Raw genomic sequence first — 288,358 nt, 5'->3', positions numbered from 1 at the left:
ATAAAATGATAATGCTTGGACTGAGAGAAAATGTGGGTAAGTAACTGGCTCAGTGATAGAAAACAGAGGGTGGTTATTAACGGTACACTATCAGATTGGGTCACTGTCAATTCAAAAATATTTATTACTAATCTTGTAGAATGCTTACACAGTAAAATATAAATTTTTGCAGATGACACTAAACTGTGTAAAGTAATTAACACGGAAGAGGACAGTATACTAATACAGCTGGATCTGGATAGATTAGAGGCTTGGACAGATACGTGGCAGATGAGGTTTAACACTGACAAATGTAAGGTTTTGCACATGGGAAGGAATAATGCAAATCACCCGTACATACTAAATGGTAAACACTGGGAAACACTGACATGGAAAAGGACCTAGGAATTTTAGTGAACAGCGAACTAAGCTGTAAAAACCAGTGTTAGGCAGCTGCTGCCAAGGCCAATAAGATAATGGGTTGCATCAAAAGGGGCATAAATGCCCGTAATGAGAAAGAACATAATCCTACCACTTTATAAATCACTAGTCAGACCACACATGGAGTACTGCGTACAGTTCTGGGCTCCTGTGATCAAGGCAGACATAGCAAAGCTGGAGAGGGTCCAGAGAAGGGCAACTAAAGTAATAACTGGAATGGGGGAGTACAGTTCCCTGAAAGATTATCAACATTAAGGTTATTCACTTTCGAAAAAAGATAACTGAGGGGAGATCCAATTAATATGTATAAATATATCAGGGGTTAGTACAGAGATCTCTCCCCTCATCTATTTATCCCCAGGACTGTGACTGTGACAAGGGGACATCCTCTGCGTCTGGAGGAAAGAAGGTTTGTACACAAACATAGAAAAGGATTCTTTACGGTAAGAGCAGTGAGACTATGGAACTCTCTGCCTGAGGAGGTGGTGATGGTGAGTTCACTAAAAGAGTTCAAGAGGGGCCTGGATGTATTTCTGCAGTATAATAATATTACAGGCTATAGCTACTAGAGAGGGGTCGTTGGTCCAGGGAGTTATTCTGATTGCCTCATTGGAGTCGGGAAAGAATTTTTTTCCCCTTAAGTGAGGAAAATTGGTTTCTACCTCACAGGTGTTTTTTTGCCTTCCTCTGGATCAACTTTCAGGATAACAGGCCAAACTGGATAGACAAATGTCTTTTTTTCAGCCTTATATACTATTATATACTATGTTACTATGTCAGGGTCAATTGTAACTATGACATCTGAGAGACTTTTTTTCCTGGAGCACTTAGCTCCCAGGTCCTGAACGACCTTCCCACATGGAGATCAGAGAAGACAATCATTTGCCATGGTAGCTTTGAGCCTTAGGAAGGATCCATTTGGAAGATAATAAGGCTCCCATAGGCTGCAATGGTAATTTATGGCAGTCTATGGGAGGAGTCGAATGCATGTTCAAGACCCCTAGACAGACTTTAAAAAATATAACAAATTAAAAAATTACAATCATCCCCTCTCCCTATGAGCCCTCAAACAACTCTGTAGATGTAATTATAAAAAAAAGTTATGGTGTAAATAAGGTAATGAAAAGAAAAAAAAGTCTAAGTTTATATTTTTTATGCATTAAAAAGCAACTATATTGTAATGGGGTGCTGAAGGCGCACTCTATCTCCCATCAGCCGCAGACCTGCTGCTTAGCTACGGGAGCGAAGATCTTTGCTAGCTGGGAGGCTCCCTGCTCCTAGGTCTGCCTTGAGCGCCGAGCTGATCACTCGGTGCTCGACTGGTCGGTCTGTCGGTCATGTGACGCTGGCCACGTCACGTGACCCTCACTCCCCACTATAAATACAGGCAGCCTGCTGGCCACAGGTTGCCTGTTAATTTAGGTTCCTGGCAGTTGTTGGATACCTGTGTACTTACCTGATCCTGTTCCCTGACGATCCTTTGTCTGCTCCTCCTGTACTGTGCATCCTTCCTGGTATATTGACCTCGGCTTCCACCTGACTATTCTTTGCAGACTCCTTTGGTACTTCTCGACTCTCCTGGTATTTATGACTGCGGCTTCTCCTGACCTTTCTTTGCTTATCCCTCTGTACTGCGTTATCCTCTTGGTTTTGACCCGGTCCGTTCACTATCCGTTATTGGTCTTGTCTGTTCTTCCCGCACGTATCCTAAGTTAGGGACTGCCGTCCAGTTGTCCCCTGTCATCAGGACTTGTGAGGCAAGTAGGTAGGGCCAGGGGTGAGGGTGGAGCGCAGTGGTCACTATCTTCCCCCCTGTGTGTGTGTGTACGTGACCGTTACATATATAAGGGTACATTCACATGACCGTGGTGCCACAAAAGATGTGACAAAAGATAGGACATGTCCTATCATTTGAGGTGCAGAGGAAGGGTTTCTGTGTGTTTCTGTGGGCTTCAGGGTCCATGCCTCCACTCTGCAAAAGATAGGACAAGTCCAATCTTTTGCTGCATGTTGCAAAAATGTTGACCTATTGAAGTCATGCGGTGCCCGGCCGTATGAACATGGTCACAGCCACAACATGGTTGTGTGAATGTACCCTTAATGTGGTGTCACTGTAATCATACTAACCCGGAAAATAAAGGTAACAGGTCAAAAAGTTAAGGTTTCAGGAAATTTGTTTCACGTGTAATATTGATTTCTTCCGAAAAATGTATTTAATTCCATTAATGTACTTTTCCTACAGCATGAGTTTCACACAAAGCATGAGGCAGAGAGACTATAATGCAGTTCTTCATCCTCCCTTCTCCCCTCTCTCGCACAGAATTTTAGGGAAAGATACTGTTTTTGTTTTTCCTTCCCATTCTCTCCTAGTATTTCCTGTTTTACATTAGATGTTTTTTTATGGGGTGAGCATGGAGATTTCTGAATATATGCAAGGAGTCTGCTGGCAGGAAAAGTCTTCTGGAGAGTGAGGAAGTTGTAATTTTCCCCTAAATAGATTTATAAAATATCTGTATATTCATGTGTAATATTGACATGACATTTAAATGGGTAAGTCAGGTTAAGAAAATCAATGCTAAAATTCCAAGAATTTCAACAAACACATACGTAGCTTAAATAGAACATAAAAAGAATTTAACCTTTAGTTTGAACTGTATATTAAATATTCCAAAGGTGCCCAGATTAAAAGAAATGCATCAATTGTGTTTTACATTCGAGCTTTTAAAGTACTTAGAACAGCAAGAAATAAGGCTTGTGCTGATTGTAAAATATATTTGGCTCAATAGGTTACATAATTAATATTGCCGATATGTAGAGTTACACAGAACTATACGTGCTTAGTCATTATAAGTAGAGATGAGCGAATTTCATGTTATGAAATTCGTTCACGCTTCATTTGGTGGTAAAAGCAGAATTGTGTTATGGATTCCGTTACCACGGACCATAATGCAATTCTATAACGGAATGTATAACAAAATGCCTTTAGCGGCATCACGTTATTCATTCCGTCATAATAGAAGTCTATGGCTGCAAAACGGATCCGTCCCATTTCCGTTATGCAGGGGAGTCCTTCCCTGCATAACGGAAACGGTACGGATCTGTTATGCAGGCCATAGACTACTATTATGATGGAATGAATAACGTGATGCCGCTAAAGGCATTCCATTATGCATTCCGTTATAGAATTGCGTTATGTGTCCTCAACAGGGAGAAGCAGATGAGCCATTGATGGACAACTCTTGTGGCAATTGAGAGAAAATAAGGATGGCCTATGTTGAAACCCAGCATGCCCAAACTTTCTTTCCCCTGATATCTGCCTTCTGAGGAGAGTGGGGACACTCCCATACACATTAGGTGGATGGCCAGTTACGTTAAAATCAATCAGTTTGGCTGCCATTTGTCTAAAGTGTATAGCCACCTTAAAGGGGTTGTCTCACATCAGCAAGTTACATTTATCACATAGAGAAAGTTAATACAAGCCACTTACTAATATATTGTTATTATCCAAATTGATTCTTTTGCTGGCTGGATTCACATTATAAACTGCTCATTTCCATGCTTACTGAAATCCATCAGTGGTGTCCGTGCGTGCACACTATAGGAAAAAGCGCCACCCTCTCCGGTGGCCGGGACTGTAGGAGCTCACATAGGTTAGTGCTTTTTCCTATAGTGTGCACGCACGGCCACCGATGATGGATTGCAGTGTGGTCGTAACCATGGAAACAAGCAGTGTATATAGTGATGAAAAAAATGAATCCACCCTGCAAAGGAAGCAATATGGATAACAACAATACATTAGTAAGTGGCTTGTATTAACGTTATCTGAAAAATAAAATCTAGATGCTGAAGTGAGACAACCCCTTTAAGAATACACAGCTCTGCTCCTCCATCACAGTCTCTGATACATACACAGTCTGTATCCTAAAGGAGTATATATATATATATATATATATATATATATGACGGGAGTTCAGGGCAGCACACCTTGCAGCAAGTAATGGGTGCCAGCGATGTCGACACTCGACCTCAGTGTCAAACAATTAGAAAAATAAGCACACCGCAGCACATCCAATAGTGAATAATTTGTGGGATCCTTTATTCACCCAAGCAGCGACGTTTCGGTCCGCTTGCTGGGACCATTCTCAAGCAATGCATTAAATACAACTGTGGGTTTTTATATGGTCGTGTCAATTAACATACATAAGTGATACTTAATAAAAATAGTGAAAAATAAGGTACAAAACAATTCATGTGGATGTATCCGGACATCATATCAGAGAGAAAATGCAATCAGGTACATAAATACATATAACTCAAATATACGAGGCCATCAGTACATAAAATATAAACTTATTACAGACAAGTGATAACTAACAGTGAATAATTATCACCTGTGTGTGTGACATGGTAGGAGGGCCAAACGTGGAGTCAGGCATGCTCAAGTTGCAGGTGGATGCAGGAATTCGTGCTGTGTCTCGTGGATACGGCGTCCCGGAACTAGAATTGCGCATGTCCATGACGTCACTGAAGGAGCGGTCACGTGTTATTACATCACATGACCCTCTCGTCATAGACAACTTGGAGAAAGCATTTGAATACAAGTATAATATGTACGGCCAAACATGATTTAAGGTAGTCTGCCCAGGGTGCACTATCGGGTGATGTGCCATCGTATGAAGCACTACCATCCGAAATGTGCAAACGGAGGAGGAGGGGGTCAGCAATAGCTGTTGCCCTAGCACTCCTAACATTAACTCTTACCGGGCAGAGAACCACAGTTAGCCAAATTGAATGAAAAAACGCGTACAAAAGCGCATCAATGTGAATACACAAGTAAATATAATATAATCGGGGGTGAACTGCACGTGTCCCCAGCATCTAACCTCCTGCTGAGCTAAGCCTTTCCATCCGTAGGTCCTATATGTGAAATAAAATTGTGAATTAAAAAAATATATTATCCAAATATATTTAGAATAAAAACATAACAAATTTTTCGTCACTGATATCGACAGGGACACAAGATACATGGAATCATATGAATAGCCATGGTTTATATTCCACATTTAAACCACTTGGTTTGATGGTTTGTAGTTTAAAGATCCACTCGGATTCGCGTTTCTTGAGCATCTTTATGCGATTACCTCCTGTGCGCGGCAATGGGATATGGTCTATGATCATAAACTTAAGATCACCTTCTCCATGGCCCATGTCCGCAAAGTGGTGTGAAACCGGCAAATCCTTACGTTTTTTTCCGTATTGAAAAACGGTGTTGGTTAAAACGGGATTTGAAATCACATGTAGTTTCACCCACATACAGGAGTTTGCACTGGCACCATAAAACATATATAACATAGCAGGAATCGCAAGTTAAGTAAAATTTATGTACAACCCCAGTTTTTGGATGAGTGAAATCACGTCCCTTCACCATGTGTTTGCAATTCACACAGTGAAGGCACGGATAGCTGCCGCACTTCCTAGGGGCCAAAAACGACTGATGTGTACCCTTTTGTGAGCCAATGTCATTTTTAACTAATTTATCCTTAAGATTATTAGCTCTCTTGTATGATATTATAGGTCTATTACAAAACTCAGGAATATTTTTGTGTTCTGTGCCTAAAATGGGCCAATGTTTATTAATGATTCTACTTATTTGAACACTGGCTTCACAAAAGGTGGATACGAAGGGTATTTTTTTAGATTGATTCCTCTTAGTGCCATGGAATAAATCCCTTCTCTCTCTCTGTTTGATGCGACTCAATTGTTGTTGTAAGACAGGTGCTGGATAACGTCTTTGTTTAAAAGATTGTATCATTTTTTCAAAAGTAATATCAAGTGTAGATGTGTCACTCACTATCCTCTTAGCTCGAGTAAATTGGCTATGCGGCAGTGACCGCACCATCGTCCGGGGATGAGCACTGTCATACCTCAGGACGGTGTTGCGGTCAGTGGGCTTCGTATACACCTCAGTTTTTAACAATGTACCGATACGTTGGACGCTGACATCCAGAAAATGCAACTCACTAGTGGAAAATTCCAAAGTGAATTGTATATCCGGAATTAAGCTATTTAAAAATATATGAAACATCTGCAGCTCGGCAACTGTACCTGTCCAAATCACAAAGATATCGTCTATGTATCTCCACCACCTCAGCACATGGCTGAAGTGGTGGGACACATAGACGTGTTGTTCTCCAAATGAGAGACGACCATGTTGGCGTACGTGGGGGCCACATTCGTCCCCATGGCCATCCCCCCAATTTGCATATAATAGTCATCACCAAAAAGGAAATAATTATTATATAGAATTAGTCGTAGTAATGCTAGGAAAAAGGTTTGTGCCTCCATAGAATAATTAGAATTCGCCAAGGCCGATTCTACAACTGTTAAGCCAATGTTGTGCTGTATTGAGGTATACAGACTGACGATGTCGAAGGAGGCCAAGATGGCGTCCTCCGGCATTGTCACGTCTGCTAACCTTCCCAAAAAATCGGTAGTGTCCTTTATGTATGATTTAGATTTAACTACATAGTCTTGGAGAATTTTATCCAAAAAGATGGATGCATTACTTAAAAGAGAACCACGGCCAGAAACAATAGGTCTGCCGGGTGGACACTGTAAATTTTTGTGAATTTTTGGTAGCAAATAAAATAAAGGAGTAACTGGAAAATCTATCAACAAAAACTCACTCAGTTGTTCATCTATCAGGCCCATTTGTGTATATGTGTTTATCAATAACTTTAATTCCCGTTGAATGTCAAATTTGGGGTCCCTTTGGAGTTTGACATATACTGCAGAATCGGACAATTGACGAGCTGCTTCAGCCATGTACATGGAAGTATCCATGACCACTACCGCACCACCCTTATCGGCTGATTTGATGGTGAGGGAGTGGTCATGGATCAACTGGTTTAATGCTTGCATTTCTTGTCTAGTCATATTCGGATGCTGGATGCGATCACAGAGCCCAGATTGTTTAAGCTCCTGTATATCTTGCAACACTGCATCCGAAAATACATCAAAAGCTTTAGAAGATATTTGGGGGGAAAAATCCTTTTTTAGTCTCAGCCCCCAATCAGATAGACGTAACTCATGCATAGGTGTAACACCAGAGCTATGTGCATCCTGAAAATGAATCTTAAGTTTTATCAACCTAAAAAAGTATAATAAGTCCGCCTCCAACTCGAACCAGTTGATGGCACTGGCAGGACAAAAACTTAAGCCCTTCTCCAACAGTTGTAATTGTACAGGTGTCAAAATGTGTGAAGAAATATTTACCACAGTCTGTTCGGTCAGGCATTGGTCTTTCGCAGAGATTTCTGTCTCCTTGTTTTTACGGTGTCGGTGTCTGTTCCGACCGCCCCTTCTTGTGGCTTTTTTGCAGTAGTCGTTGGAGGTCCTAAAAAAGTGGCAGCGGTACTGGTGTTAGAGTCGTCCTTTTTCTTTGGTCTTTTGGGACCTTGGTTCTGATTAAATCGATTCCCGTCAGTCCAGTTATATACATGTCCCGTGGAATAGTCCATTGCATCCCGTTGCCATTTTGCTCTTTTAGTATCCTGGATCTCATTTTTTTATTTATTCAGGTGAGGTTGGAAATTCTTGATGTATTCATCAAAATCCTGTGTGGGCAAAATGGCTTTCAATGTGGTCTCCTCCTCCGTCTTGTTGATTATTGTGGACAGCAAATCTTTGCGCATAAATTCTATGTTGAGTAACATTAGATCTAGCGAATATTTGTTTGAAATGTGCTCATATTTAGAGCGAAACTCTAAGTCATGTGAATGCATGGATGATCTTGGCTGTGTACGCATCCCTCTGGGTATGCAATTGGTTTTGACATATTCTACCAAAGTTGTGGAATGTAATTCTAAAGTTAAGCATTTTTTTGCATCTCGTTCATACCTCTTTTTTATGTCCAATATTGAGGGAACCGAGAGGAAATCCACATTGCCCCCGCATGATTCCACAATCCTGTCCCTGTCGGCCTCAGTATACGAAAAAATAGAGGGTGAAGACTGATTTGACAGCGGATCCATCTTGCTTAGTAGCGTAGAAGAAATAGAAACACTGTGGTAGTCAATGGTTGCCAGCTCCTGTGGTCGACTTGATATGACGGGAGTTCAGGGCAGCACACCTTGCAGCAAGTAATGGGTGCCAGCGATGTCGACACTCGACCTCAGTGTCAAACAATTAGAAAAATAAGCACACCGCAGCACATCCAATAGTGAATAATTCGTGGGATCCTTTATTCACCCAAGCAACGACGTTTCGGTCCGCTTGCTGGGACCATTCTTAAGCAATGCATCAAATACAACTGTGGTATATATATATATATATATATATATATATATATATACATAAACTGTATGTTGACTATTCAGATGCATACATAAAAGTTCAGAACTACATAACAGATACTGTGAACCAACTATCTGGTGAACTGTGTGATTGATGTCATTTTATATTAAGAGTCTGTTCCCTGATTCTCTTACAGTGTGACACCTATTTCTAATATGACAGAAGTTTGTCATACTTTGCAGTACATTGTGAGATTTGAAAGCCTTCAGTTGCCAGATGGCTTGCTTTTTAAACGTATGTGCTGAATTCCTTAAAAAAAAGTGTTATTTTAAGCTCACATATAAAGCAAGTTCTTGTTTTCATAATGATGTTTTTATGTTACTAACCTCATCATTTCCTCTAACACTGGGACTAATGGCACAGATGGTTGACTATAGCTATATCAGCACTAAAGGCTATCAGAGATAAAGTGGCAAGACTTTATTTTAACCAAAAAAAAGTATTCCAAGTTTAGATTTTTTTTAAAAAGAATATATGATGTGTAGAGATGAGCAAATTGATTTGTTTTCATGAAAATTCATCTGCCAAAGAAATACAACAATTTGTTTCATATAACTCGCTTAAAAAATAGTGCCAAGCACCATTTACTGTGATGATTGGTGGGGAAAACAGAAGGGAAGAATAGGATGAAGGATTACATAACACTGGGAAAAAGTGTTGGGGGAGTGGCTTGTCTGACAGACAGCCTGATTAGCCAATCAGGGGTCAGTATGCAGGCAGGTCCTTCTGTTCCCAGCTAGGTTTGTGAAAGTATGTGTTATGGCAGTATCTCTTAAAAAAACAATTGTAGACACAAGCCAGTTACTAGGGACACTATAGGGATACTATAGGGGCATTATAGGGAGAGAATTGGAGAGATAATTGGGTTTTATCAGAAAAATATTAGCATAGGGATTGAGGGACTGGTCACTGTCCCAAATGTTTAATACAGCTTGATAGCAAGTTCAAAATCCTGCAAGAAACTTGTCTTTATTTGCATGAATGCAACAATGTAGAGTACTTCTATGAGTGCCGCATGTTCATTTTGTTACCTTCTCTACATTGTTGCATCTGATTTTGCTTCCTCTCTTAATGCTGAGCACCAGACAAGAAGATTTAATTACCGCATTGTTGGCGCTGAGCCAGAAGACCGGGCTGAGTTTGTTCACCTGATGCAGTAGCAGTGCCGCCATATTCCGCTATTTAGTATTTATTTGTATGAACACCAGGCAATCTTTTTTTTTTCTTTTTTTTTTCTTTTTTTTTTTTCTGTAAAATGATTCTACAGTTCATAGATGTATTTCCAGCACTCCAAACTGGTAGTCTCGATGGATGGATGCCATATGGCATCGGTCACCATAGAGTTCCATTGTAATAAAACCTAATACATTAAAATATATGTTTTTGCTAGAATCTGCAGGATGGAATAGTGTAGTGTAGTATGTTTTTGAATATTTTTTTCCCAACGTATATGTTAAATGTAAGGTAAAAACAGTATGTGGAACAGGATGTGTTTCTCGACAATATATAGGCATTGTCTAAGGAGTACTGCAGTGCCCCTAGTATGCAGAGTATATGTGTGCAGTACTGTAGGTCAGGCGATAGCTCTCTGGGTGTCTGGCTCTCCATGAGAATGAGTACCCCCAAACAACACATATATTTTCAAGAAACACAGAGTAGCATACTGAATCTTGAACTGAATCTTGAAAGGTTTGCTTACCTCTAATCAGGACCCCAGTGTATACTTTTCCATAATTGACTACATGAAGATTGCAGAACATAGAATTCTTATACTGTAAATAATCTATTAAGTAAATAATCTAAAGGTTGTATCTCTCTTTTTCTATTGTTCCTTCAGTAAAATAAAATTCTATAAAAACAAACTGATGTTGACATGAGAACGGGTAAATGAGTAATAATAGAACAGAAGGTGGTTCTAGAAATGATGTCGTCATCACTCAAAGTAAATAAAGAAGCCATATTCATATTTGTTGCTAGGGGTGTACACCTATCAATAAGCTTCTGCACAGGAATATTAGAACTGTTAGAGTACAAACACATAAAATGAGGTTGCAATTGCTAGAAATTTTCTGCCCTTTTACCTTTTATGGACAAGCTACTTACACCGAATGACTCTTTCCCAGTCATACTGGTTGACATGCAGGAGTAGAACCTATTATTTATTTTGTCAAATATGTTTTCATTGATGTAAAAAAGAAAAATTTGATTGGTGTGTAGTATACACACATATATTATTCCATACATTGCCACATAGGTGTTTGTGCAAAAAAAAATAAAAGATCATGGCAGGATCAAGCTTAGCAGGTCTCTGTCCAATATATATTATGCATATATTAAAAAGGAAGAAATTGTGGCTCAAAATGTCCAGATGGCAGTGCTATACATTGACTAAATAGTATAACAACAGGTCTCATGTTATAAGTTAATGATGAAATGCTTAGTTGCTTTAGGGGAAAAAAACATTATGCAGAACAGTAATGGTGAAGGCTATATTGTTCAAGATCTATAATTCTGTTCTCCATTGTTATAAAACATTAAGGATGGGCCAATCCTTCGGTCAACCACTATTATGTGTCTGTGGGCAACCTTAGCCATACATTCTGTAATCCAGTTACCAAGATTATAGTATTATAGATGGATGACACATGTGTGCACATTCTAGGTCTTTTGTATTCCTAGTGTGCCGCTGTTCTGGTGGCTTATTTTACTTTAAACAACACATGCGGGTCCTGTAATTTAGCTGTAATTTCTTTTCTAGCCTTTTTTTTATTAAGTCATGTAACAAAAGCTGTCATCTTACACAAGCTACACCATAAATATTTATGACCCCTGCCTTTATTAGAACCCTTTTTGACAGATGCTTCATTTGTTGACAGAATATTATTTATACCTGTTAACAACACCTGCTTTTACATCAGAGTGTGATATTGAGGCTTGTCTGAAAAGATGAAATGTTTTCTGCATACATCCTTTTCAACACCTCTTCCTCAATTTTAACATTTTATGAACATGAACCGTCTCAATAGGATCTCTGCAAGATCATTTTGGACTGTAGATGTAGAAGCAACTAAATGTCACCATGAAGTTTAAAACTAAGCTTTAGTTTTTTATATATATATATATTTGTGAAATGTCTTCCCTCCTAGATATTCCACCATCAACTGCGAGTAGTAGTATTGCGTGGAAGTGTTTAGAAACTACAGCATCTCAGTCACAAAGTGGCAAACCACATACAGTTACAGAGTGGGGTCACCTAGTGTTGAAGCACATAGGCCCTGATTTATCATGCCTTCACTGCAGAATTCTGGTGACAAAAAGTCACAAAATAGGGCTTTTGGGACTTTTTTGCACTTGCTTGTGCAAAATGTAAGCGATTGCGCTAAAGTTTGCATAGTTTAACACTCACTTGCGTAAAATTTTGCGACTTTTTGCATTTTTACACCACTCACTCCAGTTTTGTAATATGGGTGGGAAACTGGGTGTGGTTAGCTATGTTAATGACTATCATTCCAGAGTTATCATTGCGACTTTTTTAAAAAGTCGCTAATAAGTCACAATCTCACTCCAGGAGGAGGGTGGAGTAGGAAAACTGGAGCAGCTTCTCTAGACAGAAGTGTTAGGTTTAAGGACAAGCCAAATTTATCAAACAACCTGTGACACTTGATAAATGTGGAATAAAGTCCGCCAACACAGATTTAAGCAAAACTGACTTCAAATATTCTCCCCATTATAAATTGCCCCCCTAGTATATAAAAGTCACCAATGCTCTGCCAACTAAGTACCTGCAGATTGCCAAACATCTACTGACATTAACATCAGCTCAAAAACTGTGCACCGGGAACGTCACGGCATGGGTTTCCATGGCCGAGCAGCTGTTGTTTATCAAGATTCTGGCCAGGTCCCTTGGTTTTAGTGAAAGGAAATCTCAATGCTTCAGCATGCCAAGACATTTCGGAGAATTCTATGTTTCCAACTTTGTGGGAAGAGTTTGGGGAAGGCCCTTTTCTGTTTCAGCATGCCTGTATGCCAGTGCATAAAGCACTAAAGCAAGGTCATAAACCGAAAGTTGTTATAGTTGCAAAAGGAGACCAACTTCATATCAATGCCTATATAACAGCTGATGAAAGAAGGCACATGTTTTGGTGGGTATACAAGACTATACGCACAAATATCCCAAGTTGCTGTCATGGATAGAAGGGTTAATTTATCATAGTTAGATTTTAGGCCAAGGGTGGAAGTATTTCTGAAACTGCACAGTTTGTGAACTGCTCCCATGCAGCTGTGATGATAGCTTATTGTGAGTGCACAAATGGCACCATTTCAAATAAGTGACGTGGAAACTGCTGAGCACCACGTGCCATTAATGTAAGAGGTCAATGTTGGCTACAAAGGGTGGACTGACACACTACAGTGAAGCAGCTCACTGTCTAAGTGAACCAGGGTGTCCAGGGGATGTGTCTCTAAAACAACAGTTTAATAACCAAGCATGGCCAAGACTTCCAAATACTACCCTGGCTTCTTAATTCCCCAGACTTGAACCCAATTGAGCTTCTGTGGACCACCCCATTTGCTGCAATTGCTCTACAGATCCTTATCCGTGCACCCTCCAGTATCTGTAAGAGGTACTGCAGTCAGCATGGCTCCAGATACCTGTAACAACCTTCCAGGACCTTATTAACCACTTCAACCCCGCTAGCTGAAACCCCCTTAATGACCAGGCCACTTTTTACACTTCTGCACTATGCTACGTTTATCGCTCGGTCATGCAACTTACCACCCAAATTAATTTTACCTCCTTTTCTTCTCACTAATAGAGCTTTAATTTGGTGGTATTTCATTGCTGCTGACATTTTTACTTTTTTTGTTATTATTCGAAATTTAACGATTTTTTTGCAAAAAAATGAAATTTTTCACTTTCAGCTGTAAAATTTTGCAAAAAAACCAACATCCATATATAAATTTTTCGCTAAATTTATTGTTCTACATGTCTTTGATAAAAAAAAAAATGGGAAAAAAAAATGGTTTCGGTAAAAGTTGTAGCGTTTACAAACTATGGTACAAAAATGTGAATTTCTGCTTTTTGAAGCAGCTCTGACTTTATGAGCACCTGTCATGTTTCCTGAGGTTCTACAATGCCCAAACAGTAGAAAACCCCCACAAATGACCCCATTTCGGAAAGTAGACACCCTAAGGTATTCGCTGATGGGCATAGTGAGTTCATAGAACTTTTTATTTTTTGTCACAAGTTAGCGGAAAATGATGATTTTTTCTTTTTTCTTTTTTTTCTTACAAAGTCTCATATTCCACTAACTTGCGACAAAAAATAAAAAATTCTAGGAACTCGCCATGCCCCTCACGGAGTACCTTGGGGTGTCTTCTTTCCAAAATGGGGTCACTTGTGGGGTAGTTATACTGCCCTGGCAATTTAGGGGCCCAAATGTGTGAGAAGTACTTTGCAATCAAAATGTGTAAAAAATGGCCTGCGAAATCTGAAAGGTGCACTTTGGAATATGTGCCCCTTTGCCCACCTTGGCTGCAAAAAAGTGTCACACATCTGGTATCGCCGTACTCAGGAGAAGTTGGGGAATGTGTTTTGGGGTGTAATTTTACATATAACCATGCTGGGTGAGAGAAATATCTTAGCAAAAGACAACTTTTCCAATTTTTTTATACAAAGTTGGCATTTGACCAAAATATTTTTTTCACCCAGCATGGGTATATGTAAAATGACACCCCAAAACACATTCCCCAACTTCTCCTGAGTACGACGATACCAGATGTGTGACACTTTTTTGCAGCCAAGGTGGGCAAAGGGGCACATATTCCAAAGTGCACCTTTCGGATTTCGCAGGCCATTTTTTACACATTTTGATTGCAAAGTACTTCTCACACATTAGGGCCCCTAGAATGCCAGGGTAGTATAACTACGCCACAAGTGACCCCATTTTGGAAAGAAGACACCCCAAGGTATTCCATGAGGGGCACGGCGAGTTCCTAGAATTATTATTTTTTTGTCACAAGTTAGCGGAAAATGATGATTTTTTTTTTTTTACCCTTACAAAGTCTCATATTCCACTAACTTGCGACAAAAAATAAAAAATTCTAGGAACTCGCCATGCCCATCACGGAATACCTTTGGGTGTCTTCTTTCCAAAATGGGGTCACTTGTGACGTAGTTATACTGCCCTGGCAATTTAGGGGCCCATATGTGTGAGAAGTAGTTTGCAATCAAAATCTGTAAAAAATGACCGGTGAAATCCGAAAGGTGCACTTTGGAATGTGGGTCCCTTTGCCCACCTAGGCTGCAAAAAAGTGTCACACATCTGGTATCGCCGTATTCAGGAGAAGTTGGGGAGTGTGTTTTGGGGTGTCATTTTACATATAACCATGCTGGGTGGGAGAAATATCTTGGCAAAAGACAACTTTTCCAATTTTTTTTATACAAAGTTGGCATTTGACCAAGATATTTATCTCACCCAGCATGGGTATATGTAAAATGACACCCCAAAACACATTCCCCAACTTCTCCTGAGTATGGTGATACCACATGTGTGACACTTTTTTGCAGCCAAGGTGGGCAAAGGGGCACATATTCCAAAGTGCACCTTTCGGATTTCGCAGGCCATTTTTTACACATTTTGATTGCAAAGTACTTCTCACACATTTGGGCCCCTAAATTGCCAGGGCAGTATAACTACCCCACAAGTGACCCCATTTTAGAAAGAAGACACCCCAAGGTATTCCGTGAGGGGCACGGTGAGTTCCTAGAATTTTTTTTTTTTTGGTCACAAGTTAGCGGAAAATGATTTTTATTTAATTTTTTTTCCTTACAAAGTCTCATATTCCACTAACTTGCAACAAAAATTAAAAAATTCTAGGAACTCGCCATGCCCCTCACGGATTTCTTCATTGGCATCGATCAATGTGGATGAAAAAATCTCTGCCCAAAAAAAAAAAAAGGAGGGGAAAGGCGTCTGCCAGGACATAGGAGCTCTGCCCAACATCCATACCCACTTAGCTCGTATGCCCTGGCAAACCAGATTTCTCCATTCACATCAATCGATGTGGATGAATAAATCATTGCCGGGATTTTTATTTTATTTTTTATATACAAAGTGTTTGCCAAAGCATAGGAACTCTGCCTCCTCCTCAGCTCGTATGCCTTGGCAATTGTATCTTTTACTGCAGTGAAATCTCGTCTTGCAGCACCGCATACACCGACTTGCGTGTAATCTGACAGCAGCGCAATGCTTCTGTCAGAATGCACATCAGTGCTGCAGCTAGTCGATCGGTTGGTCCACCTGGAAGGTAAAAAAAAAAAAAAAACAGGCTGCTACGCAATAATTTTATTAACTTTCGAACAGAATATATAAACTGTAACTTTTTGAACTAAACATTAACCTTTTTGCTTACTGGTGTTTTTATTTTTTTATTTTTTTTTACCTTTATAGAACAAACCTCTCCTTCCCCATGGGTCAATGTGCAAAGCGCAAATCGCCCAAAGATGTGGCGAAGTGCGTTATGCACTTTGTCCCAGGTGAAAGGAGACGTTTGCAGCAGCTGTGAGTGAATGGGCCCTAATAGCCCTGTGTGCCTGTCCTGGTGAGATGTGATCCCTATGCTAGGTGTACCTGTGTGTGGTACTTCCGGAAACACTCTCCAATACATAGGGCAGGGTGGTCAGGACAGTCAGGACAGAAATAGCGGGTGTCACGCCTTATTCCACTCCTGCTACAGACACAACATCTTTTTCGGGGTGACGGTTGGGTTGAGGTACCAGGAACGACATTGGGGAAATGTCGCTCATGTAGACGGCTAACTACACTGGTGGATGGGGCCACGGAACCTCCTGGGTACAGGAGGTTCTCGATGATCTCTTCCTGAAATTTGAGGAAGAATCCAGTTCTCCCAGCCTTACTGTAGAGAACAAAACTATTATACAGAGCCAATTGAATTAAATATACAGACACCTTCTTATACCAGCGTCTGGTTCTGCGGGAAACTAAATACGGAGACAACATCTGGTCATTGAAGTCCACCCCTCCCATGTGAAGGTTATAGTCGTGGACTGAGAGGGGCTTTTCAATGACACGGGTTGCTCGCTCAATTTGTATTGTCGTGTCTGCGTGAATGGAGGAGAGCATGTAAACGTCACGTTTGTCTCTCCATTTCACCGCGAGCAGTTCTTCGTTACACAGTGCGGCCCTCTGCCCCCTTGCAAGACGGGTGGTAACGAGCCGTTGGGGGAAGCCCGCGTGACTAGTTCGCGCGGTGCCACAGGAGCCAATCCGTTCTAGAAACAAATGCCTAAAGAGGGCCACACTTGTGTAGAAATTGTCCACATAAAGATGGTACCCCTTGCCGAATAAGGGTGACACCAAGTCCCAGACTGTCTTCCCACTGCTCCCCAGGTAGTCAGGGCAACTGACCGGCTCCAGGGTCTGATCTTTTCCCTCATAGATCCGAAATTTGTGGGTATAGCCTGTGGTCCTTTCACAGAGCTTATACAATTTGACCCCATACCGAGCGCGCTTGCTTGGGATGTATTGTTTAAAGCCAAGGCGCCCGGTAAAATGTATCAGGGACTCAGGGGTATACAAATCTGCAAATTTCAGGTTGAAATGGTCTATGAGGGGCCGAAATTTGTGGAGCCGGTCAAAAGCAGGGTGGCCTCTTGGACCGGAGGCGGTGTTGTCGCTAAAGTGCAGGAAACGCAGGATGGCCTCAAAACGTGCCCTGGACATAGCAGCAGAGAACATGGGCATGTGATGAATTGGGTTCGTGGACCAATATGACCGCAATTCATGCTTTTTAGTTAGACCCATGTTGAGGAGAAGGCCCAGAAAAGTTTTAATTTCGGAAACTTGGACTGGTTTCCACCGGAAAGGCTGGGCATAATAGCTTCCCGGGTTGGCGGTTATAAATTGTGTGGCATACCTGTTTGTTTCAGCCACGACTATGTCTAAGAGCTTCGCAGTCAAGAGCAGCTCAAAAAATCCCAGGGCCGAACCGATCTGAGCTGTCTCAACCCGAACTCCAGACTGGGCAGTGAAAGGGGGAACTACAGGTGCGGCTGAAGTTGGGGACTGCCAATCATGGTTTGCCAGCACCTCTGGGATTCTAGGGGCTCTACGGGCCCGTCTTTTTGGTGGCTGCGATGGGGTCACTACTGCACGTGCCACCGTACCAGCTTCAACTGCCCTTCTGGTGCTCGCCACTTCACCAGGCTGTACGGCAGTGCTGGTACTAGGTCCAGGGAGGGCTGCGCTGCTGGTGTATGCCTCACCACGTAATCCGACAGCGCCAGCCCCACTCTGCTGCTCTTGAAGCGGATCCTGCGCAACCTGTGGTCTAACTACACGGGGCCGGGTACGCCTGGTGCTATCAGGGACCTCAGCCTCCTCGTCCGAACTTTGGGTCAGAGAGCCACTGCTTTCTACAGGTTCGTATTCTGACCCGCTAGATTCATCAGATGAGCGTTCCCATTCCTCATCCGACTGGGTCAGAAGCCTGTAGGCCTCTTCAGAAGAATACCCCCTGTTTGACATTTGGGCAACTAAATTTAGGGGTATTCCCTGAGACTACCCAAGAAAAAAAAGCAAGCCTGTCTTACAAAGGGGAGGCTAGCGAAGTACCGGAGGCCGCTGCGGTTGATAAAAAATATCAAAACAGATTTGTTTATCGCCACAGCGCGTGTAAAGTGAATATATTTTTTGTCAATGCGGTGGGGCGGGTGTGGGCGAACGCACGTGTGGGCGACCGATCAGGCAAACACTGCGTTTTGGATGGAGGGCGAACTAAAGTGACACTAATACTATTATAGATCTGACCGTGATCAGTTTTGATCACTTCCAGATACTATAAAAGTACAAATGCTGATTAGCGATACGCTAATCAGCGAATCAGTGACTGCGGTGCAGTGGGCTGGGCGCTAACCGATCCCTAAACTACCTAACCAAGGGGCCTAAACTATACTAAAACCTAACGGTCAATACCAGTGAAAAAAAAAAGTGACAGTTTGCCCTGATCACTTTTTTCCTTTCACTAGTGATTGACAGGGGCGATCAAAGGGGTGATCAAAAGGTTAATTAGGGTGCAGGGGGTGATCTGGGGCTAAGTGTGTACTGTTGGTGCTACTCACTGGGAACCCTGCTCCTCTGCTAGATCCAACCGACGAAAAGGACCAGCAGAGGAGCAGGGCAGTCATATAACAGATCATATTTACTAATATGATCTGTTATCTGGCACTTGATTGTTTTTTTTAAAAATCATCAGCTTGCCAGCCGCGATCATTGGCTGGCAAGCTGATGACGCGACCCCCCTTGACGAAATGCCGGCCCGAACTGCGCATGCGCGGGCCGGCAAAGCGCGTCATCTCGCGTCTCGCGAGATGACGCGTATATGCGTGACTCTGCGCAGCGCTGCCGCCTCCGGACCGCACATCTGCGTTAGGCGGTCCGGAGGCGGTTAAGTCACTCCCAGCCCGTCTAGCTGCTGTTCGTGCTGCACATGGCAGTTTTTCTGGATATTAGCTTGTAGTCATACTAATATGACTCGTGTGTATGACTCGTGTGTATATATATTCTTCAACCTTTAATATGGGAGACATATATAATGCAGACCAGGAAAGGACATGTTCTATAATTTGTGGAACAGACGTATGGACGAGGAGAGGAGAAGGATGAACTTGTCAATCAGTGTGGTGCAATTTGTTTCCGTCTTTTTTTTTTTTTTTAACCCTAATGTTTTTTGTTTTTTTTAACCCTAATGTTTAGCATTTCAGCTACAATTCATTCAAAACACCACTGACCACAAGTTTTTATTTTGGGGTGTTAGGCCAGGTTTACATATAGTTTTTTATGCAGTGTTTGCTGTGTTTTTCTACATGCCCTTTTGATGCATTTTTTTTCCTCTGAAGGGTGTTGTAGCAATAGCATTTTTTCAGGTGTTTATCCATACCCTTCTCTGAAAAAAAACAAAAAAAAATAAGCAGAGCAAAACATAAAACATGTATGTGACAGAAAAGAATGCTTGCACTTTTATGTAAAAAAAAAAATATATGCCATACCAAATATATGTGTGTAGGAGCCCTTAGAGTGCAGTATGTACATTATAAAACTGCATGCAGAAAAGGAAAAAAAAAAAGATAAGGCAAGACCTGTAAAACATACTTTACATTTTGTGACGCCATCATCACTTGAACTGAAGTGTTTTGCCTGAGGTTATGAGAAGAGCCAACAGTGCTTCAGTGAAAGATCAGCTGCTTCGCACACCTCCTATGTTATTCCACAGTATGCAGCTGCACAGTTTGTGATTTATCATTTCACTATTATATGACAAGCTACTTGTTTAATTAGTGTGTGTTAACTTCTGATCAAGATTCTTTTTTAAGTAATGCATGGATCTCTCACCTTTAATGTTGGTTCAATTCTACTAGATATGAGCGAATTTCTAAAAAATTTGATTCAATCAGTTCGTTGAATTTTCCAAAAAGATTCGATTCGATCTGAATTTATTTGTGACAAATCATGTTAAAAAAAACTGCTATTTCCTGGCTGCTGAGATCCTGCATAGTAGTGTAGAACACTGTGCATTACAGAAACATACAAAGGGAGCCTGCTGCACTAGTGAAACAGTACTGTAAGTCAGTATGAAACGCAGATGAACGCATTGCACCCGCACTGAATCTGGACCTAATCACTTCAATGGGGCTGTGCAGATGAGCGGTGATTTTCACGCATCACTTGCATGAAAATTGCAGCATGTTCTATATTCAGCATTTTTCACGCAACGCAGGCCCCATAGAAATGAATGTGACTGCGTGAAAATCGCAAGCATCCGCAAGCAAGTGCAGATGCAATGCGATTTTCACGCATGGTTGCTAGGAGATGATGTTAGTAAATTGATTAAAGTAAAAATTGTCTTTATTTTTTTCGATTATAACATGGTTATAAAGGAAAATAATAGCATTCTTAATACAGAATGCTTACTAAAATGTTGCTCGAGGGGCAAAAAAATAACTCACCTCATCCACTTGATCGCGCAGCCTTCATTCTCTGCTTTCTTATTCTTTGAGGACCTGCAAAAGGACCTTCTATCTTCATCCAGCAGGACCTGCGCTGACGTCATTGCGCTCACCACGTGGTTAGCGCGATTACGTCATCAAAGGTCCTTTTGTAGGTCCTCAATGAAGAAGAAAAATGATTATGCCAGCTGCGCGATCAAGTGAGTTAATAAAAATAAAAAAAATTAACCCCCTCAAGCAACATTTTACTAAGCATGTTATAAGGGAAAATAATATCCACAAAACACCGAACCCAAACCTGAACTTCAGTAAAGCAGTTCGAGTCTGGGTACCAGAGTGCAAAACGCATTGCATCCACGCAATAAAAACTGAACAACGCAATCACAGTCAAAAATTACTAAAATTGTGTACTCGCGCGGGTTTCACGTAATGCACCCGGCACGCATCCGGAGCAAATCCGGGACGCCCATCTGAAATAGGTCTTAGAATCACTTCACACTTCACTTATTTGGTCAGTTATTGGGCCAAAACTGAGCAAATAACTCAAGTGTGAACTTAGCCTTACAGGTCAGTGTTAGCTTTAAGAAGAAGCTGATTCCACATAGATTTCCACAGAACCTGTCCTGTTACACGCTAAAACAAGTGGAGCCACCATGACCGAGTGGTGAGGTGGTAACGGCATGAGGAGTCAACACAGTGTCTCAGTCGCAGAGTGGTGAGGGTGGGAATCGCATGAGGAATGGCATGAGTCATCAACACAGTGCCCCAGTCACAGTGTGCTGAGGGTGGGAATCGCATGAGGAATCGCATGAGTCATCAACACAGCGGCCCAGTCAAAGTGGGGAGGGCAGGAATCGCATGAGGAATTGCATGAGTCGTCAATACAGTGGCCCAGTGATAGAGTGGTAATGTGGCAGAGCATGAGGAGACCACAGAATGGTGAGTTGGCAGCAGCAAGAGGAGACCACTGAGTGGTGATGTTGACAGCAACATGAGGAGACCACAGAGTGGTGAGGTGGTTGGTAGCAGTAGGAGCACCAGGCAGCAGGTGTGTGGCATCAGGCGGGTGTGTGTGGCATCAGTATAGTAGCTGAAGCAGATAGCCAGAAGAAACAGGTCTCTTTTCACAAAGTGTAGGTGTGGCACCATGGATGATCTAGTCTGATGCATTAGGCACTGGTGTGTGGAAATCCTGGCTGATTCACGCCTGATTCATCTTCACAAAGGTCAGTTTCTCCACATTTTGTAGAAAAACCATCCATTTCTCTACACATTGCTTGTGCTCTAATTTCCTCCTCCTCATCCTCTAGTTATACCCCCACAGGGCTAATGTGGCCATGAGATATAGTCGCCACATCCCCTGGCCAGCCAGATTTAGCAGCATCCATTCCAGGACATGAATCAGTGGAATAACGTTGCTCATCCCGTAGTCCTGGCGACTGAAAAATAAAGTGACCCACTCAAAGGGCCCGAGCAAACAGCAGGTGTCACACATGAGCTGCCACTGGCTAACATCACAAGGGAGTACCTCTGTCTGCCTGTATCATCAAGAAACCGTTTATGGCCTTTCTCTGTTCATATAGTAGGTCCAACATATGGAGGGTGGAGTTACAATGGGTGGAAACATTGCATATCAAACAATGTTGGGGAACACTATATTGCCTTTGCAGCTCAAGGAGAGTGTGCTTTGCAGTGTGAGAGCGCCTGAAGTGTATGCACAGTTTCCTGGCCATTTTCAGGATGTCTTGCAGATGGGTGGAAGACTTCAAAAACCACTTTACAATCAGATTGAACACATGCGCAATGCAGGGCGCATGGCTCAGACCTACTTGATGCAGCGCCGACACCATGTTCTTCCCGTTGCTGGTCACCGTGGTTCTAAAGGAGAAAGCCAGGATTTGCCAAGGTCGCAGAACAGTTTCTCCCCTGTGTGTCTCCGTTCGCCCAGGAAAACTAGGTGCAGAACAGCATGTCACCACCGTGCCCTGCACATGCGGTATGCTGGTAAAGCGCTGTGAATTTTCCCTGCAGTGGGAGCTGAGGACACGGTGGAGGATGAGGAGGCAGAGGCGGACTTGTCACAGGACCAATGGTGTGAGAAGGTGGAGGCGTCAGCGGCGTCACATGACCAAGTTGCTGGTGTGGCTGGGCAGGAACCACATTTAACCAGTGGGCTGTAAAGGACATATATTGTCCTTGACCGTAGTTACAGCTCCACACATCGGCACTGCCGTTCATTTTGGCAGACACCAACAGGTTCAAGGACTGGCCCACTTTCTGTTCAACAGGTGTGCATGGTGTTACTGCCTTTTTCACAAAGAAATGATGGCTACTGTCTGCACGTCACTAATGTCCTCATCAACAGTCTCAAGGCCAGGAGCCTGACCACTCGCAACTCCAGCTCCTATGCGGTGGATGACCGTAGGAAGCGGTGGATGTCTCCTCCAGATCTTGGCTTGGCAGTAGCTGCTGATTGTCCTCTTGTAGCTTGTCTTCGCTGAAAAGTGGAGCCGAGCCTATGGCATATAAAACGTCTCGCGCTGAGGGAACAGAAAATGACAGTGGCAGGTTGAGGACAGTTGGGGCAAATGGCCTGCTCCCGGGCCATGCCAACTAAGCATCATGTCAGAAGAACCCACCAACTCTTGGCTGGGGGTGTCTGATGTCCCTTGCACCGAAGTTGAAGACAGAGTCAACCATTCAAGCACTGCTGGGTTCCAGGTCAAGACACGACCTCTAGATGACACTGGGAGCTCAGGCCTCTCACTGTGACTTCTGTTACTACCCCCCTTCTTCTGCTGCTACTTCTGCCTGCGGCAGTTACATTTTGGCCACTGTCTGTTCCCTTTGATGGGCCTGTAACTTGTCTGTATGACATACTGTAAAATAAAATAATTAAAATAACTTAAAAGTAAATGAATACACCCCAAAAATGTCTATAAAACAATGTACGTTAACCGCAAAACGGCTAATAACAAGCCCTTTTTTTTCTCTTATTAATACACCACAAAAATGTCTATAAAAAATGTACGTTCATCGCAAAACGGCTAATAACAAGGCCTTTTTTGTTATTAATGCACCACAAAAATGTCTATGAAACAATGTACATTCACCACAAAATGGCTAATAACAAGCCCTTTTTTTCTTTTTAATATACAACAAAAATGTCTATGAAACAATGTATGTTCACCGCTGAACAGCTAATTAGACATGCTTTTTTTTTCTTACTAATACACCACAAAAATGTCTATAAAACAATGTACATTCACCACTGAACGGCTAATTGGACATACTTTTTTTTTTCTTATTACTACACCACAAAAATGTCTATAAAAAAATTTACTTTCACCACTGAACGGCTAATAACCCACACTTTTTTTTAGCTGAACTTCTAATTAGACACTTATTTTTTCTTAATACACCACAAAAAGGTCTATAAAGAAATGCACGTTCACAACAAAAATGGCTTATACGACGTACGTATAGTTCCGGTTAAGCAGGATTTACTGAGCTATCATATAGTGCAAACCTAAAAGCAGCAGTATAACAGCAATTTGGATCCCCAATTAGTACAGCAAGGTGTAATAGAATTGCTCCTATTACCCAGGCTTTACACTCCCCTATTGGTCCCTGCTCTCTCCCTATAGTGTGGATAATGCCTCTCTATCCTTTCCCTACATTTTGAATGATCTTTCCCTGAACTTCTAAATATTTTTTATTTTTTTTTGCAGAATAAAGTCTTTACTAACACTATCCCAAGCGCCTTTCATGTCTCTCCCTGCACAAGTACATTGGAAAATGGCAGCATCCAAGATGGCTGAGGCTATTTATAGGGCTCTGACATAACAGGGACTGTCTGGCTGCAGATTGGCTGCATGCATGGCATTCTGGGTGATCCATCCTTCCCAGAGTTCTTTGCTTGATGTCCTTACATGTGCAGCAGCCATTTTAGGAAAAATTTGATTCGTTACCAGGAAGTGTGAGGAAATTCGACTTGGTGCGAATCATATTTTTCCTGAAATTCAGATCGAATTCCACTTCGTCAACTTCGATTCTCTCATCGCTAGTCTCTACCAATATTTATCCATCAGGCCAATTTCACACAAGCTTATATATTGCGAGAAATATGCTCCATGTGTCACAGGTATAACCCGTCCTGAATGCTGCTCTTATGACATGGACCCACAGCAAGATAATGAGTTGTACTAGTGCGTGTTCCTGCCTGACCTGACTGTAATGATTTGTACTCACATAATGCCATCGGTGAAAAACATGAGAATTGAGATCGGGCAGGAACATACAGCATTATAAATCATTATGATGCTGTGGGTCCATGTCATAGGAGCAGCATTCAATCCTGGAAATACCTCTGACACACAGAGTATGTTTCTCACACTGAATATGCTCACATTAAATTGGCCTTACAGCATCTTTTAGGACATTTTTTACTCTCTTTTACTAAGAGTGAAAAGCTTTAATTCATGATGTGTGTGAACATGCTCATAATTAACAGCATCAGCAGATGGATATATTGTGTGGGTCTTTTTCTTTAGAAAGGGCAGTCATGACTAAAAGCTATTAATGGTGAGATGACTTTTCAACACAGTGAAAACATCTGCGACTGGATAATAGAATATAATAAAATATATGAAAGTCGATGAAAGCTGCAGGATCTAAACAGAATCAATGTGGAATGGCACCTAATATGAATGCAGTATTTCAGATGCTTTATAAATGTATATTATAGTAAAACGTCATATTGAACTAACACCTGTGCATCTGGTACTATGTACTAGGTGAGTGATAACTATCAACAATACAGCATGGTTTCACATGAGAGTAAAACAGACATATTTTCCTTCCGTATTTCTCCTGTGTATTATGGCCCAACCTCTGGTTTAGATGACTCAAACCTTCAACATTATAGGGATCTACTCTGGGTAGTAATATGTACAGAAAATAGGTCTGTATTAGGATTGTGTCAATTCAGTCAAACAGGGCCAAAAGTTCAAATGACCATAGTAAATCATATAAACAAAACATCATACCATAAAATGCCTTGTTATGTGCTGGTACAAAATTGACCCTGTATAGGTGCTCCATGGCATAAAGTAACGGTACGACCACACTGTAGTCCACACTGTTAGGTTACTGCATGTAGTTCTGGAAGCCAAAACCTGGAGTGAATTCAAAAAAGAGAAGTATCTGTCCTGTATACTTTCTCTCCTTCTATAATCTACTCCTGATATTGGCTTCCAAAACTGCATGCAAAAACCTGACCATGCGGCCATGCCCTAAAGAGAAAAAAAGTTACAGAATATATATATATATATATATATATATATATATAAACAGAAGTCCAGAGCAGCACTCCTAATAGTGTATAATCGGGTGCCAGCGATGGAAACACCTGACCAAGGTGTACAATACAAGAAATGAAGACACCGCAGCACATCCGTTGGTGAAAAATTGTGGATCTTTATTCACCCATGCAACGTTTCAGTCCACTTGCTGGGACCTTTCTCAAGCTCAATTTTTCACAAACGGATGTGCTGCGGTATCTTCATTTCTTGTATTGTACACCTTGGTCAAGTGTTTCCATCGCTGGCACCCGATTATCCACTACTAGGAGTGCTATGTATATATTGAAAATTAGCTTTTCATTCATCACATTTTTCAAAATATTAGATTAATTGCCAAATGAATTCTACACAAATCAAATATGCTCAATGGGCCTGAAAGTTGGTATACAAGACTCTGAGAGCTCCTTTTATATTCTGTTGTCGTTATCCCCCCTCCTTTTAAGCTCTTGAATGCAATGACAGCAATAGTAAACAATGTCAGAGTGACACTGAAATATATATGGGTTAACCCATGATTGATGGTATTAACAAACATAAAAACATACTGCTCTGGTGCATGTGTTATGCTTTACATATTAAAAATCTCCCAAACATTGGCCCTTACTGGGGCAGAAGGTGCTTAAATACTAATAGTGTAATGGATAAAACAGTGACTTGTTGGGACCAAGCATCCAAAAATAATGCCTTAACGAGGACAGATCCCATTCCCTACCCCTGTTTGTACACACACAAATGTTAATTGTCAGAAGAAATGGTGGTTTGTTCTGAAAGAGCCTGGAACATTTCTTTCTTTTAATTGGAAGAACCAGCAGTACAGTGTGGATGTGAAAAGAGTATGGTAATAGCAGCGTTTGACCACAATAGTAGCAGCAATAGCAGTGCAGCATGAAACAGACAAGGTAGTAGATATTTGTGCAACTGTTTTGATAATAGTAGTAGTTGGGGTGGCTGTGTAATGATAATGGCAGTAGCAGTAGGGGTAAATGGAAGTGGCAGTAGACGGAGTGGTAACTGCGATGGTGACGGCAACAGTAGCAACCATATGGTACCAAACATGATGGTAGGCAGGCAAACAGCAGCAATGGCAATTTTATTTGTGAGTCTCAGCCGGAGGAGTGTGAAATCCTCACAGATCCATGCCTGATTCATTTTGACAAAAGTGATGTTTTGTAGACTGGAGGAGGACAAGTTTGTCCTTTTCAGTGTGACAATTCCTCTCTGAGATGACAATGGAAGCTGGACAAGACAGTACAGAGAGAGTAAACTGGGCCAGTTCTAGCCACTGTTCCAATTCGCCTCCTCAGATAGTCCATGGGGTCAGAGAACAAGGTATGGGCCAGGGAAAAGCCAGAGACATTTAGAAAAAAAGACAATTATAAACATTTTTTTTAAATATAAAATGGACAGCTAGGCAGAATATTATACAAAATTTCATTTGAGGTGAAGGCGTGGAACTGTGCCACTACAGACACATGGCCAAAGTCAGGCTGCCTCTATATGAAAAAAACTGTGGCTGATTACATAGAGAATAATTACATTTTAGAAAAGGATTACATTTTAATGAAGGCACATAACGGCTCCACTACATCTGACCAAAGGTCCAGCTGATGGAATATGTGTGAATAACTGTGGCTGATGGCATAGAGAATAATTATTGTGGGAAAGTGCATAACTGTGCCACATTGACCACATCTAAGTGGTACTGCAGCAACTTAGCCAGAGACTTAGCCACGGAGTTTAGCTTGTACACTATATGCTGGTCGTGAATACTTTTCTCATGGCCACACATTCTGTTATGGATGTCTCAGAATGGAGCGGTGGACTAAGTGGAGGTGGAGTCTGAGCAGGAGAAGAAGCAGCTGATGAAGATAATGACAAGGACACTGTACTGCTTTGATATGTGCACTGGCTGTCACAAAGAAGACCAGGATAAGTAGTACAGACTTGTTCTGATTCAGAATGCTGGCCAGTTCTAATTTTCCACAGGATCCATTGATGCCTCCTTGTGTGTTGCAGTACAGCCCTGGTACCTATCTTTGTGTTTCAATATCTACAGATCCTGCACATGGCTATGTTTTTTGTGCTGGCTTATGGAATGAAAATGTCATATGGGAGTTGATCTAACAGAGCTAGAGGCAGCCAAGTTTGTCCTAGGTCTGGAAGATTTTTGAGCCTGCGCCCACAGTCTTAGCGGCATCACCAGTTCCTAAGCTGACCAAATAGAAGCAGATCTGGCGCTGACATTTTTTAGGGAGGTTTTGGACATATGTTGTCTCTGCTTTTAATTGCCGCCCTCCTTCTCTGAATATATCTCCTCCTCAGTAGCCCGATTTGGAGTCCAGTCCAACATACAGTCATCATCATAAACCACACTGTTATGTAATTGTGGGCTCCTTGGCCACCTTCCCAATTTCCTGCTCTGTATTTGTGGCCATGTTGCTACCACTGCACCACCATCGTAGCTACAAGTGGCACTACTACTACTGGCTGGATGGATGGTGCTGCTACTGCTGCTACTACCCACATTTTGACTCTTGGATAATGAGACTGTGTTTTTCACTTTTCCATTTTCCAGACATTTGAGTATGAGCCTATAAATAAAAAGTCACAGGTTTTATAAACAAATTATTAAATGGTACTAGCAAAAGTGCTCTTTCTGTAATTTAAAGACAGAGGTGTAATTAAATATCCCTCCCCTTCTACAAGCACACTGTAAATTGATATTTGCAATTTACTTTGGTAATAATGCAAATTTTGCAGTAAATATAATAAATATATATTTTAGAATCCTTGTTTATTTTCTATTTTTTGCACCATGCAGCGATTTTAGTCCATCTGATTATCGCCATATTTGTTAATGGGGCTGGACGGCAGTTATGTAGTTTCTGGCAATGCCAGATCCAGAGGTACACGCCAGGCTGTTTCCTGCCGGAACAGCCTAATGGATCTCACTTACACTAGTGTGAAACTAGCCTTCTGTTAGTTCAGTCAAAATTGTCTTACACTAGCTGCAACGGTTGACTCTATTGCCATATTAGAAGGAATAACAGACTGTATATCACTATGGCAGGACATGCATATTTTTCAATAGGTGTCACGGTGGGGAGTGGGGGAACCCCCCCACTGTGCAATGTCTTCAAGAGGACGGAGCAACTAGGCCTGCAATCAGGTATACAGGAGCAGGTCACCTCCTAAAGCGTGCGTCCCTATTCCTCACCCTAACTCCTTACCGTATGAGCGGACCTGGATGGTAGAACGGCTCATACCCAGGATACCTAGGACCCTGAGTCGCCCTGATAATTCCTCACATAGGAGCATAGGAGAGACAACCTTTTCTTCCAAGACACGGAAGAGCAGGAGTCTCTGCAGGCCTAACAGCAAAGGGAATGATGGCAGCTAGTGGCAGACGACACAACAGGTAAGTGTCCAGAAGCAGCAAACACAACTGCCAACTGGACAAACAGGGACACTTACCTGACACAGCTACAACCAGGAACTATAGCCGTCCACACCACAATCACTGTATACTAGTAATGCGCCTAGGCCCAAACACACACCAGGAAGGACCCAGCACCAACACCCAAAAACAGAATCCAGTAGTCACTACCTAGACCACCATGCAGAATGATGCATGGCAGCCCCAGACAGCGATTCTTATAGTTCCCCCTTTCGGAGGAAACTTCCAGGGACCCCCTTTCGGAGGAAAAGACGATAAGGGGAAATGTCTAGTAGAAATGCTGGACACAACATCAACAAACCAGACATGTAGCAACGCACTAGACATAACAACCAAACCCCAAATCAAACCCACACCAAACATAGACACATAAGGAATGGTGGAGACAAGGAGAAGACATAGGGAAGACATTACTAAAAGACCTTGATATCCAACAAGGTGGTCCTCAATGACTGGGCAGATGGAATTGCTCAAGAATAGAGCATAGCTTCCAGCCTACAGCAATGCTAGAGCACAACTAACCTCCATGTTACAAGCCTAGGCTAAATAGCACCAAGAGACAACACCCTGATCCACACCTAGTCAGGATATTAACCCCACACTCACCAAACAGCAGGAAGACTCACCTTGAAGGGAAAGTGCACGTGCAAATCGAAAACTACATGTTGTCACCAGCAACCAGTCTGCACGGCAACCGTGTCACGGTCAAAATAGCATAGGCTGTGACAATAGGCAATGAAATTCTATTTTCTTAATCTTCTTTGATATTTTATTTAATGTTAACAGTTTTTTTTTTTACATTTTATGTGCTGCCTTTTTATACTAATTCATGCTCAGCTGTTTAAAGTGGCTAACCCCCCAAATGAGAAAACAATATTTTCATAAGCATATTAAAAACTGAAGAATTGGTGGCCTATAAATGTTCTTGCCTGCATTTAAGTCACAGGAGACTTCCCACAGCATAAGAATGACTGGTGGTCAAGTCAGAGTAATTTAGAAGTGAATAAGGAGTGACAATCAGATTCTATGAGCTCTCAGGCATGAATGTGACCATATCCTCCCTTCAGACCCACACATAATTGTTCATTAATTTTAACAGAACTATGATGAATTAGATGTCTATCTATACATAGTAGGTTCATTCCTTGAGTTACAGTTCTGCTGCTGGTAGAAGTCTCAGGAAGAATACCTGACTATAGTGTATGACTATGGTATATTGCTTTACAGAGTCTATCACTTTAATCTATTTTGTTAATTAAAAAAGTCTAATTCACACAACCATATGTAAATATGGTTAAAAACAGTTCTGAATATTAACATGAATATTGATCTGTCGTATCATTAATGAATTTTAAAAATTGCAGTGGCAGATTATTAAGAGTGCCATTTTCTACACCAGGCTTAAATCCCTGTGAGCTAAAGTGAGATGTGCCTTATTTATTTAAGAGGCATGTCTCTAATAAATTAGATGCATATCTGGCCATCCATGCTCGAGCTGACGTAGAGTTGAGCTGTAATTTACACCAGTTTCTGGTGTCAATTATAGTAAAATGAATGCCTGCTGAGGCTCTGCCCCTCCCACTAAATCCAGCTTCCTTTCTTGCCACTTTAGATAAGTGGTGAGTAGTGTTGAGCGAGCACCAAAGTGCTCTGGTGCTCGAGTAGAACACTTTGTAATGCTCGGGTGCTCTACAGAGCACTTGAGCACAATGTAAGTCAATGGGAGAACCCGAGCATTAAACCAGGCACCCCCTGCTCTGTAGAGGGGAGGGTGTCTGGTTCACAGAAAAAGGTCAGAAATTGATGAAAACACCACTGAAATAGTTTGAGAAAAGTGAGAATAGTAATAAGTGCAAATATTCTCAAATTTTTAATTTATCTATCATTAATAAACTTTTATTATATATATTTTACGTACCATTAATAATTTATTTTTATAGATGCTACATTATTACCTATAACCAACAATAGACAACATATAATCACACAAAGGCTGTATGCCAAAAGCTGGGTATGTGCAAACCAACAATCTATCAATAAAACAGATTGTCAGCATACCTTACAAAGGCAGCCTTGTGTGCAATAAGACTATCACACCCATCTCTCATCTGACTGAGAGCTGGTAAGCCTCAAAGTTGCCTGGTCTGAGTTGGATAGCTTGGGGGACCTGCACACCTAGAACATTGTGATTATGGTGACAATTTTTTTTTTTGGGATGCCAGCTAACTCATCTCTCGCTGCTTAGGAGGGCTGCATAACAATATGAGAATTCTATATGAGTTTACATGACAAAACAGTATAGAACGTTTATTGAATATAAATGTTATGACAATTAGAAAACTGAGAATTTTTATGCAGCTCTCCTAAGCAGTGAGAGAAGAGTTAACTGGCATCATAATATTTGTTTTTCAATTTTTTTCACCATAATCATAATGGTCTAGGTGTGCAGGTCCCCCAAGCCATCCAACTCGGATCAGGCAACTTTGAGGCTTGCCAGCTCTCAGTCAGATGAGAGATAGGCTTGCACATACCCAGCTTTGGCATACAGCCTTTGTGTGATTATATGTTGTCTATTGTATGTTATATAGCATCTTTAAAAATACATTATTAATGATAGGTAAAATAATATGCATAAGAAGTTTACTAATGATAGGTAAAATAAAAACTATTAAAAAAAAGTACTGAAGATAGATAGCATAATAAGGATTTGAGATTTTGAAAATTATCTTGCTCAACAATAATGGCTATGGCATTACAGTATTTCCCTGCACATTTATTGGCATAGCAGCCAACAAATGTGTGGGGAAAGGAGACTCGAACATTGCGCTCGAGCACACAATGTGCCGATCATGCCGATGCTCCAGTCAAAATGGTGTTCGGTCGAGCATGCTCTCTAAACACTAGTGGCGAGCACAAACAAAAATTGCCAATTATGGCAAAAATATGACATTTGCACATAATTTGTGACTTTTTAACACAACTTTTGTGGTAGTGATGTCCTAATAAATCTGCTACCTAATGGCACTAGTTTATCTGCCCACAACTCTCCTTATCACATACTGTTCTGATTTACTCCCATGCTAACCAAGAGGTTTCACTTGCTACAGCTGAAGAAATGTTTTGTTTGAGAAGGGTTTTTGACAGTTTTAAAAATGGCATTGATATTTTGAGATTCTATGCTTCTGATGTATTTGAAGACATTGGTTGGGTCTGCACAGGTAATCTCTGTACCGTAGAAAGGACCTATAGAAATTTTAAAGAGAATGAGAGAACTATTCCATATAAAATGTTGTTTCTGTTTATTTTTACCCTTACTCATAACTCACTTAGCCACATAAATTCACTGAATTTTACTGAAGGTTCATCCAGATATTTGACAAGCTGCCTGCGCTGACTCGACAACACGCTAACCTGAGGTGAAATGAAGCAGAAGTTTATTTTACAACTTTTAAATCGGGTTTTGCAGCATTAATAAAATTGGTAGCAGTGGACTCATAGTGGCTTACAGCATTAGGAAAACCAATACTCACTTCAATGTACCCTCACCCCATTGTTTCCATTAATCTTGCTACCATCTTAACACACAGAACATGTTTGCTCTGTCAATCATTGGCTAAGGCAGTTCCCTCCTGTTGCCAGTGATTGATTGAGAGGGCATTTCCAGACATTTTCTGCATGTTGGTAGTGATTAGGGAGGACCTGGGCAGTACCAGGATGGCAGTGGTGTGAGATTGATTAAGTAAGTATAGTTTTCTTATGTTTTTTAAGCTACTCTGAGCATGCTGCCATGATTATGTTTACCCTATAAACTTTTAGTATGATATCTGCAGTGCTGCCTGGACTAAACATTTTTCTTTTTAACAGTCATCACAACTTGAAAAACAACTCAATTTTATGTGACATATCACATGGTTTTATAATTTCAGCACTGCAAAGTAAACTCAATCAGTATTATGTTACCTTGAAACATGTGCATGTCATTGTCCTACCCGTCTCTGAATAGTCTCACCCAAAGAATTTGTGTAAACTAATTCAGATACAAAAGGGTATATTTACTAATTGAAATGAGTCAGAATTCTGACGCACAAGCCATCAGCCACTTTTCTTGTCTTAGAAACTTAGGCCTCTTTCACACGGGCGTCATGTTTTTGGACCGGCTAAGATGCGGGTGCGTCGCGGGAAAATGCAAATTTTTTCCACGAGAGTGCAAAACATTTTAATCCATGGTGATGGATCATGTGTCGGACCATGTGATGAATACAGTGACATCACCACAGGACCTTTTCCTACTGCACAGAAAAAGATAAAGAAAAAAGAGAAGCCAGGCTGCGCTAACAAGTGGATTAAGGTTAATTTTTATTTTATTTTTTTAACCCCTCCAGCCCTATTGTACTATGCATTCTGTATTAAGAATGATATTATTTTCTCTCATAACCATGTTATAAGGGAAAATAATAATGATCGGGTCCCCATCCCGATCGTCTCCTAGCAACCGTGGGTGAAAATGGCACCGCATCCGCACTTATTTGCGGATGCTTGCAATTTTTACGCAGCCCCATTCAAATCTATGGGGCCTAGGTTGCGTGAAAAATGCATAAAGTAGAGCATGCTGCGATGTTCACGCAACGCACAAGTGATGCGTGAAAATCACCGCTCATGTGCACAGCCCCATAGAAATGAATAGGTCTGTATTCAGGGGTGGTGCAATGCGTTCACCTCACGCATTGCACCCGCACGGAAATCTCACCCGTGTGAAAGAGGCATTATTGTGATGTGCTTGACAAGGGGTGTTGCTTTAATGGAAAAGGATGTGACATAAGATGCAACATTGTGGGCCTACTTTGCAACAGAATTTTGGCACACAATTCTGGACTAAAGAAAGTCAACTAATAGGTGGATCAAACTTAGACTAAGCAGTCTAAAGCTGTACCAGATTTATCAACAAGCATCTGCCACTGTATTAAATCTGATGCACTTTTTTGTCATTTCAGTGTACAAGAAGCACAACAAATGAAATTCCAAGCATACAATTTAAATTGAAAGATAAAAAATCAAATGTGCTGCACCAGAAAAATTTGGTTATTTAGCCAGTCTGTATAGTACCCATTTGCACAACATTTATGAAGTGTTTGTGACATTTTATCATGGTTTTAACATGCTAGCAGTTTACATTTACTAAGGTACAGCTAGAATTTTTGTGGGCGTAGGTATAGTTTTAGCCAGATTTTTTGCAAAAAGTCACAAAAAGGTTGCAAGTGTGCTCCTGTCCCCTGGTCAAGTACAAACTGACAGAAGCTTTGTAATATATGATTTAAGACTTACATTGAAAAGTTAATAGTTAACTTAAGACTTAAAAATTGTCATATAATTCATACAGCAAATTTAATAACTGGCATGTAGCAGTGGTGGTGGCTGCTTGTGCTTGGTTTGATACCATTTTAAAAAATTTGCTTTAGATTTACAAAATGTGAAATGCCACATATCACCACTTGTTAATCTTGTCTCATAAATTACATGGTGACATGTCTAAAATCAAATCTTATTTATTACAAATGTTCTGTCACTTTGTACACACTAGGGATGGAAGTACACTTGTGTCCTATTTATGACTTTTTGCAAAAAGCTGCAAAAATACATATGGGTAAATATAAAAAAATACCCACAAAATTCCTGGCCACCCCTTAACAAATTTACATTGTCGGGCATGGAGCAAACCACAATAAACACTTTAGAAATGTGTCTAAAAAAAAGGCAAAAACACTTTCTGGCGGAATGCACCTTGATACATTACCCCCTATGTATTAGACATTTTCTTACTCTGTTTTAATTAGAATTTTTGAATGATCTCAGTTTTTTTGTTATTTATGTGAAGCAATATTATTTGCTGTTCTTAAAGTGATACCATGAGGTTGCTGTGAAGCTGATATTGCCATGTGTCTGTTTATCTACTTTCTAGTAGTGAATGGAATCTTCTTACCATTGACTGTATTTGTAAGTTATAACCTCCTTTTTGATCCTTCGCTGTGTCATGTAACCAGCACTCTGATCTCCTACTGAAATTGGCTTCCTGTTCACACATAATATGCTGTGTTATTTGTGAAATCAAAATGCTGGTCACATGACATACAACACACAAATACAGTCACTGGTAAGAAAATTACCTTCACTATAGTTTACATCATGTACCTTTCTAACAGGCCAGAGAATGCACATTTTTGTGGAAGTGCTTTTTTAAGTACACCTGCAGATCTTGCAAACACAACCAATGTGTGACCTAAAGAAATGCACAAGAAACTTTACAATACTATTTGATTATGTGAGAAACATTTTGGAGGTATATTAACAAACTAAGAATTTTTTTTACACAGTTCCAAAATATCTCAGATTATTTCTCCACCATGTGGACAAAGCCTGGGGAGGTTTTTAGACTGAGTCTAACAAGATCAAGTTATCATAACATCACAAAAGAGTCTTGAGAAAAAGTAGGCCATGGTTTAGATTGAACAATACAAATTATACAGTGATACATACATTCAGTGGTACTGCAAATAACGTAAGTGTTAATTATAGTAATTATTGCTAAAGTTTTGAAGAAAGGAATATATATATATATATATATATATATATATATAGTCAACAACAAATTTGAGAAAGTAGCACAGTGGCACTGAAAGATCAAGCTACAAACTGAAATGAAGTATTGATTCACACACCATGAGAACAAACTCATTCTGTCGTATTTTGATTAAGAAATATCATCCGGTGGAGAAGAGTTTTCTTAGGTAGAAGATCACTGGTGGAGGATTCACATGGCATGGAGGGAAACCATTGCCGCCAACTGTGACTGCAAGATGATTATCTCTGATAAGAATACAGCAATTTTAAACCCTGTGTTTCCAAATATGGCCTTTACAGATTCACTTGTCTGTTTCTACTAGAAAAGATGACTGCCGGAGATGCAATTTGTTTTCTTTTACATAAACTAGTTAATATTAATAAAGTAGTAGGTATGATTTTTATTATTTCCAATAGTACATTAGTAAATTATGCAATATGTTTGTTCATAATTACTAATTGATATAAAACAATTAAAACAAGTATTGGGAAAGAACATAAAATAAGTTAACCACCGGCGCTAAATACACAAAGCAAGCAGCAGTGTCTACACAGCCCCGTAATAGCTGCCACAGAAAACTTAACAAATCACTTGCATAAAAATAGAATGACACCGCGCTCACCCAATCACTGCTAGCCCCTTACTGTCAGATATTAAGACATTGTAGTACCATTCCACATCAGCCTTAACGTCAAGATTACCTTGTTTCTGATGTATGGATTTGCTGTATGACTTTGTCCAGGGTATCGATAATATGCAGATTCTTGTGTGCAGGGGGTTTTGCAGGTAAAAAGCTGTTCGGAGTTTGCCCCGGCCGGTAGCGAAACTCCGCTGATACTCACGCTCGCAAAGGGAGCCGGTGACGTCACCACTATGAGCTACGGGCTGCTGTAAGCACCAAAAGACAGCCAACGCGTTTCTAGCAGTATGCTGCTCTTCATCAGGGAATCATTTGGGTGCTATCGATAGCCTTCTTTTATTATCCCCACTTTCAATGTTAATTATCTCCAATGTCAAAAATCCGATAGTTTGTTATTATTCAAAACCGAATATCTCGATTTCTGTGTTTAAACACTTTGGGACCAATGTGTCCGTATTGAAAATCCATTGTGCTTCATTTTTCGACATATTTTTAATGTAATCTCCTCCCCGTGTATCCCTTTTAACTATTCCTAGCCCAAGAAATGAAGATTCTCTAAACTTAGTATTATGCTTTTCTCTAAAATGCCCTTCAGATTTTTTGTTAATATTATACAAATGTTTGCTCAATCTTTTTTTTAAACTGTCTCTTTGTGCGTCCAATATACAGTTTTTCACACGGGCACTTTATTGCATAAATAACTCTTTTTGTACTGCATGTTATATACAGGGAGTGTAGAATTATTAGGCAAGTTGTATTTTTGAGGATTAATTTTATTATTGAACAACCATGTTCTCAATGAACCCAAAGAACTCATTAATATCAAAGCTGAATATTTTTGGAAGTAGTTTTTAGTTTGTTTTTAGTTTTAGATATTTTAGGGGTATATCTGTGTGTGCAGGTGACTATTACTGTGCATAATTATTAGGCAACTTAACAAAAAACAAATATATACCCATTTCAATTATTTATTTTTACCAGTGAAACCAATATAACATCTCAACATTCACAAATATACATTTCTGACATTCAAAAACAAAACAAAAACAAATCAGTGACCAATATAGCCACCTTTCTTTGCAAGGACACTCAAAAGCCTGCCATCCATGGATTCTGTCAGTGTTTTGATCTGTTCACCATCAACATTGCGTGCAGCAGCAACCACAGCCTCCCAGACACTGTTCAGAGAGGTGTACTGTTTTCCCTCCTTGTAAATCTCACATTTGATGATGGACCACAGGTTCTCAATGGGGTTCAGATCAGGTGAACAAGGAGGCCATGTCATTAGATTTTCTTCATTTATACCCTTTCTTGCCAGCCACGCTGTGGAGTACTTGGACGCGTGTGATGGAGCATTGTCCTGCATGAAAATCATGTTTTTCTTGAAGGATGCAGACTTCTTCCTGTACCACTGCTTGAAGAAGGTGTCTTCCATAAACTGGCAGTAGGACTGGGAGTTGAGCTTGACTCCATCCTCAACCCAAAAAGGCCCCACAAGCTCATCTTTGATGATACCAGCCCAAACCAGTACTCCACCTCCACCTTGCTGGCGTCTGAGTCGGACTGGAGCTTTCTGCCCTTTACCAATCCAGCCACGGGCCCATCCATCTGGCCCATCAAGACTCACTCTCATTTCATCAGTCCATAAAACCTTAGAAAAATCAGTCTTGAGATATTTCTTGGCCCAGTCTTGAAATTTCAGCTTGTGTGTCTTGTTCAGTGGTGGTCGTCTTTCAGCCTTTCTTACCTTGGCCATGTCTCTGAGTATTGCACACCTTGTGCTTTTGGGCACTCCAGTGATGTTGCAGCTCTGAAATATGGCCAAACTGGTGGCAAGTGGCATCTTGGTAGCTGCACGCTTGACTTTTCTCAGTTCATGGGCAGTCATTTTGCGCCTTGGTTTTTCCACACGCTTCTTGCGACCCTGTTGACTATTTTGAATGAAACGCTTGATTGTTTGATGATCACGCTTCAGAAGCTTTGCAATTTTAAGAGTGCTGCATCCCTCTGCAAGATATCTCACTATTTTTGACTTTTCTGAGCCTGTCAAGTCCTTCTTTTGACCCATTTTGCCAAAGGAAAGGAAGTTGCCTAATAATTATGCACACCTGATATAGGGTGTTGATGTCATTAGACCACACCCCTTCTCATTACAGAGATGCACATCACCTAATATGCTTAATTGGTAGTAGGCTTTCAAGCCTATACAGCTTGGAGTAAGACAACATGCATAAAGAGGATGATGTGGTCAAAATACAAATTTGCCTAATAATTCTGCACTCCCTGTAATCTCTGATGTTATCATATGTGCCGTCCCCATTTTTTATCTGGGTCTGTTTAGTATGATTTTTCTGCAATTTTTTGCAGGCCATGCATTTTTTGCATAGGAAAAAACCTTTTAGTACATATTTATCATTTTCTTTTTTGTAAACATTTCATTTTATTTTTTATATCTGTAAAATTTATAAATGCTAACATATTACATCTTAATAAGAAGACTGTTTACATGTACAGTTGCAATTATTAGAGAAAATGATAAGCATTGACCATACACATTATACAGATATTTTTAGGTAGTTCAAATATTTGAATAACAAACTCAGGAACACAAGGGTAGAGAGTATACAGTACTACTTAAATTGTCTATAATATTTCCACAATGACCAGGTAAGGAGGAAAGTGTTTCTGGATTTAAGTTCCCAATGGGAGAGTTCCTCTAATCGATAAAATTAATCAACCTTGTTAATCCATTGATCAACAGGAGGTGTTTCTGGTGAGCGCCAGAATGTAGGGATAATGAGTCGGGCTACCCCCTGGATGCCAAAAGATAATAGAGCAATTTCAGGAGAACAAGGGAAGCTGGTTCTACAAATATTTATTGCTTATACTGAAAATGGTTTTCCACCAGTAGAGTATTGAAGGGCACTCCCACCATATATGAAAGTACGAACCTCTACTCTTTTCACATCTCCAACATTGATATGAAACATTGGGCTAGTACAGTCGTGGCCAAAAGTTTTGAGAATGACACAAATATTAGTTTTCACAAAGTTTGCTGCTAAACTGCTTTTAGATCTTTGTTTCAGTTGTTTCTGTGATGTAGTGAAATATAATTTCACACACTTCATACGCTTCAAAGGCTTTTATCGACAATTACATGACATTTATGCAGAGTCAGTATTTGCAGTGTTGGCCCTTCTTTTTCAGGACCTCTGCAATTCGAATGGGCATGCTCTCAATCATCTTCTGTGCCAATTCCTGACTGATAGCAACCCCTTATTTCATAATCACTTCTTGGAGTTTGTCAGAATTAGTGGGTTTTTGTTTGTCCACCCACCTCTTAAAGATTGACCACAAGTTCTCAATAGGATTAAGATCTGAGGAGTTTCCAGGCCATTCACCCAAAATTTTAACGTTTTGGTCCCCGAGCCACTTAGTTATCACTTTTGCCTTATGGCACGGTGCTCCATCGTGCTGGAAAATGCATTGTTCTTCACCAAACTGTTGTTGCATTGTTGGAAGAAGTTGCTGTTGGAGGGTGTTTTGGTACCATTTATTCATGGCTGTGTTTTTGGGCAAAATTTTGAGTGAGCCCACTCCCTTGGATGAGAAGCAACCCCACACATGAATGGTCTCAGGATGCTTTACTGTTGGCATGACACAGGACTGATGGTAGCGCTCACCTTTTCTTCTCCGGACAAGCCTGTTTCCTGATGCCCCAAACAATCGGAAAGAGGCCTCATCAGAGAATATGACTTTGCCCCAGTCCTCACCAGTCCATTCATCATATTTTCTGCAGAAGATCAATCTGTCCCTGATTTTTTTTTTTTGCAGCGAAGTGGCTTCTTTGCTGCCCTTCTTGACACCAGGCCATCTTCCAAAAGTCTTCGCCTCACTGTGCGTGCAGATGCGCTCACACCTGCCTGCTGCCATTCATGAGCAAGCTCTGCACTGGTGGCACTCCGATCCCGCAGCTGAATCCTCTTCAGGAGACGATCCTGGCACTTGCTGGACTTTCTTGAACGCCCTGAAGCCTTCTTAACAAAAATGTAACCTCTTTCCTTGAAGTTCTTGATGATCCTATAAATTGTTGATTGCGGTGCAATCTTAGTAGCCACAATATCCTTGCCTGTGAAGCCATTTTTATGCAACACAATGATTACTGCGCGCGTTTCTTTGCAGGTCACCATGGTTAACAATGGAAGAACAATGATTTCAAGCATCACCCTCCTTTTAACAGGTCAAGTCTGCCATTTTAACCCAATCAGACTGACATAATGATCTCCAGCCTTGTGCTCATCAACATTCTCACCTGAGTTAACAAGACGATTACTGAAATTATCTCAGCAGGTCCTTTAATGACAGCACTGAAATGCAGTGGAAAGATTTTTGGGGGATTAAATTAATTTACATGGCAAAGAAGGACTATGAAATTCATCTGATCACTCTTCATAACATTCTGGAGTATATGCAAATTGTTATTATAAAAACTTAAGCAGCAACTTTTCCAATTTCCAATATTTATCAAATTCTCAAAACTTTTGGCCACGACTGTATAGGGAAATATTGTCCAGAGTTCTGTACCATCTAGATAATACTTTATACCCATTTTCTTGTACTCTGACATAGTGTGAGAGTTTATGTGGGATGTTGAAGAGTTTGATAATCTCTGTATGTGAAAAATGTCTACCCAAGTCTCTCTCCCATAAGCCAATTACTGGAGGTTTGGCATCCAAAGGGGAGAGGATAAGTTTTTTTTGTACAGAGTGGATATCAGTTTAGAAGGGGATTTGTTGATAGTCAGCAAATTTTCAAACCACTCTGGAGATTTCTGTGTGTTCAGAGACTTAGCTCTGAAGGGGATTTAATTTTTTAAAGGGGTATGCCCATCACAATGATCACTGTTAAATCTGTAAATGATTTGATAGTGATCATTTTTGTAAATACATTTAATTACCCAATTCCCACCCTTTTTGAGAAAATAAGTCCCCTCTTACCTGATCGTTGTCTTTCGTCTCCCCTGGTCGCGGCCACCTCTGCTGTCGAATCCCGCCGGGCCGTGCATGCGCCATGATGACTTCTTCCTGGCTAGTATAGTTCAGAACCGCGAACGCACATGCCGGCTCTGTACTATACAGATAAGTCATCATGGTGCATGCGTGGCAGCATGCACATTCAGGACATTGCGCAGCCCGGCTGGGAGAAAATCTTCAGTCTTCTGCGCAAGCGCGGCCCGGCCGGGAGAAGAATCAAGGAAGTGAACGTCACGCTCAACAAGGCTAAGTATAAAAAATGAAGATGCAAATATCCCTTTAAGGACATTTAGAAATAGAATATGTGAGGCTGAAATGTCAAGACTCTCTTTAAGAGAGGTTTCTGAGGGAACACAACCATCTTTGTCCAGAAGGTCAATTATTAGCTTGGGAGATGATCTGATCTCAAGAGGGCAGGAATCCCTCAGTTCTCTTGGGGCTAAAAAAATTATATCTCTGACCTGAAGGAGAGGTGAAGGTAGAGACAGGGCACGAATACTGGAGGAGAACCATTCCCACACCTTAATAGTGGTGCGGATTATGGGATTCGGGATAGAATAAATAGCGGGGAATGTCCTGTCCGCCAGCAAAAGGGCCCTGAGAGTGGAAGGGAAAAATACATTTTCCAGAGATAGCCAATGTTTATGATGAGAGGGTCTATGCCAATCAATTACTCTATATAAGTGTATAGCTTTCATGTATAATTCAGGATCAGGAAGACCTATTCCGCCAAGGTGTCTAGGTTTTGTTAGGGTAGAAAATGATATTCTAGACCTCTTACCCTGCCAAATAAATTGACGAATATGGGAGTTCAAGGACCTAAAGAAAGACCTTGGAATAGCAATTGGGAGAACTTGCAGGAGGTAAGTGAGTCTTGGAATCACCAAGGACATCACCAAATAATTTTTTACCAAACCAGGACTGGTAAGGGTAGTCTAAAGAGCCCAGCTGAGCAACAATGGCCACTAGGATGGGAGTATAATTGAGGTGGAATAAGTCTGGGAGATGGGAGGTTAGTTTAATACCCAAATAAGTTAGGTGTCAGGAAGTCCAGTTGAATGGTAAGTTTAGATACAGAATTTAGGCTAGGGGAGAGGCCTATATGTAGAATTTGGGATTTTGGGGGATTTATCCTAAAATTTGAAAAAAGGCTGAATCTTTTTAAAAGGGAAATTATTAAGGGCATAGACCAAATGAGGTTTGTTGTAAGGATAAGGAGGTCATCAGCAAAAGCAGCTAATTTGAATTCTTGTGGACCAATTTTTAGACCATTGATGCCCTCCTCCTGTCTCAAGGCTTGTAATAAGGTTCCCATTACCATAACAAATATGAGGGGAGAAAGGGGACATCCTTGTCTTGTTCCATTTTTAATAGAAAAACAGTCAGATACAAGGTTATTAAATAAGACTGAAGCAGAGGATTTTGCATACATCACAAACACAGCATTAATGTAGGGAGTGGGAAAGTGGAATTTGTGCAGAGTGTGTTTAATATAGGACCAGTCTATTTGATCAAATGCTTTTTCGGCAACAGTGCCGAGTAACACCAGAGGTAATTTCTTATGTAGAAAAGGACATCAAGGACTTTAGTGGTGTTATCTTTTCCTACACAACCTTTTACAAATCCCACCTGATCAGGGTGGATCAGATTAGGAAGGAAGGGTTTCAATCTAGTGGGCAACATTTTTGCAAGGATTTTAAAGTCTGTATTAAGTAGGGATATAGGGCGGTAATTTGCGCAAGAGGTAGGGTCTTTGCCTTCTTTGGGTATTATTGTGATTAGAGCACTGGTCATATCAACTGATAAGGGTTGGTTATGAAGAGTGAGATTACAAATGGGAAGTAAATAAGGTAGTAGTGAGTCTTGAAAAGAGGTGTAGTAAACAGCTGGGAATCCGTCTTGACGAGGGCATTTGTCTTTTGGGGTGGTCCTAATGCCTGTAGTAAGTTTGGCAAGTGAAAATAGTTTTTCTAGGGCTTCTCGTTGGTTAGGGGATAATGTTGGGAGTTTTAATGTATCTAAGAAAGTGTTGACAGATGATTCTCTATATAGAGTGTTTTGATCTCCACTAAGGTGTGGTAGGTTATATAAAGCTTCATAGAAAAGCCTGAACTGTTCGGCGATAGCCTCTGAGTAATAAAGTTGCTGCCCCAGGGGAGATTTAATTGAGGGAACGTGTTTTGCTAATTTTATACGCTTAATGCGTTGCATCATGAATTTTGAGGCCTTGTTGCCGTGAGCAAAGAACTTGTGTTCGGGAGGATAAGTAGTATTTAGCTGCTTTTGTGTTTAGAAGGTTCTTGAGCTCTGTCCTAAGAGCGATAAGGTCCGCCAAGTGGTGTACAGCAAGGGATCCTTTATGGAGTGATTCTAAAACATGAATCTTATCTAGAAGTGAGGAGAGATGTTTATCTGCTTGTTTCTTTAAAAAGGAACATTTGCTTATAAAGTGACCCCTCATAAATACTTTGTGGGCATCCCATAGGACTTGGGGGGAAATGTCAGGGTTGTTATTAATAGAAAAGTATTCATCTATAAGGGATTTGAAATATTTTTTATGGCCATCGTTGCTTAGCACTGACTCGTTGAGTCTCCAGATGGGAGTCCTGCCTAATTCAGATGATGGACGTAAGGTACAGAAGACAGGGGAGTGATCCGAGATGGTGATATTACCAATCTTTGCGTCCGCAAAAGGGAGATTTGGTCCCTAGGAACAAAAATGTAGTCAATCCTGCTGTAGGAATGTCCTGAAGCAGAATAATAGGAGTAATCAGTACATGTCGGGTTAAAACACATCCATATATTTATGAGACCCATATCATATAATCTGGAATTAAATTTTTTTGGCAGAGAAGGAAGATCTCTTGGAGGATGTGTCAACAAGGGGTTGTAATGCCACATTGAAGTCACCTGCCAAGACAAGGGTTCCCTCCCGCATGTTCTCCACCAAGGTCATAACAGACAGTAGCCATGTGATCTGATCAAAATTCGGAGCATAAATGTTGACAAAGGTATACATCTTATGGCCAATAAGGCCTTTTAGAATATATACCTGCCATCGGGTCTTGTGTGTACGTATGTGAAGGGAACAACCTTTCTAAATCCTATACTTACTCCCCTAGAGGCTGCACCATCTGCCCCACAATGATACCAATTCGGGAATTTAGAGAAGGAAAGGTCTGGGAAATTACCTAGTTTATAGTGGGTTTCCTGAAAGAATATAACATAACATTTTTCTTTCCATAGGAGGGAGAACATTTGGGATCTTTTAGATGGGGATCTGAGTCCCTTTACATTGAAGGACACTAATTTGAGGTCACTCATGGCTAGAATGGTGGGGTTTCTTGGCAGTCTCCAGAAGAGCAAATACCCTTTCTGCTATTGACCTATATGTGTAGGAGTAAAACCCATGTGTTCCACATAAAAGAAAATATAAAGTTAAACATAACCGTAAACAAAACACTAATGCAGCAGTAATGTAGCATATAGCAGCATTATTAACATTGTGAAGCTTGAGGGCTTCTTCAGAGAGGGGGGGGGGGGGGGGGATGGGGTTAACCCAAATTAGAGATCTTGCTGTTTTTGGGACTAAGTAAGTTGGGAGAGGGGTGAGAGGGTGAGAGGGTGATTAAGATGAATGTAGAGACATTAGCATTGCATGAAAGATCCTGACAATACTAGTAAGAGGTAGATCCAGGTATCCTCCTGGGGGTCAGGTTACCGCTGCTGTGCTTCATGCATTGCTTCTTGGGTGTTGATGATTTCTCCCAGGGGGTCATCTTCGGGAGATCTGGTAGTAAGGTGATTTCAGACACCGCATCCCAATTTGTAATGTCTAATGGAGAAATGTCCATGGTAGAGAATGCATCTTGCAAATCAATATAAGTGGCAATCTTGATCTGTCTTCCTGAGTACTTGAATGTCAGGCCAAAGGGAAAGATCCATCTATAAGGGATATGCTTGCTATGGAGATTGTAGGTAAGGGGCTTAGGGTTTTCCTCTTTCTTAGGGTAACAGGAGAAAGGTCCTGATATATTGCAATGGTTGAATCACCGAAAGAGATGTTGTTAGAGGCTCTAGCAGCATTGAGAATTTTTTCTTTGTCTATATAGTTTAGGAATCTGCAAATAATGTCTCTGGGTGGTTCAGAGTCTTTTGGCTTTTGTCTAAGAGCTCTGTGAGCCCTTTCCATGGTCATACAGGAGGAGTTGCCATTTCCCAAGAGTGCCTCAGCAATTTGTTTAATGGTGGATATAAGTTCCTCATTAGGCACCATTTCAGGTATGCCTCTGAACCAGAGGTTTTTTCCTTCGGCCTCAGTTTTCTTGATCCTCCATAGCTGCATGTAAGTAATTTATGTGATGTTGGCAGGAGGAGAGGGATTGAGAGACAGCAGAGCTGTGTTCCAGTGTGGCCTGTTGGATGGTTTCCAGGGACTCAACCCTGTGGCCTATATGCTGAATCTAATGGGTTAATACCGAGATCTTTTGTTTGAGAGGGGTCAGCGCTTCTGCCAGGGCTTGTTTTATGAAACGCCTGGACACAGATAAGGTGCGGGAGCATACAGACTTACCCCCGTCGCTGTCTCCCTCAGACAGGCCTCCTTCAGTGTCTGCTTGAGAGCGCTCGTCTGCCAGCGCCATTTTGGATTCTTTAGGTGCAGGCGGTGCGGCCTGTTTCTTTAGGAATTTTGCCATTCCCGCTCACGGATTTGATCCCTTCGGGATTACAGCAGGATCTGTAGGCTTTTGTCCTCTGATCTTAACCATTATGAAGTCTGTCAGCTAATGTAAGCGGGTCCCGTAGCAAGAAGATAAGCGGAGCTCAGCAAAGCATGTCTTCACAGCTCAGACGTTGGCTCCGCCCCCCTATCATTTTCCTTTTTTTTTTTTTAAATGTATATACAAATGATGGGGCCTTAGGAAATAGATTCCCCATCATCTTATCTTCTTTTAAAATATACCAGTGTCGCCTCACAATATTTCAGAAAATTTTTGTTTGTGCATTATACGGGATAATTATGGGTGGAATTTATTCTCCATTTTCTTTCTGTTTCCTTAACATTGTTTTTCCACTATTACACTTTTCAAAAGTTGTTCCCTCTCAATTTGTTTAATTTCATCTTTTTGTTCTACAAGCTTGTTCACATTATATCCCTTTGACTCAAATTTATTTTGTAAATTTTCTGCTTGTCTTTCATACTCTATACTCTGTCATCTCCGTGCAATTCCTCCTACTGAGCAGGAATTGACTCCTGGGTACATATATTATTCAACCATCGGGGTAAACGACAGCTGCCCCTTGAAATATAACTATTGGAGTCTGTTGGTTTCTCATATGTTTTTGTGCATATTTTTTCCCCCATTGTAAAAATAGTAAGATCTAAAAAATGTATTTCTTTCTTTTGAGCTGTAAATAGCAGTAAAATCCAAATAAAACAAATTTTTATTCATTTCAATTAAAAATTCTTTTAGACCACACTCTCCCCCTTACCAAATAAAAATAACATCATCTATAAAGCGCCGCCAGAGGACAAGGCCCGCCCGGAGCTCGTTGTTCGGGTGTATGGCTTCTTGTTCCAACCGACCAATGTATTAATTTGCAAACCCTGGTGCGAACCTTTTTTGATCTTTTTGATGTTTTTATTTTTCTAATGTCCCCCGTTACCAGGTTCATAAAGGTATTGAGTGCCATGGAATAACTATTTGTTGGATCAAATCGGGACTTAGGTTTAATATCAGTATGTATAAATGGGTCACTATTGATTACTATTTCCTCTCTAAATACCTTATTCACGCTCTTTTTCATATGATATTTCTTCAATGCTATCGTCTCATAAATTTTTGAAACCCTATAAAAGCCTATTTTTGAAACCCTATAAAAGCCTATTAAAATAGGTTGTTGGGGCAAATTTCAGGCCTTTCATTAAAATTTATTGTTCTTCCTTACTTAACATTTAATTACTCAGATTATACATTTCTTGCCCAAGATTCTGATTTGTTGTTACATCTTTTGCTCCCTCTTTCTCTGTATACTTCATTATTTTTTGTAATTTCTTCTTTTTAGCAAATTTCCTCCTCTGCATCCACTTTTGAGTTTCCTTTTCTGTGGGGCTTGAAAAAATCCTGTTTTACAGTTTTCTTCATACTAACTTTATTGTTGACCAGATCTCTTTTCTCTTTAGGTCTAACCACTCTCTCTGTAGTATACCCTATTATATTAATGCTGTTTTCATTCCCATTTTCCTCATGTCCTCCCCTTCTACCTAAGCTTTCTCTCTATTTTTATACAAGTGATTTTTAAGTATTGGGAAAGAGCATTTGTCTTGAGACATCTACTATTGTGTTATGCTAAAATCTATGTCATACAGTAAGTTTGTACATACAACTCTCACGAATTTTGAAAAGACACATACAAGTTTATATGGTTTGAAATGTTAATTCGTTTCAGGATAGAATTTTTTATCTCTCCTGTAGGGGGTAAAATAGGAAATATGTAGTACAGTAACATTTCTAGACAGCTTAAAGATAATTTACCAAACATTGTATAACCTTAAATAAATTTGCTGCTCCAAAGTCAAAGCAAAACTGATCGTAGCCGATTTGTATTTTTCATGAAGGGGTTCAAATACTTTATAAAATATATCTTAAAATGAAGATCCAACAAAAATTTCATAAAGTTTTACTTTTATAGTTTTGTCTATCTTTTTTAAGAGTTCCAATAAGAAAAATCTGTATATTAAAGGTTATCACTATACATAATAGTCATAGTAGCTAGGTCTAACATACTTGTATCTACCTGTGGTTATAGATTTGGTTTAAGACAATATATTTTGTCATTGGTTTATATAATATGAAGATAAGGTGATTGTGTTTTAGAGTCCTTTTTCTGCAAGTGGCATGCTTCCGACTGCTGACTCATTCACAATTCAATTTCTTTTCCTTGTAGAGCTGCTTCTAATAGGTGTTGGTTGTGTTTACTGATTTAATGGTAACCATTCCCTATGGAGTACTTTTAAAATAGGGATTGTTGTACAGAAGTCTGCTGCTGAGTGATTCAGAGGTTTCCACTGGGGGAACCACCATGAGATCAGTCAGTCCCTTTGAAAACATTGAGTCACTGAGGATAGCACTTGTAATATTCAAGTTGTTTGTTACACAAACAGCTCTATCTGCTAATTAATACCGTTAAGCACAATGGCTTACATAGAAAAAGCACTTCTACTCTTAGTAGGAAATGGCTAACCATACTGTAGGCTGGAATTTAAGTAACAGATATATTTTTAGAAATATATTTGAAAATAAAACAAATATAGAATATGGACATTTTGCTTGACCATTGTAGGCTAAGTAACCTCAAGGGTACCCTAATTATTTCACATGGGCCCAACTTTTTTAGGATAGTTACTGTGCCTAGTCCACAATAATGTGCAAAAAAGAATGCACAAATCAGCCCAAATTGGCAAACAAATTCTACATAGACAACACCAATTTTTTTTGAAAAAAGCAAAACACAGAAATTGTGAAATAGCCAGTTCTCATTCCCTAATCTGATATATTATATATTATAGAAACTTAACAAATGTATTCAGTGTTTAAAATATAACATGTCATCATAAAGGTACCCATTGTTTAAATCAGGTTTTTATGTTAAATATTTTTTATTTTTTGGGGGATTATTATTTTTTTACTTTTCCATGCCACCATTTATATTATAATATGGATTTTAAAATGGTAAAATAATGTAATTTATGCCAATATGCCTAAAGTAGGTCAAGACTTCCTGTTCTTTGAGAGCAGCCACATTGGTTATAGACACAATAGACTGGAATTGACCTTGCTTACTGTTACATGTCTGTTCACTTTTCACCACTGTGGGCTGGTTGCTGAATATTGTGGTTGCATCTCTAAGACCAGGTCTGCCATTGTACTCTCAATGCCTCTGTTCTATGCATACTTGCCTTGGATATTTGTGGGTTTCAACTGTACCCCAGGGACTTGTATCTCTTCCTTGTCTGTGTCTGTATGGAGGAGTACTGTTACAATGCATTTTCACTGTGCTCCATTGTATTCCATGTGGTATGGTTCCCTTACATTGTGAATGTGCATCTAGGGCCATGTCTTGATATGGCAGTACACAGTCTCTGCCTTTCTTGTTTGTGTACTGGCCATAGATTGCTTGTGGGAGTAAATTGCTCTATTGTGATGTGCGCCTCTCCAATTTAATTCCATAGGGGTTAATGCCCCCAATTTGCACTTGCTATCTATATACTCATTTAGCTCCTCTATTTAGTTCCTGAATTCTGTTTGTGGCTAGCATGGCTGTGCAACAATATTTGCAAAACCTGTTCCTGAAGCCTAATCCTTGTGTCTACCTGTTTATGCCAAGATTGTCTGGGTTCCAGAAGTCATTGCTATGTCTGCTTGTTATTTCTGGTATATTTGGGTTCCAGAAGTTACTGTCATGTGTGCACTGTCCCTTTAGTTGTTACTGTTTGGACTGGACTGCTGTATGTCTGGGTTCCAGAACAAGTTCCAAGTCCATATCTCTGTTTGTCCTGCGTTGTAGGTTAGCAACCTTCAATCAGTATTCCAACCTTGCAGTGTTTTCCAGTGTGAGATACAGTAGTGCCACAAAATCAGTAACATTGACTTCTACGGGAAAGTGTTCTAGTCATGCTCTGTGACCTGTGCAGAGGTAAGGGAGGAATAGATAAGCTTTTATATTACATGTTGTGAATGGTGGATCCTGTGTTATCTATACAGAAAATATATCTGTATACCGGTGGTGATAATACAATGGCTAATGAAAAGTTATCTGTACTTAACACTCTAAAGGTGGATTTAGATTCAGCTGATTGTCGGGAAGGAAGCTGTCAAGAACCAATGGGTGTGAACCCACTGTGCCACGTGTCCCACTTCCTCTAAGGGCGTTATCTAAGTGTACCCCTTGATTCTTCACAGTACCCCTGATGGCGGGGGAAGACTTTCCCAAGGGGAACACCAGGTCGCTACCTCTTTAGGAGGGTAAGCACACCAGGCAGCTGGTCCAGGTGGACCAGGAGGTACCTGAGTAGGTACCAGAAGTACAAGGGTAGTCAGGCAGGCGGGGTTGTTACCAGGAGCAACAGTGCAGGACTGAAGGATGAGGCAGAGGCATAGTCAGACAGCCAAAAGGTCAGGGCAGGTGGCACAGGAATAGTTCAGGAAATCTGGATCGGCAACAGGAGAGTCAAGGCAAGCAGGCAGGGATCAGGCGAGTAGCAGAATCCAGGAACAAGATATAAGTCAGTGCATGTGAATATCAGGCTCTAAGCAAATGCAAGGACCTTGACACTGAGGCATCTGGGAAAGGGGTTGAGCCACTTTAGTACCTGCAGGAGATCCTGGGTTGGTTAGCAAGGTAACATACAGCCCAGGGAGGCACTGTAACAAGAAACCAGCAGCAAGCATGCTGTGCGCAGGGCTGAGTGGAACCTGTGGAGTGTTATACTCAGCACCACAGTACATACAGCCCCAGAGCCCAGGAATGCAGCTGTGAACGTAAAGATCACCACTGTGAACGGTGCCCAGGACCACCGCGGTAAGTGGAGGAACATCGGCGTACAGCCACCGCTGTTACAGTACCCCCCTTACACCCCCTCTTCTCGAGTCCACGACGGGACAAAAACCTTTTTTATCAAGTCCGGTGCATGAATATTCTCCTCTGGCTCCCAACACATCTCCGCAGTAGCAAAGCCTTTCCAGTCCACGAGATAGTAGGTCTTCTTGCCATGCTTCTTGAAGTCCAAGATGTCCTTGACCTTCAGATATCGTAGGAGTAGATGGAGCTGTCGAGAAGAGGTTAAAGACTACAGGTTTAAGCAAGAACACGTGGAAGGTATTGGGGATATGTAGAGAGAGAGGTAGCCGTAACTTATAAGTCACTTCATTGATCCTCCTTGAAACTACGAAGGGTCCAAGGAACCTAGGGGCAACTTGAAACTAGGAACCCTTAAACTGATGTTTTTGGAGGATAGCCATACCTTGTCTCCAGATGAGAAGCGGTTTTCTTCTTTTCTTGTCTGCATTCATTTTCAAGCGGGTCACCGCTTTACTGATGCTGACCTTGGTATCATGCCAAATCTTCAAAAAATCCCTAAAAGAAGAATCCGCTGCTGGTACCCCAGAAGATATAGGGACAGGGAGAGGCATACGAGGATGTTGTCCAAAAACAACAAAGAATGGAGAGGATCCAGTAGACTCACTAGTGTGGTTATTATAAGAGAACTCTGCCCAAGGTAGCAATTGCACCTAGTTGTCGCGTTGAGCTGAAACAAAATGAGAGAGATAGTTCTCCAATGCTAGTTTAGCAAGTTCCGCAGTTGAGGGCAATCCAGTCAAAGGAACGAAGTGTGCCATCTTGGAGAAGCAGTCCACGACCACCCAAATAGCTGTACATCCAGCAGAAGAGAGCAATACGAAAATCCTAATTGAGCACATCACTATGTCAAATCTGGCTGGTGTGGGTGCTTGTCAGGGGTTTGTTCCTGGCTCCACCTTCTGGAACTCAATTAGTGTCAAGCAATTTCAGACAGCAATCCAATTTTTGTAATGCTCAATTGGTTTTTATTGGCTGGACATGGTGGTACACAAAGCAACGTTTTGGGCACATAGGATGCCCTTCGTCAGGGAGAAACGTGTCCACTGGACTGAGGGAAGAGCCGGCAGCAGAAGAGGGCTGATCTGTAAAAAAAGTCCATGTGTTGTCATGGAGCATCAGGAACAGGTAGAGGTAACAACATCCCAGGTAGTTTGATCCTGGAGACTTTATTTTGAGCACAGACTGTGCAGGCAGAGACATAATCACGCACATCCTTGGACAATGTGGGCCAACAGTAGTGGTGAGACGTTTCCTCTTGGCAGATGGCATGAATGTCTTTCCGGGAGGGATATCTTTATCAAGACAGGAGCCACTGTGATCAATCAGGCAGGATCTACAATGTACTGAGGCTCCTCCTGCTGGTCGGAGAAGTCAAGGTACCTAGACAGCACTTCCCCCCTCGATTTTCTTCTCAGCCAAGCAAAAGTACAGCTCAAAATCAAAACAGAAGAAGAAGAGAGCCCACCTGGCTTGACGAGGGTTTTGACGCTGGGCGGTCTGCAGATATGTGAGGTTCTTGTGCTCGATGAAGATTATCACTAGATGTTGGGTCCCATCTAATAGATAATGCTACTTTTATAAGGCAAGTTTTATGGCCAGAAGTTCTCTGTCTCGTATACAGTAATTTCATCAGATGAGAAGAGCTTGGAGGAAAACCCACATGTAAGCATCTTGCCCATGGAACCTTTCTGTAGTAAAACAGCACCGTCTCCTATGGAGAAGGCGTCCACTTCTAAAATGAATTGGCAGGATACATTGGGATGATGCAGAACAGGTGCAGAAGCAAAGGACCTCTTTAATTGGATGAAGGTGGCCTCTGCCCCATGAGTCCAGTCTTTGGAATTCAATTCTTTCTCAGTAAGATGGAGATCAGATATGTAAGGGATGGAAAATTTGGGTTGAACTGACAATAGAAATTAGAAAATCCAAGGTAGTGCTGTATAGCACAAAGACCCTGTGGTCAGGGCCAGTCCATTACTGCGTTCAATAGAATCCATCTGCAACCCGGCATCCGAGATGATGTATCCAATAAACGGTACAGTAGATATTTCAAAGATGCATTTCTCGAGTTTTGCATAAAGTCAATTCTCTCTCAACTGCTGTAAAACCAAACGTACGTGATTCCGGTGAGTGGTCAGATCTGGAGAGTAGATCAGTATATCGTCCAGGTAAACTATCACGCAGACATAGAGCAGATCCCGGAAAATATTGTTTGCCAACTCCTGGAACACCATGGGAGTATTGCACAGGCCGAAAGGCATGAGGAGATACTAGTAGTGTCCATCACGAGTGTTGAAAGCAGTCTTCCATTCATCGCCCTTTTCGGATGCGGATAAGGTTGTATGCGCCTCGCAGGTCAAGTTTAGTGAAGACCTTAGCCCCCTGGATCCCTTCAAAGAGTTCAAAAATTATTAATTCTTGACTGTGACTTTACTCAGACCTTGATAGTCGATACAAGGCTGCAAGGATCCATATTTTTTCTGCACAAAGAAGAACCCGGCACCAGATGGAAAAGTAGATTTCCAGATAAACCTGCTCTCGAGATTCTTCTTGATGTACTCAGACATCGCTTGGGTTTCTGGAAGTGAGAGTCGGTAGACTCGGCCACGAGGAGGAGTGTCACCAGGCAGAATGTTGATCGGACAATCATACGAACGATGAGGAGGTAGGGTATCGGCCTCTTTCTTACTGAAGACATCTGCAAAACTGGCATACTGCTGCGGGAGTCCAGGCAGATCTAAAGGTACAGTAGGCGAAGCAGTAGTAGGGAAGCAGGTCGGACTTCTGATAAGCAGGAGACAGGATGATCCCCAACGCAGAATCTGACTGGAGTGACAGTCCACAACTGGAGTGTGCTGACGCAGCCAGGGGAGACCAAGGATAACTGAATTCACGCTGTTACAGAAGCTTTCCTTCCAAACAGTCAGCTGTTCATTTAGTGAAGGAGACCTGCATTTATGCATTTAAATGCAATAGTGATCCCCTATCCTCATAAAGATTCATGTTTTCTGAGCAGCAGATTGCTGTAGACCCCACAATCTGCTGCCCAGAAACTATAATCCTTAGTGCCTGCATGAACGACAGGATCATTCAATGAGCGAGCATTTCACTTTGATCAGGTATCAGCAGCACAATTACATGGGCAGATTGTCTGGAATGTTCCCGGTAATCTGGCTGATTATTGCCTTGTGTAAATGCAGCTCAAGGGCTTGTTCACATGGATCCGCAATACACGGGCACTGTTCACAGATGTGGACCCATTCCTTTCAATGGGTCCGCAAATCCAGAGATGTGGAACGGAACACTATGGAAGCATAGAACTTGCTCCATCTTTGTGCGGAACTGAATGATTGCGGACCGATTCAAGTCAATGGACAGTGCCCGTGCATTGCGTACTGCAATTTGTGGTCCACAGCACGGGCATGGGCTTCACACGTTTGTGTGAACGAGCCCTAACTCTAGACTAACTAGATTGAGCTAGGGGAGGATATAGGATCCACACCCAACTTCTTGCAAGGGCTGAGCCAGGGTAGTTAACCCTGAAATTTGTACGTAAAGCAATGATAAAAAATAACACATCTATTATTTACTCTGTAAAGAAATCTAATGGCTATGAAATGCAAAGAATTATGTTTCTAAAAAAAATTGATACTCCTTTTTTGATTTATACAGGTGAATTTAGATTTTCTTATGTAACTCTTTGCTAAAAATGTTTAAGGAACCTGAAACCGTTATTGCCCCTTCCAGATATGATATTTATTATCGATTTGATAACATTTGCATAAAAGGATAACATGTGAGCTATAGAGCCATCACACTTACCTGTTGAGAGGCTAAAGATATATTCAGGCTGTAAAGGCATAAAACTCGCTTTCCAAATCTGCCTCTAAAATCAGTGCATTTTCCTTATTGATTTTGGATGTGGATCTCAAAATAAATAGAATTTTTTTATATTTAGGTGTTTATTTTAGCCTAGCCCACAGGACTAGGAAAACTTCACCAATCCCCCTTCAAGTCACACTTTTTTTGCAGAGATTTGTTAATAGTAGACTTTGGTATATATTGGCTCACCTCTGTTATCACTGTGGCAATGGTTCTCTGCTATGAGTGGTTCACCTAAATCCTTTTGTAATGTACTAGTATAAATTGTGTACTAGTATAAATAATTAGCAGTCACTCACCATCTGCATTTCATACACGTAACAAATTTATTTTTAAAGGTAGTAGTAGTAATAAAATCTGTTATACATTTCTAAAAACAAATGATAAGAACAAATTGTAAAACCATACAACATCAAATAAAAGCTTGCAATAAATATATAGGTTGTGTAAAAAAATACATGATATATTAAAATGGATAACAGTGAAGTCCTTCCGGTGACACTAATTGAGAGTCCAGTATTGATAGTATGCACATAGACGGTATTGTTAAGGAAATTATCCAGCTTTTACTGTGCATATAAAAGTGATTTTCATTTTATCTGTATACATGATATAATTTGCTGACATTTGAAAAGAAAACTATAGAAGTGAACTGTGTGTGTTAAGATAAGATAACATTTGTACTACTCCTTGTAATTTTGCCTCTTTTGCTTAAAATTCTAAACCCATTAGTTAACACATTTTTGTAAAGTGAAACTTGAAAAATAACTAACCAATCAATAGATGGATTCAAAAGCCATTATTGAAATGTCTGTAAACCAATCATGTTTTACTTTGAGGGGTTACACCCTGTGAACTGTGTATAAATAAAGGGTGCAGGACACTTTCACTTTAGGGTCCTGACAAGGTTTTGAACTATACTCAGACTTCTGTCATTTTCCTCCGTCGACGTCATTCACCTGAACACGAGGTAACGATCATCAAGTGGCTGACCCTTGGCCTGCCGCAACAGTATAAAAGGTGCCTTAATGGTCACACATAGATTTGGTGATACAGTATTCAAATCTTGTTCCAAGCAATGGTATATATAGCCATCCGGGTATATTGTGATTTATTTGACAATATCCTATGAATCAGTCCACTGTCGTCATGGTATCTTTATGTGTTTTTGTAGTTAATAGACACTGTGTTATTGGATGGAGCACCTGAACAGAGCAATGCAGATGACCAATTTTAGGTCGATGTTACATGCAGACAAATAGTATAACTCTATATAGATAGTTGGTATCACTCTAATTATTAATGCAAATTTGTGAGATGTTCGATTGTCTCTATTCACAAGAGACTGGGTTTCGCTTACTGCAGGGGCGTCCCACCTGTGGTACAGCAACTCACCAGAGCCAGGAGATTTTCCTCCGTTGTATACTGTTATTGCGCTCAAAATTGGCGTCCCACGTGGTATTTTGTGTAGTCACGTGACTTAACTTTGATTATATGGCGGAGGAAGCAAAGTTCTTCTTTTATTTTCTCGATTTTTCGAGTGCGCTTTTTAATCCTGCAGGTTAAGTGTTCGGTAGTTTGGATTCGTATCAAGCCAGACGCATTTCAAGGTGACCTCACCGCTTCATCAGTGGCTTAAATGAAATCCGACCTACTTCCTTTTTATATATTATCGGTGGTTCCATTGAAAACCTGGTATTTCAGAGCATTGGAAACTCTGGTAAGGATTTTTAGATATCTCTTATCTTCGTAATAAAAACTATATATTTTATATATTTCAGATACATAATGTAGGTTATAAATACAACATATAAATTGTTTCTTCCGAACATAGTTTAAAATGACATTACAAGATGTATATTCAGTAAATAAGTAGAGAAAAACTAAAAACTCATATGCGTCTTTGATATGGATTATAGGAATAGCTCACTCCTGTGTGATCAGGGAATAGGTGCTCTAGTCCAATTAACTGCTTCACCCTTACAGAGAAAAGTATTAGGAAATAGATTGGACTAAACGGACTGGCACTCTGCATGTGTGGATAAAAGCACAATATACGATATATATATGGTGATCACACTATTTTAATCCCAATAGAAATTATAAACACAATAAAATATCACATTAAAAATCACAATAAAATTACAATAAAAATAAAAATACAGAACCATGTACTGGTAAATATATAACGGTCTGGATGAAAAGACACTCAAATCAGCATGTGTATAAAGCTCCTTGAAGAAATGTATAAACAGTCCTTTTGAAAAAACTTATATGAGTTCCTGTATTATTTTCATAGGAAGATATGCAATGCAATTACTATGAGTGACTGGACACTGTTGGTAATAGAATTGTGGACGGATCCTAGGTATATGGTCCCTGTTTTGTTGATATTAAATGTCCAGACCCAATTTCCACATATGGTTGTGAATAAAGTGCTAGTTTGCACTCGATATAGAAGTGGATGGGTCTTACCTTCTCCTGGCAGATTGTAGTTTGATATATCCGATGGTTCGGCTTACATAGCCGGTATTCAAGTCGCTGCTATATTTGTTATCCCTACACAATCGTGCAGACGCCGGCGTCTGTGAGACACAGTTTGTAATTCCGTTACAGACCACGTGATACGCCGGCGTCTGCACGATTGTGCGGGGATAACAAAAACTGCTCCAGAATGTGTTCAAAACATTAAAGCACATTTTTTCTTCTTCTGATTAATTTATATCAGAATTTCAGATTACACCCCAAGGTAGGGTATAACACTTTATATCAATAACCTGAGATAAACGTGCCATACAAATTATGATGTAGATTCTCTTTGAAATCACTTGAAAAAAGATTTGATGATTTTTATACATTTTCACCTTGATTCTGGCACAGAAAATTCTTTAGAATCAGTGGGAAAATACCCTAAGGAGGATAGGAATCAACATTTAGACAATGACAAAACAAAATTTTGTCTGACGAATACAACAATAAGACCTTCTACCAGATAACTACCAAAAGACTAGCTTATCATAGTATGTTTACCTAAAAGGGCATTAAAAGGATTTCTTATTGCAAAACCACTCCTTGAAACACCACACATAAAATATATATATATATATATATATATATATATATATATATATTCCTTGTGCCCCTGAGACCTAGCAAAATTAATCCATATCATCTGTTTCTTTGGTTCTGCCTTCAGCCCTGAATGAATAAAGTTTGTTATCACAAGATATTTATAACATCTGACTGGAGGTCTATATGTCTGATGACCATTCCTTTCCAGATCTGGAGTTAAGAGTCAGTCAATAAGGGCCAGAAGGTAACTTTTTGTAGCTGAGATTGTTTGTTTGTTCGTTCCATTTGTCTTGCCTATGACAAGTTAAATTTCAGCTTAGGGATCTATAGTTTGTGTATGTCTTTCAGCTCTATACTGTGTACAAAAAGGAATCTTCTTGTAAGGAAAATAATTCACAAACATCAACGCAACTCCAAAAAGTGCCAAGAGCCAGAGAAACAGACTCATGGACACAACTCATGTCACAGTCCATCAACATTGTCTATTTCACTGGTTTGTCCTCTGTTGCCTACCTAACTAACCACAAAGCATGATTTTCCTCTAAAAAGTGTTTTCTTTGATAGAAGAAAAATAATCTCTTTTTTCCCCTTGTAGGTTTGTGCCTTTTCACTGCATGAATGCAATTTATTGCTAATTAAGCTTATTATTCTGCTGCTTCATACTGAAAAATAGAGTTTTGCAAAAAGATGTATTCATTGAAATGTAAAAAATATATGAGATGCACCTAAAAATGACAAAATGACAAAAGAGTTCCTGTTTAATATATTGATTAACCAATGTAGCAGCTGTGGTCCATTGCTTAAACATTAATTTTATCTTAAATACGCCTGTGAAAATCAAATAAAACAGTGGTCTAATATACTTTCTTATATTTATATATACACAGTATATACAGATTTCTATTTTTATGTTCCTGGCATCCATTTAAATAAGAAAAGGGATTTTTTTATAATAAAATATTTAATTATTCATGTGCCTTTGGAAAAAAATTGAAAGGCTAAACCTACAATTTTATATCATAATAGCATTGTAAAGACATTATTCAATAGCCTCCCCAGCTACATCCATACGATTGCATAGGTCTGTTATCCCCAACTAATTAGCATGAGGAATATCTAAATAATATTTTCACTCATGTGAAACCCCCACTCCCATTGCAACTTTAAAATACTTGTTTTAGGAGTTTGTAAAGCATACTATGATTCTAGCCAAATGTTTTCCCCTTTCATCTAGTACTGTGGGAGAAACTATAAAGCTATGATATTTTTGGTGTTAACGGGGTACAAGATGAAGGGATATATTAGTCCCATTTTACTACTGATCTACAAAATGGGAAATACCAGTCTTAGACATATAGAATGGAATGGGTCAAGCTTGGGAACCAGAAAAGAAGTAACATAATTTGGATGTTTTGCACCAAAATTTGCAATGTTTTGCCATTTACACCATCCTAGCTAATTTTTAAAGGTGGGTGGGAAAGTGGCCTTGGTTATGTATGTTAATCAGTTTCTGTCATGGATCCCCTGGCCGGCCCTGGCTTGATATGGCAACATTGTGATGCAACCCTCTCAGCCTGGTGCTAATGAAGGAGGACATCAGAGCATTAGGGCGAGAGCTAGTTCAGCTCACAGTTCCGCTCGACGTGTAAGGAATCCAGCGGGAGATCATCCCCAGCTCTCTATATAAGGGCTTTGGGGACTGCATTGAAGACTGCAAGTTGCAGTGAAATGGTACGCACACGACCAGTGCCCGTATATTGCGGACCCCTAGTTTGTGGGTGCAATGCGGACATGGCCAGCACACCTTCATGTGCTTAAGCCCTAAGTCTGGCTCCTATGGGTGCAGTTGCCAGTGAAATTCTCTTCCTCTGGCTCCTCTGCTGTTCCTTGGTGGTATTGTGCTTACTTTGGCTGTGACTTTTGGATCTGGTATTGTAACTACGTTATCTGGCTTCTGGTGATTTGGTCTTGAATTGCTCTCCTGGTTTTTGACTTCTGGTGTGTCTGGCTCTCTCATTTCCTGCTGTCTTTCTTGGCACTTCATTGACCGACGGGCTTTTAACTCTGGTACTGTATGACTACTCTTATTGTGTCTGTTTGTTTATTCCCTGTTTGGGTGTTGGCCCCTCACATATGTAGTAGAGGCTCCGATGATGGATCACTGTGAAAGTAGGCAGGAATAGTAGGTCTGGGGAGTTTTAGGGTTACACTGTGTGTGCATGCTACATTGCTGTCATATTCTTTCACTCCTAATTTATCACTGTGGTCTTCTCAAAAAGTTGCAGAAAAGTCTCAAAATCACTCCGGTGGAGGGAAATGATGTATGAAAACTGTGGCATTTCTAGACAAAAGTGTTAGATTTAAAGATGCTCCAAATTTATCAAGCAGGTGACTTTGCATAAATATGGCACACCTTTCATCAATGGAAACTCAAAGCAAAACTGACTTCAGAAGGTCCCATCATAATACGCTCCTCCTATAGATGTAAAAAAAAAACATTGAATATTTTGGAAGCTATGCCAAAAGACTTCTTAGGGTACTTTCACACTTGCATTGTGAAGATCCGGCAGATAGTTCCATCGCAGGAACTGCCTGCTGGATCTGGAAATCCATGTGCAAACAGATGGCAATTGTAGATGGATCCGAATGCGTCTCTCCGGTTTCATCCGGAAAAACGGATCTAGTATTTATTTTACTTGCATTTATAAAGGTCTGCGCATGCGCAGATCGGAAAACCAGATCCGTTTTGCCGGAACACTTGGTGCCGGATCCAGCATTGATGTATTTCAATGGAAAATAATGCCGGATCCGGCATTCCGGCAAGTGTTCTGGAATTTTCTCCGACCAAATACCGTAAGAGGGACTGAACTTAAGACATCCTGATGCATAGTGAACGGATTGCACTCCATTCAGAATGCATTAGGATAAAACTGATCAGCTTTTTTCCAGTATTGAGCCCCTATGACAGAACTCAATACTGGAAAAGAATAACGCTAGTCTGAAAGTACCCTTAACTGGCATTGAGAAACCACAAAAACATGAATTAGATACTACAGAGCATAGATCAAGTTCTGCATTAACAATGAATGGCAACCGGTGGACACCAGGCTTTGGCTATGAAGCAATAAATAAAGGGAATAATTGAGGGATTAAGGAAGAACTTGAGTCCAGACCTTGAGATGAAGTTCAATGGCAGCTTTACTTGAGTAAACATTTTTCCAAAACAGATTTCCGGCTTTATCTTGGTTCCAGCAGGTTGTAGCATTAAAATGGCAGGCAAACCCAACACTGCTATATCTGACTCTGATGTCCTGATTAATTAGTGTCTTTGTTTTCTTATATATAGGTCTGCCTTGTTTGCTGCCACCTGCTTGTGAACCAGGCACATTACATGAACAGTTACATAACATTAGAAATGCACAGTGTGGAGGACCTGGAATAAATGCATAAGATGACATGAGATTAAATCAATAAGGAAAGTAGCAGAGTGTAGGAGTGGCAACATCACTCTGGGGTGTTACAATATTAGGGAAGGAAAGTTTTTATTGCTACAACACCCAGGATGGACTGTGTTATATATTTTTTTTCTTATGGCCATTCATGAATAATGCATTGGTACCAGCAGTTGTATAATTAGAAGACCAGACACTTTTTAGAGAATGATCAATGTGCTTCATTCTTATCTTGGGAAATGCCAAATATGTTCTTTCTTTTACATCAGGAGCTGTTCACTTTTGCATCCTTATAACCAAAGTGATGAAGAAATTTGTAAGAATCCAACTTTGACTTTAGTTTTTTTTACTTAGGTTCCTAATTTACATATATAGAAGGTCCTTTATCACTGTCCACCTATTGAAAACATATAACTCACCATTGTGAGCTATATTACATGCAGACTTTTGGGAACATTTGTCATTATATTTAAACCAACCTTTTGCAATAAAAAAAGGGGGAAAAAAATACATGGGAAAAACCACTGTAATTATGAAGCTCTTGTGCTGCTTTTTCTGCCATATATGAAAGTGAGGGATAATGCCCAAAATTACGGAAATTATGTAACATCTGCTATGAAGTACATTTTAATACATTCCTCAGGTTTAACCATCAAAATAAACATTACATTTTGAGGTTCAGGTGTAAATTCTTGGACCATCTATCTGGCAGAACTGTGTTATTTCTGGTTACAAAGCCGAATTGTGTTGAAACAACTCATCTTTTCTCACTGGCTGTATTGGTGACACGTCAGCATCACTGATGTCAATGATATAGCTAGTGATTAATCCCTTAGTGTCTGTGACTTAAGTATCAGCACCATACATGTATGGCACGGGGATAGGCGGGTGCAGGATGATGATAGTCAATGATAGTTAGACCCCTGCTGCATGCGCTGGCATAGGTGAAAACACCAATGTCGTCGTATTAACCCTTGATGTGCTGCGGTCAGTGCTGACTGCAGTACGTGCGATGTCCCTGCAGTGAGGAATCAGCCATCGGGTCCCCGCGCTGCTGTGATGGGGACTCGATGGCAGAGAAGGTAGCCCGATGCCTTCCTTAGGCATTGTGTCTGCCTTCCATGACAGCCTGTAAGATCCAGCCCACTGGATTTCACAGACAGGAAGCTGTAAGTGTATTACAGCCTGTAATACACTTATAGCCAATGCAGCTGTAATGGAAAGCCAGCAACGCGCTTTCTCCTTGCAGCGCTGCCGGCATCCCGCATCTGTGCAGGAGCGAGGATGCGCCCTATGTCCTCATCTCCATGGGGACCAGGGGGCCGGGAGGACCTCCTCAGCCCGCCAGGCATCCTCCTAGCTGAAAGAGGTACTGAGCGCCTATCACACTTTATCGGCACTTAGATGGTTTGGGCTGGACTTTGGTCACGTGACACTGGCCACGTCATGTGACCCACTTGTTTTGCTATTTAAATAGGCAGCCTGCTGGCCACAAGTTACCTGTGAATGGTCTTGATACCCATACCAGCAATTTTGTATTGTGCCTTTTCGTATTGTACCTGTGTTTTTGACCTCGGCTCTGTTTTTGACCTCGACCTTGTGACCTCTCTGGTATTGACGTGGCCTCTTGGCTTCAGACTCCGACTTGGCTCGACTTCAGACTCTGGCTTGGCTTCAGATTTCCGGATTGTGTTTTGACTTTTTTATTGGATTGCTCACTGTGTACCTCCGTGACCTCCTGACTTTGACTTTGGCTTGTCTGACTCTGTTACAGTACTTATGTTATCTTATTAGGCCCCTGCACATACCTAAGCGAGGGACTTCCGCTAAGTTGTGTTCCGTCGGTTTGGCTGGGCCGTGCAAGTAGACAGGGACAGAGGTGGAGTGGAGATTAGGGCTGCACTTATCCCTACTCTCTGTCGTGACAGCATCGCAATATAGAAGTATTGTAAAGCATTGTAAAGGGGATCAGACCCCCAAAAGTTGAAGTCCCAGACAGGGACAAAAAATAACGTTAAAGAAAAGTTAAAAAATACATTTTTACAAAAAAATAAAAGTTTCAAGTAAAAATAAAAGTTTCAAGTAAAAAAAAGGCCTTTTCCCAAAATAAAGTAAAAAAAATTGTACAAAATTGGGAAAAAAAGAAAATTTTGCCATGTCTTTATCGACTGACTCTCTAAAAATTTCACATGAACTAACCCCTCAGATAAACAATTAAAATAAAAACTGTGCTAAAAAAAACTTTTTTTGCCACCTTACATCACTAAAAGTGCAACATCAAAGAATTAAAAAGGCGTATGCCCCCAAATTAGTAACAATCTAACCGTCAACTCATCTTGCAAAAAATGAGAACCCACCTAAGACAATCGCCCAAAAAATAAAAAAACTATGGCTCTCAGAATATGGAGACACTAAAACATTTTTCTTTTGTTTTTGTTTATTTGCTTTGTTATGTAAAACTGAAACAAACAACCGAAAAATGTAGTCACATTTGGTATTGTCACGTCCATTGCAACCTGCTCTATAAAAATAGCATATGATATAACCTGTCAGATGAACGTTGTAAATAACAAAAAAATAAAAACTGTGCCAAAACAGCTATTTCTTGCTACCTTGCCTCACGAAAAGTGTAATATTGAGCAACCAAAGATCATACAGTCCTGATCAAAAGTTTAAGACCACTTGAAAAATGACAAAAAATCATATTTAGCATGGCTGGATCTTAACAAGGTTCCAAGTAAAGCCTCAACATGCAACAAGAAGAAATGGGAGTGAGACAAAACATTTTTTGAGCATTTAATTCAATGAAAACAATGAATAAACTGAAACAGGCTGTTTTTCAGCTGATCAAAAGTTTAGGACAACACCACCCAAAAAATAACTAAACCCACACAAAACAGAAATCCAACTTCCAAACATGAACTCAGTAATGAGTAGCTCTGCCGTTATTGTTTATCACTTCGGAAATTTGTTTCAGCATGCTTGATGCAAGCGTTTCCATGAGGTGAGTAGAAACATTTCTCCAAGTGGTGAAGACGGCCATCTACTGTCTGGAACTGTTGTCCATTTTTGTAAACTTCCCTTGCCATCCATCCCCAAAGGTTCTCAATTGGATTCAGATCAGGGGAACAAGCAGGATGGGTCAAAAGAGTGATGTTATTCACCTGGAAGAATTACCTTGTCCTGCGGCCATTGTGTACTGTAGCGTTGTCCTGTTGAAAAACCCAGTCGTTACCACACAGACGAGGGCTCTCAGTCATGAGGAATGCTCTCTGCAACATCTGGACATAGCCAGCGGCCGTTTGACGCCCCTGCACTTCCTGAAGCTTCATTGTTCCACTGAAGAAAAAAGCACCCCAGACCATTATGGCGCCCCCTCCACTGTGGCGCGTAGAAAACATCTCAGGTGGGATCTGCTTGTCATGCCAGTAACGGAAACCATCAGGACTATCAAGGTTAAATTTTTTCTCATCAGAGAATAAAACTTTCTTCCACCTTTGAATATCCCATGTTTGGTGCTCTCTTGCAAAGTCTAAACGAGCAGTTCTGTGGCATTCAAGGAGACGAGGTCTTTGAAGACGTTTTTAGTTTTTGAAGCCCTTCAGTCTCAGATGCCATCTGATGGTTATGGGGCTGCAGTCAGCACCAGTAAAGGCCTTAATTCGGGTTGAGGATCGTCCAGTGTCTTGACGGACAGCCAATTAGATCCTCCGGCTCAGTTCTGATGAATTTTTTTGTGGTTTTCCACTTGACTTTTTTGTTCCATAACCCTCAGGATCATTTAAGAAATTACAAATGACTGTCTTACTGCAGCCCAGCTGTGAGAGACCCTGCTTATGCAGTTCAACAACCCGACCACGTTCAAAAAGAGAGAGTTTTTTTGCCTTTGCCATCGCAACGTGTGACTACCTGACAGAAAATGACAATGAATCCACATCTTTTCACAGATTTGGCCTTTTAAAGGCATGTGGTCCTAAAATTTGGATCAGCTGAAAAATAGCCTGTTTCAGTTTAATCGTTATTTTCAATTGATTGAATGCTCAAAAAATGTTTTGTCTCACTCTCATTTCTTCTTGTTGCATGTTGAAGCTCGACTTGGAACCTTGTTAAGATCCAACAATGTAAAATATGTTTTTTCGCCATTTTTCAAGTGGTCTTAAACTTTGATCAGGACTGTATGTACCCTAAAATAATACCAACAAAACTGCCACCTTATCCCGTAGTTTCCAAAATGGGGTAACTTTTTTGGAGTTTATACTCTAGGGATGCATTAGGGGGCTTCAAATGGGACATAATGTAAAAAAACTAGTCCAGCAGAATTGCTTTCCAAAAATCATATGGCGTTCCTTTTCTTCTGTGCAATGCAGTGTGCCCGTACAGCAGTTTACAACCACATATAGGGTGTTTCTGTAAACTACAGAATCAGGGCAATAAATATTACATTTTTTGGGCTGTTAACCCTTGCTTTGTTAGTGGCAAAAAAAATATTAAAATTGAAAATCTGCCAAATAAGTGAAATTCTGAAATTTCATCTTAATTCTTGTGAAACACCTAAAGGGTTAACAAAGTTTGTAAAATAAGTTTTGAATACCTTTAGGGGTGTAGTTTCTAAAATGGGGTCATTTTTGGGTGGGTTCTATTATGTAAGCCTCACAAAGTGACTTCAGACCTGAGCTGGTCCTTAAAAAGTGGGTTTTGGAAATTTTCAAAAAAAATCTCAAGATTTTCTTCTAAACTTCTAAGCCTTATAACATCCCCATAAAATAAAATGGCATTCACAGAATGATCCAAACATGAAGTAGACATATGGGGAATGTAAAGTAATAACTATTTTGGAGGTATTACTATCTATTATGAAAGTAGAGAAATAGAAATTTTGAAATTTGCTAATTTAAAAAATAAATAAATTAAATTTGGTATTTTTTTTATAAATAAAAATTAAATGTTTGACTCAATTTTAACCCTGTCATAAATTACAATATGTGACAATCTCAGAATGGCCTGGATAAGTAAAAGAGTTCTAAAGTTATCACCACATAAAGTGACACATGTCAGATTTGCAAAAAATGGCATGGTCCTTAAGGGGTTAACTGGTGTGGAGATGACATTAAATCACAGGAGCTAGGCAAACAAAGATTGTCTGGCTACCAGGAAAACATTGGTGAGGGAGTGGTAGGGGATTGATAAGGTGAGATTTTATGCTTTATTAATTTATTGCTTTCCAGTTGTTTGAAAAAAATACGACTAAAAAAAAAACATACAAATGAAAACAAGTCTCTAACTGCTTCTGGATCGGGCCAGCCTTCCCAGAGCCATTAATTTTTATTTTTCTATTCCCATAGCTGTATAAGGGCTTTTTTTTGTGGGACAAGTTAACAAGTTATGCTTTCTTGAGGCATCATTAACTGTTGCATATGATGTAGTGGAAAGCTGGAAAAAATTTGAATGGGGTGGAATTATAAATTCTAAAAACAAAACAAAAAAAAAAACAATTTCACCACATCTTTTAGGGTTTTATTTTTACAGCGTTCACTATGTGGTAAAACTGTTACCTTTATTATCTGGGTCAGTACTATTACAACAATACCACATTTATAATTTTTTTCTTATTTTTTAATACTGAAAAAAAATATTTACTTTAGGAAATTGTTTCTTTGTATTGCCATTTTCAGACCCCATAACTTTTTTTTTCATTGTTATGCCTATGGAGTTTTTGAGAACTCATTTTTAAGGGACAATCTATACTATACGGTCCGAAAAGATCAGGGCCTTGAGGACTGCCTCATAGAACTGGAGGAATGTCCCTGTGCTGCCAGCGCTTCGGGATAGTACAAAAGAGTTGCACATGGCAACCTGTACCAAGTAGACCGTAACTTTTTTGTACCATGCCCAGGTTTTGTGCATGGCGTTATATGGCTTGAGGACTTGATCCGAGAGATCAACTCCTCCCATATACCGATTGTAGTCGACGATACACAGATCGGGGTGCTGGCAGCGATGGCAGACACACGTGCAAGCAGTTCCTCTCTCCTCCGGCTCCGGAACACAAAAGGAGGAAGAGAGGAGCGCCTGCCTCTTTTGAATCTGCCGCCGGACCACCCACAGACCAATCAGAAAGCGATCCTGAGTGGTGATGTCACCATCACCACTCAGGATCGCTGGATGGTGATTGGTGGGGTGAAATCACACCACCATCACCATCCTTTTCTGGGTTATTTGGTCTTGAGAGACCCGAATAACCCGGAAACGCAGAAAACCGCAGGTCTGAATTGACCTGCGGTTTTCTGCAATCGGATACATGGAGGGGTCACCGGACCCCCCGGCGCATTTGCCCCAAGTGCCTGCTCAATGATTTGAGCAGGCATGGGGTTCCGATCACCGCCCGCCGTGCGGCGGTGATCGAAAATACACAGGGCATACATGTACGCCCTGTGTCCTTAAGTACCAAGGCACAAGGGCTTACCTATACGTCCTGTGTCCTTAAGGGGTTAAACGCATGATAACTCTCTATTTTTTCAATTACCTCCCTCCAGAATAGATGATGACCAAAGTATATGGACATCATCTATTCCCACTTCTCCACATTTTTTGCAGTTAAATTGTTTATTTTTTTTACATTTCATTAATATCTTGGGAGAGTAGTATAAGCGATATAGTATATTAAATTGCGTGATTCTATATGAAAAGTTGCTTGACACACTATTTTTAGACCATATAGCCTTCTCTCAGAATTCTTCCTGTTGCAGGCTAAGTGCCTCTTGCCATCTATAATTTAAAGTAGTGACAGCTCTTTTTTTTGTCTTCTGGTGGAGTAGGCATCCATATATCCTAGAAACCAATTTCTTTCCTACAGCTAGCTTAGTGATATTAGCTAAGGGTGTTGGGAGGGGGACAATTTGTGTTCCCTTTCTTATCTCTGTTCGTACCGCTAATTTTAATTGGTTATAAAAAAAACCTCAAATCTCTATTTCAGAATAAGTATTTGTTTTTGAGATCTTGATAAGTAATTATGTCTCCCTCTTTCCATATCTGGCCCAGTCTAAAAATTCTGTATTTCCACCAAGCGTTTTGTTCAATTAATCTTAATTAGAAGTTCCCTTCCAATGTATCTGATTGTAGACCCTTCTGGGACCACAATTCCTTTACCCTGTTACCCTGTTCCAGGATTTAATCCAGAACTCAATTAAAGGTAATCTCTTAACCTGTTGTTGTGAGAAAATATCTGCTTCTAATAATTGAAAAATACTGCAATTTGCCAAATTTTTATTAAGCTCCACTATCATACTCTTACAGCTATGAGATTTACTCCACTTTATCATATTTTACTCTTACAGCTATGAGATTTACTCCACTTTATCATATTTTTCCCTCTTTCTCATGAATACACAAAATCTGTGTTCTTATTCTTTTTTATTTTTTTTCCCTCTCCATATCAAATCAGTTATTAAGGTAGCTATTGTTTTAATGATTCTCTTAGGAATTGTTACTGGTGCATTCCAGAATATATAGTTCAGGGAAGGCAACATACACATTTTCAATAGCGAGATGTGACCCGCCATCGAAATGAGCATGTTTTTCCATACCCCTATCCGTTTACGCATCTCATGTATTTTTGGGAGTACATTCAACTGTACGTAATCCCCATGATTAGATGTTATCTGAATACCTAAATACTTAACCGGTTCCTGCCTCTCTCTAATTTTGAGCGGGATCGGTGAAAAAACGTTCAATCGGGATACAGGCTGATTTCAACCAGTTTATATTCAGTCCCGCATAGCTGCCATAATCCTCAAATACATGAAAAATCCTCCCCAGTGAACCATGCGATTCCACAAACAGCATGATGTCTGCATATAAAGAATTTTTTTCTTCATGGGTCCCAAACCTAAACCCCTCAATTTCTTTATCTCGTCTAATCAAATCAGCCAAGGGTTCCATAGCTATAGCGAATAGAAGGGGGGATAGGGGGCAGCCCTGCCAATGCTTATTTTACCTGAGTACTAGCCATTCAGCATCACCCTTGCGGAGGCCTCAGTATACAGCAGCCTGACCTAGTCTATAAAGTTATCTCCAAATCCCATTCTCGTCAGTGTAGCAAATAGAAAGGGCCACTCTATCGTGTCGAAAGCCTTGGAGGAGTCTATAGTTATAATCATACGTTCTCCAACATTTGAGGGCTCCAGTTGGGTACCCATATATCATTATATTATCAGTTGTGGTTTTACCTGGCATAAAGCCCTATTGATCCTCATGGACAATCCCCGGAGCCACTCTTCCGAGTCTATTTGCTAAAATCTTTGCTAGTATTTTATTATTGGTGTTTATTAATGAGATGGACGGTATGAATCTGTTAGTGTTGAATTTTTCCCTGGTTTTAGAATCAGTGTTCAAAATCAAATCAAAACCTTTCTTGCAGAGTCTGGAAGTATCCCAATCTCCTGCGAGGCGGCCCACATTGTAAGAAGTTTCGGAATCAATAACTCTTTATATTGTACATAAATCTGAGATGGAATCCCATCTATTCCTGGGGTCTTATTCTTAGTTATCTTTGACAATATTGCCTCTACCTCTACCGAATTTATAGGAGTCTCTAGACTTTCTCTTTGATCAACTGTCAACATAGAGATAGAGATTTTACCCAGAAACTGTTGTAGTCCCCCCCCCCCCACTCTTGGTTGTCTTGCTACTAATTTTATGACCAAATTTGTCTGTCAAGCTATGAATATATTTATTTTTAATAGGAGTTGCTACCAGGGCTGCCAGTTTTTTACCGGGTATATGTGCATATATTAAATTATCCCTTACATGATTCTCTTTCTGTTGTTCGGCCATTAAAAGCAGCTCCATTTCAAGTTTAGCTACTTTATCTGTCCACTCTTGATAATTTTGAACTGTAGGGTCATCTATATATATTTTTTTCAAGTTTTTCCACCTCACTTTCTAAGTCAATAATCTTTTTATTTATACTCTTCCTATATATCATAGTATATTTAGTGACAATCCCTCTCATAACAGCCTTCGCCGCGTCCCAAACTATATTATTTTCAGTTGATCCCTCATTAATCTCAAAGTATTCCCTAATCTATTTTATTATGCTATTGTGAACACCCATTATGTTAATCCAACCTATACTTATCCTCATCCCTCTATTTTTTTTGTGTTTTTATCTTTAAAATAATTGAATTGTGATCTGAAATTCCTCTTCTTCCATACTTAACCTATTAAACCTCCTGATAACCTTTATTATCAGTAAAAAGTAAATCAATCCGTGATAAGCTCCTATATGTCTTAGAAAAAACATGAGTATCTTTTTAACTTAGGGTTCAACTCCCTCCAAATATCAATCCACCCCAGTTCTATTGTGATGTCTCTTAATTTTGACCCGGTATTTCTTAGTTGAGTGTTATTTATTCTGCATCTATCCATTTGGGCGTCCATTACATTATTAAAATCTCCCATAACTAAAAATGGCTTATCTCCCACTCTGTGTACAAATTTGTTTATTTTTAATAAGACATCTAATCTGATAGGGGGGATATATATACATTTGCTATAATCCATGGTCTGCCTTCCAAAATACAGTTGATAGAAACATATCGACCCTCTTCGTCTATAGCTGTATTTAGTATTTTGATATCTATATTTCGATGGCTCAATATGCTCACTCCTCTTATGTAGGATGGAAAAAACGAATGGAATGCATATTGTACCCATGGTTTATTGAGCCCTGCTAACGTCTCACCTGTGTATGTTCCTATGGAGCTTACCACAGCCAGGGTTTACATTGAAACATATCTATGGCAGTCTCAGATCATTTAGGAAGACTGATGTTGCTGCACACACTATCCGACTCCTCCCATCCCTGCTCGAGAGAGTTATTTTTGAGCTCCTGGATGCTATGGCCACCTTTGACCATGGCATCTGAGGGGTTAAATGTATGCGATTGATGTTATCATCGATTGTTAACATTAGCCCTGAGTGTCTGCTCTGTAAATATTTAAATACCCAACTTCTGCTATAAATTTACAGTTGGCGGTTAGAAAGGGGTTAATATCTGTTGGATTTGGTGGCCCATCATTTATTCATGATTCCCTTCATCATCCCTTGATTGACTATAATCTGTTAAGTTTTTGTTTTGTTTTTCTTATCAGAATTTATAGTGAAGCATTTTAATGACTACAATCGTAGTGTGGGATTTGTAGGATTACACCACAGCAGAGCTGAACAAGTCATAAGCCAATGTATCTAAGCTGCCTTTTTTCATGGTACAAGCTAAAGTTATTTGTCAGACACTTAGGAAACAATAGCGGTTATCCAGTTGGGTAAAATCATGAAGCTATACTGAAGTAATTCCATTCAATAGCCATGCCTGTAGATTGGCATGACTCCAGGATACGTAAATTGCTTTTGTGTATAAAATACTCCAATGGGTTCTTCTTACCAGGAGAGAGAAGAAGAGAGAAAGGATAAAAATAGCTTTATCATATTTCCTCTATCCCTCTCTCTGTATATGCGTAGAGACGTAGATGAGAACACGCATACATAAGTCACCATAAAGTATATTTTTACGACAGTTAGAAAAGATTTTCTTTTTCTTAAATTACCTTACAAGAGACGTGATCTCATCTTGTATATACAGAATAGAGAATTCCCTTTTGCCTATATGTAGTTCACAGTAGGGAAAGCAGAACCAATCTTTTGCAGAGAAACAGTTTTTATAAATTGTATGTTTACCCCATACTGCAGCAATCAAACAGTTCTAAGAAACATCAGAAAGGTGTTATCTTCAGATGGCGATCAAAGATTGCAACTCTTATGAACCTGATTTACACTCCCAAGGATAAACTGCTAGGTGAAGATGAATTGGTTTCTCTTCTTGGCAGGACCCTCATTCCAATTAGCTTTGCAGACAGAACCAACAGTCATCATTTTCTTAACACCTTGAGAGCATGAGAGCTTGGTAAATTGTAGCCCAGAACTGTAGCGTTTTGAAAAGTCCCCACATTTTATGAGTTAAAAGACTTAGTAATGTTTATGAAAAAATTCAGCTTAAAAATAATAATGGATTCTTTTTCCAAAGCTACATGACCACTACAGATATGACTCCTGCAAATGCCAAATGTTTATGCCTAAAACTCAATTATAATAGTGGCCAACATATTCTGCAAAACTGTACAGAGATTGACATTGCTCACATCAGTCCCTTTACCCCAATGTAGCTCTGAATCAAATTTTCCCTATCTTATACATGCACACTAGGGCCAGATTCAAAGAAAAAAATTAGTTCAAATTTCAAAAAAGTAAAATGATATTGCTACTAGAGATGAGCGAATCGAATCCTACAAAGTAGAATTTGATCTGAATTTCAGGATAAATTCAATTCGCCTTGAAGCTGAATTTCTTCGTGCTTCATGGTAGCAAATTAATATAACCTGAAATAGTGTAAACAACAAAAAAAATCATACTTACCTTCTCCATTTGCACGCGACGGGCCACCAGCCGCAATCTTGATTTAATATATTGGCCAAAATCCCATATGTGGTGATGCATAACATCACCATGCCGGCCGGCTTGATGACGTTATCTTGCGGCGAGCGAGATTTTGCGTCAAATCTTCAAGCAAGATGGCGGTGGCCGGTTGTCGCGAGCAAATGGAGGCAATAAGTTTGATCGAATTTTTTTTTTATGTTAATGTTACACTGTTTTTACACTCAGAATGCTGCGATCATGTATGAACATGGCATCTGAGCTGTACAATGATAGGGGCAGTGTTATCCTTGTCATTGCATCCGCTACTTACAAAAAAGAATTGCACATTTTTGGGTAAAATTCGGCAAATCTGCCGAATCAAACTTTTCAATAATTCACTCATTTCTAATTGCTACAGTCATAATTTTATTTTCTAGGTCATAATTATGCTAGGTCATAATTTTATTTTCATAAATGCTAAAATACTTTCTTTACAGTCAAAATTAAAAGCTAATATTGAAAGTTTATACAGTGCAGACTGTACACGCCTTCTCAATCTAAGAGTTTTCTTTATTTTCATGACTATGAAAATTGTAGATTCACACTGAAGCCATCAAAACTATGAATTAACACATGTGGAATTATATACATCACAAAAAAGTGTGAAACAACTGAAAATATGTCATATTCTAGGTTCTTCAAAGTAGCCACCTTTTGCTTTGATTACTGCTTTGCACACTCTTGGCATTCTCTTGATGAGCTTCAAGAGGTAGTCACCTGAAATGGTCTTCCAACAGTCTTGAAGGAGTTCCCAGAGATGCTTAGCACTTGTTTGCCCTTTTTCCCTTCACTCTGCGGTCCAGCTCACCCTAAACCATCTCGATTGGGTTCAGGTCCGGTGCCTGTGGAGGCCAGGTCATCTGGTGCAGCACCCCATCACTCTCCTTCATGGTCAAATAGCCCTTACACAGCCTGGAGGTGAGTTTGGGGTCATTGTCCTGTTGAAAAATAAATGATGGTCCAACTAAACGCAAACCGGATGGAATAGCATGCCGCTGCAAGATGCTGTGGTAGCCATGCTTGTTCAGTATGCCTTCAATTTTGAATAAATTGCCAACAGTGTCACCACCAAAGCACCCCCACACCAACGCACCGCCTCCTCCCTGCTTCACGGTGGGAACCAGGCATGTAGAGTCCATCCGTTCACCTTTTCTGCGTCGCACAAAGATACGGTGGTTGGAACCAAAGATCTCAAATTTGGACTCATCAGACCAAAGCACAGATTTCCACTGGGCTAATGTCCATTCCTTGTGTTCTTTAGCCCAAACAAATCTCTTCTGCTTGTTGCCTGTTCTTAGCAGTGGTTTCCTAGCAGATATTCTACCAGGAAGGCCTGATTCACACAGTCTCCTCTTAACAGTTGTTCTAGAGATGTGTCTGCTGCTAGAACTTTGTGTGGCATTGACCTGGTCTCTATTCTGAGCTGCTGTTAACCTGCGATTTCTGAGGCTGGTGACTCGGATTAACTTATCCTCCGCAGCAAAGGTGACTCTTGGTCTTCCTTTCCTGGGGCGGTCCGCATGTGAGCCAGTTTCTTTGTAGCGCTTCATGGATTTTGTGACTGCACTTAGGGACATTTTCAAAGTTTTCCCAATTTTTCGGACTGACTGACCTTCATTTCTTAAAGTAATGATGGCCATTAGTTTTTCTTTACTTAGATGCTTTTTCTTGCCAGAATACAAATTTTAACAGTCTATTCAGTAGGACTATCAGCTGTGTATCCACCTGACTTCTCCACAACGCAACTGATGGTCCCAACCCCATTTATAAGGCAAGAAATCCCACTTATTAAACCTGACAGGGCACACCTGTGAAGTGAAAACCATTTCAGGTGACTACCTCTTGAAGTTCATCAAGAGAATGCCAAGAGTGTGCAAAGCAGTTATAAAAGCAAAAGGTGGCTACTTTGAAGAACCTAGAATATGATATATTTTCAGTTGTTTCACACTTTTTTGTTATGTATATAATTCCACATGTGTTAATTCATAGTTTTGATGCCTTCAGTGTGAATCTACAATTTTCATAGTCATGAAAATAAAGAAAACTCTTTGAATGAGAAGGTGTGTCCAAACTTTTGGTCTGTACTGTATATGAATGCATAATATGTGGGAAACTGCTACTGATGTTTTTAGCCATAATATATTTACATATATTATAATATATTATATATTCTAAATATATAATAATATATTATGTCTAAAAACTTATATATATATATATATATATATATATATAGGCTAGGATTCAAACTCCCAACCTTAAACATGAGAGGCAAGGACATTAACCACTATACTATAGAGCAACATGATAACCTGCACAGAAATATAAAATAAGTCTTCTACTGAATAGGAATACTCACTACATCATAAACTTCTATGAGGTTTTTCTGATACAGTTTAGCATTCAGCTTTATAGCTGGGTGGATAGTGTCTTTGCCTCTAATATTCAATGTTGGAGTTCAAATCCTGGCAAAAACTTTTTAGAAATTAAATTTAAATACGCTGGTGTGTCCCCAAGCACTGACTCCATATATGGATATAGCTATATATTGAGTAAGAGCAGGGACTCCTAAGCTGAACTAGAGCCCCAACACCATCCCCTCTTCAGAGCAGTGGGTGTGTGGGGTTCTCCTATTGACTTCCATTGTGCTCGGGTGCTCGGGAGAGCACCTGAGCATTGCAAAGTGTTCTACTCGAGCACACAAGCACTTTAGTGCTCGATCAACACTAGTGATGACTCATGCAGAGTACCAGTCATCCCCTATGCTGTGCTAGGAATGTGGTTGTCAAGGGTTTTTCATATTGCACTATTTAATGCATTTCTCCTCTGCATTTTTATCAAGATAACAATATAGCTTTCATTCTGGCATTCCAGTCCTCCTCCTACTATGCTAATGAGAATTACCTTAAAGATAAACCCTTCCCTATGTAGTAGGTTACTTGCCCCCCCCCCCCCATCCCCATTAAAAACATGTTTATTTAGGTTACTGCTACAGAAGGACAATATTTTGTATTTCATTTTCATTGGCACAGTAATGAGAAAATTAAGAATTGTCATGAATATTGAGTTTAAAAATACCACTTGTTGATGGAAGCGTATCTTTAAATGAATGGAATCACTAGTTTCTAGTCGGGCAACATGGAACAAGTGTATGTTAAAGTTTCTAATATGTAATATATTGTGAGGCATAGTTTGCTCAGTCTTTTCATATGCAATACTTATATAAAGTGAAAGGTCATGCACTATGGATTTAAACGAATGATGCTGCCAATTATAATTTCCATTATTTTATTTTTCTAAAATACGGAGAACTTGTTCACATCACCATTATGGATTCCGTTATTGTTTTCTGTTATAACATGGTTATAATGGAAAATAACGGAATCCATAAGGCTTCTTGCACACGAACGCATTGATGCGTTTTTCACGCTCGTGATAGCAAACTGAATGTTTACAAACAACATCTCTTAGCAACCATCAGTGAAAAACACGTCGCATCCACACTTGCTTGCAGATGCAATGCATTTTTCACGCAGCCCCATACACTTCTACGGGGCCAGTGTTGAGTGAAAAACACAGAATATAGAACATGCTGCAATTTTCACGCAAAGCACAAGTGATGCATGAAAAACAACGCTCATGTACACAGACCCATTGAAATTAATGTGTCCAGATTCAGTGCGAGCGCAATGCTTTTGCATCACGCATTGCACCCGTGCGGAAAACTCGCTCATCTGAAAGGGGCTTAAGATGGAACGCAAAATGAAAGTCTTTAAAAGGCATTCTGTTTTTATCCGTCATAATAGAAGTCTATGGGCAATCATAACGGATCCGTCTGGTTCCTGTTATGCAAGACGGAAAACAAAGTCCTGTCGACAGGACTTTTTTTCCATTCTGCATAACGGAAACCAGACGGATCCGTTATAATCGCCCATAGACTTCTATTATGACAGAAAGCAAAATGGAATGCCTTTTAAAGGCTTCCATTTTGCATTCCGTCGTAATAGAAGTCTATGGAACTAGACTCTTTTATAATGGAAACCAGGACGGATCCGTTATGCCGCCGATAGACTTGTATTATGAAGAATCAAAATGGTATGCCTCTTACAGACTTCCGTTTTGACTTCCGTCTTATGGATTCTGTTATTTTATGTTATAACTAAGTTATACCGGAAAACAATAACGGAATCCATAACGGTGATGTATTCTGATTTAGCCAGAATGAGGGTTTAGTCTATATGTAATTTTTGCATCTTGTGTTTTGTGAGTGTTGTTATTTTCAGTTTTTTTTTCCCCTAAGCAGACAACCCCATTTAATGAGCAAAGGTATCTTTTATCCATATTCTTTATTCTCTTATTGCCCATCCACTCTTTTTTTATTGTAATACTAAAGTCTGCTAAGAAACAGAATGGCAGCACTTATCTCAAGGTAATCATACCTGATGTACTTTAAGGCAAGGCTTACTTCACATTTCACCGGCTCAGCACTAGCAAAGAATGTAGCCCATTGAGCTGATGAAGGTGCCCTTCAAAATTTTACTGTCTCTGTACAATGCATTTAAGTCAAAACTTCTCTAAAATAATACAGGGCCTTGACAAAATGCTGCATATGGACAGACTGTGTCAATAAAAATGCCACTATCTCTTTACAATGCTAGCTTGTTTTTACTTGCTTGTTGTATTATAGAGTATCCATTGCACTAACTTGTTTTTATTACATGTATAAAGCATACAGTACTCAGCCTTTTTAGCTCTGCTTTATTTTGTTCTTGGTCTTTCACTATTTTATTCACCTTGTATTTCTATGGGCAAATTATTAATAATATTTTTAAGACTATTGCAAAGGCTAGAGTATAAAAAGTTGAATATATCACAATACTAAGGATGCCATGCCGCTAATTGCATTCTTTAGGCCTTCAATAAGAACAACATAGTTAAGCCTCTTTATCAAATTCCATTTTCTCAGCAGTTTCATGCTCCAGTCCTCATGGTTTCTACCAGCTCCTCTATCACTTTTATTACTCCTCTTTTTACTTTATCAGTTCTTGCACACAAAACACCTAATTATTGACTTAAGTACACCTCCTAAATGTTTTAAAGTTGCAAAACCCTACCTCAAGTGCTCTTTAAGCTTAGGTGCTTGAGCAGCATCCCCCTTGCATTTCAAGCCTTCTTTATAAATAGCTTAAAGTAGTACAGTTGTAACACCATCTGAAGTATAGAAAAGGTCAAAACAAGTGTATTCTTACCATTTTATAGGATTTTGGGATCAATACCAGCTTATGCCACACTATTGCTTTTGGAAACCTGAAAATGCTAATTGTTATTTAAATGAAGATGTTTTTCTTGGCTTCATATATGATGCACTGCTGTGCAGTAGTACAATCTGTCTAATGCTAGGGGATATTCATCACACAGAAAAACAAGCTTAGGCATGTCTTCTAGTAGATTCTACTTAATTCTATCTACAGTATGCTATGCATTTTGCCTGAAAGCTTCAGGATGGTTAGAACAAAAAAAAAAATCTAAAATTTAATTCTACAAATTATGACAAAAAAAAAGTTTTGTTCTTTTTTTCCATCTCACTGCCTGGTTTTTCTATAGTCCTTAAACTTTTTTGCAAATTATATGAAACACTTGACTTCTATTCATCAGAGAGGGATGGTTTTGGCTATTCATTTCTGAAACCCCTAATATTTTGCTGCTCAGTATAATGTCTAATTTATTCATTTAAATTCGTTTTAATGCTAAGCTTTAAAGTCAAGCAAACAGTCCTATCAGTGATTGACAGCCTTACCTCTATATTTTTTGTGACACAGCGAGAGGTTTGGACTGGGAAAACAGGTATTTTCCTCCCAGTATGTGCTGCTGGGCTGATTTAAAGCCAGGTGAGGTCAAATACCAACCGGATTTTAAATGCCGGTCCGGGTTTTGGCAGCTCCTGGCTGTCCTTAAATAGGCAGCTGGGCTTAGAAGCCAGGTCTCTATGTTAGGATCTGGGAGCCTTGTGTCTGGATGAAGGCTTGCTACCGATTTGGCGTAAATACAGGTTAGTGCTGCTATCTGCAAGGACTCTTTGAGGCAGAATTGCTGCATGGTGTGAATTACCACCAACACTGCAAGGTGACTTTTTGTTTGAATATGACTGCTTGTTTTGTCACTTGCTTAAAGTATGAATAAAACATTGAACTCTTTCATCCAAATAACTTGTTGTTGCCTCTATACTGAGTCCGCTAATCCTGTCTACCAGAGCGAGTTCCCACAATTGGTGGAGAATGCGTGCAGGTGCAGTGAGGCTGGCGTAAAGGCCAAAATATTTCAGTTTTTCCAGGCACGCTTGTATGTCGTACATCAAACCAGCAAGATTACAACCAGTGTCTCTCGACACAATGGAAGCTGTTGTGAAAGCCCTTGTGTAGTCTAATTTGCAGCAGCGGGATGCTAATAATCAGCAGCAGGAAGCCAACCAGCTGCTATTGCAACATGTGATGGCTTTACAAGCGGCAGGAGCATCCCAGAGTGTCCACGATACCCGAAAAGCGGTCCGTGCGGCGATCTCTAAGATGACCCCCTCAGACAACATCAAGACCTATCTGGCGGTTTCGAGAAGGTGGCCGTGAGGGAGAGACTACCCCAAGATCAGTGGGCTGAGTTCGTCGCTCCGTTCTTGGCATCTGGACCCAAGCAGGTATTTTTCGACTTACCAGGATGATTAAGCGGCCGATTAAACGACAGTAAAGGGTGAGATTCTGGCAAGACTCAAGGTGATTGTGTTGGTTCGGGCCCAGCGCGTGCATCAGTGGGAGTTTAACCTGGCTGAACCCGCGAGACCTCAGTATTATGATCTGTTACGCCGGTTGCCAAAATGGCTGCAGCCTGAGTTCCACTGCTATGCTGGACCGTCTGTTGGCTGATGTATTCTGGAGGACTTTGGCGCACCCTCTCCAGCACCGGATTGGCCAGGTGTCTCCTAGTAATGCCCTTGAGATAGTCGACCTGGCGGAGCGCTATGAGGCTACCAGGACTCTACAGGGGGGTTATTTTGGGAGGGGGCAGTCAAACACTAGAAATCTCCACCCCAGACCCGGCGACTGGTGCCAGCAAAATCCACCCGAGATATAGCCCCTACAGACCTGTTAGTCTGCTGGCGGTGTTAGGAGCCTGGCCACATAAGGGTGAACCCATGGATACTAACTATGGCTATCGCCACTCCTTGTATGCCAGGAAGCTGTGTGCAACAGGTACCCCAGAGACTATAGACAATAGCCACCTGTGCCAGGTGAAAGTGGGAGACACTCTAGCGGTAGCTCTGATGGACTCAGGGAGTCTGGTGTCCCTGGTAAGAGCTTCCCTGGTGCAGCCCGCCGAGTATACTGGCTGAAAAGTGGGGGTCGTGTGCATCCATGGAGACTTAAAGGACTATCCCACAGCCCTGGTGTCTCTGTCCACGGTGACTGGCAGGTGGACCCATGAATTGGCCGTTGCCATGAATTTACATTATAAACTCATAATAGGGAGAGACTTCCTGGGATTCCCGTCACTGTGGCCTGATATGAGAGTGACTGATACCCATGAGACAGGGGTAACCCTAGCAGAGTGGCACAGCTCAGAGGGGAGACGAGAGCGGTAGGGGTGACCGCCTTTCGGTGGAAGAGGGGGAAACAACCCCGGTAAGTGTGATGGTGGGAGACGTGGAAGACTTGCCGCCGGGTCCTGAATTTGCAGAAATCAATGTCTCCAGGGATAATTTTGGTACTGCCAAATGTCAGGACTCAACCCTATCCCGCTCCTGGGAAAATGTGTTATTTGATGGTGAACCACAACAACCTGGGGCAGAGTCAGTGTTTCCCCGTTTTGTGGTTCATCGAGATATGTTGTATCGGGGAAACCAACTACAGGGGTGAACCTATTGAACAGTTGGTTGGCCTCAACGCTTATCGCAAGCCTGTGTTAGATCTAGCCCACCAACACGTTCTGGACCTCTATGGACCTCATAGGCTCAGTACCGAAGTCTGTCAGAGCTCATCAACACATTTAAGTCATTCTAGACTACGCCACTCAGTACACTGTGACATACCTCAGCCAAACTCATAGCTAAGAAGGTAATGGAGATATTTTACAGAGTAGGACTACCTCTAGAGATTCTGATCGAACAAGGGACCCCTTTTATGTCCAAGGTGATGAAGGAACTCTGTAAGATTCTACACATAAAACAACTACGGACGTCCGTTTACCATCTGCAAATGGACGGTCTGGTAGAACAGTTTAACCAAACATAAAAAAATATGTTGAAAAAGGTAGTGTCTAAAGATGGGAAGGACTGGGACCTCCTTCTGCCCTATCTCATGTTTGCAGTGCGCGAGGTACCCCAGGCCTCTACTGGGCTCTAGCCCTTCGAACTGCTATATGGCAGACACCCTTGCGGTCTCTTGGACGTGGCCAAAGAGGCGTGGGAACAACAACCCACTCCACATAAAAGTGTAATTGAATACATTACCCAGATGCAAGATCAGATAGAGACAGTGTTGCCTCTTGTTAGGGAGCATATAGAGGCACCTCAGCGAGCCCAGAGTCGGGTCTATAATCGGCAGGCTCGGGTCCTGATCTTCAACCAGGTGATCGGGTTTTGTTTCTTGTGCCGACCATGGACAGTAAGTTCCTGGCTAGGTGGCAGAGGCCCTACCAGTTACTCGAGAAAATTGGAGATGTAAACTACAAGGTACACCAGCAAGAGTGGTGAAATCTGGAGCAAGTTTACCATGTGAATTTACTCAAACCGTGGAAAGATAGGGAAACCTGTACAGAAGTCAGTCCGTGGCTGAGTTTTCTAGGAGAAGAGGTACTGGCTCCTCTGATGCAAGAGAGGCGGCTGCCACAGGAAAAATTTCTGACAGCCTCTCCTCTAAACAGACTCAGGAGGCCAGGGAGTTCGTTAGTCGGAATACGGATGTGTTCTCGGACCTCCGTAGACGCACTTTCATATTCCAGCATGACATTGTCACTGAGCCTCAGTCAAAAGTCTGATTAAAACCATACCGGATGCCCGAGGCTTGATGACAAGCCATATCGGAGGAGGTGCAGCTAATGTTGCAACTAGACATCATTGAGGAGTCAAAAAAAAGAGTGGGCCAGTCCTATAGTATTAAAACCCAAGCTGGACAGGATGTTGCGGTTTTGTAACGACTTTCGAAAACTTAACGAGGTTTCCAAATTCGATGCCCCGAGTGGATGAGCTCATCGAGAGGTTAGGACAAGACCTCACAAAAGGGTACTGGCAGGCTGCCAAAGAGAAAACTGCCTTCATCATGCCTGAGAACTATATCAATTTAAGGTTTTAACCTTTGGTCTGCGAGGCGCCCCGCCACTTTTCAGCGACTAATGGACATTGTGCTTTGTCCACATTGTCGGTAGGCTTCGGCTTACCTGAACGATATTGTCATCCACAGTACCGACTGGAAAAGACACCTACCCAAAATGCAGACTGTAGTAGACTCCCTTCGGAAAGCTGGCCTAACCGCTAACCACAAAAAATGTGCGATAGGGTTAGAAGAGACTAAGTACCTGGGGTATGTCATCAAACCCCAAGTGAACAAAGTAGAGGCGATATGGAATTGGCCCCGACCTGTCACCGACCAAGTCTAATGTATAAGCCCCCAGCCTCATGTATCAGCCCCCCAGCCTCATGTATCTTCCCCCCAGCCTCATGTATCAGTCCCCAGCCTGATTTATCAGCCCCTAGCCGCATCTATTAGCCCCCAGCCTCATGAAACAGCCCCCCAGCCATCAGCACCAAAAAAAAACTTACCTCTCCTGCTCCTGGACGCTGACACTCCTCACCACCAGCGCTCTCTCTCCTTCCTGGTCCTTACGCTGTGCGCAGCCACTGCACAGCCAACAGCCGAGGACCTAGAAGTGGTGAGTACAGAGCTTTCACCACTTCCCGGTCCTCTGGTACTAATCAGTGCTTCCATAATCGAAGTGCTGATTAGTATTCACCCCATAAGATGCAGGGGCGATTTTCCCCCACTTTTAGGGGAAAAGGTATGTCTTATGGGATGAAAAATATATAATTTTGGGCAGTGGCCAGCGGGGCTTAAGAGACAGCTGCCAGGAGCAACTGGGCCCAGAGGCAGTGGAACACAGGGAAGGCCGGTTACAAAGAAATGCGTATGCCCTGTCCCGGGTACTCTGTCTGGTGTGTTTTCACCCCCTCAGTGTTTAACAAAGTGTGTGTGTGGGGGGGGGGGAGGGTATGTGACACAGTGAGAGGTTTTGTCATGCTGGACAGGATACAAGATACACAGAATACCACCAAACAAGTGTCTAGGCAAGAAGCTGGGGATAAAGGTCACCTCCTGACAAATCCTTACCAGCTCTCCCTAGACTTCTATGCCCACATTCAGACCCTTAAGGTGGGAATAAACGTGTCCCCGTGCCTAGGCTGAAGATTCCCTAAAATCCCTAAGATGGTGAAAGGGGGAAAGAGGCAGCCTGCTCCTTCAGGACCTGGAGGGGGCAGGCGTCTCTCTAACAGCCTAGACAGACGACCACAAGAAAAACAAAAACAACTTATCTTGTTACTGAGCAGGAACAGCAAATCCTTCCTTCCTTCCTCTGAGCAAGACAGAAGCTATAACCCGCACAGGACACAGGGAGTGGGCGTAATTTAAACTCATGCCAATGACCCCACCCAGTGCACCTGAAGAGAGGCGGATACAGCTCAACTCCAAAACAAAAGGCTACACACGTGCTGCTAACCTACCAGACCTCCGCACATAACCTGAGCAGGGCATGACAGGTTTGGTCTGGGAAAACAGGTATTTTCCTCCCAGCATGTGCTGCTGAGCTGATTTACAGCCAGGTGAGGTCAAATACCGACCGGATTTCAAATGCCGTTCCGGATTTTGACAGCACCTGGCTGTCCTTAAATAGGCAGCTGGGCTCAGAAGCCATGTCTCAGTGTTGGGATCTGGGAGCCTTGTGTCTGGATGAAGGCTTGCTACCTGTTTGGCATGAAAACAGGTTGGTGCTGCTATCAGCAAGGACTCTTTGAGGCAGATTTTCCGCATGGTGTGAATTACCCCCAACACCGCAAGGTGACTTTTTGTTTGAATATGACTGCTTGCTTTGTCACTTGCCTAAAGTCTGAATAAAACACTGAACTGTTTGATCCAAAGAACTTGTTGTTGCCTCTATACTGCGTCCGCTAATCCTGTCTACCAGAGCGAGTACCCACAATATGTATACAGAGATCACCTTCTTTTAATGCATGAAAAACACAAAATTTTCTTATAAAAACTATATATCAATCTGCTCTGCTCCTCCTGCTCTATGACATGGTGCTGGCAGATTATACTGCATTTTCATGGTGACAGGGTACATTTAAAGAAAAATTTGTGTGAAACCACATTGTCCCATGTGAATACATATCTGCTACTACCAGAGGCGTATCTATCACAAGGCAAACAAGGCATTTGCCTAGGGCGGCACTTGCCAATGGGGCGGCAAAATGCCTTGTTTGCTTAGTGATAGTTAAACAATACCCTGGCAGAGCCCCACAAGCTCTTCTGTCTCCATTAGTATACATCCAGCCATGGAGCCTTCTCCCCGGTACAGGACAGCAGCCATGTGTGCCCGGCAGCCGCCCCGGGGAGGGGTGAGCGCAGGTTGTCATGGAGAGTGGGAGGGGAGAGGAAGTGTGCGGCACAAACACCCCCTCCCCCGCCAGTCCCAGCACTGACACCGGGGCTGCCCGCACGTGATGGCTCCTCTCTAGCTCCAGCCGCCTCTACAAGGAGACACCAGAGACAGGTGACAGGATGAGCTGACCATGGACGCCATATCCACCGGTGAGTGGGGCCACCAGGGGACCTGTCACATGTGATTTCCTCACCCCAGGGTGATGCGTGTTGACAAACAGCCCTGCAGCTCATCATGGACACACGTGGGTCCCCAGTGTAAGCCCTGGAGATGACATTGTGCAGGCATCCTGTGCCCCGTCCATGGTGGCCTGCCCAGGACTGTGGGGTTACTTTGCTGCTGCTGCCTCCTCTTCCATCTGCAGCCTAAACTATGGAGCCTCTGAAGGTCACACACAGGGGGGCACATGAGGGGAGATGCCCCCAGGAAGAGCCCTAACCTTCTACCCTGGCATGTAGACGCTGGGCTGCATGGTAGAGTCTGATGCTAGAAAGTCTGGCTGTGCCCACCTGCAGTAATATGGGAGAGCAATGAAATCAGTGCCCATCCCCGGGCACCTCAGGAAGTGCCCAGCGCCCATCACTTTACACAAAGCTCCTGGTCTGGCCTCTGGTCCGGCTAGGAGACACCATTGCTGAGTCCTCATTGCTATCTTCTGATGGGACGTGGTCATTGGGCATGGTAAATGTAGAACTGGATGGCTTTTTAGGTATCTTGGAAAGTAGGGCGATCAGTCTTTTTAGCGAAGGACCACAATTATCCTCAAAATGCTTATTGAGGAACGGAAGTGACAATCGTGTGTCGTCTGGTTATCAGGACCAGGTAAGTGTAGACTTGGGGGAGAGGGGGGGCAGTATTACACAATCTTTATATATTTTTTTATACATATACAGATTGTGTAATACTGCCCCTCACCCCCATCCAACCAACACAGAAATTAGCACCAATGTATTAAATAAAATGGCTGCCTGTATCATTATTCTAAAAATTAAAAAAAAGCTTAACTTCTGACACACATACTTAGTATTTTACAATTTTTATATATGATTTTTATGGCCTTAACAGGAAGGGGTGGGTCAAATTTATATTAGGGGGTGCCCGAGTTTAGTCTTGCCTAGGGCAGCATAAAACCAAGATACACCACTGGCTACTACTACTGTTGCTCAGACACTTCTCAGTAATGCAGAATCAGCGCATCATAGCAGTAAAACAAGAATGCAGTAGGTGACAGCCATACATTTTCTTAGTCCTGTGTAATCTGTTGTTGTCACATTCTCCTTTAGGTAGCTTCCTGAAGATTATATAGGTTGACTTCTACCTCGCCCGCAGTGGGCTGTTCACAGCCTGCGACGTGATTACTGCTGCATATAGGACATTGCAGCCTTCCCATTGTCTTTTCCTGTGCCTTAGACCTGACTGTTCCCATTCAGGAGCTTCCTAAAATGTTAGACTCATTTCTTTAACTACAGCATATGTTAAGTGTTGTCTGGCTACACCTGTCTTTATGATTCCTGAGCAAAGCATTACGGGACATATAGGTTCTACTGGTGCTGCCTGTAGACATTCATTGCTGCAATCAAGATGGTAAACAGAAGAAGGATTATTATCTCCTGAAAAACCAAGTTAGCAGTGACATAGTGGAAAATAGATGGTCACTAAACCTAAATAAAAAAAATCCAATATCACTGTAATTAAATAAGACAAAATTTGTAAACTTTGTCTGCTACTCTTGATTTACCATTGTAACTTTTGGTGGATAACCTCTAATGGATTCCTCCCACATTTAATAATTCCATAGAAATATTGCCTTTATGCAGTGACCTAAGACAGTGTATTGGTTCAAATCCAGAGCTTTACTTCAGTAACACACAGTAACGCTTGACAACATAAGTCTCACCACAGAAACAATATGTTATTTTGTACTGTAAACTCATTTCCTGAGTCCTCAGTTGTCAGCTTCAACCATTTCCAGCTAGGGAAAATTGCTGTAAAAAAAAAAATAAAGAAATGAAAAAAGTAAACATTGGTAGACTGAAAACTGATATTATGTCCTTAGCTGTCCCAAAGGCAGTCCATAAGTGCAATACAAGTGAGATGAAAAAAAGACAATATGGTTGATAAAAGAAAACTGTTTGTCTCTGCCATCATCTGACAATGTGGAAACACACTCAAATTGGTTAAAGACATAAAATGTTTTCCATATTTGTTTCAATACTGTCCAATTCTGCCGAGTAGATAGTTTCAGCATTAAAAGAGTCAGTCATACCTGTCAATGTCAATGTACCTACAGAGAAAAATCCAGCTAGTAAACCGTATTTATTTAATCAAGTCATATACTACCAAGACAGTCGTAGGACAGAAAAATCCTCCTTGGAGTCCATTTAAGAACCACTCTGTGCTTACTGTCTGTTGCTTGAGGAAGGAGTTTAGAGGAGGATTGTGTGGCCTGTTACTTAAAGACTGTCCATGCAGTAAGGCTGGACTCACACCTATCCCACCACAGATACTGTGCATTAACCTCAGTGAGACAAAGTCCAAATGGTTAATCTTAGGATTATGGCCTATTGTGAAGGTGGAAAAAAATGAAAATCAAGTCAAACAGAATACAAAGGTGAATCCATGCCCAACGAAGGAGCTCAGAGGAGGATTTTCTGGCCTGTTATCGAAAGACTGTCCACACGGTAAGGCAGGACTCACACGTATCCCACTATGGATAGTCATTTCAGGGAGGCAATGTCCAAAGGATTAATCTTAGGACTCCATTTGACCTGCTTACCACCATAGTTTGTTCTGAAGATGGAAACAAATGGCAAGCAGGTCAAACAGAATCTAGAGATGAATCCTTTAGACTGTGTGAAAGCATCTATCACAATATACATATTTGAATAGCATTTTATGGTATTAAAAAGTACACCATCGTTGGAAAGCCTAGGGAAGGCTAAAACAGACTCTAACATGTATATGACTTGAATATTTTACGTCTTACTCATACTTATCTGCACCAGTAGGTAGAGAGGTGTGCATAGTTGTCACTATTTTGCATATGCTTTTGTATATTTATTTGGATGTATAATAGAGATTAATGAAGCTATGATATTTAAGTCCACCAGGGATTTATCAAGAAACTAATTTCCTATTATAAAGCCATGTATGCAGCATAAAAAGTCATGATCCATGAAATATGGATCAATATTTCAGTCTCTGTTGTTTTATAGGTGGCAAATAATAGGAATTTCTCAAGTCTCCATTAGGTTAAGGCCTGACATGGCCTTAATAGAAGTGCTGCCCAGAATGTATTTAAAAAATTAAATAACAATTATTAAAATCCTGGGCAAACCCTTTATATTTAAATGAGTGGTGCTGTTTCTGGAAAATAAAGGAGACACTTCTATAATTGTGTATGACCCATTTAATTGTAATTTAAGGTAAATTATTTTTTATCATTTTAAATGATGCAATTGTCTATTCTTTAAATTGTGGCAAACCATACCAACAGGCTCCCTGGTTACAAACAACAATGTTGTACTGGCATGGCATGGTTGACAAATTGCTCCCTTTTTTATAGATAGGGAAAGATCTGTCAACCTATCTGAGCCAGAAAGGGAGAAGCTGGCTGGGAGTAGCCAAGAAGGCTCTTCACCCTGTTCCTGGCTTATTTTTACTCTATGGGACACTGCACCATTTCAGAGTAAAACATGGTTTGTAACCAAGCCGCCTGTAGGCATGTCATGCTGCCGATGAACCTCTGGACAGTTTCCCTATAAAGACGTTTTCCAGGAGTACAATGTTGATGTGTTCAGGATAGATCATCAATATCTGATTGGTGGGGGGCCGACATCCCACACAGCCACAGATCAGCTGTTTGGTGCTCTGGTGAGCTCTGCAGCCTTCTCACAACATACCAAACACAGTGCTCTACATTGTATTGTGGCTGTGTTTGGATTCGTCAGATTTATCAAAAAGGTGCACGTAGCTCATGTTGGTAGAAAAAATAACAGCACACGTCTGATAAATCTGGTGCACTTTACAGCTACCCATAGCAATGTCCTTTTTGGACACTGTTTTAAAACTGTCAAGGTAAGTGTAAAATGTGACTAAAACACAGAATTATTTTGTGTCAGTATTTGCTTTGTGTATGCACAGACCTGGTTCTCATGAAAGTACTAGGCTACCTCTCCAGTACCTCTGTAGGACCTATTTGTATGACCACTAATATATATGCAATGACAAATCCTGATAGTCTTTGAGACTGGGCATTAGATGGTATCATTAAATCCTCCTTTTCCTAACTACTCAGCAACTAATGTAAGGTGCAACCCTCTGTGCATATGACTTCAAACTTTAAATGCATAGATCTTGGCTTGCTATTTGCAAATGACAATGAAATCAAACAACCATAATCAAAGGGAACAGTAGGGCAAATTTGACATACTTACAGAGCATCTGAGCCAGATCTCCTAATAAATGAATAACCTTCCCCTTTTCCACTGAACTGATGATTGGGCTTAGTATGTTGAAGTACTCGTCGCACTTTCTCATCTCCCTTTACATCAGATCTTTACTTGTAGATTGTCTGTCCCTGTTTGATCTTTAGAAACAATTTGATGCCAGAATGATAATTGTCTGGATTTGCTAGGGAAGGCTTCTTACAGTATATTCAGAATAGAGGAAGAAATTAATATCTGGAGTTAAAATATATGTTCTAAGTCATCGAATAGTAGAAATCACATTTTATGAACAAGAAATCTAAGTGCCTCTGAGAAGAATCAAGCACCATGATGACCATCATGACATTACATATAAAACTACAATTAAATGGGTTATCCCTATTATTGCAAAAAAAAAAAAAATAGACAATCAGACATCATATTGTACATGACAACCTCTTTCTAACAAAGCTAGAACCAGCCCCGTACCTCACATGGATCCAGAGATCTCCTTATTCATTGCTCTGCTAGATTTATATCAAACTGGCAGCTCACACACTGGGGAGTATCTTTTCTGCTGCAGCTCAGGAGGCGTGTCTCAGCTCTCCCTATCACAGCTCAGGAGGCGTGTCCATGCTCTCCCTATCACAGCTCAGGATGCAGTTGAAGGATGAAACTGAGCATGTGTGGCCATCTAAGTGAGCAGGTCAAAGAAATAAGAGAAAGAACAAAGAGCAGGTGGTGCTATACTGATACAGTTTATTGAATAACTCAGCGGCTAGGCAAAATTTTTAATTGCATGCAATAACAAAAGTAGTCAGATCCAGGTGCTGGCTTGAAAATTGTAGAATATTTTTCATGGGACAGCACCTTTAACCATAACAAAATGGGATTACGATATCAGGAAAACTCAGGCTACCTCTAAAACACAGTCTCAGTTGTCCCTTTTTATTAGCCTCTTTCTGATGACTCCTATAAGATATAAGATGCAGCACTAAGTAGCAGCGTCTGATAGACTGCCTTTACTTATTTCATTTCTCACATTGGCAAAGAACAATTAGCCAAGTGATGGCCTATCCTCAGGATAGGTCATCAATATCTAATCGGCGGAGGTCCAACCCTCCTCACCTGCTGACCAGCCTTTCTGCAGTAGCTTTGACACAGGTAGTTAACATCAGAACTACAGAGCTCAAACCACTGAGTAGTGGATGGGGCTGGATACAGAAGTGCTGCCCCCAATTGGTGAATGGGAGCACTACTGTACTAACCAAGATGGTCCACTACACAACAGATGGATCTGTGTAGGTACAGCACTGGAGCTCCTCTAAGGAGCTGAACGGTGGTTGTGCAGGGTATCAGGTCCCTGATGATCAGACATTGATGGGCTATACTGAGGATAGGCCATCACGTGTAAAACCCAGGATAACCCATGACTATCCTCTTTTTTACATTTGTGACCCATGAATGAGATATGTGGGGGACTGTATCTGTATAGTTGGCTGAAGAAAAGGACAAAAGTGCAGCATCTTGTGAAAGGGGGAGAAGAACACCCAGCTATTTACGACACCGAGGTAAATTTTAGAATGCTGTGTCCCTCCACAATTCTGCTCACTGCAGTGTAAATCTGAGCAGAATCATCGAGATTCCATCCAGCTTCATGGATAGAGTGCCAAAACTACAGTAAAGACTGGCATAGCAATAGGGAAGAAGCAGCAGTGATGACTTTTATACTGCATAACATTGTGGATTTCTATTCCCTATAGGGATGACAATCCATAGTGGTAGTTATTCATGTGTTCACTTAAGAAACCTCAGTAACTTAGAAGCATTAGTGGATAATTCTGAGCCAGTATTTTCAGGTAATTGCTCTTTAAATCTTCCGGCGTAGCATCATGATAATCAAGCAAGTATTATGAGCTGAAGATTCAGTTTCAGCCACCAGTACATCAGTAATATTACTTTTATAGCATGCAAAATACGCATACCCTTAATTATTGATTTTCTTTTCTGTTTAGATGCACAGTGAAGATCAAATAGTTACCTTTTAGATGAAAAGCGAGTTCTTATGTTGGAATTCAGCATTTCAGCAATCAATATGCATTTGTATATGAAACTTGTATATGCACAGGAGGGCTTATGCAGAAACAGAACTTTGTTCTAGCACATCTGCCGGTTTATCCACCAGAGAGACTTGCTGTGTGTTTGTATGAATGTGATGTATATTTTAATGATGCTGTTATCTGGGATCGCTCATTGAATAAATGCATGTCCTGTGATCCCAGAGGTCAGTAATGGAGTACTGGCAATGCCGCTGAGAGGTTACACTCTCACTGTAATTAGGAGCAAGTGAATAACATAATTTTACTGGTCATACTTGGGAAATGTCACATTCTCGTGAGACATATTCAGTCTTGTTTATCAAGGTGCTTCCCATTATTCACAGTGACTATAGCACTCATACAAATCAATATTTCCCAGACTGCGCTTCATGGCATTCATCAGCCGATCAGCCCTACTGAAATCAAACACACACATCAGATATACTGACCTGTGGTGCTGCTCTGCTGGTGAAAGGTAACTGCCCTCTTCGAGACGTCCTCTTCTATTATATATTCAAATAGTCTTTGATAGCGTTTTAATAGCTTTAAAGGTTGCCTCCAATGTTAATGGCAGTCCCTGCACTGCTGCAGGATGAGGCGTAGGCCTTGTCATAAATTAGGCACATCCTCCTGCAATTTGTGCATCTAAACAGAGCTTCATTTGCACCAGAAAATTGGGGTAAATGAAGATAAATTTGTCTCCACTGTGGACCACACCCCTCTTTCACCCTTTTGTGACAGTGTAAAAAGAAACACTTGTGACTTTTTTATTTAAAAAAGTCACACTTAAAAAGTTGCAAACACTTGTGACTTTTTAAAGCCACTTTTCTGGCACATGGGTGAAGATAAATCTCCCTCAAAGACTGTTTCTGATCCGACCATAAAACAAGACCTCTTTGGTGTGACACAGTGAGAGGTTTGGTCTGGGAAAACAGGTATTTTTCTCCCAGCATGTGCTGCTGAGCTGATTTACAGCCAGGTAAGGTCAAATACCAGACTGGATTTTAAATGGCACTCTGGGTTTTGACAGCACCTGGCTGTCCTTAAATAGGCAGGTGGGCTCAGAAGCCATGTCTCTATGTTGGGATCTGGGAGCCTTGTGTCTGGGTGAAGGCTTGCTACCTGTTTGGCGTGAAAACAGGTTGGTGCTGCTATCAGCAAGGACTCTTTGAGGCAGAATTGCCGCATGGTGTGAATTACCACCAACAGCGCAAGGTGACTTTTTGTTTGAATATGACTGCTTGTTTTGTCAATTAAGTAAGACTAGTTTCACAACTGTGATAAGATTCTCCAGCAGACTGTTCCATTAGAGAACAGCCTGCTGGAGGTCTCTGGATCCGGCACTGCCAAATATTACCGCCTTCCTACTGAACCCCATTGACTATAACAGAGATTCAGCTGCTACCTGGCAAATATGATGAGAATCGGCCACAAAGAAATTGCTGTGTGTAGCACTTTCCGGCCAATTCCTGGCATTGTCTACCGAACCTACAAACCGGAACACCCACAAATGTGGAAGTAGCACATGAAGCAGCACAGTTTTTCTATATCAAGAATAAAGTTATCCAAAAACCATATAACCATATAAACAAGTGAATAACCCCATCACTTAGTGAAGTTTCCCATGGATGAATAATGAAGGAGTATTAATTACACCATTCAAGGATCTACAAAATTCAGCCATCACTTGGTTTTTATATGTGTTGTCTATTTTTATATTATTCAGGCTTTCTTCTTCTTTTATTTCTAATTACCACATATTTCCACACTGCAGCATTAAGTGGCTGCTATCTCCATGACTCTATGACTGAGTCAGCTGTATAGCGGTTATCTCTCAGTACATACGGTACATGTCAGTGGGCGGTACACACAACTAAGCCCCTCCCACAGCGGTGAGAATGTAAACTGTATGGAACCTGAGGAAATATTACATCTTTATCCAAGCCTCACCCTCACTGGTGTCCTGTTAATGTCCTGCAGGGGGACAATCATCGCTGCAACGTTATATCATAATGTCTGTATATATTTCTTATATTGTATCTGAAGTGACCCAGGACAGCACTGCTCTATAGTTATGGCAGCTCAAGCTTCAGCTATGGCGTAGTAGGGCACAGCAGGGGATATCTGTAATGGCAGCATTCAGGTAAGAAAAACTTGGGGAGCATGTACAGCATACTTACCAACTTTTCAATTGCTAAAATTGGGACATGTAAGCCCCGCCCCTGGTAATGCCCTTATCCCACCATGAACACAAACTTTATGGGTGGGGGTTGTGTTAGCCAACCCATTTTGGGCTTGGAACTTCTCAAATTTGTGGAGACTGTCTATGAAAATCAGGGACAGTTCCACCAAATCCCAGACAGTTGGCAACTATGGCCAAAATATCCTAGTGATATGCCACAAATGTTAAGATGGGAAATCTTCATTAAATTATATACAATCCACTTGTTCCAATGATGACCTCTGTGTTCCAAAGGCCAGGGTTTACCCTTTCAGCCTTCAATTGCCTTTATTATTTACTAACATCCATTAAACTTACCTGGGACATTATTCCTCCTGTTGCTCCAGTTTTCCCAGAGCCTGATCCATGGACCATGGCACTGATTCTTCTTTGACACAATACCTTTCTCTGCTGCCTGTTTCCTGAGGGAACCCAGCTGTCTTCAGGTTCTTTGATTGCTTGGACCTGGTCGGCAGGCCCACTGTTTGCACAGCTTGTGGCCTGGTCACCGATTCGGGTCTTTGGTCCTCAGCAGCAGCACCTCTGGGTCACAAGCTGTACTTTACTGTCCTTCTCAGGGGCGAGCAGCAGCTGCAGAAACAAAGTCCGGGGGATGACAGCACACCATGTAGTATATAACATAACACTACTGAAATAGTGCCATCCAGAATATATGTATATACGTATATAAATTACCCCTCTTATTCATGTTCACAGCAGTGATGCGCTGGACAGTGTGTCAACTCCTTTGGCAATAAGGGACAGACTTTCTCCATCATTGTACAGTCTTTAGTATTTCCTCAGTAATTAAAAGGGCCACTTTGATAGGTGCCTGAGTGGCAATGAGAAGGAGAGAGTTCCCCAACAGTCAGTATATGAGGGAGAACCCTTTTAGTTAAGGACATATGGTTTTCACAGCTGGTTCAGCAGAATAGGGACCCCAGGAGAGAGGGCCCCTTCTAAGCTGTACAGCAGTGGCAGAAGTGGCCAAGCTACTGCTACTGCTCAACTGAGAGTGGGGCTTAGCAGACAGACAGAAGCTAAGATTTGCAGGCTGATGAGCAGAGCAATACAATGGGGCCTCCAATATATTTTTGCTTGGGGCCCCAGATTTGCCAAATCAACCCTGTTTGTAAGCATGAAAAAGTAGGTGCCTATTGAATAACATTTTGATCTTTTCAGTATCTATATAATCTGAGACTCAAGTGTTTTTTTCTGCTTAAATGCAAAACTACAGGGTATTGACAATATTATCCAGTAACTGGCAGAAAGGATCAATAATTGACAGTTATTTCTTTTAATGTTAATTATGCTTTATGCTGTAGTATGTTCAAACGGTATTATAAATGAGCAAATTATGCATGTAATAGTAGTCTTTATTAATATATATATACATATATATATATATATATTTGTTAAATTCTGTTTGCATGTGAGTTCATTGGCGGTCAAGGCTGATATGTGATCTGGGAGTATGGAAACAATGAAGGATCACTTCTGTTGGTTTGTCAAAGATCCCAGAATTAGATGATCTACTAGTTGAGGAAATAGCTAAAATGACATTGAAGGGGAAAGTTATCAGATACCAAATTCCCATTTGTGAATACTAAATCTAAAATGGCCTCCTTCCGGGTTGGCTCCTCAACTACTTGCTGTAGAGATAATCCCAGTAGGGAATTTAGAATATCTGTACTCCTGGCAGAACTAGCTATTTTGGATTTCCAGTTTACATCAGGAAGATTAAACTTCCTGATGTAAACTGGAAATACAAAATAGCTAGTTCTGCCAGGAGTACAGATATTCTAAATTCCCTACTGGGATTATCTCTACAGCAAGTAGTTGAGGAGCCAAACCGGAAGGAGGCCATTTTAGATTTAGTATTCACAAATGGGAATTTGGTATCTGATATTACTGTAGGGGAAATCTTGGGATCTAGTGATCACCAGTCAGTGTGGTTTACTATAAGTACAGTGACTGATTCACACCAGCACAAAAACAAAAGTTTTAGATGTTAGAAAAACTGACTTTTCTAAAATTAGATTAGTGGTATACGTGTCCCTATCAAATTGGAACAGTTTCAATTGAGTCCAGGAGAAATGGGACTACTTAAAAGTGGCACTATTGAAGGCAACAGATAATTGCATTAGGCTTGTCAGTAAAAGCAAAAAAAGGAAGAGACCACTGTGGTACTCAGCAGAAGTGGCCAAAATCATTAAAAACAAAAAGATAGTATTTAGTAATTATAAAAAATAAAATAAAACGAGGATGACAGGCAAATTTATAAGATTAGGCATAGAGAGGCCAAACAAGTTATAAGAGCTTCTAAAGCACAGGCAGAAGAGAAATTAGCTCAGTCAGTGAAAAAAGGCGGTAAGACATTCTTCAGGTACATAAATGAAAAAAGGAAACTGAAACAAGGAAATAACAAATTAAAAACAAAAGAAGGAAGGTATATGGAAGAAGATAAAGAACTAGCTGACTGCCTTAATGAATACTTCTGTTCAGTTTTTACAAAGGAAAATGAAGCAAAAGGACCTCAGGCAGGAAGACTAATGAATCTTTTGATGCATGTGTCTTTACAGAGGAAGAGGTTCTAAGTCAACTGTCTAAAATTAATGCAAATAAGTCACAGGGGCCTGATGGGATACACTCAAAGCTATTAAAAGAGCTCAGCGGTGAACTAGCAAAACCATTAACAGATTTATTTAACCAATCACTGGCAACAGGAGTCATCCCAGAAGATTGGAAATTAGCAAATGTTGTGCCCATTCACAAGAAAGGTAGCAGGGAGGAATCGGGTAACTATAGGCCAGTAAGCCTGACATCAATAATGAGAAATTAATGGAAACCATACTTAAGGAGAGGATTGTGGAACATCTAAAATTCCATGGATTGAAAGATGAAAAACAGCATGGGTTTACTTCAGGGAGATCATGTCAAACTAATCTTATTGATTTTTTTTATTGGGTGACTAAATAAATAGATGGCGGAGATGCAGTAGATATTGCTTATCTAGACTTTAGTAAGGCTTTTCATACTGTCATAGAAACATAGAAACATAGAATGTGTCGGCAGATAAGAACCATTTGGCCCATCTAGTCTGCCCAATATACTGAATACTATGAATAACCCCTGGCCCTATCTTATATGAAGGATGGCCTTATGCCTATTCCATGCATGCTTAAACTCCTTCACTGTATTTGCAGCTACCGCTTCTGCAGGAAGGCTATTCCATGCATCCACTACTCTCTCAGTAAAGTAATACTTCCTGATATTACTTTTAAACCTTTGCCCCTCTAATTTAAAACTATGTCCTCTTGTAGCAGTTTTTCTTCTTTTAAATATTCTCTCCTCTTTTACCTTATCAATAGGCTTATCAATAAATAGGCTTATCAATAGATCAATAGGCTTTTCAATAGGCCTATCTATAAATTAGAGTCTTTGTGCTTGGACTCCCATATTATTGAATGGATTAGGCAGTGGCTGAGGGACAGTCAACAGAGGGTTGTAGTCAATGGAGTATATTCAGACCATGGTCTTGTTACCAGTGGGGTACCTCAGGTAACTGGGACCCATATTGTTTAATATCTTTATCAGTGAAATTTCAGTAGGCCTCGATGGTAAGGTGTGTATTTTTGCTGATGACACAAAGATTTGTAACAGGGTTGATGTTCCTGGAGGGATACATCAAATGGAAAAGGATTTAGGAAAACTAGAGGAATGGTCAAAAATCTGGCAACTAAAATTTAATGTTGATAAGTACAAGATAATGCACCTGGGGCGTAAAAACCCAAGAGCAGAAAATAAAATCAGTGATACAGTCCTAACCTCAGTATCTGAGGAAAGGGATTTAGGGGTCATTATTTCAGAAGACTTAAAGGTAGGCAGACAATGTCATAGAGCAGCAGGAAATGCTAGCAGAATGCTTGGGTGTATAGGGAGAGGAATTACCAGTAGAAAGAGGGAGGTGCTCATGCCGCTCTACAGAGCACTAGTGAGACCTCATTTGGAGTATTGTGCGCAGTACTGGAGACCATATCTCCAGAAGGATATTGATCCTTTGGAGACAGTTCAGAGAAGAGCTACTAAACTAGTACATGGATTGCAGGATAAAAGGTTAAAGAACCTTAACATGTATAGCTTGGAAGAAAGATGAGACAGAGGGGATATGATAGAAACTTTTAAATACATAAAGGGAATCAACAAGGTAAAAGAGGAGAGAATATTTAAAAGAAGAAAAACTGCTACCAGAGGACATAGTTTTAAATTAGCGGGGCAAAGGTTTAAAAGTAATATCAGGAAGTATTACTTTACTGAGAGAGTAGTGGATGCATGAAATAGCCTTCCTGCAGAAGTGGTAGCTGCAAATACAGTGGAGGAGTTTAAGCATGCATGGGATAGGCATAAGGCCATCCTTCATATAAGATAGGGCCAGGGGCTATCCATAGTATTCAGTATATTGGGCAGACTAGATGGGCCAAATGGTTCTTATCTGTAGACACATTCTATGTTTCTATGTTTCTATGTCCGGGAGCGACAATGATCGTGCTCACAGGAATACAGAGCATCATAGATTACAATGATGCTGTGCACATTGGACGGCATACGGTTGTGTGCTAGAGGCCTTATTCTTTGAGTCAGTACGATTACAACAACACCACATGTGTATAGTTTTTCTTCCATTTTAATGCAAATAAAAATGAAAAACTTTGGAATTTTTTTTCTTTGCATTGCCATATTCTAAATGCCATAATGTTTTTATATTTTTGTGTACAGAGTTGTGTGAGCACTCTTTTTTGCAGGATGATCTGTACATTGATACCATTCTCGGGTGGGTATGACTTTTTAATCACTTTCTATTTAATTTTTTTGTGGGAGGTGAAGTGACCAAAAAAATTCAATTTTTTTTTTCGTTTTGCCGTATGGGATTATTATTTTTATATTTTAATAGTACAGGTGTTTTTTTTTTTTATACAGAGCAATGTCCATAATGTGATTTTTTTTATTATTTAGGTTTAATTTCGGGCAAGGGGGGTGATTAGAATTATTATTATTTTTTTATAACTTTTGAACTATATCAAGCAATCATTAGATTGCATTTCTTACAGACTCCAATTTACTAGCATTGGAGTTTATGATAATTATACTATGTTCCTATGGAGCCCTGCCACAGGCAGGGGCTCCATAGGAACTAATATGCAGCAGCCCTGTACCTCTCCTGAGTACAGTGCAGCCCCACACTACATCAATCTCCCCGATCCTTGCCAGGGAGAGCTGGTACATGGCTGGGAGCACACGATCCCGGTTTTTAACTTCCTAGATGCCATGGTCACATTTGACCAGAGCAACTAAGGGGTTAAATGCATGCAATCAAGGTTATCCTATTACCTATGGAGCCTGTTCCGCCATTTTAACCACCGATTTACATGGGGCGGTCGGGAAGAGGTTATCATAATTTACCACGTGTCACTGAAGTTTTTCAGAATAGCAAAGAATCACAAACATTCACAACAGTTCAAACAACAGTCCATAAACGGTTGTGGACAAAAGAGGTACTCTAAATGATTATGTGTGAGGTAACCACATGCTGACGGGCCGCATACATTGCCTAACCACATCATGACTGCATGGTGTGTGACTTCTGTTACCTGTACGCTTCCCTGAGATAGACTTCTGAATAGCAGCTTACCATTATTTTGCTCCAGTAGACTCTGGATACACACTGAATATGAAATCTGACACGTTCTACCAAAGGTCACATAAATTATTTAACTCCAGTCACACTTGTTCTTTACTCTGGACAGCATCCACTTGGTTAATCTGTGTTCCCTGAGGATAGTAATAAGGGAACAGAATAATGCAGAATACGGCATCTGTTCAAATAAAAGGAACTCACAATCCATTATAACAAAGAGCTTATCATATAATAAAGACTTTGGCTCTGCCTGACAAGAGAGAAAAAAATATGTCATATATAAATGTTCAGCCCAATTGGAACACTTTATTAAATTTGAGTAGAATCATATCTGACCCAAATAGAATTTTCTGGCCAAGTAGACAGGGACCCAAACTTTTATATATAAATATATATATATATATGTTTATACATAAAAGCAGGGCAGCACTCTTTTGCCAACTGAAGAATGGGTGCCAGCAGTGACCCCTCGATTCAGGGTGATGAACAAGTAGTAAAAATCCACGGCACTCCTTAAAAGTGAAGAAATGTGCTATTTATTCACACATGTCATACAGCAACGTTGCGGTTCTCTCTCAGAACCTTTTTCTGCAATAGATAACCGCACTCCAAGCTCCCAGGTGATAAAATCCTTAAAGTCTAACTGTCATCTTTTTTTGGGGGGGGAGTATTGGATTGTGGTGATTAATATCACCTTGGTGACCCTATTTCAACTTTTCACTATGTACTCAATTACCCCTTAATTCCACAGTTTTGTTCCCTGTACTGCCTACTTTTACCTGTGCTTAAAATAGGGTTGCTAGGCATGGTCCGTCTATGTGTTGAAGGACGGAGGAGGCAGAAGCAGGCAGCGTGCAAGGTCACATTCCTGACAGCCAGGGACTGTAAGCAGAGCCGTCTTTAATATTGATTGGACCCTGGGCAAAAATTTACTTGGGCCCCCTGGATCCCGCCTTCCCACACCTTAGCAGGCAATCACGCCCTCCACCACAACACACACACAAAAATCCACACATCTGGTAGAGTCCAGTGAATGACTGTAAATAGTTCCAGTTCTGAAGACTCCAGCGGCTCAGGATCAGTGTTCTGGGCTGGAAGTGGGCACCGCTCTGCAGGAAGGAGACCAGGGCTCGGCTCACCCTAGTGTTACAGTGCCTCCCAGCACCCCACAGTATGCAGTATAGCACCCTATAGTATACAGCACCACACAGTATGCAGTATAGCACCCCACACTATACAGTACCCCACAGTATATAGTAGAGCAGTATAGCAGCCCACAGTATACAGCACCCCACAGTATACAACACCTCACAGTATACAGTAGAGCAGTATAGCACCTCACCGTATACAGCACCCCACACTATACAGCCCCCCACACTATACAGTACAGCAGTATAGCACTCCACACTATACAGCACCCACAGTATACAGTATACAGCCCCCCACAGTATACAGTACAGCAGTATAGCACTCCAGGCCCCCCCACAGTATACAGGCCCCCCCACAGTATACAGACCCCCACACAGTATACAGCCCCCCTCCCACACAGTATACAGCCCCCCCACAGTATACAGCCCCCAGTATACAGCCCCCCCACACAGTATACAGGCCCCCATAGTATACAGCCCCCCCACAGTATACAGGCCCCCCACAGTATACAGCCCCCCCACAGTATACAGGCCCCCTACAGTATACAGGCTCCTCACAGTATATAGGCCATGCACTGTATACGGCCCCCCCCCACAGTATACAGCCCCCCCCCACAGTATACAGGCCCCCCCACAGTATACAGGCCCCCCACAGTATACAGGCCCCCCACAGTATACAGCCCCCCCCCACAGTATACAGGCCCCCCACAGTATACAGCACCCCACAGTATACAGCAGTATTGTTTTGGGGGGGAGTATTGGATTGTGGTGATTAATATCACCTTGGTGGCCCTATTTCAACTTTTCACTATGTATTCAATTACCCCTTAATTCCACAGTTTTGTTCCCTGTACTGCCTACTTTTACCTGTGCTTAAAATAGGGTTGCTAGGCATGGTCCCTCTATGTGTTGAAGGATGGAGGACGCAGAAGCAGGCAGCGTGCAAGGTCACATTCCTGACAGCCAGGGACTGTAAGCAGAGCCGTCTTTAATATTGATTGGACCCTGGGCAAAAATTTACTTGGGCCCCCTGGATCCCGCCTTCCCACACCTTAGCAGGCAATCACGCCCTCCACCACAACACACACACAAAAATCCACATATCTGGTAGAGTCCAGTGAATGACTGTAAATAGTTCCAGTTCTGAAGACTCCAGCGGCTCAGGATCAGTGCTCTGGGCAGCTGGGCTCAGGCTGGAAGTGGGCACCGCTCTGCAGGAAGGAGACCAAGGCTCGGCTCACCCTAGTGTTACAGTGCCTCCCAGCACCCCACAGTATGCAGTATAGCACCCTATAGTATACAGCACCACACAGTATGCAGTATAGCACCCCACACTATACAGTACCCCACAGTATATAGTAGAGCAGTATAGCAGCCCACAGTATACAGCACCCCACAGTATACAACACCTCACAGTATACAGTAGAGCAGTATAGCACCTCACCGTATACAGCACCCCACACTATACAGCCCCCCACACTATACAGTACAGCAGTATAGCACTCCACACTATACAGCACCCACAGTATACAGTATACAGCCCCCCACAGTATACAGTACAGCAGTATAGCACTCCAGGCCCCCCCACAGTATACAGGCCCCCCACAGTATACAGACCCCCACACAGTATACAGCCCCCCTCCCACACAGTATACAGCCCCCCCACAGTATACAGCCCCCAGTATACAGCCCCCCCACACAGTATACAGGCCCCCACAGTATACAGGCCCCCCACAGTATACAGCCCCCCCACAGTATACAGGCCCCCCACAGTATACAGGCTCCTCACAGTATATAGGCCATGCACTGTATACGGCCCCCCCACAGTATACAGCCCCCCACAGTATACAGGCCCCCCCACAGTATACAGGCCCCCCACAGTATACAGGCCCCCCACAGTATACAGCACCCCACAGTATACAGCACCCCACTATACAGTAGTTTACAGTATATTAGCATAACAGCCCCTGTCACCTTTTCCTGATGTAATCTTCACAAAAAAAAGCTCCACAGTTAAGGCAAACTTCTCCTGCAACACTCAAGGACCTGTGATGACCTCATAGCCATGTGACCAGTAATATTTCTAGGTTACTGGTCACATGGTGATGATGTCATCTAGGTCCTAGATCACAGCTCTAAGACAGTATGATGCCTTGACTCAGTGTCGGCAGGCATGGCAGCACCCCCTGTGTAGCTGACAGCATGACACCCGGGGCAGTGGCAGCAGGGCTCAAGAGGCAGCTGCCTTGGGCCCCCCAGGAGCAACTGGGCCTGGGGCAGCTGCCCCTTTTGCCCCTTGGTAAAGACGGCCCTGACTGTAAGTAAATAATTAAAGCCAAGTCCCCCCCAGCAGCCGATAACAGTGCCTGGGGTGTGTGCACTTCTCCCTGTCCCTGCGCTTTGTAGATGCTCCCTCACTCAGAAGAGCTGGAGGATGCAGAGTTGAAGCAGCGCAGACCAGGGAAGGGAGATCTGCCATCTGCTCAGTGTATAAATGAAAGCAACATGTGGTAAGAGGACTCCTTTGTGCTGCAGGAGATTAACCCTTTATGGGGGAGGGCCCTGGTTACTGACACTTTTAGGGGGCTATTTTTGCTGGCTAGTGAGGGCAGGCGGGATTAGCCTCAGGGTGAGGGCAGTGGCGGCCATCTTAACTGAATAGTGAAATTACAGTTTTATGCAGACTGGTTGCTAAGGACTGAATCTTATTAAATATGGGGTAAGTCAGTCTAATAGTAACTGATTCTGGAATATCATGTTATTAGTAACTACCTATATGAAAATTGAAATTAGGGTCTTAGTGTGACAGTTATCCTTTAAGGAATTCTGGACAAAAATCCTACAAGCAATGCAGAAAGTATGAAGAGGCAGTACTCCGTTATTGGTGAAGAAATGTGGATCTCTTTAACCCTTTCATGACCAAGGGTCATTGATGCCCCAGTGTCCTGGTCAAAATTTACAAATCTGACATGCGTCACTTTATGTGGTAATAGCTTTGGAACACTTTTACTCATCTTCGCCATTCTGAGATAGTTTTCGCGTGACACATTGTACTTCATGATAGTCATATATTTGAGTCAATATATTTCACCTTTATTTATGAAAAAATCCCAAATTTACCAAAAATTTGGAAAAATTCTCAATTTCTCTGCTTCTAAAACAGAAAGTCATACCTAATAAAATATTTATTACTTATCATTCCCCATATGTCTACTTTATGTTGGCATCATTTTGGAAATGTCATTTTATTATTTTTAGGACGTTAGAAGGCTTAGAAGTTTAGAAGCAATTCTTAGAATTTTTAAGAAAATTTCCAAAACGCACTTTTTAAGGACCATTTCAGATCTGAAGTCACTTTGTGGGGCTTACATAGTGGAAACCCCCATAAATGACTCCATTGTAGAAACTACACCCCTCAAGTTACTCAAAACTGACTTTACAAACTTTGTTAACCCTTTAGGCGTTCCACAAGAATTAAAGGAAAATGGAGATGAAATTTCTAAATTTCACTTTTTGGGCAGATTTTCCATTTTATAATTTTTTTTAATTTAACACATTGAGAGTTAACAGCCAAACAAAACTCAATATTTATTACCCTGATTCTGCGGTTTACATAAACACCCCACATGTGGTCGTAAAGGAATGCCATACGGTTTGTGGAAGGCAGATTGTGCTGGATTGGTTTTCTGAACGCCATATGATTTTTATTTTTCTGCTGATCATCTTGTGCAGGGGCTCGTTTTTTGCAGAAAGAGTTGAGGTTTTTATTGGTACCATTTTTGGGTACATAGGATTTTTTTATCATTCATTATTACTCTTTATGGGGCAAGGTGACCCAAAAATTGGCTGTTTTGGAACAGTTTTCATTTATTTATTTTTACAGCGTTCATCTTAGGAGTTAGGTCATGTGATAGTTTTATAGAGAAGATCGTTACGGACGAGGCAATACCTAATATGTATACTTTTTCTTATTTATTTAAGTTTTACACAATAATAGCATTTCTGAAACCAAAATGATGTTTTAGTGTTTCTATAGTCTGAGAGCCATAGCTTTTTTATTTTTTGGGCGATTGTCTTAAATAGGGTATCATTTTTTGCGGGACGAGGTGACGGTTTGATTGGTACTATTGGGGGTCATAAGCCTTTTTGATCGCTTGCTGTTGCATTTTATGTGATGTAAAGTGACAAAAATAGCTTTTTTGGCACTGTTTTTTTATTTTTATTTTTATGGTGTTTATCGGACGGGGTCTATCATGTGATATATTTATAGAGACGGTCGTTACGGACGCGCTGATACCTAATATGTGTATTTTATTTTTAAATTTTTTTATAGGAAAAGGCAATTTCTTTTTTTAATTTACATTTTTATTTATTTATTTATTTATTTTTAATTTTATTATTTTCACTTTTTTATCAGTTCCCTCTTTGATCTTGAAGATACAGTGGGGCTGATAGTTGTACTATACTTTGCAATGCTCTTGCATTCCAAAGTATAATACTTCCAGATGTCCTGTAGGTGGCAGCACTGGACACCTTTCCATGGCAACCATCGGGTGCTGCAATCACAGCGCTGCAGCCCCGATGGTGGAGAGAGGGAGCTCCCTCCCTCTGTTAACCCCATGGATGCCGCAACCGCAGCATCTATGGGGTTACAGGAGAGTGTCAGCATAGAGCTGACACTCTCTGCTGATGTCGGCTGCTCAGTAATGGAGCCGCCGCCATAGCACACAGCAGGAGGATCGGGGGGCAGCGCTGGAAAGGGGAGGGGGATCAGGGGGGGGGTACGGCCAATATTGAGGGAGGCTGGGGCGGCTACAAAATGACTGCATGGGGCGGGGAGGGAGTGGACCGCATCAGGGCAGCTAGGAGTTGAGCTGCAGGTGGCACAAGGGGGGGCACAGCCACAGATGGGGGAACAGATCGGGGGCACAGATCGGGGTGGGTGTATTACGAGGACACATTACCTGATTTCATGCTCTGATCTGCAGATCGCAGATCAGAGCATGAAACCGGCATTTTAACACTGCCGCGATCCGATTGGTTAGTTTGCACAGACTAACCAATCGGATTGATTGCCGGCAAGGGGCCACTCTGATTGGTCCCTTGCTGGCATTACTGCACTGTATGCTGTCCGTGACAGCATACAGGGCAGGGGCAGAAGCTTTAATCCAAGCGCTTTGCAGCGCTTGGATTAAAGAGCTGCCAGAACGTTTATATACGTGGTAGCTGCACGGGGTATGTGCAGCTATCACGTATATATACAGATTGCGGCCGGGAAGGGGTTAATATACCCAATGCAACGTTTCAGCTCATCTCATTGGAGCCTTTGTCAAGCAGTGACTTCAGTGCTCAATACAAAATATATAGGTCCATAAATAGTTGATCATGATTTCAAAATAACTAATTTAATAATTTTTTGGTTTAGTAACTGATGTGCCTGCTTCATCATTCATTCCATTCAGTTGCACTAAAACAAAGTGCAATATTTTAGGGTAAGGCCAAACAGTCTGTCTAAAGTCCGGCAAGCAGCAGGCCACACCCACTCCACACATTCTAAGCAACTTAGTGCATTGCTGTGGACTGCACCTGTTAATAGTTAAAGGCTATGTACACCTTGGGGGGCATTTTTTTTTTTTATTAGTACATTGTACTTATGATCTAAAAATCTTTTTTTTTTCAAGTTGGTCCTTTAAAAAAATATGGAGTCCTTTTCTCTGTACAGAGCTGAGATGCTCTATTAGCAGGATCTGAATTTTTATCTCTTCTGTTAGTTAGAGAGCTGACGGGCTCCTTATCTCTGCTCTCTGACTTCATAAACACTCATCAAAGCTCAGTTATTATGTTACTGATATGAATGTGGCTTAAATAAGTGTTTATGACCACTGAGTAATTTAGAGATAAGGTTTATTAGATGAAAGTGAAAGTAGGATGCTCACAGCTAGAAAAACAGTTAACTCTTTATGACAGAACGGCTCAATATTTTTAATAAAGGCCAATAGATAAAATTACTTTTAGCCCCAATTGAGTAAAATGCAATCATTAAAAAAAATGCCCCCAAAGGTGTACATAGCCTTTATAGTTAGTCTTGTAGCCAAGCCAAAACCAGCAATGAAACCGATGGAGAAAATAATAATGGAAATGTTTCTGCCTCTTTAGTGTAATGGAACCACCCCTGGTTTTGGCTTAAAAATACTGATAAAAAAATAAATACAGACCAAATATTGATTGTGTCAAAATGGCGTGTCAAAGTGTCTATCGATACCCAGCCTTAGGTGAATTTGCTATCTGAGCTTTTGAGCTTTTTGTACTTCCCTTTTCACTCCCTGTACATATGCACCAGGATAAATAACTAGCATTTCACATTGCACTCATGCTCCTCGATGTGGCACAGCTGGTAGGAAGGCAACAAAGGGAATCCTAATATAAATGGTTTTCTGCTTGAGATATTGATTGTGAAGGGGATTTAATGGCTGAATAGAAGATACGTCATACTGAACTGATTGCTTTTCAAACAGTACAGTAAGTACGGACTCTGATTGCTCTTTATAAAGCCCCAGTAGCTTTCTATGTGTTAACAGGCCTACATGTGCACTTATTGTATTGATGGTGCAGATGCATTTTTCCTGCATATATCTTACAATATAATACCAAAGCACTGCTTCTCTTTTAGCCATTCGTCACTTCTGTAAACATTTTCCTCTTTGGTTATGCAGAAAATTAATTTTATGGTCAATATTTTCATTAAACAGTTACAAAACTGTGAGGGAACATTGCTATGTACTCTATATGATCTTACTAAGATAAAGCACTGTGCATTGATAAATGAGTACTGAACGGTGAGACCCTAGTGGACCCTGGAGAGCTATTCATTGATGCCTAGAAGAACCAGTAGTGTTGGTGGTGCTCCCTGATCATACACAGTGATTAATGCCTCATCCTGGGACAAACCCCTGGCGATGCCGTGAATTATACATTACACATGGTATGAGGTTCTGCTTACATGAGATTTGTGTAACCAGAATTTATGCTATACATGTCTCAACATTATTTACTAAGACTTTAAAGTGACAACTGCAAAATAGGACCCAAAAGAACGTATTTGTGGGACAACCTTTTATAAAGAATTGGGACATTACTTTGCTGGGGACACAATTGAAGCTTTTGTTTGCCATTGCAATCTATGCATAGTAAGAAGTGTTGAGCGAATTGAAGTAAAATGAATTGACTGTGATCCAAATTTCATGAAGCCAAATTTCATTGCGCTTTGTGGTAATTAATACATTTTCCTGAAATGGCAGTAAAAAACGAAAAAAAAAAAAAAAACGCACCTCAATCATTCACTTGCAGAGCGGACCGTCATCTTAATTGAAAATAAACTGTGTGAAACCTCGTGGTCACTGTCATGTGAATCACGCAGGCCGGGGACGGTGATGTCACCAGTAATGACATCACCGGGTCCGACCAGCGAGACGATGTGGTGACGTCATTTTGGATGAGGAAAGTATGTACTTTTTTTGTTTTTAACCCCTGACTAACCCCTGAAAGACCTAAATGTGACTGTCAGATGCCGCGATCAGGGTTGAATGCGGCATCTGAGAGGTTCAATGACTGGGGGCAGCATGATCACTATTCCCCATCATTGTTCCCGCTACATATAATGGAATGTGAATTACTTCTTCACAAATCGAATTTCTTTGTGAACTTTGGCAAAGAAGCCGAATTGATAACTTCGCTCATCTCTATTAGTGAGGCATCAATAGTGCTTCATTTTATGAGCACCCTATTGTTATAGGTTGTATATATATATATATATATATATATATATTTATTATTTGTACTGCAAAAGGTAAGTAATTGATTTACTTATACACACAGAACATATAGGAAAATAATTAAAGGGGTTGTCCCATGAATAACAGTCCACAGTTTTCAAACCATCACCTGAATCTGAATTCTTTTGTTCTTGCATGTAATTATTCAATGAAATCTATTTGCATGGCGCCACCTGCTGTTTTCTCTTTTTCTAATTTCTCTGTCCTGCTCACTGAGATGGAAGTACCTGGTCAGTGCCATCCTTTAAATGCCACTTACTGCAGGATATACGACCTGCCCTCTAAGAACGGATATATCCCTTGAGCTGCCAGCTTGACGTAAATCTAGCAGAACAATTGGAGGAATGAATGGGGAGATCTCCATGATGGAATGCATAATGGAATGCCTTTAGAGGCATTCCGTTATGCATTCTGTCATGGAATTGCGTTATGGTCCATGGAATGGAATCCATGACACAATTCAGCATATACCCGAACTCGAACTTCAAAACTTGACGTTTGCTCATCCCTACTCTGGAGCCATGTGAGGTACATGGCTGGTTCTATCTTTGTTAGAATAAGGTTGACATGTGCTAGACTATGCATGATTTTTATTTTTACATTACTCATGGGATAACCCTTTTAAAGGAAAACTCCAGGGGTCTAAGATGGAGGTGTCTGACTAGTCTCTTTGGTGTCCATTTGCTATTTTTAACCCCTTCAGCCACCTCTATGTCATGGTAACTGAGGTAATGTATGGATCGGGCTGCTGCAGCGAGCCCCCTCCATACGTAGCGGGTCCCGGCTCTATAATATACTGTATCAGGCACCCAGCACAATGACAGGGAATGGTGATCAAGCTGAACCATGCCATGTATGCCCTCATATGCCGTGATTAACAGCCATCACAGCATCTGTGAAAAAGCAGGGCTCCGACTGGCTACCATGGCAGCCTGGACGCTTCTGAAGCTTTCCATGTATGCCATGGTAAACTTCCTGCTGAGCAGTTTTTTTTTCCTTCAATTTTACCCCACAAAGAATTCTCCCCCCTCCCCCCCAATGAGTCAATGAGCCAATGAGCCCTCATATAGTTATATGAACAGAAAATTAAAAAAGTTATGGCTATTGGAATGTGGGGAGGAAAAAATGAAAACGCAAAACTAAAAATGGGGCCCGGTACTTAAGGGGTTAAAAGATGAGCCACATTTATCAAACAGCATGCGACATTCCATAAAGCAAATTACGGCAACGCAGTTTCGTGAAAAATTGACTTTGAAGAGTCCCCTCGTGATACCTCTCCCCCTCTAATTTTACTTCTTCGACCAGAATTTTCTTCTAAGAATTCCATGAATAACAAAATACTAGTGTATGAACTGCCAGAACATCTCAGATAATAAATATGAGTTCCCTTCGTCCTAGCACATGGGAGTATGACACACGATAGCATATTAAGGCTTCTGTTGGTAATATGTTATACAGCCATACATTTTAAGTTCTATTTTGTTTAGTTACAGAAAATAGGCCTTTACAAATCAGTTCCTGTGACTCCACCAAGAACTGATTTGCAAAAGATGCTTCCTGCACTTCCATCCATCAAAACAAATTTGGTAGTAATCATAAAAATGTCATGAGTATATGAGAACCTGACATTGTTGTTTCGTCGTGGCGCTGAATCATTGCTTAGAATTTATTTCAGCAGCTTTACATAAAACAAGGAATTTGTTTCATTTGGAATTTCTATTTACAATACATTTGTCCGCAGCGATCTTCTTGCTTAGTTTTCATTACGGTTTCATTGCAGTATGCTTATATATATGCCGATGGGTGAAATGCATCCCAACTAGTCCTGTTCTTTATCAAGTGTCTCCATTTCATTACAGTGTGTGATTCCTTCCTTAATCTAACGTCCGGAAGAGAAAATATATACTAATAACATCCACATTGTAGCGCTCTTTTTCAGGGTGTAGCACAAACCTAATGAAACTGCCAAGCATAATTGGTAGGCCGGATGTATCAGAACTATTCAGCATAAATATATGCTCCTGATGCTATTATCCTGTGAAAAATCAGTTGTTTTTCTGAATTTTATTTTTATTTTTTTGCATTGTGCGCTGGATTTCATTATCTGCTTTCTTGGACCACTTGCCATGTATCTATTCCATTGTTGCTTTATCACATTTTAGACAGCTGCAGGTTTCATGTGAAGGCAAGACTTTGTTGTATAGCTTCTATTATTTCCTATGCAAGGTTGCTTCATAGAGGCAGCAGAGTTCACGGCGATAAGCTTTCTAAACTTAGACTGCCTAATTAGAATGTCAAAGACATCTTCACATGTTGACATTTTTTTTTTCTTTAGGTTTTTGTATTTCTACATGTTTTTGACCTGAGGAGAGCAATGCTGTGTTCTGCTGTGCATTTGTAGATGGCAGGCTCGGTGCACTTTCTCTTTTCATCAGTTATAATTGATATTAGGATTTGTTCTCGGCGACGGCATTGTGGAGTAATACAATTGGTGTGGCTTCCACTCTGCTCATATAATAGCAATGAAGCAGATCTTTTCCAGCTTAAAAATAAATAAAAAATATCTCACATTCCCACAAAAAGCTAATTTTGCATGTTAACTGTCTATTGCTTGGTGTTTATGTTATTATTTACCCCAATACAGAGTTTAAAATTCATAAAGCTTCAAACCAAAGTCAGTTATGGTCTCCTAGCAACAAATACATTACAAACGGATTTTGATCATATCACATAGTGACAATACATTCTATTCACTTTCGGTACTCGCTTTTGGTCCCCCCACAGTCCAAATTCTAAATTAAAGTGAACCTAAAATTATAACAAAAATGTATTAAAGCATATTGTAAACGTGATAAAATATTTTTTTTCTAATATACTATATTTTTTTTTATTTTTTTTTACTTTTCATAGCAAAATAGACGCCAGATTGTGCTCTAGAATCTGTACAGCACTATGTATGGGAGTGCAGATTCCCTTGTGGCAACACTGAGAACTGCACAGCCCAGAGAATCTCTGCTCCTGCCTGTACCTGTGCTGCTCCGCTAAAGCCTGGCATACATGGTTATGTCAAGAAGAACTGAGCGTAGGTAGAGAAGTGATGTGCTAAGGAGCTCCTGTTCACCTCGGTACCACCTGGTTGCAGCTCAGCTCCTGCTCAACAATGTGTGGGACAGTGCTTCATAAGATGCCGGGAGCATGCTGCACTCACAAGAGCTCTGGTGAGCGTGTCTGGTCCCTGAAACAGCAGATCCGCGAGGGTGCTAGGACTTGGACCGCCAATGTGATAATGTTGACCTATCCTCAGAATAGGTCATCCTTATCAATCCCTGGATAACCCCTTTAAGAGCTTATGTATGCAGAAAAGCCCTGTGCACATAACCTATACGGTTGTGCATAGAGCCTATACAACTCCTTAGTACGAGCCATACAGCCTCCATGCACTACCTTACAGGCTTCATTAGATTATATAATTATGGAGTTATTCTAGTGAAAAATACTTCTGTATGCCTCCATGGGAAGCAGGAGGTGTATGGAAATACAGGAGATGGCAGGTCAATTACAGCTCTATACAAAACAGAGCCATGTGCATGAGCCCTTAGATAAAAATAATACATCAAAAATGTCTCCAGACGGCACCATGTCAACTTGATCACATTCAGTAACACTGGGACAATGGACGGATTTATCACAGCATAAATAGGGGCATTATAAATTCAGAAGAATAGCACAGCGAAAGGTTTTACAGAAAAATTCTAAGTTATGATGCCATAAAATGAAGATAGATTTTGATGGCTTTTGCTCAGGTAGCTTATGTGAAGTCAACAGAGAAGGGTTCTTGTACTGTAAGGGCGATATTTTAAAGGTAGAAATGTAAGAAGCCTGCAGTTAGTCTAGGTAGCCAGCGTGAGTTTGACTTTGATTTACAGTCTTTTTTTTTTGCTAAACTTCCCTCCCTTGAGAATTTGACAGTATTATTGCTGCCTTTACTTTGAATAGTCACAACAAAACATTAATAATGTGACTGAAAGCACCAATCTTTCCCCGCAGGTGAAAAGGAATATTATAACAAATCAACAAATGTCATAGTAATAAAACCGGGGTTTACAATCATGCCGAAAACTGATAACCTGGGGACCTTCCGCTTGTGCTAGATTCTGTCTGTGATGATATTTCTGCTTGTTTTTAACTGCATTTCATTTCCAGTCTCATTCAGAGACTATTCACTGACTATTCACTCCTTGAAATTGGTGGACAAGGTTAGAAAAACAAAACAAAAAAAAACAACAACGTCAACCATAAATCATTTATTACTTTTCCTAATATAAAAATATGGGCCCTATCCCCAGATGGTAGGAGGTAATTGTACTGTTCTAAGGTCATGATGGTAGCTCATACAATAGCTGCTATTATATGACCTAGGGAAAGCTGTGCAGCTAGTGGAGAAGCAGAAGGACACAAACAAATGTAGTATACTTATCGAGTTATATCATCTGTAGCAGCAATTTGTACATTGACACAACCCAACAAGACATAGAAGTCAATTTAAAGTATGCTACAACGGTCCATTTAATGTGTTGAAGGCATTTTCTAAGGAGGTAATATTGATGACTTATCCTTTGGATAAGTCATCAATATCAGATTGGCGGGGTTTTGACTTCTGGCACTCCTGCCGGTCAGCTGATTGCACACTAGAATCAGAAACAGCTCCGTACATTGTGTGGCGGAACTCAGCTGACAGTACATTACCCAACCAGTGTTCGGGCACACCACAGATTCTCATCCAGCTGCTCAGCAAGGAATGCACATGGCGGGATAGGTCATTAATATCAAAGTTCTGAAATAACCCCATTAAGTGTCAAGTTGATGTTTGCTACATCTGTATTAAGGGGAAGGATTTGATTCAACAATTAGAAACATACCTGATGATAGAAGGATGTTTGAAACCCCCTGTTATTACTTGCATGTGACTTTAGTTTGAAATTGTGATTTTTATATTTTGATTGAAAATTTTTGAAAAAACGTGCACATTTATTTTCATTTTTTTAAAGTTGGGTTAGGGTAAAAGGGAGAGCTGAGCCTCACTACACACTAAGTATTACAAAATCCTTAATGAACCGTATCAGGGTATGGGTATATACATACAATCAACAAAGGAAGCCATAAGGCTAATTATGTTGCAAGCTACTACTCAAGCACTACACGAATGTAAATAGCACACGGACTGGATACAGCTGATTTTTAACCCCCATTTTCCGCTCACATACTGATTTTAATCTAAGGGCTCTTTCACACCTGCGTTCTTTTCTTCCGGCATAGAGTTCCGTTGTCGGGGCTCTATGCCGGAAGAATCCTGATCAGGATTATCCTAATGCATTCTGAATGGAGTGAAATCCGTTCAGGATGCATCAGGATGTCTTCAGTTCCGGAACGGAATGTTTTTTGGCCGGATAAAATACCGCAGCATGCTGCGCTTTTTGCTCCGGCCAAAAATCCTGAAGACTTGCCGCAAGGCCGGATCCGGAATGAATGCCCATTGAAAGGCATTGATCTGGATCCGGCCTTAAGCTAAACGTCGTTTTGGCGCATTGCCGTATCCGACGTTTAGCTTTTTCTCAATGGTTACCATGGCTGCCGGGACGCTAAAGTCCTGGCAGCCATGGTAAAGTGTAGTGGGGAGCGGGGGAGCAGCATACTTACCGTCCGTGCGGCTCCCGGGGCGTTCCAGAGTGATGTCAGGGCGCCCCAAGCGCATGGATCACGTGATCGCATGGCACGTCATCCATGCGCATGGGGCGCTCTGACGTCATTATGGAGCGCCTCGGGAGCCGCGCGGACTGTAAGTATACCACTCCCCCGCTCCCCGCTCCGACTATGGCAACCAGGACTTTAATAGCGTCCTGGGTGCCATAGTAACACTGAAAGCATTTTGAAGACGGATCCGTCTTCAAATGCTTTCAGTTCTCTTGCGTTTTTCCGGATCCGGCGTGTAATTCCGGCAAGTGGAGTACACGCCGGATCCGGACAACGCAAGTGTTAAAGAGCCCTTAATCAGTAAAGGTTACGTTTTATAGGGGGAGATTATCTGGGTAAAGTTTGGGTAATTAGCCTTAGGGCTTCTTTTGTTGATTGTCACTACACACTACTCCCCATACTTGCCTTCAAAATCTTGTATTTTCTGGTAAGCTTTTTTGCACCGAGTTGTGACATAAGAGCTACTCTGAAACATCTGAGGTGCAGAGTGTCAGACTCTCGATGGTCTATCATAAGAATAAGTCATCAATATTAAAACCTGGACCTCTTAACACACCACAAGCAATGCTACTAAAAGCTACCTTCATATTCCTAGATTTTATTTGGTTTATTCTAGTTTTAAAAGGCAATAAGAAAATCTCCTGATCCAAAGTTGTTTCTCTGCCATATTTCTACATGACTGTATGTGTCAGGAGTTATTTTTCTACAGTGACATACATTCTGGGTGACATTGCCTCCTGGCAACCAATACATTTGTATAGGCACTCATTCATGACAGCTGCAATCTCTTGGTTTCCTGGAATATCCTGGCTGCTTTCCTTCAATGTCTCTTTATTATTTACCCTGATTCCTGGTGTTCCCATATTCCTACTGCACATATTACTTTACCCGCAGATTGCGCCACTCTTCTATTAAAAGCACCGATAGCTTTGGAGTCCTGTATGCTGACTAGGCAAAAAAGTGGGCATTTACAGTAACTTTTAGACAAAAGGGTGTTTCTGTATAGCCCCCTGTTCAAGTAGCAGCAAACAGGGCCAGAGGACCTTCTTAATGAAAATCATATACTATTTCCCCGACTCCAAAAGATCTGGTGGTCTTAAATAGTTTCATGGTTTTTATGTAAACTTAAAATATTCACTTCATATTTTTTTCATGGTCAACAGTAAACACATGGCAGTTTGTCAAAGACAAGCACACGTAAGCAGTACTAGACTGTTTTAAACAGATGGACCCCTACTGTGCAATATGATGATATCTTCTAAGTCTACAAGAGGAAAGCATTCTCCTTGAATCTCCTAGTTATCCTTTATATTCACTTATATATCTAACCAACCACCTGTACACTTCAAGGAGGACTACATTGAAACAGTTCCCTTGAGCTGTTCCTGTGTAAAAATAACCCGTAGGTCATTGCAGACGAGCAGCAGACATCATACATTTTCATGAGCTCTGGTTCTTATACGTTACGCAAATGAAGATGACAATGATTACATGCCTTTTCTATTAACTCCAAGTGATCAAGAATATTCTTCTCCGGGAAGACATTGTGTCTTCTGAGAAAGGTAAATAGTATATCTAATCAGTATCTAACATTTACCCGCAGAAGCCACAAACCGTAAACCCATACAAAACAAAAAGCGCTTTGGGGATAGAGTAACTGAGGTCACCACATTGGAAGAATGAATAAATAGTTTAGGAACGACAGATCGAAAAGATGTTAAATGCCAGCATGTGTTTCGATGCAATTTCAGACAGGTAACAACAGTAAAATGAAAATAGTAAATCCTTGTGACATACGATTTTAGCTACAGCAGATGGCTGTTATACAGCAATTTTTTAAGGCAAGGAATATGTTAATTTCTAAAGCAAGGAAGCAAAGTGACCTAGAACAGATGGGACTTCTCCAGGCAGGCTAAAGAGATGAAAGGCATCATTTTCTTCTGCTACATCACAATTCAACACCAAGTTGTCATCTGGCTTTATGTGTTCAGAAGGGAGTCATTAAATCAAGCAGTGGTATCACTACAAAGTTGTGTAATTTCCCATAAAGATCCTATAAAGGGGTCTATTTGGCCCTATTTGACAATTAATGTAATGGGACAAGATTTCAAAGCAAATCAAACGATGTATGAGTATGAATCAGCATGTCACTTCACCAGTCATGTCTAAATAGGGATCAGCTGATTTTTTTTTTCTATTACATTTCGATGTAACCTTCAAATTGTATGAGAATTTCCAATCTACATCTACACAAAAAGGGCACTGAAGCAATATAAAACACAAAGTAGAATATGAAGCAATGGCATGACTTTTCTAAAGGTAATATATCATCATGATATATTATCATGCCTATGCCATAATGGCACTGTAGATGAGAATATTATATTAGGCAAGCATAAGATCCCTATAAAAATATATTATCAGGTATGATTTTAGAAAAATTGTGTCCCAGCATGTAGAAAACAATAATATTCCAGGCACATGGCAAATATTATATAATCCTTTGACCCTTCAATTCAATTATAATGAGTATTATTCAGAAAACTGGAAAGTGAGCCATGCATATAGTAATACGAAAATCTGTCATCCATCATCATGTCCCACTCTGATCCCTATGGCCATCACAGTGGATGTAATTCTGCCCACAACTCTCTCCTAGGGACTATCGAGCGCTAAATAGGGCCAATGCTCAGCCAATGGCCCCCTAGTTACTATTTATGCCAACCTTACCCTTGTCTGTGCAATAAGGTTTCATGGTTCCTGTTGAGGTGCCATCAGACCGGGCAGATTTTGTTGCAGAAATTTTCTGCAGCTGAAAATCTGTTCCATTTAACTGAATGGGGCTTACAAAAATCTATGTGCTTTCCACCAAAACAACCCCATTCAGCTGAAGAGAATAACATTTTACTTAAAGGAAATTCCTCCAACAAATTCTGTCACATGTGAAGGCATCCTTAATGAGAAATTGGGATCATTGTTTGCTATATTTACTAATCACTGCAGGCCCTAAACTGTGTACGTGTACTCATACTGATTGAACTGTGATTCCACTCCCCTAGGGTCTGATTGACCAAATTTCTGCTGTATGATTGTATACCTTGCATGGGAATGCCATCTGCAAGCTGGCAGCAATATCTGTTGGAGACACATGGGCTTTGGAGATTCCCTGCACAAAGTTTCTACCTATATGAGAGGTGTTATTAAGTGAAAGACAAACTGTCTTAGACTTCATCCCTCTCTTTCACTTTTCGCCAAATACAGCATCACCATAGTAGGTTCACTACCTGTCCTGAGGTTAGTTTGCTACCAGTATATTCTAATCTATTGTAGTATACCATCTTTCCTACCCTGTAACATGAAAAAACATAATAATACCAATAATAAGCTTCATGATGATAGGCCAAAGTATTAAACAGCGCTTCATAGTGAAACTTACCTTTCAAATCCCCTGCTGATCCTGCACTTCCCTGCCAGTGGTGGTCAGTTAGATCATCACATCACATGGAGTAAACATTTACACATTTATTTAAAAGCTACCTGGGTGCACAGTGATTTTTGTTTGAGCATGAAGAACTATTGGTCTAAAAATGGAAATCTTTAAAATATATGTTCACTATTGACTATTGGTGTGCCCTCAAAATAACTCAACACATAGCCATTAATGTCTAAACCGCTGGCAACAAAAGTGAGTTCACCCCTAAGTGAAAATGGCTAAATTGTGCCCTATTAGCCATTTTTTCTCCATGGTCTCATGTGACTAATTAGTGTTACAAGGTCTCAGGTTTGAATGGGAAGCAGGTGTGTTAATTTGGTGTTATCACTCTCACACTCTCATACTGGTGACTGGAAGTTCAACTCTCTGAGGATCTGAAAAAAAGAGTTGTTGCTCTACATAAAGATGACCTAGGTTATAAGAAGATTGTCAACACCCTGAAAATGAGCTGCAGCACGATGGCCAATACCATACAGCGGTGTAACAAGACAGGTTCCACTTATAACAGGCCTTGCCATAGTCAACCAAAGAAGTTGAGTGAACGTGCTCAGTGTCATATCCAGAGTGTGTATTTTCGAAATAGACATATGAGTGCATCCAGCATTGCTGCAGAGGTTAAAGGGGTGGTGGGTCAGCCTGTCAATGCTCAGACCATACGCCGCACGCTGCATCAAATTGGTCTGCTTTGCTGTCGTCCCAGAAGGAAGCTTCTTCTAAAGATGATGCACAAGAAAGCAGGCAAACAGTTTGCTTTAGACAAGCAGACTAAGGACATGGATTACTGGAACCAAGTCCTGTGGTCTGATGAGACCAAGATAAACTTATTTGGTTCAGATGGTGTTAAGCATCTACCTACTGTAGATAATGATACATATATAATAGCTGTGAGTCCAAATAATGGAAACTGCAGCATTCACTAGAACAATTCCTTTAAAGGAATTGTGTAATCAGAAAATGACCTGTTTTTAAATCACTTTTTTATGTTTATTACATTTTAACACAAAAATGTGATTTAAGAATTTTTTATTAGATTTTTTTTCAAATGTTGCATTTCACTATCTATATTTAAAATAAGCAATCTGCAGTTTTCACAATGGCCACTAGGCATACATTATAAATTATGTAAAGATAAATATAAATAAACATTTTTTTTTATTAGCTACATGGAGCATAGACACAATAGACAGGAGCTTATCCTTTGACTTCTCTAGTATGGTTTTCTATGCATGCTGTTTGACCTGTGATTTCAGTTGTTATAAATGGTTGATCCTGTGCTATTTATACAGATGTGTTACTTATCATTTTAATTCTGCCTGTGGTGATAATAATAATAGCTAATGAAAAGTTACTTGTGCAGAAGACAAAATCATGACCTATTATTAGGCCTAACGGCCAATGTGGAAATTTCAGGATTGTGTATATATATATATATATATATATATATATATATATTATTTTTTTTAAATACAGATAGTTAAATGGGAAAAAATAAAAGAATCTTTACCAAACATTATAAAAAGTATATTTAACACAAAAATGTGATTTTGCAATAGTTTTTTTTTTTTTTTTCTGATGACACATTCTCTTTAAAGGGGGGACCCCTGATTAATGCAAACATTGAAAATCAGGATTTGAGGGGGTGCTATCTCTTCTTGGGGCAAGAGAGCCTCAATCGGCATGAGGAGACTTATAGACCATACATGCGCCTCTAGAATTCTGGAAGGAAAGGGAAGCAAATGAGGTCTTAAGCTCTGCCTCTGATGCCACCAGACATTAGAGGCAGAGCTTGTTAAGAGCTAATTTCCAAAATCAGAGATCATATAGTACATGACAAAGCTAGAACCAACTCTGTAACTCAAATAGATCTAGAGTCTACACCATTCAATGATCCAATTGTTCTGCTAGATTTTCCTCAGGCAGCTCATGGCTCCATTTTCAAGGAGTGTGGCATTTCTCAGGGGTCATGTCCTTAGTGTCGCATCTCTCCCTGTAACTGTCAAGCTTCTAACGAGCTGGTGGCAGATGCAGGATGGAACTGATCACATATAGCCAACTTCCAGTGTGGAAGTGGCCAGAGACATATGGGAAAGAACAAGCAGCAGGTGGGGCTATACAGATATATTTTACTAAATAACTCAGTGGCTATACTAAATGATTAATTACATTTAATTTAAAAATATATTCAGATCCAGGTGCTGGTTTAAAAAAAAAAAGTTAAATATTTTTGTTTCAGAAATGCTTTTAGAAGTAAACAAAATAGCTTGGATATTAGGAAGCTAAGCCGTACCTATGGTATACCTTTGCAGCTTTGGCCTAAACGGGTGGAAATGCTCCAAACCCAGACACTGTAGCGTGCCTATAACCGGGTTAGCAATTCCTCTGCATGCGGTCCGCAGACAACGGCAATCCCCAGCAAAAAATGCGTACAATGGAGGATGCCGTATGCACCACAAGTAATATATAAATCTACGGCACTCTCTTATATTTTTTAGTAATAAAGAAATATTTAATTGTAATATACAACACCAACTTGAATGTAGTATAAATAAAGAACAGGGCCAACGTTTCGGTCCAATCTGACCTTGATCACGGCCTATAGTCAATACAGAAATATATACATATAACATCAGTCAGTTGTTGGGTCACAATAATCAAATATGAGATATAGAATGAGACAAAGAATAATCCACATAAAACTAGAGTTCATAAATCATCGCTAATAGGAATTAGTCTACCCAAGAGTGAGAAAATGAACTCACAAGGTGAGAGTAAGTCAAAACCATATCAGCCAGCAGTATTCTAAACAGCAATATTTTAGATAAAGGTTGTTAGCCACAAGATTTAATTCTATATAAGTTTAGTTTTAAATAAGGTATGGATGACTAGCTGTCAACCTTGTGAGACAAATTATCAACAATGGTGTATTAAAACAGACAATGGATGTACTAAAGAGCAAATGGTCTACTAATAATATATAAGAAGCAGTAATATGCAACAAAAAAGGGGGGGGAAGAGGACTATATGCAAAGTTACAAAGGAAAATAACGTTTTAACTAGAGCCCAAGATGCAGGTCAACAAAAGATTTAAAAAAGATGATCATATTCATTACCTGTATGCTGAGGAAACAGTATCTGCTCGTTGGTGGTATAGGAGAAACTGAGACTGTGCGGTCTATTTGTAGTGAACCAGCTCGTGGAGAATGGCGTCTGACGTCATTGATCGGCGTCTAGTGTGTGTGTGTAGCACAAGGCACACAGTTAGGGCGTCATAGCTGAGCGTCTGGTTATAGAATGAAACGCACAGTGACAAAGATCTAATTAGAGCATGCGCATAAAATATTCTATGATATCGTCAGACGGAGTTCTCATGTTTACAGACATAAGAGAAATATAATGTAAGTCGGCATCTAGTGTATGAGCAAAGCGTGAAGGCGCTCAGATAAGGCGTCACAGCTGAGCGTCACGTTGTAAGGTGGAACGCGCAGTAGCCGAATTACAATTTGCGCATGCGCATAAATTATTCATTAGAATCGTACTCCAGAGCGCACGTTTCCAGGGCATCAGGTAAATTAATATACAAGTACAAACAGATAGACATAGAGGTTAATGGAATGGACAATCAAGAACAGCATATGGTTGAATTTAAAAGTATTAATCATCACAAATTGTTGATTTGGATAATATAGATCATCCCAATGCTTGCATCTTGAATTTTGACATCGATGAACAAGGTAACCAGTCTTAGTCCTCATTGATCTCATAAGGTGTCTGGATTAGTCACAAGGTTAGATATGACACAAATTAGTATATTAATGTGAAATAATGAGTATCTCAAAGTAGTATATAGTAGTACACATCAATATTATCAAAATATCTTAATAACAATCATGAAAATTCTATTCGGATGGCATTCATATTGTTCCCTAATTATTATTATATAGTAATAAGTAACATCAGTTAGTTATAGGATTAGTCTAACAAGAATTAATATATATTAGGAACAAAGTATATATAAGATATATATAAGGGCCTACCTAGACCTATGTATCAGCGCGTCTAGATAAGAAAGAAATAAGAAAGACATTTGGTTATTAAAGACAACTGCAATCGAGGGCCGAGTATAAAAGATCAATATAAGAATTATATTAATTATACACAGACATCAAATCAATAAGTCAAATTCACGGTTTAACCCATATGGTGTAATGGTCTTAAGTTCATAAATCCAAAAGGACTCTCTCTTCCGTAATAAAAGTTTACGGTTGCCTCCACGCCTTGGCATTGGTACGTGGTCTATAATCTGAAATTGTAGCTGACTAACTGTATGTTGTGACTGCAGAAAATAGTGAGGAATAGGGAGTTCGGCCTTTTTGCACCTGATGTCCGATTTGTGTTTGCTGATCCTGTCACGAATGGATTGTGAGGTTTCGCCAATATATGTCTGACCACACGGACACTTGATCATGTAAACTACATAGGATGTTGCGCAAGTATAATAACCTTTAATATTGTAAGTTTTGCCAGAATGAGGATGAGAAAAAGTATTGCCTTTTTTCACATTAGTGCATTGAGCACAATTTAAGCAGGGAAAAGTGCCAAATTTCGAAGGAGCCAGAGTGGGCTGAATAAATTTAGGTTTTAGAGGACCAATATCAGCACGAACCAAAGAGTCTCTAATGTTATGTGGGCGCTTGTAGCACATTCGCATTGGGGATGTGAACTCTGGAATCTCAGGATGGAATTTTTTAAGTAATGACCAGTGTTTCCGAATAATTTGGTGTATCTTTGGTACAAGTGGATGGTAAGTGGTAACGAATGGTATGCGTGGAACAGGAATTGGTTTATTAACTGATGTGGTATATGAAGCTATTTTTTTAAATTCAGCGTCTAAAAGTGTTTGGGGATAACCTCGTGCACGAAATCTTTGGGACATTTCTTGAAGACGTATCTCCCTGGTGTGGGGCTCAGTCACGATTCGTCCAACTCGCAAAAATTGAGATTTTGGTAAAGATATTTTGGTATTATGAGGATGATTGCTAGAAAAGAGAAGAAGGGTATTTCTATCGGTCGGTTTTTTGTAAAGATCTACCGTTAATTTACCATCTCTTTTCACTATTAGAGTATCTAGAAAGTGAACAGAGTGTTCACTAATAGTAACTGTAAATTGTAAATCAGGTAAAATGTTGTTAAGGAAATGAAAAAATTGGTCGAACGAATCGCGAGTGCCCTCCCACACCAGGAAGATGTCGTCAATATAACGACGCCATATTTTACAATGGTGTTGAAAAGAGGGATAAGGGTACACATGTGTTATCTCAAAATTTACCATATATGCATTTGCATAAGGGGGGGCTACATTAGCCCCCATTGCTGTACCCTTCCGTTGTATATAATATTCGTCACCGAACATAAAATAATTGCGTCTTAGTACTAGTTGTAGTAGATCAGTGCAGAAATTCTGCTGTTCGCTAGATAGTGATGAAGTCTGAAGAATATTAGCAACAGCCTGTACACCCCCATCGTGAGGTATGGAGGTGTACAGGCTGCACACATCAAGTGTCACCAAAAAAGCATCACGGTGCAGCGGACCAATCTCAGAGATAATATTAAGGAAATGACTAGTGTCTAAAAGGAATGAATCAGTTTTTTTAATTAATGGAGTCAAGATTTTTTCTAAATAAATTGACAAAGGTGAGAGCAATGAATTCGTAGAGGCTACAATCGGCCGTCCTGGTGGTTTTTCTAAATTTTTATGTATTTTAGGAAGTGTATATAACACTGGCATCATTGGATGGTCGTTATGTAGGTAATTAAACGTAGTTTTATCAATTATACCCTGTTGTAAGGCGGAATCTAGACACAAATTAATTTCTTTTTGAATTTTATAAGTAGGATTAGATTAAATTATCTCATATGTCTCTGTGTCAGATAATTGAGTTCGGATTTCGTGGATATAATATTTGGTATCCATAACGACTATGGCCCCACCTTTATCGGCGGGTTTAATTATAATATTAGGGTCGTTTGTCAATGTTTTAAGGGCTATGTGTTCGATGTTAGATAAATTCACTGATGTTGGAAATGTGTGAATGCACCACAAGAACATCTTACACAAAACTATACATTGTGTATTAAAAAATATACATACACAATTCACTGCAGAAAATGCACCAAAATGATACGCAACTGACAACACTAGCCAACTCCTCAGGCCGATGTTAAAAGCTGAGAACTTTGCCAATATCTTCCGGTCAGGAACATATCGGAGCCCCTCATGTACCACGTCACGGTGTCTCAGCACGCGTGGGGTCCTACCACTAACCTGCCCGTGGTGTGGGAACAGGGTCTGAACAGTGCAATTAACTCACAGACAGGCTCTCACATGCCTCCATAGTGGTATCACCAATGCATTGTAAGGTAAAATAAAGCTGTGAGCCACACCCACAACAGACCATGTGACACAGAAGCTACCAGGTGCAAAAGAATGTTAGCAACAAAATAAAGTGGAACATTCCATACACATACGGACAAAAACTCACTGGCCTAAACGGGAAGATATTGGCAAAGTTCTCAGCTTTTAGCATCGGCCTGAGGGGTTGGCTAGTTTTGTCAGTTGCGTATCATTTTGGTGCATTTTTTGCAGTGAAGACAACAAATAGAAAGATAGATAGAGCTCAGTTATATGCTATTCTTAACTCTATCCTAGGTCAGTCAAAACATTAAAAAGGGTGGTTGTCAATCTCCTGGGTCTAATGGATGATACTTCTTGTTTAAGAGCCCATAAATCATGCAGCATAAATGCACTTGGTAAAGTTTGTGCATTCACTGTATGTGAATGATTGCATAGCAAAGTATATTATCTATCTTTCGCAAGAAGTCAGCGTTACAAAGTTCCACACAAGACAAGCTATAATTTAATTCTTTTCTTTTTTTAATTCAGTGAAATTTTTCAATCAAATAAGTAACTTTGAAATTTGCAGCCAGTTACACACAGCCCGCAGAATGCAAATACACCATTAAAATCAGTAAGGAATATTAAATTGCTTGCTCTCTTACATTACCCTCTGCTAATCCCTCAGATCGCTGAAAGGAGATGAGACTGCAAAAGCCCAGTTATTACTTCTTTGTAGAACAATTCAATTGCATTTTCACAGTCTAAGTTATGGTGTCATTTGTGTAGACAGCAAAGGTTTTGCTAAATAAGTAAAAATGTAGTTTCCAGATAAAATGGCAAAAAAAAAAAAAATTACAATTTACTTGAGTCAAATCTAAACTACTTTCTTTTTTTCTATTGAAGTACATGATCTCATTGCACACAAAAACTCGTACTTAAGCAAACTCTATACAAAGTCTTTTCAAAATGTGAAACCATAAAAAGGCAATAAAAAGCAGTCCAGCTCATAAATGAAGCGTTAAGAAGTTGGCTTTGACTGGTAGACTTATGGACTGTTATCTCCCTGTATGAAGCTTCTTTTAGATGTAAGACCCTCTTCACATTTCACTTCATCCCTGTGTGGCCAATTTTATACTGTTACATGCTTTCTCCACTTCATGAAAGTCTAAGGATTTTCTTTCTTTTCTCTAAAACATTAAAATACAAAGCACAAATATATCTTCACGGATGGAGCAGTGGAGGCTTTCTGCTTTGTAGTAGATATTGAAGATAGACCTCAAAAGTTTTGCACTGGACAATGGGTAAAAACAGCAAAATTGTTTATAAAGTCACTTTACTCCATATTCAGTGTATCTTTTTTAACACATATTTTTTTATTTTTTTATGAAAAATGTCAGGAAATGTTTGCAAAATATACCATACCTAGAGTCTTCTAAGTTTTTAAAATTGGCAGGAAGATTTTTTGCAAAAAAGAAACACAAAATTTTTCATTCAGAGAGTTATCTCTGTGCTATCTGTGGTGTTACACAGGACTGAGAGCAACATGTATTACATTGTCTAAACTCGGAGAGATCTCACAGTGTTATCTATGGTGTCACATAGGACTGTAGGTGACATTTACTACATTATCTGCACTCCGAGAGCTACAGTATCACTTTGATATTTGTGGTGTTACACAGGACTGCAGGAGAAATCTTCTACATTATCAGTACTCAGAGAGTTATCACTGTGCTATCTGTGATGTTATATAGGACTATAGGTAACATCTATTACATTATCTGTACTCAGAGTTATCACAATGTTATCTGTGATGTTATATAGGACTATAGGTAACATCTACTACATTATCTGTACTCAGAGAGTTATCACTGTGTTATCTGTGATGTTATATAGGACTATAGGAAGCATCTACTACATTATCTGTACTCAGAGAGTTATCACTGTGTTATCTGTGATGTTATATAGGACTATAGGTGACATCTACTACATTATCTGTACTCAGAGAGTTATCACTGTGTTATCTGTGATGTTATATAGGACTATAGGTGACATCTACTACATTATCTGTACTCAGAGAGTTATCACTGTGTTATCTGTGATGTTATATAGGACTATAGGTGACATCTACTACATTATCTGTACTCAGAGAGTTATCACTGTGTTATCTGTGATGTTACATAGGACTATAGGTAACATCTACTACATTATCTGTACTCAGAGAGTTATCACAATGTTATCTGTGATGTTATATAAGACTATAGGTTACATCTACTACATTATCTGTACTCAGAGAGTTATCACTGTGTTATCTGTGATGTTATATAGGACTATAGGTAACATCTACTACATTATCTGTACTCAGAGAGTTATCACTGTGCTATCTGTGATGTTATATAGGACTATAGGTAACATCTATTACATTATCTGTACTCAGAGTTATCACAATGTTATCTGTGATGTTATATAGGACTATAGGTAACATCTACTACATTATCTGTACTCAGAGAGTTATCACAATGTTATCTGTGATGTTATATAAGACTATAGGTTACATCTACTACATTATCTGTACTCAGAGAGTTATCACTGTGTTATCTGTGATGTTATATAGGACTATAGGTAACATCTACTACATTATCTGTACTCAGAGAGTTATCACTGTGTTATCTGTGATGTTATATAGGACTATAGGAAACATCTACTACATTATCTGTACTCAGAGAATTATCACTGTGTTATCTGTGATGTTACATAGGACTATAGGAAACATCTACTACATTATCTGTACTCAGATAGGTATCACTGTGTTATCTGTGATGTTACATAGGACTATAGGTAACATCTACTACATTATCTGTACTCAGAGAGTTATCACTGTGTTATCTGTGATGTTATATAGGACTATAGGTGACATCTACTACATTATCTGTACTCAGAGAGTTATCACTGTGTTATCTGTGATGTTATATAGGACTATAGGAAGCATCTACTACAATATCTGTACTCAGAGAGTTATCACTGTGTTATCTGTGATGTTATATAGGACTATAGGTAATATCTACTACATTATCTGTACTCAGAGAGTTATCACTGTGTTATCTGTGATGTTATATAGGACTATAGGTGACATCTACTACATTATATGTACTCAGAGAGTTATCACTGTGTTATCTGTGATGTTATATAGGACTATAGGAAACATCTACTACATTAGCTGTACTCAGAGAGTTATCACTGTGTTATCTGTGATGTTACATAGGACAATAGGTAACATCTTCTACATTATCTGTACTCAGAGAGTTATCACTGTTATCTGTGATGTTACATAGGACTATAGGTAACATCTACTACATTATCTGTACTCAGAGAATGATCACTGTGTTATCTGGGATGTTATATAGGACTATTGGTGACATCTACTACATTATCTGTACTCAGAGAGTTATCACTGTGCTATCTGTGATGTATATAGGACTATAGGAAACATCTACTACATTATCTGTACTCAGAGAGTTATCAATGTTATCTGTGATGTTATATAGGACTATAGGAAGCATCTACTACATTATCTGTACTCAGAGAGTTATCATTGTGTTATCTGTAATGTTATATAGGACTATAGGAAGCATCTACTACATTATCTGTACTCAGAGAGTGATCACTGTGTTATCTGTGATGTTATATAGGACTATAGGTAACATCTACTACATTAGCTGTACTCAGAGAGTTATCACTGTGTTATCTGTGATGTTATATAGGACTATAGGAAACATCTACTACATTATCTGTACTCAGAGAGTTATCAATGTTATCTGTGATGTTATATAGGACTATAGGAAGCAACTACTACATTATCTGTACTTAGAGAGTTATCATTGTGTTATCTGTTATGTTATATAGGACTATAGGAAGCATCTACTACATTATCTGTACTCAGAGAGTGATCACTGTGTTATCTCTGATGTTATATAGGACTATAGGTAACATCTACTACATTATCTGTACTCAGATAATTATCACTGTGTTATCTCTGATGTTATATAGGACTATAGGTGACATCTACTACATTATATGTACTCAGAGAATTATCACTGTGTTATCTGTGATGTTATATAGGACTATAGGTAACATCTACTACATTATCTGTACTCAGAGAGTTATCACTGTGTTATCTGTGATGTTATATAGGACTATAGGTGACATCTACTACATTATCTGTACTCAGAGGGTTATCACTGTGCTATCTGTGATGTATATAGGACTATAGGTAACATCTACTACATTATCTGTACTCAGAGAGTTATCACTGTGTTATCTGTGATGTTATATAGGACTATAGGTAACAGCTACTACATTATCTGTACTCAGAGAGTTATCACTGTGTTATCTGTGATGTTATATAGGACTATAGGAAGCATCTACTACAATATCTGTACTAAGAGAGTTATCACTGTGTTATCTGTGATGTTATATAGGACTATAGGAAACATCTACTACATTATCTGTACTCAGAGAGTTATCAATGTTATCTGTGATGTTATATAGGACTATAGGAAACATCTACTACATTATCTGTACTCAGAGAGTTATCACTGAGTTATCTGTGATGTTATATAGGACTATAGGTAACATCTACTACATTATCTGTACTCAGAGAGTTATCACTGTGTTATCTGTGATGTTATATAGGACTATAGGAAGCATCTACTACATTATCTGTACTCAGAGAGTGATCACTGTGTTATCTGTAATGTTATATAGGACTATAGGAAGCATCTACTACATTATCTGTACTCAGAGAGTTATCACTGTGTTATCTGTGATGTTATATATGACTATAGGTAACATATACTACATTATCTGTACTCAGAGAGTTATCACTGTGTTATCTGTGATGTTATATAGGACTATAGGTAACATCTACTACATTATCTGTACTCAGAGAGTTATCACTGTGTTATCTGTGATGTTATATAGGACTATAGGAAACATTTACTACATTATCTGTACTCAGAGATATCACTGTGTTATCTGTGATGTTATATAGGACTATAGGTGACATCTACTACATTATCTGTACTCAGAGAGTTATCAATGTTATCTGTGATGTTATATAGGACTATAGGAAGCATCTACTACATTATCTGTACTCAGAGAGTTATCATTGTGTTATCAGTAATGTTATATAGGACTATAGGAAGCATCTACTACATTATCTGTACTCAGAGAGTGATCACTGTGTTATCTGTGATGTTATATAGGACTATAGGTGACATCTACTACATTATCTGTACTCAGAGAGTTATCACTGTGTTATCTGTGATGTTATATAGGACTATAGGTGACATCTACTACATTATCTGTACTCAGAGAGATATCACTGTGTTATCTGTGATGTTATATAGGACTATAGGTGACATCTACTACATTACCTGTACTCAGAGAGATATCACTGTGTTATCTGTGATGTTATATAGGACTATAGGTAACATCTACTACATTATCTGTACGCAGACATATATCACTGTGTTATCTGTGATGTTATATAGGACTATAGGAAGCATCTACTACATTATCTGTACTCAGAGAGTTATCACTTTGTTATCTGTGATGTTATATAGGACTATAGGAAACATCTACTACATTATCTGTACTCAGAGAGTTATCACTGTGTTATCTGTGATGTTACATAGGACTATAGGTAACATCTTCTACATTATCTGTACTCAGAGAGTTATCACTGTTATCTGTGATGTTACATAGGACTATAGGTAACATCTACTACATTATCTGTACTCAGAGAATTATCACTGTGTTATCTGGGATGTTATATAGGACTATAGGTGACATCTACTACATTATCTGTACTCAGAGAGTTATCACTGTGCTATCTGTGATGTATATAGGACTATAGGTAACATCTACTACATTATCTGTACTCAGAGAGGTATCACTGTGTTATCTGTGATGTTATATAGGACTATAGGTAACAGCTACTACATTATCTGTACTCAGAGAGTTATCACTGTTATCTGTGATGTTACATAGGACTATAGGAAACATCTACTACATTATATGTACTCAGAGAGTTATCACTGTGTTATCTGTAATGTTATATAGGACTATAGGTAACATCTACTACATTATCTGTACTCAGAGAGTTATCACTGTGTTATCTGTGATGTTATATAGGACTATAGGTAACATCTACTACATTATCTGTACTCAGAGAGTTATCACTGTGTTATCTGTGCTGTTATATAGGACTATAGGTGACATCTACTACATTATCTATACTCAGAGAGTTACCACTGTGTTATCTATGATGTTATATAGGACTATAGGTAACAGCTACTACATTATCTGTACTTAAAGAGTTATCACTAGTGTTGAGCGTGAATATTCGAATTGCGAATTGTTATATTTTTTTCTTTCCCACTTCCCTAAAGTTGTTCTTACCTGTCCTTTGGATTCCTGGCTTCCTGGCTGCTCCAGTCAGTGCCCGTTGCCGGTTCTGCCGACTTCCGTGCTCATGGAGCGTCCCCATCACCATGGGAACGTCTCCATATACTAGAATGTACTGTCGGATTTGAGAACTACGTTGAAATCGCAATCCTATTAATTCAAGTTATAATAATCGAATTGCGATTTTAACTTAACACTGCTATATTCCATATTCGTTAATTCTAGCCTAATATGGAATATAGCAGTGCTAACTTAGCTAAGTTAAAATTGCAATCCGATTAATTCAAGTTATAATAATCGAATTGCGATTTCAACTTTTTACGTATATATTCTTAATATTTGGTCTAACTTCGTCTTTTAGAATATTCGTAATATTCTAAAAGACGAAGTTAGAGCAATATTACGAATATTCTAAAAGACGAAGTTAGAGCCATATTAAGAATATTCGTAAAATACACACATAGATTGTAATTTAGCTAATATACTGCTATAGTAATTTTTTATAGTGTACATATTTTACAAAACTTAAGTTCAGAAGAGGCAAAAAAAATTAGAGAAAAAAAAAGGATTATAGAACTATATTAGCTAAATTACAATCTATATGTGTATTTTACGAAATTTCGTAATATTGCTCTAACTTCGTCTTTTAGAATATTCTTAATATTCTAAAAGACGAAGTTAGAGCAATATTACGAAATTTCGTAAAATACACATATTAGCCTAGCCATAGTCAATTAGTCATAGGAACGTTGCCTTATACTATTAAAAGAAAAAATCGCAATACGTGATTAATTAAATCGCATATTATTCGCGATAATTAGAATAATTACGAATATTCGATTTCGACGAATATAGCACGAATATTCAATCGAATATTCGTGAAATATCGCGAAATCGAATATGGCACCTCCCGCTCATTACTAGTTATCACTGTATTATCTGTGGTGTTACATAGGACTATAGGTGACATCTACTACATTATCTGTACTCAGAGAGTTATCACTGTGTTATCTGGGATGTTATATAGGACTATAGGTGACATCTACTACATTATCTGTACTCAGAGAGTTATCACTGTGCTATCTGTGATGTATATAGGACTATAGGTAACATCTACTACATTATCTGTACTCAGAGAGGTATCACTGTGTTATCTGTGATGTTATATAGGACTATAGGTAACAGCTACTACATTATCTGTACTCAGAGAGTTATCACTGTTATCTGTGATGTTACATAGGACTATAGGAAACATCTACTACATTATATGTACTCAGAGAGTTATCACTGTGTTATCTGTAATGTTATATAGGACTATAGGTAACATCTACTACATTATCTGTACTCAGAGAGTTATCACTGTGTTATCTGTGATGTTATATAGGACTATAGGTAACATCTACTACATTATCTGTACTCAGAGAGTTATCACTGTGTTATCTGTGCTGTTATATAGGACTATAGGTGACATCTACTACATTATCTATACTCAGAGAGTTACCACTGTGTTATCTATGATGTTATATAGGACTATAGGTAACAGCTACTACATTATCTGTACTCAAAGAGTTATCACTAGTGTTGAGCGTGAATATTCGAATTGCGAATTGTTATATTTTTTTCTTTCCCACTTCCCTAAAGTTGTTCTTACCTGTCCTTTGGATTCCTGGCTTCCTGGCTGCTCCAGTCAGTGCCCGTTGCCGGTTCTGCCGACTTCCGTGCTCATGGAGCGTCCCCATCACCATGGGAACGTCTCCATATACTAGAATGTACTGTCGGATTTGAGAACTACGTTGAAATCGCAATCCTATTAATTCAAGTTATAATAATCGAATTGCGATTTTAACTTAACACTGCTATATTCCATATTCGTTAATTCTAGCCTAATATGGAATATAGCAGTGCTCAGTTGAAATCGCAATCCGATTAATTCAAGTTATAATAATTGCATTGCGATTTCAACTTAACACTGCTATATTCCATATTCGTTAATTCTAGCCTAATATGGAATATAGCAGTGCTAACTTAGCTAAGTTAAAATTGCAATCCGATTAATTCAAGTTATAATAATCGAATTGCGATTTCAACTTTTTACGTATATATTCTTAATATTGCTCTAACTTCGTCTTTTAGAATATTCGTAATATTCTAAAAGACGAAGTTAGAGCAATATTACGAATATTCTAAAAGACGAAGTTAGAGCCATATTAAGAATATTCGTAAAATACACACATAGATTGTAATTTAGCTAATATACTGCTATAGTAATTTTTTAATAGTGTACATATTTTACAAAACTTAAGTTCAGAAGAGGCAAAAAAAATTAGAGAAAAAAAAAGGATTATAGAACTATATTAGCTAAATTACAATCTATATGTGTATTTTACGAAATTTCGTAATATTGCTCTAACTTCGTCTTTTAGAATATTCTTAATATTCTAAAAGACGAAGTTAGAGCAATATTACGAAATTTCGTAAAATACACATATTAGCCTAGCCATAGTCAATTAGTCATAGGAACGTTGCCTTATACTATTAAAAGAAAAAAATCGCAATACGTGATTAATTAAATCGCATATTATTTGCGATAATTAGAATAATTACGAATATTCGATTTCGACGAATATAGCACGAATATTCAATCGAATATTCGTGAAATATCGCGAAATCGAATATGGCACCTCCCGCTCATTACTAGTTATCACTGTATTATCTGTGGTGTTACATAGGACTAGAGTCGTGGCAAAATTTTTGAGAATGACACAAAAATAAGTTTTCACAAAGTATGCTGCTAAACTGCTTTTAGATCTTTGTTTCAGTTGTTTCTGTGATGTAGTGAAATATAATTACACGCACTTCATACGTTTCAAAGGCTTTTATCGACAATTACATGACATTTATGCAGAGTCAGTATTTGCAGTGTTGGCCCTTTTTTTTTCAGGACCTCTGCAATTCGACTGGGCATGCTCTCAATCAACTTCTGTGCCAATTCCTGACTGATAGCAACCCATTCTATCATAATCACTTCTTGGAGTTTTTCAGAATTAGTGGGTTTTTGTTTGTCCACCCGCCTCTTGAGGATTGACCACAAGTTCTTAATGGGATTAAGATCTGGGGAGTTTCCAGGCCATGGACCCAAAATGTCAATGTTTTGGTCCCCGAGCCACTTAGTTATCACTTTTGCCTTATGGCACGGTGCTCCATCGTGCTGGAAAATGCATTGTTCTTCACCAAACTGTTGTTGGATTGTTGGAAGAAGTTGCTGTTGGAGGGTGTTTTGGTACCATTCTTTATTCATGGCTGTGTTTTTGGGCAAAATTGTGAGTGAGCTCACTCCCTTGGATGAGAAGCAACCCCACACATGAATGGTCTCAGGATGCTTTACTGTTGGCATGACACAGGACTGATGGTAGCGCTCACCTTTTCTTCTCCTGACAAGCCTTTTTCCTGATACCCCAATCAATTGGAAAGAGGCTTCATCAGAGAATATGACTTTTCCCCAGTAGGACTATGCAACTCATCACTTCTCATAACATTCTGGAGTATATGCAAATTGCTATTATAAAAACTTAAGCAGCAACTTTTCCAATTTTCAATATTTATGTAATTCTCAATACTTTTGGCCACGACTGTACAATCTTTGCACTTTATGCCCATGGCCCTGAACAAATCACGAGAGGTAGCAATACTGAACAGGTGGTAAATTTTTGTTTATATTTACACAATGCAAATAAAATAAAGTATTGTAGCAGAGAACCGTTCTAACTTGATTCCATTGATGAAACAATTATATAAAGGAATGATTCATGTTGACAATTAAGACTTTTAAATTCTGGGTGAAGCTTAACATAGAAAAATGACTTTGAAAACAGCACATGCTATATATACAAATGACCTGTAGGGAGCCATGGGAGTTGCCTTTGCAGATGAATCATTCTTTGGGATGTCAATCAAGTCAGAAGATTGACTGACCAGCATGACTGTTTATAGGAATGACTCCACCTCTATGTCTCTTCTAGATTATTTGAATATAGAGCTTTCTGACTGAAATTTAGTTATTTTTTTTCCGATTGGTATTCTGCATCAATCATGAAATAGAGTAGAGCATTATCGTGAACCTGTTATTATCCTAGATAATAAGTTGCTAGCTGTTTGGTTGGGGAAGGAAGGGGGGGGGGGTTAATTCTTCCTCCTAGTAGGATCTCTTTAATAGATTTATACTGTAAAAAAACATTTCCTAAACTCGGGTTTGGTTCCAAGTGGTACCTTTGAACCAAACCCGAGTTTGGAAAAAGTTTTTTTTAACAGTATAAATAAATTTCTGAAGTTATTATGCGAAGTCTCGTGAGACTTCGTGAAGTAATAACTTCGGCTTATCAGAGCCAATACATTCTAATACTATATGGAGCGCTCACTCCCTACAGTATTGAAACAAAGTTTTATGCAAATCGACTTTGGATGCTTCTTCCGAAGTCGATTTGCTCATCCCTAGTATCGACCAACAGAATAAGGTCATCATGTCATTTTTAGCGAACAGTCAATGGAGTAAAGCAAAACCCCAAAAAACCTTCACAGAATTGCTATTATTTTTTTTTATTTTTTTTTTTAATACCACTTGTCCCACAACGAACAAGCCCTTATATGGCTAAGTGAACGGAAACCCCCCAAAAATATGGCTCTTGTAAGGCAGTTAATGAAAAACAAAAATGAAGCAAAATAAAGCCTATATCCCTACAGCCTCCTAAGGCAGCCTTTCTGCAAATTAAGGCTCAAACACACTATACTGGTGGTTTAAAAAGTTACACTGCAATAATAAGCAGAAAACAGCCTGGATGAAAGGAAAAACTTGTTTAATTGTTTAATTTTATGTTTTGTTTTATTTATTTTTTCATTTTGGAGCTTCCAAATACATAGTAGAAGTAGCACAAATTGCATGGTCATTTCTCACCTTGACACATTTTTATAAAAGCTTGGAATTTATCATAAGACCAACAGGAATATAAAGATAGGCTTTTTCTGTATGTTTGGATGAATGTGCTGTACAAAACTGTAATGCAAAACAAATATTTCACATGTAGATTAGGACTTCGTTATACAGTTTGCTTACAGCCAAAGACTTTAATGTTATGAGATTTATATACTAAAAATTGAATTTGCATGCAAATCAAGTCCGCTTTGCACTGGTGCCATTTGCATTGCTTATTTTAATGTCCGGCTTACATATTTACTAAGAAGCAAGAAAAGATAAGTATGCAAATATGATATTAAAAATGCTTCTTGTGTTATTGTGATAGCACCTAAATGGCCAAAAACCTTTTACTTGTTGGAGCATGGGTATAAAATAGACACATATTTTACAAGAAAGAGAATCATGCAAACTAAAAAGGAATTTTTTATGATTCCAAATTTGTACTTTTATATTACATATTAAAAACTGCCTGTGGCAGTTCTGTGGGTATATCTACTACTACTTCAACAGCAATATACAGAGGCTGAAGATAAGCTGCTGTACTATAAAACGTTGTGTGGATTATATATAGAATGTGGCAAACCCAGCAATGTAGAATACAAAGATATGTACCACTGCACAGTGTAACTATTCCATTATATCTGGGTCTAATACATTGGGTCAATATAGGAAGATATCATATGAAGGGTTGCCATACTGTTGTGATTAGGGCTCATCCAAATTACAGATCTGTGTTATATACATATGGTCATATGGTTCCCATAGAATTTCTGGAGTCCATCTGCCACAGATTTTACCTTTGTATGTACACAGAGGTATTGGCATAGGACCTAAAGATGGTGTGCCTGTGAATAGAGATCTGTGAGATGTCATCTCTCAACATGCTATGAAATTTGGCAATTTCACAGTTATACAGTATCTATTTCTTCCCCTCATACACATCCCATTACCATCCAATTTTCATGAATTGTCTTGCAAAATGGACCATAAACGTGGCAGAACTTACACAAATGTGGCCCAAAGTGGGCATTTCTATGATGTTTTTTCCAGGGGTGCACCACTAATGAGGCAATTGCCAATGGATTTTCTGGGGATACTAAGTGTGAGAGATTTATGTACAAAAGCAAATTGTATAACAACCAATCAGAATGGCACATCTATCTTCCATAATGCCGGTATAACAAAGCCCAGGGCTGGATTCATACAACTGCATGGTTTTGCTGGCATTGTACTACACTTAACAGACGAGCCGTGATGGTAAATGTGAAATAATGAAACTCCCATTTGCAAATGACATTATATTGGCTAATGGATTGCAATTTTGTGATGTCATTAAGACAAGCCAGGGCTTTTTGAAGCTGAATAGGCATTGTACGGTCAAAGGTTCTCGCTTTTTAACTCTATTGTTTTATTAGTAGGTCAGTCACTATCCCTGCCTCATATGGAACTTTATGATAAAAATGTAGAAAGGGTTCCTCTTCCAACTTTCATTTTTTCTGGCCATTTGTTAACAATTACATGATTTTTTTCCCCCATTCGATAACATGCAGCAGAGATACTGCAAAACCATTGCACATGAATACCCCGAATACCCCTTCAGTGCTTGGGAACTGACTCTTGCAACTCTTCTGCATTGAGTTGAGCATGTTTGGAACAGGTTATCTGCTTCTGGGTATAGAGAAGAATGTTTTCATTCCATTAAAACTAACAGCGAGCATAGAAGAATTAAAACACAAAGTAATATGGTATTATACTCTTCTACCAGTGTCCCATCCCACCTGATTCCCTGTCCTTAACTCAACACAAAATTAAAAATGTTACAAGTCAAAGCTGATTGTTTCTTTCTCACATGTAAACAGTGAACAGTGTTAATATCCTGGCAAAAAAATAAATAAAAAAAAGCTGAGTGTCAATTGTGGATATTGAGGAAAATTATGCCACATACACTATCTTGAAGTCTCCAGCTCTGAAGACACTGAGGTATTTTATGTTACCTTCTGTGCCATGTTACCATAAGTTACACACACACAATGTGCGATGTGCAGTGACAAGGCATAGGGACATATGTGTGCGTAAGAGACCGTATGGGTGTAGTAGTAGTTGTGCTCATTGTTCTGTAGCTCCCTGGGCTGGTGCGCAGAGATGGGAAGGGTTCTCTTTTTCTTCCCTTTGGAGCACACTGCTGTTCTGGGTTCTCCTGCCTGACAATGGTTGGGGAGCCCTTGATTTTGATGGTTCTGAGCAAGGCAGGGTCCTGATTGTCATGACATAAACACTTTGCAGTGCAGTAGTAGTACTGGAAGCAATGATGAGACAGTAGTGAAGCAGAACAGTTCTTTACTGAAGAATTCAAAAGCAAACAGATCAGAGCAGTTCTTATCATGGTATAGACAGGCAGTTGATAAGCAAAATAAATTTTTCACAGGTGTTAAGGTTTTCACAGCAGCACAAGTAGTAACAGGCCAAAAGGTGTCTCTTTAAAACAATGTATTCACTCTATGCATCACTAGCTGACTCTGACATAAACATTAGTGATGATCGAGCAGACAGGGACAGACAGTGTAGGGAGTGATTTAAGAAATCCACAAAAGTCTCTGTGACATCCAGTGTATTTTTTCCGTAGACGGTGTCCGCTGCAGACAGTGACATTAGCTGCGCCACATCTCCAGTGTAAAGTGTGCACATCCCAAAAATATCTGTGACATCCAGTGTACTTTTTCCGTAGACAGTGTCTGCTGCGGACAGTGACATTAGCTGCGCCACATCTCCTGTGTAAAGTGTGCGCATCCCAAAAATATCTGTGACATCCAGTGTACTTTTTCCATAGACAGTGTCTGCTGCGGACAGTGACATTAGCTGTGCCACATGTCCTGTGTAAAGTGTGCGCATCCTCTGTGACATACAATGTACTTTTTCAATAGACGGTGTCCGCTTCTGACAGTGACATAACCAGTGCCACATCTGCAGTTTAACGTGTGCGCTGAAAAAATTTATCTGTGCCATACAGTGTCCTTTTTACGTCCGTCGGTATCCGCTGTGGACAGTGAGATTAGCTGTGCTAGAGCTGCGTTGGGAGCGGGGGGCCCCATCCTCCATCCCTGAAAAGGGACCCCGCTTCCCCCACGGGACCCCCCCACAGTTTTTTTTTCCCTTCCTATGGATCAACTTGAAGGATAACAGGCCGAACTGGATGGACAAATGTCTTTTTTCGGCCTTATGTACTATGTTACTATGTTACATCTCCAGTCTAAAATGTGCACATCCCAAAAAATATATGTGACACATAGTGTACTTTTTCAGTGATATAACCAGTGCCACATCTGCAGTGTGACGTGTGCGCTGAAAAAATGTATCTTTCACATATAGTGTCTTTTTTTCCATAGACGGTGTGCGCATCCCAAAAATATTTGTGACATACAGTGTACTTTGTCAATGGACGGTGTCCGCTTCTGACAGTGACATTACCAGGGCCACATCTGCAGTGTAACGTGTGCACTTGAAAAAAGTATCTGTGACATATAGTGTAATGTTTTGCGTAGACGCTGTGGACAGTGACATTACCGGTGGTACCTCTCCTGTATAACATTTCCTCATCCCAAATTCCTGTAACATTCTCTGTAATTTTTCATTAGCCACTGGTGACAGCATTGACATTACCTGTGGGCTATCTCCTGTGTGACGTTTCCACATCCCAAATACCTTTTTACATTTGTTTGCACATACACTTCCAAATCCTACGCTACTGTATGTGTGACAGACTTTCAATCAAATATAACATTTAATATGAAGAAGGCGAGCAGTAAGGGACACGGCAGTGGCCGTGATGCTGATAGTGCCTACAAAGGCCGTGGTGGTGAAACTGTGCCTGTTGCCAGAGCGCAAGAAAAACAGTCAACCACGATACCTAGCTTCATGTCCCAGTTGGCAGGGTAGTGCAGGACACCACTCTTGAGTCAGACCAGTGCGACCAGGTGGTCGGTTGGATTGTAGCCGATAATGCTTCCAGTCGGTTAAGCACCAAATCCAGTCTCAGTAGCTAGGAGTCTGCCCAACCCAATCCTCACCCTGATCCTCCTTCCTCCCACCATGGAGAGTCTGGGCAAACAAGTGATCCCACACACGGATATTCCAAGGAGATCTTTTCAGCGCCATTCCTTGATTTGGCCCTCTCGCAAAGCAAGCTTGAAAAGGTACAGATCTTGTGCCCTGATTCCCAAACTGTTGAGCATCCACAATTAGAAAAAGATGACGGTGGGGAACGGCAATTAGTGTGTCACGAGGTGGATGATGATGATGAGACACAGTTGCCAATATGTCAACCGCAATTAGTGTCTCAAGAGGTTCATAATAAGGATGAGAAAAAGTTGTCAATCATTGATGTAGTGGTTAGGTCAACAAGTCAGGAGGATGAGCATAGTGAGGAAGTGGAAGAGTAGGTGGTGGACGATGAAATCACTGACTCAACTTGGGAAGGTTGCAAGTCGAGCAAGGACAGCAGTACAGAGGGGGAGGGATCTGCTGCACCGTAACAGGCTGGAAGAGGCAGTGGGGTGGCAAAAGGGAGAAGGCGGGCCACACCAAACTGTTCCATTGAGTACCCCCTTGCAGAAATCTCCCTTGCCAAGGGGTAGTTGTTCCGCAGTCTGGCATTTTTTGGAGGAAAGTGCGGACGACAAAAGAATAGTAGTTTGCAACCTGTGCCATACCAAAATGAGTCAGGGCGTGAACACTAGCAACCTTACCACCACCAGCATGATGCGCCACATGGCATCCAATCACCATAATAAGTGGGCCGAATGCCTGGGTCAACAATCTGTGTCTGCGGGTCACACCACTGCCTCCTCATCTCCTGTGTCACCTGTTGGACAATCCCCTGTCAAAGGCGCAGACCCAGGTGCCTACCGCCCTCCACCTAGACCTTTGCAAGCACCATCAGCAACCACATCCACTTCTGTGTCCCAGCGCAGCGTCCAAATGTCCTTTCTTCAGGCATTTGAACGCAAGCACAAATACCCATCCACCCACCCACAGACCATAGCACTAAATGCGCAGCTTTCCAAATTACTGGACCTGAAAATGTTGGCATTTAGGCTTGTGGACACTGAGGCCTTCCGCAGTCTTTTGTTAGTGGCCGTCCCTCGTTACCCAGTCTCCATTTACCACTATTTTTAAAGGTATGCCGTGCCCGCCTTACACCAACATGTGTCCCGTAACATCACACATGCCTTGATCAATGCAGTTACTGGCAAAGTCCACTTAACCATGGACAAGTGCATTTGGCCAGGGACACTACATTACCCTGACGGCCCACTGAGTAAATGTTGTGGAGGCCGGGAGTGAGTTTGTACCCTGGGATGGCACAGGTGCTACCAACGCCAAGGATTGCAGCCCTAATTCCATCAGGGTTTCCACCACCACCTGCACTAGTGGCTTCAATCCTCACAGTCGGTATATGAAAGCAATGTAACACTGCAGTGGGGAATCGTCAACAGGCCGTGCTGAGCCCGATATGCTTAGGGAACAAACAGCATACTGCCGCAGAGCTGTGGCAGGGGATAAGAGACCAGACTGATGTGTGACTCTCACCACTCAACCTAGAACCAGGAATGGTTGTGTCTGATAATGACCGTAACTTGGTGGCGGTTTTGGAGCTCGGGAAGCTGAGACACATCCCATGCCTAGCCCACGTCTTTAACTTAGTGGATCAGCGGTTTCTCAAAACCTACCGCAATTTGCCTGAGCTATAGTGATGAGCGACAGGTGTTATATTTGAATTTGCGATATTTTGCAAATATTTTGTAGAATAATTTTAGAATATTCGCAAATTCGAATATTCGTTAGCAGTAGTGTCGATTGCGAATTTTCGTAATGCAAATTTTCGCAATGAGAATTTTCGTAATGAGAATCAATGAGGTTGTAAAAAAACTCAGATCCAATGCTATATTCTAACCCCCAGGCGTTCCCATGGTGACAGGGACGCTTGTCGGGGAGGAGTATGCCATAGTGGAACAACTGTACAGATTAAAAAAAAAAAAAAGAATATTCTAGAAAATGAATATATTCAAAAACAAGAATATATAGCAATATAGGGAATATTCTAAAAAAACGAATATAGGGCAATTTTGCTAATATAATCTTCTTTGTCTAATAGTTATAATTTTTTTCTCATCTGAAGTTCAGATGGGAAAAAAATTACAACTATTATAAAAAAACTTTATTGCACTATATTAGCTAAATGGTTCTACATTTTTTTTTTTTAGAATATTTGCTATATTGCTATATATTCTCGTTTTAGAAAATTATGAATATTCTAAAAACAAATATATAGCCCTATATCGAATATATTATTTTTTTTTTGAATATTCGTATTTTTTTTCCATCTGAAGTCATGATTCCTCCCTGCTTAAGTTACAGTGCTGACCGGTTGACTCTTATAAAAATGAACAAGGCCTGGATTTCTGACCGGTTGACTCAAATGCTTACTGGATGACTTTTATACAAATGAACAAGGCCTGGATTGCCCCTGATTTCTCGACTCCACCAGAGGAAAGCGGCTGAACATAAAGGCACTTTAAATGTGTTGTTTATAATGTACTGAATACACTGTATTCCCATGTACCCCTTCCACCAAAAGAAAGGGTATATGGTAGAATCTTCCTTTTCTCATCCTCCTCCTCTTCCATCATATCAACATGTTTATTTGTCGCATATAAAGCCCTCGCATATAATGTTTTACAGGGTCAGCTCACCGGCAGGTGCTCGCATATAATTTTTTTGAGGGTCAGCTCACCTACAGGCCCTCGCATATAATTTTTTATAGGGTCAGCTCACCTGCAGGCCCTCGCATATAATGTTTTATAGCGTCAGTTTACCTGTAGGCCATCGCATATACATTTTTAGAGGGTCAGTTTACATGCAGGCCCTCACCTACAATCTTTTACAGGGTTAGCTCACCTGCAGGCCCACGCATATAATGTTTAACAGGGTTAGCTCACCTGCAGGCCCATGCATATAATTTTTTATAGGGTCAGCTCACCTGCAGGCACTCACATATAATGTTTTACAGGGTCAGCTCAAATTTAGGACCTCGCATATAATTATTTAGAGGGTCAGCTCACCTGTAGGCACTAGCATATAATGTTTTACAGGGTCAGCTCACCAGCAGGCCATCACTTACAATCTTTTACAGGGTCAGCTCACCGACAGGCCCTCACCTACAATCTTTTACAGGGTCAGCTCACCTGCAGGCCCTCACCTACAATCTTTTACATGGTCATCTCAACTGCAGGCCCTCTCATATAATGTTTTACAGGGTCAGCTCACCTTCAGGCCCTCGTATATAATGTTTTACAGGGTCAGCTCACCAGCAGGCCCTTGCATATAATTTTTTAGAGGGTCAGCTCACCAGCAAGTCCTCACCTACAATCTTTTACAGGATCAGCTCACCTGCAGGCCCTCGCATATAATGTTTTAGCTAATCAGCTTACCTGTAGGTACTCACCTACAATCTCTTAGAGGGTCAGCTCACCTGCAGGCCCTCACCTAATTAAACCTAATAGGTAATTTGCGCGCATGCTGCCTTGCTTGTATGTGGCAGCCATAGCCGTTTCTTAGGCTCCCTCTCTGGAATGGAACCCGTGATTCCCCGTTACCCGTGGTCACCATTGTAGGCACAGAAAATAACATCGAAAGTTGATAGGGCAGACTTCCAAATATATCCGATAGACCCCAGGTTATCTAAAGTCACAAAAAGTGGCAGCAGGCCTTCGCTCATAATGTTTTAGATGGTCAGATCAGCAGGCCCTTGCTCCAAAATTTTTGAGGGTCACCAGCTGCCCATCAATCATAATTTTTCAAGGCTGTGTATAATGCCGTCCTTTATGTGTAACAAAGAGTGTATTGTAATGCCGGTTCCTTGTAATTTTTGGCAGACCTTTAATTTAGTGCATAGGCTTTATAAGTGTAGGCGTACAATTACATGAACAATTGTACCACAATGTGAATGAAGCCCTCCTTTATATGATAGGTTGTATAGGAGTTCTTATTGCTTGTAATTTTTGGCAGCACTTGCACTTTATATACAAGTAGATATATAGGAAAGAATGTTTCCTAACAATTTTTCCTCTGAAATTGATTTTATCTTTGGTTTTGTGCGTATTATTGTCAGTCTGTAAAAGTGGCGTACTACGCGGACTACCAGCAGCGACGTGGGAGTCCAAGATGCATTCAGACATCCTCCCCATTTTGGTGGTGTTTCCATCTATTTCTGACTATGAACCAGGCACCCTCCCCTCTTCAGAGCAGGGAGTGCCTGGTTTAATGCTCGGGTTCTCCCATTGACTTCCATTATACTCGGGTGCCAGAGCACCTGAGCATCCGAGCACTTTGGTGCTTGATCAACAGTAATAAACATCCAAACATGGGGTACATATTTTAGATACAGTGCCTTGCAAAAGTATTCACCCCCCCCCCCTTGACTTTTTTCGTATTTGGTTACATTACAGCCTTAAATTCAATATTTTGTAATCTTAATTTTATGTGATGGATCAGAACACAATAGTCTAAGTTGGGGAAGTGAAATGAGAAAAATATATAAATAAAACTATTGTTTAGAAATAGAAAACTGGCAAAATTGGCATGTTCATATGTATTCACCACCTTTGTTAGGAAGTCCATAAAAAGCTCTGGTGCAACCAATTATCTTCAGAGGTCACATAATTTTGAAATGATGTCCACCTGTGTGCAATCTAAGTGTCACATGATCTGTCATTACATATACAAACCTTTTTTGAAAGGCCCCAAAGGCTGCAAAACCTAAAGCAAGGGGCACCACTAACCAAACACTGCCATGAAGACAAAGGAACTCTCCAAACAAGTAAGGGACAATGTTGTTGAGAAGTACAAGTCAGGGTTAGGTTATAATATTTTTTTTCCAAATCTTTGATGATGCCCAGGAGCACTATCAAATTTATCATAACCAAATGGAAAGAACATGGCACAACAGCAAACCTGCCAAGAGACGGCTGCCCACAAAAACTAATGTACCGGGCAAGGAGGGCATTAATCAGAGAGAAAGCACAGAGACCTAAGGTAACCCTGGAGGAGCTGCAGAGTTCCACAGAAGAGACTGGAGTATCTGTACATAGGACGACAATAAGCCGTGCACTCCATAGAGTTGGGCTTTATGGCAGAGTGGCCAGAAGAAAGCCATTACTTCCAGCAAAAAGGCATGTTGTGAGTTTGCGAAAAGGCATGTGGGAGATTCTCAAAATGTATGGAGGAAGGTGCTCTGGTCTAATGAGACTAAAATTAAACTTTTCAGCCATCAAATAAAACGCTATGTCTGGCGCAAACCCAACATATTACATCACCCAAAGAACACTATCCCCACAGTGAAACATGGTGGTGGCATCATTATGCTGTGGGGATGTTTTTCAGCAGCCGGGACTGGGAAACTGGTCAGAGTTTAGGAAAAAATGGACAGGGATCTTCTTAAGCAAAACCTGTACCACTCTGTGCGTGATTTGAGGCTAGGACGGAGGTTCACCTTCAAGCAGGACAATGACCCCTAACACACTGCTAAAGCAACACTTGAGTGATTTAAGGGGAAACATGTAAATGTGTTGGAATGGCCTAGTCAAAGACGAGATCTCAATCCAATCGAAAATCTGTGGTCAGACTTAAAGATTGCTGTTCACAAGTGCAAACCATCCAGTTTGACTGAGCTGAAGTAGTTTTGCAAGGAGGAATGGGCAAAAATCCCAGTGGTAAGATGTGGCAAGCTCAAAGAGACTTATCCAAAGTGACTTGGAGCTGTGATTGCCGAAAAAGATGGCTCTTGAAAGTATTGACTTTAAGGGGTGAATAGTAGGGATGAGCGAACTCGAACTGTATAGTTCGGGTTCGTACCGAATTTTGGGGTGTCCGTGACACGGACCCGAACCCGGACATTTTCGTAAAAGTCCGGGTTCGGGTTCGGTGTTCGTCGCTTTCTTCGCGCTTTTGTGACGCTTTCTTGGCGCTTTTTGAAAGGCTGCAAAGCAGCCAATCAACAAGCGTCATACTACTTGCCCCAAGAGGCCATCACAGCCATGCCTACTATTGGCATGGCTGTGATTGGCCAGAGCACCATGTGACCCAGCCTCTATTTAAGCTGGAGTCACATAGCGCCGCCCGTCACTCTGCTCTGATTAGCGTAGGGAGAGGTTGCGGCTGCGACAGTAGGGCGAGATTAGGCAGATTAACTCCTCCAAAGGACTTGATTAACTGATCGATCTGCAGCTGTGGATCATTGAGCTGCTGATCCTCAATTGCTCACTGTTTTTAGGCTGCCCAGACCGTTTGTCAGTCACATTTTTCTGGGGTGATCGGCGGCCATTTTGTGTCTTGTGGTGCGCCAGCACAAGCTGCGACCAAGTGCATTTAACCCTCAATGGTGTGGTTGTTTTTTGGCTAAAGCCTACATCAGGGTGAAGCTGTCACACCAAGTGCATTTAACCAGCAATAGTCTGTTCATTTTTTGGCCATATACAAAATCAGGGGCAAGCTGCGCCTGTCACCAAGTGCATTTAACCCTCAATGGTGTGGTTGTTTTTTGGCTAAAGCCTACATCAGGGTGAAGCTGTCACACCAAGTGCATTTAACCAGCAATAGTCTGTTCATTTTTTGGCCATATACTAAATCAGGGGCAAGCTGCGCCTGTCACCAAGTGCATTTAACCCTCAATGGTGTGGTTGTTTTTTGGCTAAAGCCTACATCAGGGTGAAGCTGTCACACCAAGTGCATTTAACCAGCAATAGTCTGTTTATTTTTTGGCCATATCCCAGTCTAATTCTGTCACTAAATCCATACCGGTCACCCAGCGCCTAAATACTAGGCCTCAAATTTATATCCCGCTAAATCTGTCCTTAGTGCTGTAGCTGGGCGAGTTATTTAGTGTCCGTTCAAGCACATTTCTTGTTCTGGGTTGAAATACAATTCCCAATTTAGCAATTTCATAATTTAGTGGTTTCTGCTATATCAGAGCTATTTGAAATCTATCCCTAAAAGGGTATATAATATTCAAGGTGCACATTGGGTCATTCAGAATAACTTCACACACACCCGCTACTGTGTATTTCCAAGTCTAATTCTGGCACTAAACCCATACCTGTCACCCAGCGCCTAAATACTAGGCCTCAAATTTATATCCAGCTAAATCTGTCCCTAGTGCTGTAGCTGGGCGAGTTATTTAGTGTCCGTTCAAGCACATTTCTTGTTCTGGGTTGAAATACAATTCCCAATTTAGCAATTTCATAATTTAGTGGTTTCTGCTATATCAGAGCTATTTGAAATCTATCCCTAAAAGGGTATATAATATTCAAGGTGCACATTGGGTCATTCAGAATAACTTCACACACACCCGCTACTGTGTATTTCCAAGTCTAATTCTGGCACTAAACCCATACCTGTCACCCAGCGCCTAAATACTAGGCCTCAAATTTATATCCCGCTAAATCTGTCCTTAGTGCTGTAGCTGGGCGAGTTATTTAGTGTCCGTTCAAGCACATTTCTTGTTCTGGGTTGAAATACAATTCCCAATTTAGCAATTTCATAATTTAGTGGTTTCTGCTATATCAGAGCTATTTGAAATCTATCCCTAAAAGGGTATATAATATTCAAGGTGCACATTGGGTCATTCAGAATAACTTCACACACACCCGCTACTGTGTATTTCCAAGTCTAATTCTGGCACTAAACCCATACCTGTCACCCAGCGCCTAAATACTAGGCCTCAAATTTATATCCCGCTAAATCTGTCCCTAGTGCTGTAGCTGGGCGAGTTATTTAGTGTCCGTTCAAGCACATTTCTTGTTCTGGGTTGAAATACAATTCCCAATTTAGCAATTTCATAATTTAGTGGTTTCTGCTATATCAGAGCTATTTGAAATCTATCCCTAAAAGGGTATATAATATTCAAGGTGCACATTGGGTCATTCAGAATAACTTCACACACACCCGCTACTGTGTATTTCCAAGTCTAATTCTGGCACTAAACCCATACCTGTCACCCAGCGCCTAAATACTAGGCCTCAAATTTATATCCCGCTAAATCTGTCCCTAGTGCTGTAGCTGGGCGAGTTATTTAGTGTCCGTTCAAGCACATTTCTTGTTCTGGGTTGAAATACAATTCCCAATTTAGCAATTTCATAATTTAGTGGTTTCTGCTATATCAGAGCTATTTGAAATCTATCCCTAAAAGGGTATATAATATTCAAGGTGCACATTGGGTCATTCAGAATAACTTCACACACACCCGCTACTGTGTATTTCCAAGTCTAATTCTGGCACTAAACCCATACCTGTCACCCAGCGCCTAAATACTAGGCCTCAAATTTATATCCCGCTAAATCTGTCCTTAGTGCTGTAGCTGGGCGAGTTATTTAGTGTCCGTTCAAGCACATTTCTTGTTCTGGGTTGAAATACAATTCCCAATTTAGCAATTTCATAATTTAGTGGTTTCTGCTATATCAGAGCTATTTGAAATCTATCCCTAAAAGGGTATATAATATTCAAGGTGCACATTGGGTCATTCAGAATAACTTCACACACACCCGCTACTGTGTATTTCCAAGTCTAATTCTGGCACTAAACCCATACCTGTCACCCAGCGCCTAAATACTAGGCCTCAAATTTATATCCCGCTAAATCTGTCCCTAGTGCTGTAGCTGGGCGAGTTATTTAGTGTCCGTTCAAGCACATTTCTTGTTCTGGGTTGAAATACAATTCCCAATTTAGCAATTTCATAATTTAGTGGTTTCTGCTATATCAGAGCTATTTGAAATCTATCCCTAAAAGGGTATATAATATTCAAGGTGCACATTGGGTCATTCAGAATAACTTCACACACACCCGCTACTGTGTATTTCCAAGTCTAATTCTGGCACTAAACCCATACCTGTCACCCAGCGCCTAAATACTAGGCCTCAAATTTATATCCCGCTAAATCTGTCCCTAGTGCTGTAGCTGGGCGAGTTATTTAGTGTCCGTTCAAGCACATTTCTTGTTCTGGGTTGAAATACAATTCCCAATTTAGCAATTTCATAATTTAGTGGTTTCTGCTATATCAGAGCTATTTGAAATCTATCCCTAAAAGGGTATATAATATTCAAGGTGCACATTGGGTCATTCAGAATAACTTCACACACACCCGCTACTGTGTATTTCCAAGTCTAATTCTGGCACTAAACCCATACCTGTCACCCAGCGCCTAAATACTAGGCCTCAAATTTATATCCCGCTAAATCTGTCCTTAGTGCTGTAGCTGGGCGAGTTATTTAGTGTCCGTTCAAGCACATTTCTTGTTCTGGGTTGAAATACAATTCCCAATTTAGCAATTTCATAATTTAGTGGTTTCTGCTATATCAGAGCTATTTGAAATCTATCCCTAAAAGGGTATATAATATTCAAGGTGCACATTGGGTCATTCAGAATAACTTCACACACACCCGCTACTGTGTATTTCCAAGTCTAATTCTGGCACTAAACCCATACCTGTCACCCAGCGCCTAAATACTAGGCCTCAAATTTATATCCCGCTAAATCTGTCCCTAGTGCTGTAGCTGGGCGAGTTATTTAGTGTCCGTTCAAGCACATTTCTTGTTCTGGGTTGAAATACAATTCCCAATTTAGCAATTTCATAATTTAGTGGTTTCTGCTATATCAGAGCTATTTGAAATCTATCCCTAAAAGGGTATATAATATTCAAGGTGCACATTGGGTCATTCAGAATAACTTCACACACACCCGCTACTGTGTATTTCCAAGTCTAATTCTGGCACTAAACCCATACCTGTCACCCAGCGCCTAAATACTAGGCCTCAAATTTATATCCAGCTAAATCTGTCCCTAGTGCTGTAGCTGGGCGAGTTATTTAGTGTCCGTTCAAGCACATTTCTTGTTCTGGGTTGAAATACAATTCCCAATTTAGCAATTTCATAATTTAGTGGTTTCTGCTATATCAGAGCTATTTGAAATCTATCCCTAAAAGGGTATATAATATTCAAGGTGCACATTGGGTCATTCAGAATAACTTCACACACACCCGCTACTGTGTATTTCCAAGTCTAATTCTGGCACTAAACCCATACCTGTCACCCAGCGCCTAAATACTAGGCCTCAAATTTATATCCCGCTAAATCTGTCCCTAGTGCTGTAGCTGGGCGAGTTATTTAGTGTCCGTTCAAGCACATTTCTTGTTCTGGGTTGAAATACAATTCCCAATTTAGCAATTTCATAATTTAGTGGTTTCTGCTATATCAGAGCTATTTGAAATCTATCCCTAAAAGGGTATATAATATTCAAGGTGCACATTGGGTCATTCAGAATAACTTCACACACACCCGCTACTGTGTATTTCCAAGTCTAATTCTGGCACTAAACCCATACCTGTCACCCAGCGCCTAAATACTAGGCCTCAAATTTATATCCAGCTAAATCTGTCCCTAGTGCTGTAGCTGGGCGAGTTATTTAGTGTCCGTTCAAGCACATTTCTTGTTCTGGGTTGAAATACAATTCCCAATTTAGCAATTTCATAATTTAGTGGTTTCTGCTATATCAGAGCTATTTGAAATCTATCCCTAAAAGGGTATATAATATTCAAGGTGCACATTGGGTCATTCAGAATAACTTCACACACACCCGCTACTGTGTATTTCCAAGTCTAATTCTGGCACTAAACCCATACCTGTCACCCAGCGCCTAAATACTAGGCCTCAAATTTATATCCCGCTAAATCTGTCCTTAGTGCTGTAGCTGGGCGAGTTATTTAGTGTCCGTTCAAGCACATTTCTTGTTCTGGGTTGAAATACAATTCCCAATTTAGCAATTTCATAATTTAGTGGTTTCTGCTATATCAGAGCTATTTGAAATCTATCCCTAAAAGGGTATATAATATTCAAGGTGCACATTGGGTCATTCAGAATAACTTCACACACACCCGCTACTGTGTATTTCCAAGTCTAATTCTGGCACTAAACCCATACCTGTCACCCAGCGCCTAAATACTAGGCCTCAAATTTATATCCCGCTAAATCTGTCCCTAGTGCTGTAGCTGGGCGAGTTATTTAGTGTCCGTTCAAGCACATTTCTTGTTCTGGGTTGAAATACAATTCCCAATTTAGCAATTTCATAATTTAGTGGTTTCTGCTATATCAGAGCTATTTGAAATCTATCCCTAAAAGGGTATATAATATTCAAGGTGCACATAGGGTCATTCAGAATAACTTCACACACCCGCTACTGTGCATTTCCAAATCTAATTCTGTCACTAAACCCATACCTGTCACCCAGCGCCTAAATACTAGGCCTCAAATTTATATCCCGCTGAATTTGAATACAATACATTGGGCCAAATAATATATTTGTTGTTGTGGTGAACCATAACAATGAGAAAAACATCTAGTAAGGGACGCGGACGTGGACATGGTCGTGGTGGTGTTAGTGGACCCTCTGGTGCTGGGAGAGGACGTGGCCGTTCTGCCACATCCACACGTCCTAGTGTACCAACTACCTCAGGTCCCAGTAGCCGCCAGAATTTACAGCGATATATGGTGGGGCCCAATGCCGTTCTAAGGATGGTAAGGCCTGAGCAGGTACAGGCATTAGTCAATTGGGTGGCCGACAGTGGATCCAGCACGTTCACATTATCTCCCACCCAGTCTTCTGCAGAAAGCGCACAGATGGCGCCTGAAAACCAACCCCATCAGTCTGTCACATCACCCCCATGCATACCAGGGAAACTGTCTCAGCCTCAAGTTATGCAGCAGTCTCTTATGCTGTTTGAAGACTCCGCTGGCAGGGTTTCCCAAGGGCATCCACCTAGCCCTTCCCCAGCGGTGAAAGACATAGAATGCACTGACGCACAACCACTTATGTTTCCTGATGATGAGGACATGGGAATACCACCTCAGCATGTCTCTGATGATGACGAAACACAGGTGCCAACTGCTGCGTCTTTCTGCAGTGTGCAGACTGAACAGGAGGTCAGGGATCAAGACTGGGTGGAAGACGATGCAGGGGACGATGAGGTCCTAGACCCCACATGGAATGAAGGTCGTGCCACTGACTTTCACAGTTCGGAGGAAGAGGCAGTGGTGAGACCGAGCCAACAGCGTAGCAAAAGAGGGAGCAGTGGGCAAAAGCAGAACACCCGCCGCCAAGAGACTCCGCCTGCTACTGACCGCCGCCATCTGGGACCGAGCACCCCAAAGGCAGCTTCAAGGAGTTCCCTGGCATGGCACTTCTTCAAACAATGTGCTGACGACAAGACCCGAGTGGTTTGCACGCTGTGCCATCAGAGCCTGAAGCGAGGCATTAACGTTCTGAACCTGAGCACAACCTGCATGACCAGGCACCTGCATGCAAAGCATGAACTGCAGTGGAGTAAACACCTTAAAACCAAGGAAGTCACTCAGGCTCCCCCTGCTACCTCTTCTGCTGCTGCCGCCTCGGCCTATTCTGCTGCTGCCGCCTCGGCCTCTTCCTCCGCCTCTGGAGGAACGTTGGCACCTGCCGCCCAGCAAACAGGGGATGTACCACCAACACCACCACCACCACCTCCGTCACCAAGCGTCTCAACCATGTCACACGCCAGCGTTCAGCTCTCCATCTCACAAACATTTGATAGAAAGCGTAAATTCCCACCTAGCCACCCTCGATCCCTGGCCCTGAATGCCAGCATTTCTAAACTACTGGCCTATGAAATGCTGTCATTTAGGCTGGTGGACACAGACAGCTTCAAACAGCTCATGTCGCTTGCTGTCCCACAGTATGTTGTTCCCAGCCGGCACTACTTCTCCAAGAGAGCCGTGCCTTCCCTGCACAACCAAGTATCCGATAAAATCAAGTGTGCACTGCGCAACGCCATCTGTGGCAAGGTCCACCTAACCACAGATACGTGGACCAGTAAGCACGGCCAGGGACGCTATATCTCCCTAACTGCACACTGGGTAAATGTAGTGGCAGCTGGGCCCCAGGCGGAGAGCTGTTTGGCGCACGTCCTTCCGCCGCCAAGGATCGCAGGGCAACATTCTTTGCCTCCTGTTGCCACCTCCTCCTTCTCGGCTTCCTCCTCCTCTTCTTCCACCTGCTCATCCAGTCAGCCACACACCTTCACCACCAACTTCAGCACAGCCCGGGGTAAACGTCAGCAGGCCATTCTGAAACTCATATGTTTGGGGGACAGGCCCCACACCGCACAGGAGTTGTGGCGGGGTATAGAACAACAGACCGACGAGTGGTTGCTGCCGGTGAGCCTCAAGCCCGGCCTGGTGGTGTGTGATAATGGGCGAAATCTCGTTGCAGCTCTGGGACTAGCCAATTTGACGCACATCCCTTGCTTGGCGCATGTGCTGAATTTGGTGGTGCAGAAGTTCATTCACAACTACCCCGACATGTCAGAGCTGCTGCATAAAGTGCGGGCCGTCTGTTCGCGCTTCCGGCGTTCACATCCTGCTGCTGCTCGCCTGTCTGCGCTACAGCGTAACTTCGGCCTTCCCGCTCACCGCCTCATATGCGACGTGCCCACCAGGTGGAACTCCACCTTGCACATGCTGGACAGACTGTGCGAGCAGCAGCAGGCCATAGTGGAGTTTCAGCTGCAGCACGCACGGGTCAGTCGCACTACAGAACAGCACCACTTCACCACCAATGACTGGGCCTCCATGCGAGACCTGTGTGCCCTGTTGCGCTGTTTCGAGTACTCCACCAACATGGCCAGTGGCGATGACACCGTTATCAGCGTTACAATACCACTTCTATGTCTCCTTGAGAAAACACTTAGGGCGATGATGGAAGAGGAGGTGGCCCAGGAGGAGGAGGAGGAGGAGGAAGAGGGGTCATTTTTAGCACTTTCAGGCCAGTCTCTTCGAAGTGACTCAGAGGGAGGTTTTTGGCAACAGCAGAGGCCAGGTACAAATGTGGCCAGCCAGGGCCCACTACTGGAGGACGAGGAGGACGAGGATGAGGAGGAGGTGGAGGAGGATGAGGATGAAGCATGGTCACAGCGGGGTGGCACCCAACGCAGCTCGGGTCCATCACTGGTGCGTGGCTGGGGGGAAAGGCAGGACGATGACGATACGCCTCCCACAGAGGACAGCTTGTCCTTACCCCTGGGCAGCCTGGCACACATGAGCGACTACATGCTGCAGTGCCTGCGCAACGACAGCAGAGTTGCCCACATTTTAACCTGTGCGGACTACTGGGTTGCCACCCTGCTGGATCCACGCTACAAAGACAATGTGCCCACCTTACTTCCTGCACTGGAGCGTGATAGGAAGATGCGCGAGTACAAGCGCACGTTGGTAGACGCGCTACTGAGAGCATTCCCAAATGTCACAGGGGAACAAGTGGAAGCCCAAGGCCAAGGCAGAGGAGGAGCAAGAGGTCGCCAAGGCAGCTGTGTCACGGCCAGCTCCTCTGAGGGCAGGGTTAGCATGGCAGAGATGTGGAAAACTTTTGTCAACACGCCACAGCTAACTGCACCACCACCTGATACGCAACGTGTTAGCAGGAGGCAACATTTCACTAACATGGTGGAACAGTACGTGTGCACACCCCTCCACGTACTGACTGATGGTTCGGCCCCATTCAACTTCTGGGTCTCTAAATTGTCCACGTGGCCAGAGCTAGCCTTTTATGCCTTGGAGGTGCTGGCCTGCCCGGCAGCCAGCGTTTTGTCTGAACGTGTATTCAGCACGGCAGGGGGCGTCATTACAGACAAACGCAGCCGCCTGTCTACAGCCAATGTGGACAAGCTGACGTTCATAAAAATGAACCAGGCATGGATCCCACAGGACCTGTCCGTCCCTTGTCCAGATTAGACATTAACTACCTCCCCATAACCATATATTATTGGACTCCAGGGCACTTCCTCATTCAATCCTATTTTTATTTTCATTTTACCATTATATTGCGAGGCTACCCAAAGTTGAATGAACCTCTCCTCTGCCTGTGTGCTAGGCCTAAATATATGCCAATGGACTGTTGCAGTGGTGGCTGACGTGAAGCCTCATTCTCTGCTATGACATGCAGACTGATTCTCTGCTGACATGAAGACAGATTCTCTGTTACGGGACCTCCCTCCTCTGCCTGGGTGCTGGGCCTAAATATATGCCAATGGACTGTTGCAGTGGTGGCTGACATGAAGCCTGATTCTCTGCTATGACATGCAGACTAATTCTCTGCTGACATGAAGCCAGATTGTCTGTTACGGGACCTCTCTCCTCTGCCTGGGTGCTGGGCCTAAATTTATGACAATGGACTGTTGCAGTGGTGGCTGACGTGAAGCCTGATTCTCTGCTATTACATGCAGACTGATTCTCTGCTGACATGAAGCCAGATTGTCTGTTACGGGACCTCTCTGCTCTGCCTGTGTGCTAGGCCTAAATATATGCCAATGGACTGTTGCAGTGGTGGCTGACGTGAAGCCTCATTCTCTGCTATGACATGCAGACTGATTCTCTGCTGACATGAAGCCAGATTGTCTGTTACGGGACCTCTCTGCTCTGCCTGTGTGCTAGGCCTAAATATATGCCAATGGACTGTTGCAGTGGTGGCTGACGTGAAGCCTGATTCTCTGCTATGACATGCAGACTGATTCTCTGCTGACATGAAGCCAGATTGTCTGTTACGGGACCTCTCTGCTCTGCCTGTGTGCTAGGCCTAAATATATGCCAATGGACTGTTGCAGTGGTGGGTGACGTGAAGCCTCATTCTCTGCTATGACATGCAGACTGATTCTCTGCTGACATGAAGACAGATTCTCTGTTACGGGACCTCCCTCCTCTGCCTGGGTGCTGGGCCTAAATATATGCCAATGGACTGTTGCAGTGGTGGCTGACATGAAGCCTGATTCTCTGCTATGACATGCAGACTAATTCTCTGCTGACATGAAGCCAGATTGTCTGTTACGGGACCTCTCTCCTCTGCCTGGGTGCTGGGCCTAAATTTATGACAATGGACTGTTGCAGTGGTGGCTGACGTGAAGCCTGATTCTCTGCTATGACATGCAGACTGATTCTCTGCTGACATGAAGCCAGATTGTCTGTTACGGGACCTCTCTGCTCTGCCTGTGTGCTAGGCCTAAATATATGCCAATGGACTGTTGCAGTGGTGGCTGACGTGAAGCCTCATTCTCTGCTATGACATGCAGACTGATTCTCTGCTGACATGAAGCCAGATTGTCTGTTACGGGACCTCTCTGCTCTGCCTGTGTGCTAGGCCTAAATATATGCCAATGGACTGTTGCAGTGGTGGGTGACGTGAAGCCTCATTCTCTGCTATGACATGCAGACTGATTCTCTGCTGACATGAAGCCAGATTCTCTGTTACGGGACCTCTCTCCTCTGCCTGTGTGTGTGCTGGGCCTAAATATATGCCAATGGACTGTTGCAGTGGTGGCTGACGTGAAGCCTGATTCTCTGCTATGACATGCAGACTGATTCTCTGCTGACATGAAGCCAGATTGTCTGTTACGGGACCTCTCTCCTCTGCCTGTGTGTGCTGGGCCTAAATATATGCCAATGGACTGTTGCAGTGGTGGCTGACGTGAAGCCTCATTCTCTGCTATGACATGCAGACTAATTCTCTGCTGACATGAAGACAGATTCTCTGTTACGGGACCTCTCTCCTCTGCCTGGGTGCCGGGGCCTAAATATCTGAGAATGGACTGTTCCAGTGGTGGGTGACGGGAAGCCAGATTCTCTGCTATGGAACCTCTCTCCAATTGATTTTGGTTAATTTTTATTTATTTAATTTTTATTTTAATTCATTTCCCTATCCACATTTGTTTGCAGGGGATTTACCTACATGTTGCTGCCTTTTGCAGCCCTCTAGCTCTTTCCTGGGCTGTTTTACAGCCTTTTTAGTGCCGAAAAGTTCGGGTCCCCATTGACTTCAATGGGGTTCGGGTTCGGGACGAAGTTCGGATCGGGTTCGGATCCCGAACCCGAACATTTCCGGGATGTTCGGCCGAACTTCTCGAACCCGAACATCCAGGTGTTCGCTCAACTCTAGTGAATAGTTATACACATTGACTTTTTTCAGTAATTTTGTCCTATTTGTTGTTGGCTGCACAATTTAAAAAAAATGAAAAAATCTTCAAAGTTGTGGGCATGTTCTGTAAATTAAATGATGAAAATCCTCAAACAATTCATGTTAATTCCGGGTTGTGAGGCACCAAAATAGGAAAAAAAGGTCAAGGTCATTGTATATGCAATGCCACAAGAAGGGCCGCTCTCATTGTCAGCAGGCAAACTCTTCTGTTCACTTAGAATAGGTTGCTGTTCTTACAGTACATTTCCCTAAAATCAACCTTGGCATGTGGTTTGGTATGCCCAGGCCCCAGAGGCCACATCTGAAAATAGATGCCATACTTCCTTGACAGACAAGTTAACTCTACTGGTCTTTCCCACCACTTCTTTAAAATCTGGTCTGCTTCTGTAGTTGTTCCAGTCGTGCCCTGGGCAGGGGCATAGCTAAAAGCTCATGGGCCCTAGTGAAAGAGTTCAGCTTGGGCCCCCCTTCCCTCAGTGCTTGTTGGAAAGGGGCAGGGGAGCATGTAGCCTTCCTGCTGCTTGAGGCAAACATTGAAAGGGCACCCCCTCATGCCAAATTCTTGATCTAACCCCTTCCCTCCAGCCAGAGGTGTAAATTGAACAGCATGCACTTTCTATAATGACAGTGTCTAATGTGGCACAAGGATCTTTGGGCCCCTCAGGCTCCTGGGCCCGGTAGCGACTGCTACCTCTGCACCCCCTATAGCTATGCCCCTGGACCGGGGTGGTACTGAGTCCAGAACAAGCTAAGCTGTCAGCTCTACATCTTTGCATCCTGACTGACTTGTTTAGACTGACTAAAATGTTGTAACTCCTCTATTTATATAAAAGATGACACCAGCCCATCTAGTGGTGGCTGTGGATATGGTCTGTTATTGCCTTGTACATATGTAGGTATTGCACATAGCAGCAAAAGCACAACATTAACCTTTTGCGCTTTGAGGTATACTGCAAAACTGAAACAAGATGCTACACATGGTGCATGATTACATGATTTGTGACAGATGGTCTACATTTTGTAACCCATTCATTAAACAGGGCTAGAAATACACGTTACTATTTTCACATAGCAATGGACTGAAATCTGGCATTACTTTATCATGTCTGTAATATGAACTGGATTAGTCTTTGTCTCTATAGTACAGGACTTTTCATTTTATTTTGTAACTTGTATTCCTAGTTTTTTAATAAGAAAAACAAATACGTATAGCACTTTTCTCTTTTGTGATTTTACAGATAGCAGGATTTGCCATTTTCACGGTGAAGGTCCTCAGACTTTGTTGTCTTATTGAGCGTGTGTGCTGTATCGGCATGCGAAGTAATGCTTTTCATGCACGAGTTACAACATTATTCTAATGACTTTTTCAACGTGAAAGTATTGACTTACTGTAAATGATGATATAGATATATAAAACCAAGTAAAGGCATAAGGGAAGAGCATTCAGACATCAGAGTGAGATTGAGAAACAAGCCTGCATGTAGTGATTGATTGTCCTCTTGCAATACATCAGTCATTTATTAACGTCACCACTTAGGCACTGGTACCCAGTGGGTTCTCTATGTCTTTCTATGAAGAAAGAGGTCACTCTATTTCTCCCTCTGTCTTTACTTTATTTCCCTCGAGTCCAGGGGCTGTGCAATTTAAGTGCTCATTAACACTCTAGAACTTTAGTCATTTCTGCTGTGGGCTATTGCTTTAAAAAGACTTCTATTCACCCATTAGGATACATTTGTTAGTTCTAAAATTCAATTTCTCCTGATAGTATTCAGACATAGTCATTCACCTTGCCGTGTTAGAGGCATTTGCCTACAGCTAACCGGCTATCTGTCAGTCAAGTTACAGGTGATCTATCATGCACAATGATGTTACTATACAGCCCTATATACCAGTACTGTTTGCATAATGTGACGTTTGCAGAGGATAGGTGTATTCATTCAGCACACGACTAGGAACACACAACATAAAACATCCTTCATTAAAGCATGTATCAGCTTTCATTACACTATAAGGCATGCTGTTATGTACTGTGTTTATGCCTCATGCGTATCGCAAACAGAGAATCTTTTCTTTCCAGCAGCTTCTCAAGTGCATTTTTTTCAAAGTGTTCCCTGGCGGCGCCTCACCTTTTCTTCTCAGGCAAATCAAGCAGCAAAACGGATAGGACAGTTTAAATACAAAATATGCTGCCTTATACACGGCTCCTAAAGGCTCATCTGTTTATGAAGTTGTCCAACCATATGGATCTTGAACATGCCACACAAGTGCTATCATGGGAAATATACTTAGTAATGGCAATGCTCCATCCATTCTATTTTATTTGTAAAATTGTATGAAGGCAATGTTTCTATTAGTTTCTATGTATAGCACTGCCTTTTGGGAAATGGCTAGCTGATATTCCTAATTTGTCACTGTACTTTCACACGACTTTGCTCAAACAGGTGAATATAAGAAACTTTATAATATATCTGAACTTTGAAATATATCTAATCAGCGAAAAATGGTCCTGAGAAGGAGAAATACATTTATGACATGAGTAGAGATGAACAAATTGAATCTAAACTAATTCCCAAAAATTCCAGCCACATCCAAATCTTTTATGATTTGGATGATGCTCCCAATATAGCAGGTCCCACTTTACAGTTCTGAAGACAGAGAAGAAGGCATCTGCTATCAAAAAGGGATAATTTGCTGGCCATGATTTCATTTAAAGATGCACTGTGTCATTAAACAGTTTGTTTGATACCACCGGCTATCATCCATCCATCATGGGCAATGCTCAGCGCTGTATATTTTTTTTTTCATTCCAGTGTACCATAGCCGTGCCTTTACATTAGAATGTCACTCTTAACTTTTCAGGGCAATTTGGGCACTTTTAATTTGGGTTAAATTTATTTGTACGTATGCCAAATCTGCATTCTGATTTGTAAGAAGATCAGAAACAAGTTTCAAGAAATTCACTCACATCTAGACACAAGGCAACCCCTTTAACACAGAATTACCACCAATAGCCACAGCATCCAGGAAATTTTAATCCCTTCAGCCACTGTGATGTACCCGTATGTCACAGTGGCTGAGAGCTTGTATGGAGAGCGCTGATGCGTTGTGCCTGCTCCATACTGAGCGGGTGCCGGCTATATAATGCAGCAGGCACCCTGCCACAATGACAGGGAATGGCGATAGCGCTGAACCCTTTCTTTTAACTCCTCACATGCCATGATTAACAGAGATTGTGGCATCTGTGAGTAAGGCAGAGGGACGCAAATCATTCTTATAGTACCTCATCCATTTGATCGCGATGAGCTGGCCTCCACCATCTTGATTGAAGATCTTACATGAAATCCCATATGCGGTGACGTATGATGTCACCACGACGGCTGACATGATGACATTCACAGGCCATGTAAGATTTTGCAATAGATCTTCAATGAAGATGGAGGCGGCCAGCTTGTTATGATCAAATGGATGAGGTAAGTATGATTTCATTTATTTTATTTTATTTTACATTGTAATATCAATGTCAGATGCCACGATCAGCTATGAATGCAGCATCTGAGGGGTAGAATGACGGGAGTCGGCTCAATCTCTGTTCCCCATCATTGCACCCAGTACTTACAAAATAATTTGTCACAAAGCAAATTTTTTTGTACGTTTCAGAGAAGCCAATCTTTGAATACTTAGCCCATCACTAGCAGTAATCCAAGCACCAAAGCCCCTTCAAGCAGCTACTCAGTGGACGTGCTCAGAGTCAGACCACCACCAAGCTAATGCTGATAGCCTATCCTAAGAAAAAGCCATCAATATTAGAAGACTTGATAACTAATAATAATTCAAATAGGCACAAAGGAAGTGAAGGAAATATCATACAGTAAAAAAGGACCAATGCATAATAAATTGCATATTTAGGTTACATTCACTCGACCATATGTGTTTTGTGGTCCACAAAAAACTGATCCGCAAAAAATACGGATGGGATCCATATTACATCTGTATTTTTTTTTTTGCGGATCAATTTTAACAATTCCTAACCGTGTCTGCAAAGCGGACAAGAATAGGACATGCTCTATCTTTTATGTGTGGCTATGGAGCGGACATACAGATGCGCACGGTGTGCTTACCAAATTTTTGCGGACACATTGAAATGTATGTGTTGGCATACTATCTGCAAAGAAAATGGAATCGACACAGAAACAAGATACGTGGCCTTAGTGTGAAAACCAGAACTTATTTTTTTTTTACAGTATTTGCTTAAAGAAACCTGAGTTTACAATCATAACTTTGAAGGAATACTGTAAGTCTTTTTTGGGCTTATCCAACACATGCTCACTTCCCATTATGTTTGCTCTCAGCTCCAGGGTTCACAGAATAGATAAGGAGGAATAAATCACACTTACAGGCACATAGGAGGCTCTAATAATAGTCAAAAGCCGTGTAGAAGCAGTTCTTTTATAAGGCTCAGCTAGCTCTAATACACCCTCACTTCCTCTCAGCCATCTTCAGCATCTATTAGTAAGGACTAGTGTTGATCGAGCACCAGGGTGCTCAGGTAGAACACTTTGGGATGCTTGGGTGCTCTACAGAGCACTCGAGCACAATGAAAGTCAATGGGAGAACCCGAGCATTAAACCATACACTCCCCTGCTCTGAAGAGGGGAGGGTGTCTGGTTCATAGGGAAAGGTCAGAAATTGATGGAAACAACACTAAAATGGTTTGGGAACAGCATAAGGGGGATGTCTAAATGCATTTTGGACTCCCAGGTTGCTGCTGGGAACGATGTTGTCTGAGTAGTATGCCACTTTTACAGACTCACAATAATACGCACAAAACCAAAGATAAAATTTTAGAGGAAACATTGTTAGGAAACATTTTTCCTGTATATTTACTTGTATATAAAGTGCAAGTGCTGCAAAAAATTAGACAATCCAATACAACCTGTATATCACATAAAAGAGGGCCTTATTCACATTGTGGCACAATTGTACAGGTAGTGGGACTCCTTCACACTACCTACAAAGCCTATGCACTAGGTGAAAGGGCTGCCAAAAATTACAAGGAACCAACACTCTAATACACCCTTTATTACACATAAAGGAGGGCATCATACACACCCTTGAAAAATTATGATTGATGGCTAGCTAGTAACCCTCAAAAACATCAGGAGCAAGGGCCTGCTGGTGACCCTCTAAAACATTGCGGGTGAGGGCCTGCTGCTGATTTGACCATTTAAAAAAATAGGGGTGAGGGTCTGCTGCTGAGGGGACCCTCTAAAACATTAGGGATGAGGGTATGTTGCTGATCTGACCATCTACACCATTAGGGGTGAGGTTCTACTGCTGATCTGACCTTCTAAAACATTATGGGTGAGGGCCTGCTGGTGACCCTCTAAAACATTAGGGGTGAGGGCAGCATAATAAGCATCTTGATATGATGGAGGAGGACAAGAAAAGGTAGATTGAACCATACACCCTTTTTTTGTGGTGGAAGGGGTGCATGGGAATACAGTGTATTCAGTACACCATAAAAGCCACATTTAAAGTTGACAGGCGGATGTGCTTATCAGTTATTATGCCCCCAGCAGCACTAAATACCTGCTCTGATAAAACGCTGGCAGCAGGGCAGGCCAGCACCCTTAACCTCTTAAGAACACATGATGTACCGGTACGTCATGATGTCCTGGTACTTAAGGACACATGACGTACCGGTACGTCATGAATGGTTCCGATCACCGCCGCTCGGCGGGCGGTGATCGGAACCCGGTGCCTGCTCAAAACATTGAGCAGGCACCTGGGGCAAATGCGCCGGGGGGTCCTGTGACCCCCCCATGTCGGCGATCGCAGAAAACCGCAGGTCAATTCAGACCTGCGGTTTTCTGCGTTTCCGGGTTATTCGGGTCTCTGAAGACCCGATAACCCGGAACAGGATGGTGATGGTGGTGTGATTTCACTCCACCAATCACCATCCAGCGATCCTGAATGGTGATGGTGACATCACCACTCAGGATCGCTTTCTGATTGGTCAGTGGGCGGTCCGGCGGCAGATTCAAAAGAGGCAGACGCTCCTCTCCTCCTCCTTTTGTGTTCCGGAGCCGGAGGAGCTGCCTGCACGTGTCTGCTGCCACCGCTGCACCGCTGCCTGCACCCGATCTGTGCCCCCAGGACCCGATCTCTGCCACCAGCACCCCCCCATCAGGTACATAGGGACAGCTAGGGAAAGTTTGGGTTAGGCAGGGAAAAAAAGGGAAAGTTAGTTTTTTTACTTTTCATTGCATCACCCTAGTTAGGGTGTCTGGGGTCCACAGCACAGCTGTGTGACCCTAGACCCCCCAGGGGTGCTGACACTTGCCCCCCCCCCCTGCCCCCCCTCCCCCCACTTTTTTGGGGTGCAGGATTTTTATTTTTATTTTTTCTGTGTACGCTGACTGTGGCCGGCACTCTTAGCGTCCGGCCACTGTTAGCGCATCGCACACCCCACCGCTGATCAACTTCGGACGGTTGATCAGCGGTTTTGCATTTTTTTTTCACATTTTTTGGCCTTTTTTTTAGTCATTTAATTTTTTTTTTTGTTAGTTTTAGGGTGAGTTCGTGAACACCCGTGCCCCCACACACACGCACACAAAATAAAGAGTTACACACACGCACATACACACGCAGACACACACTCCATATGCCCAGCTTGCCTCCGACTCCGAGAGTCCCAGTGAGGATGAGGATGACCCCACATTCCTGTTGTCATCCGCATCCTCCTCATCATCTAGCGATGATGATGAGCCCCCAAGGCGGCGGAGACGCCGCTAGGCGGAGCAAGGGGACCGCCATGTTAGGGACCCTGTGGCCCAGCCTAGTACGAGCAGCTCTGGGGCTCGTACTGGTTTCCCGGCCCACCAGTTAAATCCACCGGAGCACCCTGCCGGTGAATTTGTCTAGTGTAGCCCAGAGCGATACGAGCCCGTGATTCCTGATTTTGTAGGCCAATCAGGAATCCAGATTTCCACAGTGGGCTACACTGAATATGACTTTTTTCGTCATTTTTTCAGTGACCCACTGGTAAATCTGATGGTGGAGCAGACGAATCTGTACGCCCGGTGGCTGGACGCCGGTCAGTGCAGCCGAAATGAGGACATTTTGGGGCCTCGTGCTGCATATGGGCCTGGTCAAGAAACCCAGTGTCAGGCTGTACTGGAGCGGGGACGTCCTATACCAGACCACACTTTACAGTACGGCCATGACACGCTCCCGGTTTGAGGCCATCCGGAAATGTCTGCATTATTCCGATAATGCAGCATGTCCCCCCCGAGGTGATCCTGCCCATGACCGTCTGTACAAGATACGGCCGGTCATCGATCACTTTGGGGCCAAATTCATGGACGCCTATGTACCTGGAAGAGAGGTCGCGGTTGAGTCTCTCATTGCGTTCAAGGGGAGACTCATTTTCCGCCAGTATGTGCCCTCCAAGCGGACGAGGTATGGCGTGAAGCTATACAAAATTTGTGAGAGTACCTCAGGGTACACTTACAAATTTCGTATATACAAGGGGCGAGATTCCCGGATTCAACCCCCAGAATGTCCCCCCACTCTGGGTGTTACCGGGAAACTTGTGTGGGACCTTATGTACCCACTGCTGGATAAGGGTTACCACCTGTACGTGGATAACTTTTATACCAGTATCCCCTTGTTCCAGTCCCTTGCCGCCAGATCCACGTTCGCTTGTGGGACCGTGCGGAAAAATCAACGCGGCCTCCCTGCCCTCCCCCTCCAGGTACCTATCCCCAGGGGTGAGACCCGTGCCCTTACCACTGGAAACCTGTTGCTGGTCAGGTATAAGGACAAGAGGGATGTCCTTATGCTGTCCACAATTCATGGTAACGGCATCACCCCTGTCCCTGTGCGAGGTACCGCGGCAACGGTCCTCAAGCCTGATTGTATCGTCGCCTACAATCGGTATATGGGAGGAGTTGATCTCTCTGATCAAGTCCTCAAGCCATATAACGCCATGCGCAAAACCCGGGCATGGTACAAAAAAGTTGCGGTCTACTTGGTGCAGGTTGCCATGTACAACTCTTTTGTACTATCCCGAAGCGCTGGCAGCACAGGGACATTCCTCCAGTTCTATGAGGCAGTCCTCAAGGCCCTGATCTTTTCGTACCGGGAAAGAGCAGGCCGGAGTACCTCGGGAACTGTAGGCGCCCGTATCGTCCTTGGCCAACACTTTCCAGGTGTGGTCCCCCATACTGGAAAGAAGGGACGAACCCAAAAAAGGTGCAGAGTGTGTCACAGGAGGGGGATACGGAAGGACACCACAACTCAATGTGACACGTGCCCCGATCATCCGGGCCTCTGCATTATTGGTTGCTTCAGGGAGTATCACACTTCCATGGAGTACTAAATTTATATCCCAATTTAGGACTGACATCGGATAAAAAAAAACTGGTTCTCAGACTTGAGACACCCAAAAAAACTAAAATAATTTATTAAAAGTATACATATTAGGTATTGCCGTGTCGGTAATAATCTCCTCTATAGAAATACCCCATGACCTAACCCCCCAGATTAACACGGTCAAGAAAAAAAAAAAAAAAAGGTGCAAAAAAAGTTTTTTTTTGTCACCTTACATAACAAAAAGTTTAATAGCAAGCGATCAAAAAGTCATATAGCCCCCAAAATGGTGCCAATAAAACCGTCCGCTCGTCCCACAAAAAATGAGCCCCCACATAAGATAATCGGATAAGAAAAAAAATGAATACAAAATTATAATTTTTTGTATCAAAAAGGATAATATAGTCTAAAACCCAAATAAATGTAAAAAAAGTAGACTTATTAGGTATCGCCGCGTCCGTAAGAATCTCCTCTATAAAAATATCCCATGACCTAACCCCCCAGATTAACACGGTTAAAAAAAAAAATGAAAACGGTGCCAAAAACTCAATTTTTGGCACTTTTTCATTTCAATCCGTTTTTTCCGGTAACAAAACAAGGGTTAACAACCAAACAAAAGTTAATATTTATTACCCTGATACTGCAGTTTACAGAAATGCCATATTTGTGGTCGTAAACTGCTGTATCCGTAAAAGGGAGGCCGCAAAAGGAAAGGACCGACATGGTTTCTGGAAGGCCGATTTTGATGGCCTTTTTTATTGACACCATGTCCCTTTTGAAGCCCCCCTGATGCCCCCCTAGAGTAAAAACTCCCTAAAAGTGACCCCATCTAAGAAACTACACCCCTCAAGGTATTCAAAACTGATTATACAAACTTTATTAACCCTTTAGGTGTTCCTCAACAGTTAATGGCAAATGGAGATGAAATTTCAGAATCTCAATTTTTGGTAACCTTGCCTCACAAAAATGTAATATAGAGCAACCAAAAATCATATGTACCCTAAAAATAGTCCCCCAAATAATGCCAACTTATCCCATAGTTTCCAAAATGGGGTCACTTTTAGGGAGTTTCTACTCCAGGGGTGCATCAGGGGGGTTGAAACAGGACACGGTGTAAATAAACCGGTCCATAAAAATCAGCCCTCCAAAAACCAAACGGCGCACCTTTCACTCTACGCCCCGCTGTGTGGCCGTACAGTAGTTTACGGCCACATATTGGGTGTTTCTGTAAACGGCAGAGTCAGGGCAATAAAGATACAGTCTTGTTTGGCTGTTAACCCTTGCTTTGTTAGTGGAAAAAATGGGTTAAAATGGAAAATTAGACAAAAAAATCTAATTCTCAAATTTCATCCCCATTTGTCAATAACTCTTGCGCAACACCTAAAGGGTTAACGACGTATGTAAAATCAGTTTTGAATACCTTGAGGGGTGTACTTTCTTAGATGGGGTCACTTTTAGGGAGTTTCTACTCCAGGGGTGCATCAGGGGGCTTCAAATGGGACATGGTGTAAATAAACCAGTCCATAAAAATCAGCCTTCCAAAAACCAAACGGCGCACCTTTCACTCTCTGCCCCGCTGTGTGGCCGTACAGTAGTTTACGGCCACATATTGGGTGTTTCTGTAAACGGCAGAGTCAGGGCAATAAAGATACAGTCTTGTTTGGCTTTTAACCCTTGCTTTGTTAGTGTAAAAAATGGGTTAAAATAGAAAATTAGACAAAAAAATGAAATTCTCTAATTTCTTCCCCATTTGCCAATAACTCTTGTGCAACACCTAAAGGGTTAACGACGTATGTAAAATCAGTTTTGAATACCTTGAGGGGTGTAGTTTCTTAGATGGGGTCATTTTTGGGAGGTTTCTATCATCTAAGCCTCACAATATGACTTCAAACCTGAACTGGTCCATAAAAAGTGGGATTTTGAAGATTTCTGAAAAATTTCAAAATTTGCTTCTAAACTTCTAAGCCTTGTAACATCCCCAAAAAATAAAATATCATTCCCAAAATGCTACAAACATGAATTAGACATATGGGGAATGTAAAGTCATCACTATTTTTGGGGGTATTACTATGTATTACAGAAGTAGAGAAACTGAAACTTTGAAATTTGCAAATTTTTGCAATTTTGGGGTAAATTAGGTATTATTTTGTGCAAAAAAAATAATTTTTGGGACTTCATTTTACCACTGTCATGAAGTACAATATGTGACGAAAAAACAATCTCAGAACGGCCTGGATAAGTCAAAGCGTTTTAAAGTTATCAGCACTTAAAGTGACAGTGGTCAGATTTGCAAAAAATGGCCTGGTCCTTAAGGTGAAATAAGGCTGTGTCCCTATGGGGTTAAAGCATAGCGCACCATTTCGTGCCACATGTCCAGCTTGGACACCCAATAGTTGTAAGGCACAGTGGAATCACTGAGGACGCTGGCATGGTCTGCTATGTACTCCTTCACCATCTTCCAAAATGTTTCTCCTTGTGACAGTAGGCTGCGCATCAGGGTGAGGGTGCTGGAGGGGTGTCTCGAAACTGTCCCAGGCCTTGGAGAGTGTTGCCCTGCCTCTGTTGGAACTGCTGTGTGTTCCCCTCCTCAGTTTCCCAAGGAACTACGTACTTTGCCGCCAGCGTTGTCAGCTGGAAATTTTTGGAGCAATTTTTCCACAAGGGCCTTCTGGTATTGCACCATTTTGCTACTCCTCTCCACAACAGGAATGAGAGATGAAAAGTTCTCTTTGCAGCGGGTGTCATGAAGGGTTAACAACCAGTAATCAGTGTTGGCCAAAATGCGTAGAACGCGAGGGTCGCGGGAAAGGCAGCCTAACATAAAGTCAGCCATGTGTGCTAGAGTCCCAACAGACAAAATTTTGCAGTCCTCATCAGGATGATGACTCTCAATCTCCTCATCCTCTTCCTTTTCTTTAGCCCATCCAGGCTGAACAGATGGAACAAACCTGCTATAGGTACTACCCTCTGTAGGAGAAGCAACCGTATCCTGCTTCTCCTCCTCCTCATCATCATCATCCAATTTGTCCTGAGAAGACGAACGGAGGGTGGTCTGGCTATCACCCTGTGTACTGTCTTCCAAAGTGTCTGCCTTCATTTTGAGCAATGAGTGTTTCAGTAGACACAGAAGTGGGATGGTTATGCTGATAATAGCGGCACAGCCACTCACCATCTGTGCTGATTCCTCAAAGTTGTGTAAAATCTCACAGATGTCAGACATTCATGCCCACTCCTCGCTTGTGAAGAGCGGAAGCTGACTTGAAAGGTGATGACGATGTTGCAGCTGGTATTCCACTACTGCCCTCTGCTGCTCACAAAAACTGGCCAACATGTGGAACGTGGAGTTCCAACACATGCTCACATCGCGCAACAGTCGGTGTGCTGGCAATTGCAAGCGCTGCTGCAGCGTTTCCAGACCAGCGGCAGCTGTAGATGACTTTCAGAAACGGGCAAACCCGCTGTGCACCTTTACCAGTAGCTCAGGCAGATTGGGGTAGATTTTAAGAAACTGCTGAACCACTAAGTTGAACATATGGGCTAGGCATGATATGTGTATGAGCGTGCCAAGCTCAAAAGCTGCCACCAAGTTACTGCCATTATCAGACACAACCATGCCTTGTTGTAGGTTGAGTGGCAAGAGCCACAGCTCGGTATGGTCCCCTATACCCTGCCACAGCTGTGATTTTGCGCCTTGTGTCCACAAGCTCACTTGACTTTCACGGTCCAGTGGAGCTCCAGTGCAATTGATCATCCAGTCGGCGTTCTGGCCTCCGCCAAAGGAGGAAACGGAAGCACCAACCAGTAACCTGTTACTTCTCCAGTTGGCCTTCATTGGGGTTGCACCCAAGACTGCCCTGCAAACTGGGACATAAAGCTAGGTATCGTGGATGAATGTCACACGTACACTAGCGCAGGTTTTGTAAGTGTATGCGCAACATTTTTTAACTGAATGTCACAGATATTTAGGTTGTGCAAACGTTATACAAGAGATGTAGAGCATGTAATGTCGCTGTTACCAGCGGCGAAAAAATTAAACTGAATGTCACAGATATTTAGGATGTGCAAATGTTATACAGGTGGTGTAGCGCAGGTAATTTCGCTGTCACCAGCAGAAAAAATATTAAACTGAATGTTGCTGATATTTAGGATGTGCAAACGTAATACAGGAGATGTAGGGCAGGTAATGTCGCTGTCACCAGCAGGTGGAAAATTTTTACTGAATCTCACTGATATTTAGGATGTGCAAACGTTACATACAGGAGATGTAGCGCAGGTAATGTCGCTATTACCAGCGGCCAAACAAATGCGCTAAATTTCACAGCGCAAATGTAACACAACAGATGTGGAAGAGGTTGTGTCACTATCAGCAGCGGCCAAACAATTGCACACAATTTAGCGCAGGTTGCACTAATAATATATTTTGCAGCCAGATAAAACATTAGTCCTTAAAATGACTTTTGGGTCTCTAACACATTTTACCAGTAAACCCTGCCTTAAAAAAATCAACAATTCCTGTCCCTATGCTATCTGTCCCTTCTGCTGCACCTCTCCATGACTAAAACTGAGCCGAACCACGTGTCATCGGGTCTTATATAGCACCTATAGCATGCCTGTAACCAACACATGGCTATGGCATTACAGTGAGTGCCAGTACTTCCCCGCACGTCTATTGGCTGTGTAGCAGCAAACAAACGTACGGGGAGGAGACTCAAGCATCGTGCTCGATCACATGCGGTGTTCGGCCGAACACCACGATGTACCAAGCATCGTGGCGATGCTCAAGTAAAAAAGTGTTCGGCCAAGCATGCTCGCCCAACACTAGTAAGGACAGATCTTGTCTGACAACAGGCAGTGGATTGCAAGTAGGTAGACGTGAGACCCCTAGTGGCCATGACTTTACAGCTTTTTTCAGTTAGATGCAGGCATATTTTTTCAAATGAAGTGATAAAAATTTGATAGTTAAACCCTTCTCTATTAAATGAAATGAAATTCTGTGATAGAACAGTGACTCTTTAAAGGGACACTGCCATCTCATTTTTTATTTTTTTACATATTAACAGCCTACAGTATTCTATGTAAGTTTTATATATATATATATATATATATATATATATATACTGGTGAATGGTTTTCTGGATATTCTGGATTTCTTTAAATCAATTTACTATATTTCCTGTTCTTTAATGTCCTCCTCTGTTTAGACTTTTAGCACTCTAGCCTTGCTTGACTTTCACACAGAAGGGAGATGAGTAACTGTATTAGAGCATCACACAATAAACTGATAAGTGCAATGCTTTTCTGTGGTCATCTTTATCTAGGCTTATCAAAAGAACAACAGAGCTGTCATACTGTTGTCCCAATTCTACCCCTACTGTTATATTAGCAGTTCACATATTTTCCGCACAGCAGCGATAAAATAACAATGGGTCGCCTATCTACCTCTCTGTGCTTACTGCTACAGGAACAAGGATACTATTTCCTATTAGATTTTTTTTCCCCAGTGGTAAATGCTGCAGAAATGATGAAAAATAATCAAATTCTAGGGGAAAAAAACATGTTTTCTATGAGTGTTGAATTTAAAATACAGAATTATAGATTATGCAAGTTTCAATAAACCAAGGTTTGGTCAATCCAATGATTCGAATTATGTTAAAATGTAGTTCTGAGTTTACAGATTCCAGGGTTCTGTAAGGTCATCCCAGGAGACTTACAGGTAAAACCGATGCTTAATGTGTGGGTGAGTTATCTTCAGTTCTCATTACAGGTGCATAGTAGGAGAAAATGCACATTAATTTATCATGAATCATACATAATAATAGCTGTACAAAATGATTTCATGCATAGCGTTTCCTATCTCTTGGTAAACTGCACTTGTAGTTTTGCCTCAGGTTGCAGCCGGCTTAATGTATAATGGTGGGATTGAAAGTCAGTGCACATCCTATACTACAGTATTAACCTTCTCAGTTATTCTGATACATTAAAAGTAGTAACTATACAGTAAGAAAATGTATACTGTGTCAGCAATCCAGCAGGGTCACATAGCTGGTAGGTGGGACTAATGTAAACATGCAGTGTCAGGTGGAGACATTCCAGTAGGCGCAGGTTAGCGAGGCATCGTATTGCTAGAAATCTGCATCATATATTCACATACTGTGCAATTGAAATCTGTAACATATCCACAGTGTTTACATCAGCAGCACTGTGCATGAGATTTTTATATATATTATCCACACACTGCAGAAAGTTTAAGGAATAAAATCTGAAAATAAGGCAAGTTTCACATATGCCCATATAGATTGTAAGCCCTCACGGGCATGGCCCTCTGTCCTTCTGTACCAGTTTGTAGCTTGTCTTGTTTATGATTAGTGCAATTGTCTCTATTATGTATATATGCCCCTTTTCATATGTACAGCGCTATGGAATGAATGGTGCTTTAATAATAAATAATAATATGCGGTAAGAGATATAGTAGGATGTTTTGACCACACCAGCAGCCTTCTTCCAACTGCCTTCCTCCACCTGCAGTGTCACCAAAAATGCTGCAGACTGAGGACCTTCAACATCCACCATCACTGATGAGGTTTTTAAAGCCCAAATAAGGGGTGGATAATAAAAGAAGAGAAAGTATGAAGGACAATAATACTTTTCTTTTATGTTTCCACTCCTGGTCTTGACTTCAAAACCTAAATGAGTGGCAGCACCTTATAGCGTCACCTGAGATAAGTCATATTACATAGTCAACTCTTTCATTTTGTACATGTGATTTCCATGAGGCACATAAAAAAGGCAGTGAAAAGTAACAGCAAACACTTTCTCTGAGGAGCAAGATAATGGGTTTGTGAAGTTGTCACTCTTAGGAGTAGACGCATAGAAGGGGACGTAAGTATCATCATGAGCTCTTCTGGTGTTTGCTGCCAGCATGGGGAAAATGGCATTCAGGGCCATGAATTTTCATTGAATTGTGAAATGTTGCTTGTGGCTTTCTAGTATTTTTGGTTGGAAAAAAAAAAGATAGGTACATATTGATTTCAGTTTAATGACTTCTACTGGGTACAGCTTACAATGAGAGAAACTCCTATTGACAAAGTGATGGATGCAAATTACATGTTATACAAGAAACTTGGGAGAATACACAGTACGGACTGAACAGATACTTAAATAGAACAAGGAAGCATTGAAATGGCTGTTCCATTTATAGCTTACAATGTAACAGAGTAAAAGACAAAATAAATAGAGGGGTAAATAATGCAATTACTGCAAAGCATAAGAATATTATATTCCATATATAAATGTATCATTAAAATGAATAAGTCAAACAGCTTATTTAATATTATAAGGCCAATAGAAGTGCCCAGTATAGAAGGATAAATGAGTTATGCATGACAAGAACCAGAATAATTGACAGAGCACAGAACAGTTGAGATGTTATGTATTAGTAACATGAGCTAACACATTCGTGCAAGTGAGAGAGCTATACATGCGCCACTTGTGATGAGAACTAGTGTTGATCAAGCACCAAAGTGATCGGGTGTTCGGGTGCTCGGGTCGAACACCTCGGGATGCTTGGGTGCTCTGCCGAGCACCCGAGCACAATGGAAGTCAATAGAAGAACCGAAGCATTAAACCAGGCACCCAATGCTCTGAAGAGGGGTGGGTGTCTGGTTCATAGGAAAAGGTCAGAAATTGATGGAAACACCACTGAAATGGTTCGGGAACAGCATGGAGAGGATGTCTAGAGGCATCTTGGACTCCCAGGTCGCTGCTGGGAACCATGTTGTCCGAGTAGTACGCCACTTCTACAGACTGACTATAATACGCACAAAATAGAAGATAAAATCGATTTTAGAGAAAAATGGTTAGGAAACATTCTTTCCTGCACATTTACTTGTATTTAAAGTGCAATTGCTGTCACAAATTACAAGGAAGAGGCACTCCAATACAACCTGTATATCACATAATAGAGGGCCTCAGTCACATTGTGGCACAATTGTTCAGATAGTTGGACTCCTACACTCATAAAGCCTATGTACTAAGTCACAGGGCTTCCAAAAATTACAATGAACCGGCACTCCAATGCACCATTTATTACACATAAAGGAGGGCATCATATACCCTTGAAAAATTATGATTGATGGCCTGCTGGTGACCCTCTAAAACATTACGGGCGAGGGCCTGCTGCTGAGCTGAACATCTAAAACATTAGGGGTGAGGGTCTTCTGCAGAGCTGACTCTCTAAAACATTAGAGGCGAGTGCCTACTGCTGATTTGAGCATCGAAAAAATTATGGGCGAGTGATTGTTGCTGAGCTGACCATTGAAAAAATTATGGGCGAGTGCCTGCTCCTTAGCTAACCATTTAAAAATGTATGGGCGAGAGCCTGCTAGTGAGATGACCCTGTAAAACATTATGGTTGAGGGCCTGCTGGTGAGCTGACCCTCAAAAAAATTATATGCCAGGGCCTGCAGGTGAGCTGACCCTCTAAAAGATTGTAGGTGAGGGCCTACTGGTGAGCTGACCCTCTAAAACATTACATGCAAGGACCTGCAGGTGAACTGACAAGCTAAAAGAATGTAGGTGAGGGCCTGCTTGTGAGCTGACCCTCTAAAACATTATATACAAGGGCCTGTAGGTGAGCTGACCCTCTAAAAGGGAATGTCACAGGTATTTGGGATGTGGAAATGTTACACAGGAGAAATACCGCAGATAATGTCGCTGATGTCACCAGCGGATAATAAAAAAATTACAGGGAATGTCACAGGTATTTGGGATGTGAAAACATCACACAGGAGATATACCACAGATAATGTCAATGCTGTCACCAGCGGCTAATAAAAAAATACAGGGACTGTTACAGGTATTTGGGATGTGTAAATGTTACATAGGAGAAAAAACACAGATAGTGTTGCTGATGTCAGCAGCGGCTAATATAAAATTACAAGGAATGTCACAGGTATTTGAGATGTGGAAACGTCACACAAGAGATGTACCACAGATAATGTCAATGCTGTCACTAGCGGCTAATAAAAAAATACAGGGAATGTCACAGGTATTTGGGATGTGGAAACGTTGCACAGGAGAAAAAACGCAGATAATGTCGCTGATGTCAGCAGCAGCTAATATAAAATTACAAATAATGTCACAGGTATTTGGAATGTGGAAACGTTACACAGAAGAAATAACACAGATAATGTTGCTGATGTCAGCAGCGGCTAATATAAAATTACAGGGAATGTCAGAGGTATTTGAAACGTTACACAGGAAAAATACCGCATATAATGTCGTTGATGTCAGCAGTGGCTAATATAAAATTATTGGGAATGTCATAGGAATTTGGGATGTGGAAACGTTACACAGGAAAAATACCGCAGATAATGTCGCTGAAGTCAGCAGCGGCTAATATAAAATTGCAGGGAATGTCACAGGTATTTGGAATGTGGAAACGTTACACAGAAGAAATAACACAGATAATGTTGCTGATGTCAGCAGCGGCTAATATAAAATTACAGGGAATGTCAGAGGTATTTGAAACGTTACACAGGAAAAATACCGCATATAATGTCGTTGATGTCAGCAGTGGCTAATATAAAATTATTGGGAATGTCATAGGTATTTGGGATGTGGAAACGTTACACAGGAAAAATACCGCAGATAATGTCGCTGAAGTCAGCAGTGGCTAATATAAAATTGCAGGGAATGTCACAGGTATTTGGAATGTGGAAACGTTACACAGGATATTTTCCCCAAGGTAATGTTGATGTCTGCAGCGGCCTAACTATTGTACGCTATTTAGCGTAGGATGCGCTAAAAGTAGATATTGTTGCCACACACAATAGTCCTTAAAAGGACTTTTGGGTATGTCAAGTTTTAGCAATTTAGCGCAGGTTGCGCTAAAAATATATACTGCATATATATTGCGTAGCAGCCAACAAAAGCGGGGGGAGGAGACTTAAGCATTGCGCTCGAGCACATGCAGTATTCGACCAAGCACTGCCATGTGCCGAGCATCGAGATGCTTGAGCCGAACTGAGCGAGCTTGTACAATTACCTAGCTAGTATCGGGTTATCAGCTTTCAATTCATATAGGAAAATATTGGTATTTAGGTAATTAATAAAACCAAGCGATATTTAGCAAAAATAAGGGGGATGTTAAATCTGGTGCACCATGCCAATATGCCCAGATTCATTAATGGGGCTCATGTACCTTAGATTATGTTGGGAAAATGTTTCAGAGGCCTTACCAAAATGATGCTTTAGAATGCATTTACACAATATTCCATAACAACATACCTAACAAAACCTTTCATGCAAGTAAAGGGTAGCAGCACTCTAAAAAGGATCAGTCTTGGGAAAAGGACTCATAGACTGCAAATAAGTGAATGAAACAAAAAGACGCTATGTCATGGGAGGTATAGTTATCAGAAGAAAAACTAAAAAGTTTTGCACAGTAAATCCTAAGTTAGCTTGATCCAGACACTCCTGTAATGCGAAGGAAAAGGCAATATGGATGAATGCCTCCGAATCTGGGGTCATGAGAAACTACAGTTATCAGAAGTCCTGCCTTATATGAATGGATATATTGTGCAATTAACATCTACAATAGACCATGTTATGAGAGGTGTGTGAAGCAAGATTTGAGCTATACCTTGTTGACCCCCTGCCCCCTTTAGTGGAGTGAATATAAACAAGTACTGACTGGCCATCTTTATAGTTGGTGGTATTGTTGATGGTGTTGGTATTGTTGATGGTGTTGGGCAAAACACCTCCCATGACATAGTGTCTTTGTTTTCCTACAATTCCTTCATGACACGCTATAATTCTGCAACAACAAAAAAAGACAAAATTAAAAACAGAAAAATGTCCATGTTTTTGGTTATGTTTTAATTATGCAACTATATAGAGGTGGTACATTTGCTTTAACTTGCAGAGATGTTTGTGAAAAACTAAATGTTTCTGGTTTGTACATCTAAATGGCAATGTCTGTCTGTTCATAAATCTTTCTGTATGAAAATACTTCTCAATAGTTGGTTGTTATGTTTGTTACCTTGGTAACCCCAAGGTTTTCATGTACCTAGAAATTGTACTTTGTCAATTGATGTGATAATTGCTTTAAGTAGTGTATAGATGTTTTCACTGATGTTGCCATGTGAATTCATTGTCACTGAAGAACTGATTATGCATGTAACAACCATAAGGTAATCCAGAAACATGTTATGATCCAGAAACATGGATTTTGGAAAGACAACTTATTTAATTCAAAGGTATCCCAAATCAATTTGTTAGGACATTGAGCAAAGACTAATGGGGTTGCATAGATGGCAGTTGCCACCAGGTCCACAAGCCAGAAGACCCTCAGGTCCCCTTCACCACATTGAGGCTCCTTGTATATCTTTGATCTACTTTCATGTCTGATAGCCTGTCTGTTGTTAATCTTTTGGTGCACTGAGATGCTGGAGTAGAAGAGAGAGGGGATGAAGATTTGTGCACAAGCTGCAGGATATTAACTTTTAAAAAACAAAAGTAACAGCATATAGTCAAGGAAAGGAGAATGCAGAATGGTGGCTGCAATGGTAACCGTAAGACATTAGCAAATTAAAAAAAAAATCTATTTGGCTGGTTCGCCGAATTTTCAGAAACGATTCAATCCGAATTTATTCGCAGCAAATCACATTAGAAAAACTGCTATTTGCTGGCTGCAGAGAGCCTGTATAGTGGTGTAGACCACTGTGCCTTGTAGTAACAAGCATAGGGAGTCTGCTGTGGTAGTGAAACAATACTGTGAGTCAGAATGACATGCAGATGACAGGTGTCGCTCTTAGGATCACTGCAGACTTATTTGGGCAGTTACAGGGCAAAAACTGACCAAATAACTCAAGTATGAAGTTAGCCTTACAGGTCAATGTTAGAGTCAAGAAGAAGTGCACTCCTTTTACATTGTCGTCAGCTGATTCCACATAGATGTCTACAGAAGCTGTTCTATTAAACGCTTATACAAGTAGAGCCCCCTGACAGAGTGGAGAGGGTGTCAGCAGTAAGTTTGTGTTGATGTCATGGATTATTTTGCCCTTCCTCTGATCCGTCAGAACAATAACACCCACAAAAACGGATCCTGTCTGTTGAGCAGCCACCTTCTTCCTGTCAGCATTTGGTCAGTAATCCATCAGTATTGCTAATCCCCCCAAAAATCAGGAGTGGATCCAAAACAGAGATGACACATGAATGGAATATTTGCATGTCTTCTGTGTTTTGTACCCACTCCTGCTTTTGGATACCAAATCATAAGCCAATTCTAATGGGGCCATACAAGTCTTACAGCTGCTACACAGACAGGATCCGTTGTGCATCTCATTTTTCCTTTCTTCTGACAGATCATAATTAGGGTCAAATAAATGGTGATGTTATCCAGGCCAAAAAGGCAAAATAGTGGCCCAGTCATGGAGTGGGGAGGGTGGGAGAACAGCTTGAGAAATCCACAGAGTGGCCCAATGATATGGTCAGTGAGATGGAAGCAGCATGAGGAGACCAAATAGTGGCCCAATTACATAGTGGTGAGGTGGCACCAGCAGCATGAGGAGGCCACAGAGTGGCAAGGTGACATAGTGTTGAGGTAGCAGCTACAGCAGCAGCATGAGGAGACCACAGAGTGGCTCAATGACAGTGTGGAAGTGGCAGCAGCAGCATGAGGAGGCCACAAAGAGGTGACTTAGTGTGGAGGTGGCAGCAGCATGAGGAGACTACAGAGTGGCAAGGTGACATAGTGTGGAGGTGGCAGCAGCAGCATGAGGAGTTCACAGAGTGACCTGGTGACAGAGTGGGAAGGCAGGTGCCAATAACAGTACCCGCTGACCATGGTAGGTCTAAGAAGGAGTACTTGGCATCAGAAGTGTGGCAGCATCAGAATAGTAGCTAAGGCAGGTAGCCAGAAGAAACCGGTCTCTTTTGTCAAAATGTTGGTGTGGCACCATGGATGATATAGTCTGATGCATCAGGCATTGGTGGGTGGAAATCCTGGCTAATCCACGCCTGATTCATCTTGACAAAGGTCAGTATCTTCAAATTTTTGGTGGACAGGTGAGTTCTTCATGGGGGTAACTATGGCCCTGCCCCAGTAAACACCCGCTCTGATGCCACACTACTGGCCAGGAAGGACAGCTTTTACAGTGCAAACTTGGCCAGTTGCAGCCACAAATACAGTTTGGCTGCCCAATAGTCCAGTGGATCTTCAATGACGGGTGACAGGGTGCACTCCAAGTATGCCCCCACCTGCTGTTTCAGGTTCTACTCTATGTCTAGCTGCTGGTGAGTAGTTTCTTCACTAGACTGGTGAAGAAAGCTGCTCATCAGTGACTCTAGACTCAGGCTGCTGCTGATGAAGCTGGTACTGCTCCTGCCACCCTCCCCCACAGCATCCATGGCAGTGGAACATGAGCCCAAAGGGTCCCCTCACCCTCGGTCAGACCTGCAAGTGGATGGACGATGGCACAGATAGGCAGTAGCCAACTAACTACATAGGATGTCACTATAGTACTTCAGTTTGTCCTTCCTCTCAGCGGGTATAAAAAAGGCCCCCATTTTGGACCGGTAGCAAGGCTATAACATGGTGGAGAGCCAGTAGTCATCCCTCTGGCGAATGGTGACAATTTAGCTGTCACTTCGCACGCAAATGAGCATGTACTGGGCCAAATGACTCGGAGGGACTACATGCCTCCATCTCCACTGCATACTGCCACGGCGTGCCTGGGTCATCTACCTCGTATTCCTCATCCCCCTCTTGCTCCTTTGGCTGCTCCTGTTCCTCCACTCCTGTCACCTGTGTAGAAAAACCACCCATTTCACTACACATTGCTTGTACTCCAATGTCCTACTCCTCCTACTCCTCCAGTTCAGCCCCCACAGGGCTCATGTGGCAGTGAGATTTAGGTGCCACATCTCCAGTCCCCTGACCAGCCAGATTTACCTGCATCTTTTACAGTATATGAATCAGCGGAATCACGTTGTTCATCCCGTAGTCCTGGTAAATGACAAATAAAGTGACCTCCTCAAAGGGCACGAGCAAACGGCAGGTGTCACGCATGTGCTGCCACTGGCTAACATCGAAGTTACACAGGGAATTGCCTCTGTTCGCTCGGATCATCAAGAAATTGTTTATGGCCTTTCTTTGTATAATCAGTCCAACATATGGAGGGTGGAATTCCAATGGGTGGAATTCCAATCAGTGGAAACGACGCATATCAGCCTATGTTGGGGGACACCTTCCTGCCACTGCAGCTCATGGAGGGTGTACAAGTGGCTGAAGTGCATGCAATGTTTTCTGGCCATTTTTAGGATGTCTTGCAGATGGGTGGAACCGATTTACAACCAGATTGAACACATGCGCCATGCAGGGCGCATGGCTCAGCCCTCTTTGATGCAGAAGAAATTCTACATTCACTGACCAATTTTCCAAATAAAGGTTGTATCACAATACACCCCAACAATAGCTGTATAACAATGTCGGTTCAGTGCAGACCAGCTAATAAGACATATTCTTTTTCCTATTAATACACCCAAAAAAAAAATATATATAACAATCACAATTCAACGCAGAATGGCTAATAGGACTTATGCATCTATCCTATTAATACACCCCCTAAATGGCTGTAGTACAATGGAACTTTACAGTTGAACGGCAAATAATAGATATTTTTTGCCACTAATACACGCCAAAATGGGCTGTAATTTTCTCACTTCACCACACAACAGCTAATAAGCCCTTTTTCTTTTTCCAGACTAATTCACGCCAAAAAGGGCTTTAGAACATATACCGTATTTTTCACCCTATAGGACGCAAGGTGTGCTGTGTGTTTGGTGGGTTTGGAACTAATGGTGGTCTGTGGATGGCACTATTACTGGGGATCTATGGATGACTGACACTGTTATGGTGGGGGATCTGTGGATGACGGACACTGTTATGGGGGGGATCTGTGGATGACGGACACTGTTATGGGGGGGATCTGTGGATGACGGACCCTGTTATGGGGGAGATTTGTGGATGACGAACACTGTTATGGGGAGATCTGTGGATGACGGACACTGTTATGGGGGGGATCTGTGGATGACGGACACTGTTATGGGGGGATCTGTGGATGACGGACACTGTTATGGGGGGATCTGTGGATGACGGACACTGTTATGGGGGGATCTGTGGATGACGGACACTGTTGTGGGGGGGATCTGTGGATGACGGACACTGTTATGGGGGGGGATCTGTGGATGACGGACACTGTTATGGGGGAGATCTGTCGTTGACGGTCACTGTTATGGGGGGGATCTGTGGATGACGGTCACTGTTATGGGGGGGGGTCTGTGGCTTGCACTGTTACAGGGGGATCTGTGGCTTGCACTGTTACAGGGGGGGGATCTGTGGCTGGCACTGTTACAGGGGGGGATCTGTGGCTGGCACTGCTACAGGGGGGGGATCTGTGGCTGGCACTGTTACAGGGGGGGGATCTGTGGCTGGCACTGTTGTATATGTGCCATCCACAGACCCCCAGCCCATAACAGTGCCATCCACAGACCCCCCAGCCTATAACTGTGCCATCCACAGATCGCCGCCGTCGCCGCCACCATACAAATATAAGATGTGATATTCAATTAATAATTATCAAACATGCCCCCTCACTGTCTCCTATTACTACCTTACATCCTAATCGCTGCTGTTTTCAGGCAGGCCGGCCGGGCGGCCGGCGCATCTCACTGACGTCACTTGCCTGCGCTGCCTGCTTCATTCATAAAGTAGGCGGCGCAGGCACGTGACAAGAGTTATGCTGCCGCCCGCCCGACCTGCATGAATTCAACAGCAGAGATTAGGATGTAAGGTAGTAATAGGAGTGAGGGGGCATGTTTGATAATTATTAATTGAATATGACATCGTATATTAGTATACCAGAGCGGCAGGGCGGTGCTATACTACACTGACTGCACCGCCCCGCTGCTATTGCCGACCCCCAGATCCTCCTCCCAGTCCCACCCCGAGTCCCCGCTCGCTCCTACATCGCACCTTGCGATGTAAAACTGCCAGCATTCGCCCCATAAGACGCAGGGGCATTTCTCCCCCATTTTGGGGGAAGAAAAAGTGCGTCTTATGGGGCGAAAAATACGGTAACTGCAGTGGTTTAAGGCAAATAAAGGTTTTTTTTGCCACTAATACACGCCAAAAAGGGCTTTCATTTTCTTACTTCATTACACAACGGCTAATAAGCCTTTTCCCAACCACTAATAAACGCCAAAAAAAGGATTTGGAACAAAACTGTGGCCGTGAATGGCAAGTAATATTTTTTTATGCCACTAATACATGCCAAAAAGGGCTGTAATTTCCTCACTTCAACACATAACGTCTAATAAGCCCCCTTTTTCCCCCCACTAATACACAACAAAAAGAGGCCTTAGAACATATATATAACTGCACCACACAAAGGCTAATAAGACCCCAATAACAAGACTGGTTTGCTGGAATTACAGAGGTATTGCAAACCTGAAATCAGCAGCAGTATAAAGGCAATTTGGATCCACAGTCAGTGCAGAAAGGTGTAATAGGATTGTTTCTATTACCCAGGCTGTAAACACCCCTATTGTACCCTGTTCTGCTTCAATACTGTGCAATAATTGCCCCCTATCATTTCCCTACATTTCTAATGCTTTTCCCTGAACTTCTATTGAGCAAAATATATGTTTTCAAGGGATTCCTAGCACTGTTGACATCTCTCCCTGCACTAAGTACACTGGAAAATGGCTGAATCCAAGATGGCTGAGGCTGTGACACCACAGGGCTGACTGGCTGCTGGGTGGCTGCATGCATGGCATTGTGGGTGATCCCTTGTTCCCAGGGTTCTTTGCTCCACGTCCTAACATGTGCAGCAGGCATTTTAGGAAAAATGTGATTCGTTACCACGAAGCGTGAGGAAATCCGGAGTCGGTGTGAATCGAATAATTCCTTAAATTCGGATCGAATTCTACTTTGTCAGCTTTGATTCGCTCATCTCTAGTAACAATGTTTGTAATTCAGCCTACATTATCTCTTCAAAACAGAGGTTGTCATACATCTTTCCATAGAGCTATGATTGTAATACCGTCTTGACACAATGCTTGAACTCATTCAACATAACCTGACTGTTAGACCCATTTATAGTGTGTAAATGAAGTTGGTGAAGCACTCTGTATGCAATAGATTCTATACATACTATTTAATTAGAAACAAAACCTCTACTATTATATTACTGAAGTTTCAGTAAGTATTTTATGTGTAGGTTGCCTTAAATGCACCCCAGTGAATTGTTTCTTGAAGTATCTTCTGTATATTATTCTGTTGAACCTGTGCAGTATTATTATTATTATTATTATTATTGGGGATGAGCTTTTGAAAAAAAGTTTTGAAAAATTCAAGTCGGCATCTTTCCCAAAGTTAGCCAAGAAGTTTGATTTGTTGCAAATTAATTTGTCGGAAATGGCTATAAATCAGGTATACCCAGGCCACTCTGCCTTAAAGTACGGCCACATGATATGGCCATGCTGCTGGCGAGTTGTGGTCATGCAGAAGTGAAAAACTGTGCGGCCAATTAACCCACAGCTACCTTTCATAATGAAGATCGTACTGTATAGTCCTTCTTCATTGTTAGTAGACACGCAGCACCTTTAAACAGGGTCTGTTGCTAGTATGGGGATTGGCTGGTTAGGTGGGGGACAATATATATATCTTATTCATGTTCTATAACAACATTTTGTAGCACCCACTTCAATCTTTTGCCCTTTGGTACATTTATTTTATAGTTTAAAAACAGAGAAAGTTAATGATCCAATTACAGAAAATAGGTAAATCAGTGACGATATTGTATAACCAAATGTTTCGGTCCTGTCAGACCTTTTTCAGTGGTTTAAGATTCTGTGTGGTCAAAGCTATATTCAAGATGGAGGCTAGATCATGATCTGAAGCTTGATTCGCTCAACACTATTTTCCACATTTCTTCCTATGCTCATCTCACAGGAAAATGGCAGAGATCCCACAGTATGAGGGTTTTATGGACCTGTCACATCACAGTGGATAGCTATCTGCGGATTGGCTGAATGCATGGCATTATGGGTGATCTCACATTGCTGGGCTTCCTACTTTCACTTTTCAACACATGCAGCTGCCATTAGTAACGTACTATGAAACACAAGGAAATTTGTTGCAAATTGAAAATCTAATTCCACTGAATAATTTGCTTCGCTCAAAACTAATTATTATGTATATTATTCAATATTGTAGAAAATTTAAGAGAAAAAGTGGAAACCAGTTTATTCATATCATTAAACCTTAAATGAATAATTGTTAACCTTTATCTACAAATATTTAACCTTAGCTAGAAAGCTTTGACAGCTCTTTCTGCAGCAATAAGAATCTATTACAATTGATAGGGCTTTCAAAAATGCCCCCCAACTGCACCGAATAAGAAAATTATTTGTGAGCTCTTCCAAGGGAACTATACAGGTCCTTCTAAAAAAATTAGCATATTGTGATAAAGTTCATTATTTTCTGTAATGTACTGATAAACATTAGACTTTCATATATTTTAGATACATTACACACCAACTGAAGTAGTTCAAGCCTTTTATTGTTTTAATATTGATGATTTTGGCATACAGCTTATGAAAACCCAAAATTCCTGTCTAAAAAAATTAGCATATCATGAAAAGGTTCTCTAAACGAGCTATTAACCTAATCATCTGAATCAACTAATTAACTCTAAACACCTGCAAAAGATTCCTGAGGCTTTTAAAAACTCCCAGCCTGGTTCATTACTCAAAACCGCAATCATGTGTAAGACTGCCGACCTGACTGCTGTCCAGAAGGCCATCATTGACACCCTCAAGCAAGAGGGTAAGACACAGAAATAAATTTCTGAACGAATAGGCTGTTCCCAGAGTGCTGTATCAAGGCACCTCAGTGGGAAGTCTGTGGGAAGTAAAAAGTGTGGCAGAAAACGCTGCACAACGAGAAGAGGTGACTAGACCCTGAGGAAGATTGTGGAGAAGGACCGATTCCAGACCTTGGGGGACCTGCGGAAGCAGTGGACTGAGTCTGGAGTAGAAACATCCAGAGCCACCGTGTAAAGGCGTGTGCAGGAAATGGGCTACAGGTGCCGCATTCCCCAGGGCAAGCCACTTTTGAACCAGAAACAGTGGCAGAAGCGCCTGACCTGGGCTACAGAGAAGCAGCATTGGACTGTTGCATGTCATTCGGAAATCAAGGTGCCAGAGTCTGGAGGAAGACTGGGGAGAGGGAAATGCCAAAATGCCTGATCAAGGTGCCAGAGTCTGGAGGAAGACTGGGGAAAGGGAAATGCCAAAATGCCTGAAGTCCAGTGTCAAGTACCCACAGTCAGTGATGGTCTGGGGTGCCATGTCAGCTGCTGGTGTTGGTCCACTGTGTTTTATCAAGGGCAGGGTCAATGCAGCTAGCTATCAGGAGATTTTGGAGCACTTCATGCTTCCATCTGCTGAAAAGCTTTATGGAGATGAAGATTTCATTTTTCAGCACGACCTGGCACCTGCTCACAGTGCCAAAACCACTGGTAAATGGTTTACTGACCATGGTATTACTGTGCTCAATTGGCCTGCCAACTCTCCTGACCTGAACCCCATAGAGAATCTGTGGGATATTGGGAAGAGAAAGTTGAGAGACGCAAGACCCAACACTCTGGATGAGCTTAAGGCCGCTATCGAAGCATCCTGGGCCTCCATAACACCTCAGCAGTGCCACAGGCTGATTGCCTCCATGCCACGCCGCATTGAAGCAGTCATTTCTGCAAAAGGATTCCCGACCAAGTATTGAGTGCATAACTGAACATAATTATTTGAAGGTTGACTTTTTTTGTATTAAAAACACTTTTCTTTTATTGGTCGGATGAAATATGCTAATTTTTTAAGATAGGAAATTTGAGTTTTCATGAGCTGTATGCCAAAATCATCAATATTAAAACAATAAAAGTCTTGAACTACTTCAGTTGGTGTGTAATGAATCTAAAATATATGAAAGTCTAATGTTTATCAGTACATTACAGAAAATAATGAACTTTATCACAATATGCTAATTTTTTTAGAAGGACCTGTAGATGAACATGAGGAGCATGATTTTACTGATGGAGACCATGATCTATAAACCTGGATGTGTGCAGGCTCCATTGCATCTTATCGGATGAAGCATATTTCCATGAACAAGTATTAGAAATATATATATATATATATATATATATATACACTCACCTAAAGAATTATTAGAAACACCATACTAATACGGTGTTGGACCCCCCTTTGCCTTCAGAACTGCCTTAATTCTACGTGGCATTGATTCAACAAGGTGCTGATAACATTCTTTAGAAATGTTGGCCCATATTGATAGGATAGCATCTTGCAGTTGATGGAGATTTGAGGGATGCACATCCAGGGCACGGAACTCCCGTTCCACCACATCCCAAAGATGCTCTATTGGGTTGAGATCTGGTGACTGTGGGGGCCATTTTAGTACAGTGAACTCATTGTCATGTTCAAGAAACCAATTTGAAATGATTCGAGCTTTGTGACATGGTGCATTATCCTGCTGGAAGTAGCCATCAGAGGATGGGTACATGGTGGTCATGAATGGATGGACATGGTCAGAAACAATGCTCAGGTAGTCCGTGGCATTTAAACGATGGCCAATTGGCACTAAGGGGCCTAAAGTGTGCCCAGAAAACATTCCCCACACCATTACACCACCACCACCAGCCTGCACAGTGGTAACAAGGCATGATGGATACATGTTCTCATTCTGTTTACGCCAAATTCGGACTCTACCATTTGAATGTCTCAACAGAAATCGAGACTCAATAATATATAATAAGAAAAGCTCTAACCAGCAAACTACTGGAGCCCAGCCTGTCAGTTACCAACTGATAAAAAAGACCATTTAGAATAATTTAGGCTGTCTCACAGTATTTTAGCACACATATATTTATTACTCATTAAAAATACACTTACATCAATGTCAACATATCAGCATAATTGTATAGACATAAATAGTGCGGAGCTCACGCACACACCTATACGACTGGAGTACTCCAAAATATATATGACCTTTGGCTAATATTGTTTGCGTTTTTTGCAGACTTCAAATATATAAAAATTTTAGTACTGTGTACTATTTTACCGGTTGTTGGAACCAAATGGTTCAAGGAACGTCCTTTTAGCGGCTGTTGGTGTGAATAATACTATATTCAGATGTCGCTCGCTGGTGTTAATCTCACCGCCTTCACCTGATGTTTCTCCACCAGCTGTCTTTGCGAAATGGGCTCCGGCCTCTCTCCACACAGCGTCCCACGTGACCTCCCAGAAGATAGCCTGTAATCGATGGCGTAGTGGAAGCTGGTATAGCAGAGTTCTTTCAGTATGTGGTCCGGTTTTGATCGCAAAGTTAGTTGCCTTGGTTGGACATATGAGCATAGATCAGTCCGATTTACCGATAGCTTAGCTCAAATCGCTGTTAGGTTTGTTCCTTTTGAAGGTGTATATCCCGTTATTCTTAATGAAGTCCTTTTTCAAATGCAATTGAAAAAACGCATCAATAGCCAGGTCTAGTTCACACTAGACGCGTTTCGGAACTATGTTCCTTCCTCAGTAGCTGTGAAATGCTGAATGTAGACATGTTGGTTGTGTCCTAATATATCATTTTAGGTTTAGTATAAAACGTGGTGTGGATTCCGGATCGCATTGTTCCACATTGCTTTTCCACCTGTGCGATCCTGATCCATTCTCTAGCCATTATATTGCTTAAGATATAAAGAATTTTTGGCCATAGTATATCAAATTAAAACCATCCATTAAAAATGACACAAATGTATTATAATTATATATAAAGAAAACACAAATTATATATAAAAATACATATAAATACAGATACATATACAGATACATATAAATACATAAAAATATGCAGATTGTGTAACAGATATAAAATCCAAAATATACATATATAAATTGCTGCAACTTCTGGCTTTTGAGGGAGTGTAGAGGAGAGGGGAAGGATGCAGATGGAGTCGGTGCGCTGATAAACAGCCCGGCATCGACTCCCTAAGCATAACAACCCATCTCCCCTATAGGAAACCAAAGATTTCTATCTCCGAGTTTAGACCCAAGGGCATCTGGGATCCAAACTCAAAGATTTTTTTGGATTCCTGTCTGGACATCTTGGCCACGAAATCTCCTCCTCTCCAGTCTTGTTTAATTGATTGTATTGCTAGAAATTTCATTTTGCTGGGGTCTCCTTTGTGATATCATTTAAAATGTTTGGATAAAGGATGCATTTCTGACAGTTTTTTAATATTATTAATGTGCTCAGCAATTCTAGTTTTAAGTACCCTTTTTGTGCGCCCTATGTACTGCTTTGGGCATGAACATTGGATGACATAGATAACTGCTTTACTGTTACATGACAGGATTTCATTAATTTCCCACTTGAAGTTGTTGGAGGTCGATGTGATCTCCTTTATATTCCTCCCAAACTGTGTTTGTCTACAGATTTGGCAGCACCCGCATCTAAAAAATCCTTTTAAATTAGACCATGGAGTTATCATTGATTTTCCTTGTTTTTTTCTTATTGTGGGAGCTACTTGGAGTCCCAAATTGGGGGCTCTGGTGTAGTCTATCAGAGGGTGTATTGGGAGTAGAGAACCCAAAGTTTTATCATCCTTTAGTAGGTGCCAATGTTTTTGGACAATTTTATTTACCATCGTATAGTCTTTATTGAATGGTAAAATTATTTTCGCTGTCATGTCTTCTTGTTGGGTACTATTTTGCCCTTCCTTGTTCAAAGAAGGAGGATCTATCTAATTTCCTCACCCTTTCTATTGAGTCTTCCAATAGCTCATTAGGATACTCTTTCATTAAAAATTGCGCTTTCATACGCTGTGCCTCCAACTCAAATTGGGCTTGTTCGGTACAGTTTCTTTTAAGTCGCCTAAACTGGGCAAAAGGGACATTCAAAAGCCATCTCGGGAGATGGCAACTTGTATTGAGAATAAAACTGTTTTTAGCCACATCCTTTTGGAATGTGCTACAGACAAAAGTTTCCTGCTTCTTTTCAATGTGTAAATCCAAAAATTCTACCATATGTGGGTTAACATTGGCTGTGAATCTAAGATTAAGCTCATTTTTATTAATATCATTTATGAACTGTAATAGTGCCATATGTGACCCTCCCCAAAATAATAGAATATTGTCAATATAGCGCCGCCATAGGACCAGGTCAGGCCCAAGTTTTGGGATGATGGTATCCTGTTCCCATGCTGCCATAAAAAGATTGGCGTAACTTGGGGCAAAATCGAGACTCATCAGACCAGGCAACATTTTTCCAGTCTTCAACAGTCCAATTTTGATGAGCTCGTGCAAATTGTAGCCTCTTTTTCCTATTTGTAGTGGAGATGAGTGGTACCCGGTGGGGTCTTCTGCTGTTGTAGCTCATCCGCCTCAAGGTTGTGCGTGTTGTGGCTTCACAAATGCTTTGCCGCATACCTCGGTTGTAACGAGTGGTTATTTCAGTCAACGTTGCTCTTCTATCAGCTTGAATCAGTCGGCCCATTCTCCTCTGAGCTCTAGCATCAACAAGGCATTTTTGCCCACAGGACTGCCGCATACTGGATGTTTTTCCCTTTTCACACCATTCTTTGTAAACCCTAGAAATGGTTGTGCGTGAAAATCCCAGTAACTGAGCAGATTGTGAAATACTCAGACCGGCCCGTCTGGCACCAACAACCATGCCACGCTCAAAATTGCTTAAATCACCTTTCCTTCCCATTCTGACATTCAGTTTGGAGTTCAGGACATTGTCTTGACTAGGACCACAACCCTAAATGCATTGAAGCAATTGCCATGTAATTGGTTGACTAGATAATCACATTAATGAGAAATAGAACAGGTGTTCCTAATAATTATTTAGGTGAGTGTATATACACCTTTAGCTCCTTCCTGACCACCTACCAAAAATTTAGTGGAAGTCAGGTATTTTTATATTGTGCCCGCTGGTGCCATAGCCACCCAATTAAAATTAAATTAAAAATGTACAAATAATAATGATGGGCACCACTGAGTGCAAAATTACCCATAGTATTAAAATCTAAAAGATATTTATCGCATATGGAGAATGACATAATGGGGAAAAAAAAAACATTTTTGTCACTTCATTTCTAAAAGAAATGAACAAAAATGTATCAAAAAGTCATAAAAGCGCCAAAATGATAGTAACAAAAACTAAAAAAATTAGCTCTCACACATCTCTGTAGATATAACAATAAAAATAAAACAAATTCCAAAGTTTTTTTTTTCAGCATTAAAACTCAAGAAACAAATAGAGTGGATATAAAAAATCTACACACCCTGTTAAAATGTCAGGTTTCTGTGATGTAAAGAAAAATGAGACAAAGATAAATCATTTCAGAACTTTTTCCCACCTTTAATGTGACCTATAAACTGTACAACTCAATTGAAAAACAAACTGAAATCTTTTAGGTCGAGGGAAGAAAAAATATAAAAATAAAATATGGTTTCATACCCATAGACTAATACTTTGCTGAAGCACCTTTTGATTTTATTACAGCATTCTTCTGGTGAAGCCAATCCTTTGTTGATTTGGATGTATGATTTGGGTCATTGTCATGCTGAAAGATGAAGTTCCTCTTCATGTTCAGCTTTCTAGCAGAAGTTTGAAGGTTTTGTGCCAATATTGACTGGTATTTGGAACTGTTCCTAATTCCCTCTAGCTTAACTAAGGCCCCAGTTCCAGCTGAAGAAAAACAGCCCCAAAGCATGATGCTGCCACCACCTTGCTTCACTGTGGGTATGGTGTTCTTTTGATGATGTGCAGTGTTGTTTTTGCGCCAAACATATCTTTTGGAATTATGGCCAAAAAGTTCAACCTTAACATAGTAACATAGTAGATAATGCCGAAATTAGACATTTGTCCATCCAGTTCGGCCTGTCATCCTGCAAGTTGATCCAGAGGAAGGCAAAAAAACAAAACTGTGAGGTAGAAGCCAATTTTCCCCACTTTAGGGGCATAAAAAATTCCTTCCCAACTCCAATCAGGCAATCAGAATAACTCCCTGGATCAACGACCCCTCTCTAGTAGCTATAGCCTGTAATATTATTACGCTCCAGAAATACATCCAGGCCGCTCCTGAATTCCTTTATTGTACTCACCATCACCACCTCCTCAGGCAGAGAGTTCCATAGTCTCACTGCTCTTACCGTAAAGAATCCTCTTCTATGTTTGTGTACAAACCTTCTTTCCTCCAGACGCAGAGGATGTCCCCTCGTCACAGTCACAGTCCTGGGGATAAATAGATAATGGGATAGATCTCTGTACTGACCCCTGATATATTTATACATAGTAATTAGATCAACCCTCAGTCGTCTTTTTCTAAAGTGAATAACCATAATTTTGATAATCTTTCAGGGTACTGTAGTTGCCCCATTCCAGTTATTACTTTAGTTGCCCTCCTCTGGCCCTTCTCCAGCTCTGCTGTGTCTGCCTTGTTTACAGGAGCCCAGAACTGTACACAGTACTCTATGTGTGGTCTGACTAGCTATTTGTAAAGTGCCCCTTTTGATGCAACCCATTATCTTATTGGCCTTGGCAGCAGCTGCCTGACACTGGTTTTTACAGCTTAGTTTGCTGTTTATTAAAATTCCTAGATCCTTTTTTATGTTAGTGTTACCGAGTGTTTTAGCATTTAGTATGTACGGGTGACTTGCATTATTCCTTATCATGTGCATAACCTTACATTTGTCAGTGTTAAACCTCATCTGCCACTTATCTGCCCAAGCCTCCAATGTATCCAGATCCCTCTGTAGTAGTATATTGTCCTCTTCAGTGTTAATTACTTTACACAGTTTAGTGTCATCTGCAAAAATGTATATTTTACTATGCAAGCCTTCTGCAAGATCATTAATAAATATATTGAAGAGAATAGGGCCCAATACTGACCCCTGAGGTACCCCACTAGTGACAGTGACTAGGGATGAGCGAACTCGAACTGTATAGTTCGGGTTCGTACCGAATTTTGGGGTGTCCGTGACACGGACCCGAACCCGGACATTTTCGTAAAAGTCCGGGTTCGGGTTCGGTGTTCGTCGCTTTCTTCGCGCTTTTGTGACGCTTTCTTGGCGCTTTTTGAAAGGCTGCAAAGCAGCCAATCAACAAGCGTCATACTACTTGCCCCAAGAGGCCATCACAGCCATGCCTACTATTGGCATGGCTGTGATTGGCCAGAGCACCATGTGACCCAGCCTCTATTTAAGCTGGAGTCACATAGCGCCGCCCGTCACTCTGCTCTGATTAGCGTAGGGAGAGGTTGCGGCTGCGACAGTAGGGCGAGATTAGGCAGATTAACTCCTCCAAAGGACTTGATTAACTGATCGATCTGCAGCTGTGGATCATTGAGCTGCTGATCCTCAATTGCTCACTGTTTTTAGGCTGCACAGACCGTTTGTCAGTCTCATTTTTCTGGGGTGATCGGCGGCCATTTTGTGTCTTGTGGTGCGCCAGCACAAGCTGCGACCAAGTGCATTTAACCCTCAATGGTGTGGTTGTTTTTTGGCTAAAGCCTACATCAGGGTGAAGCTGTCACACCAAGTGCATTTAACCAGCAATAGTCTGTTCATTTTTTGGCCATATACAAAATCAGGGGCAAGCTGCGCCTGTCACCAAGTGCATTTAACCCTCAATGGTGTGGTTGTTTTTTGGCTAAAGCCTACATCAGGGTGAAGCTGTCACACCAAGTGCATTTAACCAGCAATAGTCTGTTCATTTTTTGGCCATATACAAAATCAGGGGCAAGCTGCGCCTGTCACCAAGTGCATTTAACCCTCAATGGTGTGGTTGTTTTTTGGCTAAAGCCTACATCAGGGTGAAGCTGTCACACCAAGTGCATTTAACCAGCAATAGTCTGTTCATTTTTTGGCCATATACAAAATCAGGGGCAAGCTGCGCCTGTCACCAAGTGCATTTAACCCTCAATGGTGTGGTTGTTTTTTGGCTAAAGCCTACATCAGGGTGAAGCTGTCACACCAAGTGCATTTAACCAGCAATAGTCTGTTCATTTTTTGGCCATATCCCAGTCTAATTCTGTCACTAAATCCATACCGGTCACCCAGCGCCTAAATACTAGGCCTCAAATTTATATCCAGCTAAATCTGTCCCTAGTGCTGTAGCTGGGCGAGTTATTTAGTGTCCGTTCAAGCACATTTCTTGTTCTGGGTTGAAATACAATTCCCAATTTAGCAATTTCATAATTTAGTGGTTCCTGCTATATCAGAGCTATTTGAAATCTATCCCAAAAAGGGTATATAATATTGAAGGTGCACATTGGGTCATTCAGAATAACTTCACACACACCCGCTACTGTGTATTTCCAAGTCTAATTCTGTCACTAAACCCATACCTGTCACCCAGCGCCTAAATACTAGGCCTCAAATTTAAATCCCTCTAAATCTCTCGTTACCCACCGCTGTACTGTTGTTGCTGGGCAAGATATTTAGTGTCCGTCAAAGCACATTTTTTGTTCTGGGTTGAAGTACAATTCCCAATTTAGCAATTTCATAATTTAGTGGTTTCTGCTATATCAGAGCTATTTGAAATCTATCCCTAAAAGGGTATATAATATTGAAGGTGCACATAGGGTCATTCAGAATAACTTCACACACACGCTTCTGTGCATTTCCAAGTCTAATTCTGTCACTAAATCCATACCGGTGACCCAGCGCCTAAATACTAGGCCTCAAATTTAAATCCCTCTAAATCTCTCGTTACCCACCACTGTACTGTTGTTGCTGGGCAAGATATTTAGTGTCCGTCAAAGCACATTTTTTGTTCTGGGTTGAAGTACAATTCCCAATTTAGCAATTTCATAATTTAGTGGTTTCTGCTATATCAGAGCTATTTGAAATCTATCCCTAAAAGGGTATATAATATTGAAGGTGCACATAGGGTCATTCAGAATAACTTCACACACACGCTTCTGTGCATTTCCAAGTCTAATTCTGTCACTAAATCCATACCGGTGACCCAGCGCCTAAATACTAGGCCTCAAATTTAAATCCCTCTAAATCTCTCGTTACCCACCGCTGTACTGTTGTTGCTGGGCAAGATATTTAGTGTCCGTCAAAGCACATTTTTTGTTCTGGGTTGAAGTACAATTCCCAATTTAGCAATTTCATAATTTAGTGGTTTCTGCTATATCAGAGCTATTTGAAATCTATCCCTAAAAGGGTATATAATATTGAAGGTGCACATAGGGTCATTCAGAATAACTTCACACACACGCTTCTGTGCATTTCCAAGTCTAATTCTGTCACTAAATCCATACCGGTGACCCAGCGCCTAAATACTAGGCCTCAAATTTAAATCCCTCTAAATCTCTCGTTACCCACCGCTGTACTGTTGTTGCTGGGCAAGATATTTAGTGTCCGTCAAAGCACATTTTTTGTTCTGGGTTGAAGTACAATTCCCAATTTAGCAATTTCATAATTTAGTGGTTCCTGCTATATCAGAGCTATTTGAAATCTATCCCAAAAAGGGTATATAATATTGAAGGTGCACATTGGGTCATTCAGAATAACTTCACACACACCCGCTACTGTGTATTTCCAAGTCTAATTCTGTCACTAAACCCATACCTGTCACCCAGCGCCTAAATACTAGGCCTCAAATTTAAATCCCTCTAAATCTCTCGTTACCCACCGCTGTACTGTTGTTGCTGGGCAAGATATTTAGTGTCCGTCAAAGCACATTTTTTGTTCTGGGTTGAAGTACAATTCCCAATTTAGCAATTTCATAATTTAGTGGTTTCTGCTATATCAGAGCTATTTGAAATCTATCCCTAAAAGGGTATATAATATTGAAGGTGCACATAGGGTCATTCAGAATAACTTCACACACACGCTTCTGTGCATTTCCAAGTCTAATTCTGTCACTAAATCCATACCGGTGACCCAGCGCCTAAATACTAGGCCTCAAATTTAAATCCCTCTAAATCTCTCGTTACCCACCGCTGTACTGTTGTTGCTGGGCAAGATATTTAGTGTCCGTCAAAGCACATTTTTTGTTCTGGGTTGAAGTACAATTCCCAATTTAGCAATTTCATAATTTAGTGGTTTCTGCTATATCAGAGCTATTTGAAATCTATCCCTAAAAGGGTATATAATATTGAAGGTGCACATAGGGTCATTCAGAATAACTTCACACACACGCTTCTGTGCATTTCCAAGTCTAATTCTGTCACTAAATCCATACCGGTGACCCAGCGCCTAAATACTAGGCCTCAAATTTAAATCCCTCTAAATCTCTCGTTACCCACCACTGTACTGTTGTTGCTGGGCAAGATATTTAGTGTCCGTCAAAGCACATTTTTTGTTCTGGGTTGAAGTACAATTCCCAATTTAGCAATTTCATAATTTAGTGGTTCCTGCTATATCAGAGCTATTTGAAATCTATCCCAAAAAGGGTATATAATATTGAAGGTGCACATTGGGTCATTCAGAATAACTTCACACACACCCGCTACTGTGTATTTCCAAGTCTAATTCTGTCACTAAACCCATACCTGTCACCCAGCGCCTAAATACTAGGCCTCAAATTTAAATCCCTCTAAATCTCTCGTTACCGCTGTACTGTTGTAGCTGGGAAAGTTATTTAGTGCCCGTCAAAGCACATTTTTTGTTCTGGGTTGAAGTACAATTCCCAATTTAGCAATTTCATAATTTAGTGGTTCCTGCTATATCAGAGCTATTTGAAATCTATCCCAAAAAGGGTATATAATATTCAAGGTGCACATTGGGTCATTCAGAATAACTTCACACACACGCTTCTGTGCATTTCCAAGTCTAATTCTGTCACTAAATCCATACCGGTCACCCAGCGCCTAAATACTAGGCCTCAAATTTATATCCCGCTGAATTTGAATACAATACATTGGGCCAAATAATATATTTGTTGTTGTGGTGAACCATAACAATGAGAAAAACATCTAGTAAGGGACGCGGACGTGGACATGGTCGTGGTGGTGTTAGTGGACCCTCTGGTGCTGGGAGAGGACGTGGCCGTTCTGCCACATCCACACGTCCTAGTGTACCAACTACCTCAGGTCCCAGTAGCCGCCAGAATTTACAGCGATATATGGTGGGGCCCAATGCCGTTCTAAGGATGGTAAGGCCTGAGCAGGTACAGGCATTAGTCAATTGGGTGGCCGACAGTGGATCCAGCACGTTCACATTATCTCCCACCCAGTCTTCTGCAGAAAGCGCACAGATGGCGCCTGAAAACCAACCCCATCAGTCTGTCACATCACCCCCATGCATACCAGGGAAACTGTCTCAGCCTCAAGTTATGCAGCAGTCTCTTATGCTGTTTGAAGACTCCGCTGGCAGGGTTTCCCAAGGGCATCCACCTAGCCCTTCCCCAGCGGTGAAAGACATAGAATGCACTGACGCACAACCACTTATGTTTCCTGATGATGAGGACATGGGAATACCACCTCAGCATGTCTCTGATGATGACGAAACACAGGTGCCAACTGCTGCGTCTTTCTGCAGTGTGCAGACTGAACAGGAGGTCAGGGATCAAGACTGGGTGGAAGACGATGCAGGGGACGATGAGGTCCTAGACCCCACATGGAATGAAGGTCGTGCCACTGACTTTCACAGTTCGGAGGAAGAGGCAGTGGTGAGACCGAGCCAACAGCGTAGCAAAAGAGGGAGCAGTGGGCAAAAGCAGAACACCCGCCGCCAAGAGACTCCGCCTGCTACTGACCGCCGCCATCTGGGACCGAGCACCCCAAAGGCAGCTTCAAGGAGTTCCCTGGCATGGCACTTCTTCAAACAATGTGCTGACGACAAGACCCGAGTGGTTTGCACGCTGTGCCATCAGAGCCTGAAGCGAGGCATTAACGTTCTGAACCTGAGCACAACCTGCATGACCAGGCACCTGCATGCAAAGCATGAACTGCAGTGGAGTAAACACCTTAAAACCAAGGAAGTCACTCAGGCTCCCCCTGCTACCTCTTCTGCTGCTGCCGCCTCGGCCTATTCTGCTGCTGCCGCCTCGGCCTCTTCCTCCGCCTCTGGAGGAACGTTGGCACCTGCCGCCCAGCAAACAGGGGATGTACCACCAACACCACCACCACCACCTCCGTCACCAAGCGTCTCAACCATGTCACACGCCAGCGTTCAGCTCTCCATCTCACAAACATTTGATAGAAAGCGTAAATTCCCACCTAGCCACCCTCGATCCCTGGCCCTGAATGCCAGCATTTCTAAACTACTGGCCTATGAAATGCTGTCATTTAGGCTGGTGGACACAGACAGCTTCAAACAGCTCATGTCGCTTGCTGTCCCACAGTATGTTGTTCCCAGCCGGCACTACTTCTCCAAGAGAGCCGTGCCTTCCCTGCACAACCAAGTATCCGATAAAATCAAGTGTGCACTGCGCAACGCCATCTGTAGCAAGGTCCACCTAACCACAGATACGTGGACCAGTAAGCACGGCCAGGGACGCTATATCTCCCTAACTGCACACTGGGTAAATGTAGTGGCAGCTGGGCCCCAGGCGGAGAGCTGTTTGGCGCACGTCCTGCCGCCGCCAAGGATCGCAGGGCAACATTCTTTGCCTCCTGTTGCCACCTCCTCCTTCTCGGCTTCCTCCTCCTCTTCTTCCACCTGCTCATCCAGTCAGCCACACACCTTCACCACCAACTTCAGCACAGCCCGGGGTAAACGTCAGCAGGCCATTCTGAAACTCATATGTTTGGGGGACAGGCCCCACACCGCACAGGAGTTGTGGCGGGGTATTGAACAACAGACCGACGAGTGGTTGCTGCCGGTGAGCCTCAAGCCCGGCCTGGTGGTGTGTGATAATGGGCGAAATCTCGTTGCAGCTCTGGGACTAGCCAATTTGACGCACATCCCTTGCTTGGCGCATGTGCTGAATTTGGTGGTGCAGAAGTTCATTCACAACTACCCCGACATGTCAGAGCTGCTGCATAAAGTGCGGGCCGTCTGTTCGCGCTTCCGGCGTTCACATCCTGCCGCTGCTCGCCTGTCTGCGCTACAGCGTAACTTCGGCCTTCCCGCTCACCGCCTCATATGCGACGTGCCCACCAGGTGGAACTCCACCTTGCACATGCTGGACAGACTGTGCGAGCAGCAGCAGGCCATAGTGGAGTTTCAGCTGCAGCACGCACGGGTCAGTCGCACTACAGAACAGCACCACTTCACCACCAATGACTGGGCCTCCATGCGAGACCTGTGTGCCCTGTTGCGCTGTTTCGAGTACTCCACCAACATGGCCAGTGGCGATGACACCGTTATCAGCGTTACAATACCACTTCTATGTCTCCTTGAGAAAACACTTAGGGCGATGATGGAACAGGAGGTGGCCCAGGAGGAGGAGGAGGAGGATGAGGAAGAGGGGTCATTTTTAGCACTTTCAGGCCAGTCTCTTCGAAGTGACTCAGAGGGAGGTTTTTTGCAACAGCAGAGGCCAGGTACAAATGTGGCCAGCCAGGGCCCACTACTGGAGGACGAGGAGGACGAGGATGAGGAGGAGGTGGAGGAGGATGAGGATGAAGCATGGTCACAGCGGGGTGGCACCCAACGCAGCTCGGGTCCATCACTGGTGCGTGGCTGGGGGGAAAGGCAGGACGATGACGATACGCCTCCCACAGAGGACAGCTTGTCCTTACCCCTGGGCAGCCTGGCACACATGAGCGACTACATGCTGCAGTGCCTGCGCAACGACAGCAGAGTTGCCCACATTTTAACCTGTGCGGACTACTGGGTTGCCACCCTGCTGGATCCACGCTACAAAGACAATGTGCCCACCTTACTTCCTGCACTGGAGCGTGATAGGAAGATGCGCGAGTACAAGCGCACGTTGGTAGACGCGCTACTGAGAGCATTCCCAAATGTCACAGGGGAACAAGTGGAAGCCCAAGGCCAAGGCAGAGGAGGAGCAAGAGGTCGCCAAGGCAGCTGTGTCACGGCCAGCTCCTCTGAGGGCAGGGTTAGCATGGCAGAGATGTGGAAAACTTTTGTCAACACGCCACAGCTAACTGCACCACCACCTGATACGCAACGTGTTAGCAGGAGGCAACATTTCACTAACATGGTGGAACAGTACGTGTGCACACCCCTCCACGTACTGACTGATGGTTCGGCCCCATTCAACTTCTGGGTCTCTAAATTGTCCACGTGGCCAGAGCTAGCCTTTTATGCCTTGGAGGTGCTGGCCTGCCCGGCAGCCAGCGTTTTGTCTGAACGTGTATTCAGCACGGCAGGGGGCGTCATTACAGACAAACGCAGCCGCCTGTCTACAGCCAATGTGGACAAGCTGACGTTCATAAAAATGAACCAGGCATGGATCCCACAGGACCTGTCCGTCCCTTGTCCAGATTAGACATTAACTACCTCCCCATAACCATATATTATTGGACTCCAGGGCACTTCCTCATTCAATCCTATTTTTATTTTCATTTTACCATTATATTGCGATGCTACCCAAAGTTGAATGAACCTCTCCTCTGCCTGTGTGCTAGGCCTAAATATATGCCAATGGACTGTTGCAGTGGTGGCTGACATGAAGCCTGATTCTCTGCTATGACATGCAGACTAATTCTCTGCTGACATGAAGACAGATTCTCTGTTACGGGACCTCTCTCCTCTGCCTGTGTGTGTGCTGGGCCTAAATATATGCCAATGGACTGTTGCAGTGGTGGCTGACGTGAAGCCTCATTCTCTGCTATGACATGCAGACTGATTCTCTGCTGACATGAAGCCAGATTCTCTGTTACGGGACCTCTCTCCTCTGCCTGTGTGCTAGGCCTAAATATATGCCAATGGACTGTTGCAGTGGTGGCTGACGTGAAGCCTCATTCTCTGCTATGACATGCAGACTAATTCTCTGCTGACATGAAGACAGATTCTCTGTTACGGGACCTCTCTCCTCTGCCTGGGTGCCGGGGCCTAAATATCTGAGAATGGACTGTTCCAGTGGTGGGTGACGGGAAGCCAGATTCTCTGCTATGGAACCTCTCTCCAATTGATTTTGGTTAATTTTTATTTATTTAATTTTTATTTTAATTAATTTCCCTATCCACATTTGTTTGCAGGGGATTTACCTACATGTTGCTGCCTTTTGCAGCCCTCTAGCCCTTTCCTGGGCTGTTTTACAGCCGTTTTAGTGCCGAAAAGTTCGGGTCCCCATTGACTTCAATGGGGTTCGGGTTCGGGACGAAGTTCGGATCGGGTTCGGATCCCGAACCCGAACATTTCCGGGATGTTCGGCCGAACTTCTCGAACCCGAACATCCAGGTGTTCGCTCAACTCTAACAGTGACCCAATCTGAGTATGTACCGTTAATAACCACCCTCTGTTTTCTATCACTGAGCCAGTTGCTTACCCACATACTGACATTTTCTCCCAGTCCAAGTATTCTCATCTTATATACTAACTAGGGATGAGCGAACCCGAACTGTATAGTTCGGGTTCGTACCGAATTTTGGGTGTCCGTGACACGGACCCGAACCCGAACATTTTAGTAAAAGTCCGGGTTCGGGTTCGATGTTCGTCGCTTTCTTGGCGCTTTTTGAAAGGTTGCAAAGCAGCCAATCAACAAGCATCATACTACTTGCCCCAAGAGGCTGTCACAGCCATGCCTACTATTGGCATGGCTGTGATTGGCCAGTGTAGCATGTGACCCAGCCTCTATTTAAGCTGGAGTCACGTAGCGCCGCACGTCACTCTGCTCTGATCAGTGTAGGGAGAGGTTGCAGCTGCGACGTTAGGGCGAGATTAGGCAGTGATTAACTCCTCCAAAAGACTTCATTCAGAGATCGATCTGCAGCTGTGGATGATTGAACTGCTGCTATTCAATTGCTCACTGTTTTTAGGTTGCCCAGAGCGTTTTTCATTCACTTTTTTCTGGGGTGATCGGCGGCCATTTTGTGACTTGTGGTGCGCCAGCACAAGCTGCCACCAAGTACATTTAACCATCAACAGTGTGGTTATTTTTTGGCTATATCCCACATCAGGGGCAAGCTGTCAGCAAGTGCATTTAACCATCAATAGTGTGGTTATTTTTTGGCTATATTCTACATCAGGGGCTTGGCTGTGCTTGCTATTTTATTGAGGGGTGAAATACAATTGCCAAAATAGCAGTACCCTAAATCTGGTGTTTCAGCTGTGGCCAGCCAATTGTAATACTGTCTGCTGTCTGGCAAAGGATATATTTTTGTTCAGGGTTGAAATACAATTCCCAACTTAGCAATTTTCTAAATTAGTGGTTTCTGCTGTATCAGGCCTACTTTAAATCTATCCCTAAAAAGGGTATATTAGTTTCAAGGTGCAGATAGGGTCATTCTCAATAACTTCACACACATGCTACTGTGCAATTTCAAGTCTAATTCTGTGTGTAAATGTATACCTGTCACCCAGCGCCTAAATACTAGGCCTGAGGCCTCAAATTTATATTCATAAAAATCGGTCTTTATTGCTGTGGCTGGTCAAGTTATTTAGTGTCCGTCAAAACACAGTTTTTGTTCTGGGTTGAAATACAATTCCCAATTTTGCAATTCTCTAAATTAGTGGTTTCTGCTGTATCAGGCCTACTTTAAATCTATCCCTAAAAGGGTATATAAGATTCAAGGTGCAGATAGGGTCATTCTCAATAACTTCACACACCCGCTACTGTGCAATTCCAAGTCTAATTCTGTGTGTAAACGTATACCTGTCACCCAGCGCCTAAATAATAGGCCTCAAATTTATATTCATCTAAATCTGTCATTATTGCTGTGGCTGGTCAAGTTATTTAGTGTCCGTCAAAGCACAGTTTTTGTTCTGGGTTGAAACACAATTCCCAATTTTGCAATTCTCTAAATTAGTGGTTTCTGCTGTATCAGGCCTACTTTAAATCTATCCCTAAAAGGGTATATAAGATTCAAGGTGCAGATAGGGTCATTCTCAATAACTTCACACACACGCTACTGTGCAATTCCAAGTCTAATTCTGTGTGTAAGAATTAGCTCGGGCCCATCACTGGTGTGTGGCTGGGGGGAAACGCAGGACGATGACGATACGCCTCCCACAAAGGACAGCTTGTCCTTACCCCTGGGCAGCCTGGCACACATGAGCGACTACATGCTGCAGTGCCTGCGCAACGACAGCAGAGTTGCCCACATTTTAACGTGTGCGGACTACTGGGTTGCCACCCTGCTGGATCCACGGTACAAAGACAATGTGCCCACCTTACTTCCTGCACTGGAGCGTGATAGGAAGATGCGCGAGTACAAGCACACATTGGTAGACGCGCTACTGAGAGCAGTCCCAAATGTCACAGGGGAACAAGTGGAAGCCCAAGGCCAAGGTAGAGGAGGAGCAAAAAGTCGCCAAGGCAGCTGTGTCACGGCCAGCTCCTCTGAGGGCAGGGTTAGCATGGCAGAGATGTGGAAAAGTTTTGTCAACACGCCACAGCTAACTGCACCACCACCTGATACGCAACGTGTTAGCAGGAGGCAACATTTCACTAACATGGTGGAACAGTACGTGTGCACACCCCTCCACGTACTGACTGATGGTTCGGCCCCATTCAACTTCTGGGTCTCTAAATTGTCCGCATGGCCAGAGCTAGCCTTTTATGCCTTGGAGGTGCTGGCCTGCCCGGCGGCCAGTGTTTTGTCTGAACGTGTATTCAGCACGGCAGGGGGCGTCATTACAGACAAACGCAGCAGCCTGTCTACAGCCAATGTGGACAAGCTGACGTTCATAAAAATGAACCAGGCATGGATCCCACAGGACCTGTCCATCCCTTGTGCAGATTAGACATTAACTACCTCCCCTTAACCATATATTATTGTACTCCAGGGCACTTCCTCATTCAATCCTATTTTTATTTTCATTTTACCATTATATTGCGGGGCAACCCAAAGTTGAATGAACCTCTCCTCTGTCTGGGTGCCGGGGCCTAAATATATGACAATCGACTGTTCCAGTGTTGGGTGACGTGAAGCATGATTCTCTGCTGACATTAAGCCAGATTCTCTGTTACGGGACCTCTCTCCTCTGTCTGGGTGCCTGGGCCTAAATTTCTGACAATGGACTGTTCCAGTGTTGGGTGTGGTAAAGCATGATTCTCTGCTATGATATGAAGACTGATTCTCTGCTGACATGAAGCCAGATTCTCTGTTACGTGACCTCTCTCCTCTGCCTGGGCCTAAATATCTTACAATGGACTGTTCCAGTGTTGAGTGACGTGAAGCATGATTCTCTGCTATGACAAGAAGACTGATTCTCTACTGACGTGAAGCCAGATTCTCTGTTATGGGACCTCTCTCCTCTGCCTGGGTGCCGGGGCCTAAATATCTGACAATGGACTGTTACAGTGGTGGGTGACGTGAAGCCTGATTCTCTGCTATGGGACCTCTCTCCAATTGATATTGGTTAATTTTTATTTATTTTATTTTTATTCATTTCCCTATCCACATTTGTTTGCAGGGGATTTACCTACATGTTGCTGCCTTTTGCAGCCCTCTAGCCCTTTCCTGGGCTGTTTTACAGCCTTTTTAGTGCCGAAAAGTTTGGGTCCCCATTGACTTCAATGGGGTTCGGGTTCGGGACGAAGTTCGTGTCGGGTTCGGATCCCGAACCCGAACATTTCCGGGAAGTTCGGCCGAACTTCTCGAACCCGAACATCCAGGTGTTCGCTCAACTCTAATACTAACCTTTTATGTGGTACAGTGTCAAATGTTTTGGAGAAGTCCATATATACGACATCCATTGATTCACCGCTGTCAAGTCTAAAATTGACCTCCTCATTGAAACTGATTAAATTAGTTTGGCATGACCAATCCCTCATGAAGCCATGCTGATATGGAGTTATTTGCTTATTTCTATTGATATGCTCTAAGATAGCATCTCTTAGAAAACCTTCAAACAGTTTACCCACAACAAATGTTAAACTTACCGGCCTATAGTTTCCAGGCTCTGTTTTTGGACCCTTTCGAATATTAAGGATGAGTTGGCCAGCACTTGCTTGATGCACGCCGCACGGGATAGGACCAATTCCACGTGCAAAAAATGAAGAATCCCAGCAGACGTGATTTGAATGCTTATAAGGAATTTATTCCAAAGTAACAATATGTCCCATATTCTAGGACGCGTTTCAGCTAGACAGCCTTTTTCAACAGATTTTTTTTAATATTGGCAGCACTGTCAGTATAGAGTCCGCAAATATCAGAAATAAGGGTCTGGCTATGACATTACTTAATTCCCTTAGGATACGGGGGTGTATGTCATCCGGTCCTGGCGATTTGTCTATTTTAATCTTTTTAAGTCACTGTTGTACTTCTTCCTGGGTCAGACAGGACACTTTTAATGGGGAATTTATTTTTACATTCTGCATTTCATCTGACAGTTTATTTTCTTCAGTGAATACATTGGAGAAAAAAATATTTAACAGCTTTGCTTTTTCCTCATCGCTCTCTGCGACTTCTCCCTCATTACTCTTTAAAGGTCCGATACCTTCAGATTTATACTTTTTAACATTTATATAATTGAAGAAAATTTTAGGGTTAGTTTTATTCTCTTTGGCAATTATTCTCTCGGTTTCTAGTTTGGCCGCTTTTATTTGTTTTTTACATGTTCTATTTTTTTCCTTATAGTTTTTCAGTGCCACCCTCCTGTTTTAGTGATTTATATGCTTTTTTTTTTGTCATTTATTGCTTTCTTTACAGTTCTATTTATCTACATTGGTTTCTTTTTGTTCTTTAACCTTTTATTCCCATACGGTATGTACCTCTCACAATAAGATTTTAGGATACTTTTAAAGATATCCCATTTTGTGGCTGTATTTTTTATTTTTAAGGACTTTGTCCCAGTTAGTTAGGCCTATGGCCTCTCTTAGTTGGCTAAATTATGCTTTTTTGAAGTTTGGTATTTTTGTTTCCCCCCGTAGAAACGCTCTTTTGAATGATAATTGGAAGGTTATTACTTTATGGTCACTATTTCCTGGATGCCCCCCCACCTGCATGTCTGTTGTTCTCTCAGGCCTATTGGTTAATATTAAGTTCAGTATGGCGTCCCTCTAGTCGTGTCCTGAACTAGTTGGGAGAGGTAAATGTCTTTGGTTTTTGCCAAGAACCTGTTTTCTTTATGAGATATACAAGTTTCAGTTTCCCATTTCATTAGACCATAACGCTTTTTCCCACATGCTTCTAGGAGACTTCAGATGTGTTTTTGAAAAATGTAGCCTGGCTTGGATGTTTTTCTTTGTAAGAAAAGGCTTTTGTTTTGCCACTCTACCCCATAGCCCAGACATATGAAGAATACTGGAGATTGTTATCACATGTACCACACAGCCAGTACTTGCCAGATATTCCTGCAGCTCTTTTAATGTTGCTGTAATCTTCTTGGTAGCCTCCCAGACCAGTTTTTGTCTTGTCTTTTTTTTTTCATCAATTTTGGAGCGATGTCTAGTTCTTGTCAATCTCCACTTGATGATGACTGTCTTCACTGTGCTCAATGGTATATCTAATGCCTTGGAAATTCTTTTGTACCCTTCTCCTGATTGATACTTTATAACAATGTGATCCCTCTGATGCTTTGGAAGAAAATTTCAGAAAAGACTAACTAGAGCAGCTGAACTTTATTTTGGGTTAATCAGAGGCACTTTAAATGATGTCAGGTGTATGCTGACTCCTATTAAACATAATTTTGAATGTGATTGCTTAATTCTGAGCACAGCTACATCCCCAGTTATAACAGGGTGTGCAACTACATTATTTTAGTTTATTTTTTTTGTTTACTTCCTTCCACCTAAAAGATTTCAGTTTGTTTTTCAATTAAGTGGTACAGTTTATAGGTCACATTAAAGGTGGAAAAAGTTCTGAAATTATTTATTTGTCTAATTTTTTCAGAGCACAGAAACCGGACATTTTAAGAGGGGTGTGTAGACTTTTTATGTCCACTGTATGTGGTATTGCTGTAAGTGTCCTGACCAGAAGGGTGAAAAGCATGAGTTAGTTTTACTGCATATTGCTGTAAGTGTCCTGACTAGAAGGGTGAAAAGCATGAGTTAGTTTTACTGCATAGTGAACACCTGTGGTGGAATAAATATTTATTTTTTTATTTCACCAAAGTTTTTTTTACAACTTCCTACTACATTCTATGCAATATTAAATGGTACAATTTGTTTTACAAAAAACATGTCATCATTCAGCTATGTAAACGGAAAAGTAAAAAAAAAGTTATGGCTCCGGGAAGGCAGGGAGCATAAATTCAAAACTGAAAATTGCTGCATCAGGAAGGGAGGAGAGAACAAGAAGTGGAGGAGGGGGGATGGGTAGTTGGCCCAGTAAGTGAGGTTTCAGATCCTGGTTGGGTTATGTAAATTAAGTGTTGTGGTGTTATCAGGGAATAGCTCCAAGACCTTTCAGGTAAATTTGAGAATCCTGACCAGGAAATAAATATCCTCCTCTTATTTGGATGAACTCCATTCTTCCCAGGGCTTCCAGATTATTGAGTATTTGTGATGGGATCTCTGCTCCCAATGGGAAAGTTCTTCTAGTCTTGAGATAGAGCACACCCTCTCCTGCCAGAATGAAATAGAGGGGGTCATCTCTGATTTCCAGTTTGAGGCGATCATCAGCCTAGCTGTTGCTATTAGTTTTCTGAGTAATTACTTTTTTGAACTAGTAAGTGAGTCAGGTAGAAGAGAGAGAAGAGCTATTTTGTGACATAGAGGAAGTTTTGTGTTATCAAGGTTGAAAATGCTTCTCAGGGATCAAAGATTTTATTCCAAAAGGTCATCAACGGAGGGCAAGACCACCATACCTGAAGTAAAGTGCCTTATTTGTGAGGCATCTCCAGCAGAGGTCTTAGACCTATATATCATTTTTAACTTGACAGGGGTTAAATACCACCTCGTCAAGATCTTATATGAGTTTTCCTGCATGGTGGTGCACCTCAAGGTGAGTTTTGGTGCTCTTAATATGGTTTGCATATACTGGATCAGAGAGTTTTATGTCTAAGTCTCTTTCCCACTCTGATGAAGTACAGAAAGGAAAGGGACTCCACTTTGGATAAATTCCTGCAAATGGTTGAGATTAGTCTAGTGGGTGGCTGCAAGTAGGATAGTAACCTCTCTTGGTAGGTAAGTGTGTTAGATATAGTGCCGTATGACATCACTTTCTTCAATGAGTACCGAATTGAGGCATATTGTAGAGTGTTCAGGACGGTTATTTAGAATTTGTTCTGTAAAGTTGTAATATCTAAGAATGTACCGTCTTTATCTACTAGTCCTTTTGCAGGAAGCCTAGAGTTTCTTAGTTGAGATGGTAAGGAGAAGTAGCTTTCCCCTGATGAGAGAAGATAGTCTCCTATGGATATTAAGGAGGAGGGGTATTTTGAGCATAACTCCCTCAAATCAGGTGTCCTCCAAACTTGGAGAGTCGCTGACAGGAGAGAGCTATCTTTTGAGATCTGTGGAGTGTCCATGGGGTCAGAGAAGACTAAGTCTCTTAAAAGGAAGTGTGCTAAACACTCTTCAAAGTATCCATTGTTTGTGTGGAGGGTTTCTGAGCCAGTCAACTATCCAGCTGAGGTGGACAGCTCTATAGTACCTTTTCATGGAGGGGAAGCCAATTCCTCCTTTTTGAAAAGGCTGCAGGAGGATTCTGTTAGCAATTCTAGGTTTTGTTGAGCCCCAAATATAGGTGGAGCATATTTTGCGGAAGGAGTCGGAGAAGCTTCTTGGTAGTTTTATCGGTAGTACTTGTAATAAGAAAGTTTGGGGACAATTAATGTGTTAAACATGTTTTTACAGCCGAGCCAGGAGATGAAGGTGGGCGACCATGAGTATCAATATCGATTTGAATAGGGGGAGATAATTTATATCATTTTCTGGGGTCTGGTGGGATATTAATTCCTAGGAATTTTAGAGAAGTAGTTGTCCATTCCAATGTGGATTCTTTGTGTACATAATTACAATTTTCTGAAGGTACAGAAAAATTGACACCTGGCTGTATTGTGTATTGTCAATATGGGGTACATTTATTTTTTATTTTTTTTGCTGTGCCCTTAGGTCCAAATTAAAATGTTAAACATGCTGTGAGAAGCAATTGTATAACATGTGCTGTAACATTGGCTTAAGCACAAGCAGCCTGACTCCTAAATCATGACACTGTTACATCATTTATTGCTAGAAGAAGTCTACGGTAAATGGGCTTTAATTTGAAGAAAAAAGTACAGGCAAGCCAGCTCTAATGAATTGTCAAGCAGGTTCTCATGGATTATTCAAGTAAAGTATGCACTCAGCAATAACAGAGCTTAGACGAAAATAATGAACCTCTTCAGGGAAAAAGTACTAGGTTAGAAAAATAGATTTTGCTGTTGGGTATGTCATTGAAGCACATTCAGGATGGCTCTTTGTGAGTGAACTAGAGATCTGTCTTTACTACTTTAGAAAGTGATGGAGGCAATGCTACAGGCTTTTTTTGCTCATCTTCTTAATATTGTTACTTCCATAACATTCATATTCCAAATTCTGCTGGGTAACTGCTTAGCAAATACAAATCATGTATATTATATCTAAAAATAAAGGTTTAAAGTAATGGAGGGTGCGTTTTAGGTTACAATTGTTAGAGGGCAAACACTAGCCCATCATAGAGAAAGGCCATGCCAATAACTTCTAGCAGAAATTTGTTGTGTAAGTACAGTCAATTCCATGAATATTGGGACTTTGACACAATTTTAACATGTTTGTCTCTATACACCACCACAATGGATTTGAAATGAAACAAAAAAGATGTGCTTTAACTGCAGACTGTCAAATTTAATTTGAGGGTATTTCCATCCAAATCAGGTGAACGGTGTAGGAATTACAACACTTTGCATATGTCCCTCCCATTTGTTAAGGGACCAGAAGTAATGGGACATAATAATAATTATAAATCAAACTTTCACTTTTTAATACTTGGTTGTAAATCCTTTGCAGTCAATTACAGCCTGAAGTCTCTAATGCATAGACATCACCAGATGCTGTGTTTCATCCCTGATGATGCTCTGCCAGGCCTCTACTGCAACTGTCTTCAGTTCCTGCTTGTTCTTGGGGCATTTTCCCTTCAGTTTTGTCTTCAGCAAGTGAAATGCATGCTCAATCGGATTCAGGTCAGGTGATTGACTTGGCCATTGCATAACATTCCACTTATTTCCCTTAAAAAACTCTTTAATTGCTTTTGCAGTATGCTTTGGGTCATTGTCCATCTGCACTGTGAAGCACCGTCCAATGAGTTCTGAAGTATTTGGCTGAATATGAGCAGATAATATTGCCCGAAACACTTCAGAATTCATCCTGCTGCTTTTGTCAGCAGTCACATCATCAATAAATACAAGAGAACCATTTCCATTGGCAACCAAACTTGTCCACGCCATGACACTACCACCACCATGCTTCACTGATGAGGTGGTATGCTTAGGATCATGAGCAGTTCCTTTCCTCCTCCATACTCTTCTCTTCCCATCATTCTGGTACAAGTTGATCTTGGTCTCATCTGTCCATAGAATGTTGTTCCAGTACTGTGAAAGCTTTTTAGATGTCATTTGGCAACCTCTAATCTGACCTTCCTGTTTTTGAGGCTCACCAATGGTTTACATCTTGTGGTGAACCCTCTGTATTCACTCTGATGAAGTCTTCTCTTGATTGTTGACTTTGACACACATACACCTACCTCCTGGAGAGTGTTCTTGATCTGGCCAACTGTTGTGAAGGGTGTTTTCCTCACCAGGGAAATAATTATTCGGTCATCCACCACATTTGTTTTCCGTGGTCTTCCAGGTCTTTTGGTGTTGCTGAGCTCACCGGTGCGTTCCTTATTTTTAAAAATGTTCCAAACAGTTGTTTTGGCCACACCTAATGTTTTTGCTATCTCTGGTGCAAATAGCACAGTTGAAATAAACTCTAGACCTATTATCTGCTCATTGCAATTGGGATAATGAGGGAATAACACACACCTGGCCATGGAACAGCTGAGAAGCTAATTTTTTTTGGTCCCTTAACAAGTGGGAGGCACATATGCCAACTGTTGTAATTCCTACACTGTTCACCTGATTTGGATGTAAATACCCTCAAATTAAAGCTGACAGTCTGCAGTTAAAGGTCATATTGTTTGTTTCATTTCAAATCCATTGTGGTTGTGTATAGAGCCAAAAATTTTAGAATTGTGTCAATGTCCCAATATTTATGGACCTGACTGTACATCACAATGGCAGATGGTATGTATGAAGTGGGCTCAGGATCTGAGCATGATCCAAACATAGTGGGTGTTGGCTGTGTTGTACAGCTGGCACATACTCACAGCAATCGGGATCAGAGAGAACTCTGAGCCCAGTCATTAAACCCCTGAGATGCTGTGGTCAATAGCAACCATGGCATCTGAGCAATTAGACATAGGGAGTAAGCTAATTCTGTTCTCCAATCCTCCTTTCTATCATCAAAAATAAAACATATTTTTTGGGTACTTTGCCTAACACTTTATGGCATGGGGATTTGAGTTTGTAATCTCTTGGTCACTTGGACAATACACTGCAATTTGACTCTGAACTAGTGGCCTTCATGACAGTCACTTTAAATCCCTTTTATACATATATTGTTCAATGATGCTATTCTTGCTGCCTGCAATCCTCACTGGAGGGTGATAATGAGCTTTTTGCATATTGTTTTATTATGGAACCCGATTTATAACAAGTATCTAAAAAACAATCCTAAGCTCACCCTGGTGAAAACTGCACGCAAGTAGAATTTTAAGATTTAGCTCTATTTCTCCCTCTTCTTCAGAAAATGAGGATCTTGTCACTATAAATATGTACTAAGATATTAGAAAATAATTAGAAAACCTATTACAGTGAATATGACACCCTGCTAATATGCAATATTGCCAATTAAAAAAATGGTTCATTATATTCCGTATGAATACAGAAGTATGAGAATCATGACTTCAGAGTGAAAGATGCAGTAAATACTTTGGCGCACATTTATCTATGTATTTGCACCTTTTTTTCTGGTCTATTTTTCTCCAAAATTCTCTCATCTGCAGTGGGACATATATGTACAGCAAGCCCCGAAGGAGGCGGTGCAGAGAATAAGAGTGGTAGCGGGCTTGACGAATTGTTGTCATCATGTACTCCCTCAGGCCATTGCTGCCCTGGGATTTGTGGAGTGGAAATGTAGTTTTGAAGAATGAGGCCATAAAACATAAAACCGTCTATTTTACTAAGTGCAAATTAAGTATAATTTCAGGCAGGTTGGATGGCTGCAATTTAGCACTTGTATTGCATTGGCCTAGTAGTAGTCTGGGTGAGAAGTGTCTTAGCCATAGTCCGTTATCTCACAACAGTGTCTTTAAACGTTGGTCTCAGCTGGTCACTCTGCTGTCTGTCTTCACAAGGATTTACTTGAGGAAAACTCGTTCTTAGGAGCAGGAGCTCTGCAGTGTGCTTCTTCTCCCCTCTGTGTTTACACAGGAACTCCCCCCTCCTGGCAGAAAGCAGGATAGGCTAACTCCTATCAAGAGGTCAGCCCTGTTCCTGCCAACCTTTGCGATCCACTCCTTACTGTTAGTAAGGGCCATAATTTACAAAATACACAACAACATAATACAATCCAAACTATATTCATTTGTAGTACTCCCAGGTCCGGGGTACTGCATATACAGTATTAGTCATTTGTGACAGATGCTAGAGCCATTTGTGCTATGCACATGAGTTTGTAAAAGAGGATGTTGCCTGCTGCTTGACCAGGAATTAGGCTGGGTTCAGGAATTAGGCTGGGTTCACATCACATTTTTTCCATTTGTTTAATGTATAGAAAAAATGTATACTTTAAACGGATGCCTCAGACTGATGCCATTCACCATAGAGTTCCATTGTAAAAAAAAAACAAAAAAAACGTATACTATTTTATTACCATTGTAAAAAAAGCTTATATAGTTTTTTTAATCAGACTGTGCAAGATACAAGAACGTGGTGCGCTGCGTTTTTGTATCCTTTTTTTGTAATGTATGCGTCAAACGGAGGCATAAAACGTGATGTGAACCCAGCCTTAGACACATTTATTACTGTTTTCAACTTTTTAAATAATTTTCACGCAATCTCACTACAGTAGGTAGGTGGTGTAAAAACTAAAGGAACATCTCCAGACAAATTTATAGATACAACAAAATTGCCCACATCGTCCATAAATTTGATACATTTGGAAAAAATGGCATCACCATGTGATGATGATATAAAGGTTGAAAATATAAAAATGAAATGAAGGCATTCAGTTATTTAGGGTGCATAAACATCGGAGCTTAGCTTATGCAGATTTTCCACAAACATTTTCGTGCACATTTTTCTGGGTTTCCCCTCTAAATCTGCATGTGTTACTTGATTTTTTATATGGATTTGCTCCGGTTTTTGGTGAGATATGCCCTGAAAAATCATGGAGAATAATGCACTAATACAATAGATTCAAACATTATATATGGACTAAGCCCTCACTCTAATAATAAAATCGGACACTTTTAGCCAATATATTTTGATTAAAACACATCTGTGCCCACCTACCCAGAGCCACGGTGGTCTCAGGTCAGACAGGTCCTACTCTAAACCTACCTATGCATCTATGTTCAGGAGAGCAGGCCCCGCATATATGGTGTGCTGCTTCTAATCAACTCTTTGTTAATCAAGCAACCGATGGGAGGAGGAGCAAGCACACCTTTATGTACCACCTAATCAAGGTCTCCTATAAGCTATCGAAGGGAAAAAGTGCACAATATGCACTGAAAAGCCACATAAACAATTGACATGTTCTGGATTTCAAAATGCACACTACATGGTCAATTTTGGCGCAGAAAATTTCTACACCTTGTAGGTGAGATTGTGCATTTTCCATGCATGGAATCTGCATGGAAAATCTGTGCTTAATGCACATCTGCACATAGCCTTAGAAGAACAATATGTTGCATCTTGCAAAGTCCTACAAAATTGAAATTCTGCCTTCCATTAAGCCTCGAATAAGCAGAAAAAAAACATGTACATACGTTTTACATGCTGTCATTTCAGGCTGCTATTAATCTATGAAGCACATTTTTGTAACACATAGTAAATGCTAGCGAATTATAAGTGGATCTGTAATCATGGCTGACACGGGAAAGCACTTCTTCAACCACTGTTTAGACAAACAGCCTTTTATAGTGGGAGAAAATATCCCATTAATTACCTCCTTCATTAGGTCATTATGCTAACAGAGCCGTTATTGCAGGCTAACCATCCTTCTTAGCAATAGTGCAATAGGCTTTATTAATCTAACATCTTGAAGACATACATCTTAACAATGGAGGCGCTCGTCCTAATCAAACGTGCTAAGAGCATGAGAATGAATATGTCATTTCCCAATTCCACATTAAGGATAGCCAGACATTTTATAGAACTTAATACATGGAAAGTGGAAATTAAATATGGAGATAAAACACGCCTGTGAGCCTGCATTTGCATTCACCGGTATTCCAAGCCCTGCTTTCAGACACTGTACATGTGACAAGCATACTAAAGCCATTTCACACAACACCATATCCATATGCAGTGCTTTGATCATCCTCTATAGCTTAGTCACAAAGGCTTCCTAGCTGCGGGCCATAGTCTCAGGAATCGTTCTCTTGTAAGATAGATTATAAATACTAGATACTAAAAATCATCACAGCTCACTTGTAAATGAAAAGTATATGCAAATAGATATAAAAATTCATCATCCTCAGTGACAGGTAGGAGAAAGGAGGCGCAGAGTTCTGCAACCTTCGACTAAATGCCATTAAAATATTTAGAAGTGATGCACCAGAAATAATCAATGCAGTACAACGGTTCCCATTCCACGGAGCGCAACACGGTAGTGTACGCCGTGGCTGAAGCCTTCGGAATAGGTTTCATTGATCCATAGCATACATATAACATTTGTGCTTATAGTATTTTTAGCAAACACCTGATGGACCAAGCCGATCATCCCCCATCAGACGGCTTTTAAAAATACAGTGAGCAAAAATGAATGTATTCATCAAACGGATCAGTGATACCTGTCACCACAGGTGGCGGTGAACTCACCCATGAGTGCATACAATTAGCAAGTGATTGACAGCGGCTTTATTTCTAGGCCCAGGCAGTGGTCTTTTATAAATTATAGTTCATTTTTAGGTTTATTGATTTTCATTCAGTGAGCAAGTTGGGGTGTTTGTAGATCTATACATTTAAGTCTATAAATTCCTGGACACAGATCAATACATTTGCTTCAAGCTTATGAAATTATAATGAGATTGAATACGACCTGCTTAGTGTTGTTCAGTAGTGTTGTCTAGGCTTGGGCAATATCAGAAAATATCGCTTTGACATAGTGCAATGCAATGTAGTAGTAATAATAAACATCTTTTGCATGATACCATAATACTGAAGATCATATCCCAGCAAAAGATTTACCACAAAATTAAAATTTAAGGGGTTATCACACTATTAATGTAAAAAATTAAAATCAGACTTCTTGTAGGGCAGTGATTCTCAACCAGCAGCCCTCCAGCTGTTGTAAAACTACAAGTCCCAGCATGCCCTAATAGCTGTAGGCTGTCCAGGCATGCTGGTAGTTGTAGCTTTGCAACAGCTGGAGGGCCGCAAGTTGAGAATTCCTGATGTAGGGCATGACCTCTTTCTAAAAAAGAACCAGCCCGATACCTCACATGAATCCAGAGATCTCCCCATTCATTGCTCTGCTAGATTTATATCAAGCTGACACCTCAAGGGGAGGGGAGTGTCTTTTCTGTTGCAGCTAAAGGGTGTGTGTCTCAGCTCTCCCTATCACAACTCAGGAGGCAGGTACATGCTCTCCCTATCACAGCTCAGGACTCTCAGGAGGCATGTCCATGCTCTCCCTATCACAGCTCAGGAAGTGTGTCCATGCTCTCCCTATCACAGCTCAGGAGGCGTGTCCATGCTCTCCCTATCACAGCTCAGGAAGCATGATAAAACTGAGCATGTGCGGCCATCTCAGTGAGCAGGTCAAAGAAATAAGAAAAAACAAACAGCCGGTGGTGCTGTACAGATATATTTTATTGAATAAATCACTGAGTATACTAAATTTTTAATTACATGCAATTATAAAAGTATTAAGTTACAGGTGCTGTTTTGAAAACTGTAGAACATTTTTTTGTAAGAGAACCCCTTTAAGCTAGTAACCTCATGTCATACATTTTGGTACTGTATATGTTGAATCAAGAGGAAAAGTAAGGAAGAATACATCTAAATTTGTGATTTTTAGAATGGACCAGTTGAATAATTGGGTGTTGCATATTATGAAATGTTTATGTATTCTCTATCATTTGCTCTTCCAGGTTGTTTATGCTGGCTGAACTGGGTGATCTACAGAAAGATCATCACGCTTCCCATAGACTAGGTGAGTGCTTTTCAATCATTATGTTTAGATTGTCATGTGTAATATGCATTTTGTGGTTTTGAACCTGAGTGAGTCACAAGTAAACCTGTAGAAATGAAATTAGTTGATCAAATTGGTTGTAGCCATTAATGTTCATAAAGGGCTCATGCGCACAGATTTATTATGGCTATTTTTAGTACGGTGTTTAATGGGACCTCTAGGTCTCTCATTTTATATGGAGGGGATTTATAATAGATTCTGTACTAATAAAAAAAAACTGATATGCTTTATTGCCTGCCATATGTAAAAGCATTGCTTCAACGGTAGAGGAAGAATATCCTCATACAAATCACAACCTGTGTATGGCAGCAAAGCAGACAATGTAGCTCTGTATGTAACTGCTCTAAAATTGTGACAGTTTTCCATTTAAACTACTTGTACTATAGACATGTAGAGTGAAGTATTTTGTAATATATAGTTGTGTCCACCTTTACTTCAACTTGAATTTAAGGACTGCAATTTCAGATATAAGAAATTCAGTATCAGAGCATGCTAACAAAACCATTGACAGGCTTCAACTCACAAGAAAACCACTGGGCGGTCATGCACAGGCAAAAATAGGAGAGATATTCCTGGACAGAGTATCGTGAAAATATGTTTTTGTTTTTTAAATAGACCTCTTACTGATAGTCCAGAGGGAAGAATACACCTATATTTAATAAATGTGGTGTCTTCACACTTCGTAGCATAGCATCTTCAGGTGTAGTAAGATAGCCCACCACGCCCACTATATTTACAATGGATTATTCTGCATAATGAAATTAATTGTGGTAAATACACTAATGCGCAAAAGGGTCACAATGTTTTAAACTTGTGACTTTCAGGCTCCATATCTCACCATCCACTACAGATTTGAACGTGAGACTACCATAATTTTATAGAGAATAAATTGGACTTGCAGCTATTTTGAATATGATTAGCTATGCAGAGTATTATTATTATTATTTATTATTAAAGCGCCATTCATTCCATAGCGCTGTACATAGGATAAGGGGTGCACATACATAATACAGACAATTGCACTAATCATAAACAAAATGAGTTACAAACTGGTACAGAAGGAGAGAGGGCCCTGCCCGATATTGTCATGTAACTGCATTATTATAGACAAGACGTGGCACTCTTGTCTACTGTAATGGTGGTGCTTGTTGTGCTGGCTTCCCAGCCAGAATCATACAATGACGAAATAAACAACAGCACTCTGTAGAGAACTTCTGTTCTGATTATTTTATTTTACATGGCAACTTCACCAAATTGTGACGTTTATCAAACACTGTGTGACAACAAAGAAATATTCCATAAGTACAGATACACATGACAACATCAAACAGTTATATGTACATGACACCTAATATCGTCAGATTTTAGAGGTACCTTACATGCATAATATAGAATATTATTCAACTATAGGTGCAAAAAAATAGGTACAAAATATTTATATATATCGCTCCTGCTCTATATATGCTTCGTTATCTTCAAAAAATTATCACAAAAAATTACAGCAATCCGACAAGACTCCGTATCTGTTAGATAAACATTCAGGACAAATATTTTGAGCTTATGGAATAGATATTAGATATTAAAGTATATAGGAGTTTATAGCATACATTCTGTGATTCTGGGATCGCAGAATGTATACTATAAACTCTTATATACTTTAATATCTAATATCTATTCCATAAGCTCAAAATATTTGTCCTGAATGTTTATCTAACAGATACGGAGTCTTGTCGGATTGCTGTAATTTTTTGTGATAATTTTTTGAAGATAACGAAGCATATATAGAGCAGGAGCGATATATATAAATATTTTGTACCTATTTTTTTGCACCTATATTTGAATAATATTCTATATTATATATGTAAGGTACCTCTAAAATCTGACGATATTAGGTGTCATGTACATATAACTGTTTGATGTTGTCATGTGTATCTGTACTTATGGAATATTTCTTTATTGTCACACAGTGTTTGATAAAGGTCTTACGACCGAAACGTCACACTTTGGTGAAGTTGCCATGTAAAATTAAATAATCAGAACAGAAGTTCCCTACAGAGTGCTGTTGTTTATCTCGTCATGTAACTGCATTGTTATTGTTTTGCTCCTAAAAATTCAAAATGTATTGTTTATTATTTTGTAAATCTATCTTTGGCTTTCATCACTGACTGAATCCTTCTGGGCATGCTCTCGATCAGATTCAAGCATTTCTCGACCAAAAACTGTTCCCAGTTTTCTTCTACACGTTCCCAATTTTGGTGCATACTGGTCGACTCACTTGGGTATGAATACAGATTTTTCTTCAACTCTACACACAGGTGTTGGATTGGGTTGAGGTCTGGTGACTTTGGAGGTTAATCCGGCACCTTTACTTCATTGCCATTAAACTATTTATTTGCCAATGTCGACATATGTTTATGGTCATTGTGTACAAAGTAACTCATCTTGTAGGATACTCACATATAGCTCAGCATTGAGACCACCATCGATCTTGGTCAAGTATCCAATGCTTTTGGCTATGAAACAACCCCATATCATCAGGCTTCCTCCACTAAAGTTGAGAGTTCCTTCAATTACTCAATACATTAGCCCCCTTTTCCCTTGTTTCTTCCAGATCCATTTGCACGTATCAGAGCCGAGTCTATTGACTTTTATCTCATCGCTCCAAATCAACCGTTTCTAATCTTCAGCTATCCACTGTTCATACTTTTTTGCAAACTGTAGCGATGCTTCTTATGATTATATTGAAGTGTTGGTTTCTTTGCTTTCTTTGCTTTTTCTTTGGGCCACCAAATATTTTGCCTGGAAATCCACCATTTGGCTTTGGAATGAATGGATGTGCTTCATTTTGTATTCTTCCAACTGTCATGGCACTCACATGATGCAGTAATTAGTAATTTTCTTGGCCAAGGTGCCACTGTTTATTTTCTGGTTGATGCTGTTTCTCTTTTTTGAGAAATCTTCTTCATGGCTGCTCCTGGATTTAAACCAGTGACCTTTCGCTTGGGAATCAACCTAATAACCCACTGAGCAATTAGGGAATGTGAGAACAGGCTGTAATTTGTAGTATACAAGAACAAAAAGATTGTTCCACCACCAGGAGCAAAACAGTAGTAATTCAGTTACATGACAATAATCTTTATAACTAATCATATGCTAAATAGCTGCAAGTCCAATTTAAGTAAGAGATAGCCAAGATGATATAAATGTCTATAAAATGATGGCAGTCTCATGTTCTAAGCTGTAGTGGATGGTGAGATATGGAGCCTGAAAGTCAAAAGTTCAAAACATTGTTCCCCTTTTGCTCATCAGTTTACCATGTCACTCAATTAAAAGAGGGACTATGCTAAGAAGTAGTTAACATATACTACATACAGACACACACATATTTTTAAAACAGATCAAACATATGATACTGTATGTAAGATCCCCCTTTGCAATCTTTTTTGTGTTCTATTGTTTCAATTCTTAAAGGGAACCTGTCACCAGTTTTATGGTGTCCTAACTAAGGGCAACATAAATAAGTGACTGATTCTCTTAGCAAAATGCTGGGTCACTTTCTTTAATTGACCCAGTCAATCTGCCAACATCTTGTATTGAAAAGCTCCAGCTGATAATGATGAGTCATGAATATTCATGAGCTCCTGATTCTCCCCGCCTACCTGCTGCTGAATGACAGTTATTTTCCATATGAATCAGCAGCAGGTGGGCAGGGGAGTGGCTATAGCTCTGAATTAAACATACGCTGGACTCAATGACCTCATGTGTGTGCGGCATCATGTGTGTATATTATGAGGTAACCATCTGTCACACCAGTAAGTGAATACATCTAAGCTACTTTTTAGTAGTTAATGATTGTATATAATTAGTTAGATTATAATCAATTATCCACATGACAGGTTCCCTTTAAAGGAAATGTGTCATCAGAAAAAGACTTACACTAACCAATTATCAGGCAGATAATCAAGAAAAAAACATTCCTATGAACACTTGTTCCAGATAATTGGCCCATGTAAAGGTGCCCTAGATCACACAATGAACGAGTGAAACGCCTATTCATCGGGTGAAACAATCTTTCATGCGGACACCTCAATCATCGTTTCTGGGCAGCATAATCTATGATTATTACAAAAATAATATTATTTGTCAGATTAGCCTAAAAAGCTGGGTGTCTGTATCATTAGCGGTCAGATTTACACATATGTTGCTCCTTACCATTCATCTTACGAGTGGTGTGAAGAAACCTGCTCTGAAAAAAACATGTTAGTCTATCAGACTTTGTTAATGCTATATGTGTCTACCTAAGAATGTATTGAATTTGCAGTTAGTAACAAAACTTTTGGACAAGTACTTGTAGACACATTTGTGTTTTCCTTTGTTTGCGCAGTGGATTGCAAAGCAAGGCCCCAAAAAACTGGATAATATATTTTACTGTTGCTACCATTTAGGACAGGTTCCAAACTAGGAGACTACATCTGGCTTGTCTGTGGGATTCCAACTGGTTAATGGTCTTCCCCTGTGCTAAGGGAAGTCGGCCCGGCCTAGGAATCAAAGAAGCAGACAGCGTGCTGGGTAATGGCTTTTCTCCCGGATATAGCCTGTCTAACTCTTTTATTAACTATCGCCTGTGGGGTCTTCCCCCCTCACACACTAATTTCAATACAACCAATTAGAAGCATTTAATAAAGTTAACAATCAGAAATGTATGGAGAAAGCAATGATGTCTTGCCTATCTCAGCAGTTTCCCTACTTGCAAATACAATAAAATTAAAATTCATTATAAAAGATAATTTGCGAAAGATAAAAAAAAAATGGTTATTTACTTATGATTAAACACATTGAAGAAGTTGACAAAATGGATGCTGCTTAACACACATATTAAAATATTGCTGACTTCTCAGTTCATCTTTCCTTACAGTAAAATCATGCTTTTCATGACTCATAATCAGATGTTAGCAGACAGACATTTAAACATAAAGACTTCAAAATGGAGAATAATTAATTATGGACTATGAGCATAATTCATGTTTATTAACCACTTAATGACTTTCACATTACAAAACTGTATTTTGCTATATAATTATATTGTAAAAAAAAAAGCAAGTATGAGCTGTTTACCTACAGACATTATATATACCTATAAGTTACATGTAGAATACATCTCCATAACTTTGTTGACTTTCTTTATTTTGTACTCAGTCTGAGTTATAGTTTATAGCCAGAGCTGAATTAACATTCTTGCAGGCTTCAGAGCTGAATTCTGACATTATTCTTTACTGGATTCAATGGGGCAGATGTACTAATGCTTTCTAAAATGTAGTCTACAAATGTGCCAACTTTAGCAAAGGGCTAGGCACTTTTAACTAACTTTGTACCACCTATTGGTTGGCTTAATTTAGTCCAGAATTTGGTGCTAAAATTGTACAGCAATTTGATGCATCTTAAGTAGGGATGAGCGAACTCGAACTGTATAGTTCGGGTTCGTACCGAATTTTGGGGTGTCCGTGACACGGACCCGAACCCGGACATTTTCGTAAAAGTCCGGGTTCGGGTTCGGTGTTCGTCGCTTTCTTCGCGCTTTTGTGACGCTTTCTTGGCGCTTTTTGAAAGGCTGCAAAGCAGCCAATCAACAAGCGTCATACTACTTGCCCCAAGAGGCCATCACAGCCATGCCTACTATTGGCATGGCTGTGATTGGCCAGAGCACCATGTGACCCAGCCTCTATTTAAGCTGGAGTCACATAGCGCCGCCCGTCACTCTGCTCTGATTAGCGTAGGGAGAGGTTGCGGCTGCGACAGTAGGGCGAGATTAGGCAGATTAACTCCTCCAAAGGACTTGATTAACTGATCGATCTGCAGCTGTGGATCATTGAGCTGCTGATCCTCAATTGCTCACTGTTTTTAGGCTGCACAGACCGTTTGTCAGTCTCATTTTTCTGGGGTGATCGGCGGCCATTTTGTGTCTTGTGGTGCGCCAGCACAAGCTGCGACCAAGTGCATTTAACCCTCAATGGTGTGGTTGTTTTTTGGCTAAAGCCTACATCAGGGTGAAGCTGTCACACCAAGTGCATTTAACCAGCAATAGTCTGTTCATTTTTTGGCCATATACAAAATCAGGGGCAAGCTGCGCCTGTCACCAAGTGCATTTAACCCTCAATGGTGTGGTTGTTTTTTGGCTAAAGCCTACATCAGGGTGAAGCTGTCACACCAAGTGCATTTAACCAGCAATAGTCTGTTCATTTTTTGGCCATATACAAAATCAGGGGCAAGCTGCGCCTGTCACCAAGTGCATTTAACCCTCAATGGTGTGGTTGTTTTTTGGCTAAAGCCTACATCAGGGTGAAGCTGTCACACCAAGTGCATTTAACCAGCAATAGTCTGTTCATTTTTTGGCCATATACAAAATCAGGGGCAAGCTGCGCCTGTCACCAAGTGCATTTAACCCTCAATGGTGTGGTTGTTTTTTGGCTAAAGCCTACATCAGGGTGAAGCTGTCACACCAAGTGCATTTAACCAGCAATAGTCTGTTCATTTTTTGGCCATATCCCAGTCTAATTCTGTCACTAAATCCATACCGGTCACCCAGCGCCTAAATACTAGGCCTCAAATTTATATCCAGCTAAATCTGTCCCTAGTGCTGTAGCTGGGCGAGTTATTTAGTGTCCGTTCAAGCACATTTCTTGTTCTGGGTTGAAATACAATTCCCAATTTAGCAATTTCATAATTTAGTGGTTCCTGCTATATCAGAGCTATTTGAAATCTATCCCAAAAAGGGTATATAATATTGAAGGTGCACATTGGGTCATTCAGAATAACTTCACACACACCCGCTACTGTGTATTTCCAAGTCTAATTCTGTCACTAAATCCATACCGGTGACCCAGCGCCTAAATACTAGGCCTCAAATTTAAATCCCTCTAAATCTCTCGTTACCCACCACTGTACTGTTGTTGCTGGGCAAGATATTTAGTGTCCGTCAAAGCACATTTTTTGTTCTGGGTTGAAGTACAATTCCCAATTTAGCAATTTCATAATTTAGTGGTTTCTGCTATATCAGAGCTATTTGAAATCTATCCCTAAAAGGGTATATAATATTGAAGGTGCACATAGGGTCATTCAGAATAACTTCACACACACGCTTCTGTGCATTTCCAAGTCTAATTCTGTCACTAAATCCATACCGGTGACCCAGCGCCTAAATACTAGGCCTCAAATTTAAATCCCTCTAAATCTCTCGTTACCCACCGCTGTACTGTTGTTGCTGGGCAAGATATTTAGTGTCCGTCAAAGCACATTTTTTGTTCTGGGTTGAAGTACAATTCCCAATTTAGCAATTTCATAATTTAGTGGTTCCTGCTATATCAGAGCTATTTGAAATCTATCCCAAAAAGGGTATATAATATTGAAGGTGCACATTGGGTCATTCAGAATAACTTCACACACACCCGCTACTGTGTATTTCCAAGTCTAATTCTGTCACTAAACCCATACCTGTCACCCAGCGCCTAAATACTAGGCCTCAAATTTAAATCCCTCTAAATCTCTCGTTACCCACCGCTGTACTGTTGTTGCTGGGCAAGATATTTAGTGTCCGTCAAAGCACATTTTTGTTCTGGGTTGAAGTACAATTCCCAATTTAGCAATTTCATAATTTAGTGGTTTCTGCTATATCAGAGCTATTTGAAATCTATCCCTAAAAGGGTATATAATATTGAAGGTGCACATAGGGTCATTCAGAATAACTTCACACACACGCTTCTGTGCATTTCCAAGTCTAATTCTGTCACTAAATCCATACCGGTGACCCAGCGCCTAAATACTAGGCCTCAAATTTAAATCCCTCTAAATCTCTCGTTACCCACCGCTGTACTGTTGTTGCTGGGCAAGATATTTAGTGTCCGTCAAAGCACATTTTTTGTTCTGGGTTGAAGTACAATTCCCAATTTAGCAATTTCATAATTTAGTGGTTTCTGCTATATCAGAGCTATTTGAAATCTATCCCTAAAAGGGTATATAATATTGAAGGTGCACATAGGGTCATTCAGAATAACTTCACACACACGCTTCTGTGCATTTCCAAGTCTAATTCTGTCACTAAATCCATACCGGTGACCCAGCGCCTAAATACTAGGCCTCAAATTTAAATCCCTCTAAATCTCTCGTTACCCACCACTGTACTGTTGTTGCTGGGCAAGATATTTAGTGTCCGTCAAAGCACATTTTTTGTTCTGGGTTGAAGTACAATTCCCAATTTAGCAATTTCATAATTTAGTGGTTCCTGCTATATCAGAGCTATTTGAAATCTATCCCAAAAGGGTATATAATATTGAAGGTGCACATTGGGTCATTCAGAATAACTTCACACACACCCGCTACTGTGTATTTCCAAGTCTAATTCTGTCACTAAACCCATACCTGTCACCCAGCGCCTAAATACTAGGCCTCAAATTTAAATCCCTCTAAATCTCTCGTTACCCACCGCTGTACTGTTGTTGCTGGGCAAGATATTTAGTGTCCGTCAAAGCACATTTTTTGTTCTGGGTTGAAGTACAATTCCCAATTTAGCAATTTCATAATTTAGTGGTTTCTGCTATATCAGAGCTATTTGAAATCTATCCCTAAAAGGGTATATAATATTGAAGGTGCACATAGGGTCATTCAGAATAACTTCACACACACGCTTCTGTGCATTTCCAAGTCTAATTCTGTCACTAAATCCATACCGGTGACCCAGCGCCTAAATACTAGGCCTCAAATTTAAATCCCTCTAAATCTCTCGTTACCCACCGCTGTACTGTTGTTGCTGGGCAAGATATTTAGTGTCCGTCAAAGCACATTTTTTGTTCTGGGTTGAAGTACAATTCCCAATTTAGCAATTTCATAATTTAGTGGTTCCTGCTATATCAGAGCTATTTGAAATCTATCCCAAAAAGGGTATATAATATTGAAGGTGCACATTGGGTCATTCAGAATAACTTCACACACACGCTTCTGTGCATTTCCAAGTCTAATTCTGTCACTAAATCCATACCGGTGACCCAGCGCCTAAATACTAGGCCTCAAATTTAAATCCCTCTAAATCTCTCGTTACCCACCGCTGTACTGTTGTTGCTGGGCAAGATATTTAGTGTCCGTCAAAGCACATTTTTTGTTCTGGGTTGAAGTACAATTCCCAATTTAGCAATTTCATAATTTAGTGGTTTCTGCTATATCAGAGCTATTTGAAATCTATCCCTAAAAGGGTATATAATATTGAAGGTGCACATAGGGTCATTCAGAATAACTTCACACACACGCTTCTGTGCATTTCCAAGTCTAATTCTGTCACTAAATCCATACCGGTGACCCAGCGCCTAAATACTAGGCCTCAAATTTAAATCCCTCTAAATCTCTCGTTACCCACCACTGTACTGTTGTTGCTGGGCAAGATATTTAGTGTCCGTCAAAGCACATTTTTTGTTCTGGGTTGAAGTACAATTCCCAATTTAGCAATTTCATAATTTAGTGGTTCCTGCTATATCAGAGCTATTTGAAATCTATCCCTAAAAGGGTATATAATATTGAAGGTGCACATTGGGTCATTCAGAATAACTTCACACACACCCGCTACTGTGTATTTCCAAGTCTAATTCTGTCACTAAACCCATACCTGTCACCCAGCGCCTAAATACTAGGCCTCAAATTTAAATCCCTCTAAATCTCTCGTTACCCACCGCTGTACTGTTGTTGCTGGGCAAGATATTTAGTGTCCGTCAAAGCACATTTTTTGTTCTGGGTTGAAGTACAATTCCCAATTTAGCAATTTCATAATTTAGTGGTTTCTGCTATATCAGAGCTATTTGAAATCTATCCCTAAAAGGGTATATAATATTGAAGGTGCACATAGGGTCATTCAGAATAACTTCACACACACGCTTCTGTGCATTTCCAAGTCTAATTCTGTCACTAAATCCATACCGGTCACCCAGCGCCTAAATACTAGGCCTCAAATTTATATCCCGCTGAATTTGAATACAATACATTGGGCCAAATAATATATTTGTTGTTGTGGTGAACCATAACAATGAGAAAAACATCTAGTAAGGGACGCGGACGTGGACATGGTCGTGGTGGTGTTAGTGGACCCTCTGGTGCTGGGAGAGGACGTGGCCGTTCTGCCACATCCACACGTCCTAGTGTACCAACTACCTCAGGTCCCAGTAGCCGCCAGAATTTACAGCGATATATGGTGGGGCCCAATGCCGTTCTAAGGATGGTAAGGCCTGAGCAGGTACAGGCATTAGTCAATTGGGTGGCCGACAGTGGATCCAGCACGTTCACATTATCTCCCACCCAGTCTTCTGCAGAAAGCGCACAGATGGCGCCTGAAAACCAACCCCATCAGTCTGTCACATCACCCCCATGCATACCAGGGAAACTGTCTCAGCCTCAAGTTATGCAGCAGTCTCTTATGCTGTTTGAAGACTCCGCTGGCAGGGTTTCCCAAGGGCATCCACCTAGCCCTTCCCCAGCGGTGAAAGACATAGAATGCACTGACGCACAACCACTTATGTTTCCTGATGATGAGGACATGGGAATACCACCTCAGCATGTCTCTGATGATGACGAAACACAGGTGCCAACTGCTGCGTCTTTCTGCAGTGTGCAGACTGAACAGGAGGTCAGGGATCAAGACTGGGTGGAAGACGATGCAGGGGACGATGAGGTCCTAGACCCCACATGGAATGAAGGTCGTGCCACTGACTTTCACAGTTCGGAGGAAGAGGCAGTGGTGAGACCGAGCCAACAGCGTAGCAAAAGAGGGAGCAGTGGGCAAAAGCAGAACACCCGCCGCCAAGAGACTCCGCCTGCTACTGACCGCCGCCATCTGGGACCGAGCACCCCAAAGGCAGCTTCAAGGAGTTCCCTGGCATGGCACTTCTTCAAACAATGTGCTGACGACAAGACCCGAGTGGTTTGCACGCTGTGCCATCAGAGCCTGAAGCGAGGCATTAACGTTCTGAACCTGAGCACAACCTGCATGACCAGGCACCTGCATGCAAAGCATGAACTGCAGTGGAGTAAACACCTTAAAACCAAGGAAGTCACTCAGGCTCCCCCTGCTACCTCTTCTGCTGCTGCCGCCTCGGCCTATTCTGCTGCTGCCGCCTCGGCCTCTTCCTCCGCCTCTGGAGGAACGTTGGCACCTGCCGCCCAGCAAACAGGGGATGTACCACCAACACCACCACCACCACCTCCGTCACCAAGCGTCTCAACCATGTCACACGCCAGCGTTCAGCTCTCCATCTCACAAACATTTGATAGAAAGCGTAAATTCCCACCTAGCCACCCTCGATCCCTGGCCCTGAATGCCAGCATTTCTAAACTACTGGCCTATGAAATGCTGTCATTTAGGCTGGTGGACACAGACAGCTTCAAACAGCTCATGTCGCTTGCTGTCCCACAGTATGTTGTTCCCAGCCGGCACTACTTCTCCAAGAGAGCCGTGCCTTCCCTGCACAACCAAGTATCCGATAAAATCAAGTGTGCACTGCGCAACGCCATCTGTAGCAAGGTCCACCTAACCACAGATACGTGGACCAGTAAGCACGGCCAGGGACGCTATATCTCCCTAACTGCACACTGGGTAAATGTAGTGGCAGCTGGGCCCCAGGCGGAGAGCTGTTTGGCGCACGTCCTGCCGCCGCCAAGGATCGCAGGGCAACATTCTTTGCCTCCTGTTGCCACCTCCTCCTTCTCGGCTTCCTCCTCCTCTTCTTCCACCTGCTCATCCAGTCAGCCACACACCTTCACCACCAACTTCAGCACAGCCCGGGGTAAACGTCAGCAGGCCATTCTGAAACTCATATGTTTGGGGGACAGGCCCCACACCGCACAGGAGTTGTGGCGGGGTATTGAACAACAGACCGACGAGTGGTTGCTGCCGGTGAGCCTCAAGCCCGGCCTGGTGGTGTGTGATAATGGGCGAAATCTCGTTGCAGCTCTGGGACTAGCCAATTTGACGCACATCCCTTGCTTGGCGCATGTGCTGAATTTGGTGGTGCAGAAGTTCATTCACAACTACCCCGACATGTCAGAGCTGCTGCATAAAGTGCGGGCCGTCTGTTCGCGCTTCCGGCGTTCACATCCTGCCGCTGCTCGCCTGTCTGCGCTACAGCGTAACTTCGGCCTTCCCGCTCACCGCCTCATATGCGACGTGCCCACCAGGTGGAACTCCACCTTGCACATGCTGGACAGACTGTGCGAGCAGCAGCAGGCCATAGTGGAGTTTCAGCTGCAGCACGCACGGGTCAGTCGCACTACAGAACAGCACCACTTCACCACCAATGACTGGGCCTCCATGCGAGACCTGTGTGCCCTGTTGCGCTGTTTCGAGTACTCCACCAACATGGCCAGTGGCGATGACACCGTTATCAGCGTTACAATACCACTTCTATGTCTCCTTGAGAAAACACTTAGGGCGATGATGGAACAGGAGGTGGCCCAGGAGGAGGAGGAGGAGGATGAGGAAGAGGGGTCATTTTTAGCACTTTCAGGCCAGTCTCTTCGAAGTGACTCAGAGGGAGGTTTTTTGCAACAGCAGAGGCCAGGTACAAATGTGGCCAGCCAGGGCCCACTACTGGAGGACGAGGAGGACGAGGATGAGGAGGAGGTGGAGGAGGATGAGGATGAAGCATGGTCACAGCGGGGTGGCACCCAACGCAGCTCGGGTCCATCACTGGTGCGTGGCTGGGGGGAAAGGCAGGACGATGACGATACGCCTCCCACAGAGGACAGCTTGTCCTTACCCCTGGGCAGCCTGGCACACATGAGCGACTACATGCTGCAGTGCCTGCGCAACGACAGCAGAGTTGCCCACATTTTAACCTGTGCGGACTACTGGGTTGCCACCCTGCTGGATCCACGCTACAAAGACAATGTGCCCACCTTACTTCCTGCACTGGAGCGTGATAGGAAGATGCGCGAGTACAAGCGCACGTTGGTAGACGCGCTACTGAGAGCATTCCCAAATGTCACAGGGGAACAAGTGGAAGCCCAAGGCCAAGGCAGAGGAGGAGCAAGAGGTCGCCAAGGCAGCTGTGTCACGGCCAGCTCCTCTGAGGGCAGGGTTAGCATGGCAGAGATGTGGAAAACTTTTGTCAACACGCCACAGCTAACTGCACCACCACCTGATACGCAACGTGTTAGCAGGAGGCAACATTTCACTAACATGGTGGAACAGTACGTGTGCACACCCCTCCACGTACTGACTGATGGTTCGGCCCCATTCAACTTCTGGGTCTCTAAATTGTCCACGTGGCCAGAGCTAGCCTTTTATGCCTTGGAGGTGCTGGCCTGCCCGGCAGCCAGCGTTTTGTCTGAACGTGTATTCAGCACGGCAGGGGGCGTCATTACAGACAAACGCAGCCGCCTGTCTACAGCCAATGTGGACAAGCTGACGTTCATAAAAATGAACCAGGCATGGATCCCACAGGACCTGTCCGTCCCTTGTCCAGATTAGACATTAACTACCTCCCCATAACCATATATTATTGGACTCCAGGGCACTTCCTCATTCAATCCTATTTTTATTTTCATTTTACCATTATATTGCGATGCTACCCAAAGTTGAATGAACCTCTCCTCTGCCTGTGTGCTAGGCCTAAATATATGCCAATGGACTGTTGCAGTGGTGGCTGACATGAAGCCTGATTCTCTGCTATGACATGCAGACTAATTCTCTGCTGACATGAAGCCAGATTGTCTGTTACGGGACCTCTCTCCTCTGCCTGGGTGCTGGGCCTAAATTTATGACAATGGACTGTTGCAGTGGTGGCTGACGTGAAGCCTGATTCTCTGCTATGACATGCAGACTGATTCTCTGCTGACATGAAGCCAGATCGTCTGTTACGGGACCTCTCTGCTCTGCCTGTGTGCTAGGCCTAAATATATGCCAATGGACTGTTGCAGTGGTGGGTGACGTGAAGCCTCATTCTCTGCTATGACATGCAGACTGATTCTCTGCTGACATGAAGCCAGATTGTCTGTTACGGGACCTCTCTGCTCTGCCTGTGTGCTAGGCCTAAATATATGCCAATGGACTGTTGCAGTGGTGGGTGACGTGAAGCCTCATTCTCTGCTATGACATGCAGACTGATTCTCTGCTGTCATGAAGCCAGATTGTCTGTTACGGGACCTCTCTGCTCTGCCTGTGTGCTAGGCCTAAATATATGCCAATGGACTGTTGCAGTGGTGGGTGACGTGAAGCCTCATTCTCTGCTATGACATGCAGACTGATTCTCTGCTGACATGAAGCCAGATTGTCTGTTACGGGACCTCTCTGCTCTGCCTGTGTGCTAGGCCTAAATATATGCCAATGGACTGTTGCAGTGGTGGGTGACGTGAAGCCTCATTCTCTGCTATGACATGCAGACTGATTCTCTGCTGTCATGAAGCCAGATTGTCTGTTACGGGACCTCTCTGCTCTGCCTGTGTGCTAGGCCTAAATATATGCCAATGGACTGTTGCAGTGGTGGGTGACGTGAAGCCTCATTCTCTGCTATGACATGCAGACTAATTCTCTGCTGACATGAAGACAGATTCTCTGTTACGGGACCTCTCTCCTCTGCCTGTGTGTGTGCTGGGCCTAAATATATGCCAATGGACTGTTGCAGTGGTGGCTGACGTGAAGCCTCATTCTCTGCTATGACATGCAGACTGATTCTCTGCTGACATGAAGCCAGATTCTCTGTTACGGGACCTCTCTCCTCTGCCTGTGTGCTAGGCCTAAATATATGCCAATGGACTGTTGCAGTGGTGGCTGACGTGAAGCCTCATTCTCTGCTATGACATGCAGACTAATTCTCTGCTGACATGAAGACAGATTCTCTGTTACGGGACCTCTCTCCTCTGCCTGGGTGCCGGGGCCTAAATATCTGAGAATGGACTGTTCCAGTGGTGGGTGACGGGAAGCCAGATTCTCTGCTATGGAACCTCTCTCCAATTGATTTTGGTTAATTTTTATTTATTTAATTTTTATTTTAATTAATTTCCCTATCCACATTTGTTTGCAGGGGATTTACCTACATGTTGCTGCCTTTTGCAGCCCTCTAGCCCTTTCCTGGGCTGTTTTACAGCCGTTTTAGTGCCGAAAAGTTCGGGTCCCCATTGACTTCAATGGGGTTCGGGTTCGGGACGAAGTTCGGATCGGGTTCGGATCCCGAACCCGAACATTTCCGGGATGTTCGGCCGAACTTCTCGAACCCGAACATCCAGGTGTTCGCTCAACTCTAATCTTAAGACAAGCCTTTATTTCTCCTAAATCACGTGCCCTTGCCAAATCAGGTGCAATGGATTATTCTTCTCAGTGCACTTATTTCATACATAGTTCTGGAACTTGATGCAGCATTATGCATCAGAGCTGCATCAAATTTTGGCACATATTGCAAGAAAAGATAGGTACAATAACATTGGTCAATCGTACAGAATTTGATCTGATAATTTGTGTTTGTAGGAAGTGGTGTCCAATCCATGCACCACGTGCTGCCTCATAATATATAAAAAAAGTTCTGGACTAACATTTAAGCTATAACTCAGGATCAGTGAAACATAAATAATGCAATAACTTTAAAAACATACACATTTTTATGCAGTTTATATTATTAAACCATAAAAAGGTGTTTTTAAGCTAGCATAACCATACCTTTTTTTTAACGTTAACAACCTTATATGGGATGTTTATATGGGATGTCATTTGCATATTTTGGAGACAGTAGACAATGTTTTACTGTCTGTTAATTCATTATTATACTTTATTTGTTTATCAACCTTGTGATTAATCTGAGTTTTTGGAGCATGGAGTTCATTATTATCTCTGAATGAGTTTTAACAGCTTACTAATGAATTTATTTTTTTTGCTACTTCGTGAAGATCACAAAGATCTTTATGTGAAGCACAATATGAGCCAAAGTAAACTTTTATCAGCATATACTCTCTTTAAAGTGTAATCCAAATGGCTACATGGTGCAGTCATACTGTTTTCAGTGAATTTAATCACATTGGAGTTGCTGGCATGTAAATGCACGCACTGCAATTAGTGTCACTTTGTATCTCTGAAATTTGGATCTGGTGCTTTTGGAACAAAAATAGGTTTAGGATATTATCCAATGCTAGTGTACAAGCACATAAGTGTTTCATCTGTTTAACAATCATCAACCTGGTTCAATCCTCCTGGCTATGCTGTTGGCAAGCTTGTTTAAATGTACTGTCCAAGCCAAGCACTCTGGGATAGATCATCAATTGACTCAATTTGATAAGCAAAGTAATCAAGAAACTACTAATATTTTAGTATTATATTAATATTTATAAACCTGACTTCCACTGAAGAGTAAACTCAATGAACATGTTTATGCTTTCAAACTTAAAGGCTATGGACACTTTAACCCTAAATGCAAAGTTTAACTAAATATAATTAATTGGAAATTTCTTAACATTTTGTAGACTTTGTGTACATGCTGGTGTTTCTGACTCTCTCTGCTTCCCTTTTCTTCTTTCAGTGTTATAAGTAATAGTAGAAGGTGTTCTATAGAAGATGTGTGTGGAGAGTAACAAAGGAAGGCAGCTCATGCAGGTTGTAAATAGGGAGGAAAGCACACACAAAGCTGTTTTCACAGGATATGCAGCATCATCATCTAGAAAGAATCCCAAAAACTTCTTATTAGTTGGAAGTTTGGGAGGAATTCATAAGGAATTTGATTAATTTAGAATCAATCCGCTCATCTCTGTTTATAGCCTTTAAATATTAAAATTACATTTTTACAATTACACTAGTTAAAGTTAATCTAGAGTGCAGATGAAGCATAATTGATTTGAAACTCTGAGAATTTGTTATTTCAGAATTTTTTACAGTATATGAATAGTGTTGAGCGAAGCGAAGCATCCGAAGTGGAATTTGGTCCGAATTTTAGGAAAAATTTCATTCTAAACAAATCCGGATTTCCTTGCACTTTGTGGTAACTAATTATTTTTCCCAAAATGCCGTCTGGAGTTGTCTTCGAAAGAACGGAAAAAATATATACTCACCTCATCCACTTGCTCGCATAGAGGCACTCCGCTCTTGATTGAAAACGACCTGCCGTAGGACCTGCCCTGAGCATGGCGGCTCGTGCTCAGTGCACGTCCTTCGGCAAGTCTTTTTTAGCCATATTGCACTAGCGTATTACCATTTTTAACAGCCATTAGGAAGGGTACACTTCTGTCTAAGCGGCTGTTAAAAATGGTCCCATTGATTCATCGGCTAAACAGGGTTTTAACTTAAAGATTTGTATCAAATTAATTCATAGCAAATTTAATTTCTTGTCAGACTTTGGTGAAGCTGCCAAATGGAATTTTTCAAAACTTCGGTCGGTACTGTATATGAACTTTCACCGAGAGGTTTCTTGGTGTGGTGCTGTTTTAGGCAGCTGCTATATTTTCTACCAATTCAACTATATTTTCAGTTGATTTTTGACAATGTGAGTGCATTGACTATACATAGAATAATTTGCCCAATCTTTTTACAAGCTTTGTTTGGTTAAATTACTCATACTATGCTCTGTCCTTTGAGCGACCTTTACACAAGCTGAGTGGCTACAATGCTAAAGTAGACAGAATTTATATCTTTTCTACCTCTCTCAACATACACGCCTCACAAAAAGTTAGGAATATTTGGCTTTTCGGTGTAATTTATGGAAAAACCTAAAAAATTCACACTACAGTGATATTATATTATGAAAGTAGGGCTTTTAACTTAGTGATTAGTTGCAAATTGATTCATAGCAAATTGAATTTCTTGTCAATCTTTGGCTAAGCTGCCAAATGGAATTTTTCAAAACTTTGCTCGTCTCTGTATATGAACTTTCACCGAGAAGTTTCTTAGTGTGATGCTGTTTTAGGCAGCTGCTATATTTTCTACCAATTCAACTATATTTTCAGTTGTTTTCTGACAATGTAAATGCATTGACTATACATGGATTAATTTGCCCAATCTTTTTCCAAGCTTTGTTTTGTTAAATTACTCATACTATGCTTTTAAAGCTCTGTCCTTTGAGTGACCTTTACACAAGCTGAGTGGCAACAATGCTAAAGTATACAGAATTTATGTCATTTCTACCTCTCTCAATATACACGCCTCACAAAAAGTTGGGGTTATTTGGCTTTTCGGTGTAATTTATGGAAAAACTAAAGTTCACACTACAGTGATATTATATCATGAAAGTAGTACAACCTTGGGTGATCACAGCACTCAACAACAATCTGGCTGTTGTGGGTGCTTGTCTGGATAAGTTCCTGGCTCCACCTCAGGAACAACACTTTAAGACTTAGTATAATCAGACAGCACTCCAAATGATATGATGAAGTAATTTGTGACTTTTATTCAGCCGGACATGTTGCACAACAGATTATGGCAACGTTTCGGGCTAAACAGTAGCTCTTCATCAGGCCTAGTTATGCCCTACTCTTCTTGAAGGGCGAACATCAGGTCATTAAGGTTATGGGGTAGAGAGTTAGGAGCCTCTACACGGCGATTCAGCTGATCCCATAGATTTTCAATAAGATTGAGGTCTGGAGAAAGTACAGGAAACTCCATTTCAGGACTTCAATGAGCTGGCGCATAGTTGTCCATGAAGATTAAATTAGGCCTGTGTTTTTCATGCAGAGACACAATGGCTGGATTCATTATGTTATTCAAGTAGTATGGGCATGTCACTGTACCATTCACAAAGTGTAGGGCAGTTCTGTATTGACTACACCCCCCTCTAACACCACTACCACCAAGAGCTCATCTAATGATATCATTGGCTGATGCATAGAATTGTTAGGGGTCATCATGATGTCAAAATATGAACAGCATGATGAGGAGGACTGTATGAATACCATTTCTATTTGAACCAGGAAATGTATTGGGTGATTCATGGATCAAACACCTGTTATGAATTTTGCCTTTAAGCTACATGTTAGAAAACAACAAGTTTTGCAAAAAGTATTGAAACATTGAACAGTTGGATATGTGCATTCAAAAGTTTAGAGACGGTCACCTGTAAAGGTTGGAGTGCATTGTAGGTTCACTGAAATTTCACCTGCTAGCCAATTTATCCCTAACTTTTTATGAGTAGTGTCTGTAATATATATAAACAATATATTTTTGGGGAATAAAACTCACGTTTTTTTTGGATGTGCCGTGGAATTTATCATTTTATGTAAGTATGGTGTGTGGATTGACCCCACAGCCGCTGACACCCAGCCACACTGTTTCTTTTTTTGCTGTGTTGCCCTTGTTTTTATTTATTATTGTAACCCTTGTGTCTATCTACAGTATGTATCTGTCAATTAGCTATCTATCTATCTATCTATTCCCAACACATGTGCAGATAGTTGCCAACTTCTTTAGCTTTCCGTGAATTGTATTAATGACTCCAATATTACCATATGAATGCAAAACCCTAAACAACTGACATCACAACCACTGTGTGGAAACTACTGGGTGGTTAGAAAAATATAGCATATACATGTCCTGACAGTTAAGTGATGCACTTGACTATCTCTGGCAGTCCCATAGAGAATGGATGGAGTGGCATGGTGAATGTCTGACCTGCCAATCCATCAGATCGGAGGAACGTGATCCCCGTTCTCTGTATTGGCTGGAGGTCCCAATGATCGAACCCCCAGTGATCACTTAGTTATTCCCTATGCTATGGATAGTAGATAACATCAAAACTTTAAAGGGGTTATCTCATAAAAAAAAAAACTACTAAACTACCTAACTAAAATGAAACCCTCCTAAACAATGTGAGTCTGACTAACCCCTGATGATCAGCAGCTGTTGCCAGGGAAGCCTGCATTCAGACATTCATTTCCCCTGCTGGCCATTCAGAAATCTTACAGCTGGAGTTTAAAAATGACTGCAATCCAACAGTTTCTCTGCATGTGTTATGCGCAGAATATTGCATAATTTAGCAAATCTCAGTAAAGACACTCTAGACTTTCATTTAACTCATTGTATGATAAAAAGTGCACCTATAAACTACCTGGTGGTTATACTATTAATATATCTTCTTGCTTTAGTCCTTCATGCCAGAGACAAGTCAACTGAACCAAAACATGACATTCACTGATCATAGGCAGAGATCTTGAAAATATTGAGAAAATGAAACACAAAGTATATATTGAAAAGTTGTTTATTTTTGCATGATGCACTCAATATGTCTTACATACAAAAACAGAGAAAATCCTGTAAAATTTAAATGATTAATAAATAAGAGTTTGCAAATCACAATGGTACCACAGTGTCTCTCCCTGCTTACTTTACATACTTTCTTTCTATGAATTTTAACTGTAATTTTAACTTTGGTAACCGTTTTTCTGCTTCCACTGTATTTCTTAAATTACTCAACAGCAAAACCACTTCCTGTAAAAATACAGTAGAAAAACAGACCAGTATGAACAGCACCAACTAAGACCTGGGTCACAATGGTGATTTTCTCTCAGCAATTTAATGACAATTATTATCTATCCAAATAATGTTTTGCAGAAATCAACGGATTCAGAGGTCAAGGTACCATACTAGCGATTTTGTAGGCTAGATACGCTGTGAACAGTATTTTTGAAAGAGTACAGATGAAAACACATAGGAAAAATGCAATACATGAAAGTATTCAATAGCTGAGCTCATCGTTTTTTTTAAACTAGATGCTTTCAACTAGGACATTTATACAGAAAGGATCTAAAATGTTGCTAGTGAAATGTATTTTTACTTTTAACAGTGATAAACATCTGCTGGATACAAAATTATAGGATCATAGTCAAATATCAGAATAATGTCTGTTTGAGGCAAAATACCCTCACCAGATACCTGACTCTCACATCTGACTCTGACACTTGATTTTGACACCTGACTATGACTTTGATATCTGACACCTGACTTTGATATCTGACTCTGGATTTGATATCTGACTCCGACACCTGACTTTGACATTTGACTCTGACATCTGACTTTGACCCTGACCTGTGAAGAAAGTCAGATATTAAAGTCAAACTCAGATTGAGATATCCAAGTCAGAATGAGTTTTAGATATTCTGTGTATTTGAATGCTAAACCACACAACCAAAGAAAGTCCATATCTGACTATAGCTGAGCCTATAGCTCAATGGTATGTGCAGTTGCAATAATAGGCATTTTACTTATCGAAATGCTGCTATTTTTTTTACATTTTGCTTATTTGCAAGAATAGGCACAACTGTAGCTGAGCCGATAGCTCAAGGGTTAAGCTTCTGGCTTGCAAATAGTATTTTGGGGGGTTCAAGACCGAATAGAAAAATAAAAAATATATATATATTTTTAAACTTTAGCTAGGAGACAAATTAAAGTGATGTTCGACTTTGATGTCTGACTTTCCTCACTCGTCAGAGTCAAATAAGTTTCAGATCCATGGAGTCCAGGAGAAATGGGACTACTTAAAAGGTGCATTATTGAAGGCAACAGAAAATTGCATTAGACCTGTCAGTAAAAGCAAAAAAAGGAAGAGACCACTGTGGTACTCAGCAGAAGTGGCCCAAATCATTAAAAATAAAAAGCTATCATTTTGTAATTATAAAAAAACCCAGAGCAATGAAGATAAGGAAATCTACAAGATTAGGCAGAAAGAGGCCAAGCAAGTTATAAGAACTTCTAAAGCTCAGGCAGAAGAAAAACTAGCTCAGTCTATGAAAAAAGGGGATAAGACATTTTTCAGATATATAAATGAAAAAAGGAAATTAAAACAAGGAATAACTAAATTAAAACTAATGAATGCTTCTGTTCAGTTTTTACAAAAGAAAAAGAAGGAGAAGGACCTCCACTAGAAAGTATGACTATTAAATCGTTTGATGCATGTGTCTTTACAGAGGAAGATGTTCTAAGTTTGCTGTCTAAAGTGAAGACAAATAAGTCACAGGGGCCTGATAAGATACACCCAAAATTATTAAAAGAGCTTAGTGGTGAGCTGGCAAAACCGTTAACAGATTTATTTAACCAATCATTAGTAACAGGAGTCGTCCCGGAAGATTGGAAATTGGCAAATGTCGTGCCCATCCACAAGAAAGGTAGTAGGGAGGAATCGAGCAACTATAGACCAGTGAGTCTGACATCAATAGTAGGCAAATTAATGGAAACCCTACTAAAGGATAGGATTGTGGAACATCTAAAATTCCATGGATTGCAAGATGAAAAACAACATGGGTTTACTTCAGGGAGATCATGTCAAACAAATCTTATAGATTTTTTTGACTGGGTGACTAAAATAATAGACAGTGGAGGTGCAGTAGACATCGCATATCTAGATTTTAGTAAGGCTTTTGACACTGTCCCACATAGAAGACTTATCAATAAACTGCAGTCATTGAGCATGGACTCCCATATTGTTGAGTGGATTAGGCAGTGGCTGAGTGACAGACAACAGAGGGTTGTAGTCAATAGAGAACATTCAAAACAAGGTCATGTTACCAGTGGGATTCCACAGGGATCTGTACTGGGACCAATTTTGTTTAATATCTTCATAAGTGATATTGCAAAAGGCCTCGATGGTAAGTTTTGTCTTTTTGCTGATGACACAAAGATATGTAACAGGGTTGATGTTCCTGGAGGGAAACGCCAAATGGAAAAGGATTTAGGAAAACTAGAAGAATGGTCAGAACTCTGGCAACTGAAATTTAATGTGGATAAGTGCAAGATAATGCACCTGGGGCGTAAAAACCCAAGGGCAGAATATAGAATATTTGACACAGTCCTGACCTCAGTATCTGAGGAAAGGGATTTAGGAGTAATTATTTCAGAAGACTTAAAGGTGGGAAGACAATGTAATAGAGCAGCACGAAATGCCAGCAGAATGCTTGGATGTATAGGGAGAGGTATAAGCAGTAGAAAGAGTGAAGTGCTTATGCCGCTGTACAGATCACTGGTGAGACCTCACTTGGAGTATTGTGTGCAGTACTGGAGGCCATATCTCCAGAAGGATATAGATACTCTAGAGAGAGTTCAGAGAAGAGCTACTAAACTAGTACATGGATTGCAGGATAAAACTTACCAGGAAAGGTTAAAAGACCTTAATATGTATAGCTTGGAAGAAAGAAGAGACAGAGGGGATATGATAGAAACTTTTAAATACATAAAGGGAATCAACTCGGTAAAGGAGGAGAGAATATTTAAAAGAAGAAAAACTACCACAAGAGGACACAGTTTTAAATTAGAGGGGCAAAGGTTTAAAAGTAATATAAGGAAGTATTACTTTACTGAGAGAGTAGTGGATGCATGGAATAGCCTTCCTGCAGAAGTGGTAGCGGCAAATACAGTGAAGGAGTTTAAGCATGCATGGGATAGGCATAAGGCTATCCTTCATATAAGATAGGGCCAGGGACTATTCATAGGATTCAGATATATTGGGCAGACTAGATGGGCCAAATGGTTCTTATCTGCCGACACATTCTATTTTTCTATGTTTCTATACACTGTGTATTTGCTGCTAAAACACATATCCAAAAAAAAACTCGGAAGTAAATAACCCACTTTGCATCTTTAATTGAGTGAAACCCCTACTGCACCCTAAAGTAAGTGACCCCCTACTGCACTCTAAATTAAGGAATCCGCTATTGCACCCTAAAGTGACCCCCTTATTGCACCCTTAAGTAAATGAACTCCTTATTGCATTTTAAATTAAGTGAACCCCGTATTGCACCCTAAAGTAAGTGAACCTGTTACTGAAAAGTAAACCCCCTATTGCACTTTAAAGTTAGTGAAACCATTATTGCGCCCTAAAGTAAGTGAACCCCTTATTACCACCCAAACTAAGTGAACCCCATATTGCAATCCAATCTAGGCAAACCCACTCTAAGGTATTTGAACTTTCAATGCACCCTAAAGTAAGTGAACCTACTTTGCACCCTTAGGCCTCTTTCACACTACAGTATGTCCATTTCAGTGTTTTGCGGTCCGTTTTTCACGGATCCGTTGTTCCGTTTTTTGCTTCCGTTGTGGTTCCGTTTCCGTTCCGTTGTTCCGTTCCGTTTTTCCGTATGGCATATACAGTATACAGTAATTACATAGAAAAAATTGGGCTGGGCATAACATTTTCAATAGATGGTTCCGCAAAAAACGGAACGGATACGGAAGACATACGGATGCATTTCCGTATGTGTTCCGTTTTTTTTGCGGACCCATTGACTTGAATGGAGCCACGGACCGTGATTTGCGGCCAAATATAGGACATGTTCTATCTTTCAACGGAACGGAAAAACGGAAATACGGAAACGGAATGCATACGGAACACATTCCGTTTTTTTTGCGGAACCATTGAAATGAATGGTTCCGTATACGGACCGTATACGGAACGCAAAAAACTGAAAAAAAAACCGGTAGTCTGAAAGAGGCCTTAAGAAGTGAGTTTCAGATACACTGTATATTTGCTAGTTAAATCACATGGCCAAAGAAAACTTTGCACCCTTAAGTAACTAAATCCCCATTATAACATAAAATAAGTGAACCCTCTATTGTAACTTAAAGTATGTGAACTACTAATGCACCCTAAAGTAAGTGAACCTGTTATTACACTCTAAAGTGAACATCTTATTGCACTCAGAAATAAATGAACTTCCTATTGACTCCTAAAGTGATTCCACTTTGCACCTATATGTGAATCCCTTATTGCATGCTAAAGTAAGTGAACTCCCTATTGCACCCCAAAGTACCCTAGCTAGATGACAAATTCCAAATTGCACCTTACATAACTGAACCCACTTTATACCCTAAAATAAGTGACTTTTAAATATCACTTTTCTGGCACAAGGGAGATGGAAAATCTTCCCCCATGCCATCTTAGCATCCTCATTTAAGTCAGTACTGCTGACTTTTTCAGAAGGAAATAAATAGAAAAAACGGGGCTCCATGGTGAAATACACATGCACTAGAGACCTAGAACAGCAGATAGGTAATGAAGCTGATCGGATAGAGTTGTGCAAATGCAGGCACAACTCTGAGAAGCACATTAACCCTCAAAGGGAAGGAATATGTGTAACCGCAGCACTGCCCACTGGTAATCCAGAAAGATCCTTGAAGCTAGCAGAAAAATGTCCAAAGAAGCAGCTGAGAAGCGCATGATACCACACACCAGCTTTATTCATGTTACCGGTTTCTAAAAGGTTCCGCTTTCTTTATCAGACACCAGGCATGCTTTCAAAACGCATTACAGAATAAAGCAACTCTTTGGTATCCTGCGCTCCTCAGCTGGCTTCTTTTGGACGTTTTTCTGCCGAATTCTTCATGCACATACTGTTTCAGTTTCTTCATGTAAGTCTGTACCGCAGATTTCTTCCGCACGCCAACAAAACAAAATTGTACGAGTTCTAATGTTTTAATTTGCCTATCAGTTTCTTAAATTGTTGGACATTAGAAACCTTTGATCTGCATTTTTTTCTATCCTCAAACATTAAGGTTGCAAAGGAGGGTTCACTTTAGAGTGAAAATTTGGTTGATACTTTACGTTGCAATAGGGGGTTCACTTAATTTAGGATGCAATAAGAAGTATTATTACTTTAAGGTGCATTGGCAGTTCATATTCTTTAGGCTGTAATAAGGAGTTTACATACTTTAGGCTTCAATAAGGGATTCACTTACTTTAGGTTGTAATATAGGGTTTACTTACTTGAGGGTGCAAAGTGAGTTCACTTACTTTAGAGTGCAACTTGGGTTTACTTATGTTGAATTGCAATAAGAGGTTCACTTCCTTTATGGTGCGATAAGAGATTCACTTTCAGGTGCAATAGGGGTTTTCACTTAAGGGTGTAAAGTGTGTTTACTTACTTGAGGGCTTTTTCTTTGGCTATGTGTGTAGCAACAAATACACATTATATCTGAAACTCATTTGACCCTGACCAATAAGGAACATCAGACATCATTTGAATTTGTCTCTTAACTAGAGAATGCAATTATTTTAAGGTTTCTAATGGGTCTTGAACCACAAAGCTGCTGTCTGCAAACCAGGATCCTTACCACTAAGGCTACTTTCACACTCGCGTTTTGGGCAGATCCGTCATGTATCTGCAAAATGGATCAGTTACAATAATACAACCGCATAGAAACATAGAATGTGTTGGCAGATAAGAACCATTTGGCCCATCTAGTCTGCCCAATATACTAAATACTATGGATAGCCCCTGGCCCTATCTTATATGAAGGATAGCCTTATGCCTATCCCATGCATGCTTAAACTCCTCCACTGTATTTGCAGCTACCACTTCTGCAGGAAGGCTATTCCATGCATCCACTACTCTCTCAGTAAAGTAATACTTCCTAATATTACTTTTAAACCTTTGCCCCTCTAATTTAAAACTATGTCCTCTTGTAGCAGTTTTTCTTCTTTTAAATATTCTCTCCTCTTTTACCTTGTTGATTCCCTTTATGTATTTAAAAGTTTCTATCATATCCCCTCTGTCTCGTCTTTCTTCCAAGCTATACATGTTAAAGTCCTTAATCTTTCCTGGTAAGTTTTATCCTGCAATCCATGTACGCATGCATCCATCATGAACGGATCAGTTTGTATTATCTGTAACATAGCCAAGATGGATCTGCCATAAACTCCATTGAAAGTCAATAGTGCCAAAGAAAACCGATCCATCCCTATTGACTTACATTGTGTGCCAGGACGGATCCGTTTGCCTCAGTTTCTTCAAGCAGACAGCAAAAAACACTGCAGGAAGCATTTTGGTGTCCGCCTCCAGAGCGGAATGGAGACTGATCGTAGGAAACTGATGCATTCTGAGCAGATCCTTTTCCATTCAGAATGCATTAAGGCAAAACTGATCCGTTTTGGACCACTTGTGAGAGCCTATGACGGATCTCACAAACGGAAAGCCAAAACGCGAGTGTGAAAGTAGCCTAAACTATAGGCTCAGTCATAGTAAGTAGCAGATTTTCTTTGGTTGTGTGATTTAGCATAGACATAGTAAATCTAAAACTCATTCTGGCTTTGATGCTGACCTGTTAGGAAAGTCAGACATTAAATTCAAACATTATTTGAAGTTGTCTCCAAGCAAGGGTTTAAAAATGTTACTCTTTTTTTTTTAGTTTTCTATCTGGTCTTGAATCCTAAACGTTCCATCTGGGAGTCAGAAACCATATAACATAGCTATAGGCTTAGCCATGTATAGCTGTCTATTTTCTTTGGCCATGTGATTTAGCATACAAAACCATAGTGAATCTAAAGCTCATTTTGATTTTTTGACTTTGACACTGACCAGTGAGGTTAGTCAGACATCAAAGTCAAACATCACTTTAATTTGTCTCCTAGCTAGGATTTAAAAATACAGTTTTTTAGGTTGCTACTGGATCTTAAACCTAAAAGCTACTGGGCATGACCTAAAAGCCTGACCATTGAGCTATAGGCTCGGCTACAGCTATGTTATTTCTTAAAAATAGGTAAAATGACCAATTTTTCATCAGCATATCATACAAGTAAAATACCTATTAATTCACATGCACCTACCTTGAGTTATAGTTTCAGCTATAGTCAGCTATAGATTTTCTTTGGCTGTGTGATTTAGCATACAAATACACATTATATCTATAACTCATTCTGGTGTAGTTTTTTAGATCGCCCCAAAATAATGAGTGATCCCGTCCCTCTTTTCTAGTACATCTTGCACCACTGAGGAATAAACCGCTTTGGTTTCGAAACACGTGTGGTGACTGCTAAACTATAGCAATATTTATATACTTGGGATGAAGAAATTCAGGATAAAGTTATTGCACCATTTCAAAATGGCTATCTATAGCCACAGATTATATCCAGCATCTCTCTGCTCACAATCCGCATGCGTTAAAACTGGCACTAAAAGTGCCGGCACTAGCGCAGGGTCTGATTATGAATATTGGGATCCAAAAGCCACATATTCACGTATGTATATTTCAAACAACAGACACATTGAGTTTGCAGTAAGAAACCAAATACTATTTGTATTCAAGCTGGATATATCATACTTGCATCCTGATATAAATCTCAAAGGCTGTTTGAAGATTTTGGGGGCATTTTAAACATCAGGACTGCTACAAAATTCATAGCAGCAAACCTCATACTTGTGCACATAATAACGCTATGGGACATTTGTTACTATTGTATCGAATAGTGCGAGAGCTCTGCACTACAAGAAGATAGAGGGACTGTGATTTCATGTGAATTTTTACTCATATGTACTTGTCGCTGTCTTTTTATAGGGCCATATGGTTTTATATAGTTTAATAAATGCTATGTGTATGCATTACAATACATTGTGATATTTTATAAAGGGTTGGTCATTGAGTATATCATTCTGATTTTTGACTATGATATCTGAACATATTCTAAAATGAACACTGTACATGGGAGAGTATATATTGGAAAAAATGGCTTTATAGTCAAGTGATGCAGATCTGTTTATCCCTAGTTGTCAAAATATGTAAGAAATATGTCCAGGTGTCTAAAGTTTTAACTTCTCTCTCTACTGCAGAGACAGAAATGTCAGTGTTAGAATGATTTCCACTAGGAACCATTTGGGTGCTTTTTGGCTTTAAGTTTATAAATGGATCTTATAAACAAATTGGATAGAGATGCTCACCACATGGTCATCTACTACCCTCTAGCTAATAACATGCACTTATAACCAGCATAACACCAGCTCCAGCGATTGTAGATAAAATAGTATTTAATATATAAAACTAAAAATATTTCAAATATACAAATGTGGATATATAAATGGAATAAACCTAAAAATACCAATAAAAATTAACAGTCTCTTTCCCTCTGTAGAACCATAAGTGGGGCTCACACTTTTACGATTTCCTATTACCGGTTAGGTATATAAAATAAAGATTAAAATCAAATAAAACAAGCCCACCTCTTCAAGGTGACAGATTCCCTTTAACACAGTAGAGCACAAAGGTGTAATATCCCAGAATAATCAAACAGCTCTGCCATATTGGCTTTATTCCCAGGTTCACCGAAAGTCATATTAAGGAAATATACATCAATTGTCTGGTGTTCTTGTTCTCTTGTAATCTCTTCTTTCATGAGTAAGGCCTCATGCACACAGTCGTTTTTGGCCTTTGCCCATGCGTCAGACCACAAATTGTGGTCTGCAATGAAAGGGCACTGACCATGTGTCCGCAATATACAGACATGGACTCCTTCATTTGAAAGTGCATGGGCTCCTTTTTTTTCCCCTGTAACCACTCTCTTCAGGAAGCCTACATGCTATTTTAGCCCAAAACCACTGCCATGTTCTATTAGTTTTCACTCAGAGAAAGCAATTCCCATAATAGAGGAATAGTAGTGCATTTCTGTACATGTAATAGAGGGAACAACTTTGCAGAGCAGAATATGCAAATTAAAGGCTTACATTTGTCAGAGGGCGTAAAATAATTTTACATTTGTATATTTATACTAAAATTAATGAGCCAACTGATGAGTCCTCATTTTCCCTCTTTCCTGACCTTACTTTTGGGCTTCCACTTTCCTAACCTGCTTAATGGCACTAAAAATACAACAGTACTATAAGTACAAGTACATCTTAATTAGCATCATATTTGCATCTTATTTTCCCAAATGACCACTAATGTCTAATTTTGTGCATTTAAAATGACATTAATGGTACATTATTATCTGTTTTTGAAGATAGTGTTCACTCTTTCTTCTCATAGCTTTCCTTACGCACACTAATTATTATGCAGACAGCAAGCTGATGTGAGTGGGATAAGATCAGAGAATAAATTAGGTGAAATTTGTACCCACATTTACTAAGCTATGTTCTCCCACAAGACACCTGGTGGGAGCTCATATATCCAGTACAGCAAGCCAAAGTGTAATATTGTATTTCATGTATTGTGGACTATCATGCTGAGGTGGATAATGCAATGTATCTAAGCAACGGTCTTCTAGCCTCCGTTTGTTTAACTTTACTATCATGAAAGAATCAGAACCACTCGAGAATCATGTGGCATGCAGCTTTTGTCTTCTGTGCAGTCCCTTGGGGTCAAACTCTAGCTGCAGTATTCGAGTTATATGGGATTCTGTTTCTATTGTTTACACTATTCTACTGATGTTAAGCCACCGTTCAACCCTAATAGTGAAACCTTCTGCCTAATAACATGTAGATCCAGTTTATGTTGCCAAATTAACTCTGACCCGTTGAGATATGAACTAAACCAGATCTCTGAAGGTGTCCTGTGGTGGCTACCACCAAGATGTTAGCCGCAGATCCCTTTAGTTCTCTAAGTTGCGAGGTGGAACCTCCACGTATCAGAACTCTGTTTTCAGCACATCCCATCAATCAGAGATATGGGGAATTTACTAACAAAATTAGATTTGGCCGGTTCACAGAATTTCTCCGAAAATATTTGATTCGATATGAATTTATTAGCGGCAAATCACATAAAAAAACAGCTATTTCCTGGCTGCAGAGAGCCTGTATAGTGGTGCAGTAACACGCATAGTGAGTCTGTTGTGGTAGAGAAACAATACTGTGAGTCAGTATGACATGCAGATGACAGGCGTCGCACATAGAATCACTGCACACTTCACTTATTTGGGCAGTTATGGGGCCAAAACTGACAAACTAACTCAAGTGTGAACTCAGCCTTACAGGTCGATGTTAGCGTCCTTGAAGTAGCGCCGACATTATGTTCTTCCCGCCACGGTTCCAATTTGGAGTTGTCGAGGAGAAAGCCAGGATTCGATTTTTTGATGAAGGACGCGGAGTAGTTCCTCTTATGTGTGACTCCTTTCACCCAGGCAAACCAAAAAGACACTAGTATTATAGAAAGTGCATACTGGTCAGGTTACACTTCTGGTTGGATGGAAAGAGTTCGGTAAAGAATTTGGCTTGGGAGGATGCAGTTAATTTTTTTTGCCTTAGACAGCATGAAGGCTATGTGCTTCCCTGCCCCTAGCCACAAAGCACTGAGGGAAGTGGGGCCCAGGCTGAACTTTTGCACTAGGGCCCATGAGCCTTTAGCTATACCCCTGTGCTGCAGGCTATAATTAATAAAAGAGTTCTACTGGCTAAGCCTACAAGAGAATCCATTCCACAGCAAGTTGCCTGTGTCTTTGATTCTTAGGCCGGCTGACTTCGCTTGGCACACATTGAAGACCATTAACAAATCTGAATCCCACTGACAGTGTAATCCACTAGCTTGGTAATTGTCATAAATTTAAGTGATGTGTTGTCTAAAGGACTGTGGCCCATGAGACTGAACGAAGAGGATAGGCATAAACTGCCGCCCCTCAGAGTCAGGTTGGCGGTCACCTGAGGTGAGATACTCATCTTGGTTCATCTCAATTCCATTTATTACTGTGAACCCACTTAAACTCTAACATGTATTTCTTGCACCAGAAACTGTCTTCAATACTCCATGTGCAAACTGACTAGTGATTTGTAAATTACACTAGTAATTTTTCTATTGGAAAGCTAATTCATCGTAGCTGTGATGTTAAGAAGGGAAGCCATGACAGTAGTGTGAGTCTAAAGCAGTTATTATAGACTGTAGAAAGCATCCTCCTAAGCTTGGAGTGAAATTCTATTGTAACCACATTGTTCTTTGATTTTCCTTTTGTGTTTTATGATTAAGTAAACTGACGGCAATATCTAATTTAGCAAATCGCATAATCTGGTAACCATGGTGCCCAAATACACTACTAGGCTTTAGAAAAGCTGCAAAGAATTATGTTCCTGCAAACTGCACTGATGGAAACTATACTTTCAGATGCACTCTGGCAGTCATTCATACAAATAGTCAGAGCAATGGCAGGGAAATGGGGAAAAAATTGTTTGTAATGGTGAACAGTGCGTTTCTTTAAAGGGAATCTGTCACCTATTTTGACCATATAAAACCGTTTACATAGCAATGTGCAATAAAGTACCTACCAGCATGTGTCTTCTTTCTTTTATTCAACTTTTCATTCTTATAAAAAAGTGATTTGTCTGATATGCAAATGAGGTTCCAAGGTGCCCAGAGGGGCGTTATTACTCTGCTCTAGTGCCCAGTAACGCCCCCCTGCAGTGCCCAGCCGGCCTTTCTTCCAAGCCCAGCACGCCTCCTAAGAAATACTTGCCGGACGGCGCCGCCCCTCCCCACTACGTCATTTAATTTATTCATTGCACCATCTTCCTCCTCTCTTGGCCTACGGCGCCGCCCCCTCCCGATTACGTCATTTTATTTATTCACTTCAACGGGTGTTCCTTCCTCCTCTCTTGGCCTACGGTGCCGTCCCCTCCCCATTATGTCATTTATTTTATTCATTGCACCGGACCTCCCTTCCTCCTCCTCTCTTTTCCTCCGAAATCCCGCGCAGGCGCAGTATCGGTGAGTGCCTGCGCCTGCACGATTCTCCTGTTCCAGAAGGCAACAGCCTCAATAGTGTACTTTATTGCACATTGTAAACGGTTTTATATGGTCAAAATAGGTGACAAATTCCCTTTAAAGGATGGGTGTTAAACATTATATTAAGGAATTAATTATATTTTTGTATTTCATAATAGCCCTTGAAGTGAGTGATATTCAGAATTAAGTGATTTTTAGTCATTACATATTTGTATTTATGTACATAAGACATGTAGTGTACATTAGGTGGCCACTTACTGTCACGATCAGTATGGGGGGGGGGGGACTCCACACTGAACACAGGAGGGAAGGGGAACAGTAACTGGACCTGGAAACTAGGGAAGAAACAGGTCAACTTCTAGGCAACCCTAATCTGGGCCCTGACTACCTATCAATATGAATAGAACAGAGACAACCCATTCTTCCCCTGATGGACGAATGGAAGTCTCTGTCTCAGGTACAGATACAACAACTGGGAATATAACAAATACAAACAAACGCGACACTTAACTTCTGTAGAGATGGAAGAAAAGTAACACCAGAGAGGATCTCACACCAGCTCAGCCAAACCCAAATTAAACTATCAACCACATAGTCAGAAGTGTGGAGTGAGACTATAAAGGGTAGAAGTGATGACTACTGAGCAACAGCTGAGAAAAGTGGTCATTAACCCTATCAACACTGAATCAAGAGAAATAAAGGAGGCTGTTAGAATCCTCCATACTCAGCCAATCTCCTTGATTTCCTGACATCAGTCACCTGAGAGACCAGTGACACTTACTTCACTCCATAAAGCCAGACATTGTAGGCTCGGCTCCACGCCCCCAACTACTATATATCACTCTCCTGTTGCCAGCAAAATTAAAATAAAGAGGACTGGAAGACCATCAGGTGAGCTACAGGGAGCCGGATTAGCTTCTCTCCCCTTTATTAATTAAAATAGGTGGACATTTATAAACTCATATACTCCACTTTTTTGGCATATTAAAGTCACAGACTTTGTTGCATGGTTTTTTGCAGCAAAATTTGTGAATTTTCCTTGCTCACATCACTTTTCCAAAGTGCTGAGCCAGCAGATTCGACTAATTTATAATTCTCCACATTTTGGCGTGGAAAATGTCTTAAATCTACGCCAGAAAGCGGGGCTGGTGTAGATTTAATTTTGTCGCACAGTCTACTGGAGGAAGCACAAAACGTATATAAAGGCACAGACACGTTAGTGCTTCATCCAGCAGAATAGAGGAGATTAAGAATGGAAAACACCAGACTTATCAAATGTCCCCCATAAAGTTTTAAAAAATTCAAAGGCAAACAAGAGCACCAATGCGTACACATTTCGATCATTATACCATCTTAATCATAGGTGAGTTGCTCTAAAGGGATGCTTTATAGAGGGGCCTTGTTACTGCAAGGGAAAGTATATGGGGTCTTATTTGTACTGGGGGCACAATATGGAGGGCATTGCTACTAATAAGAGCATGCTTGTGATCATTATCACTATTGAGGATACTGTAAGAGACACATTTACTATTGAGGGCAGTCTGTAAGTACTACTACTATGAAAGGGACTATGTGTAGTGCACTATTTTTTTTACAGTATAGTATTTTGGCAGAATCACAATTTTGGAGCACCAGGAGGGTAAGAATAATGGAAAAGTGAGGAATCTAAGATACCTGTGTGTAAAACTCTGCAGAGACGAGACACAGCTTAAGGCCTCCTGCACACAACCGTTTGGCTTTTCAGTGTTTTGCGGTCCGTTTTTCACGGATCCGTTGTTCCGTTTTTTTGTTTCCATTGTGTTTCCGTTGTGTTTCTGTTCCGTTTTTCCTTTCTGTTTTTCCGTATGGCATATACAGTATACAGTAATTACATAGATAAAATTGGGCTGGGCATAACATTTTCAATAGATGGTTCCGCAAACGGAAACGGAAGACATACGGATGCATTTTCGTATGTGTTCGGTTTTTTTTGCGGACCCATTGACTTGAATGGAGCCACGGAACGTGATTTGCGGGCAATAATAGGACATGGAAATACGGAAACGGAATGCATACGGAGTACATTTCGTTTATTTTGCAGAACCATTGAAATGAATGGTTCCATATACGGACCGTATATGGAGCGCAAAAAACGGCCAGTAAACGGGGGGAAAAAACGGTTGTGTGCAGGAGGCCTAAAGAAGTAGTCATTATGGTATGGTATGAAAGGAAAAGATTGGGAAAGAGAATGTCTACGACAGATAAGACATCACTAGAGGGGAGATCTAAAATTATGTATAAATAATAGTGTTTGGCGAGCATGCTCGGCCAAACACCATTTTCACTCAAGCATTGCGATGCTCGGCACATCACGGTGTTCGGCCGAACACCGCATGTACTCAAGCGCGATGCTCGAGTAAACGTGCAGGGAAGTACTGGCCCTCACTGTAATGCCGTAGCCATGTTGGTTACTGGCATTACAGTAATTGGCTGACCATAACGCATCATCGGGTGCTAAATAGCACCCGATGACACGTGGTTCGGCTCAGTCTTAGTGAGGGAGAGCTGCAGCAGAAGGGACAGATAGTGTACAGGCAGGACTTGTTTAGTGTTGAAAGGTGTTAAGAGACCCAAAAGTCCTTTTAAGGACTGTTGTTTTATCTGGCTGCAATATATATTATTAGAGCAACCTGCTCTAAATTGTATGCAATTGGTTTGGCCGCTGTTGACAGTTGTGTCACATTAGCCGCTACATCTGTTGTGTCACATTAGCGCATTCTAAATATCTGTGACATTCAGCACAATTGTTTGGCTGCTGATGACAGCGACATTACCTGCGCTACACATCCTGTATAACGTTTGCGCATCCTAAATATCTGTGACATCCAGTCAAATTTTTTTGCCAATGGTGACAGCGACATTACCTGCGCTACATCTCCTGTATAGTGTTTGCGCATCCTAAATATCTGTGACATTTAGTGTAATTTTTTCGCTGCTTGTGACAGCGACATTACCTACACTACATCTCCTGTATAACGTTTGCGCATTCTAAATATCTGAGACATTCAGTCTAATTTTTTCGCTGCTGGTGACAGTGACATTACCTGCGCTACATCTCCTGTATAACGTTTGTGCATGATCTTCAACATAATTTTTTCGATGCTGGTGACAGCGACATTACTTGCGCTACATCTCCTTTATAATGTCTGCGCATCCTAAATATTTGTGACATTCAGTCTAATTTTTCACTACTGGTGACAGCGACATTACCTACACTACATCTCCTGCATAACGTTTGCGCATTCTAAATATCTGAGACATTCAGTCTAATTTTTTCGCTGCTGGTGACAGTGACATTACCTGCGCTACATCTCCTGTATAACGTTTGTGCATGATCTTCAACATAATTTTTTCGATGCTGGTGACAGCGACATTACTTGCGCTACATCTCCTTTATAATGTCTGCGCATCCTAAATATTTGTGACATTCAGTCTAATTTTTCACTACTGGTGACAGCGACATTACTTGCGCTACATCTCCTGTATAACTTTTGATTGCGTCACAGGCAATGCCATTGTGTTGTTAATTGCATCACAGACAATGCCTATTCTATTATTTATTGTGTTACAGGAAATGCCTATTTTGTAATTAATTGTGTCACAGCCAATGTCATTGTGTTTGTTGAATGTATAGTTTTTGTGCTTAAACTGTAAAACTGTAAATGATTGGCTGCTATGTTATGTCCTCAGTTGCCAACCAGGTTCATGGGGGTGGTACCCTTGTTGGAAAATGTGTATAAAAGGCAATGCTTGTGTGGTCAATAAAGAGTTCCTGTTTTGGCCTTCAACATAGAGCCTCGTCTCATGTGTGTGGGGATTGCTATACGCTGTATACTCCTCCGGCTATAACCCCTAGCTCTTGTAAGAGCTGTTCCTGTTTCTTGTTCCTATGGTGGTTACGGTGTCAAGTGGAGTGCTTGAAGCACTCGGGAAGCACTAGAAGCATCCATCAGCGAAGGTACCCAGTCGGGGAGTCAGGAGATCTGTTACATTGGTGGCAAGCAGTGGGATGGCATCCTAGTCAGAGGAGAAGCAGCTCGGAGACGCCGTTCGTGGATTTACAAAATTGAGGGCGACGCTTGTTCCGTACAGCGCCCCTGGCTACAGCAGTATGGAACCAGTTTGTTCCCGAACAGCGTTTTACTATGAGGAGGAAGATGACCTGGACTGGAGGGCTGCAGTCCGGAAAGGCATCTGGCATGAAGCCCTGGAAGATGCACAGCGTCGACGGGGCAAGAGTCTCCCTAGTGAGGAGCAGCGTTTGCAGATGCAAGTGGCCCTGCGAATGCCCTTTCTGGGAGAGCAGCTCCTGGATAATTGGGTGACAGAACTCGAGAGCCTGGTAAGGAGGGAGCTTTGGCTAGACGATGCCTACCAGGCACTCTGGTGGTACTTGATTCGGCACTCCCCCTGGATGGCTGAGCACGACAGACCCGAGGGTGAGGATTATGATGGCCCTGGCCTGTGTTTTGAGGCCTTCGAAGAATCGGAGTTCGGAGATGCTGGAGAGTCCCCGTTCTGGGATATCCTTGACTACAGGGAGGCTATGCATAATTGGGCTACAGCGAGAGAGGTGAGACAAGACCTGGCATCTCTAGTGAAAAGGGAATGGAAGCTAGAGCAGGATTACCAATACTTCTTCAGCTCAATTCGGCCCCAATATTCCCTGCTTCAGTACCAGCTGCGGAGGTAGAGGACCTCATAGATTGGTCCTGGGCGGAACCCCCATATGGCAGGTGGAGATGGGACCGAGGTCTCTCCCCGGCCCTACAGGGATGCTGGGTGGTCGGCCGAGATTCCTAATGGCAGCCGGAGTTTCATGGAGTAGGGACAGTCGGTCCCAATCCCCAGCAACAGTATGTTTTACAGGAAGAGATGAAAACTGGTCTCTATCCCCAGCGGCAGACAGGATCACAGGGAAAGGAGATTGTCGGCCCCCTGTCCCGTCAGCAAACAGCATCACTGGGAGTGGAAATTGTTGCACCCACTACCCAGCACCAGGCAGCGTTACCGAGAGACGAGACAGTCAGTCTGACTCCCCAGCGGCAGTGTGTTATAAAGGGAGAAGAGACAACCGATCCAGAGCCTGACTGCTTACAGGTACCTACAGCTCCATGCCTGGGAACAAAAAGGAGATCAGGGGCAGCAGACGTACCCTCTGCAGCATAGGACAGACCGAAAAAAGCTGGACACCCAAGAACTACAGGTGCAGTTGTGGGTGGGCTTCTCAACTAACTCAGGTACTGACGGACAGGAGGTCAGGTACCTGGTTAGTCTCCCCCTGGGAGGGAAGATGTGTGACGAAAGCAACTTTGTCACTGGGAGTTAGAGAGGCCTGCTTGCCCTGTTACTATGGCCCCTGGGACACTATTTGGGCATATTGGATTTTAAAGGCTCTGTTTCTGGAACTATTTGGGGTATGTGACCATGTGCATGGTGGGGCAAAAATAAGACTTCCAGGAAATTCCTGTTTTGGCCTTCAACATAGAGCCTCGTCTCATGTGTGTGGGGATTGCTATACACTGTATACTCTCCTGGCTATAACCCCTAGCTCTTGTAAGAGCTGTTCCTGTTTCTTGTTCCTATGGTAGTTGCGGTGTCAAGCGGAGTGCTTGGAGCCCTTGGGAAGCACTAGGAACATCCATTAACAGAGGTACCCAGTCGGGGTACCAGTAGATCCGTTACACTTGGATATTCTGAGGAGCTCTTTTGATTTGGGCCCCTCGCCAAGCCCGCTTGAACAGGGACATGAGAAGATTGTGTGCACTGATGCCCAAACTCTTGAGCATCCACAGTCACAAGAAGTTGACAGTGGGTCACGGCAATTAGTGTTTCACGAGATGGATGATGATGATGAGGCACAGTTGCCAATAAGTCAACAGCAATTATTGTCTCAAGAGGTTGATGATGAGGATGAGACACAGTTGTCAATAAGTGAGGTTGTTGTTAGGTCAACAAGTTAGGAGGATGACCAGAATGAGGAAGTGGAAGAGGAGGTGGTGGACAATGAAATCACTGATCCAACCTGGGAAGGTGGCAAGCCAAATGAGGACAGCAGTACAGAAGGGGAGTGATCCGCAGCACCGCAACAGGCTGGAAGAGGCAATGAGGTGGCAAAAGGGAGAAGGCAGGCCACACCAGACAGGCCCGCAACTGTTCCACGGAGCACCCACTTGCGGCAATCTCCCTTGCCAAGAGGTAGGTGTTTCACAATCTGGCGCTTCTTTGTGGAAAGTGTGGACGATAAAAGAATTGTCATTTGCAACCTGTGCAGTACCAAAATGAGCAGCAGGGTGAACACTAGCAACCTCACCACCACCAGCATGATCCACCACATGGCCTCCTCTTCCCCTGTTGTACATGCTTGCCAATCCCTTGTCCAAGATGCAGGCCCGGATGCCTCCCGCCCTGCACCTGGACCTTTGCAAGCACCATCAGCTAGCAAATCCACTTCTGTGTCCCAGTGCAGCGTACAGATATACACACCCCAGGCCTTTGAAGGAAAGCGCAAATACCCAGCCACGCACCCACAGGCTATAGCAATAAATTTGCACCTTTCCAAATTGCTGGCCCTGGAAATGTTGCCATTTAGGCTTGTGAACACTGAGGCCTTCCACAGTCTGATGTTGGCAGCCATCCCTCATTACTCAGTCCCCAGCCGCCACTATTTTTCCCGGTATGCTGTCCCCGCCTTACAACAGCATGTGTCCAGTAACATCACACGTGCCCTGAATTACCCAGTTATTGGGAAGGTTAACTTAACGACTGACACATAGACAAGTGTTTTTGGCCAGGGACGCTACATTTCCCTGACGGCACACTGGGTGAAAGTTGTGGAGGCCGGGAGTGAGTCATTCTCTGGGATGGTACAGGTGCTACCGAGGCCAAGGATTGCGGGCCCTACTTCAATCAGAATTTCTGCCACCACCTATATTAATAGCAGAAAAAAAAAACTTCACCTCCTACTCTACTTCCACCTCTGAATTCACATCTTGCAGCACAATTCAGCCATCAGTCAGTAGCTGGAAGTGGTGTAGCATTGCAGTGGGGAAGCAGCAACAAGCCATGCTGAAACTAACTCTGTTTGTCTTCTCAGCACAAATCGGATGATGATGTTGATTAGGAGGAGGAGGAGGAGACATTTCCCTCTACTACAGAGGGTAGTACCCATAGCAGGTTTATTCCATCTGTTCAGCGTGGATGGGCTGAAGAGGAGGAAGAGGATGAGGAGATTGAGAATCAACCTCCTGATGAAGACAGCAAAGTCGTGTCTGTTGGGACTCTTGCACACATGGCTGACTTTATGTTATGCTGCCTTTCCCATGACTCTCGCGTTATACGCATCTTGGCCAACACCGATTACTGGTTGTTCACCCTTTTCAACCATCGATGAGAACTTCTCATCTCTCATTCCTGTGGTGGAGAGGCCCAGCAAAATGGTGCAATACCAGAAGGTCCTTGTGTAAAAATTGCTCCAAAACTTTCCGGCTGACGGCAGAGTACGTAGTTCCTTTGGCAACCGAGGATAGTGACGAGGGGAACACACAGCAGTTCCAACAGAGGCAGGTCAACACTCTCCAAGGCCTGGACAGTTTCAAGACATCCCACCAGCACCCTCACCCTGATGCGCAGCCTACTGTCACAAGGAGAGAAAAGTCTTGGAAGATGGTGGAGTACATAAAAGACTGTGTCAGCGTACTCAGTGATCCCTCTGTGCCTTAAAACTATTGGGTGTTCACGTAGTGACACGGGGCACGAACTGGTGATCTACGCCTTGGAGGTGCTGGCCTGCCCTGCCGCCAGTGTTTTGTCAGAGCGGGTATTTAGTGCTGCTGGGAGCATAATAACTGACAAGCTCATCCGCCTGTCAACTGAAAATGCTGACAGGCTAACTCTTATCAAAATGAACAAGGCCTGGATTGCCCCTGACTTCTCTACTCCACCAGATGAAAGTGTCTGAACATAAAGGCATTTTAAATGGGGCCATTATGGTGTATTGAATACACTGTATTCACATGCACCACTTCCACCACAAAAACGGGTATATGGTTCAATTTTCCTTTTCTCTTCCTCCTCTATCATATTAACATGCTTATTAGGCTGCTCTCGCTCCAAATGTTTTAGATGGTCAGCTCAGCAGCAGACTCCCACCCCTAATGTTTTAGAGGGTCGCTATCAGGCCCTCGCCCATAATGTTTTAGATGGTCAGATCAGCAGCAGAACCTCACCCCTATTGTTTTAGAGGGTCAGCTCAGCAGCAGGCCCTCATCCCTAATGTTTTAGAGGGTCAGCTCAGCAGCAGACCCTCACACCTAATGTTTTAGTGGGTCACCAGCAGGCCCTCGCCTATAATGTTTTATATGGTCAGATCAGCAGCAAACCCTAAACTTTAATGTTTTAGATGGTCAGATGAGCAGCAGGCCCTCACCCCTAATGTTTTTGAGGGTCACCAGCAGGCCATCAATCATCATTTTTCAAAGGTGTGCATGATGCCATCCTTTATGTGTAATAATGGGTGTATTGGAGTGCCGGTTCCTTGTAATTTTAGGCAGACCTTTCACTTAGTGCATAGGCTTTATGAGTGTAGTAGACCAACTACCTGAACAATATTACCACAATGTGAATGATGGCCTGCTGGTGACCCTCAAAAACATTAGGGGGGAGAGCATTTATGTGATATACAGGTTGTATTGGAGTTCCTCTTTCTTGTAATTTTGCCAACATTTGCACTTCATATACAAGTAAATGTACAGGAAAGAATGTTTCCTAACAATTTTTTTCTCTAAAATCGGTTTTATCTTCGGTTTTGTGCGCATTATTGTCAGTCTGTAAAAGTGGCGCACTTCCCAGACAAAATCGTTCCCAGCAGCAACCTGGGACTCCAAGGTGCATCCAGACATCCTCCCCATGCTGTTCCCAAACCATTTCAGTGGTGTTTCCATCAATTTCTCACCTTTCCCTATGAACCAGACACTCTCCCCTCTTCAGAGCAGGGATTGCCTGGTTTAATGCTCGCATTATCCCATTGACTTCCATTGTAGAGCACCCGAGCATCCCAAAGTGTTCTACTCGAGCACTTGAGCACATTGGTGCTAGATCAACACTAATAAATACCCCTGTACCGGAGACTATATCAAGGAGGCATCTTTCATATCTAGAGGAAAGAATGTTTCTACATCAACATAAGAGGATTATTTACTGTAAGAGCATTGAGACGTTAGAACTTTCTGCCAGACAAGGTTGTGATGGTGAATCCAATAACATAGTTTAAGATAGTTCAGGAGTTAAAGTTTGCTGTAACATGGTGATGTCCTAAATGTCAAGATAAGGCTTGTTATATCTTTATAGGGTTATTCTTATTGTACAGTTGGCACCAAAAATAACATAGTAGAACTCCTATGGGGATATGTTCTCTGCTGCATAGCATTAAGGGGCAATTGTTCTTTCTACATTGGATTAATGTACAGAAAGTTTATTTCATGGAAATTGAATTGCTTAAATAGGTTCTGTACAGACGTGTAACAAACAAGGGCTACCAGGAAATGAGGTCATGTTTTTTTTTTTTATAAACAAAAGAATGGACTATAATATAGACTGTAATTCAGAATCAGAACAATGAAAGTAAAGCAAAGGCGTTAAACAATTAAAGTAAGTCAAGGCAATTAAACATGAACCTACTCTTTAAAGAATGTATTAAAATACGTAAAGATTTTTATGGCTTGCAAAGCATCAAGCCTTTTGTGTTCTTCCACTTATATGCAGTGACAAAGTATCCTCTGAATAATTGTCATTATAAACCATTATTATAATCATATAATTAAATACAAATATGTGTATCTTTAGATACCTTAAACATTGCATATCATCAGGAATATAAAGATAATTGAGGTCACAAACTGGTGTAAAGTAGAACAGGCTTAGTTGCCCATGGCAACAAATCAGATTCCACTTTTCATTTGCCAAAAGAGCTGTGAAAAATTAAAGGTGGAATCTGATTGGTTGCCATGGACAACTAAGCCAGTTCTACTTTACACCAGTTTGATAAATTACCCCAAATGTTTTCTAAGGCCACAATATCTGGTTAAGACATATTTTAGGAATAGAAAACATGACATGAAACAGTCATTTATAAAAAGTCTATTTTGTTTATTGTGAGAAAATATTGAATATTATGTGTAGGTTTTTGGTATGTAACGATATTGCTATTTGCATTTGCTTCCATTGTGAAAAAGAAAAATATACTACTCAGTATGGCTTTATCGAGAGGTACCGAAGAAAATAGCTGATTATGCTTTTTAGTATAGTTGCAAAAGCTATGTCAATCTAGAACATGGGTGTCAAACATGCGGCCCACGGGCCGCATGCGGCCCGCAATGAATATCTTTGCGGCCCGGCAGTCTAGTATCTCTGAACATGAGCGAGCTGCTATCAGCGCGCTCATGTTCTCTCAGCAGCACAGGGAGAAGGAAGCTGTCCCACCTCCCCCTGTGCTGCTGCCGCTGCCACCAATGAGAAGCGAGGGGGGGGGGGGGAGGGGCGGGCGCACTGCGCCACCAATGAGGAGAGAGGGGCGGAGGAGGGGCGGGCGCACTGAGCCATCAATGATAGAACTATTCTCATTTCCCACACAGAGCGGCGCCCAGCGATGTCTCAGCACTCACCATTAGACCTGGGCGCCGCTCCGTTCGCCCGCAGTGCCCCATTACTGTCTCCTCTCCATGCTGCTGATTACTATCGGAGCGATGGGAGGAGACATCAGCTTCACTAGTGGGCGTTCCTTCTCCCTGCGCTGCGATTGGACAGCGCTACAGCCAGGAAGAAGGAACGCTCTGTGTGGCCTGATAGTGAAAGTCAGTCTTTAACACAATACAGGAGGCGGGTGCCGGCAGCAGAATTGCATTGGAGGGAGCTGCGATCAGAGGCAGTTAACCCCTTAGGTGCCGCACCTGAGGGGTTAACTGCTGATCTGCCAGTACCAGCCTCCTGTATAAAGGGGTAATTTATCATTGGTGGTGCAGTGTGCCCCCCCCCCCCCTCAACCCACCATCCCATTAAAATCATTGGTGGCACAGTGCGCCAGCCCCTCTCAACCCCCCCCAGTATTAAAATCATTGGTGGCAGTGGCCACAGGGACCTCTTCCCTCCCCCTCATTGGTGGTGCAGTGGCAGCTTCTGATCGGAGCCCCAGCTGTGTAAGCTTGGGGCTCCGATCAGTTACCATGGCAGCCAGGACGCTACAGAAGCCCTGGTTGCCATGGTAACATCCCTGATGCTGTGTGCTCAAGGCACAGAGCAGCAGGGACAGTGTGAAGTCCTATTCACCCTGATAGAGCTGAATAGGACAAGGGATGAAAGATCCCAGGTTCTCGCCCCTAAGGCTACTTTCACACTTGCGTTCAGAGCGGATCCGTCTGAGACGGATCCGCTCATATAATGCAGACGGTGGATCCATTCAGAACGGATCCGTCTGCATTATATTGTAAAAAAAGAATTGTATTTTTTTTGATGCGGCCCACATAAACTTAAATTTAGTTTTTTTGGCCCATGTTAGCCTTTGAGTTTGACATGCTTGATCTAGAATAACAAAATGTAAACTAACATACTTGTGGTATATGTCTGGCCAACAGAAGTCTATGGGCACATTACATTCAGGGTTCAGGGTTGCCAACTGGAATTTTTCTATTTACTGAACAAGATATCCACAAAAACAGACTTATAACATTTTTTATGGACAAATTGGAAAACCATATTGAATAATAAAGATTGCAAGTAATATGAGTGTCATTTATTATCCAGAAATAAGCTTATATTAGGGGTATTTCTGGTGCAGATTGTGACTGTGAATTTTCCCCTCTCATGCCAGGTCTAAAAAAGTGTGTGTGGCATGGGTGGGAAAGGGGAAAAGCCGGTCTTTTTCATCATTTTCTAAGCCTGTTTTAGGTGTAGAAAATGGTCTAAATGTAAGAGAGCTAGGAAGCTAGCTTACAATTAGACTGGTGCTGTATTTGCCCCTTCTTAACTTTGGCGGATCCACCACCAGATATAGGTGTTATTAAGACCGGAGTCTCCCAAAAAAAAAAAATATATATAAGATCCTCAAGTACCACAAACCTAAAGAAAAATAATGAACACAGGAAAAAATTTGCATATCAGGAACTTTTACAGATGTAAACGACTTTGATGTGAACAAAGTCTTGGATGGTCATGGACGAACATCGGCCGGGACGGTTCGCAAATGCGATCAAATGTTTGTGAACCACACAAGTTCGTTGCGGGTATCTCAGCAGAACCTTACACAACTGCTGCACAATACAAAGGCACTATAATATACTTTATATGTTATAAAGTATATTATAAGTATAGCGCACACCTCAGTATGTCACACCTGTTGATAGAACACTTATACCAGTCCTTAAAAGGACTTTTGTGGCCCTATTAGCTAGCGCTTGGTGTCCCTAACAGTCTGTCCCTGCTCCACACAGCAACCTCTCCCTACGCTTGCAAAAAACAGAATGTAAAATGGCTGCCAGATTGGGTTTAATTATAGGGTAGGGGGTGTGTTCATGTGCTGAAACATCTCAATTGACTGTCCTGTCCCACCTTATGGATGTGTCATGGGCCAAAGTTCGGCACAATGAAAAAGAATATGGCGCCGACGGACATCGCCATATGTTCGCATGTTCGGCGAGCCCCAAACGAGCAAAGTTCGCCACGAAATGACCGCCGGCGAACCACAAGGCCATCTCTAGTCTTGGATGTTATAATTAGAGCTGGATTATGTGGCCCAAAGGCCCTATGCTGTTCGTCAAGTTTCAGCCTGATGAGTAAAAAAATGTATATTGCATAGTATACCACCCCCCCAGCCTTAATGCTGAAGTCATATTTAGATGAGCATCACATTTAGCGTACCGCAAACATACAGAATATAGCACTACATACCTATTACATCCAGCGATGAGTCATTTGATGTAGATGATTTCTTTTTATCCTTCTCTACTTGAAGCAGACCACTATGATGACACGTTTGAGCCACTTCTTGACTCAGGTGGCTGTTATCCTGAAATAGTCATCCGAATTCAATCGGGAAGGGTTCAGATTCGGTTGAAATCCAAATTTTTGGAAAATTCAAGACAAATTTGTTTTGTTTAGAATTGATTCTCTTATCTCTATTGACTGTGTATGATGGTTTTACACATACTATTTCAACGTTCCTTCTAACTTTTAGCTATAATTTAGATTATGAGTATAACATGAAATTTGAGTTTAAGAAACATTTCAAGCTGATGACCATCCTCGGTCATCTAATATGATTACTATGTCCCATCCTTCCATAAGCAATGCAAAAAACTAAGTAGACTAGTACATCCAAATAAATGTAATTAAATGTACCAGGACACGCTGATGTGACTACAATAGAAAAACAAACAAAATGTTAGCACAGCTTTAATTACCTTGTATACATAGACTAATCTGAATTGCATTACTGCTATATTTACCATTGTTGTCAAATTGTGTGATGTGATCCCATCTGCTCCGACAAAGCAACCTTATCAGTTGCAACCCTGCACAAAACGCACTCACCTCAATGCTTAAATGCTTATGTATGTCTTATCACTTACACAATGTTAGCATATTTTTATTTATTTTTTTGAATTGCAAGTACAGCAGTATGAATCTGTACGTTTGCTGAAATTTAATGTGCTGACCTACTTTTTTTTCCATTATACATTTGGGGTTGTGACTGCCTAATCTTGGTAGTTGTCTTTTGAGAATATATCTGGATTGTACCTTTAATTAAGCACAGGAAAGTTGAGTATGTTTAGTGTAGGGTCCCATCTGATGATCTTGTTTTGTTGTTGACAGATAGGGTCACACAATTTGACCAAAACATGTGCTAAAAATCTTACATTTATTTATAGTAAATATAGCAATAAATTGATTCCAAATGAATTATTTATACAATGTTTGCATATGTATTGGTGCTTGCAGAGCACCGCTGTATCTTTTGTGCTTGTAGCCTTCGAAGAGCAAATGTTATTAAAATATTATAGCTCAAATAACAGATTTCAATGGAAACTGAATCAGCTAACATGGAAATGCCCGTTTGAAGTCTCCTAGGTCACATGGATTTCTTTCTAATCTGTATATATTGCTCAAGTACTGTACATATGTTCATTACACTGTGCAATATCCGTAACAAGCTTTATCACAGCTCCCGAAGATCATATGAATTGCATTTAATACATGCTGCCGGAACTGAAAGGACCTCTCCAGACTCAACAATTCATTTTCACTGCTTCAGGCACCCAGAAAGATTAATTATTGAATGTCAAAGGTTTGCATTTCCCTGCTTTCTGAAATATTTCCTTTTATATATATTTTACTTGATGAAGCTGACGGAGGAATTCTGGTCCTGCTGTAGTGTCGCTGAAGATGACTGATTAAGTATCTTCAGGTTAGTGTGCCTTCAATATCCAATTAAGTGAAAATAAATGATAGGAATTCATTTTCTGTAAAAAAAAAAAAAAAAATTATAAAAAAAAATAAAGATGCTTTACTGATGGTCTGTAAAGTAAGAAAGACAAAAAAACTATAATTCAGGAGAATCTAAATTGGGAGCAAAACATTTTATAATTTAGGCTTTATAATGACATTTGAAAGGGTATTTTAACTCGTCAAATGTACCATCGTATTCAACTTTTGCTATGAATATCATCATACTAGACGTATAAAAGTAGCAGCACCACACTTTAAAGAATAAAATTCACCTAAGCAAATAACGAGTTTTGCAAGTGCAGACACTGAGTAAGCAAGGATTGCATAAAGATTTTAACTCTCAAATGCTTCTTTTTACTACAATTAAGGCTGTAATTCAGGATCAAAATGCTAGTAAGAACATAATATACAGTATTTATGTTTCAAGTCAACCTTCAAGGGGAAGGGGGGGACTATAGAAAATGGGGATGGCGGCTGAGAGAAATGAGGCAAGTGGTGGTTGAGACAGATTCCAACTCTCTCTTAAACTGCGGCTGCAGCATATTTAGGAGCTCCAAACAAAAAGTCTGTTGCCAGCCAAGGTGTGCACCGCACGGCCTTAAATTTACAAACTCCTATAAATGCACAACACGCCAGCGGTGATGTTTATACAAAATATTTTATTAAACATATATGCAAAAAGTACAATACATAATAAAACCCAGAAGGGAAATGCAGACAAGTGTGGATGAACAGTACCCCCTATGACCAGTGTATATATCAATGCATGCTTGTAACAAATTGCCACTGTCCATGTGGTACATCATGGACCCCCGCAAATATGCTGCAGAAAATGATGAATCAAATCAGAGAATAATAATAGATGTGTCAAAAATTCTATCAGTCAGCATAAAAAAGTATGTCAACCTTCTCCAAGGGGGAGTCACCACAGTGACAATATAATCATATCCCAGATGGAATACCACACTGGGAGGCTGAGGAGACACTGGAGCATAGAAGATATGCAGCACAGCAGGGGCACCGGTGATCACATAAACAGCTTCAAAGGCATAAAAGGTACATAGCAATGAAATAACCAACCTGGATAGGGGGAAAAACCCGACGACCGTTTCGCTCTCTGGCTTTTTCACAGGGCACAATGAACCTGCCGGGAATCTCAATACTTATAGCCCAGCAGTTGCCGCTCTGCTCCCATGACCTGTGATCCAACTTAGGGGCGTGCTATGCGGTGACGGCACGCTTGCTGGGGGCCGGCGGTGTGATTACATCTCACAGGTGCAGCAGTTTAGTTATGGATCGTCCGCATCTGATTGGGCTAGTATGTAGGGACTGGGCTATAAGTATTGAGATTCCCGGCAGGTTCATTGTGCCCTGTGAAAAAGCCAGAGAGCGAAACGGGAGGCGGCTCAGGTGGTTGCCTAGAGACCGGTAAACAGGAAACCACACAGGGCGAGCTGAATTTAGCGCGTCCTTAGTAACGCTGCAAATGGAGCAGCAGCATGATTACATTGGCATTTGTTGCAAGACAACTAGGAACAGGGCTCCCCGAGGAGAGATCTGGATCCATAAAATAATGCACCATTTGAATAAGATGCAGAAGAATCAGGTGCTTGATGTTCTATCCCCCCAATGAAGAAAACATTGAGAGGGTACCACAGATATTTCATTTAAAACAGCCATAATTAAGTCTCATTGAGGCCCAAGGGGGCAGATGTCTTGAGGGAGAATATCCAGTGCAATTCGGGCTGGAGGAGACTCCTGTCCAAATCCACTCCCCTGAATGGGGGTTTGACTAAATCAATGCCTATAAACACCAATTGGGCTCTACCATTATGGACTGTAAGTACATGAGATGTCACCCAGGTGTTCACCTACCCTCCTTCTGAATTCACGTATAGTTTTACCAATGTACTCCATCCCACATTCACACTGGATGCGGTAAATCACTCCCTTAGACCTGCAATTGATGAATTGTGAGATGGAGTACTGTTTGCTTGTGACTGAACTGGTGAAAGATTTAGTTGTCTTTATGTGTTTACACGCCACACAATTGCCGCATCTGTGGCACCCCACAATGTTGGACCCGGCAACTAAATAAAGACTGCCAGATATATACATTTATATACAGTTGCAAGAAAAAGTATGTGAACCCTTTGGAATGATATGGATTTCTGCACAAATTGGGCATAACATGTGATCTGATCTTCATCTAAGTCACAACAATAGACAATCACAGTCTGCTTAAACTAATAACACACAAAGAATTAAATGTTACCATGTTTTTATTGGACACACCATGCATAAATTCACAGTGCAGGTGGAAAAAGTATGCAAAGACTTCAATTTAATAACTGGTTGAACCTCCTTTGGCAGCAATAACTTCAACCAAACATTTCCTGTAGTTGCAGATCTGACCTGCACAACGGTCAGGAGTAATTCTTGACCATTCCTCTTTATTAAACTGTTTCAGTTCAGCAATATTCTTGGGATGTCTGGTGTGAATTGCTTTCTTGAGGTCATGCCATAGCATCTCAATCGGGTCGAGGTCAGGACTCTGACTGGGCCACTCCAGAAGGCGTATTTTTGTTTAAGCCATTCTGTTGTTGATTTACTTCTATGCTTCGGGTCGTTGTCCTGTTGCAACACCCATCTTCTGTTGAGCTTCAGCTGGTGGACAGATGGCCTTAAGTTCTCCTGCAAAATGTCTTGATAAACTTGGTAATTCATTTTTCCTTCGATGATAGCAATCCGTCCAGGCCATGAAGCAGCAAAGCAGCCCCAAACCATGATGCTCCCACCATTATACTTCACAGTTGGGATGAGGTTTTGATGTTGTTGTGCTGTGCCTATTTTTTTTCCACACATAGTGTTGTGTGTTTCTTTCAAACACCTTAACTTTGGTTTTATCTGTCCACAGAATATTTTGCCAGTAGTGCTGTGGAACATCCAGGTGCTCTTGTGCAAACTGTAAACGAGCAGCAATGTTTATTTTGGACAGCAGTGGCTTCCTCTGTGGTATCCTCCCATGAAATCCATTCTTGTTTAGTGTTTTACATATCGCAGATTCGCTAACAGGGATGTTAGCATAAGCCAGAGACTTTTGTAAGTCTTTAGCTGATGCTCTAGGATTCTTCTTCACCTCATTGAGCAGTCTGTGCTGTGCTCTTGCAGTCATCTTTACAGGACGGCCACTCCTAGGGAGAGTAGCAGCAGTGCTGAACTTTCTCCATTTATAGACAATTTGTCTCGTCGTGGACTGATGAACAGCAAGGCTTTTGGAGATACTTTATAACCCTTTCCAGCTTTATGCAAGTCAACATTTCTTAATCGTAGGTCTCCTGAGAGCTCTTTTGTGCGAGGCATCATTCACATCAGGCAATGCTTCTTGTGAAAAGCAAACCCAGAACTGGTGTGTGTTTTTTATAGGGCAGGGTAGTTGTAACCAACAGCTCCAATCTCATCTCATTGATTGGACTCCAGTTGACTGACATCTCACTCCAATTAGCTCTTGGAGATGTCATTAGTCTAGGGGTTCACATACTTTTTCGCCTGCACTGTAAATGTTTACATGGTGTGTTAAATTAAAACATGGTAACATTTAATTATTTGCGTTGTTATTAGTTTAAGCAGACTGTGATTGTCTATTGTTGTGACTTAGATGAAGATCAGATAACATTTTATGACCAATTTGTGCAGAAATTCATATAATTCCAAAGGGTTCACATACTTTTTCTTGCAACTGTACATAGCCTTATGGAGTTTACAGTGCATAAACCACATTCAGCATCACGGTAAATATTTTAAAGTGACAAACCTTTAATTCTTTAACATGATAACAATTTAACTTGTGTATATTTTAATTTAAAATGATGTTAAAATATGAAAATATTCACTGTATGCCTTTTTAACAGCACAAAAGCCTTAACTTCTTGAAGTTGCAGTGTTTGATTTCAACTTCCATTTACATTTACTTTTTTTTTTCATATTTCAAACCAAACTATTGATAAACATATTGTTATTGATAAATTAAAATATACTGAAATCAAAGTTGGGCCATTATTCTTTCCTTGACATTATTAATTAGTTGACTGGCTATAGGACCCGTAAGCAGAATACTGCTAATTGCCAAGATACTCCTGTACTTGCAATTTGAAGTACAGCCAAGCAAGGGAAGTTGCCACTCGACAATTAGGGGCAATTTATCTAGACAATTTACCCTTTATCACATTTTGTTATGTTCCGGTCTTGTTCTAAACATTTTTAAACAAAACAAAAAATATTTACCCCATCAATCTGCACTCAATACCCCAAAATGAGAAAGGGAAATTGTTTGCAAATTTATTAAAAAGAAAATAACAAAAATTTTGCATTGACATAAGTTTGAAACCAGAAATTTAGCTTAGGGTGCCTCCCATTTCTCATAATCATCTTTGACATGTTTCTACACCTTGATTGGAGTTCAGCTATGGTAAAATCAGTTGATTGGACATGATTTGGAAAGACACACCCCGGTCTATATAAGGTGTCACAGCTGATAATGCATATCAACCAAGCCATGAGGAGGAAATTACTGCCTGTACAGCTAAGAGCAAGCATATTGTAGAGGCCCATATCTGAAGAAGGGTACAAAACCTTTCTGCTGCACTGCAAGTTCCTAGGAGCACAGTAACTTCTATAATTCTTAAATGGAATTTTGAAATAATGAGGTCTCTTCCTAGAGATGGTCGCCCCATCAAACCAAGTAATTATGGAGAAGGGGTGACCCCAATATTCTCTCTGGCTGTTCTCCAATGATCCTGTGTGCATATGATTTAACTTCTAGTAGGTCAACCATCACTGTGGCAGTCCATTAGTGGCCAGAAAAAAACCTCTTCTCAGTAAAAGACACAGGAGAGCCCACCTAAAGTTTGCAAAAAAACACCTAAAGAAATCTCAGTCTGTGTGAAACAAGGTTCTCTGGTCTAATGAAACAAAGACTGAATTTTTTGGCCTCAATTTAAGGCCTCATGCACACGACAGTGGTGTGTTTTGCGGTCCGCAAATCGTGGATCCGCAAAACACGGATGGCGTCCGTACGCAAATTGCGGAACGGCACAGACAGCCTTTAATATAAATGCCTATTCTTGTCCGCAAAGCCTGGACAAGAATAGGACATGTTATATTTTATTAGCGGGGCCACGAAATGGAGCATCGGATGCGGACAGCACACGGAGTGCTGCCGCATCCTTTGTGGCCGCATTGAAGTGAATGGGTCTGCATTAGAGCTGCAAAAACTGCGGCTCAGATGCAGACCAAAACAACGGCCATGTGCATGAGGCCTAAGGGAAATATTTGGAGGAAACCACTTATCACATCATGCTGTTATTTTTTTTTTCCAGCAACTTGGACAGGGAGACTGGTCCATTTTTAGGGAAAGCTGAATGGAGCAAAGTACAGAGATATTCTTGAAGGGTTTCTGTCACCAGAATTAACCCTGTTACACTAGCTGACATTAGCGATGTGCTAATGTCAGCTGAACCTAACTAGCCTATTTTGACTTTTTTCTATGCCGCCATTACTCCAGAAATATAACGTGTACAATATGCTAATTAGCCTCTAGGTGCAGGGGGGGCATTGCCCCTGCTCCTAGATGCTCCGTTCTCCCACCTCTGGCCACTCCCTGCTACACTAAATTGACAGGGCCAGGCAGCCTTCACATCCAACAGCCGGCCCTGTGCGCTGGGGAAATCTCGTGCAGTTCAGTATTTGGCGCAGGCGCAGTGAGGAAGCAGGCAGCCGGTGAGCGCTCTTCACTCACTGCGCCTGCGGCGAATACTGAACAGGACGGCGCAGGCGTGAAATTTACTAGTGTAGCAGGGTGTGACCAGAGAAGGGAGAACATAGCCTCTAGGAGCAGGGGCAACTCCCCCCTGCTCCAAAAGGCTAATTAGCATATTATAAAAGTTATATTTCTGGAGTAACAGGAGCATAGATAGAAGTAGGGATAGACTAGTTATGTTTAGCTGACATTAGCACATCGCTAATGTCAGCTAGTTTAATAGGGTTAATTCTGTTGACAGAAACCCTTTTATGAAAACCTGATCCAGAATGCTCTGGACCTCAGGCACAGGCGAAGGTTCACTTTCTAAAAAAGCAATGACCCTAAGCACAAAGCCCACCAAGACAACAATGGAATGGCTCTGTGTTTTGTCTCTGTGAATGTCCTTGCCCGGTGTGGACCCTGATTTGAACTCAATCAAACATCCTTGATGTTCCCCATCCAACCTGACAGAGCTTGAGAGGATCTATCAAGAAAAATAGCAGAAAATCTTCAAATATAGGTATGCAAACATTGTGGCCTCATACCGAAGAAGACTGGAGGCTGTAAACTGTGCCAAAGGTGCTTCAGCTAAGTCCTGAATAAAGATTTTAGTTTTTTTCTTTTTTACAAAATTAGCAACAATTTCTAACATTTTGTTTTCACTTTCTTAGTATGGGGTATTGAGTGCAGAATGACAGGGAAACCTTACTTTTATTTAATTTTAGCACAAAGCCACAACATAACAAAATATGATAAAGTGAAAGGGTCTGAAGACTTTCCAAATGTATTGTATTCCTTCCTACTTCTTTAAAGTCTATTAATATTCAATTATATAATATTTTCTTCTTGAAAGTGTTTATACATAACTGAACTTTGAACCTTAAATCGTTACTTGCTTTACTCTTATATATTGCTGACATTCAAATGTAAGCTTGAGGCATTGGCAATGAAGTATAACGAAACAGTGAATTAATGGGTTAGAAAGTCGGAAGTGACAGATCATAAAATTATGTACATGGTAATACCAGTCATAAAATAATTGCCAGATGACAGATCTTTTGGATGACAATCAAAATGTCCAATTTCTACATTAACATGCTTGTCCACTCTGCCAAGTAGGTTACGTCTATGCTGTTTGGAAGATATGAGCGGCTTCCAGAAATCTCTGGCATAGCTGATACTGGTGGAAAAAAATCTGTATTATGCAACTAAGTTTAAGTTTAGTTTTTGGTAACCATATGGGCATTAAATTATCAGTAGAACTTCTGAATGAGGGATATGCTTACAAATATCTCATATCTAGGCATGGTGCATTTAGTTCTCCTATTGCCTGAGTTGAAAACGTAAAAGGCATACCTCTAACTCAGAGGACGTCTTCCTCCATTGCTCTATACTATAAAAAAAAAAAAAAATATATATATATATATATATATATATATGTCGCCCCCTCCCTGTCATTTAAAGCCTCAGATCTCTTGTTCAACACTGATCTCAGCATCTGACAGTCACATTCAGCCTATCATGGTTAATCAGGGGTTAAAACCAAAAAAATACATACCTCATCTATTTGATTGGAGAGAGGCCATCATGGTCATCTTGATTGAATAAAATGTGCCAATTCTTGAGCAAGACCACCACGTCAGGAGTGCAGTAACATCATCAGTGATTTGGCATGTTTTCTTTAATAAAGATGCCCACAACAGCATCTATTGATCAAATGGATGAGGTATTTTTTTTTTTTGTTTTTTTTTTTACTGCCATTTTAGGAAAAATTGATTCATTACCATGAACTGCCAAGAAATTCAAATTTGTGGCGTATCAAATTTTTCCTGAAATTCGGATCGAAGTCCACTTCATTTTAACTTCAATTCGCTCAACACTAGTGGAGGATCAACAAAGTGAATAAAATATATCCCACCTAAACATCCATTTATAGTCAGTTCTGGAAAAAATAACTTCAAGTAACTAACTTATTTTGTGTTTTTTTTTTCTTTTTCAAACCCCATGACTACCAGTTCAATTTTTTCTAACATGATTTAAAGGCTATGAGAACCTTCAAAGCCAATTTTTTTAACCATTGCATTTAGCTCATTTTGGGCTAATGATAATTTTTCACTTGGACTCCTGACAGCTCATAAATGCTCATTTAGGCCATATTCTTGTCAATTTGTTAATAATGTTGCTCTAATGAGTGGTTATGAGCTATCGGGAGTTTAGAGATAAATCCTACACATGGATCCATGAAGCCATCAGAGAAGCTGCCTGTCGAATTCTCTGTAGAGTAAGATAGTCTTCAGATACATTGAAAGAAAAGGCTGTTCTGATAGTAGCTAAATTCTCTGAAAACTTCCTGGAAGCTGCTATTTAACCTTGTAACCCAGCCCAGGGGCCACGCTGGGAGGCAGAAAGTACGCGCACCAGGACGCATAAATGACAGGAAGCGGCAGGCGTGCGCCAGCATAAAATGGCTGGAGAATACGTCTGGCAGGCACGTGCCTGCCACATCTAGCGAGACAGGAGCAGGCAGGAGATGCTGGGGAAATGACAAGTGAGAGATCAGGAGGCATGGCAGAAGACCCAGGCCTAACAGCTCTCCCTTGTGAGACTGAGGGCTTGTTCACATGAAAGTATTTTGCATTCCGTATACTTGCAGATTTCTGCGTTCCGTATACGGTCTGCAAAACTCAGTTGCTTCCCTAGCAATTTTGCTGCCTTCCCACAGTTTCAAACAATACTACTTGAGGAGACAGCTAGCCTCATGGCAGGTACGCTTGTGTCCATGATAAAGTTAGTAAAATCTCCTCCTGCATCTGACATACTTATTGATGTATAACATTTATAATCAGTGAAGGAACACTGCCATCCATTATTTTAAATTAAAACATTTATAATGGGTGTGAAAAATATGATGTAAGACCAATGAACAGTCTATTTAAATCCCTAAGTATAGATCATATTTTTTTAGTGATAGAAAGCGTTTATCCAGCATCAATCTACATTAGATTCATATTGTTTTTATTTGCTTGAAATATGCTCTCAAAAATGATCTATTGAGAATATTCAGGAATATATTGCTTTTGCCTGTTTAACAAATGTATGAAGCTATTGAATACTTTTAATATCTCTACAGAAAAGGTATTCAATTTCAGATTCACTCTTATAACAGATTTGGCTAAATTATGTTTAAAGGGGTTTTCCAATCCTTTAATATTGATAGCCCACACCTGTACCCAGAACCCACTTAGTCAACTGTTTTTGCAAACCACTGGTGCCAGAGACAAAACAGTGGATGAAACAGGAAACAGAATGCTCCATCCAGTGTGTAGTGGTCATGCCAGTGAATGGCAGTTAATCTGCAGTACACCTGTAGCTTGGTAAGAAAAAAAAACTGTTAAAAATATTTTTCTCATTTTGAGATCCAAGCAAAAGGGGTCTCTTCTTGGTTTACTATATAGGAAATAGCTATTTACTGATTATATCTGTAAAGAATAAATCAAGGCAACTGGACGTACTGTAGATTTCTTGAAAACGTTTCACTCGTTCTTCCAACGAGCTTTCTCAAGTTTCTTCTGAGTGATTGTACAAAAATTCTGAGAATAAATATGTAACTGAATCCACATCTGGTAATTATACCCAGCACTGGGTCAAAGGTGTTGATTCCATTATCCTAATTGGAGTCAGTAGGTGATAAAGACTTCCCAGAAAAAGGTGTCAAGACAGCATTGTATGTGGCAGACAATAGATGTCTAACCCCCCCACCTCTATTCAATATTTACTGATTAATTTGTGTATGGGCCATTCATTGTCATGGTCTTACCTCCTTGCTGTTCCCTTCGTTTGACATGTGCTGGCGGCCATCTTGGTTTCTGGGTTTTCTTGTAGCCTCCCACCCTGCGGCTCCTCCTTCCCACTGGGAGGAGCTGGATGCCCAGCTCATATATATAGGAGGTCTGTGGCTTCAGTTCCTTGCTTGGTCCTCCTGTGTTCACATGCTTCCAAGACTGCTGCTGCTTCTGGTTCCTGATCCTGGCCTCGTCTGACTACCCCGTTGGTTCCTGATTCCGGCTTCGTCTGACTACCCCGTTGGTTCCTGATTCCGGCTTCGTCTGACTACCCCGTTGGTTCCTGTTCCTGGCTTCGTCTGACTACCCTTCTGGTTCCTGACCTCTGTCTCCGCAAGACCCTGCTTCGGTTTAGCCATCCGTTCGGACTTTGCTTACGGCTTGCTCTTCAATAAAACCTTCTTATTTTCCACTTATCTCTTGTTGTACGTCTGGTTCATGGTTCCATGACATTAGGACCAAGCCATGAATTCTGACGGTACAGGGCCACCCTCGCTACCTACGCTGGTTGCCAGACTTGATCAGCAGGATCACCTGTTGGGTCGGTTCGCTGTGGCGTTGCAAACCCTGCTTGAACGCACGGCTCATTTAGCTTCCGTTGCCGATGGGTCGGTTGTCGCTCCTGGGCCCGCTCCTACTGCCGCTCCGGTTGTTGCGCCAGAGTCTACCCTGACACCTGTTGCTGCGCCTGTGGTGTTTCAGGGTATGACCGGTTCTGCCCCCCTTCCACAGCGCTTTGGGGGAGAGCCAACTCAGTGCCGAGGTTTCCTTAACCAGGTGGGCATTTACTTCGAGTTGCTGCCACATGCCTTTCCTACTGAGAGATCAAGGGTGGGCTTCTTGATCTCGCTGCTCTCGGACAAGGCCTTGGCCTGGGCCAGCCCTTTATGGGAGAACAACAATCCGGTGGTTGCCGAGTTTTCCGGTTTTGTTGCTTCTCTTCGGAAGGTATTCGATGTGCCGGCTCGTGCTGCCTCTGCTGCGAAGCTCCTTATGTCCATCAGACAGGGTTCACGATCCGTAGCTGAATACGCCATTGAGTTTCGTACCCTGGCAGCAGAGGTGGGCTGGAATAATGAGGCTCTGGTCGCTGCTTTCTCTCATGGTCTCTCGGATGCCTTGAAGGATGAGGTTGCAGCTAAGGACCTACCAGTGGAGCTCGAGTCTCTTATTTCTTTCCTGATTTTGATTGACACCAGACTCAGGGAGAGACCTTCCTTTAAGGAGAGCCTGCGGAGGTCTCCTAACAGATTGGCGCCTACGTTTGCTGTCCCACCCGTGCCTCCCTCTCCTCCCACGCCTCCTGGGGATGACTTGTCTGGGGGTGAACCCATGCAGCGGGGGTTTGCTCGCCTGTCTGAGGGGGAGAGGGTACTCCGGAGACGCGAGGGCCGATGCATGTACTGTGGTCTCGGTGGGCATTTTCGGTTGGCATGTCCGAACCGTCCGGGAGAACGCTCGCACCTGAGGTCCTGTCGGGGGCAGATCTTGGGTGGAGTCTCCTCGTCCCCGGTTTCCCGTGTTGACAAACCACTGATCACGGTTGTCCTCTCCTGGGTCGGGGGCTCGGTGACGACCCAGGCGTTGGTGGACTCTGGTGCTGGTGGTTTGTTCATTGATAGAGTGTTCGTTGCCGCCAATTCCATTCCTCTGCAGCCTCGAGGTTCCCCACTGGCTCTTGAGGCGATAGACGGCAGACCCCTTCTGCCGCCACACGTGACTCATGAGACCCTTCCAGTGGGGATAGCCATTGGTGCCGTTCACAGAGAGTCGGTCTGTCTCCAGGTTATTTCGTCTCCACACTACTCGGTGGTCTTGGGGTACCCCTGGCTCCAGAAGCATAATCCGACTTTCGATTGGAGATCGGTCGAGATCCTCTCGTGGTCACCGCAGTGTGGGGCTAGTTGCATCCATGGGCCTGTCAAGTTGCTGTGTACTTCCTCGGACTCTCTGTTGCCTCCTGAATACGAAGAGTACCGGGATGTATTCGATAAGGTGCGCGCGGTTGCCCTACCTCCGCACCGCCCATACGATTGTGCCATAGAGTTACAATCCGGTGCCGTTCCTCCTCGTGGCAAAGTCTATCCACTGTCGGTAGCGGAGAATGAGGCCATGGAGGAGTACGTGAGGGAGGCGCTTTCACGCGGACACATTCGCAAATCCTCGTCCCCGGCAGGGGCTGGATTTTTCTTTGTGAAAAAGAAGGGCGGCGAGTTGAGGCCTTGCATCGATTACAGGGGTCTCAATCGCATCACGATCAAGAACGCTTACCCGATACCCTTGATTTCCGAGCTGTTCGATCGCCTCAAAGGGGCCACGGTCTTTACCAAACTCGACCTGAGGGCGGCATATAACCTGGTAAGGATCAAGGCGGGCGATGAGTGGAAGACCGCGTTTAACACCAGGACCGGTCATTATGAATCCTTGGTTATGCCCTTTGGGTTGTGCAATGCGCCCGCAGTCTTCCAGGAATTCATCAACGATGTTTTCCGTGACCTGTTGCAGCAGTGTGTGGTGGTCTATTTGGATGACATCTTGGTATATTCTGCATCCATGGAGGCCCACATTCTGGATGTCAGACGAGTGTTGCAACGCTTACGAGAGAACAAGCTGTTCGGTAAGCTTGAGAAATGCGAATTTCACCGATCCCAGGTAACCTTCTTAGGTTACATCATTTCCGCTGAGGGGTTCTCCATGGATCCTGAGAAGGTTTCGGCTGTCTTACAGTGGCCCCAGCCCAGTGGGCTTCGTGCCCTGCAGCGCTTTTTGGGCTTCGCCAATTATTATCGGAAGTTCATCAGGGACTTTTCCATGCTAGCCAAGCCTCTCACGGATCTGACCAGGAAGGGCAGTAATCCTCAGGTCTGGCCGCTCGAGGCCATCCGAGCTTTTGAGGCTCTAAAGTCCGCCTTTGTGTCGGCTCCGATTCTGTCGCATCCCAACCCTGGGTTGCCTTTTGTCCTCGAGGTGGACGCGTCTGAGACGGGAGTAGGCGCCCTCCTGTCTCAGCGTAGAACACCAGAGGGTCCTCTGCTTCCTTGTGGGTTTTACTCCCGGAAACTGTCTTCCGCGGAGTGCAACTATCAGATTGGTGACAGGGAGTTATTGGCCATCGTGCAGGCCCTTAAAGAATGGAGGCACTTGCTCGAGGGCTCGGTGGTTCCGGTTCTCATCCTGACGGACCACAAGAATCTGACCTACCTCTCTGAGGCCAAGAGATTGACACCACGTCAGGCCAGATGGGCTCTGTTCTTGTCACGTTTTAATTACGTGGTCTCCTACCTACCCGGCTCCAAGAACATCAGAGCGGATGCCTTATCACGGCAGTACTCCGAGCTGTCCGGGGAGGAGTCGATTCCGACTACGGTCATACCCCCGAATCAGATCCTGGCCGCTATTCGCACCAGCCTGACTTCTCCTCTGGGTGAGCAGATTTTGGCGGCTCAATCTGGTGCTCCCTCTGGGAGACCCAACGGCAGATGTTTTGTGCCTGAGGAGTTGCGCACTCGGTTGTTGCGAACCTACCATAACTCCAAGGCCGCGGGGCACCCTGGAAAGAATCAGCTGTCCTGGGCGGTTTCACGTCTGTTCTGGTGGCCTTCTCTACGTTCCGACATCGCCGCATATGTAGCGGCATGCTCCGTTTGTGCCCAGAGTAAGTCCCCTCGGCACCTTCCGTTGGGCCTTTTGCAACCCATAGCCACCGGGGAGCGTCCATGGTCACACCTGGGGATGGATTTCATTGTGGACCTCCCTGCATCCCGAGGCCATACGGTCATTCTCATGATTGTGGATCGGTTTTCCAAAATGTGCCACTGTGTTCCTCTCAAGAAGTTACCCTCTGCACAAGAGTTGGCCTCGATTTTTGCCAGGGAGGTCTTCCGGTTGCACGGTTTGCCCAAGGAGATTGTGTCGGATCGGGGGAGTCAGTTTGTGTCCAGGTTCTGGCGCGCCTTTTGCTCCCAGTTGGGGATTCATCTCTCTTTCTCCTCGGCCTACCACCCTCAGTCCAATGGGGCCGCAGAACGATCCAATCAGGCCTTGGAGCAATTCCTTCGTTGCTATGTCTCCGATCACCAAGACAATTGGGTTGACCTCCTGCCTTGGGCTGAGTTTGCCAGGAACACGGCGGTGAACTCTTCCTCTGGGACGTCTCCCTTCATGGCCAATTATGGGTTCCAACCTGCCGTGTTACCGGAGGTATTCTCTCCCCAGGATATTCCGGCTGTGGAGGATCACCTTTCCGTCCTACGTGCTTCTTGGGTACAGATCCAGAGGTCCCTTGAGGTCTCTGCGCAGCGCCAGAAACTCCAGGCTGATCGCAGACGAGCGCCCGCTCCTTCCTACCAGGTCGGAGACCGCGTATGGTTGTCCACCCGCAACCTCAACCTTCGAGTGCCCACTCCCAAGCTGGCGCCTCGCTTTGTTGGTCCCTTCCGAGTGCTTCGCAGGGTAAACCCGGTAGCCTATGCCCTTGCGCTTCCTCCTGGCATGCGGATCTCCAACGTGTTTCATGTCTCCCTGTTGAAGCCACTGGTGTGTAATCGTTTCACTTCCTCGATTCCTCGGCCTCGTCCGGTCCAAGTGGGCAATCGTGAGGAGTATGAGGTGAGCAATATCCTGGACTCACGCCTGGTCCGCGGCCGGGTGCAGTTTTTGGTCCATTGGCGTGGTTATGGTCCAGAGGAGCGTTCCTGGGTTCCCTCCGCAGATGTCCATGCTCCTGCTTTGCTCCGAGCCTTCCACGCACGCTTCCCTCAGAAACCGTTCCTTACTCCGCGGAGGAGGGGCCCTTGAGGGGGAGGTACTGTCATGGTCTTACCTCCTTGCTGTTCCCTTCGTTTGACATGTGCTGGCGGCCATCTTGGTTTCTGGGTTTTCTTGTAGCCTCCCACCCTGCGGCTCCTCCTTCCCACTGGGAGGAGCTGGATGCCCAGCTCATATATATAGGAGGTCTGTGGCTTCAGTTCCTTGCTTGGTCCTCCTGTGTTCACATGCTTCCAAGACTGCTGCTGCTTCTGGTTCCTGATCCTGGCCTCGTCTGACTACCCCGTTGGTTCCTGATTCCGGCTTCGTCTGACTACCCCGTTGGTTCCTGATTCCGGCTTCGTCTGACTACCCCGTTGGTTCCTGTTCCTGGCTTCGTCTGACTACCCTTCTGGTTCCTGACCTCTGTCTCCGCAAGACCCTGCTTCGGTTTAGCCATCCGTTCGGACTTTGCTTACGGCTTGCTCTTCAATAAAACCTTCTTATTTTCCACTTATCTCTTGTTGTACGTCTGGTTCATGGTTCCATGACATTCATATATTAAGGATTCATGTGAGTCCCCTCTTCCTGAAATTCTGTTAAGCTTTCCTTATGTTTGAAGTTCACTTTGTCCTCAGAGTATTTGCAGCTTAAAGGGGATTTCTAGGCACCTCATATTACTGACCTATCATCAGGGTAGATCATTTATCTCTAATCAGTAAGGGTCTGACACTCCGAACCCCCACTAATCAGCTATTCCCTGCACCCTCAGGCTCTCCAACTACCTCTTGAATGGAGCAGGAAACACAGCTCTGTTCAAAATTCTGTGGTAGTGTTGGGTTACTGCAGCTCAACTACCATTGAATGGCTTGGCATGGCCATTACATTTTAAACAGAGCTATGCTTTCTTTTGCATTCAAAGTGCCAGTTTAAGCATGGGAGGCTGCAGGGAACAGCCTCAAGGATCTTGGGCCCCACTGATTCAATATAGATGACTAGGGTTGAGCGAACCCAAACTGCAAAGTTTGGGTTCGTAGCAAACTTCGCGAGTTCAGGTGCCCGTGCTATTTCACCCGGACTATTTCACTGAAGTTTGGGTTCGGTGTTCGGGTGATTTTATTGTTTTCCATTTTAACATCGTTATAACAGAAAATAATAGCATTCTTAAGACAGAATGCTAAATAAAATGATGGCTATTGAGGGGTTAAAAATAATCAATCCACTTGATCACGCAGCCGGTATCCTCTTCTTTCTTCTTGCTGCAGGACTTGCAAAAGGACCTGCGTTGACGTCACCACACTCACCACGTGGTGAGTAGTGTTTATCACAAATATTCAAATTTTTATTGCGAATATCGGCACTTCGAGAATTTGCGAGTATTTAGAATATAGTGATATTTATTTGTAATTTTGTATATTCAAGATTTTTTTTTAGAAAGTACATATGATCCCTCCCTGATTCTAGCTTGTGGGCCAATGAGAAGGCTGTGATATCTTTGACTTTAGGAGTAGTGTTGATTGTGAATTTTCATACCATGTATTTTCTTACTGCAAATTTTTCAATTGCAAATTTACGCAATCAAGAAAATAATGACTGCGATAATGAATTCTCGATTTCTCAAATATATGGTGAATATTCGCCCAAATATTTGTGAAATATCACAAATTCGAATATTGCCCCTGACGCTCATCACTAGTGGTGACCGCAGTGACGCCATCGCAGGTCCTGCTGAATGAAAATAGAAGGACCTGGGGTGACATCACCGCGCTTACCACATGGTGAGCGCAGTGACATCATTGCAGGTCCTTTTGCAGGTCCTGCAGAAAGAAGAGGATACTGGATGCGTGATCAAGTGGATGAGTTTTTTTTAAAAATTATTTTTAACCTCTTAATGGCCATTTTATCTAAAATTTCTATCTTAAGAATGCTATTATTTTCTGTTACAACCATGTTATAACAGAAAACAATAAGGTGAAGTTCAGATCCCTATTGACTTTAAAATTCCTTTAAAGAACCATTGGAAAATAGAATTTTAAACAATTCTTAATTTATAGAGGTGATGGGATCAACTCAACTCATTTTAGTTTTGCAGCAAATTAGTGTGAGTCTTATTCAATAAAAGCAATGGAGAAGGGAATTTGTAAAGATTCACTCAGTATCAAATAGGTCATTATTTTATTCAAGGTCAATTACCTTACACATGTTATGCAACTGGAAAATGCTAAATATTGTATCTTGAGCTAGTAAGAAAGTATAAGAAGGTTATTTAAGGTCTTGTATAAGCTTTTGCGGTGTCACCGACTTCATGTCATATTATGTTCTCAGATAAATGGCTGTTTTGCATCTGCATTCATTCTTTGTTTTGCAACCGTTTTTTATGGTCCCGAATCTAAAGGTATTGTCACTGTTAGTCATTTGCCTTACTGATTAGAAGCCTGACTATTGTGTAGATGTAAATACTGGATAGCGCAAGATTATTTCTACATAATTAGACTGGAACAATTCCAGCTCCTGCTTCTGGAAGATGGAAAATAACAATATTTTTCCTACTCAAACTTTTGGACATCAATGGGCAATGGCAAGATGCATGTAATTCTATTCTCAGCATGTGCCTATGGCTGAATAATGGGATTACTGAAAGGTTATGAGAAGTAAAGCTTATTAATAGCAGAAGATATCTCCATTAAAGGAGTTCTCTGGAAATTCCTTAAAATTACAGAACATACAATAAATTTCCAAACACCTTTAGTTAGTTATAATGGCTTATTTTGTCTGGGGAGTGATCATCTAGTGAAATAAAATGGCCTCTGTCCTATTAGTACACACAAAACCTGTCCGAATCACAAGGCTGAAGTTGGTTTTTAGTTCATCAGTTTCTTATTCACATAATTTGTATATTTTTTTTTTTTGGATTTGGTGGATTTGGCAAATAACTGAGCCAACTTGAGCCTACAAGCTCCATACACTATAATGGGGTCCATTAGGTAACCGCTTAGAGGAAGATTTTTGAAGCATGTACGGCTTTTGTCTCTGCTTCAAAAAGGTATTTTGAAATGTATTTCTAATAAAGCAATATTTAAGTATTTTCAATAATTTTGTTTTCATAATTCCTGGAAAAACCCCTTTCATGTACACAATCTCTTATTGCCGTTCATCAATACAGTTCCATTTATGATTTATAGAGAAATACAAAACCTTCTTGTGCACATTTTATTTAGATGGATAAAATAAATTGAAAAACAATATCATACTTAAAACATTTACATACAAATGCCCCTAAATACCTTTCACAGTCCTGCCAGCATAGTGCTGTCTAATATATATAGAGCTACTTTTCTACCTGCTGTAAAAAATTACATCTAAATACCAAATATTCAGTAACTTCACGCATACCTGGTGATGCCTCAATTTTACAGCTTTATCTCGATTCGTTCCTGATGATCAGGTGGTTTCTCAGCTTAACATTATCTTTAGACCAAATAAGTAAAGAAAGTCTGTCAGAAGCTCTGACCCTGCAATAACAGCACTAATGTAATTAAGGACCAGGCAAGGTGGGTAATACATTACCTTTGTTTTAGCTTTCATTGTCTGGAAGCAAGATGAACTGAAGCTTTTTATATTACCGGGTATCATTCCCTTAAGTGCCCAAGAGGTGTTGCTTCATAACCACTCTCCTCTGCTCTGACAGCTGTAGAGGTCCTCTGGTTGGCCACAAAAGGGCCTCATGCAGGGGTGGTGTGAAGAATCTCACTTCAGAGAGCTAAGGGCACCTCACAGTGAGAGATTGCCTCCTGAAATCTCACTGATGAAATAAAACTTTACTTTCTAGTTCCTGCCTATAAATAAAGCTTCCATAAAGAATGTTCATCATGTCAAAACTGCTAGTAGATTACCTTTAAAGGTAACCTAATACCATAAAAATTCAATGTAAGCTATATGCAGCATATTAGAGAGCAGGAGAAGCTGAGTAGGTTGGTATATAGTTTTGTGGGAAAATATTCAGTATAACTTGTATTTTATTCAACCAACATGTTCAATGTGACAGGTTCTCTTTAAGACAGTTCCAACCACTTTGCAATTGACTGTGATTAACACAGTGTCATTTTAAGGCATTATGAGGCACAAAGACAGAACGAAAGGTTGATACACCTGCAGGAGATATGGAGGCTTCATTTGGATGCAATGTTTATACACTTATGTTGACAAATTAATTATGTGATAAAGGTTGGCACTTTAACAGTTACTATTAAAGAATGACACCAGGGAATAGAAAAGTAGCAAGGTGATATTATTGCCTGCTATCTTAAATATATAGAGGAGATACAGCCTAGTCACTTGACAAGCCTGCTAGCTTTCATTATACTTGCAACTCCTCCCTTCCACTCCTATGTTACTACTATACAATTAGGAACCAGGTTAATGCAGAGGCTGCTATAATCACAAAACTCTATTAAGTAGCAAGTTCTTTCTGCAGAGATATGCAGTGATATATACCTGTCTTTATATAGAACTTTCTTACCCTTCCTTTCTCTCTCTCTTTATTTCTCTCTCTCATTATCTCTATCTAGCAATTAATTAACCATATTTTTTATTATATGTTGCATTCTGATTTAGGGTGATATAATACAAACATAAATTACAGTACAGACCAAAAGTTTGGACAAACCTTCTCATTCAAAGAGTTTTCTTTATTTTCATGACTATAAAAATTGTAGATTCACACTGAAGGCATCAAAACTATAAATTAACACATGTGGAATTATATACATAACAAAATAGTGTGAAACAACCGAAAATATGTCATATTCTAGGTTCTTCAAAGCAGCCACCTTTTGCTTTGATTACTGCTTTGCACACTCTTGGCATTCTCTTGATGAGCTTCAAGAGGTAGTCACCTGAAATGGTCTTCCAACAGTCTTGAAGGAGTTCCCAGAGATGCTTAGCACTTGTTGGCCCTTTTTACCTTCACTCTGCGGTGCAGCTCACCCCAAACCATCTCGATTGGTTTCAGGTCCGGTGACTGTGGAGGCCAGGTCATCTGGCGCAGCACACTATCAGTCTCCTTCATGGTCAAATAGCCCTTACACAGCCTGGAGGTGTGTTTGGGGTCATTGTCCTGTTAAAAAAAAAAAAACATGATGGTCCAACTAAACGCAAACCGGATGGAATAGCATGCCGCTGCAAGATGCTGTGGTAGCCATGCTAGTTCAGTATGCCTTCAATTTTGATTAAATCCCCAACAATGTCACCAGCAAAGCACCCCCACACCATCACACCTCCTCCTCCATGCTTCACGGTGGGAACCAGGCATGTAGAGTCCATCCGTTCACCTTTTCTGCGTCGCACAAGGACACGGTGGTTGGAACCAAAGATCTCAAATTTGGACCAAAGCACAGATTTCCACTGGTCTAATGTCCATTCCTTGTGTTCTTTGGCCCAAACAAGTCTCTTCTGCTTGTTGCCTGTCCTTTGCAGTGGTTTCCTAGCAGATATTCTACCATGAAGGCCTGATTCACACAGTCTCCTCTTAACAGTTGTTCTAGAGATGTGTCTGCTGCTAGAACTCTGTGTGGCATTGACCTGGTCTCTAATCTGAGCTGCTGTTAACCTGCGATTTCTGAGGCTGGTGACTCGGATGAACTTATCCTCCACAGCAGAGGTGACTCTTGGTCTTCCTTTCCTGGGGCGGTCCGCATGTGAGCCAGTTTCTTTGTAGCACTTGATGGTTTTTGTGACTGCACTTGGGGACACTTTCAAAGTTTTCCCAATTTTTCGGACAGACTGACCTTCATTTCTTAAAGTAATGATGGCCACTCGTTTTTCTTTACTTAGCTGCTTTTTTCTTGCCATAATACAAATTCAAACAGTCTATTTAGTAGGACTATCAGCTGTGTATCCACCTGACTTCTCCACAACGCAACTGATGGTCCCAACCCCATTTATAAGGCAATAAATCCCACTTATTAAACCTGACAGGGCACACCTGTGAAGTGAAAACCATTTCAGGTGACTACCTCTTGAAGCTCATCAAGAGAATGCCAAGAGTGTGCAAAGCAGTAATCAAAGCAAAAGGTGGCTACTTTGAAGAACCTAGAATATGACATATTTTCAGTTGTTTCACACTTTTCTGTTATGTATATAATTCCACATGTGTTAATTCATAGTTTTGATGCCTTCAGTGTGAATCTACAATTTTCATAGTCATGAAAATAAAGAAAACTCTTTGAATGAGAAGGTGTGTCCAAACTTTTGGTCTGTACTGTATATGTCCCATCAATTGTTGGAGAAGAGTACTCTTTTGAAGTACTCCATGCTAGCTAGGAAATAGAACATTTCTTTCCTGCATAACGGATTTATGCAGGGTAGTCCTCTCCTGCATAACGGAAACGGGACAGATCCGTTTTTCAGCCCATAGACTTCTATTATGACGGAATCAATAACCGCTAAAGGCATTCCGTTATGCATTTCATCATAGAATTGTGTTATGGTCCGTGGTAATGGAATCCATAACGCAATTCACCTTTTACCAGTAAACGAAGCGTGAACGAATTTCATAACCTGAAATTCACTCATCTCTAAAAAATAAGCTACAGTAACAGAAATCATTTTCTAGAACTATCTGATTCATAACAGCTTGCAGAAAATTTTGCACATTTGGTATTTTTCCAGGGGTCGGTCAGTATGTTTTGGCGGAACATATTTATGTGTCTTTCTTTTCTTATTTAATCCCATTAGAAATTTTCAAAACCATTGCAGTAGTTTATCATTATGATGTGGTTTGGAACATTGTCAAGGCAGTTGAAAATTCTAAAAGTCAGTGCAACAACAACAGTTAAATACAGTTAAATCTTACCTATCTTTTACTGTTGAAGTAAATTATTTAATTTATCCATCAAAAAAAGTTGCCGTCTGGATTTAACTAAGCAAATAGTTATGAGCCTCCTATTGAATAATTCCTGCATGGGTAATTATCTTTCAGCTGGTTACAAGTTATTTAACCCCAACTGGTACAACAGATTATTAAAACCTGGAAGGATAGTGGGGACCCATCGCATTCGAGGAAGAAATGTGGTGGAAAAAGAATCCTGAATGATTGTGATCGCCCATCACTTAAAAGCTTGGTGAAATCAAATCGAAGTAAAATAACAGTAGAACTCAGGGCTATGTTTAATAGTGAAAGTAAGAGCATTTCCACATGCACAATGCAAAGGGAACTCAAAGGATTGGGACTGAACAGCTGTGTAGCCATAAGAAAACCACTAATCAGTGAGGCAAACCAGAAAAAAGCCTTCAATTTGTTAGGGAGCATAAAGATTGGAATCTAGAGCAATGGAAGAAGGTCATATGGTCTGATGAGTCAAGATTTACCATGTTCCAGAGTGATGGGTGCATCAGGGTAAGAAGAGAGGCAGATGAAGTGATGCACCCATCATGCCTAGTGCCTACTGTACAAGCCTGTGGGGGCAGTGCTATGATCTGGGGTTGCTGCAGTTGGTCAGGTCTAGGTCAAGCAACAGTATGTGCTCCAATAATTATGTCAGCTGACTACCTAAACATACTGAATGACCAGGTTATTCAATCAATGGATTTTTTCTTCCCTGATGACACAGGCATATTTCAAGATGACAATGCCAGGATTCATCTGGCTCAAATTGTGAAAGATTGGTTCAGGAAGCGTGTTACATAATTTTCACACATGGATTGGCCACCACAGTGTCCAGACCTTAACCCCATTGAGAATCTTTGGGATGTGCTGGAAAAAGAATAATATTTACATTCCTTTTGTGTAGCCCACTATGCATAGACCAAATATGACATGTTCTTTTGTAAAAGTAATTCATTTTTAATGTATGTTATTTTTGCAAGAAATTGTGACCTTTTGTCATTCTGCTTCACGCTTGCCACTATTGAAAAGTGGGTGGGAAAATGGTTGTGACTAGCTTTGCAAGTAGATGTGCAAAAATTTTGCAATCATACTTCAGTATTGGGCTGGTGTAAAGACTAAAGTAGATATATTTGATTATGTGGCAAATGTATTAATAAAGTGCAACTTTTTGAATCATGGGAGTGATGATAAGGCCCCAAGAGTGCCATGATCTCAACATTATAGAGTCTGTCTTGGAATACATGAAGATACAGAAGGATTTGAGCAAGTCTATATCCACAGTTAGTTCTGCAAAATGTATGGAACAACCTCACTGCCTAGTTTCTTCAACATTTATATGAAAGAGTACCTAGAAGACTTGTTTTGAAGCCAAAGGGTGGTCACACCAAATATTGATTTAATTTACAGTAGATTTTTTTATTGCTTTCATCTAGAGTATTAGGCTTTTAACACTATTTTTGAAAGCATTCTTACTTCGGAGCATTTTTCCACATCTGTCTGTGTGATGATTATATATATATGTTTGCTCATTGTGGCCTCACAGTGTTGTCCGTGTACAGTAGATCACAGAGTTGAGTACGCCCCTTACATTTTTTTATTTTTTTATTATATCTTTTCATGGTACAACACTGAAGATATGACACTTTGATACAATGTAAAGTAGTCAGTGTGCAGCCTGTATAACAGTGTAAATTTGGTGTGCCCTCAAAATAACTTAACACACAGCAATTAATGTATAAACCACTGTCCGCAAAAGTGAGTACACCCCTAAGTGAAAATGGCCAAATTGTGCCCAAAGTGTCAATATTTTGTGTGGCTACCCTTATTTTCCAGCACTGACCTTAACTCTCTTGGATATGGAGTTTACTAAAGCTTTATAGGTTGCCACTGAAATCTTTTTCCACTCCTCCATGACAACATAACAGAGCTTTTGGATGTTAGAGACCTTGGGTTTAGGTCTGGAGACATGCTTAGCCAGTCCAGCATCTTTACCCTCAGTTTCTTTAGCAAGGAAGTAGTCATCTTGGAGGTGTGCTTGCAATGTCATAACTAGAAATGACTGGGCCCCACAGCTAATTTTTGATTGGCCCCCGACCCCCAAGCAAATTATTTGCAAACCCCTCCTCCTGTGCATCTCCCACTCTTGCAACTAGTCAAGATCGCTCTCTCAGACCAGGCCAGTCAGCCACTCCATTCATTTCCTATAGTTTCACTGTACACAAAGTAATTTTGTAATACTGTTGAGGGGGCCCTGACAATAAAATGTGTCTGTCCTCATCCTGGGTGGGCCCCTTCTGTGTATGGGCCCCAAAGCAGCTGCTTCCCCTATAGCTACCCTACTGTGTGTTTGGGGGTCATTATCATGTTGGAATACTGCTCTGTGGCCCAATTTCTGAAAGCAGGGGATCATGCTCTGCTTTAGTATGTCACAGTACATGTTGACATTTCTGGTTCCCTCAATGAACTGTAGCTCCCCACAGCCGGCAGCACTCATGCAGCCCCAAACCACGACACTCCCACCACCATGCTTGACTGTAGGCAAGACACACTTGGTCTTGTACTCCTCATCTGGTTGCCACCACACACGCTTGACACCACCTGAGCCAAATAAGTTTATCTTGGTCTCATCAGACCACAGGACATGGTTCCAGTAACCAATGTCCTTAGTCTGCTTGTCTTCAGTTAACTGTTTGCGTGCTTTCTTGTGCATCGTCTTTGGAAGAGGCTTCCTTCTAGAAAGACAGCCATGCAGACCAAATTGGTGCAATGTGTGGCATATGGTCGTACAACTGACAGGCTGAACCCCACCCCTTTCACCTCTGCAGCAATGCTGGTAGCCGTCATATGTCTATTTTGAAAAGACAACCTCTGAATTTGCCACTGAGCACGTGCACTCATCTTCTTTGGTTGACCATGGCGAGACCTGTTCTGAGTGGAACCTGTCTTGTTAAACCGCTGTATGGTCTTGGCCACTATGCTGCAGCTCAGTATCAGGGTGTTGACAATCTTCTCATAGGCTAAGCCATATTTATATAAAGCAACAATTCTTTTTTTCAAATCCTCAGAGAGTTCTTTGCCATGAGGTGCCATGTTGAACTTCCAGTGACCAGTATGAGAGAGGTTGAGAGAGATAATACCAAATTTAACACTCTTGTTGCCCATTCACACCTAAGACCTTGTAACACTAATTAGTCACATGCCTCCGGGGAGGGAAAATGGCTATTTGGGCACAATTTGGCCATTTTCACTTAGGGGAGTACTCACTTTGTTGCCAGCGAATTAGACATTAATGGCTGTGTGTTGAGTTATTTTGAGGGCACACCAAATTTACACTGTTAGACAAGCTGTACACTGACTACTTTACATTGTATCAAAGTGTCATATCTTCAGTGTTGCCCATGAAAAAAATATAATTCAATATTTACAAACATTTGAGAGTTGTACTCACTTTTGTGAGATACTGTATAGAAACGTTAGTGTTTTTTTAACCACTTCATTACTGGAGTGTTTGTTCCCCTTTCTTACCAGGCCAGTTTTTCAGTTGTAGCTAGGCGTCTATATAACTGCAAATAACTGATTCATTTCTGAGCCAGCTTACATGTATTTGATATTATTTTTCTCGGGACACCTTTCTATTGTGCCATTAGATGGATATAATATATTTAAAAAAAAAAAGAAAAAACTGTGAAAATTATTAAACTTTTTTTTTCTTTTCTTATCAGTTTTTTTTTCTAACTATTATAAATGGTTTCTAGACAAAACAATTCTAAAACCATTCCCATACTCTTGTACCCTGAAAATGGAAGCGATTTATTAAATTTATCTACTGGCTTGGCCCGCCGCAAGACTTCAAAAGACTGGAGTGCAGGCTGACATTTCATTTAAAAGCCAGCAGGTGGCGCTAATCACAGTGCGGTCACAGCGATCTGCGTAGGCACCAGCCGCTGGAAGATGGCGATGTAACCTGACGCTTTGATACGTCGGGTTACAGATAAGAGCCTACCACCGTGACGTAGAAAGTCGTTTGGCGGTAGGCAAGTGGTTAAGTGGAGATAAGTTACACTAAAATTAGAAAACTGCAAAAATTTTTAAATGGTCAGCACAAGCTACCTACTTTTTTTTTTCCTCATGGGAAAACATTTAGGGTAATTTTGAAAGTCTGTTTTTCAGAAGTCTGCACTGCTGAAATTTGTACCAAATTTATCAGTTGTCCAACCATATATGATAAATTTTATGTACAGTAAGTCTAACACTTCTGTCTTGAGATATTACTCCACTTTCTATCTCTTTACTGGAGAAAGACTGTGGCAATATTTGCTACATTTTAAAATGTTGCAGTTGATAAATCTTGCTTGAACCAACTTGAGAGGACCTTTCACCGCTCCTGACATGCCTATTTTAATAGCTTCATGCATTCCGCATGTAATAACAATCCTGGAGCATCTATTCTTATGTCTGTATGTTGTGCCATTCCATTATTTTGTCTACTAGAAGTTATGAATGAATTGCTATTAGCCTTCAGTAAGGGTACAGAGGGGAGGTAACAAGTTGGGGAGTGTACCTGCACAGATCACTCTATCCAATCAGTGTTGCCATTTTCAGACTTTGCAGGTACACCCCCCCCAACTGGTTACCACCCCTCTGTACCCTTACTGAAGGCTAATAGCAATTCATTCATAACTTCTATTAAAAGTAATAAAGGAATGGCACAACATACAGCCATAAGAATAGATGCTCCAGAATTGTTATTACATGGAGAATACATGATGCTATTAAAACAAACATGTCAGGAGTGGTGAAAGGTCCTCTTTAATGTTCATTTTGCCACCCAATTTTCAAAACTGGAGCAATTGATGTTAAAATTTACTGAGCCTCATAAGTTGTGTGGAAATAAGCCCAAAAAGTCACAAAGCTCTATTTGGCAATTATTTAATTTCAGAATTCTGTAGTAGATGGCTTGATAAATGCCCCCCTGAATCTGCAAGATGAGTTATGATAATGCTGTGATATTATCACTACACCGTCCCCATGGAGCCCTGGCCTCAGTTGCGTACTCATTTACTCACATTGGTAGAATTGGTTGCCTATTTAATATGAAAACAGGCACTGCATTTTGCTGAGAGCACTGTAACAAACACCATATAACACAATCAGTTTGCTACAAGTAAGGTTGAAGAATTATGAATTCACTAACTCATAAAAGCTAAATTACAAAACATCCAGCTAGTCCAGCATCTATAGCCCTCTGACCTATATTTCTAGAAAACATGAATTAAAAATGAACTCATTCAGTGGTGAATATAGAAAAACTGTTTTAATGTAAAAAAATCTTTCCTTACTAGAAATTTCTGAAAATGAAGGTCACTTGAACACCTTTAATATCCCCTGATAAAGAAAAGATGATATCTAGAAACCTT

Source organism: Bufo gargarizans, chromosome 1, assembly GCF_014858855.1.
Source record: "Bufo gargarizans isolate SCDJY-AF-19 chromosome 1, ASM1485885v1, whole genome shotgun sequence".
NCBI lineage: Eukaryota > Metazoa > Chordata > Amphibia > Anura > Bufonidae > Bufo > Bufo gargarizans.
The sequence above is the reverse complement of the archived record's forward strand: the minus strand, read 5'-3'. Positions refer to the sequence as shown.